General features: G+C 32.1%; 9 protein-coding genes and 2 long non-coding RNA genes across 24 annotated transcripts; 5 read left to right on the top strand and 6 right to left on the bottom strand.

Moving 5' to 3' along the window:
- The first annotated feature begins 263 nt into the window (after nt 1-263).
- LOC148629018 (transmembrane protein 214-like) lies at nt 264-17,432 on the top strand. The gene is made up of 15 exons (XM_088542516.1): nt 264-477; nt 2,284-2,489; nt 5,377-5,533; nt 6,158-6,289; nt 6,503-6,585; nt 7,764-7,948; nt 8,322-8,460; nt 8,999-9,100; nt 9,729-9,820; nt 10,175-10,340; nt 10,951-11,068; nt 11,291-11,387; nt 12,979-13,147; nt 14,351-14,502; nt 16,803-17,432. The coding sequence occupies exons 1-15, from the start codon at nt 351-353 to the stop codon at nt 16,918-16,920; spliced, it is 2,043 nt and encodes a 680-aa protein (XP_088398642.1). The 5' UTR covers nt 264-350; the 3' UTR covers nt 16,921-17,432.
- An 866-nt stretch (nt 17,433-18,298) lies between these two features.
- On the bottom strand, nt 18,299-41,309 carry LOC148629017 (transcription initiation factor TFIID subunit 2-like). 4 transcript variants are annotated; one of them, XM_088542491.1, is made up of 32 exons: nt 41,150-41,309; nt 38,849-38,901; nt 38,503-38,588; nt 37,995-38,084; nt 37,594-37,712; nt 36,933-37,080; nt 35,815-36,009; nt 35,128-35,230; nt 34,543-34,661; nt 34,063-34,176; nt 33,659-33,758; nt 32,751-32,948; nt 32,418-32,510; nt 31,538-31,599; nt 31,117-31,231; nt 30,655-30,764; nt 30,309-30,374; nt 29,943-30,075; nt 29,430-29,549; nt 28,044-28,184; nt 27,157-27,267; nt 26,615-26,697; nt 26,175-26,291; nt 25,446-25,585; nt 25,039-25,108; nt 24,560-24,664; nt 24,070-24,169; nt 23,742-23,813; nt 22,669-22,908; nt 21,581-21,697; nt 19,074-19,176; nt 18,299-18,820 (listed from the first exon to the last, which is right to left on the bottom strand). In XM_088542491.1, the coding sequence occupies exons 1-32, from the start codon at nt 41,193-41,195 to the stop codon at nt 18,516-18,518; spliced, it is 3,774 nt and encodes a 1,257-aa protein (XP_088398617.1). In that variant the 5' UTR covers nt 41,196-41,309; the 3' UTR covers nt 18,299-18,515. The 4 variants fall into 4 exon arrangements, with proteins under 4 accessions (XP_088398617.1, XP_088398625.1, XP_088398607.1 ...); XM_088542499.1 differs by lacking the exon at nt 21,581-21,697 and adding an exon at nt 22,367-22,405 and having other exon boundaries at nt 37,995-38,086; nt 38,517-38,588; XM_088542481.1 differs by having other exon boundaries at nt 37,995-38,086; nt 38,517-38,588.
- Nucleotides 41,310-42,513: 1,204 nt separating this feature from the next.
- Nucleotides 42,514-73,264, top strand: LOC148629016 (ADP-ribosylation factor GTPase-activating protein 1-like). 2 transcript variants are annotated; one of them, XM_088542441.1, is made up of 12 exons: nt 42,514-42,690; nt 51,683-51,792; nt 52,480-52,651; nt 53,654-53,847; nt 54,364-54,432; nt 54,839-54,944; nt 55,319-55,375; nt 65,217-65,306; nt 65,875-65,934; nt 67,007-67,066; nt 69,538-69,671; nt 70,378-73,264. In XM_088542441.1, the coding sequence occupies exons 1-12, from the start codon at nt 42,631-42,633 to the stop codon at nt 70,886-70,888; spliced, it is 1,623 nt and encodes a 540-aa protein (XP_088398567.1). In that variant the 5' UTR covers nt 42,514-42,630; the 3' UTR covers nt 70,889-73,264. The 2 variants fall into 2 exon arrangements, with proteins under 2 accessions (XP_088398567.1, XP_088398576.1); XM_088542450.1 differs by lacking the exon at nt 65,875-65,934.
- Nucleotides 73,265-75,867: 2,603 nt separating this feature from the next.
- LOC148629014 (putative ATP-dependent RNA helicase DDX43) lies at nt 75,868-112,164 on the bottom strand. 2 transcript variants are annotated; one of them, XM_088542420.1, is made up of 21 exons: nt 111,906-112,164; nt 104,997-105,378; nt 104,539-104,594; nt 103,690-103,879; nt 99,455-99,571; nt 97,590-97,671; nt 96,127-96,227; nt 88,616-88,671; nt 88,283-88,336; nt 87,879-87,943; nt 87,428-87,538; nt 85,877-86,018; nt 82,242-82,342; nt 81,863-81,950; nt 81,196-81,255; nt 79,130-79,200; nt 78,913-78,978; nt 78,609-78,716; nt 77,909-77,983; nt 77,539-77,626; nt 75,868-77,053 (listed from the first exon to the last, which is right to left on the bottom strand). In XM_088542420.1, the coding sequence occupies exons 1-21, from the start codon at nt 112,014-112,016 to the stop codon at nt 76,856-76,858; spliced, it is 2,322 nt and encodes a 773-aa protein (XP_088398546.1). In that variant the 5' UTR covers nt 112,017-112,164; the 3' UTR covers nt 75,868-76,855. The 2 variants fall into 2 exon arrangements, with proteins under 2 accessions (XP_088398546.1, XP_088398555.1); XM_088542429.1 differs by having other exon boundaries at nt 112,070-112,148.
- On the bottom strand, nt 90,599-96,114 carry LOC148629015 (uncharacterized). The gene has a single exon (XM_088542459.1). The coding sequence runs from the start codon at nt 92,308-92,310 to the stop codon at nt 91,258-91,260; it is 1,053 nt and encodes a 350-aa protein (XP_088398585.1). The 5' UTR covers nt 92,311-96,114; the 3' UTR covers nt 90,599-91,257.
- A 128-nt stretch (nt 112,165-112,292) lies between the features above and the next one.
- LOC148629013 (MRG/MORF4L-binding protein-like) lies at nt 112,293-120,963 on the top strand. The gene is made up of 4 exons (XM_088542469.1): nt 112,293-112,444; nt 118,532-118,653; nt 119,890-120,043; nt 120,521-120,963. The coding sequence occupies exons 1-4, from the start codon at nt 112,354-112,356 to the stop codon at nt 120,706-120,708; spliced, it is 555 nt and encodes a 184-aa protein (XP_088398595.1). The 5' UTR covers nt 112,293-112,353; the 3' UTR covers nt 120,709-120,963.
- A 1,065-nt stretch (nt 120,964-122,028) lies between these two features.
- On the bottom strand, nt 122,029-137,016 carry LOC148629012 (stromal membrane-associated protein 1-like). 8 transcript variants are annotated; one of them, XM_088542341.1, is made up of 13 exons: nt 136,843-137,016; nt 135,599-135,732; nt 133,750-133,835; nt 132,315-132,405; nt 131,720-131,737; nt 130,713-130,778; nt 129,776-129,881; nt 128,797-128,927; nt 128,405-128,543; nt 127,520-127,579; nt 126,030-126,235; nt 125,278-125,379; nt 122,029-124,766 (listed from the first exon to the last, which is right to left on the bottom strand). In XM_088542341.1, the coding sequence occupies exons 1-13, from the start codon at nt 136,958-136,960 to the stop codon at nt 124,641-124,643; spliced, it is 1,383 nt and encodes a 460-aa protein (XP_088398467.1). In that variant the 5' UTR covers nt 136,961-137,016; the 3' UTR covers nt 122,029-124,640. The 8 variants fall into 8 exon arrangements, with proteins under 8 accessions (XP_088398467.1, XP_088398476.1, XP_088398506.1 ...); XM_088542350.1 differs by lacking the exon at nt 135,599-135,732 and adding an exon at nt 135,414-135,547; XM_088542380.1 differs by lacking the exon at nt 127,520-127,579.
- Nucleotides 137,017-173,748: 36,732 nt separating this feature from the next.
- Nucleotides 173,749-184,149, bottom strand: LOC148629011 (uncharacterized). Its single transcript, XM_088542329.1, has 4 exons — nt 183,888-184,149; nt 181,223-181,399; nt 179,555-179,758; nt 173,749-177,938 (listed from the first exon to the last, which is right to left on the bottom strand). Exons 1-4 carry the CDS (start codon nt 184,120-184,122, stop codon nt 177,316-177,318), a joined length of 1,239 nt encoding a protein of 412 aa, XP_088398455.1. The 5' UTR covers nt 184,123-184,149; the 3' UTR covers nt 173,749-177,315.
- A 14,291-nt stretch (nt 184,150-198,440) lies between these two features.
- On the top strand, nt 198,441-201,701 carry LOC148629010 (uncharacterized). Its single transcript, XM_088542324.1, has 3 exons — nt 198,441-198,534; nt 198,817-199,114; nt 199,542-201,701. Exons 2-3 carry the CDS (start codon nt 198,823-198,825, stop codon nt 201,455-201,457), a joined length of 2,208 nt encoding a protein of 735 aa, XP_088398450.1. The 5' UTR covers nt 198,441-198,534; nt 198,817-198,822; the 3' UTR covers nt 201,458-201,701.
- A 9,313-nt stretch (nt 201,702-211,014) lies between these two features.
- Nucleotides 211,015-212,865, top strand: LOC148629009 (uncharacterized). The gene is made up of 2 exons (XR_015914757.1): nt 211,015-211,269; nt 212,029-212,865. It is a non-coding gene; the product is annotated as an uncharacterized LOC148629009 (long non-coding RNA).
- A 6,296-nt stretch (nt 212,866-219,161) lies between these two features.
- LOC148629008 (uncharacterized) lies at nt 219,162-230,343 on the bottom strand. Of its 2 annotated transcripts, none has more exons than XR_015914756.1 (2): nt 229,925-230,343; nt 219,162-222,214 (listed from the first exon to the last, which is right to left on the bottom strand). It is a non-coding gene; the product is annotated as an uncharacterized LOC148629008 (long non-coding RNA). The 2 variants fall into 2 exon arrangements; XR_015914755.1 differs by having other exon boundaries at nt 219,162-220,805.
- Nucleotides 230,344-243,793: the final 13,450 nt, after the last annotated feature.

The raw sequence follows: 243,793 nt of genomic DNA, 5'->3' as shown, positions 1-243,793 counted from the left end.
AACAATGTACTTGTACATCAGTAATGTTCGTTTATGATCATTAATCAATTTTGGGAATTTATGAACATGGTAATTTACGATGGTGGGTGGTAGAAGGTATCCTATATGTTTCTGCAGAGTTTTCTTCTTAAATTGTTTGATGGAAAATCCTCTAAATGCTATGCGAGTGAATCCAACTTATTAGCGGGACATAAATTCTTCTATAAAAATTGCGGAAAAATTTCACGCTTCGCTGATCACACATTGTATTTGGGTAAATCAAGATTGTTCCGAAAAGCGGAAACGTCCATCTGTTGCACGTCACATTGAAAATTGCTGTCAAATTTGAAATCGTACTTCGTGGATAGAAAATGGCAAGCACTAGTACTTCTTGGGAAGTTGTTGGTAAAGGGAAAAAGACCAAAAGTCAGATTCCCCATTTATCTAAGCAAGAAAAGAAGAAAATGGTGGAAAACATGCCCAGGATTGAAGCCCAACGTAGGTTGACAGATTCATGTATAACAAACCATACGCCCAAAATTTTAACTTAGACCCTCTATCTTCCTGTGTTATCACCAGTGATTAATCAATGTAACAATATTTATTAACTATGTCTACATTCATTTGCTGTCTTTAAATTACATAGTAAAACTGCTTTACCACTTACTTTACTTACATGCTGTAGCAACTATAGCATACCTGTTAATCTTTTGAGTGCACTAAGAGGGAGATCCCCTTTTCAGCTTTACTAAGAGGGAGATTTAGCCTGATGACCTATTTCACAGAAAAAGGGATAATTTTGCTAGAAATCCAAGTACAGAGATAAGACTAAGATACATGTACTTACTCCTACAACATAAGAGGTTGGAATTCCATTCTTCCATACCCCAACCTCTTTCTTCCAATCGTCATATTGCATACAACTTGTTCTGATGTTAGGCAGAATTATAGTAAAATATTTACCATTCAAAACATTTTATACAATATCTTCACCATAACACTGGAGAATTTGAATAAACTGAAGAAAAACAAATGACCTACCTAATAAGAAAATCTAGCAATCCTGGAAATCCTTTGTAAAAGCAGTTTAAATGAACTTCACATTTGGTTTTTAGCTTTTTGAATGTAATTCTGGTTAATAAAATTACAGATTTTAAAATTTGTGAAACAAACATATTAAATTCACCAACAAATTGCCCTTACTAACTTTAATTTTGTTTTATCAAAAATATATTGTATTCCATAAACTTAGCGATGTAATTCAAAATGGCTGGTCTCTTTGATAACTGTCTTCATTATAAATGTTTTCTAGGTGTTTAACAGAAAATTAGGATTTTTATTGCTTGATTTCCAGTAGGTTAAACTTCTTTTATGTAAAGAAAAGACTTAAAATATTTTAAAACACGTTTAGCTAATTCACATTTGTGGTGGCTTTCAACTTGTCAGATGCTAGAGGTTAGGATAGCACCAAGTCAGAAAATAGCTTGCCAGACAACCTCTAGCACTGCTGGAGTAACATATACGAAGGGTTTCTAATAAAAACTTGAGTAATTAAGCAACAATAGGAATAATTATTTGTTGTTTGGTTCTCAATGATTATTATGGTACATAAACATTGTATTTATATCAATTTAATAAGCCATTTAGAACATAATTTGTGCAATATTTATGTGAAGAGGGAGATTTTGTGGAGAGAAATTTGTGAGAGAGGGAGATTTGTCTCCTACATGGGAGACTTTCTCACAGAGGTAGATTGACCCAAAAAAGGGAGGGTTTACTGTATGATGTAGTGATGTACATACATGTACCTTCAGAGAAGGTTTCTTAAAAAATTAACTGCATACCTTTTGTAATGGTACCTGGAATAAACAGAAACCTGTCATTATTCGGAAAACCAGATGGAAAAACCAAAAACCTTAATAAAATACTTTTTTTGGGTGGTATAATAACTCTAACGTTTTTCAAATATATATTAAAAAAACTATTTTTATGATAAAACTGTTTTTTTTTATGCATATTGCAACACCTTCTTACTATCCCACGAAAGTCTAATAAACAATACTGGGTTGGAAAGAAATGTAACTGATTTTAAAGTACTGGTGCCATATTCATTGGGAAGCTAGAAAGAGAATATTCATACAAAACTATTTTGTTTATGAAAAACTTATTTCAAGTATGTTTAATTAACATAATGATTATACCTCCCAAAAAACATTTTATTGAAGTTTTCCATTAATACTGAGGTTTTCTCTTATTCGATCTACCCACTGCATAATTGAATATTATTCTTATTAATGATTTAAGCACCTTTAAGGGAGTCATCTACAATGTATCAGGCTTTTATTGAAAAAGAGCTTAGAGCAAATGGAGTAACTGGGGGCAAGCCTGCAAAGGAAGTTTCCAACAAGCAAGTTACAGAGAATACCAAGAAATCTGGTCAGCCTAAAAAGAAGAAGCCTGATCAAGACAAGAAAAAGAAAACAATGACCTTAGAGGAGGCAATGAAATTGGTACATGTATTATAATTCAGATAAGAAATGTGCACACTTTAATCTGCAATGCCACTGCAAATCTACATGTTGTTCTTCGAATTGAAGAAAATTATATACATTGTGTATATACTAGGATTCTTTGTATTTAAAGTGTAAGTTCATAATTTTTTCAAATTTTGCATATGCATTTTGAACACTATACATTGTACTGACCAATAAAAATATAGTTAGTCTAAAATTGGCATTGAAATGTCAGAATCTTTTACTAGGGAGGTTACGTGATCGGTCACAGGTGGCATTGTATTCGATTGTGGGTATTGTCATTGATATGTCTAATAACTGTAAGGCTAGAAATCGAAGTGACCCAATATACACAGATTAAGTCAATTACAATGTGTGGTGCAAGGTAGATGGTTGTTTCATGTTTTGGTGGCTCTGATTAAAGTCTTTTTAGGCCAGAAAAAATAAGATGTGTGTTTCTGGTCATCCAACCTGCCTGGAAAAAATCCCTATTTTTTATTGACGAAAAAAATAAAAATCCAGATTCTCTGTTTTTTTTTTCCGTTTCCGGTTTATGAAAAAATCTTCAGAACTTATTTTTTTATCAGAAAAAATGTATGTGAAAGCGCCATAATGACAGAGATTGTGATAAACAACATGGCTTTCTCGGCTTCAGCCACAATGAGCTTGCTGGCAATAAAAATAAAAAAATGTCAACATAAAGACATTATATATTTTGGAAAATGATTAGGTTGATATGTAACCAGAAAGAGATAAAAATGAACTAAAAGGGTCATGAAAGAACATTGGGACATAATTTTCTTGTCTTTCAATTTATTTATTTATATATGTCATTCAGAGAGTTGTTCTAAAGTATGTGTGCAAGTAAAACAGATAAAAGCATATCTTCCTAAAATACATAGTAGAAAGGATCGAAATATCACATCTCACAACGTTTTGTTTTATGGGCCCATATTATAGGAGGGCGGACCTGGAGAACACTCTTAAGATTGGAAATTTTCTTGGCATGAAATCTTGATTTATGCTAATTGTCCCGTAAATGCACATTGCTTGGTATTTTGACCCTTCATTACTAGCACTCTCAGAACTCGGACGATGTTTCTTTGACTGCGCTTAGCTAAGTTATGCTTTCAGGATGTCTCACCGTTTTAGTATTACTCAAATAGACTATTATGACTGTATTTCTTTGAAGTATGATAATTGTTAATTAATTGTAATATGTAATGTTTAACGATTATCGTCAGATTGGTAAGTCTTTTAGACACACTAATGAGTCAATCAACTTCCGATAGTCGTTCAAATTGTCATCACGTACTAAAGAGTCAGCAGGTCATTAATAATATTTCTACCATACATGTACAATTTTTTTTAAACCATAGTTATGAAAAATAAGTTATATCATAATTTTACAGTAAACATATACATGTATCATGTTAAAGTAAATATAAATAAAAAAAATATTTAGTTGCACATTTTGATGCTTGTTCTGCCGAAAATTTAATGGTAAAATTTAAAATAAGTTTACTATTTTTTTGAAAAAGCAATTTTAATATACAATATAATAATAAAGTATAAAATTGTATATTTAAATCCGCTGGAATAGTATATCATCAAATTAGCCCCCCACCCACCCCCAATAATATGTATATAAGCTATTGAAAATGCCGTATGAAATGCATTATTCATTGTCAATTTACATGTAACTTCCACTACTAATTAGTTTGTATTTTGATAACAATGCAAACTGGTGTTTTCAAAACAATTTACCCTTACCTATCAATCTCCAATAACATTTTTCTGGTAAATTTTGGCAGATCAGAGCATTTGTCCCCATGGAATTATCTGGTCATTTGTCTTAGTAAAATAAGTTGTAAGACAAAATCTAATTTACAAGGTAATTCTGACATGCAGGTAAACAAGTACAAGTAAACTGTTCTTGAAGTACACTGAATTGGCATTGTTCGTTTCTTTAATTGAGGATTTACATGTATTCCATATTAAAAGATGTATTTTTTATTTTAAATTTCATGAATACAAAAATATCAATAAACATTTATAATACCAATGTAAAAAAGAACAAAAATAGAAAAAGTGCAAAAATATTTCTCATGATAACAACAGCATATTTGGGCAACATCGGTCTTAAGTTGTTTAACTAATAATTCAGTCTTTATACGTATGAAATATTAGCAGGAGTTTTACAGGAGTTATCTTCCCCCATCTCAGTGCTTGTGATGTTGTAATCATAAATATGGCAGACGAAACCAAGACTCTATACGATAGAAAAAAAGCTGATATCTCTATTATGCCTTTTCTTTGCGATGTAATACTTTGCACAGTTACTTTAATCGACAATCTGAATTGATTTAACCCTACTTGTAAAAATTGTGAACTTACACTTGAAGTCCAAATGTATATAAATACAGGGTAAACCACACTTCAAAGTGATATTAACCTTTGATGAAGTAGGAAGATATACATTTGTAGCACCATGATTGGAAAATGTAAGAGAGACTTGAGACATGACATTCTAGAGTTGTCTTTTTTAAACATTGTATATGTTTCTGCTTAAATATTACAACAGTTTCTTTGTTTTGAAATACACGAGTGCTTCCTTGTTAATGTGGCAGGCATAATATGTGTATTTGAAGGAATTGAATATTGAATATGGTCATCTACTGGTGTACTGAAATCTTAGTCTTATTAAATATTATTTTTATAAATTGGACTTTGCTTTTATTATGATTATTTGTTTTTAAATTTAAATGATTGAAATGCTTTTATTAGGAAGTAATAGATAAGAGATAAATGATGAATCAACAACAAATAGCTTATAGATGTTTATAATTGTATGCTTGTTTGAAATATTTTTTTTGTATTCCAGATTACTACTGACGAAGTTTCTTCTTTGTTGACCAAGACTCAGACTAGGTTCCCTGATAATATTGATGTCTGGCTGAAAGACTTAGCTTCTTTTCTTAATATCAAGCTAGAAAATGTACCTGAAACAAATGACCCACTGTTCTCTGGAAAACCCAAGGGTAATTTTCCTGTTTGTATTATTGAAGATAATATATCAGTACAAAAGAACTTGAGATAAATGATACTACAGACACTGTGAAGTCAGCTTCATATCTTGACATACACTAAGAGATCGATGGTAAAGGAAAACTATTGACCAAACTATACGACAAACGTGATGACTTTTCATTCAGAATTGTCAACTTTCCTTTCATCTGTGGCACATCCCTTCAGTACTTGCGTATGGAGTTTTCATATCACAACTCATACGTTATACCAGAGCTTGCCGTAACTGCACAGATTTTTTGTATTGCGCTAGACTTCTTACAATTAGGCTTCTGGAAAGGGTTATGTTGCTACTAGATTGAAGTCATCAATACAGAAGTTTAATGGTTGTCATTATGAACTCGTGGATCGTTATGAATGTTTTTTCCTTGTCCTTTTTTGTTTGTTTGCTGTTGTTATTTCTTTCTAAAATAAAATTCTTGAACTCTGAACTGTTTAAGAATAATTTAAAGCATTCTATATATATTCTGTGTTGAATTAATTTGTAGTTTTATAGTTACATTTGTATTTTCCTTCATGATTAATAAAAAATTTCATCGAAATAAACTGCATGTTTGAATACCAGTAATTGATTACAGATTACCCAATGCAAAAGCTGGACAGTAACTGTCAGGAGAAGATAAGATGTACCATCAGTGAGGCTTCACCTGATACATTAGAACATATCTTCTATCATTGTATACAGCACATGCTGTCTGATTCTTCTAAAGGTATCAACTTATCATTAAAATGCATGTTCTTTGATGGTTAAAACACTTAGATATATTTAAAAAAGTATAGGTTTTTACTAAGAGGCCCTAGCTCATCAAAGCTTTTGATGTGAATTTACATGATTGTATATACAAAGCACTTTTCGCCATAATTTTTCAACCAGAAAATATTGTGAAATGGCATTAGAAGTTTGTAATGATTTGACTTTGTAGATCATTCTACGTATGGTTATCGAGTGTTCCTGCAGTTATTGGTGCAAGTCAGACCTAGTGTGGCTGCTTCCAAGTTACAGCAGGTTTGTAACATATTATTTTGTATAAATTCTTTAGAATTAGCATTGAAATAATTTTTAGGTGAACAGATGAAATCAGCACAGCATAAAAACGAACTGGTGCATTCTAAAACGTTGTACTAAAATACAAAATATTAGAAATAGGAATATAAGAACACCAATACATGTAAAGTGTTTGCTTTTTTTAATGTTTATCCTTAATAAAAAATATATTTGAAGCAAGGCTTCGGAAACATAAAAATTTGCTGATCCTTAATGACAAATTTTGAAAATGGTCAATGACAATTTTCTAATGTCAGACAAATAATTGTCAACCCATATAAATTACAGGCTGGGTGGTTTTATTAGTGTCCATAAATGCCCTGTCTCCCTGTTTCCTAATTTTTTTATTGGAAATTAATTGACAAGTGTGTGCGGGTCAATTAATTACTGATGTTCAGCCATCTGTGACTTTGATTTTTACCTGTAACTGATTTGTCAATTGCACAATTATATTAATGGTACAAGTGCATTCTTCATGCACCATTGTGTTTGCGAAAGAATTGAAGTTACTGAGAGTTTCATACTATTTATATCTTGATTGATAAAATTTTCAAACTCCATCATTTTTCCACCCATCTTTCTGTGGTAATGAAAGCATATGGTACTAAAACTGTAAGTATTATATGAACCAGTCAGTTTGTAATTATTCATTTATCGATTGATTCATTTTCATACAGTAGTCAACATCACATTTGAAGTTACATTTTGAAACATATTAGTGATTTGATATTATTTACCAACATGTTAATTATTCTGAATATCTCTGATGTTTTCTGATGTAATGGAAAAGTCTGAGCGATACAATGTTTTGTTAACTTGTTATAAAACCCATGCGTGGTTGGTATCGATCTCATTTGTTTTTATGACATGTTCAAATATTTTGTAACGGACATAGTATGTGATGAAATAACATAAAATTCCAATGTATATCTTTAAACGACTACTAAAAAATCTGTTTTTTTTTTTTTAAGTTTATTCTCAATCTGAGCATGTTAAAGCCTGACACAAACGTCTAATTTCGTTTGTGGAAGTCTGATAAAATGGCCTAAACCCTTTTAATGTAGAAAAATAAAATAAAAAAAAATGCATCCATTTCACCAAAATAATTATGTCAATGAAACATGATATTTTTTTTACAGTATGAAGAGTTGGTTTCTACTAATTCCAACAATTCCAAAAAGTGTTTGTCTATCTTGTGGGCTCTTAGTCAAGCTTCCAGAGATTTCAAATGTGGTTTGAGAGTTTGGTTCAAAGTTATGTTGCCATCACTGAGTTCCAAGTCTTTAGCCCCATTCTGCATTGATTACCTTGAAAACCTGTTCAAGTAAGTTTACATTGAGAATCATCATTGTAAACATCACTTATAGAGAAACTTAAATGATATGTGCTAACAAGTACAGTTTTAGATTAGTAGACACTTTCACGAGATGATTCTAATTTTGAAAAAAAAAATTTCTACGAACCAAAATGTACAAGGTCATGTTCAAGTTTTGTGTTCTCCCATCAAGTGTTTGACATGTTGACAATTACTGATGTAAAAAAAGGTACATGTATTAAAATGATTCGCTGACTGAAAAGTTTTAGGAGAGGTTAACAGCTGTGTTAAGGTTGTTCTATTAATATTCTCATTTTCATGCAAAATAAAATCAAAACATGCTTACTCCATTCTTAAATACTTAATGTATGCAACTTTATAGACGCCATACTGACATGAAAAGATACTATGGTGAGGTGTCTGTCAGAGAATACTTCCACATGATGGATGCTGTGTTTGAAGATCACCATGTCTCAAATGAAATGAAGAAAAAGCTGCAAGCTGTTTACCCTAAAGTCAAGGTAAAGTAGTGTTCTGAATAGGATTATAAGTACATGTATCAGTTAGGAATGTTCCTTTAAAACATACAAGGTACTAGGGGAAGGCACTTCATTGCCAGGGGACTCACCCATAGAAGCAATTTTATGCTAAGTGTATACATGTATATTTCATTCAATTTGTAAAGATTTGTGGCATCCACCAATGTATAAATTGGAATAGCTGTTACCTCTATGAGTGATTAGCATAGCTTTAGTATCTGGATTAGTATACATGAATAGACCAATGTATAAATCAACCATTTTATCTTAGCATCAACTGTCAGCAATGTTGTATCACTGTCGGGTAATGTTAAAAAAGGAAACACAATTTGTTATAGTAGTAATGAATTTATGAAAATCTCTGTTAAAATGAATCAAAGATCTTAACATATCACATGTTGTTGAGAAAAAATAGTCATAATGTAGAGTACATAATGTCATCAGTAATTTTGAAAGGAGTGCATTATTGTAAACACGTATTTATTCTGTTATTTAATTGCCAATGTCTTTATGTTTACAGTCTGTAGCATTTGGAGGTAAAAATCCCCCAGGTCTGAGAACTGTCTTTCCTTCCTATTTGACTAGACTGACTTCTAAGTGTTCCCAGCCAATGAAGAATGAGGTATGACAGTAGTCATTATAATATAATATTGAATCTTAATGACATTTGGTTTTTGATACTGGCTGTAGATCCAGTATTTCAGGTTGAGCCTGTGAAAGCGAGCCTGAGATTCCAGTGAGAAAGCCAGTATCAAAAATCAGTTGCCTAATATTCCATGTATCAGTACTTTATTGGTAACATTTTATTTTGGTTTTTTTGGATGTTGAAAAAATACAAAAAATAAAATTTTTGACCTTGAAAAAGAATAATTTCAAATGACCTTTTTTGTTGGGTGATGTTACGATTTTTCATGCATTCCTGGTTTTAAGCTGACCTGTTATTTTTTTGTATCAGGGCCAGTACACTGTGACAAACATTATCAATCTGTGTACATCAAAGAATAATGTCACAAATTACAGATAATAAATATAAGCAATATGCATGAAGTTTCTTGTAAATACAAGAACATATTGTTGATGAATCTGGAAAAGAGTTTTTTTTGATGTTTTTTTTTTTAATGTGGAACACATTGCATTACTATCCTTGGAATGTTTGACAAAAATGAATATATAGTCAATCATAATAGCCTCTTTCCCTCATTACAATTGTAGAGATTTGTTCAATATATGATATTGATATACTTTTGCAGCTTTTTAGTTGTCTGATAAACTGTCTAGTAAATGACAAACAGTGCTACAGTGTGTGGTGTCAGATGTACACCAACAAACTACTTCCTTCAAGGTAAGTATTAATAGTTACCCAAAGATCATTATTTACTGGTTCCTTGTCTCAATACTTTATTACTATGTGACCAAAATGGATTTTAGTTTTTAGTATTAACAAACCTGTTACTCTAACTAGAAAAAAAAATAAAGGATTTTTAAAAAAAATTAATTATTAAGTGAGCTGATTCATTTTGTCTGTTCTTTGTGATTACAAATGATTCTCAGATGTTGGCACAGTTATAGAATAGTGATTAAGTGGATAATTGTTGCTTTTTAAGGAAGCATATAGTTCATCAATGACATTCTAAATTGAGTATCAGCTCTGAATGTTTGCTCACAATGTCCTATTTCTGTACAAATTGTTATGTAGCATCCTGTTGAAGTACATCCATGAGAATTATGGGAAACTAAGGTCTAAACTAGACAAGAAGTTGTTACAACAAACTCTGAGATCATTCTCTATCACTAATGATGAACTGGCTACCCAGGGCAAGAACAGTATGGAAGGCTACTCTCAATGTTCAACTATCTGTAAGGTAGATGATTAATAAATTTATAACATTTGAAAAAAAGAGAACCCAACCAAGCTACAAAAAAAAACCAAAACAGTGCTGTCTGTTCTGTGCAAAAAAAATTATTATCAGACATGTCCTTAGAAAATTGATATAAATTGTCATCCATCTACTTCCATTTGTGCAACTTGGATTAAAATTTATCAAGGCAAAATTGAATAATATGGGAAAACCGGATTATGAAAGAATAAACAGAAAGCAGAATTCTGTTCACCCTTCTTATGAAAGGTTCCGCACTGAAAAGCAGAGTTCTGTTCCTCTTTTTCATGAAAGGTTTCATGCTGAAAAGCAGAATTCTGTTCCTCCTTCTTACAAAAGATTTCATGCTGAAAAGCAGAATTCTGTTCACCCTTCTTTATATGAAAGGTTTCGCTCTGAAAAGCAGAATTCCGTTCCCCCTTCTTAGGAAAGGTTTCACTCTAAAAATCAGAATTTTGAAGAAAGGTTCTGCACTAAAATGATGTTAATGTTAACCGTAGAAAAGCTGTTCAATTAAAACTTTATTTAAAAGATGTCAAAGCTCATTGACAAGTCAAACTTTTTAAAATCATTTTATTAAGTTATTTATTTGTAGGACCTATTACTTGAGATGGAACAGACCAGATTTCCATGGTTCCTAGTGTTCTTCTTACTGGTATCTTCTGTTGCTGTCATTGTTCTCTATGACCTCTACTCCAGTCGTTCTATTAAAGGTACTGTTCAAGAACTGTATACATATAGTTGTTTATAATTATCATATCTCTACTATTTCTCTTGTGTAATCGATAATAGTATATGAGAAAAGTATTCAGTCATTTAAAGAAATTGTGATTCTTTGTCGTAACTATACTTACTGTTTATGCAGTGATATAAACAAGTGTGTGTGTGTTACTGTAGGGTTTATTTATTTATACAATTATGTTTAAATCTTTAAGAATCTAGGACGATGAGGTTTATGGAGCACTATGGAATTCTTGGCTTCCTTGAACAAGTCTGGGGAAGGTTGACAATGTATTATGGAATGGCATATGGGTAAGTAAAATATGTAGTGATCTCTAATTCTATTTTTTGGAAACGTAAATAATCTAAATAATCTTTGTATATACCGTATATACTCACCTAAAATCGGATTTTTGGGACTAAATTTTTAACTGCTGGGAAGACAAGATCTAGCTTATGAACTAAAATTTTCAGCTTGAGAATGTCAAAAGCTTGATAATTGACATGAATGTGACACCAACTTTGAACAGCCAGACCAGCACCATTTACCCCAATATTAAATTGTTAATGTTGGTTTTAGGAAGACTATCTTCATTTTCAACGTTTTACAACTAAAATTTGTTGTAGTAAAAGAATACTGTTTTGTCTTTATTTTGCCACAATACTTCCCTTTAATGATTTTATTCGTATTTCCCACTCATCCATTTTGTGTATTGATTTTTACCTGTTTACACTCATGTATCCAAAGATGCAAAGGTGTAATAGAACCATGACCCAATAACCTACCATAATTTGTGACAAAAGTAATCAATATTTTTGGTTTAGAGAATATGGGTAATAATTTCTAAATTCATACTCTTATTTACATAATGATTTGCATCAATGGCCATAGAGTACCTGTCACATCAAAGAATAGAATTCAATGCTGTGCTAACATTCTGTTAACAAAAACAAAATGTGAGTGTCAAACACACATACTACATGTAATTGCCAATGAAAGGTTACCGTTAAATACACATGCTGATAACTGTCAATAAAAAGTTAATCCATATGCATGCAATTAAAGTGTCAAAAGTTAATCCCTACAATAAGCTAAGCATGGGCAATGAATTGAGTTCTTTTAAGTTTTAAATGGCCGGAAGAAACTATACATGTGGACTTGTCAATTAGTTTATGTCGTATTAATGGCCGCTATTAATTTATTTTAATATATTGAAATATTAACGGTAAAATAATTGTTCAAAATTGGAATCGCACACTGCCGAGACTGTTGAAAAACTTTATTTTTTTCAACCTTGAAAACCGCAAAAAATTAATACCTACGAACATGTTGACTTTTCAGAAACTGTGAAAATTAGCTGCTGCGAAAATTAATACGTTTTTTTCTTTGTTGTTCACTATATTTATGACTTTAATTTGGGTTATTGGTTGTACCAAAATTAGAATGAATGAAAAAATGGCCGTATCAAATCAATCCACATGGCTTGTCAAGAAATTAATTACTTGTTACTATAAAACAACTCTGGCTAGTTATTATTTATTTCAACATTTAGTGAAGTTATCGAAACTAACAGGTATACTCATTGTAATTAAGGAATGATAGTGATGCAGCTGTCAGAGTCAGAAATCACCCCGACTTATAAGCCAGCCAAGGCTAGGTTCCAGAAATTTTTGACTGAAGAGGGTCCAACTTATACTCAAGTATATACAGTAACAAAACTCACTTACATTTGCCCACCAAACTGTATGAACTTCACAGCCAATTCTTTTATGTAATTATGATAATCAGTTGGAAATTGAAACTTCCATTAAATTGGAGGAAACTTGCATTACACAGAACAAGGAAAAGGAACATGATCTTGAAAGGTTGATATTTTTATTGATATATATATTTTATTTTTAGCTGGCTGAGTGTCAACATTCCATTGTACTATAACAAAGTCGCTACTGTAGTCAGACCACAGGTTAACAAAGCAATGGAGGTTACCATTACAGTCTGGAGCAGAGTTATGGAAGTCACTGGTCCTTACAGGGAACTGCTTATGGTTAAACTTGTGGCTGGATGGCATTGGGTTAGTTTTTAATTTTATTATCAGTGAATTTCACTTCACATTATTTGAATTCACACTAATTATTCAGTTATTGAAGTTGTGCTCCTCCTGTTTTTATAATGAAAAATGTTCAATTACATTTTTCAGAACTGACTACATGTAGTAGTACTTGTAGCATTTTGTTATAGAAAACTAATTGTACCCTTTTAGTGAAGTTACTCTGGCAGCTTACCATTCATAATTAACACTCCTTTGGCTATATTTTGCAAAAATAAACATAATTCTTTGTTTGATTTTTTTCTAGTTTTTGTTGAAGGTGTTTCAATTCAATTTTGTTTCATTAGACATTGATAAAGTATATATTTCAAAGATGTGCACCTTGACATCATTGATTATTTGCATGTATTTGTGGCTACAAAATATTTTTAACATGCTAGAGATAGCAGTAAATTAGTGAATGTTCCCTGTGCAATAAATTTCAATATTGATTCACATGTGAAATTACTTCTGACATTTCACTCACCCAACTTTCCGCCACCTATCACTGTCAAATGATTTGGAATATCAACCATCACAAGATTTATTTAAGGAATGACTTATATTTTAGTCTATGAAGATATAACCTTAGTCATGTAGTGCACACTACACAGGTCATTTACAAGTAAGCACCATGGGTATTGAGATTATTTCAAATAGACTGAAAAACAGTCATTCCTTATGATTTAATTTTAGTATCAAATTTTAAGAAAAGGTTAATGACGTCATAGTCACATTACAAAATTGGTCTGCTAGATGATGGACAAATTTGTTCATCCTATCAGGAAGCGTGTTACTTCTGAAATTGTATTATTTGAAAACAACAGTAAAAAATTGAGAAAATTTATACAATTAATAGGATTATAAATTGGTTATCAAAAATTAGTAAACTATAACTACCTGTGTTGAGAAACTTTGGAGAACAATTTCATGCTCTTGTTAAATTTTAGTGTTAAATCTGAAATTTAATTTCTGCTCCTGCATGCTTGCTGAAAAATATTCTAAAATAGCAGCATTTATTTTCACATTGACAAATGGAGGATGCATTTCATAAAATAAGGAGGAACTCAACTAGAAACAAATATATCTTTATGTCATCTTCCATGCAGATGCTAGTGTTATTAAAATCGAAAAAAAGTTCTAGTTTTTATTTTTATAGTGAAATGTATGTTTTGTGTTCTTTTTCAGGTATATTCGCTGTCACCAGAATTTTTCGACCAGCTTGGAAATTATATAAATATTGCCTGGAAATTTGTTTGGGATTATGTGATATTATTATACGGCCATGCGGCCGATTTATTTTTAACCATCTACAGATGGTTAGAAGTAAATTTAGTTTTGTAAGTAAAGTTATACTATAAGTGGGTAAAAATTATCTTATTTTTGATTCGACTATACTTGTTCATAAGATGGAATGTTTGTATGTTTTAGGAGATTACAGAATTGAGTTTAAGGTGCTTAAATTATGAAAAAAAAAAGAATCAAAAATTGAATCTAGTGTTTTGTACCATTTCTAAAGATATGTTTATATTGAATATTGCAACTAATGTCAAAAGTGCCTATCAATTTGTGATTGCGACTAATTGCACCAAGCAATTATGTAATTTTTTTAAATTCTTTAACCAGTTTTCATGTGTATAGATACCAATACAAATGAGATAAGATGAATGTTAAGTTTTGGACTTATCACTATAGTAATCCTTATGTGTCAGTCCCTGTAAGAATCAGGCAGTAGGTGAAACATGGTATATAAAAACCCATCATTTTGATAGTGTAATTTGACTATATGCACCATCAGAATCAAGGAAATCAGAGGAGATTTTCCATGTCATGCTGGACCATTGAGTTACAATTTCATCGAAATGCACTGAAAATGAACATTTCAAGGGCAGATAACTCTGTCAAAAACCTCATTTTTTAAAGATTCTATTGAAAAATTTCTGTGCAAAGCCAGTGATCCGGAGGTCAAATAATGGTCTTTTCAAATAGAGAAAGTATCCCTGAGTAATATTTCATTGTCATATTGGTGGGTTTTTGACATGCATATTTTTGATTTTTCTCATATTGTCCGATTCTTACAAATACTGTATTTTCCAGAGTATAAGTCGAATTGTCTAATTTTTACCAAAACCAACAAAAAAAAAATAGATAAGTCGAATCGGTAGATAACCGAGGGTCAGAAGTGCATTTATATCGTAGGTACTTGTCAGCGGAGATCCGAGTTGAGCGGTTCATTTTCAACAGCATATCATTCCATTGATGTTACTAAGTGTAATATTTCTGAATTAAATTAATATTTTTGTTTTTGTTAAAGTGTACTCCGTCCTCGAGTTCAATTGTTTTTATTGAATTGCGTGTCAATGGCTCTTAAGGCTTAGATCATCGGATGTACGAAATCGTAAACATGTCAAACATGGGCATCCATGAGTGAAATAAGCGGTAAATTTATTTGATGAATTGGTCATAATTACAGGCAGTGATTAATAAACAATATTACCTGGTATTATGAAATATAATAAGAAATAATTGTTACCTGTAAATTTGGTTGCTATTAGCCATTTAGATAACACCTTAACTAATTATAATTTGAGCCACATGTGAATGTGTTACGACATACCGTAAATGGCTATTAATTTTATTTGCATATTAAAGGACTGATAATTTCAGAACATTGGATCATGTCTTTCCAGTTAAAAAAAAGTTTTGTTAATCTATCTTCTAGAGTTTGTTTGTATATTTTAACGGTTTCAAAGTTTCAAACTTTTCTTTACTTGTCATATTCATTCATAAAGGATAGCGGCAGTGATCACTAATATTAGAATTCCATTGCCTGTTTGACTGTTTGAGTAACGGTTTTCATTGATTGCAGATTACCAAAACTTTTGAATTGAAGCAATCAAAAGTGAACTAAACAAATCTCATGAAATGCATTGTAGTTGAAAAATCCTTATAAAAGTCAAAGTGGACGGTAAGTCGAGGCTGACACTTTGTTGAAAAAAAATATTGATTTAAAGTCCAGAAAATATGGTACTTTCATTTAACAGTTGGGAAAAGTATAGACACACCATTCAATATCAGTGCATAGTGATTACAAGCATTCATAGTTACTGTTAAGTTCTCAAATCTGTAAGAACCAAGCAAAATTAATTATAATGAATCATGCTTAAAAAAAACATGAATTTGGCAATGTAGGCTCATAGCTTATGGTCTATTAAGACAAATTGACAGGTTGTTTGTCTTAGAATTGTCAGAGGATGCTTAGTTACAATAGAATGACAAGGGAAAAGTGAGTTATCTCCCTTTCAGGACAAAATTGCAATGCACAACATGTGGCTTATACCTCGAATTACTGACAATTGACAAAAATTGAATGCCATTTCTGCATTTTAAAGTGTATTTTGAATAAGATTTCATAGAAAGACTTGTGGGATTTTTTCCACCATGATTCACCCACTGCCTGATTCTTACAGAGAACAGCACTTATGACCTTTGATGTAATCTTTTGCAATTATGAAAATCTTTTCTGTGTATTTTATCTGTTCTCTATGGATTAAGTGTAAATAGCAGGGCATTGGTGTAGCTACTGCATATTTTAGCACATTGATCCAGTCATGAAAAAAACAATTTCTATATCTTTCAGAAATAATTTTACACCAGACAAATTACAACAGATGTGCAGATCAGGAATCTCAGTTTTACAGAATACTACAGCATCGATCATACAGTGGTGTCAACAGATGATTAAATCATCAACATAATTGACCAGTTTTAATGTTTTAAATACATTTAATATATATGTGGCATTAATTTATCAAATAATGTTAAAAACATTGTAAAATTTAGCAGGGGACTCCAGGATCTTATGATTTATTTGAATGTAGAATTGAACAGTGTTAACCTACTGTGTTCATAAGAAAGTAATGAAGTGTTTTGAGTTATAACTGTCTCAGAGACTTAGTATGTTTTTATGTAAAAAGTCATAAGATTTTGGACTTGTGATGAAGGAAGATTGTGATCTTTATTAATGTTTTCCTTTTGTCAATTTTTTGTTCTGGTGCTGAAACTTTTTCATTGTCAAGTTTTGTAATTACCAAAGACAGTTTTATAGCTACCGGTAGTTCTCAGATTTTATTGTTTAACAACAACAGTAAGATTGGAGTAAATGAAATAAATATTCCTACTTAACATTGAAATTTTATTAAAAACATGCAATTTCAAAATAAATTTTGTGTTAGGAATTAAAATCAATGAAAATAAATGATTGGACTTTGTTTTATTTATCTATTTATACAGTCACAAAAATTGCATTTGTAAAACTAAGGTGCTGTCGGATGTGTCATCGTCCATAGATATTTGATTTTCATACTTGGATAACTGCAGTATTAGTTGGTTAATCTTAATAAAATTTTACCACAAGATGTCAAACAACAAGTGGAAGATAAATATTTATTTCAGGGATATGGTCCCAGCTATTTTGGGATTATGGGCCAAAAGAAAGCATTTCAGAGAATATTACATAATTTATCTATATAACTGAAGTAAAAGCACATGGGTTTTATGATATTTTCATAATACTAGTATTCTATCCTACTTAGATCATACTGGGATTGAGTTTGGTTGTTAAGACTTGAACTGTTAATAGTTGTTGGCAACTTTGATTCAGGTCTAATTCTTGTCCTGTCTCATTCAGATTTCAAGGATGTATCAAGCACAAATGGTATCTTAACTCAAAATGTTGAGGAATAGTAATAACATTTTGTGTACAATGCTTATAATCTTTATCCTTTTGTTATTAGTTTTAAGGATAACAGTATTAGGACTGAAAACACCAAAAAAAGAAGAGGTTGACAGATGTGTTATGCCTTTCAAAATGTAGCACTGCTGTATTCAAAAGAGTATGATCATACTTGAGATATCAGTTTTAAGTTACTAAAAACCATTGAGGACAAACAAACAGAACTTTCTCATTTGAAACAAAGGGTACCACAACATTCTCCACTACTTGTAGTGAGGAATTAAAAAAAAAGTTAAGGTAAAACTCTATATAACCTCTCCTTTCTAGTTATAATTGTGATTCTCCCTTTCTAGTTATCATTGTGATTAAAGATAACCTGACAGGAAAATCAATCCATTAAAAAGAGTGTTGTATGATTTATTCTTCATTCCAAATAAGAACAGTTATTACAATTTGTACTAACTCATGATTGCACTTAACCGTCTCGACAAACATGTCCATATTAAATGTTCATGTTCTAGACAATAAATCCTGAAGTTCTCCTGTGACCACGGAAGTAAGTACGCCAGTGATAACTAGCTGATCAATAATATTCCTCATTAACATTTTTCTGTATGTTCAAATAACTTCAAATTCTGGTGAACTAGGCGGTCTAGTAGAAACTGATGGAGAATTAACAGCACTACTCTCTGAAGACTTAATTCCTTCTCTAAATGACATTCTACTCTCCTGTTCTGAGTCTTTAAAACGCTCAACAATAGTTTCAAGATCTGGTCTGTCATGTTTGTGTTTGTGTTTGTGTTTTTTGTTTTTCTTCTTCTTTTTCTTGGCTTTATGAGATTTGCTGAGATCACTAGATTCCGTCACTGACATTGAAGGGAACAAACCAGAAAATGATGTAGGCTGGGCGCTTACTGCAGAAACTGAAAATAAAAATACAAAACCATATTCTGAGTTTGGTACTTTGTTGATTGTTAAATTACTCTACTTTTTCAGCCTGTGTTTTTATAGAACAAAATAAATTCTGAACACTTAAAATATTAACTGCATAATGTTTACCATTGATGGTGAAGAAGACTTTTTAAAACAAGCAACTTTAAAGCTGACTTATATGAAATGAATACAATTGTGGGTTGTGCCAAATCAATACCATTTCCTCCAAGTGATTTACATTACCTGGAGCTGAGCTAGACTGTGAAGGAGACATTGAATCATCAGTAAGTCTGTCTGTATCCCTGGTGATTGAAGAATTTCTTGTTATGTCTTCCTCCTGTCTCACCTAAAATTCAGTTTAAAATGAAAACAATTATCAATGCCTTTGTTGAATAAATTTTAATTTGGTTAAAATATTACAACCCAATAGATAGTTAGACTTAAATCAAAAGTATGCTAATTTTTCATTCAATATTAAAGTGTTATCACCTTCTAAAACTGCCTCACAGCAATCTAGTCAGTTATGTAGTACATGTATATAAAGTGTTAATATAACATAAATTTCACATCAATCTATCATGAAAACTACTTCACCAACAAAAACATGAACAGCGAAACTTGTTTGAACAGAACCCTTACTTAACTGGTTACCTGTATAAACCAACAATGTTCCTATGTCCAGTAACCCTTTAGCACCCAAATAAAACCAAACATACTCTGGTCTATAAGGAGTCTAGTCAAACTTACTCTGGTCTATAAGGAGTCTAGTCAAACTTACTCTGGTCTATAAGGAATCCAGTCAAACTTACTCTGGTCTATAAGGAGTCTAGTCAAACTTACTCTGGTCTATAAGGAATCCAGTCAAACTTACTCTGGTCTATAAGGAATCCAGTCAAATATGTTTCATTAAACACACATGCTTGTAAACCAGTACTTATTTCTTTTCAAACAACTTTACAGATTGGTCACATTTACTTCTGCAAGCAAGTTTCATTTGAAGTAAATAATGTGTGAGAGAGTTAATCTCATATACCCCAGCAATTTAAAATTCCAAAGTAAAATGTTAACTCATCATACACGACTTGTATTTTATGGTCAACATTTGAAATGATTCGTTAAGCCATGCTTCAATTAAAAATTACTACCGGGTATTTACCTCTAGCTAGTATGGCACACCATAAAATTGTTTTGATCATTTTTTGAACATATATAAAAATCAATACAAATACTATTGGAGTTCTTGCAATTTTTTTTTGCAGTTGTGTAAAAATCTATAAAGAAAATAATAAATAAGTAAGCTAATCAGAATCATTTATAAAAATAAGGCCTTGTTAGAATAAGCAATAATGTTAACTAATAATATTTATTAATATAAGATTTGGACAAATTCCAGTAAATACATACATACAAGGTCAGTTTGAAGAAATGATGCATGGTCAAATATAAACTATAGCTAGGTATTTAGTGCTGAAGAATGAAACAATATCTACCTGTTTGTGAATGCTCAAATCAAAGTTATACACTTATAAACAGATATGACCTGAGTATGAGTGAAACCCAAAAAGAAAGGAAGTTTTTGTATTTTCCGTTTTAACCCAAAAATGAATATATCTAATACCCATTTTAAGTCATGTGCTGTCACTTAGGTATGTTATGCCTGGACTCGTTTTTGTCACAATTTGGTAAATGACTTTTTAATTTACTAAAATTATCATGGATAACAATCACTGTAACAATATTAAGTTTTAACCAACAAGCTTTCCCAAAATGAACAGACCTCAGATTTTTTATTAGCATGAAAAAAACCATAATATTCACTGAAAATACATTTACAGTACAAGTACAAATCAAGCAATCAGCCTTTGCTATACTTAACAAAAATAACATTTAAATCACATTCCCTGAACTCTACAATACAGACAATACAAATAAGCATTGCACACTTATTCATTCAAATCCACGTACAAGATCATTATAACATGCCTACAGAAATGTTGAATCTCCTTCAGTAGTATGTTTTTATCATACATTTATAATGGACAAAGTCATCAAAAGAAACAACTTGACTGTTACATGAAAACTGTTTTTATTTAATATTGTTTCTATATTGCTGACTTGGAAACATAGTAAATTGATATTGAAATCACCTACACTTTCACCAGTTCTCTAAGCACGGGCTATATTAAGAATGTTATAATGGACTGGTTTGAAAAGCCATAATTATTCATAACAGACCAGTAATCCATATAAATTGACAGCTTATAAAAGGATTATGCACCTGATGTTGTTACATAAATCAGGCCAAAGTATTTATGATGTTATCAACTGATTGATAATGTTGACTTATGGTCTATACACTTATGCATTACTTTTTCAGAGAAAGTGGAAGCCAAATATAGAGATGTATCTGCAAAAAATCTAAAACCTACATGTGCCACTGTTTCATTAACTTTGCCCATCTTTAAAAGAAGAATATAGAAAGCAAATCTATTTCAATTCTAGATTTTTCTATATGTAAAAACCCTTTAACTATGCATACAAAATTAAAAAATAAAATGAAATAAGACTTAAAGATATCTGTAATCATTTTTAGAAAGAAAAAAGAAATGGATGCATGAAGTGATAGCAATGTAGCATTTCTCTGATGATATGATTCAAGGTATGAAATTCCACATAGCATATTACTGCAAGCATTTCAAAGCAGAAGCCACAGACTACAGAAATCTGGAGACAAACAAAAGACACTGTACCCCAGAGAACTTCATAAACTCTGTAGCAAATGCTGACATTGTTGAAGAAGGGGTGATTGGTGTTTTTGGTCTTTTCCTGTCTGCCATGGTTTCACAGGTCTGCTCAGAGCCATTGTCCTGTTTGCAATTTAAATAAATTAAATACAGCAATTTCTAAATGTTTACTAGTTAAAATATTAGTTTAATCTTATTTATAACTAGACTAACCTAATTTTAACATTAGTTATCATTCTGAAATATAACCAATGCAGGTTATTCCTTGAATTCATATTTTGTTTATATTGTCAATTTTCAGCTCTGCTTTGATAAAAATTTATGTAAAAATATCTTTTAAAACATAATACTCTAAAGATTTAAATTAAAAAGTCTCAGTCTAAAATGTAACAATAACAAATGGTAACTGCTTAGGGCTGTTCCAGAAATAAATGTATCCAGGGTTGGAAGGCACTTTTTCTACCATGCATACAATTTTAATTGATAATTTTCTTTCATTGTTAAGGCTAACTATCTAAAATAATGACCACCTATCAAATTTTAATAGAGGTGCCTCCTAAACCCCTTCGCAAATTCATTCTGGAATAGTCCTTAGGTTTCAAGAGAAAAAGAAACAATCCTTGTTTCTGAGAAATGAAGACAATCAGATTAGTTTTAAAATTTAAATTTTAATAGCAGAGCTTTCCTTTCCCCCTCAAAATTAATTCTGGAATAGCCCATAACAGAAATGAATGTTCAAAGTCCAAAAAATAACTTCGACAACAGATTCAATCAAACTAATTAGTGACTTACAACAGATAATTTTTGATAATTAACATGTTTGTATCTAATCTGTAAAAAATTATGCATTCAACCAATAGTTAAGAATAAAACAAAGAATTGACGTGAAAAAAAAAACCTTACTTAATAAAAAACATATTATTAATAGATAAAATGATGAATTGCTTTTTTAACCTATTCATTAACTGACATTTCAACTGACATTCAAATGAACTGTGAAGAAAGATCATTGGCCTTATAAAAGTGAAGAAAAATAAAGTAAAGAGTTTGCTGCTAGAATATGACTACAACATTTAGGAAATACATGTACACACCTTTAGTTTAAACTTTAACCCTGAATTACTGTCCTCCTCTGAAGCTATATCAGCCATGACACTCTGTTCTAATGTGAATGATGTCCTGAAATCAAGGGGTGTTTCAAATTTCCTCTTCAATCCAATCTCCTCTTTGGCAGGTGATACATCCATTACATTAATTTCCTTATCATCAGATTCTGCTGTGTTCATACTGGAGTTCAAATTGAGATCATCATCATCATCGCTCTCAAACATGTCCTAAATATGAAATATTTGGTGAAATGAATCATTTAAATTGGTGTGTCTTATGAGATAAAATTATGACTTCAAATTCAAATTCACTGTATTGAAATGGGGAAAAAAGAATTAATTTTTTGTGTTGAATGTTGTATTGCAAATGAAAAGTGTAATAAACATCACATAATATAAATGTAACAATACATGGAAATAGCATCAAGGTCATCCAGGTAGTGTAGCGCTATATATATATATGTATGTAAGTAAATGATGAAAATGTTCTGAGATGAAAAATAAAAAGGTACGCCTATTAAGCTTATATTTAAAATCATATTCCTGTAAAACAAAAGCAAATTAAGGTAATTACTAAAGTAACATTTGGTAAACAGAACTCTACAAACATCTGATAAGTCCATTGATAAACTTGTAAAGAAATAAACCATTTTCTTTATTAGTAATCTGTACTTTTTTCCTTTGATCTTGGCGACTGATATTTCTCTAACTCTAGTACATGACAAGATATTCAAAAATATCTGTCAAAAGATAGGGAGTGATATCTTCTTAACAATTTTTGAACGAAAATGGCCTCAGACACCAACAATTTAACTAGATATTTTCTTGCTTGACAAAGTAGAAAAAAAGTACATTAAAATGATTAAAATTCCATAATTAGAATATCGATAAACAGAATAATTGTTACTTTCAATTTTGATACTGATAATATCATGTGGAATATCTTGACTTGCCATCAAGATGGTCATCAAGATACTTCATTGTCAGTATCAACATCAGAAGTAAGTTATATATTTATTCAGCACAAATCTGCAAATATATAAAATAAAATAGTGACAAACCTCCAACTCATCAGGAACTATTGCAGGGTTCATTCTAGTCTTCTTGTCTTTCAAATTCAATACAACCAAGTTCTGAAACATTATTAATAATCAATACAGGTAAAAAATTCTTTTAAAGTCAGAAGTTGTCAATCAAGAATGATTACTCTTGAAAGTATCAGGAACATATTGTATATAATTCTTATCTCCAAAGTGCAAACGTGCATGTATGTGGTATTTTCTGTTTCTGAAAAAAAAAAAGGCGAACTTTGTGGTTTTTTGACATGCATGAATTACCCCCTGTCTGATATCAATAAAGATTGCAACTTAAAAGAGTACTTAAACTTACATCAGGAATATTTAAACATGAAGGTCTGGTCCTGCCATACAGAGTAAAGTAAAGATCTGCTACATCACATCTCAACCTCCTGTCATATGACAGGGAGGAGCTGTAATACACAAATAAATGAAAAGAAGTAAAAATAAACAGAAAAATGTAATGTTCTAATATTTTTTGTTTCAAAGATACTATCCACTTAAAAAATATTACTTTCCATAGGGAACAAATTCAATCAAAAACAACGTTATAGTCATAGCTGCAGCTTGTATTATGACCTCTTACTCACAAGAAAAGAAATCATGAGAAATTTTACTCCTACAAAGGTTGAGTATGTTTAAAATAAATGCAAGACTCTCTGAAGGTAATAAGTACAAGTGATAGCTATGAATAGGACACAAAATACAAAAATTTGCAATACCAAAGATAACATAACTGGAATAATTCCTATAACATAAAATTACAATAATCTAATTAAAATTAAAAATACAAAAATTCTTACTTCATCATTTTCCAAAGCCTCTCCACTAGATCCTCAGTGTGAAGTGGATTATGCTCTGCTCTCTTAAATGGTGGATTGTCTATCAGCTGCCTCATTGCAGTATGGCTTAAAAGAAATAAAAATAACTCTTATGCTAGAGAAATGAGAGAAACCGTTAACTAACTATTCATGAAAAAGCTATGTTTAAAATATATATGAAATATTATGCCCACAGAATTCTTAGTCAGTATCACTTTGAGTAAGGTATGGTAAGCCTAATTGTAATACCAGGAAAAGTGTTAATATTTAATTGAAAAACAGTTCAGTTCCAGTAACTAAAAAATATTGGAATGACTAGTGATGTTCGTCAGATGGTCAGTACCAGCATGAAAATATATCATCTCTCTATTATCTAAAAGCATTAAAACATTCAAATAAACATTTCAAATAAATGACAGCAAATATGAGACAAGTATAATAAAATCATAATTGGTACAAACCATACAAATTTATCTCTGTCAGATTCTATGAGATCTAAAAACCAATACAGATCTCCAGGCATCAGATCAGCTGTAAATAATAGTCATATATATATATATATATATATATATATTCTTGTAGACAGGGAAGCACCTTTAATCAAATAGTTGAATACATACTGTCATGAATCCCACCCTCAAAAGAAAAAAAAACAGAAAAAAATATATAGAAAAAAAAACACTCTAACTAGAATGGAAGTTTATTCTCATCAATTGGTTTAATCTAGAGAAAGTTGTACTTGCCACTGCTTTTAGTTATGTTTATGTATTTGATGTTTGTCTGTTTTGATAGTTCTGTTGAACTTTTGCTTATTATTAAATGTACCACTTCAAATAAAATTTACTTGACCTAACCCAATTTTACATACTTTTAATGACATCAACAAGACATTCCAGAGCAGTAATTCTGACATCTCTAAACACACCATACTGGGCATAATTAATAAAGAATGTAGAGTCTGTTGTCAAGTGGCCATTCTTTTGAAGAACTCTGATAGCCTTCAAACAACTGGAATACAAACATCTATCATATAGAACCTGAGTTACACAACAAAACAATTGTGAGGTTTTCTCTAATGTTCCCAGAAACCAACTCCAAAAGTCTTCAAGTCAGCCAATAACAATAAAGATTTGAGCATTAATTATGAACTTTTAAAAGTATTATCCAACTGTAAAGACATATTTCAGATAAATTTTATCATCATCTGTAAAAAAACATCTACAGATGATGCCAAACTTTCACCAAAATCCCTTCAACAATTCAGAAGGAGTTGGGCTTACAAGGAATGTTGACAGACAAACATAAACCCAAAACTATGTCAATGGGGGTATAATAACAATAATGAACAGAAATTGTATTCAATTTATATTATAAACAAATAATTGTAAGACGTAATGTAAAGCATGAACAAATACCCTTATATTAAGCAACTATAGTCCAATAACATTGAAACAAAAAATGTGAATATTATAAAAGACAACAAAACGGAAATTAAATAAAACATTAAAAGCCTTAATGTAAGGCATGTAGATAGATGAACAAACAGACAGACAGACCATGGTGATACATCACAAGATATTATGTTAAAGTTGATTACCTGACAGTGACCACATGTCTGTAACAGGGTAATAGTTTCTCTAAGTTCAGACATCTTGTTATCTCCTCTAGAATCCTCTTGGTCTCTGCTGTCAGGCTGTCTGTACTCATGCCTTGGCTACATACATCAAACCAATCAAGTTACTGAACTATTAAATAACATCTTACTATCTTATGCTTGAAGATGTTGAAGTATAAACATATTGTTAGGCTTACAACAACAACAAAACCAAATGAAACATAACCAGAAATTAATGAACAAAAAAAAACAAAAGCAAAGAGGTGGAAAAGAGAATGGGAGAATAAACAAAAATCATGTCTTGAAATACATGTACTAGTATTTGAAATAAATTATATCAATGAACTCCTTTCAACAAGATTGATTTCACGAAACTTTACACATCCTTTTTACAGCATTATTTACAGTAAAATTTTTCTTACCCACTCCCCACAATTGTGACAGCTGGAGTAACAGTAGAAGCAGCAGCACCAATCAATGATGCTCTGTAGTAACAATCAGAATACTGAAAAAAAAACTTTTATGTTCAAGTTCTTATTACAAAATAATTTGAGAGTAAGGGAGAACAGAAAATATAAGACAAAGGATCATTTACTATGCATTAGATTGCTCTCAAAGTGAATGCAAATATCTGGGGTTCAGTGGAAAGAGTCTAAAAAACAGTTAAAAATCTGTAGAAGAGAAATTTTGTAGAATTCGCTTTAGCTGAAAAAATGAGACAGAAATTTCTTCCTGCAATACAGATTGCAATCTAATGAAAGAGCATACAAATCTTATTTTTTTTAAATGAGTATTAAAAATTTTAATTCAATTTTTAATAACTGAAGAAAATGTATCCATGCCACTTCAAAAGTTTTTGATTCCCTTAGTTATGGTTTATCAGAAAGTATTTGTTACTCTCTTTGGCAGTCCTGATCATATTTTTATTCACTCTTTTTAATGAATTATCCTTTTGGTATCTGACCTTGTTTCTACTGTTGTCATTATATTTAAACAAACACATGATGAACTCGAACACCTCTGGTGGACAAATAGCATGAATGTTTCTCAGGTAGGCCATAGCTTGTGGAATAGTCTGAAAATATATATTGGTTAAGAACATTTCACATAACACACTCATTGATAATAAAAAGAACTGTTTGATAATATCTAAAACTACGGTTTATAACTTGAAAACATGTATTACAGTGGAACTATACTAGAATTACTATGAGTATTGCTCAAAATTGATATTACCCCTAAACATATATACAGTTCTTTATGCACAAAAATACTTCCTAGATTTCCATTACATCCTCAAGTTTTATTTTAAAACTAAAATTTACTAATATTCAAATTGATACATATAAAGCCAATATCAAATGGGTACCCATACCATCTATCTGAATAAATGGCGAAGTCTACATTAGGCTTATGGGAGCCCGATTTCAACATGTTAAAAAAACAAGAAAAAAAAATAAGGTGTACAATATCATTTTTAATTATCATGTCCTACATGTTTCAAAAAAATCCATCATGTAGTTTTGGAAGCGTACTGATAAATCGACAAATCAACTGGATTGAAAAACAATGGAAGAATATCAAAATAAATTAATACCCCTAATTTTACGCCAAGGTGTAAAAAGTTATTTAATCAAGCAGCATGAAAGATACAACACAATCTTTCATTACCGTAAAGGCTTTTGTAGTTGTAAATACTAACACAAAGTTGCACATGTTGTCATACTAGATACACCCTGATGCTACAGAAGTTTGGTTGAGTGGATATATAAAGTGGGTTGGGTGTATAAATAAAAAATATATTGTACAGAAAGTTTTGATCAGTAGGCATTATACGATCAATTAACTCACATTCAGAAGAAAGTAATGCTGGAAATTTGTAAAGTTGTTTTGTCTTATAATAGCTGGACAAGAATGAGATCCAAACATCTTTCTGAAAATTGTCATCATGGCTGGGGGTCCTGCCCAGGAAGTCACCATAGAGTTAGCAACCTGTAAAAATGAATTATTGACTGTTAGATTTTTTTTCAAATGTTAAATATAGAGAACTCAGTCGTAAAAAACTGCTTTACTTCTTTTTTTTGTTGCTACACCAAACCAAGCTACTATACCTCAAAATAATATGTTTAATTTTAATATTACATGCTTAAAGGGTCTTTAGACCATAACTGTGCTAAAACTTTAATTAACATGTGACCAATGTGATTATGTCATCGTATGACAGTCTTAATTCTGATGTCAAAGATAAGTTTTACCTAATTTTACAAGCGTCACTATTTTGCCCCATAGCAGTCACTATAACTTGCAACACACAGGCTGCGCTTCGTAAAAATAATTAAGACACTAGTGCTATTAGAATCAAAATAAAACACTGAAACTTCATTTTTTCAAGGGACATAAATAGCTAGACTGCAGTAAAACAATGATAAAATTGAGTTTCTGTAATTTATTACTTAAACCAAGGAACTTTTACATCATAATTCAACTATTTTTAGGACAATATAGCCTGTCTTAGCAACCGTCTGTAGACAGCAAAACCTATTTTAAAAGACTATGATTAAAATATCCCTATGTTGTGCATTTCATGTTAAATTAATCTGTATCTAAAGACCACCTGTCTTATGTGACCGTGAGTTTGTGCTCCCTTGGAAGTTCACTAAAGATAGGTTTGACTGTATCTGCAAGGATACGCATAGATATTGGCACCAATGATTTATTTCGATTCTAGTATTGACCAGTAGGGTAACCTGATAAAGCTACTGAAAGTTAAACCTTATTTTCATGGCTGTATTGCAATACTCAATGAGTGACACATTACATTATCCAGAAATTATTGCAATGTTTACTACTGCAAACAATATGATTGCATTGTTATCACAATAACTATATAATATTACTTGACTGAAAATTTCCATGGCATTGCAAAAATTAATCATATGTCTTTGTCCATTTTATATTTGATAAATGTAAAAGTTCTCTTGTTTGTGGGTCACCAATTTTTGGGGTTTTCGTGGGTAACCTAAACCACGAAATTTGGTTCCACAAAAAAAGGAGATTTCCATTGATGTGTATACTGAAAACCTCTTAACAATGAATTCAAGAACCCACGAGCATGTGTTTCTTCCTAAATCCACGAAAATTGGTATCCATGAATTAAAGTATTTTCACAGTATTCAATATGTTGCCCTCCATTCTAACTTTTTCTATTATGATAGAACAAAGTTAACATTGCCTTACCTTTGCCAAACACCTAGCTGCATCAATTCTAACTTTATAAAAGCAATGCTCATTCTCTAGTACATCAGTCAATGCTTTCCTTGTGGCTGGTGAAGGGTAATGTTCCAAAGCAACAATAGCCTACAAAAATTTCACAATATAAGCCTTTAAGGACACACACAATATGTACCCTGTGTAAATAGAAGTACATCTAATGCTGTTTCACTTGAAGAAACCTACAATGTATCTAAAACTGATACCTGTGTAGAGAACTAATTGTTATTCTAAAGAACCAAAATGTAAAGTTAGTGTATTTTGTTCAACTTTCTCATCACATTGACCTTCAATCAGAGCTAAAAATTGGCAAACTAAGGTGAAATACAAGAAAATGTATATGGTAAAAGTATGATAAATACATGTAATTTATGATATTAAATACTATTATACTACATCTAACCGTATGTATTAGTGTCAAATAGAAAAAAGAATCAGTAATTCTGTAAAAAAAACTTGGTAGTTGGCAAAAACACTTACCTCCTTTTGTGAAACAACATCCCTTTCATATCTGAGTTGATATTGCCACATATAGTCTGGTTGTTCAAATGTCACCTGACGCAGAAGTTCTAATTTTGGATCAATCTGTAACCACAACACTGGAGAATCAGCACTGAAAATAATCCAATGAAAGATCCAGTAAAAAAAATGAATACCCATAATGCAACATGAAGATAAGAAATAAATAAAAAATGAATCAAAATCAAAGTAAAAGCTCTAATTCTTGCAACATTCACATACTAATGGCAATATAATTGGAATAAGTCGGTTAAAGAAAGAAATTAGCACTGCACCACTAACTATAAAACATAATTAACACTTAACACATAACAGGAAATATCTTACTCCATAGCACTCAGATCCATATCCACTTCTTCACCTGTCACAAGAGGTATCTTTTTCTTCTTGTTCCTACAAAGTTATAATAGCTTAAGGTAGGTACAATGTGTATAATGCATAGATAAGATTGCATGCTGCCAATAGTTATGCCCAGTACATTCTTCATTAGATATAAATTTTAAATTCCACAGAGACATGAAGGAACTTACTTCACCATGATAAAAATTTAGAATGATTAGGAATAATGGTTTCATCTAGAACATCTCTGAGATGATCTCTAACTAAATAAAATTAATTTTTGTCTGTACAGTGCAACAAATGATTATATGTATGAACAACACAGTATTCCTACCTCCTGCTTTTGGAATGGCATGTAATGTCAAACTTGGTTTTATTTTCCTCTATCTTGAAAGTGTGGTTGAAAGAGCCATCAAGTTCTTGAATGGTGACTGTCAAAGGACCCTGCAATAAAATATTCAACACAATTTTCAAATGAGAATTTTCTGATCATTTAATTTTTATAGAAAAAAAGTCTTAAACTGGTTCGTACATTCACATCCATATCCTAGTAAAGCAGATACTAATCTGAGTGAACTGAATGTATTAAATACTTACAAAAATATAAGTCTATAACTTTTCACTGTTGCAACATGTTCTACTTTTGACCCTACTATTAGAACAAACTACATGTACAGAAATCTATCTTACAGTGAACCTCACAAATCAAGTAGAGTATTCACTATTATGTTCTGATATACTTAATTTTTTAACCATCTTTCAGCTGTCAGAAAAAAAAAAATACAAGTGAACTCACCACATATTTTAAAGCTCCCTTGGCACTCAGATCTTGTTTGATTTCTAACTCAACCACATTTCTCTTTCTGTTAAAAATAAAACTTCCAAAGAAACGAGCGCATCCACTCTGTGATCTGGGATAAAGTTAAGGTACATGTATAGTGACACTTCTTTGAAGCTGAATACTTTGTTGTGTCTTTGCCGACCATAATTGGGCATGTGGATAAAAACTGACAGTACCAAACCAGGTTAGACAAAGTAACCTAATTTGCTAAAGGAGACCTAGCTAACCAGAAAACTATTTGGAAATTAGATCAAAATATATCGTCATTAACATAATTTTACTTGTATACAATATTAGAGTTACAGCCAATCAAGATAACAAATATCTCAAATACCAGTGCATTTCCTCTGAATGTTCATTGATAAGATAAGGATACACCCACAAATCTAAAAATGGCTGAATGTCTTTCCCAGTGACTGTTGATATTATCTTGGTGAACTGTAATAAAAGTGAAAGTCAAACGTTTCTTATGTTATATGTTGTACTCACTGAGTATAAACAGCAACCTATGTAACCACATGGTGCATAATGAACAGAAGAGTAACATAAATTCAACAAATGTGTTATTTGATTGGTCGAAAAAGTTTTCATTTGTCAATGAACAAAAATATAACGTGGGTTGATACTTCTTTATTTAAGTTACTCTGTATGTCCTTCACAATTAGTAGTTTAGCCATTATTGTTAATAACAGAAACAAATATATAAATTTGTTTTAAGGTTATTTATAAGTAATGACTTCAATAAACAAATTTCTCATTAATTTTGGTTTTTCGCATTTACACAATGTAGACTATATACATAATAGGCATAACCAAAATAAAAGTCCTACACCTATGAGAATGATATTAGTAATAGTCATTCCTCAATTAAACTTAAAACTGTTCATAATAACATGGTATACAAGGGGCTTATAAGTCTAATGGTGCGATTCTGTAAATTCATAAGAATGGGTTCCCAACTTCAAAAGTATAAAAATTACTTTTTATACTATAATAAGTTTGGTAATACCACAAAAGAGTGTTCAGATAACTATGCATCATATTGTAGAACTTTGAATATACCACAAAATAGAGTGTTCAGATATCTATGCATCATATTGTAGAACTTTGAATATACCACAAAATAGAAAGTTCAGATAACTATGCATCATATTGTAGAACTTTGAAGTAGCCAACTACTGCATGTCTGGTTTTGAATGGTAGAAAATCCATAAAACCCTAATACAACCCATCATGACAACAAACTGAATACATACTGAAGCTGTGGACAGTAACATGTTTCCCCAAGTGTTGGCAAGGAACTTCTGTTGCGCTGACGATATAGCTAGAGCTAATAACTTGTTCAGTACCTGAAAAATAATCCATTTACTTTTGTACCACTTCAAAAAGTTTAAATCTTTTTAAAAAAAATATGACTAATCCTACTGGCACCTGAAAGCACACATTTTATCAAATATTATACAGGTTACATTCTGCTTAATTCTTTTAAAGAAGAAAAATTCTTTTAAGGTTTTGAATAGAAATTATATAGTTCCTCAAATTAATGCCCAAAAAACCTAATCTGTCATAAAAACACAAGTAATATACACCTGAATGAGAAGCTGCTGTCCAATTCTCATTTCAAACATTCTCATAATAAGATGAGACTTCTTCTGGAAAATTTCAAAGTATTTTGGAGAAAGTAGCTGTCTATGCCAGACAGAGAAATGATGTGTTCCTTGTTTGGCTGAAGGATCTAGTACTATACCACCAACTCTATGTTCATAGTCTTGTACTTCTTTCATCATCTGTAAAACATGTACTGTTGTTTATATTTTCAGATTCTGTTAAAGACTTATACCTAGTACAAATACATATACTGCATGTTTTTTTTTCCGAAATATACAAAACATTCAATAATTAATACTAAACACACTACAAAATCTACTTCAAATGATTATATAAGAATCATCAATTAAGAATTGGCAATAATAAAAATTTTGTCTACTGAAAAATAACATAAATTTTCCATGTGGATATTGTTTATTGCACGAAATGCAATAAACAAAATATGCACATAGAGAATCTATGTTATTATTCAATAAACAAAATAATTATTATTGCCAATTCTTATAAATTAATTTTAAAACATATTTTTATCTTTAAAAATGAGAAAAGTAGCTCTGAATTTAACTGAATAGGGGCATGTCAATATTTTTTTATCCATTGAGATATAACAAAATTATTTTAACCAATCAGATTACAGTATTTATTTCAAATTAATTTCTTCAACAATAAACCCTAAAACTTACAACAAACAAACTAGCTGACAACATGGTTTTTACTATCTTAATAGTTGTACATGGTGCCTAAAATCAATAGTAAAGTTGTAGCCAGTCAATTCACAGCAAGGTTTTAGGATCATAACCTTGTAATCTACCAAAATAATAATAAAAAAATAGCTTCGCTTAAATTTTAAATTCTTTTAACTATGTATAAGTGAATCACAAAAATGTACCTTAGACATCATATATCTGTATTCATTATTACCAAACTTGCTCTTGACAAACAAACCAGATAAATAACTTGATATCCCCAATGTCAGCCATGCGTCAGCCCTGGTAAAAATGTAGAAGAGTGCAAAATCAAGTAAAACAAAACAAGCAAATATAAGTTAGGCGTAATGTATAGAAAAAACAAGTATAGTATACTTTGACATAGTGAAAATGCATAATACTTAAGTCTGTAAAAATTCTAGCACATTAGGCAGAGCTTCATGGAATCAAAAGATTACTCAAATTGACAAATGTTGTCATATCATTGTAACTTAATCTAGTAAAGTTTTGGTCTACATTTTTAATTTTCACTATTCACAGACGAAAATAATACTGCATCAAATTCAAATATCCAAATCAAGCTCACCAGCTTCCAATGGATAAAAAACAACCAAAGAATTGATGGGCAACAGCTGCTGACATGAGAGATCGAGTTTCAATAGTCTGGTCAATGATCCGTGAAGAGTGGAGTAAATTAGTGCTGCAATATAGTAGTTCTAAATCATAGGTGTACTCAGATTTAACATTAAATCACAACATTGGCAAATTGCATTCATAATTCCATCACTATAAGTACATGGTTCAATGATAAAATGTATATTTAAAATATTTTTTTGTTAAAATGATATAAGAAACTTGCATAAACATAAAATGTTATCATGTTTTTGCTGGTCTAGATTGGTTCCATCAAAATATTCCATTAAAAAAATATTTCTTGCACACTGGAAGATATTGGCAATGCAAATGAACCAACCTATGTGAATTTTATCTCAAAATATTTATGTATTTGTATTTCAAATTTAACACAACTTCAATGTGAAATTAAGTTCATGCAATGAAATTTTACCTAAATATTGTCATTGTGGCAAATGGTGAAACATCCTGGAAACTTTCATCTACGAACACTTGTTTATAACACGAGTACGGATATCTACTTGACATTGATTCTTCTAAAAACTCAAAGGCCTGGAAAAAGGTAGTAAGTGATGACATGTGGTGATTTTAAATCCTGACTTGTTTTTATAAAGGAGTCTTGCAGATTAACTTATTTGATAAACAGATAATTTTTTAAAAATCGATTCCTAATTTGGCAAAACCATTCACCTCCCTAAGCAAAAATGTTTTTCAATACAGCAGGTGTCAATTTCACACAAAGTCGTGAGTGTAAAATTGATCATAAGTTATGATGTAACAATGCTATTTCTGTTATGATGTCATTACTTACGATCAACTCTACACTTATGACTTTTGTGCAATTGATGCCAGGTTTCTTGTACATAATAGGTCAAAACCAGCTTTCTAATTGAGCCTAATACTAATCTGACTTTGGAATATTTGCAAGATTTTTTTTCTTTCTTAAGTAACAACCCTTTACATATCAATACCAGACTTAGGGTCACATGTAGAACATTTTAAAGTTAACAACAATTACCTCGTGGATATATCCTGTCGTATGCCTTAGAATTTCTGTTAGGTGGGGCAAACAGAAGTGTGTGACTTCATGCATGTTAGGATCCACTACAATCTCAAATGGCCTGAAAGAAAAGTTCAACTAAGCATAACTGAAATATATGAAAACTAGCACAAAAATAGCACGGAGTTTTCTCTTTTTGTTAACTGTAGTTCCATGTTAATTTTTAAATATGTGAAACTGATTTTTGGGGCATATAGTTATTATACATGTAAATAATCTTAAAACCCTTCTGTTATATTGGAAATTTTTACAAAAAACATTATAAAAAGAAACAAAGGCTTCATATTTTGATATTTAATCATTCACTAAGATTCACTGTCAGTTTATATGCTGAATAATTGTTCTTAGTTACTAGAAACTACAAAAAAGATTCATTTATCAATACAATATATGTTACATGTAGGTACCTATTCTAAAAGCAGTGAGAATAATAAAATCCAGGGTATGTAAGATGATTGCTTAGTGTGGAGTTTCTGGATTTCTTAGTTTCTTCGTATTAACTAATGTGTGTTTTTTATAATATTAAAAATATTTTGCATTGAAGATTGTAATGTTATAGTAAAAACAACTTTGACAAGTAAGCAGTCCAAAATGGTTAAAGGCAAAATTCTTTTAAAGTCTACATAATGAAAAAAATAAACCTACCCAACTGCCATGGCAATGTTAGGAGCTGCTGTTGGAGTCGACAGGAAGTAATGAAATGTTTTGCTCTTTCTGTCTGGCATCTGTACGACCTCTATAAGGTCACCACATGATACAGCTGTCATGTTCATTTCTGTTGTTATCTCTATCTTCCATGTACATGGCTCAGAGTAGGAGTCTACACAAGGGAACCACATCCTGGGTAAATTATAAAGACAACCTATTAATAGTACATGTACAATAACCACAAAGTAATTACCATGTGATTAATAAATGCAAAGTAATCCCTTTGCAGTAGTCTAGATAATTCTTCTAATATATACTTATCATTTATCTAGTTCTAGTTTACACATTTAATGCAAATTCCAACCTTTCTTTTTTGGCACAACTGTGATACTATTTCATTTTATAATTAAATTATTGATAACAAGTAACAAAAACAATTTTTTTGCCTGTTTTTACAGTTAAAGCCATTATCCACAAAATCAACTCTAACCTACTTTGTAACATGGAACCTTATGTTACAACTTCATAGACATCAATACATTCATACTCCACTTATTGTCTGGTGAATCAAAAATGCTTGTATTAAAGCTACTTTCCCATTATTCCAAAACAGCAGGTGTCATAACCTCCAAAAAATCAATCAGTGGTATGAAAAAACAGTGTTTCAAGGGGCATAACTTTAAAATTGGTACATAAAATGTTTCGAAAATTAGTAACCAAATAGGTATGTTCACTCTAGTTCAAATTTAAGTAATTTATAAAAGCTGCTGAATAATCTCTATATTCCATTTAAGCTATGGTGGCCATCCTACATGTATATCCCTATTGTCAGGGTTTTCTTTAAAGTGGTTAAACCAGGAATTCCCAATGAGATACTTATTTTAAAAATTTATATACAAATGTAAATGGAAATCAATTGGTCAAACAAGGCAAAATTATACTAGACGGGATGAAGATAAATATGTAAAGTTTCATAGTAATTCTAACATTGGTTTTAGAGTACTATTTTTTTAAGTTGACAACAAAGGGCAATGATGATGATGGATGCCAAGTGACGATGAAAGTTCATATAGACCATTAGTCAAGGTAAGCCAAAATAGAAGTTGCATACAAACCTGGATGAATTTTCAAACAGACTGGTGTATGTAAACAAATGACAGCATCTCTCTGCTGGGGTACCCTCCATGTTTGGTGTAACAAAATGGATACCTCCTTTTGGTTGCTCCAGAGAAAACTCTATACATAGTTTGATTGGACGCATTTCTACAAACAATTTATAGATAAGTTATACATTGACTTAAACATAATTTCAGTTGACAAAGAATATTCAACCACTGTATTTTAAAACAGTATAAACATAAGAGAACATTAATGTAAACAATAAAATTCAAATTAAAAGTTTATACTGAAACACAATCAGCTGTTTTCCCTTTTCATTTCATCTGATCACAGATGTACAAGGCTGCAAGCAAAAACATTATGATATTTTGCTCCCAGTTTTTAGTGGAGTCCAAGTTGCTCATTTGCTTTTGTTACTTTGTATGTATGATTTTAGTTACTTTATGTTCTTTGTTGTGTATGTCTGTTTTCCATGTCTGGTCTTTGTCCCTGGATTACATTCTTTTGATTACCGCTATAACCTTGGTTCCCTTGATTACTCTTTTAAACAACTTTCCTTAGCTGATAAAAAACAAGTCTGTCCCTTTTCTAAGTTATAAATGATTTACATTATCTTGAATGTTAAGAGTTTGGATGGACTAATACCTAATGTATTACCTGCTAATAATGAGTGTGTCTCAGGTGGCAGTCTGATGGTAACTTCTCCATTCCCAGTATCTGGATCAACTGATGTCATTGATGTTAAATGGAAGTTTTGGAAATAATCCAGATTACGTCTAAAATGAATACCAGAACTTGGTTTTATCTTTATTTACCGGTATTCAAAATATCTTTATGTCTGTAAACTAAAATGGTTTTGAAAAGATATTTGATAATCACTTGTCTGTACTAGATTTATTTATATTTGAGTAGATAATCATACTGAGGTGTTATTATATTAGTTAATGTTATAATTGTATTTTTTTATGTGTGCTACAGAAGTGACACTGAGGGATGACTTTAGCAATTTTTAAGTTTCATGTTTTTACTTGATTATTCACTTTTCATGTTACACTTACTGTTTGCCATCTCCCTGACACACCTCTAGTGATGGATCATTATACAGAAACCTGGCCTCCCATTGCTCATTGATACTAACATGGTAAATTCTTAGAACCAGTTAAGAAAAAAGAAAATTGAGACCACAGAACACAAACTATAAAATACTTTGTATATCAGTACTAAAGATAAAATTGACAACTTTTACTTACCAAGCTCTTTTGAAGTTCATGTAATTTAACACAGCATAAGCAAGTAAGCAAGAAGATTAAGAAAAACATGAAAGCTTACCTAAACCTGACCAATCAATAGTCTTGTTTGTTCATACACATTAAATGTATGGTGTTCTTTTCTTGACTGATCTCATCTTTTCCCATAGAATTTAATTCTTGATAACATTGCCAATTTTCTAGGATTTCATTTTCCTGTCACACAGGGTAAGTGCAATTTTTGGTGGGATAGTTAATCTTTATGAGCGGTTTTCCCATGGAAACATTTAAAAACACTGAATATGTACAATTATTGTACGGATAAAGGATATTGCATTGCCTACTGTTGATCTTAACTCTTCTTAGATTAGGAACCAATGGATGCAAAGCTAACTCTACATAGCCCTGTAAACAAATTGTTTGATACATTATACACAGATGCATACATTTTCAATGATACAAGAGTTACATTTGATAAGATTAAACACGCCTTATTCATTCATTCCAAAAAGTTTCTATCATAAGACAAATTTAGTCAATTTAATATCCAATCTGATGGTCTTCGTTTGTTTTACTGAAGAGGTGTATGTCATTACAATAAATCATTCCATTCCATAACTTCTATCAACATGAAGCTTTTTGCCACTCTTAATGATAATACTTACCGCAACTGATCTTGTGTTAAAGTTGATAGCCCTAATACATAATGTTTGGTGAGCTACAATAATAATAAAATGTAACACAGTATTTTCATTGATGTTTAAACAAAAAGGTTATATTATTTGATAGGTCATAATAATGAAAATGTCTATTTGAAAATTCTATTTTTTTCCCAACCTTACTTGTTGACATATAATAATGGAAAATTTCCATTGTAGGTCTAAAAAACTCATGCAATTTTTATGTGAGCATTCAGCAATACTTGTAATTCTAAAGGAAAGATATGCAATACATCATAGCAACAAATTTTCCATACTCTAATTTTATCTACACAATCATCATATGCCATACTGATAAACAAGTTTTCTTGACTATATGCTATGTAAGCAAGCTCCCTTTAAATCTATTGAGATTGGTAACCAACAACTCATATTTATACTGCAATTGTTCTATTTGAGCAACAAAAACGTGTTGACTATATTTATTGGTGATATACGGTCACTGACAGTATATAACACTTTGGGCCCAAGGAACTTCCTACCTTTGCATGAAATACCTGTTAATCGTAGAGTCACTATCGGAGGCCACAAGTAGGGAAGAAATATAAAAAAACATGTCGTATAAAAATATTACTTGATTAAAAAATGATAAGGATTCAAGTATTAAGAAAATAAAACTGTATACTGACTAGAAATAAAAATGATGTACAAATTTGGCACAAATCTCAGCGAGCCTTGCATTTTCCACCAATTATAAGCCTCATCCATATATTGTTTTTATTTCTAGTCAATATACAATTATTTTCTATATCTTTTATTAACATTTGGTAACCTTGGTGGAAGAAGGCTCAGGCACTCTCGTTAAAATTAATTCTTAAAGGCAAGCAAAATCCTATGAGACTTAGATGACAATAATACTAATTTAATAGACTGTACGCTCAACGTTGAGAGCAACAATATTCAGAATAAGTAACTAATTCAGAACTTGACAATTATCAATATTTATGATGTTTAAGCTGCTGTCCCTCTTAAGACAAGCCTGATCTCATATTAAACACAAGTACAGATAAGGTCTTTATGTAGAAAGAGTTCCTAAAGTTACTTATTTTCAGTGGATTTTTAAGGCCAACACATTTCAAGAGCACACTACAAAATACATGTATCACCACAACGAAATGAGGAAAATGAATAGCACTGTATACATATCATTGTTCAATATGATTTACATGTACCAATATCTGGACAAAATTTGGAGGCCTTTCCTGATAGTTAACTTTCTCTGCACCTAGAGTTATAAATACTGGATATTAACTGTTTAACTTGTTGAAATTTTACTTCTATCCTGAGTACAATGCAGAGGTTTCATTAATTTTTCCAGTATTGGTACCTATGGTTATACTATGGTTTTGTAGGAGTTACATTGTACTTTTCAAAATTTTTTTTTATAAACATAATATGAAATTTTGTATTCTGGAGGTACCTTTCAGTAGTACAGAAGGTTGAAAGAACCTAGAACCACCTTTTAATGAAAGGCCTGACAGTGTAATTCATTTTACACCCAGCATAAAAATGGATGATTTTTTATAATTTACAAAAATTTACAAGTTTATCTATGAAATGGTAAAATTCAACTGCTGAATGAGATAATGGGAGTCCAATCCTTATTTTTTTGTTATTATGAGTTTATTATGACTTGTGAATAAACCTTTCCGGGACCTTATGGTGTTTTTTTGCAGACCAAGAACCATAAGAGTTATGGTTCTGCAGCTAATACAATTTTAGGCTAAGCCCATGAGGGACAGACCTATTTTCACTCAAGTACAATTTTTTTTTATAACAAAAGTAATTGATATTGTTGATAATGCACTCTATATATCAATTTTGTTTCTATCAACAGGATTATGTAAGACTTCCTAAAACACAGGAAGCTGTGCAACTGCCTTAAATGTTAAAACAAACTCTATACATCATCATAGTAATGTTAATGTAACACTCCATATATTCTCATTCCCTCACGCCAGTCATGGGGACGTATCCTAACTACATCATATCTGAAATGCGTCACTTCTGTTGGAACTATTTTGAGTTATACCTATTGGAGAGCATCTGCATATATAGGACGTCGTTGACCTTCCGTCAATATTTCTTGAGTAAGACAAGACTACTACTAAGGGTTTTTTTAACGTCCTTGACTACCCTGTCAGGTCTCGCACGGACGGTAAGCCAAGACACTTCAGTTTTCAAAACCGTTACAATTTACATGCCAACCTTTCAAATGGTATTTACCACGCATTTTATGAAAGTTACCTAATTTAAACGGTCGTTGCCCTTCAAGTTTTCCTTCCTTTTTCATAGTTTTTCATTTATATTATGAAAAAATTGTATCTTTCAATCTGTATCAGATTTTTCAAAACAATTTCATGGGCGCCGCCATTTGGCGTCGGGTCGTTTCGCCCTTTTCCCCCTTCGCCCTCTCGTTGTTTCGCCCTTTATCCCGTTCGTCCGGGTTGTTTCGCCCTTACTGCAGGGTCGTTTCGCCCTTATTGTAGGGTCGTTTCGCCCTCATTGGATATACATGTGTTTAATTGGCTTGTGTTGTGACAGGTAAGAATACATGTTTATTCTGTGAAAAAAACTTGAATGTTTGTATAGTAGGGGTTGATCTAATTGTTAAATTGATAGATACTTGTACTGGTATTCCTTTTTCTTTCAGATAAAGCCCATCAGTTGCTGATTCTGAGGCAATGTCACAAGAGATATTTATTGAGAAATGAGAAAATTGGAAGATATTGATAACCAATTATGTCATTATATATCTTTTTCGGCAGGGCCTCGAGAATAAATGTGATATATGGTGATGACAGAAGAGATTAATATAAGTCCTGAACATTTATTTAAATAATTCATGAGTATAAGAGCACAATTACTAGCACATTGTTACAACAAACTGTTTACATAGTAAATGACAGGGTTAAAAATACAACATGATCATGGGAATTATAAAAGCGAGAGAGAGCAAAATCTTCGATCTTTTTTTTTCTCTAAATAAATAAATAAATAAACAGATAAATAAATAAATAAATAAATAAATCGAGAACGAAGGCTAAAATAGTAGTAAATAATATTTATAAGGAGAAATTCCTCATTAATAAGGAAAGGGCGAAACGACCCACCATAAAGGGCGAAACAACTCACATAAAGGGCGAAACAACTCAGGGCGAAAGAACCCAGGGTGAAGGGAAAAAAGGGCGAAACGACCCGGAACCCGCTATTTTATTTATCGACGGTCTCATTAATTAACAACAAAAAGTGTTAAGAAAAGTCTAGAAAAACTACATCGATATTTTCACTTTTTTACCTATTAATCTTTTTAATTCATATCAGCATATTTGTTATATTCAGAATTTAGACTTAATTTCTTGAATGATTTTTTAATGCTGCTGATGAATGGCTTTGTCTAAACTTTTTGATGAGTTTTGACGCTCTCTATTACCTTTTGTTGTTAATTAATGAGACTTCTTATGGAAGTTTCGTAAAGTATATTCAAATTATCGCCTTAAGAGCGAATTAAAAATCGTTAGAAATACATCTATATATTTTTAAGAATGTTTTTAAAACATATTTAATGTATTATGCGTTAAAAATATAATTCGTCAAATTCGAAACTTCTTGACATTTACGTCAGTCAAAAATTGACAACTCACAAGTTCACGAGTGGTTGTAATATATTGAAATTCAGTGAAAGATCAGCATAAGGAAGTCGGTAGAGTACTCCTGAAGTGATAGCGATGGCTAGTCCAAGAACCAGGCGTGTTATGAAAGATTTAAGGCTGAAAGATGACAATAATGTATGAATTGAACATTTCAATTGTTAAAAATTATCACACCATAATGTTTTTCAACTAGTTGTACTACTGCGTACGTCCATTATTGCCTGATATATGTTGTTGATATTAGAAAGTATAGCCTTAAGTTCAAGCTAAGTATAAAGTACTAAGTTCCTTTTGAAATGAAGTAGACGTGTTACTGTTCATTGGTAATTATTAAGTAAGACACAATGGTAATGGTATAATGTAAGGCAGATTTCTACCTATATAGAGAGGTATTTAAACTACTTGGTAGCCTACCTAGATTTGTATTGAAATTGAAACTGGTCTATTTCAACTAGCTGTAACATACATTCCAAATATTTGTATATTATCAGCCAAATGGTTCTGGGTTTGATGTGTAAAGTTTCATGACGATCACTTCAATCAGAAGCAACTAATTATGATCTAATAACATCAGGGATTGGGAAAGCTACATGCCATGCCCATTTGTGCATTGAAAGTCATTATGGCACATTTAAGTCAAGTATGTTTGCACCCTAGTGCACCTCTTGTAAATTCTGCCATGAACTCTTCCATTGGGAAAAAGATTAATATTACACAATTGTGAAAAGTCCATTTTCAACGTCTTATTTATTTGTTAACATTTCTGTGGATAACAGAAACTTCCGGTTGTGGTTGTGCACATTTTTCTAGTTGTGAAAGAAAAACTAAATCTGTTTCAATTATCATGTTTTATTCTGTTTTCAAGCATCAACTAGTAGTATTATGTAATATTGGAATTATTATGTATTGGTGCCTGAATTTTCATATTGCATCTATATATTTGTGAGTGGTTCAAGTTTTAAACTTTTTCCAAATCTGTCTCCATCTTTGAACGATGAATCTTGATCAAACTCACAAAAGTTTGTATGGAGTATAAACATTATGACATTTGCTATTAAAAATTGAAAAAGAATACAGGAAAATAGCATGGGATTACCAAGTATAATGTTTTGATAAAGTGTGAAGACATGAAATAATACTTAAATGTACATGTACATTGCATATGAATAAAGTACATAATTTTCTTCCGCTGTCATGCAAGCGTGTTTTGCAGAGAATCCAAATAGCATGCCAGAGATTTAATTAAAAAAGAAACTCCCCAGCTTTCAAGAATAATCAAAAATAGAAATCCCTTTACACTCTTATACATTAATCAGGGGCACACATCCCTGGCATAATTATAAATGTATTTCATATAATAAAAATGCTGTTTTCTTCACTGCCACACATTATAGAAACACAGTAATACATCTAGCACCGTGTAGATATAGAACTGCCTTATCATGCACCAGTGCTACATGTACATTGGACAGATATAAATATTTTCTAATAGGTATTTCCCTATTGTTGTCTCATGAGATTCTATTTTTTAGCAAAATTATCAACTGTGCTTATGGGATCCAGACCAAGTTAATGGTAAATTCATGTCTTTATTTTTCAGTTAATAAATTCAGTATTGGTCCCTCAGGAATTCATTGATAGCATAAATTATATTTTTAAGATCGTAAAAAGTGTGACAAGGTAGTGACAAAATTGCCCACATTTGGTTTACACTGAAGTTTTATGTACAAAAATGAATGATAAATAACTTCTTATGCCATTTTGATACAAAGTTAATGAGAAGTAAAAGAATTTTCCCAGCAACAATTTTTACCGGCATTTGAACTTTCATGCTTGAGTGGTCAAGAGATCGACATTTACTTCACATGCATGATCAGTGTAATTGGCAAATTAGGTGATTGTTAACACAAAATTTTGACACCTGTTGAGAGTTGTAATTAGGTTGGGATAACAAAATTGTGTCACTTTTACCACTTGAACCAATGTTGGGCTTGCAGCTCTTAATGTTTTTTTTTGACTTTCAAAGATTTCAAGTGACGAAATGAGACTTGATTATTTTTGTCATTCCTAAAAGTCTTTTGTCATTGACGAAAATAACAAGAGCTAGAAAAATCACTGGGCCTACTGAGTCAAGTTATTTTGAAATTAAGGACAGAATTAACCCCAATATAATTCTGTGGTTAGGAACCTGTGAACTCACGAAGAAAGAAAGAAGTATAAATAATATTAGGGATAGACCTTACAAAAACACATTATTGATGCTAGGACCTTTAAAAATAAGATACTAAATGTGAACAAAAATGCAAAAATAGCATTTATTGAGTGTCCCTACTACTCCTCCTCAAAGTACAATTTGATTAAGAACCCTCACAACCTTCAAGATAAGTCTGAGGAACAAGGAAGCCTTGTTCAGATTCCAGGAAACAATTGTGAATCGAGTCCATGAGAGATACATGTACAAGTGAAAATTGGTGACGAAAATAACAATACAACATTAAACAAAAACCAGTGTCTGAGGAAAAAGGAACTCAGTAAGGCGGTAGATTACTACAACAAAGAAATAAGGAAGCTTAACAATATAACTCTAAGACTTTCCTAAGATGTAATAGCATCCCACAAAACCCGTTGTTGCAAAAGAGTAAAATACAGTAAAAACTATAACTATAACTTATACCACAACGGTATTTACCCGTCCAGACCACTTTCAAAACACTGGGCCAACAAAATTATCAAAGTAGCTTTAAGGCTAGACACCCTGTACCCAAGGTCAGAGACCAGAAAAACTGAAAGGGGCAGAAAAAGAGTAGACTACCACTAATCAAGCATAGCTATCTTGTGTAGATATTTGAACTGTATATGCGTTATTTGAATTAAAATTTCCATTGTGTTATTGATTGATTAAATTGTCTTCAATGTGTATATGAAAGACTGCTTTGGGATAAGCATTTAAAATAGAATAGACAAGTTCATGTGAAGAAATCATCTAAGTGGTAATCACAAACTGAAATGGAGAAGCAAAGAAGCTTTGTTCCCATTTTAACAAAACTATATCTGGTTATTGACCAATAATAGCATTACCTAATACAAATAACTAGAGGTGATAAGTAGATGCTAGATTTTGTGTAGATATATTTGTGTACTGTACATGCGTTATTGAAGTGTTGACTTAAATTTGCGATCTGTGTGTATACGCAAGACTGCTTGTGGAATTATCTTTTAAAACAGACTGTTTTGAGAGAAGAAACCAAGTAAGTGGTAATCATAAACTGTGAAATGGAGAAGCTCTGCTTTCCTAAGTGGGAAAAGAATTAATTAAAACTTGATACTGAAGACAGGGCAGACTAGTTAACATTATAATTAAAAAGTGAAACAAATAATCTTTGTCTCCATATAATCAAAATATAGCAAAAAAAGCTACAAGGACAGCCATAAGGTAAATTGAAGCAAAGAAGTTTGTTTCCACCTAAAGAATAACTATAGCCAGTCATTAATAAACATAGTAAAAAGAAGGACAGCCTTGTTCATTCCGTTTATAAGCAAAGCAAGGAGCCTTGTTTCCAACCAATTATACTTATAGTACTACAAAAACGAAAACAAGGACAGCCTTGTAAGCAAAAAAAAAAGGACTAAAAAAAGTGACTAGATGTGGAACAATGAAGCTTTGTCTCCTAACCAACAAAGTACAACTTATTGAAAATTAAACAAGGACAGCTTTAAACATGACTGAATTTAATATAAAGGATGTACCTTATAACTGTTTCACACCAATAACAACTTCTCATATAGATAAAAGGGCAAGACTGGGAAGTAATTCCTGTCCAAGATGTGACAAAAGCTTAGATGGGTGCGAAGATAAACTTACCTGTAATATATGTGAGCTTTGCTACTGTGTAGAATGCACAGATGTATCCACAGTATTGGTTATGGCCCTTAAAGAGGATCAAACACAAAAGTTTATGTGGACTTGCAATGGCTGCAAAACAAAATTTCCCTAGTTTAACAGGTATGAAACAGCAACTTAAATCGATAGAAGAAACAACTAACACAATAGAATATAAAATGGGTACAATTGGTAGCGTGATCAAAGAAAAAGTACAAGAAGAAATAACTTGTATAAAATCTTCTCTCATAGAAACAATAAAAGGGGAAGTAAAAAATATATTGCAAGACGATGTAAAAAAAGAAATAAGAGATATTGAGGACCAGATAATAGGCACTATGAACCTCATTCTTTTCAATGTTCCAGAAAGCTGTAATGAACAAAGCCAAATGTGTAAAGACTATGATGTTAAAATGGTAACAGACCTTTGCACATTCCTCAATGTTGAGTTTCCTGATATTAAGACAAACTTTAGATTGGGTGATAAAACAAGCAACAGCCCGAGACCATCAACAACAAAAAACAAAGGAAAGATATATTAGACAATGCTAATAAACTTAAAAAAATATTCCTGAAACCCATTATTTGGCAAGATGTGTCATTGCCAAGGACCTGACAGTACAACAAAGAGCCACGAACAAAAAGAAAAGAGCAGGAGCAAGAGGCCAAGGTGACCCCCAAAATAGATTAAAAAGGAACGTAAGAGATGATCACAGAGAAACAACTCCTTTTACTGACCTAACACATGCAATGGCAGAAGAATGGCCAACACCGAATGCTTATATTGATGAGATTATTATTACAAATGGACAATACTCACAATCACAGGACATCCTCGCACTCCTGAACAATATGGGTCTCTTATCAGAATCCACTTTAGGAGACCACACTATTATTGGTGGTTTTGATGTGGGACAAACAAGAGAAGTAACAAGTCCGATACCAGGCACGAGCTAATCATAGACAAACAGTTTTAACATTTTAACAAGCACTGTAAATAAAGGGCACTTAAAGATTATATACTGTAATGTTGATGGTTTTAATGATAAAATGGATGAACTAATTGCACTAAATACAACAGAAAAATTCGATGTGATATGTATGTATCACAGAGATGATGCCAAAAAACCAATTTGACTCAAATGTTGATGCAAATGAATGGAAAATAAACGAATATGACATGATCTTGTCACCAAAAAACATATGTACAGGAAGAGGTTGCCTTATTTATGCCAAAGAAGAGTTGCAAGCCTACCAAATAGAAACTAGATCAAACAAATTTGTTGAATATGTACAGGATGGAATAATTGGAACACTAAGAATCAAGCTATTAATTACATGCATATATCGAAGTCCCAGCACACTAAATCCAGATTGCATTGAAGAACTCTCGACAATTCTGGAGATGTCGAAAATAATGAATACTAACTATAACTACGTGCTGCATTTAGGAGATTTCAGTTTCAAAGATATTGACTGGAAAAATAACAGAACCAGCGTGGGGCTAGAACATACAGCTACTGAATTTCTGGAAACTGTAATGGACACATACTTGTATCAGCATGTAAGAGAACCAACCAGATTTAGATCAGATAACCAACCTAGCCTGCTAGATCTTATATTCACAAATGAAGAAGTTATGATTGATCAAATAATACACAACACTCCCTGAGGAAACATCGACCATGAAGCACTACAATTTGAATTTAACTTTGAAATTACCAAAGTATTACCAAAAAAAGATAAGCTACATGTATGTTTTTTCAAAAGCAACTATGATGCTATAAACAACCAATTAGCAGATAGGAACTGGGATTTAGAACTGGCAAATGGAGATATTGATAAAATTTGGGATGGATTTGCCAATAAAATATCAAATACTTACAAAGAAAACATACCAGAGCGCAAATCTAGACCATTATCTTTCGATACTCCTTGGATGAACGAGGAAGCAAAAGAGTCAGTAATAACAAAGCTTAGAACTACACACGAATGACCAAGAAGAGGCAGAGTTTCTTAACAGTTCTTTTAAAAGTGTATTTACAAATGAAGATACGGAACAAGTGGTACCACCATTCCCCAATAGAACTGACCAGAGAATCGATAGCATAATATTCAATATAAAATCCAAGATCACCTAAAAAGAATGAAGGAATCCAAATCTCCAAGACCAATTACATCCAAAATATCTGAAAGTGACAGCTAGGAATCTAGCAGAACCCCTCAACCTAATATTTGCTAAGTCAGTAGCAACTATGAAAATACCCGCTAGTTGGAGAATGGCAAATGTGTCTCCTATCCACAAAAAAGGGCTCGAAAAGTACAGTATCAAACTACCATCCAGTTAATTTGACTTCTGTAATCTGCACAACCATGGTAAATATTTGTGAGAGACGAACTAATGGAATACATGGAGAGTAACAATCTCTTTACTGACCATCAACATGGCTTCAGGAATGGCATGTCCTGCATTACTCAACTAATAGAGGTACTTGATGAATGGACAGAAAAACTGGACAGCTCACATGCAATAAATACAATTTATTTGGATTTTCAAAAGGCATTTGACACAGTGCCACATAAACGGTTCATAAGAAAGTTAGAAAGTTATGGTATCATTGGGAATCTATTGGGGTGGATAAAAATTGTTTTTATCAACAAAAAACTAAAAGTAGTTCTAAATGGAAGCCACTCAGAATGGTCACAAGTCACTAGTGGTTTACCTCAAGGAAATGATCTGGGACCAATCCTGTTTTCCATCTATATAAATGACCTACCTGATGTAGTTAAAAATGTTGCAAAACTTTTTGCAGACTGCACCAAATTGTATGCAGTAGTTAACAATGCTGGAGAAGGTCAAACCTTACAAGGAGATATTGATAGTCTTGTGAAATGGTCCAATGACTGGCTATTAAATTCAACCCAACAAAATGTAAACACGTACACTTCGGCCCTCCAACCAATATAGAGTACACAATGGAAGGTGAGGTAATATCCAAGTCCAAGGAAGAAAAATACCTGGGAATTATTGTTGACGAAAACCTTTCAGCAACATATTAACGAATCAACTAAGAAAGCAAACCAGCAAATAGGGATGATTGAAGGAAGCTTCACATATATGGACAAGGAAATATTTCTCAACCTTTACAAAAGTATTGTACGTCTACATCTAGAATATGGGAGTAACGTATGGTCAGTCATTTATAAAAAAGAAAATTGAAAATGCCCAAAGAAGGGCAACAAAACTAATTAAAAATATGCAACACCTGAGCTATAGTGAGAGATTTAAGTATCTAGGTTTGCCATTACTTCAATACCATAGGTTAAGATCAGATATTGTGGAAACATATAGGATAATAAATAACACTGACAAACTCGATAGCAAAAGCTTAATACCAATTAGACCAACAATAACCAGAAGGCATAGTTTAAAAATATACTAGAAGTATTCTAGGACCAATATAGAATACAATGTTTGTATACAAGTGCTTGTCTATTCTCTATTGTTTTCGGTTTTTAGTTCAAATAAAGTTTGTAAAGGTGCAAAATTTGAAAAAAAATGACACCTGAAATATGACTGAAGTTGGAAACAGGACAACAAAGGCTACATTTTCAAGCAAAACAATCATGCAAGGATGCTGGTTTAAGTAGGCGGAAATTTGCTAAAAACAGACTGTTAAAAAGGAGGACGTTTAATATTTCTACATAGATTCTTGCTTTTTTGACTTGATAAAGTAACTCACTGTCACTGTCATTTGAATCGAAATTGTGAATTCATGTTACAGATATTGTTCAAAGTTAATAATGTTAATTAAAATCAAATGTGTCACAGTGCTTATTTCATTAACCCTTTACAAAATGTTACATATTGGTCCAGTGTTTGACCCATATGGTTCATTCGTTTAAGTGATTTATATTGGCCCATTGCTTTATTGAAATGATTTATCATCAATTAAAATGGCCCATTCATATGGTCATGCAAGTAAGGGGCCATAGTCACATTGGCAAAAAAAATCTTACCTATCCTGTATCTTTGAAATATTTTTTCTAGGTTGTATTTTTGACTCTTTCATGGCTTCAATAGATCATGATGTAGAGTGTCACTTGATTGATCAACACATCATTACACTCATATCATGGAGCATTTATGGATTATGAATCTCAAAATTAGTGCACATTTTTGAAGATGAGCTTATATATTCTTGGCTTCACATAAATAAAAAAAATCCCTGTAATGATTTAAGTGATTCCAGGGACTATTATTATACTAATAGTTATATAAACTCCCTGGTATTTCATTGACAATTTTGGTAAAAAGGTTAAGCTTGTATGCTGAGTAAATGTTTTGTAAAGCTCAATTTGTGATGTTATTTGGTTACTAAAGTTTATCAGGTTGAAATGTTTTTTTTTTTACAAAAATGTAAGATGTTTTTTTCATCTGAAAACCTCAGTCAACTCCTTTTTAGCTCACCAGGCCAAAGGCCATGTGAGCTATTGTCATAATTTGGCATCTGTCATTGTCATTAACAATTTTTCAAAATTCTTCTTCTCTGAAACTACTTGACCAATTGGAATCAAACTTGGTATGAATGTTCCTTTGGGTATCCTGCATAGAAATGAGTTTTGGATTTTTGACCCATCAGAAAACTTGGCCGCTGTTACTAATTACTCAACCAATTTGAACCAATTTTGGTTTGAATGTGCCTTAGGGTATTCTGCATCAAAATTATGTGGGGATTTTTGGGAATGTATTTTACATAAAATGAAATAGGGCATGTCAAAAATACGAAGTAGGCTATATATGTCAGTGAAATTTTGACAGTCAGCAAGCAATATAAAAAAGAAGTGCATGAGGAACTGTACTAAGCAGAAATTACTAGCCCAAGTATAGGGTTACCATCTTAGAAAATAATGTCTTGCTATAATCACACTCAATGAGTTTTTAGTTTGCTTGTCTATCATTCCATCTGTTAGAATTTCGTCACAATTATCTGGACTCCCGATTTATTTTAAATTTTGTAAGTGGCTATATATAGATGGGGCATACATTATAAGCTGTTTTAGTGACTGTTAGGTATCACTTTCTTGTACGAGTCAGGGTATACCAAACATGACAACTTGTTAAGGATTTAAAAAAAATAATAATAATAATACGGATATTGAATTAATCTAATATGTATGTTGACAAATTGACAATTGTTAATTACGCACAATTGTACTATCATTTAAATTTTATTTGTATTATAGACATGTTTTGAATGTGGTGGACACAATCCGCAGTGGGTTAGTGTAACTTATGGTATATGGATTTGTTTGGAATGTTCCGGGAAACACAGAGGACTTGGTGTGCATCTAAGGTACATGCTTAAACACAAAATTTATATACTGGTACTGAGATATGAAACACTCTTTTCACATGTAAGTTACATGTAAATAGATTTTAATATGCAGCATCGGAAATCATTGTATTGAGATAAGTGGCTAAATATATATTCTAATATTAACCCCAATTTTGGTTTGGAAATGAAAAGTATTTTAGGTCTTTTTCAATTAAATTTCTGTCAAATTTATTGATCCAGTCACAAATATATATCACATGATTCCAACACATTTCAGGTCAATGTTATTTTATCATTCCTTTTTTTTTAATATGAAAATGAAACTATAATTGTCAAAGTTTATTGAACCATCCTATTTCACTGAGACTAGATAGTTTATCATTGATTTACCGACTGTCAATTTATGTTTATTATTTTACCCTGGATGAGGGTCAGTGGTAAAATAGTTGTCATGAATGGCCAGATTGTAGTAAATCAATACTCTTTGAAAATTATACTTTTTATTGAGTACTTATGAACAGACTTGACATTAATCTGTTATAGCATGATTTAAAAAACAAAATACAATTTTAAATAAATCATACTACAACTATAATTCATGTCCTTCATTTAAATACTTGAAATTTTGCATGTCTTATGTAATTTGCACTACAGAACAATGATTAAACTTGCGTGTAAAACTAAATGTTAATAAATTAATTGTAGCTTTGTAAGATCTGTGTCCATGGATAAATGGAAAGATATAGAATTAGAGAAAATGAAAGTAGGAGGAAACAGAAATGCCAAAAATTTCTTTCAATCTCAACCAGACTATGATCCTGGCATGACTCTACAAGAAAAATATAACTCTAAAGCTGCAGCTCTTTACAAAGACAAGGTTTGTATATAAAGATTCTCCCTCAGTCTCAAGGGGATTACAAGATTTTAGCTGCTTGAGATAGTTAAATTGTAGATATCAACCCATGAGCTTGTAATCCCTGGGAGTATTGAAGGAGAATCTGTTTCTCCCATGAAATCTATAGAAAGCATGGAAATATAAGCTGGCTGGAAAACTCTCGCATAAATTGAACCACTGCCCGGTAGTTTAAACCTCATGTGCATTTTTAATTACAGGCTTAGAATGGGAGAAATATATACTTCAGCAATAAGTGGTTTAAATTGTTTATCCATTCAAAATGGTAAAATTAAGATTTGCATTATGTGAGCTTTACCATTGTGAGAAAAGATAGTTTAAATCATCAATGGGCTGACGGAGAGTTGGTTCCTCCCATGAAATCTGTAGATAATGTAAAATGTAAATCACCAAAAAGTAATGTGCTATTTTAATCACTGGCTTGGAATGGGACAAATTTATGTATAGGAAGTTGATGAACTAATTGTACATGCAGTCAAGTCCAAAATAAAACTGGCATAGATATTACACCACCGGAGCAGCTGGTACCGCATTGGTTCTGACTTGGTACAGACATTTCAAACGAAATGGTGGGTTAAATCAAGGTTTTACAGCATGCTAAACCTCCCTCTAGAATATACTAGTGGTGATTAAATTGCATCCTAATTGGTAAATCAGTGGTCACATCAGTACAAAGAACAAATTACGAAAACCGAGAAGAATCTGAGTATTTTTCAACCAGGTCTGATATTTATTTCGAGATGCATTTCCTCATACCCCTGATTCAGGAGTCTGTTATCCAGATATTTAGGGTGTTCAGAGAAATTAGAGTAGTTAGTACTTGCTCTAGCTTAGCAAATCAATTGTGAAATCACCATATGCAGGAGGTGAAGGTATATTGCCGCACAGGTAAAGGACAATATACCATGACCAACATTATAAATAGTTATTATGATTTAAAATGCTTTGATATTTTTTTCATTTTAGATATCAACGGAAGCTGAAGGAAAACCATGGAGTATAGAAACATCATCTGCTAGGAATTATGTCCCTTTTAAACCATCAGCTGGTCTGAAAACATCCTCTAGTTTTAGTAAAACCTCGTCATCAGAAAATTTTAATAGAAATTATTCTGATAGCAATTTAAACAGTTATCAAGATGGAAATATAGACATTAAAAGGTAGGCTTACATTATCTACGTATAATTTTTAATATTATGATAGAATCTTGACACTTTTAAATTTTATAAGTCAGGTAAACTGAGCAGATTGGTTTGGTGAAACAGTATGCAGTTGTATTTATGGGGTATTCCATTTTGTCCTGTATAAGCAGTCAGCATTTTGACACAATATAAAATCACACTATAAAATTACTCATCCTATAAATTGACAAACAGGTACATGTATTCAAGGACCCTTAAATTTCATTGTGTAAGAATATTTCCAGATCAACATTTGTGACAAAACAGCTGATTTTTTCCCCTTTATGAAAATATTGAATAATTTCTTCCTGCAGCAGTTATCTTATATATAGTAATCCACATAGTAAACAGTGATCAGTTATAAGTATTAGAAGTAAGAATATGTCAAAACATGTAAAATAAGTACCTAATTTTCTTTCTTTCCATTGAAAAATTACCTAAAATAAAAAAAAAAATTGTAGGATTTTGTTTTAATCCATTTAACAAATTTTGCAGTGATAGTTTTAAGAAACAGAAAGAAGACTTCTTTAGTAGGATGCAAGCAGAAAATGCAAGTAGACCTGAGTATGTATTTTTAAAGTGAATTAAAAATTTTAGTATAAAATGTTTGATGCAAAATGTTGATATATTTTCACTTTTTGTATATATTTGATATAAATTAGATAAATTTTTGCTTTATTGTTGCTGAGATACAGCCTACATTTTTGTTAGATTGTCTTCAAACCTTGGTGAAGTGTTAGTAACAATGAAAGTTTGGATTTGATTGACTTTATTGGAAATCTGTTACAATGTTAGTATGAAGGTGTGCAGAGTATTCAAGTCTTCACTAAGATTTATACATTTAGCTAACTCGTGACTTCAACCTAGCTGAACTAGCCTTTTAAGATTTTTTGTGAGTGTTCATTGTGACCGGATAAAAAAACAGTTGAATCTATAAATGTTGCTGCAAATTTATTGTTGATATTTTCAGAAATTTACCCCCAAGCCAAGGAGGGAAGTATGTAGGATTTGGTAGTAGCCCAATGCCTCAAAAGGAAGATGATTTCTTTGACAGTACATTATCTTCATTGAGTTCTGTAAGTGATCTTGTATCATAGACATATGTATTTAAAGTGATCATGTTTTAATTGAATGCTGGCAAGATGGGCAAATTGTAAAATTAGTTCTTTCCAGAACATGCCTATAATATATCTGATTATGTTTTTTTAGGAAAAAAATCAAACAGGGGTGTCATGCTATTTCATTTCTAGAAAAAAATGATAACCAATACCCATAATATGAATTTTAAAGGATTAACCATTTATTATGTCTTAATATCAAATTACATAACAAGTCAAATATTCGTTGTCTCAACAACATCAAGAATTAATGTAATATGAAATTGTTATGAATAAGGCAGTTAGTATAAGTGATAGTTTATTTCTTTGATTGTATTGATATTTCATTGCAGGGCTGGTCTACATTTGCACTTGGAGCAACTAAATTTGCTTCTGCTGCCTCTGAGAAGGTAAGTAATCACTTTTCTTTTTATTTGAGTAAAAACACTTAATAACAATGAATTTGTAGAGGTTGAATTACTTTTTATTCATTATTGCTAATCATCCATTGAACACAAAGAAACGAATATTAAAGATATTAAGGAAACAAGACATAATATAACTGTCAGCAAAAGATGGTAGGAATAGGTATGGGTAGTTATCTCCCTTTCTCTGGAAGAATTCTGAAGATTTTGTCTGATACTTGCATCAAGCATTTCACTTTCCACATGTCTTGCTGTGGTACATGGTTACATTTTCCTCTAATGGCCTGACAATCCCATTTAACCATGTGGGATACACACCTTATCTCTGTGCTAACTGGCTTGATTTTTAGGTACTTTTAATTGTCTTTTAGTCTGCTTTCGACCAATTCTTTATATAAATTGATATATATGATTCATGTGATTTATAGTTATAGTTTTGGTGTTGATGACATTTTGTTAAACTCCCTTCAAAATACCAGTATTTTCTGTAGATGTCAATGGCCACTATGGAAAACTAAAAATTTTCCTGTTATTTTTCTTGCTGAACTTTCCTTCAGCCGAAAGATCAATGACATCATAATGGAAGTTACATTGCTTCTCTGACAATGAAAGGTCATTAGGAGACATTATGAGGTTCATTTGGGAAAAAAATGACAAGTGTGAATTCATGTACATTGTTATTGGTGGAGACTTTTGAGTTTGATTTATATCCTCGGAGTTAGATATCAAGGCCAAGGTTCAAAATGGTCATAATTATTCATGAGTTTCATTTAAGTATATATTATTACAAGGTAATTAAATGTGCCAGTATATTGTAACCCTGTATAAAACTTAAAAAAACAAGATAAAGAATATTTATAGGTGAAGGGTTTTCTATATAAAACAAAAAGGTTTATGAGTTATGAGGCTGCATTTTACATGATCATACCTTTGTCTATAGCACTTTGCTGAGCTTTTTTTCCCAAATTATGTTTTGTTTTTACATCATGTGTTTCTCACATATTCAGTAATTTTGAGCTCACTCTTTCTGTTGATGCTATATCTCAGCATCTTTAAACAGACTAATTCCATGCTCAATATCTTGCTTATGCATGGCATTTGTTTGTCATTTATAATGATAAATGGATTCATTCCATAAGGCATACTTCCTGTTTGGAGGAATGTTTACTTAGTGAAAATCCCAGTTGTTCAATTATATTTTTTCTACATTTTTCCTAAGAGCCTATTGATCAGAATTGATCATAGTGTGCTGATGTATTCTATGGTTTGTTGTCTCTCATTAACCTATTTATTTACAACTTCTTGGTGTGAAAATCGCACTTGCATTCTTAGTTGTAGGTATCATTTCTCATCATAATTTTTGACATGATAAATGTTTTTTCTAAGAACTGTTGACTTATGGCAAATGAAGTCTTATTTGAACTATAAATTGTTTTGTCTCATGTTTTTCCTCAGTATTTCGCTTTCAGACTGATATTGCTTTTTTTTTACTTCTATTATGTTCATAGAATGAAAATGGGGATTGCATTAGCAAAACCGGCTGTTAACTTAGATGGATAGTAGGGGTACCCATTTTATGTCCAAAAACTCTTCATAAACCTCTCCATATAATTTTTATAAAACTTTCTAGAAATAATTACTAGGTATTTTCATTATGCATCAGCTCTTTTGATTTTTATAGGACTGCAAAAAATGCAGTCGTATCATGTTGTGATGCTTGCCATCGTCATTGTTAACGTTTTTGTTTACATGTGATAACTTTAAGTTGTTGTGAACCAGATGTCTGGAAATTTTGATGTATTGTTACTTGCTGCTTGAGTAAACATGCTATTGAAAATGGGGTCATTGGCTCCTGCCAGGGCCAAATGGTTATATAGGTGTTTATTTAAAATTAATGTAGAGGGTTTATTTCTCATTCTATTTGGACAATTCTTTGTTTTAATTTGCTTCTTCTGAAATTCTACTTTATGAATATTTAACAAATTTTAAATAGCATAAAACCATAGTGGGGCCACATTCTAAAAATAAACTTTTTAGCCCACCTTGCCCATAGGGCCATATGAGCTGTTGCCATCACTTGGTATTGTCCTTGTCAGTCATTGTTAGCAATCTCCTCTGATACTTCTTTACTCATTAGAGCCAAACTTGGTATGGGGATTTTTCTTGAAAAAAAATGGCAGCTGTTACTAAAAAAAAACTCTTTAGAGCCTCTAGTTTATTTTTGGTCCGATTTTGAAAAAAATCTATTTTTTCTTAGATTTCTTATGAAAATCCCTGCCCACATTTTCAAATTTCTGATATCTCCAATGGTTTTCCAGTTATAAGAAACCAAGAGGATCACATACCAAAAAAAAAAAATCAAATTTTTTTGGGTTCAATTTTGAATTTTTTAAATTCTTTCTGGAAGTCCATACCTGCATTTTTCAATCTGTATTGGAATATTTCTCATCAGGTTTTTATTGGTAAAAAGGGGTCAAAGGTGCTGCTAACATCATTTTTTTGAAATGCAGTTTTTTTTTAAATTATTTACCTAATTTTAATTGTTTTTGTTATCTGTTCCAATTAACAAGGGAAGTATGCAGCAAATTTACTCTGTCATCTGTTTTGAGATAATGGGATACAAAGAGAGTCATGAAAACATTCTGTAAGCAGGACTTTTTACATGTTTTGAATTTCATAATATTATGCAATGTTTTATCCAAACCAATTGGTGTGACAATAATGAATTGTAAGTCCCTATGTGTGTTTTAAACTAAAATTGTGTTTACATTTGTTCTGAAGTAAACAGTGTTCAACTGGCTGCAGTTATATCATGCTGCTCTCCTTGAAGCATTTTATTGAATTTGATTTGAATAGATTAGGGGTTTCAATTTAGATAAAAAATTGGACACTAGCCTATATGAATGGTAGGGGTTACCATAATATATTCCAACTCAACAAGTGGTTGGTATATTGAAAACAACTTGTCAGGCTGTTCAGTCGTCCGTCAAAATTTTCAAAATTTTTCAGCTTCCACTGCACAGATTGATTTGAAATGTGGTATGTTGGTTAATAAAAGTAGGGAGTACATTGTTAGCAATTTTGGTTGATGGCTGATGTTAACATCCTTTTTTGGGACTTTCCAATTTTTCACTATTTGGAATGATACAGAAAAATTTCTTCATAAAAATCTCAGCTCCCACTTGACAGATTAAATTTATATTTGGTATGGTGTAAGATGTCAACTTCATATTGGAGTCTTTGTATGACTGAAAGGACAACACATATAATTTTATATTTGTATCTACAGTTCTTTAATGTAAAAGAAATGGATTCTTTTTTTTCTAGAAATGATTGTTAGGTAATGCTGATGAGCAGTTTCTCTTTTGATTTTCAGTTTGAATCAACTTGGCGTGTCTTTCAATTTTACAAATGTATTTCCACTTAGTCACTGACTTCAGTTATATCAATTCTACATTGGAAACTTTTGTGCTTATTTGAAATATCTGATCAAAATAGTTGCATGTCTGTCATAGAGTTGTGTGGGTTATTAGGGCCCCATCACTATGTAGTGTATGCTCTCTGTTAGTCCCTTCATCCATTTCATAACACATCATGTCATGTCTAAGCTGTAACATTATTGTCTTTTGGTATATGCTTTTGAAATTTGGCATGGGAGTGGATTAGCTAAATATGATGTAATACATACCATGTTTGATGATATTTGACCTTGAACTTTGACCTTAAGGTCCAATTAATAATTTTGTGATACAGATTTGTGTTTGGGCTGTAACTTTATTGTCCTTTGGTGTAAGCATTATGATAGATCAGCTTTAGTCTGTATAATTTTGATCCTCCATAATGTTCATAATTCACCTTATTTAGGCTTAAGCATGGTCTCAGTGATTGTTTCTATCTTAATGTTAACTAGTTTTTTGCATTACTATTATAAATTTGAAATCTTTATTTTCTAAGCTTTGCAATGATGTGTATATTTTAGAAACCATTCATTGTTAGAATTCACACTGCATGCAATTTTGAAAATGCATTATTTATCACGTAAAGTAATGGAAACATTAGAAGTTGTCAGTGAAACAATTGCATTTTCACATTTTATAATTACTACTGCTAGTAAATCAGTTGTTAGATTTATAGGAAAGTTAGGTATCATGTATTTATTAATGTGGAAGATGACAACTGCTCAAAATCTTTTAGGGGAGATTATCTAAATAAAAGATTTTGGTACATGCATCTTGTGCTCGATAGTCCATTCCTCTTTAACTGCTTCAAATGTTACAATTAATTTTTTTTCATATGACCCCAAAAATTATATGGTCATATAAGAGTATCATTATAGTAAGGTTAGACATCATATGTAGGTGCGCCAAAAAGAAAAAAAATGTTGTTGTCTGATCCTGTGGGTTTGAAATTATCTTGTCTCCTGGTTTTATATAATTTAAGTCTGAGTGAAACAAAATGCTTCCTTTTTGTGTGATTTCTCATAGTATATCTGGTGGAATTAGTTTACTTCTAAATCAAAACAGGTGAGTCAGTAAAAAGTGCTATGAACATAAAATAACCTTTGAAAACAGGTCAGAGCCCTCAGAGGGTAACAAAAATAAAATCAGTGAAAACACATTATTTTATATGTTCCAAATGAGGACATGGTCACAGTTTGATGTGGTTTTAGTAGTGATTGTCTACCAAGAAGAGAAACAACACATTTTTCACAGGGATTTATCCTCATCCTGTTGGTTTGAAAGACATTGCACTGATATTCATACATTTAAAATAAGTAATTTACAACAAGTTAATGTTAATAGTAAAGAGAATTTTATACATGTCATATAGTATAAAGCTATAAAAAATTAAGATGCCTAATTCAGTAGAACATGTGTAATTCTCTATTATTGATTACATATTTATTAATGGCAGTAAAGGAGAATATTCCCAATTGATACCATAAATGATATGCTATGATACCTATTAATATTAATGGAATGGTCTGCAGAATAATTTCAGTTTGTTTCTGCTGCAATTTTTCAGGCCTTGAAGGTCAATAGCAGTGTTCTAGGATTTTTTCAGAAATTCAGGTTTCCTCGGGGAAAAATCCATATAAAATCAACTTTCCCACAGTTAATGACTGCTTTCCTAACAAAACAAATCCTTACAGCATATGAAGTTTTCAACTTGCCACAGGAAAGTGTAACTAAGTACCTAACTTTCCCTGACGTAAATTTCACTTGCACAGGTAATGGGAAGTAGGAATCCTAGAACACTGAATAGTCGCTATGTTTAAAGGTCATTTATTTGAATACTTTTGATTATTAGCCAGTTCTTTTTGGGTCTTGACCTTACATTGAATTACACACATACTCATGATAATTTTTAACCCAAAAAAATTAATTACTATAACCTTTGAAAGCCTTCTGGTATGCTTTGTATCTACAGTAAAATAAATACATACATGTACCTAGATAGACAATAGATTTTGTTGTTACTACTATTAGAGAGTATGTCTTTCCATGTTCTTTCCTTTTTTAAGTTTTGTTCCATCACATTTGATTGTTTTCTTCTTCGAAATAATTGCTGAAAATTATTCTGTGTGATGCACAATAACAAAAAAAAAAGATGAACATTCGGACAAAGTAATGAACTTAAAGCTTCTATATTTTAATTTAGTATTTCAAGGTAATCTTGATAAATTCTGGTGTGTAAATCTGAATAGTGTAACAGGCCAGTAGCTTGAAATGTTTGAAGGTGGTTGGGGGGATTTGGACAAAATTTTCCAGACTTTCTTGTTTCTTCCCAATTTTAAGCTAATTTTTAATAGTTTTTAACATGTTTTTGACTCCAAAGTGGATTTGTCAACTCTCTCCCCCTTACCCCCTGTCTATGGATATGGGTTATGTTGGTTAATAAGAACTTATAGAATGGTTAATGAGACTTCCTAGAATCCATTTATTATCCTCCAAGTATACTAGTCTTTTCATTTTACTTCTGGATACATAACATTTCCTTAGCTCATAAATTCACACAATATTTGACACCATTGTCTTAACATTGTCTTTATAAAGACAAATTGTCAATCTCTTAGTTCCTTTTCACATTTATTAAGGTCTTATCTTCCGAGATAAAGTGCAGACAGAGTCATTTAGAAAGTATTGATTTTGTGATCTAATAAAGACATTAGTCATCCTCTCTCTTTACATTTTTCGTTAGCTGCTTGTGACAGATGTTACACTGCTGTACATACTTTGTATTGTGTCCATACAGTGGCCTGTAATCGTAGCTCTCCATCATCATAGGAAAATATTTCTTTTGAAATTGATTAATGTATTGGATTTATCATCAATGAAACATCACTACCAGCAGATAGGCAAAAAAGAGGTTAATATTGTCTTAAGTTTATAGGACAGTAAGTTGCTTGCTGCTTTGTATTTTGTTTTGACTCAGTTAATCAGTTAATATTTTTAGAATTTCAGCATAATTTGATTTTAATTGATTTTTTTTCTTGTTGAAAATAGCGATAGTTTTTAAAGCTTTGTATTGAGTCCTTATTAAAAGGGTGTTGATTTTAATAGGACACAACAGAGATTTGTCCATTCTTTATACCAGTATTCATGATTTGCTTAACATGTTTGTTTATTTGCTTGTAATATATTAAGTAATGTGATTTATATAGCTTATTACATTATTTTCTACAGTTAATCTTCATACTTTGTAACAGGTTGCATTTTTTGAATATTTCAGTTGTTTATATTTTTGGCTTAATTCATTTGCTGTGTATATTGATACTGATAGAGAAAAAACTTGCAGTTTACATGTGTGAAGATATTGATTTCATACTTGACTTCTGACTTGACAGAAGCATGAAATCTACTGCTTTCACATGTTTTTTTTCCTAGTTGAGTCTTTGTATTTATATTGCCAGTGATTGAAGGCAAAAAAAGACCAATTTGAGAATACCTCCCCAGTAATTATGTGCCACACATTGCCTGATTCTTGCACAGAATGGTACATAAAAACTTATTTTTAAAGTGAAATGACTATATACATGACCCGGTGTCTTACAGATAAAGCCCTACAAAACATAGTTTACAATATAGTACTTCATAGAATAAGTAGAAGAAAAAAACTCCATTGTGACCATGGCTGTCTTTTTTTATTTCTTATTTGATTAAGATAATATTAATTTCCTCAGCATGACCTGTTATACAAGCTTTTGATAATTTCAAACTTTAAAAGCTTGACTCCATCCCACAAAGATCATCAATCTTCGGTGAAATAAGCATTCATCAGTTTATAATTTGCCTTGTAACACTGAAATGTTTACTCTGCAAAGTGCAACTGAAAAATGACATTAAATATGAGCTTTCTTATTGCGTAATAGTTACATTAGGTGGGTACTGTATTTTCTCATTATGAAAGATTGGGGTATCTTCCTAATACCTATTTATGATGTTGATGGTGTTAATTTTGTTATCTGTGAATCCCAATTGTACACTGCAGAGTAGGTATTATTTGACATGTAGGTACCAAATTATACCCTGCTTGATGTACAGTACTCATGTCTGACTGTCCCTTTCTCCCTTTGTCAAACTTTTGGATTCCAGATGATGTAATAGAATCACTTAGATTGACTTAGAAATACCGGTGTCCATAGGTCCATCCGTCTAAACCTTGTGGATGCAACTACTCAGAGACAGCTGAGTGGATTTTTTTTTATCAAACTTTGTAGGCTTGTAAGTTACTATATGTAGTTGATCATATTCAACCATCATTTTGATCTGGCATATTTTATGGGAGTTATGGGACATTGTTGATTTTTTTCCTTAATTCACTATAGGAACACTTTCTGAACCACTACTCAGAGACCACGGAATGGGTATTGTTAAAACTTGGTGGGATTGTCAGTCACAATATGTAGTTGGTCATATCTTAACGCCGTATTTTTTATGCTGTCTAAGGCAAGACGTATTATGGTATACCGATGTCCGTCTGTCGTCAACACTTCGGACAATAACTCAAAAACGCTTTCACCAACTTTACGAAACTTCGGTGAATTGTTCATATTTATTGAGGTAAGCTCCCTTTAAATTTTTTATAAATTTCAGATTTTTCGTTTGTTATGAATTTTTTATACTTAAAAAAGGGGGATTTTCAAGTTTTTTGCACAATAACTCAAAAGCACTTTCACTAACTTTTATGAAACTTTGGTGAATTGTTCTTATATATTTAAGTAAGCTCCAGTCCGATTTGTATAAATAACAAATTTTACGTTTCGGTGTTATGAAGTTTTACTCTTTAAAAAACGGTAGTAACGGCCAAGGAAATTTATTCATTGAAAAATCTTTCAAAACAGACCATTTGTTATGATAGTGCCAAATTTTTTGTGCATTTTTTATTTTTAGGAGGGGGGATGATGGGGGGAGGGTATTTGACAGGGCTCACATTATTTCTAGTTTATCATATAACTTCATTAACAGCATAAGTACAAGTAAAAAGGGCAATGGGCGTATCATGCGTTTAAAGTGCAGCTCTTTATTAATATAGGAACACTTTATGGACGCAATTTCGTGGAGACCGCTGAACAGATTTTGTAGGATTGTTATTGATCAAATGCCCCACAATTTTGTTTCAACAAATTTTAAATATTACAGAAGTTATTGGGCTTATGCACTATAACTTTTTTGTGGCGGTGGGGGACATAGGGCTACACATAACAATCTTGTTAATGTGGGGATCACCAGATCATTTAGTTTGATGCTGTTATTTCTCTTAAATAATATGAATAGCTTTTTGAAATTACTGCCTCTATTATTACAAATATTATAAGGTAAGTTAGAGGGTTACTGGTATGCTGGATTTAGTATGTCTGTCAGTTTAATCGATTTTGGTAACAGATGTAGCTATGGACTTAGGCTATTTTCAGTTTACTGTTACACATTTTGTCCTGTGTTAGTTGTTGGATTCTGATGAACATTTTTGCAGTGTTAGATCGCTATATGGAGATGTACGAATATAATTTTTTTCATTTTGTAATGCAAAGGAAAGTTGTTGCATCATGCATGCTGTAACATATTTTTGCCAGCCTTAGATATTAAGCCCATCAAAGACAATTGCCTCATGTCTGTGATGAGTGAGAGTACATTTTTACAGAAAACCCTTGAAAAGCACTGACTGCTTTGGCAAGAAATTTCCCTGCAAACTCATTTGACTTTTAATAAGAGTTTATTACTATCAGATTTCTTAATTTAAAATAAAGCAAGGAAAGATCAAACAGTGTATTTTAATGACATTTCCCAATTCTATAAAGATGTGATAAATGCATACCCCATGGTAAGTTAATTAGCATACAAAGGCCATGAGGATAAATAAGTGACAATATTAGCTGGATTAGGAAAAATCCAATACACAAAATGCATACATATATTAAATTAATCCTGTTGTGGTATTTTCCATGAAAAGCTGGATGGCCTGTGTCATTAAAGTGGGGATTAAATCTACCCTTTATAGTTTTACATGAGGTTTGCAAGAATAAAGCATTATAACTATGATGTGTCTAGAGAGATAATCTGTAATCTCTTAGTGTGGTAATATAAAGTATATATACTGTAAATGAAATACATGAGTATTTTACCTACAGTGTTCTATTTTCTAACATTTTAGGTGTTAATTTAATTTCACAACATAATAGTTGATGACAGTGAGTGATGGAGAAATTGAATGTCATGGTAATATAGAATAGTGATAAATAGTGTTATTTACACATGCTGATTTGAATGTTATTATTCATGTTAAAGGCAATAATAAGGATTATATACTTTTTTCCTGATTTTTGTAGGCTGCAAAGGTAGCCACTGCAGCTTCTAAAAAGACAAAAGAATTGGGCACAACTGTCAATGAAAGTGTTATTAAACCAACTAAGGATAAGGTAATGTCACAGTTTACTGACTAGATTTACTGTAATCCTGAGGTTACTGTTTATAACTTGATAATTACTTCAGAACTTATTTTAAGGTGGACCAATATAGAAACTTAATTCTCTTATGTATACAAGTTTTTAGTGTTTTTGATAAGCTTAGGAGTCTGACACCTAACCACCTACTCCTGTTAATATTGTAATTCATAGTGGTATTTTTATCCAGATATGTATTAGATTTTCCCTAAAAGAAACAATTGCAATTTTTTTGGAAATATTAGACCCTTCCCTGTAAATGATTACGGAAAAGTTTGAGAAATTGTAAAATTGTAAATATTATACATCAACTAGCGATTATAATATTATATGATTAAAGAAACTTCAATGTAAACTTGGTGACAGTCTGTATGTTGTAGTGCATGCTATCCCATCCCTTGGTGTTGTAATTTTGTAGTAGATTTCACATATTCTGCTTTTCGTGTACAATGTATCAAAATTAACAAAAAAATCCACTGTAATGGAATTTTCTTTTAAATGCATCTATATTTGGATGAAATGTGTATGATTTTGCCTTGTTTAGGTTCAAGAAGGAACTTTACTTGATGGTATACAATCATCAATGTCAGGGTTGGCAAATAAAGTAAGTATCTGCATAGATACAATAACGTAAAGGTTGTCAGCTGTAAACAGTCATTCCTGTCATGTCATTATATCAGCTATTATTACATACTTATGGCGAATTAAAGATGAATTTTACAGAATTTTTACTTGTATAATAGTATTTTGTGGTATTTCTTTTTTTCAGTATTTACCTTTTAGTGTGTTCATGTAAAACATTGTATGTAAAGTGTTTCCAATATTCCATGACATCACAAGTTACCAATAATGCTTTAATGTAAGTGTTTGTAAGAATCAGACAAAATGGGAAAAATCAGAAACATAAATGTCAAAACCCCATCGATCTGACAATGTTATATCACTCAAGGATACATTCTCTATTTTAAAAGACAATTATTTGGTCTCTGCATCACTGGCTTTGCTCAGAAATTTTTCAGTAGAATGTTAGGAAAATGAGGTTTTTGACAGAGTTATCTGTCCTTGAAATGTTCATTTTTTCAGTGTATTTCATTGAAATTATAATTCAATGCACCAACATGATATGGAAAATATTGCCTTTTTTCCCTGATTCTGATGGTGCAAGTAGTCAAATTACACTATCAAAATGAGGGTCTTTTCATACCCACTCCCTGATTCTTACAGAGACTGACATTTAATCATTTCCAGAGAAGCTATAGGAGAGATTTAATTATAAAATTATAGTGAAATTTTCTTTGAAGGACATCTTTTTAAAACATTTATTAAAAGATCCTCTTTCGTTTCCTTCTCACCAAATTATGAAGTAACCTTTACAGAGTTATAGGTGCAGGTACATGGCATTCAGGGGATAATTTTTAAACTTTTTAAACTTGATGAACAAAAATATTTTATGGTATTTTGCATGACTTTTTTATGATGTTGTATAATTAGATAGATGCATGTTTAACTTTGCTTGAATTTTTGTTACAGTATTTTCTGATGTAATTTGTGTATTGGTGATCTGTCTCCCTTGTATATTATGAATGCTCTTATTTGTTTGGTTATGGATGAAGTTTCAGATTGTTTTTGATCTATACAAATTCATTGATTTAAATGCAGTATTATATGTGTTTTAGGTGAAGGAAGGGTCTTTAATGAATGACGTCGGCTCTTCAATGAGTGGTTTTGCATCCAAGGTATGGCCACAGTGTAACATATATTTATATAAACTGTGAATAAGGTTTGGGTATATACATGAATCATCATGTCTGTCTGTCTGTCATTTTGTTCTTTCATGGATCTTGTAATGCACCTCCACCTCAACTGTTCAATTAATTCGGATATAACATTACAGAGGCAGATCCGGACACTTAGAAAAGGAAGGGTGCCAGCCAGGGTTACTTAGAAAAAAGGGGGTGCTAAGACATTATTTACCATTTTTTTTGTCTATTTTACACATAAAAATGACAAATTTTCCAATAAAAAGGAAGGGTGCCAACCCCCTGTGTCCCATCTGGATATGCCAATGCTTTATGTGATGGATGTGGATTGTAGGGAGATGTACATTTCTTAAGTTTTTGTAGTAGAACTATTGAAACGTATTTTTTGTTCCGAAAAATTGATTATAACACATAAAGATCCCTCTGTAATGGAATATTTGTTGATCACAACCTTTGCACTGTGAACAGCTGTAATACCATGGAGTAATAAGACATTAATCAATGTGTAAATATTGATATCTATAACATGCTGCCATATTAATAATAGTATTGGAAATCCTCAGATTAAATTGATCATATTATCCAAATATATCATTCTGGTTATTATTGTGAAATGAAAACATTTTATTTGAGCCTTGCAGAAATGTGCTTGAGGAAATGCTAGACTGATATTGTAATACACAGTAACATTGAATAATTAATGCAAAATTTGGTTGGACTAGCTAATTGAACTTGTGAATGTATGTCTATAGACATGATTTTAGTGAGAGCTGTAGTAATACAATATACAATTTCCTTTATGAGCTCACCTGGCCAACGCCCAGTTGAGCTATTGCCATCACTTGGCATTTGTCTTTATAGTCATTCGTTGTTGTTGTTAACAATTTTTCAAAACTCTTCTCCTCTGACACAACTTGGTCAAGTTATGTCAAAAAACATGGCCACCTTTATTAATAATAGAACATAGGTGTCAGATAGTAGTTTTCACATTTATATCTCCAAAACCATTATGTTAAGCCAAATTCTGACATAGTAAAAGTGTTCAGTATGATAAGATCAATCTGTGGTAAAAATTTTCAATTTAATATGTTCAGCCATGTTGGAGTTATTGCACTTTTTAGCTCACCTGGCTGTAGGCCATGTTAGCTATTGCCAACACTTGGCATCCATCGTCGTTGTCTGTTGTCATCGTCGTTAACAATTTCTTCAAACATCTTTTCCTCTGTAACTACGGATTGGATTTAGAGGAAACTCATGATAGTTGTTCCTTAGGGTATCCTGCACGAAGGACCGTTTGGATTTTTGATCTGTTTGAAAACTTGGCCGTCATTACTAAAAATAGAACATAGGAGTCAAACAGCAGATTTTTGCATATATCTTTATAACATTTAGGTTTCTGATGGGGTAAAAGTATTCAGCATGATGAGATCTATCTGTGGCCAAATTTTGGTGAAAATCTGTTGACCCATGTTGGAGTTATTGCTCTTTTTGGACATTTTTTGCTATTTTTGATGTTATTACTTTAACAAATCTTCTCCTCAGAAACCATTCTACAAAATTCAATGAAAGTTGACATTTTTGTTTTATAGGGTATCCTTAACAAAATGACTTTGGATTTTTGATTGGTTAAAAAACATGGCTGTCGTTTATAAAAATAGAACAGTGGGGTCAGACAGCAGATTTTTACATACCTCTCCAAATCTGTTAGGTTTAGCAAATGGCTTTCATTTGCTGAAATGATCCTTATTGTAAGGCTTACAAAAGTCTCCAATGAATCAAATGGAGTCAAAATTGTCGGACAACTCATTGTTAGGGTTATTGGCCTTGAAAGGCAAAAATTTAACAAGGTGAGCCATATTTACAAAAGCGTAAGAATTATCCAATTTTTTTCAATTGCTGAAATGACCCTTATAAGGCCCACAAAAGTCTTCGAGGGATCAAAGTTGTCAGAGGACTCCTTGTAAGAGTTATTGCCCTTGAAAGATGAAAAATGATGTTTTTTTGTTTTTTTGTTTTTTTTACAGTTTTCAGCCAATATCTTGAAAACTATAATACATAGAAAGAAACTTTCAATTGCTGAAATGATCTTTATGATAATCCTACCAAAGTCTTCTTGAGTTGAAATTTTTGGACTACTTCTTGTTCAATTTTTTGCCCTTAAAAGACAGAATTTAACCTGGTGAGCAATTCAGGCTCCTGGGAGCCTCTTGTTTTAAGCATATCAGCTTTTGTCTGCTACTTCGATGTATCAACGTGTCAACTCATTGTTACACATTATAGATTTATAGATTTTACTTTGACATGGCAAAAATATCAAATTGAGATTAGCCATTGTTAGACAAGGCTTGTATAAAATATCAGTGACAAAATTATGTATAGTACATCGTACCATTATCAATGTATTAAGTATGACCATGGTAATGTAACAGTATCAGTAAATATTTCAGCTGTCTAGTGCCAGCTCCAAGGGTTGGAATAATTTTCAGTCACTTTGGGGAGAGCCTAAGACAACTTTGTCATCAGTAGATACCAGTCCTGGAGAAAAATCGACTTTGTTGAGTGGAAACTCATCTCCAGATAAGTAAGTGAAAGTTTGAAAATTTATACAGAAAATAAATTATCACATTAATCAATACAAGTTTCAAAATGATAAGAACATTCAATGTTGATTATATCATTACCTGCAAATGAAGTTTAGGGGAGGGGTAGGATTTTGTCCATGTGTCCCTCTGTATGTCAATCTGTTGTGTGCAAGTGTTCTTTTATTACTTGTTGAATACCATGAAACATAATGCAGTGTTAGAGAACTATATGGTAATGCGTATGGATAAATTCTAATATGATGTGCTTCAAAGCTCTTTAGATCATAGACATGTAAAAAAAGTGATAAACATGACCAACATTTTGTGCTCATAGGCTGCTTCTATTAAAAAATATGAAGAAACTAGTCCTATTAGAATCGAAATAAATCACGGAAACTGCTTTTATCATTGTATTACCACGGGCTGGCCATTTATGTTGTTATTTAACCCCTTGCTATTGCTCAGGGTAAAATAATGCAACATAAAAGGCCAGCCCATGGTAAAACAATGATAAAATGGAGTTTTATGTGATTTATTTCTTAATTAAAAATAAATTGTAATGGTGCTGAAAAAGATCTCATGTAAAATCATTCCATCCTGTGCTGTAGAGACCAAATCTATATGTTATATGGATTGGATACTTGAATACTGTTGGTGCTAATGCTCATTAAATGAAGAAAACAATCATTTTATATATTTTGACAGAGATCCCAGTAAAAACAGACTGTTATCTGAAGAGGATGATGATTCCTGGGGCTGGGGTAATGATTGGGATAGTAAAGGATCTAAAGGAGCAATGAAATCAGAAAGCTCCTCTTCGGGCTATGACACAAAACAAGCTGATGATGATCTAGAATCTTGGTTGAATAATGACGATGATTCCTTAATTGGAAAATCTAGTTCTAAACCTAAACCAAAGAAAACTGAAGATGATTGGGACAACTGGGGTGACAATACAAATGAAAAAGTAAAAAAATCTTCTAAAGGTAAATCAAGTGATGGCTGGGAAGATGTGGACTGGAATACTGGCTTCAGTTCTAGTGATAAACAAAAACAGAAACAACCATTAGTGGGAAATCTTTTGGACCTTGGTGAGGACTCTGAAGTAACAACCAACGGAAATTCTGGCTGGGACAATGAAGTATGGGCAAATGAAGATGAGGATGATGATTGGCAAAGTCTAGATACAGCATCTGATAATAGGAAACTTAAGTGAAAGAAGAAAAATTCGCCAATTGATGTTTTAATGTGCATACATTACCAGTACATCCATTCTTTACACTGGACAAATAATTTAAGGATTTAATGTCCAATACCATGGATCAATTCTGTTTGTTTACAAAAAGAAATAAATCAATGTAATAGATTTAATTGTCCAACAGATTATCTCCAGATTTTAATATTCTATAACTCATTTTTATTAGCAGAGAAGGGCTATGAAATTAATTGAAATGTTACCTTTATTTCCAACTATTGAAATATCTTGATATGGCCAGTAGTACGGCTAGCTATTGATGATAAATTCATGATAGTTTGCTGGTTGTGTTAGCATGTGCAATAAGCTTTATATAGACTTAAGCTAAGAGGACAAGTACATCATATGGCTTCTCAGCAAAGGTCATATAGTGGATGTTTTATTTGTAAATAACAAAATTGAAAGATTTTAGTTTGGAGATGATATGACTGGTGCTGATGTTTGTGTTTTGTGAACTTCACATTCCTGTTGTATGATTGATGAAATCGACACATGATTTTATGACGGAAACTTAGATGCTCGTGTCATTTTAACTTAACATTGGTATAAAAAAATTGTTAAGCATTATGTAGTATTCAGTAGCAGGTACCAAGACTATATTGTCATCATTGATGCCAAAATATATCTTATAGTTGTGATATGTTGTACTCACATTTAGTATAAGCAGGACAGGTTACAGTGATCAGGATGTCCATTTGTCTTGTCACCCATTTAGTATAGGCAGGACACAGTGATCAGGATGTCCATTTGTCTTGTCACCCATTTAGTATAGGCAGGACACAGTGATCAGGATGTCCATTTGTCTTGTCACCCATTTAGTATAAGCAGGACACAGTGATCAGGATGTCCATTTGTCTTGTCACCCATTGATCTTGATCCCATTGTGCATTGCTTATTTTTCAATTTTTCGTTTGAAAGATTTCTGGGGTTTTCTTGATGTAAAACATAGACGTTATCATTTGTCAATCAAGAGGGTAGTTTTCTCACCACAAATATTTGAAATTTGGACAGAAGCTTTTTATAAAGAAGTTCTATTGTGGAATTTAATTTTAAACTTGGGCCTCATTAAACAATTTCCTGTTTGACTATTACTGATGGTTTCTTGGGAGGTTAGGGAGTATACTTTAGTGTACTGACTATTATTGATGATATGGTTTCTTGGGAGGTTACGGAGTATACTTTAATGTACACATTTTTTCTAGTTTAACCTATTGATTTTGGGTTTCTTTACCCTTACCTGGAGTTTGCCATCCACAGAAATGAGGTACTAGTTTTGTCCATATTTGGTAAACGAGTAATTTTTTTTTTTCAATTTTAATGGATTGATTAAATTAGTTAATGGGAACTCTACATTACATGTATATATTTGTTCATAAGTTGATAGGGGCTAGTATCCTTTAGTGTGCTTACTAACATGAATTCTAGATTCACTCTACACTGACTTTATATACCTGTACTGCAGGTTTTCTTTTTGTTGTATTTTGTTTTGCAGGCTACATGAATTAATATCAATCTACTTACTTTGTTTAAATTCTTTAAAAATGCTGTCATGTCACTCATATTTTTTTTCAGTTGTTAGTTATTGTGGAAAATTATGTCTAGTACATGAGTTACTGTAAATTTGATTTGAAAAAAAAGAAAAAAAAATCCAGCATTAAAATTAGGAATTTTTTCCCCCTCTTATACAATATGTATGTCTACAAAATTTATTTTTGTGTTTATCACTGGGCTCTGCTGGCAGTACAGTATTGTTTTATGGTTTTAGATGTACTTATTTTTGGTGAATGTGTTATAAGTGCTAGTGGTACAAGCTGTATGTATGAATCATTAATGCATGTACTTCATTGAACCATTTTATTTGTGGGAACATATATCATAATAAAAGGAAGAAGTTCATGAGAGAAAATTTCTTCATTATTCATTAAAATTTAAAATAGAAAAAGTCTGTATACTAGCTCATTAATTTTTTTTTTGTTACTGCACTTTTACAGCATGTTTCATTAATTGATGGCTAAACATACTTTCTCTAATGGTGGTCATAATTCAGTGTTTCACATGTTATGTTGTTACATGTAAACATATTTTCATTAGAAAGAGATTTTGTTGAAAAACGAAATTCAATAGACTGAGAAGTTATTTTGAAATTGGTCTATTACACCTTCATTGGCTATTCATTCTTTTTTCTATTAGAGGTTGTTTTATGTTTCCCAAAGATCAGAAATTTCTAATAGAATCATTGTTCTTTTAACAGTAAAATCATTGTATATAACACATGAAAGAATGTTTTAAAAGTTGTTAATTGTATTCATTGAAAGTGAGGAATAAATGTGAAATCAACTTATGATTATTTTTCTGTAGTTATCTCCCCCTACTTTCAACCAGTCAAATCAGCAGGTGTTTGAAGTAGCATATTAAGGAACAATACATGCAAAATTACCCATAAGACAATCTGATTAGTTTAAGCCTGATTGTAAACGCTAAAGAGGACACATTAATCAGCAAAAACATATTGTGCAACCCGAGTTACCTCAGTAAAATAAAATTTCACTAGCAATCATGGTTAAGTTCAACCCTTAAAAATTGAACATGACATGTCAGGTTAGCATAATGTTCAGGGATATTTTAGAAGAAAAAAAGCTGTATAGTCTAGGGTCATTACAATACTAAGTAGGATATTATTAGCACTAGTCAAATGCAGTTTTTGCATGCCTTGGGCAAATTGGCTAGTGGAGGTTTCACATACCGAGTCACTAATTATTTGACATAAGTAAAAACTTATGAATACAAGTGCCTTCAGAGATCTCAAATCTGAGAAGTGTTTATGCAATATATAAACCAAAACACTATTATCAATGTATTTAGAGTCACCATAGCCAATTAAGTATTATCTGTATAGGTCATTGGCTTCAACAATTCTGTGCTTCCAAAAGATAAGCACTGGTAGATGATGAGTTTAGGGTATCAACTGAAAATCTTGTCCATAGTACATTTTATCAAAACTGAAGCTACATACCAAATTTTGTGAAATGTTCTCTTGAAGGTTTGCAGAGTTTTTTGCAATAAAAAATGACAAAACCCAAAGAAGCATAAAAGAAGTATGGCAAATATGTGATACTGGTTGACACATGGGACACAGATTTAAAATATTAATCATTAAAGGTGCTAAGATATTGCAGGCTACATCCTGCTTAGAATACCTACCCCCACTCAACAGTGCCTGTCAAACCTATAAAAGGTAGACAATGTAGAAGTCATCATGAAAAAGCAAGATTCCAAAATATCGAAGCATTTCCTCCGATAGAAGTAAAGAAATTTGTTATACAAATTATCTTTCTGTATCACCTAAACCATGGTAGAAGTCATCATGCAAAAACAAAATTCTAATTATCTAAATATTTCCTCCAATTGAAGCTGACAAATCTGATACAGAAAAGTGTAACAGTTACATGGATGGACAAGGCAATTGGGGTAGAATTAGTAATAAAGATGTTACATAGAACAGGAAGTTGATGGGCAATCAAGCTGTAAGTCTTTTCCATTTTTAAAACCCATTAAATGAAAGCTGCATACCAAATTTCAAATTATTCAAATGAAATAAAGAGCTTTACAGAGCCCAGCATGATACAACTGCAGTGGTAAAACCCTGAACAGTTGGCAAGTGTGGACACATTGTAAGTTTTTAACACACTTAAGCACAGGGACCTACAATTCATTATAGACACAACTGGTTTGGACACAATATAGCACAATATTGAAATTCAATTAAAAATTTTTGATATCAAGACCAAAAATTCAAATGTTTATTTTGGGTGTGGCCCCTTTGACCCCTTATCACTCAAAAATAGTAAAACATATCTGATTAACAAATGAAGGCAGGGGTTTTCAAAGGAAGCAAAAAAAAAAAAAACAACAAAAAACAAAAACAATTTTTTAAAAATTTGACCTAAAATGAAACAAAAGGCTTCTAGGAGCCTGAATTCATCACCTGGTTCAATTTTTGCCTTTCAAGGGCAATAACTCTTAACAAGAAGTTGTCCGATAATTTTGACTCCAAGAAGACTTTGATAGGTCTTATCATAAGGATCATTTCATCCATTCAAAGCTTCTTTTATAGTTTTCAAGATTTTGGCTAAAAACTGCTAAAAATATTTTTTTTTACCTTTCAAGGGCAATAACTCTTAACAAGGAGTCATCAGACAACTTTGACCCCACAGACTTTTGTAGGCCTTATTATAAGGATCATTTCAGCAAATGAAAGTTTCTTTTTATATAATCTATCATAGTTTTCAAGATATTAGCTGAAAATGTTTAAAAAATGTCCTTTTTTACATTTTCAGGGCACTAAATCTAACAAGGAGTCATCCAACAACTTTGATCCCCACCAGACTTGTAATAAGGACCATTTCAGCAATTGAAAGAATTTGGCTACGTATTATAGTTTTCAAGATATTAGCTAAAATCTGCAAAAAACATTTTTCACTTTTCATGGACAATAACTAAGGAGTTGTTCTACAACTTCAACTCAAATGAATCATTTGTTCACCATATCATAAGGATCATTTCACAAATAAAACTTTCTATCTGTTATGGTTTTCAAGATATTGGCAAAAAAAAACATCATTTTTCACCTTTCAAAGGCAAAAACTTAATTAAGAAGCCTTCATGCAACTCAAACCAAATCCAGATTGATATAAGCCTCCCTGCAAGATCATGAAAGTTCTTATCTTTTTTGATAAGTTGATGAGTGTTGTCAGAAGGGAAAATTTGTTTATAAATGTTTATAATGATGTCCAGGTGAGCTAAAAAAAATCAAAATACTTTCAAGAAAAAACAGGTACTGATTTCATTCAAAATCCATTAGGGAAATTCATTACTGAGTGTTAAATTTGGGGAAGATCATTCATTAGCGTATAGACCCAAAATGAAAAGTAAACCATACAAATTAGTGATACATTTTATTTGTCTTTGTTGTTCTTTTCAAATAAATAAAAGAATATCACATTTCATATCTCTTAGGATACATATTTACAAAAACAATAATAAAAAACAATAACATTTCCAGTAAGATGAGATTCTATAAATGAACCATGGGAAAATATGTACATTGTATGGAATTAAATGATATAACCTCAATACACAACCATTGCACATTATAGAGGTTCAGAGGATACATCTTCTACATGAATAAACTCTTCAATTAGTGTTGTTTTCAAGGATAGTTGTAAATTTTGACTTAACCCCACTTATTTTCTGAAAATTTGTTTAATACCAAATTTATAAAAATCTTGTAACACACAATGCCAAACCCAGTCTTACCCTAGGAAAAATAATAACATCCATAAAATTTCAATGAAAATACATGTATCATGCTAACAGTGTATGCCTTTCATGCATACTTGATCATTTGATCGCATTATACCCCTAAATATACTGTAGTATTACTGTCATCACAGATACATGAACATTCAGTTCAAGTATCACAAATCAATCAAACAGTTTTAAAGGATGGTGATTTGCATTGTTTAATACTTGAAAACTTTAATAATAAAATCATCTTCAAAAAAGATATTTTAAGAGAGGTGTAGATGACATTACTGAAACAAGATGGCTTTACACTTAGAGCGCTCCAACAAAAAATCAAACTTAAAAACAACCTGATAAAAACTTCATCACTTTATCAATCATGGTCCAAGTCATTACTCAAATTATTTTGTCACTGAACTTATAGTCTTCAATATACCATTGCATTGGTCCAAAACCTCTTTTTGAGCTACATGTAAACAACTAATAACAATTTTTAACAGAATGATATACTTTGGTCGATTAACTTACAAATAACAATCTTTCAAACAATTGATCAGTATTTCTAAACCTCACAACATCCTTAAAAATCCAATGACTAGATTCAGTTCATAGCACCTAAACTCATCAAGCTATCCCATAGGAAGGAGTGTATACACCAAAGTCTTCTCTACGCTTTCTTCCCCTTCCCCCACCCCTCCCACCTCTACCACCTCCTCTACCTCCCCCACCCCCTAAAGCTCTGATATCTTCTCTCTCCTCAGCTCTCTTCCGCAGATGTGCCTCATATCTTTCTGCCATTGCCTCTAAAAACTCTGGTACAACCTAATAAAATAATAACACTTTAATTCACATTAACCTTGTATTCCATGAACCTAAGCCATTTACAAATCCACAATTGTATCAGGGAATTCAACATTTCTAATTTCATACTAGCTGTTTTAGTTGCCTGATATTTTCCATTATCACTGCACATTTTCATAAACATTATTTGTGGTTTCCACTGACATTATCATCAGTATCACAGGAAGCCAAATGTCAGGACAAAAACTGAACCAACATGATTATCAATTCCACACACTTTACCCCCTCATTTTTTTTTTACACATGTGCAGATTATATTTTAATTTCCATTTTCATAGATAATTTCAAAAGTTCCACTTGAATGGAGAAAACTGTATCATATTTTATTATTTGTAATAGCCATTCAGCATTTGACAGGCAACGTTAACCATTTACTAGCTCTGCTGACTCAAGGCCAACTACACAATGGACACCCCCATATCTTCAAAAGGTGGCATACAAATTACCTGGTTTGCCTCTACAAGTATGTCTATAAGATGAGAGGCATTTTTCCAGTCTCCTCTGGTCATAAGAGTCAACGAAGTTCCTGTTCTCCTGCAATGCATATAATAATATGATAAAACTCAGTGGGAACCTATTTACCAATAGTTGTAATAAACAACTACAGTAAAAGTTTTATAAAATGCATGCTTTTGAATCCCTTTGACTGCTAATTAGTCCACAATTGATTCCATCCCTCTTCTGAGGTAAAAGCTTCATTTAGATCCATAAAGTCATACTCAAACTACTGCATAAAATTTTAAAAAACAACAACTAAAAAACAGTTGTCTATTGACAATAACAATTCAATGCCAAAAATTTTAAATCAATACTTACCCTGCTCTTCCAGTTCTTCCAACTCTATGTACATATTCTTCCATATGACGAGGGAAATCAAAGTTAAACACATATCTATAATAAAGAAAATCAATATCATTCTCTGACTTAATGTTTGTATACATGAATTTGAGGACAAGACTACTTTGGGACAACATTTTTGAATTTTTGTTGCAAGTGGAATTATATTTTTTTTTTAGGATTCTTGTTTAAGGAAAACAATCAGCACCATGATTTCCAATAACAGTATTGATATGAATATTAAAATCCATTTAACGTGATAAAGGTTCCCTTTTAATTCATAAACCCCCCCCCCCAAAAAAAAAAGAAAAAAAAAAGAAAAAAATGCTCATCATTCAGAACAAATTTAGAGAGCATATTAACTGTAAGACTTTTCAGTGCCTTCCTTTACAATAGTAAGCATATCAACATAATAAACACTGCAAAATCTCATCACAAATTATATTTGTTTCTGTAAGTTATGGACATCCATTGTATATCGTCATCCTTTAAAACAATAGTTATTCTGTTCAATATCTTGAATGAACCACTTTATGAAAGAAAAATAATCTTGTCTGAATCTTCTACCATCTTGAGATAACCGCAACAAACATTACTTTTACTATTAGCTTTACCCCAGTGATGAAAGCTCTTTAAATTTTAGCAGACAGGGCTAGAAATCAAGACAATAGTAACTTACGTTATATCTTTGACATCAAGCCCTCTAGAGGCTACATCAGTAGCTATGAGAATTCTAGTAGCACCAGTTTTAAAGTCTTCTAAAGCTGCTTCTCTATCACATTGCTCTCTGGAAAATCCAATGCAGAATGCATATTTGATCACTCTGGCTTTGAAGTATTAAAATTCATTAGAACAAGTTGATAAAATTTAACTTTGGTCTAAACTAAGATTTCACAATAAATGTACAATATTTCAGCACTTTAACTTAATATTTACTTCTTTATCGTCCATTTTTAATATTGAAAAAAATAATTAAACAGTACCTGTCACCATGAATGCACTGACAATCCACACCCAACAAACTAAGGTCACTTGACAAATGGTCAGCCCTGCAAAATAATCAATTATTCTGTTAACAGGTAAAATTATCAGTGAACTATACTTCACTTTTATCATAACAGATAAAAATACATTATGAAGTTTTATTTTAGCTACATTTCAATAACATAGTAAATATACATGTATAAACTAATAACTTACATTAACTTTTTCCCAACAAATACTATCACTTTGTCTTCAGGTGTCATCTCTTCCTTAATGAAGTCTAACAACTGAAATAATAACACGTGTCATTGATTCCATTGCCAGTATATTCTTTCATTGTCAATGAAAATGCTGCATTCACTGAAGGGGTAAGTTGTTATAGATGGTTGACAGGCTATTAGAACCTTGAAAAGAACTGAAATGTGGAATTTGTCAGTATATTCTTTCATTGTCAATGAAAATGCTGCATGCACTGAAGGGGTAAGTTGTTATTGATGGTTGACAGGCTATTAGAACCTTGAAAAGAACTCTGAAATGTGGAATTTGTCAGTATATTCTTTCATTGTCAATGAAAATGCTGCATGCACTGAAGGGTAAGTTGTTATAGATGGTTGACAGGCTATTAGAACCTTGAAAAGAACTGAAATGTGGAATTTGTCAGTATATTCTTTCATTGTCAATGAAAATGCTGCTTGCACTGAAGGGGTAAGTTGTTATAGATGGTTGACAGGCTATTAGAACCTTGAAAAGAACTGGAATGTGAAATTTGTCAGTATATTCTTTCATTGTCAATGAAAATGCTGCATGCACTGAAGGGGTAAGTTGTTATTGATGGTTGACAGGCTATTAGAACCTTGAAAAGAACTGAAATGTGGAATTTGTCAGTATATTCTTTCATTGTCAATGAAAATGCTGCATGCACTGAAGGAGTAAGTTGTTATAGACGGTTGACAGGCTATTAGACCCTCCGCATGCACTGAAGGGGTAAGTTGTTATAGACGGTTGACAGGCTATTAGACCCTCCGCATGCACTGAAGGGGAAGGTTGTTATAGACGGTTGACAGGCTATTAGAACCTCCGCATGCACTGAAGGGGTAAGTTGTTATAGACGGTTGACAGGCTATTAGACCCTCCGCATGCACTGAAGGGGTAAGTTGTTATAGACGGTTGACAGGCTATTAGACCCTCCGCATGCACTGAAGGGGTAAGTTGTTATAGACGGTTGACAGGCTATTAGAACCTCGGCATGCACTGAAGGAGTAAGTTGTTATAGACGGTTAACAGGCTATTAGACCCTCGGCATGCACTGAAGGAGTAAGTTGTTATAGACGGTTGACAGGCTATTAGACCTTCCGCATGCACTGAAGGAGTAAGTTGTTATAGACGGTTGACAGGCTATTAGAACCTTGGCATGCACTGAAGGGGTAAGTTGTTATAGACGGTTGACAGGCTATTAGACCCTCCGCATGCACTGAAGGGGTAAGTTGTTATAGACGGTTGACAGGCTATTAGACCCTCCGCATGCACTGAAGGGGTAAGTTGTTATAGACGGTTGACAGGCTATTAGACCCTCGGCATGCACTGAAGGGGTAAGTTGTTATAGACGGTTGACAGGCTATTAGAACCTCGGCATGCACTGAAGGGGTAAGTTGTTATAGACGGTTGACAGGCTATTAGACCCTCGGCATGCACTGAAGGGGTAAGTTGTTATAGACGGTTGACAGGCTATTAGACCCTCGGCATGCACTGAAGGGGTAAGTTGTTATAGACGGTTGACAGGCTATTAGACCCTCGGCATGCATTGAAGGAGTAAGTTGTTATAGACAGTTGACAGGCTATTAGAACCTCGGCATGCACTGAAGGGGTAAGTTGTTATAGACGGTTGACAGGCTATTAGACCCTCGGCATGCACTGAAGGGGTAAGTTGTTATTGACGGTTGACAGGCTATTAGACCCTTGTAAAGAACTCTGAAATGTGGAATTCCACTAAAGGTCATGTTGAGAATGTCATCAATAGTATCAAACATTTTGTACATGCAGAGTGATAGATATAAGAGAGACAGAAACAGGTTAATTGGTGAGCATAAAAAAAAAATTATTGTTGACACTGTCTTATTCCAATCCTTTATTTTAAAAAAAACAAAGTGACAGTATGAATCTATGTATGTAATAGTACAATTATGACATACTTAAGTTAAAAAATAATGAATTCCTGAAAATTCAACCTGTATCACAATAATTCTATACTATATCTTTATAATAATAAGTTATGATGTACAAACCCTCTCTCTCTTTTCTTCATCTTCTACAGACTCAACAATTTGTCGTACTGAATGGACAGCCTACATATAACAAATAATCTTCATAATTTTTTAACAAGCGCAGACCAATTAATTAACTGGAAGACTGAATAAGCTCACCAAGTGCCCCGTCTTGCAATTTGTAAATCCTTAAATTTGGATTATCTCCCTTTGCAAACAATAAACACTCAACAATCTTGCTACATGCATATGTCCATATGATCTTAATCCTTCATATGATATTCATCAAAATTCATAGAAAGGTTCAGAAAGAATCATGCTTCCAAGCCTTAAATGTTGCCAACCCCATTTTCAACCTGTAAGTTTGCTAGCAGTCCACAATGCTAATACTGCTTGATGCACATCTGGATGTAATGATGTGCTAGACCTTCATAAGAAGTTTCTTCAAAATCCAGTGAACACAGCAATTCCTACAGATGCCAAAACTTTGTTTGCAGAAAGAATGGGGTATATGAATAAGAGGCACAGTATGTATTTCTTAAAAGAAAAATTATGTGCAACAGAATAAACACCTAAATCAGCACATACAGAATTTCAAAGCATACTATGATTGAGCAATATTAACACTCCCAAAAAATAATTCTCTGCTGTAAAGTTCTACTGTATGTCCTGTTAATGAATGACTCACTGCTAAATCTAGACTGCCAACAAATACTTGGATAGGGTCCTTCAAATAACTGCTTCCCAATCTCCGTACACCTTCTGGCCATGTGGCACTGAAATACAAAAAAAAAACACATTCATCATTAATATTCTTAATGCACATTGTTATTTTAAGGTATAAAGGAGTCACAATAACAAAATAATCCAATGTTTCAAAATAAACTAATTTGAAAATTAAACTCTAAAATTTCTTAAAATGGTGGAGGAATAGAATCAAATTTTAACAGAAGATTTATTTGACTTAAATTCTGTAATGAGAAATCTTTTTTTACATAATTTCAGTCAGCACTAACTGTTTATCATGATGGATAATAAATAACATACACCACTTTATGAAGTTATACCTTGTCATCACAGTCTGTCTATCTGGACGAATATCTAATAAAACTTTTTTTATTTCTGGCTCAAAACCCATGTCTAACATTCTGTCTGCTTCATCTAGCACCTGTATAAAAAAATTAAAAATCATGAAAATAAATACAGAATATTTGTCAAAAAGCACAACATAAAAAAAGTTTACACATAAATTGTCTTGCATACAAAAAATAAAAAATGTTTTTGTAAATGTAAAATGGTTTATTTACTGTCAGAGATTTAAGACCACAAAGTCACCTTAATATTGAGAACTGGTTTCCATCTTTTTTCAATGCAATTACACTACATCTATTAAATATGTTTGACCTGATTCTTAAAATTCCAAAATTTCTGAATTATATCTCCTCTTTATAATCTTGAACTTAATGATTTCAAGACTAGTTTGTTATGAAAATCAATACAAATTATGAAGTTTCTGTTAATCTATAATATTTCAAACAAAGAATAGAATGCATTGAGTAACTAGATACGTCTGCAGAGATCTAACCCTCAACAGATGGGACAAATATGGACACAAAATTCAAGTTTAATGCAGCTATGATTGTGATTAAATATTCAAACCAAAATATATAAAAATCAAAAAAGCGCTTTTATAGTAAAAATAAAACCATTCAACAAAGTGTTATGGAGAGTGCTGGAAGCATTCTCATGTTTAAAAGCGTGCAATTATGGGAAACCCTCTATTTTATGCATAAAGTCAAAAACCTCAAAAATGGAAAATCAGGAATTTATAACAATTGAAAAGGGAGATAACATCAATAGTAATAAGCTATTTTCCAAAGTTATATGAAAATGGGTGCAACTGCTACTGAGTTATAGTCCAAAAACCGTGAAATCCCTACTTTTTTTTATAAACAAAATTCCATATCTCTAAATTGTAACATTTATAAAAATTGAAAGGGAGCATACAACTATTTAATTAAACAATTCTTCATAGTTTAATTGACATTGCTGCATAGGTTTTTCAGTTATAGTCCAAAAAAGAACATTTTTTGTAAATGTAAACCCCCCCATAAAAATAGCAAGTTTACAAAGAAGAGGATCCCAGGAGCCTGAATCGCTCACCTGGTTGAGTTTTGCATTTTAAGGCAATAAATTTAACAAGAAGTTGTTCAACAATTTTGACTTCATGAAGACTTTTGTAGGCCTTGTAATAAGAATCATTTCAGCAATTGAAAGTTTCATTCTATCTATCATAGTTTTCAAGATATAGGCTGAAAACTAAAAAAAAAGTCATTTTTCACCTCTTAAGGGCAACAGCCCTTACATGGAGTTGTCTGACAACTATGATCCCTTGGAGACTTTTGTAGGCCTTATAATAAGGATATTTCAGCAATTAAAAGATATTGGCCTAACCTAATGGTTTTAGAGACGTATGCAAAAATCTGCTGTTTGAACTGTATGTTCTATTTTTATTAACCGATCAAAAAACCAAACAGTAATTTTGTTAAGGATACCCAAAAAAACAAAAATACCAACTTTCATTTAATTCTGTATTGTGATTTTTGAGAAGAAGACTTTTGAAAGCAATAACATCAAAAACAGCAAAAAAACGTCAAAAAAAAGGGCAATAACTCCAACATGGGTCAACAGGTTTTCAACACAAATAGATCTCATCATGCTGAATACTTTTATCCAGTCAGAATTCGGCTAAATCTAACGGTTTTGGAGACAATACAAAAATCTGCTGTCTGACCCCTATGTTCTATTTTTAGTAATGGTGGCCATGTTTTTTTTAACCAATCAAAATCCAAATGGTCATTTGTGCAGGATACTCTAAAGAACAGTCATTATCAAGTTTCATACAAATCTATTCAGTAGTTTCAGAGGAGAAGATGTTTGAAGAAAGTTTCGATGACTACGACGATGATGACAGACGCCAAGTGAAGGCAATAGCTCACCTGGCCGTTCACTAAAAAGCCATTTTTCAAGGGCAATAACTCTTACAAGGAGTCATCTGAAAACTTTTATCCCTGACAACTTCTGTAGTCCTAATAATAAAGATCATTTCAGCTATTGAAAGAATTTGGCTAAACCTAATGGTTTTGGAGATATATGCAAAAAACTACTGTCTGACCCCTAAGTTCTATTTTTAGTAACAGAAGCCATGTTTTCTGATGGATCAAAAATCCCCACATCAGTTCTATGCAAGATACACCAAGGAACATTCATACCAAGTTTGGTTCCAATTGATCAAATAATGTCAGAGGAGACGATTTTTGAAAGAAATAACATTAAAAATTGTTGAAAAAGGGCAACATCTCCAATATGACTTAATGATTTAAAACCAAAATTTGACCAGAGATAGATCTCATCATGCTGAACACTTTTACCCATGTCAGAATTCAGCTCAACCTAATGGTTTTGGAAATATATGTGAACAAGAGACTCCCAGGACCTGAATCACTCACCTGATTAAAGTTAGTCTTTCAAGGGCAATAAATTTGACAAGGAGTTCTCCAACAATTTTGACTCAAGAAGACTTTGGTAGGACTATCATTAGGATCATTTCAGTGATAGAAAATTTCTTTCTTTCAGTTTTAAAGATATTGGCTGAAAACTGTAAAAAAAACCCTGTCATTTTTCATCTTTCAAGGGCAATAACTCTTACAGGAGTCACCTGACAACTTTGATCGGGACGACTTTTGAAGGCCTTATAATAAGGGTCATTTCAGCTACAGAAATAATATTGCTAAACCTAACGGTCTTGGAGATATATGCGAAAAACTACTGTCTGACCCCTAGGTTCCATTTTTAGTAACGGCAACCATGTTTTTTGACGGATAAAAAATCCCCACAACAGTTCTATGCACAATACCCCAATGAACGTTTGTACCAAGTTTGGTTCTAATTGGTCAAGTGGTGTCAGAGGAGAAGATTTTTGAAAGAAATAACATTCAAATTAGCAAAAAAACGTCGAAAAAAGGGCAACAACTTCAACATGGCTTAACATATTAAAATGAAATTTTGACCACATGTGGATCTCATCATGCTGAACACTTTTACCCCATGCCAGAATTTAACTAAACCTAATGGTTTTGGAGATATATGCGAAAAAATACTGTCTGACCCCTATGTTCTATTTTTTGTAACAGCAGCCATGTTTTTTGACAAATCGAATATCTCCACAACATTTCAATGCAGGATATACCAAGGAACATTCATACCAAATTTGGTTTCATTCAGTCAAGTGTTTCAGAGGAGAAGTGTTTTGTTTTATTGTTAACGACGATGAACGACAATGACGACGATGGATGCCAAGTGATGGCACTAGCTCATATGGCCTTCGGCAAGGTGAGCTAAAAATCAAAGGGAACTCACATCAACGGAAACAAACAGTTCACCAAAGTTTTACTAAATTGTTAGCAGCATTTTTGAGTTATTGTGTGAAGTGTGAACAAAGGACGGATGGACACCTGTATGCAATAATATGTACTGTCTATAAAGATGCTTATAAAAATTGACTAACTTCACACTGATGGTTCTTCATCATTTCATTAGTCAGAAAAACATAAAACTGGACTAAATTATCCTACCTTGTATTATCATGCATGTATGTGTGTCCTACTACTGTTTTTGGGGCACTGAATAAAAGAGAGCTTACCAGATAGGTAACAGATCGAACATTGACAATGTTATTCATTATCAGGTCATTCAGTCGACCGGGTGTGGCTACTATTATCTCTACCCCCTTTGTAACAACATTTATCTGTTCTCTCCTATTTCCTCCACCATATACACACACACTGAAACAGATAAAGAGTAGGTCACAAGTACTTGATGCTAAGTGAATCTTGGAATCATAAAATAATAAACTTCTAACCCCACACATCCAATGTTCATTCCAGAATACTGCAAAAGGGGACAACTGGCCACCTTGGCAGCAAAACAAGGGGTCATTTTCAGAATAAAGGGAGCCAATATGGCAGTATTATAAGAGGTCATTTTTAGATAACAGGAAAGATTCAACCAACAAATAAGTTAACCTCAGGTTTGTATACACTTTATAGTTTCATTTTAGGTGAGAGGTAACAGAGCTACATCAACTCCAAATGAATAAAAAGTAATACTAGTATGTACTGTTTTCTTATTATGGCATTGTGTTGATTCAAATTGTAATTCATTATGATGTTAAAATCTTTCTGCTCTATCCAATCCAGCCCAGGTCCATGGACAATGAACAGTTTCATCTTCACTTGAAATTCTTGCAAGGGTGTGGTCTGGAATGAACACTGCACATCCTCCTTTTTTGTGAGTGTGTGCTGTTATTTTTGAATAAATGAAACAATCTACTTAAAATTAGACCTGTCAATTGTTCAATTTAGTCTCTGTATGTAGAATCTAACAACACTGCATTCTACTCTCTGTTCTGAAGACCTTCCTATTCAGCCAATCAGAATTCATTTTTCATGATTTTGAAAGCATCATTCAAAGAGAAAAACATGAGGATTCTGAAAAGGTCATCAGAACAGGAAGAAGAATGGAGTGTTTTTAGAACCTAAATGTAGGGAATGAATGGAACATTTAATGGGGCTAATTTGATTTAGATTGGGTAAGTAATAAACAATTTGAAATAAATTATTTAAGAACCATTCCACATAAAATTCAGACACTGCCAATGGTAAAGTGATTCATGGTCAAGAAAAACCCACCAAAGAAATGATGCCTATTAAGTCTACATATGCTATACTTTCACATAACAACAACTTTTTCTGCATTCAGATTTGTACTTTTGAAAAAATCATACATTCGCCTCTCACAAAAACCAACCAAATGAAGCAAAATCAAGAACGATAATTCTTCCAAAGTGCAAATTTCTTGTACAATCTATATAACTTTTATCTCAAAAGCGCAACAACAAAATAAAAAACTCAGACTGATTATGTGATCAGTTACTGCTTCTGAACAAGAAATGAAACTGAATTCGATGGGTTTTTGACATGCATGAATCACCTTCTGTCTGATTTTTAGAAAGATTGTTACTTAAAAGTATTCAAGTACTTTCCATACCTACAAGTCAAATATTTGATTTTGGTGTCTACTACTGCCAACTGCTCCAATAGGGCAGTAAACCAGTCTGTCTGGTTAGAGAGTTACTTCCCTTTGCTCAAAATTACCTACTTCTAATAAACAGAGATGTAAATGATAATGACACCTTTTAATTCCCCTGTAATTGAACTTTTTGACTTCAGTTTCTATCTGCAGAGCCAATTCTCTGGTTGGAGATAGAATAAGAACATTTGGTCCTCCTCTCTCTTCCCTAGGACTACAAAATGTAAAAAAAAATAAATCTGATGAAACAAATCAGACATACAATGCATGAAATAGCAAATTTTTAAGTAAAATATTAGGTTTAAAATATACTTTTTCTTACATAGACAAGATTAGTTAAAAGATTATACAATAAGCAAAAATAAGTGTTACTTTCATGATGTAAATTTACACTGCATTTAAACATCCTTAGCTTTACATCGGTCATTGTTGTTTATCAAACAAAATCAGTTTATAGATAAAAAAATTGCAGTTATGAAAAAAACATATTACCCTGTGACTAGTACTAAAAGAAAATTTACTGAGAAACAAATACCTGGTACATTTGTACTTACATTGGTTGACTATCTATATGTATAAAGGCAGGTAGGAGGAATGCTAAAGTCTTCCCAGTACCTGTCTGTGATATAGAAGAGTTTATTCAGGTGTTATTTTATTCTATATGTATATTCTAGTAAAGAGTATAACAACCTAAAAGATGCCATGTGAAAAATGTAAAACAATTATTATATTCAATTGAGAACAAGTTTTGGTAAAAGTCAAGTAGTGTATTCATATGTCAATACTTCATGATTGTGTACCAAAGCTTGTGATCCCATCACCAAAGAAATAGAGATTAAATGTGAAACTAAAATAGATATGCTCACATACACTTAAGTTCTTCAGAACAAACATCATATTTGTTAAAAAATAAAAACAATAACAAAAAACAGACACACTAAACTGGATTACAATTTACCTGAGCTATTCCTATCAGATCTAAGCCCTGAAGAAGTACTGGCCATGCTTGGGCCTAAAATGAAAAAAAAAAGTATGATCAATGATTTCTGCTTGTCTTTGCAGCCTCCATACAGCCATGCTAGGGAAGGATCCATGCACAATATATACTTCCAGATTCAGTATGTTTTAGCATGTTAATTGTTGTACCTGGTGTAGATGGAAATTACACAGCTAGAACCTTATTTCAGTTAGTATCATTGTTTCTAACAATATTTATTTCTGCAAGGCAAATAATTACCATACAGGGAGTATTTACTTTACATAGCTAAATTTGACTTTTTTTTTAACTTACCTGGATTGGTGAAGGTTCGGTAAACTTCTGGTTATAAATAGTGTCTAGGATTTCAGCTACAAAAGAAAGACAACTGTTTAGAACTAACTATGTGAACTTGAAATAAGTCTACAAAAGTTTTACACATTTAATCAACTAGTCTTAGTTCCAGGAATCTTCACTGCTAAATGTATTTATTCTAATTTAGTCAAAAACATTTTATCATATTTTTCTATTCCCAGTAGAATTACGTAATGGAAGGATAATTGATAAACAAATATTACTGTTGTGTTCAAGTCTGTCAAAGGTTTAGGACAATATTATAGTTCACAAATGTAATTATAATAACACAATTAAAATTTCTCATCTGCTTTTTCTTTATCTGTCTATGAAAACACTGTATATCATTTAATCTCCTTTTTTCTTCCCAGCTTAGGACTAAAATCAGATTAAATTATTATCTTATTAAAGATTTGAGCATGAAAATCCACATCAACGCTTACAGCATTAGTTCTTAATCGGTTAAAAATTGCTGAAAATCCTGAACTTCACTCACCAAGTTTGTAAACAAGTAGATATTGTATATATAATCAGATAAAGAATATTAAATAGATTTACTTAAGCACATTATATGCCTGTTACCCCTTTTTTGTGTACAATGACTCTGAGACACATTGGAAAACAATGAAAAGGAATGTACTTGCTTCCATGTAATCTAACATTGGACCAGATTGAAAATATCATGAAAATCCCTCAAAGCGTTTTTGAGCTATCTTACAGTATGTGTAAAGCATGGCTAATGATATATAACAGAAAAAGATAATATTAAAAAAAGAAGAAAGTATACATCCAATCTTCCATCATCTATTACATTTCTGTTGATATATTGAAGAGCTAAATTCTATTTAGGCCAAGTGATAACTCCTCAGTAAGACTTATCAGAAATTTGCTTTCATGAAAAAATTAGTAAAAAGAGAAATTTTACTGTGTAGAAAGCTCATACACTGCTTTAATAATAGAACACAAGGGCATTTAACCCCTATTTTTAGGTGTGTTTTTGTCTTTAATGAATAGTTTCACTGCATTCATTTTGGGGCCTTTTACTGCTTGCTTTATGGTATGGATTTTGCCCATCATTAAAGACTGTATGGTAACCTGTAGAAGTTTAACTGTTCATTACTTAGTATTTGGTGGATGACTGTCTCATTGGCAATCATACCACATCCTATTTTTATATTTATAATAACCATGAAAACCTTGTATCTCCATACTTTAGAAACTAGGGAAATAGTTTATCCTTTTATAACAATATCTCTTAAAATTTGATTAGACTATCTATGGTGATAGATAACAACTTACTAGTATTCTCTTTAAGTAATTCTGGGTGTGTTATGTGATGACACAGTAATACCCTACCGACATGAGACACTAATTTCAACTTGCGTAGACGGTGCAACTGCCGTTCCTGCCTGAAAATGTGCCATTTTGCATTATATGAGGAAGTCTCTCTGACTTCACCTTATGATCAACGGTAACACCCGATAACAAACTTTAGTACATATCGCCCCATTTGAATAATCGTACCATTTCTAAATTCTCTATGTCTGTGCGACTGACATAGATAAATGTATCTACGTACATTTATTCTTATGTATTGGCCCTCTTCTACATCTGCCATTTAAACCCCAGTTAAGTCATTTAAAATAAACACCACGAAAGAATAAATCTATGCCATATTGTCACATTCAGACATCCTTGTGAAAAACTAAGCCCATTAGGGCTAAGTAAACATGCTAGCCATTATATAATAGTGTCTGTAAACAGCCAATAATTGTAATACAAAACATCAAAGACATGTAACATTGATATGACTTCCTATCCCTTGGGGCTTATACTGCAAATCAAATTAATCCATTTGTTTACACAATAAATTCTAACTGTAATTCATATCACAGCTATGTCTAAGGCAAATATGTGTACATTCCCTTCTTTTCCTTTGTATTGTTTCTTTGACAAGGTATCCACTTTTGGCAGATATGTCAGTTTGAACCTTTTGTACACAAAAATTCTTAAAATTATTACTGGTTTGTTTACTATGTGGTTTTGTTTTACTGGATAATGTTGTTTTAAATAGATGAAAATATAAGGATTTGATTCAACGGTAGAGTATCAGTACTTTATATACAAAATTGTCATTTTCTTTGGAATTTATTCTTGTAATCATCTTAAGAACCAATAAACAGCTTATCATATACATTGAAACCCATCTAACCCTGAATAATGCAAACACTTGTCTAAACCAAACATTTTTTAAAGTCCCACTTAAATGTACATTTAACCTTGGTAAACCAAACACCTGTTTAAACTGGACAAATCATAAGGGGTTCAGTTTACACAGGTTTCATTGTATTATACATGTTAATCAAACTAGTTTAAGATGAAATGAATAAAAGTTTGTAAATGTATCACAGTTTTATTTAGTAATAACAAATCATTCTTACAACATATATAAAATCCACAGCAAAACCAATCAATTCATCTAAAGCACTAATGATTGAGCACCATAAATCATTTTATATTTCATTTGAATATTAGCATACTGAAATTTACAAGCCTTTGGATTTCAGGTTCACATTTTTACAAACGACTGAATTACAAACAAATCAACTATGGAAAAACTTAACATCCATACAAGAAAAAACTTTGAAAAGAAATTTTACAAAAGCTTTAAACAACATCTCAGGAGACAAAATGAAAGTAGAGTTCTCCATAACACAGAAGATGCAGGCACATTTCTGTTGTTTACCTTCCCTAGAATTCTTCTGAAGTTTGTGGTTCTTGATGCAGTCTTTAACTAAATCATTCAAATTAATCTGTTTGCTTTTCATTAGAGGCAAAGCTTTCTTTATTTCCAGCATAAGAAGTGAGTCATTTTTACACAAATCAAGCTGAAATGGCTGATGTTCTTTGCACTTAGCTCTATTAACTGATGGTGAGTCACCTAAGTTTTGACTTTCAGCTGCTGGTAAGGTTTCAACACTCATCGCTGACATATTGTCTTTAGATGTGATTTGACCAGAAGAGAGTTGTTTGTTGCTGAATAATCTCCTCTTAGATGGATGAAGTCTTTCTGCTGTCTTGTCAAAACTTCTCCTCTGTGTCTTCAAGTGATGTTTGTGGTGAGTTTGTGTGCTCTTATCTGCAGTTTGTACTTGCCTTGTAGCAGTTGTATTGTGAGTTTCTTTATGCAGCAAAGTTGTTGTATTCAATAACACTTTGTTGGAAGAACCAGAAACATTAAGGTTGGAACTTTCACCTAATGAGTAGTCAAGAGTTCTGTTGACCTTTCTCTGTATCAATGGAGTTTTACTCATTGCATTTTTGGTTGGTAAATTCTTTGTAGCTATATTGTCATATAGTCTCTTCACTTTTGAACCAGACACAGGAGTTTGTCTTGGATTAAACTTTATAGCCACTGGTGTTGAAAAAAGTCCAGACTTAGTCATTGTAGGTGTTGACATCATTACAGGAGATTTCCTTTTTGGAACATTCCTTGACTTCAGACTGGAATATGACGTTTTCTTCACTGAATTCAATGTAGTGGTGATTTGTTTGGATGGTTGAGACAGCATAGGTGACAACTTCCTCTTTTGCTGAAGCCTAGGTATTGTACTAGGACAGGTTCTATTTACTGGATGTCTAGGTATCACTGTCATGATTCACCTGTTTTCTGAATTACAATATCTCAAGTTATAAGTATCAAAATCACTACACAGACTATTTATTCAATATCCTGTTTTCCCCAAATGCTAATTGGCTATTGGTCAACAACTCTAACCAACAAACACTACAATGACAATGAGTAGCCTGAGTGAAACCATTCACTTTGATTATCCAATCAAAACATACAGGTAAGAAGGTAATTATCTAGAGACACCTTTGATCCAGGTGATTAGTCTCCAGCAGTGGCCTTGGCTTAGGCTTGGTGACAATTACTGATCACCTGTTGTTTAGACTACTTATGTCAAAGTTTCATAACAGACATAACAGACATTCATTCCTTGAGGCAATGTGATAAACATATAAATCAATAATACATTTATTTCATTGATACTTGATTTAACATGTGAATAGGAAGAAAACTTCAAAGAAAAATTACTTCAATTAATTCTTTTTTAAATATTTCAAATAAATGCCATTATTCAAAGAAGAGTTTACTTTTGTGGTTTTGTTACATAAAGTGTATTTAGTGTCAATAAAATCATTATTCTCTTAGACATGTCAACAGTGTAATATACATATTCAATTTTTTACCTTGTTATGTAAAACTTTGTGAGAATACTAGAAAAAAATTATTAACATCATTAAAATTGAAATTTTATGTAGTAATACCAAATATTACACATACATATGTTTATCACATTTAATTATACACATGCTAACAAACCTCACCAAAAAGACTTTAAATTACTAGTATTGTATTCTTATTTGGCTCAGCAAAGTTGACTAGCCCTCCATTATACCAAGTACTTATTCTACAGAAGGCAATAGACCTAACTGAATTAACATTCTCAGGCCCCGTGCAGGTCCGGGTGTTAAAAGAATAGGCCTGCAGCAGCACTAAGCTTGTCATAAAAGGCGCCTAAATAGTGCTCAGAACCCTAGGCCGGGGGCTAGGGCGCTCTGCCCACAGAGCAACTGGGATGTGTGCCCCAGGTGGTGGAATGGGGTACCCCTGGCGTGTCAAATGCTGGGGTTGTCAGGCTATAATACGGAAAACCTGACCGCAAACCATAGTGGTGCACCGTGTTGGGAAAGATGCCACGTTCCTCGCACGTTAAAGAACCCTACTGTAGTATTCTCCCGGAGTAGGAACCATAGGGCTCCGCCACAGGAGGCTAAATTGCCCGACCCTACCCACTTCTCCCTGTTTCCAGTGGCAATCAAAATTTGTCGACCCCATTGTCGTTGTGTCCCATCCCTTTTTCATTTCATCATTTCATGTTCATCGTCTGAATATAGCTGAAATATTGCTGCTCGAACATTAAACCCCAACAAACAAACAAACGTTCTCAGGCCCTCCATTGTCTCCTTTTTCATATCAACTGCAATATCAATGAAGAAAATCTTCCTTATCATTTTTCTGTCCATGAACAATATAAAAAAAACACTCTTGTCACTCTTTTGGTGTAATTAAAATGTTGAAAATCATGCCTTACTTACAAAATGGTTTTCATGAAAATGGCCATTCAACAAAGAATTTGACTTAAAGGGTATATAACACATTGTAGTCATTGTGGACAATGTCAGGTCCATTTTTATTTTTTAGAGTGGTTTTATTAGCAACAAAATCTTATCTGATTTTGTTCCAATGATATTCTAAATGTACATGAGAAAAACAATGTCTTGTGAAAATTACATTGTCACCAATTGATACACTAATTAGTACATGTCCAGACATGGAACAAAGGAATCTGATTGACAAGAGACATGTGTCACAATGAAACAGTTGGAACCTAACCTAAGGTGTTTATACTACAACCATAACTAACACAATCAGGTACTACAAACAAAGAAACACCTGTTTGAACATATCACCTGGTATTCATTGTTTCCTTTGATCAAACTGCAATCACCACAATCAATGTTCCAATTACAAGATGGAATTTTAGATAAGTTTTTGTCACATTGAAGTGCTGCTAATTTTATTACAAAGACAGTAAACCACTTCAGATGAATCTATGAATTGTACTTAAACTTCTCACTCCAGCCTTATGACTTAACACAGAGGATTGTATCATATTAATATAGATAAAAGATTTTTGCAGCCATGCAGAAATACAAAATGTCAAAATTAAAAACTTACTTGTATCCCCTCTCCCTACCAACCTATCCACTGAAAATGATCCCTCCCAAAAAAGTTTGTTTCACCCATTTCTCTTCTTTTTTGTACTTTATTTCTCAGCATAGATCATATGCCATATACTTTTGAGGAAAAAAACCTGGAAGCCTACTGACCTTATTCTGTGATGAAGGGTCGGGAGTGGGGAAATGAATAAATTGGTATTGTGGCATTATTATTGAAATAACTTTCACTTAGAAAGTATTGCAATGTTTTTTTATCATTCTGAAAATGCCAAGAGATTATCATCACAATATTTTAAACTTGCCGTCTTGAATGACAGAAACAGATTGTTTGGGTGCAAAATCACAACAACTTGAAATGCATTAGTACCAAAATGTAATTATATTAAAAAAAATGAATGCTATATTTTGTTTGTATGTATATATCTTGATTTAATTTTTCTTTTAAAAAATAGGAATAAAGAAATAACATTGATATGCTTATTTAAGCTGACAGCTAAATATTACAATAAAATATTTCTGTACATATATTACTGTAAAAAATAAAGGATATACCAGTAAAATGATTTTAGAATTGTTCTATTGAACTTTATTTACCTAATTGTTCTACCCAACTTTATTTACCTTATTACCCAGGAGATTCAACTTTTTGTGGGTCCATAGAAATACCCAAGAAAACCCCAGAATACCCAAGAATACCCCAAAACATTATAGAATAATCATGATAATTATAGAAAACATATATTTTCTATTGATACGTGATAGTTTTTAATGGAAATTAAAAAAATATAAATATTCCGACAGACAGATTGTCAGTACGACAGACGGGTGAAATGCATCCAGCACGGATCTGCTTGCCCGATCATTGTAACATGACCATGACAACAAAGGATAATGCAGCGTGTAGCCAGTGCTAAACTTATTTATTTAAATTGCAAAAATTTTCTCGAATAATTCGATTAATTTATACATCACTGTGATCTAAGTCAACATACATCAAAGAAAACAAATCGATTATCATGCATAATTAGCATTGCATAACCAGTCACATTGATAAATTCCAGGTGTTTGTCAGGAAAAAAAAATCCAGAAAAAAACTGAATAAAAACATTATCTTTCATCAAATAAAACATATTTCAATCATGTTCAAATGTATATTTTGAAGTATTCTTGGCTATTCAGGGGTATTCTTGGGTATTTCCATGGTCGGACTTTTTGTTAATGACACAAATTTACATAAGTTTATGAGATCTTGTGGATGATGACCATTCATCACATCCATCATTCAATATTAAGTTTGAATGATATGAAATTTTGACATTACATAAATCTCTCTTTCATCATGTAAGTTAGTGATATTCATCATCAATGTCCAAAGATTCATACACTATGCAGTTTCTGTTTTTGCTACGAACATTGTACCGTCTACCAGATTCTATTAGCAACTTACGGTTCATGGTCCTAAATCAGAACATTGTAATATTGTTTCTATCACTCAGGATATCCAAATAATTCTATTTGAATAAATGCCAAATTAAGAAAGATTGACATAATACATACAAAGTAAATAATGAAAAAAAATGTATATATAAAAAGAATGTTTTATACACACACAAAAATAAATATGTTGAAATATGACCTGTCAAAGTGGAATGATATTGACTTACGATAATGTTCAAATGCCTCTTCAAAGGTCCTACATGGGTTGGGTATATTTCTATTGCCCTCTGAACTGAGATCAGCTACTGTTATATTGTTGTTAGTTTTTCTAAGAAGAGAGAGCCAGACTGTATATTGACTAATTACTTTAATTTTCACCAACATATTACCAAAATACTGTCATTTTTCTTGAAAACTGAATTGACCATTTTCTTTTTAACTAAGAAAATGAAAAGGTACAAATTAAGAAAAACTCTGGTAGTTTTGAAAATCCTCAGTGCAATACTAAAGATGTACAGTCAAACCTGCTCTGCAGATCACCTCAAATCAATGGTCACCTTCACTTAACGGTCATTTCAAAACCTGCCCAACTGTTTTCTCTATTTATTTACCTCCCTAACGCAGCCAACGGTCACATATTTTTCGGCCCAAATCATCTTTCTGACTTCTTATACTGGCCATTTTGTAAACATTCAGTTTATCATATGACTCGATAACAGTACCTTGTCACATGATTTAATTATATTAAGAACACGAAAATATAGGTAATTTGGTTGCCGAAGGGATTAAATCAGTATTGCAATGAAAACAAAACTTAAGATTCGACAGGAAAGGTGTGAAATTTACTCACTGGTCAGTGATTAAGTCATAAATACTTCAGTCTTCTGTTTAATTATGAAAGTTTGAGTTGCGAAAAATTGTCTCAGAAACAGAAAATGGAAAGAAATGAGGGAAAAATTAAATAGTGGAAAAGGCGCCCATGCTGTTGTGAATGAAATGGATGTTGGAAAAACACAGATTACTTAAATTGCCAAAAGAAAAGCAGAAATTATAGAGGATATCGAAAATAAAGTAGACAGTGAAAACAACATAAAACAAGGAATGTGGAAATACTTTGTTTTTTATTGTTATATATTTTTATCTGAATGATATAATGAATGAAAATATTTTTAAATACATGAATCTACTTCAGAAAATGAAAGAAAAAGTACATGTAATATTATGACAATCAGATGTAGTGTAATCTAAAGGGATTGAGATTATATGCCGACATCGAAATCCTTCTACATTACAATTTGTAACCACAATTTGTACATGTTAACCAAGGTATTTATCTTGACCCTATTTGTCTTACAAAGAGAACAGATACAAAGACAAATTAATACCCAATGAATGGTAGACAAAGGAACTGACAATCTTATACACATGAAGAAAACAAATATGACTCTGCAACAGCTTGTAGGGAATGAAAATTTCAGGCCTTTCATTAAGAGGCAGTACCAGTTACTTTTATCCTTCTAAACTGCTGAAAGGTACGGCCAAAATTTTAAAATTTCATACATTTTTATTAAGCAAAATGATGGAAAGTACCTCCTACAAAACCAAAGGTACTTACATTGCAAAAAATTAATGAAACCCCTGAATGTAAGTGAAATGTATAGATGTTTATGCATATACCATGATGTACTACCTGAATTCTTGAACTTCATCAGGATACATATTTCTAACAGATGGGCTTTCTATATAGAAGTTCTTTAACAAAGGAGGTAAACCTAAAAAAACAAGGCACCATAAAAAGTCAATATTTCAATAATTTGAGATAATATCTTTAATAAAATGCTTCACAAGACACAGCTTGATATGACCATAGAAGTAAATCTCTGAACAGTAGGGGCAAATATGGACACACCATTCCAGCTTGATGCAGCTTTGAATTTTGATTGTGATTAGACTTTTGGCACAGGCTAAGAATTAGACCAGAATCAAAGTAGCACCTTTTTTGCCCTGAATTCATAAATGGTTTCAGTCATAACCCAAGAAGTCAATCCCAGCCTTTCTTTGGTGGTATGGCACCTTGTTGTATAAATTCAAAGAAATCCATTATTTAACAGTAAAGTTATTGTACAGAAATCAGAACAGCAAATGCTTCTTGCCCCTTTTTGACCCCTTATTCCTAAAGAATTTTAGTCTTAACCTCAACAATCAATCTCAGTCTGGCCTTTGTGGTACATGTATAAAACAATGTGGACAATTTTTGACTTCCATATGCTTTTACATGTACTGGTTATATAGTTAAATTCTATGAAATACTTGTTTTTGGCTCTTAATTCCAAAATGGCTGGGGCCATAACTCCCAAAATAAAAGCCAACATTCCTTTATGTGGTTTGGAATCTCGTTATAAAATTAAAGTTTTTGTCTGCAAAAACATATGTCTCCCCCCGTCCCACAAACTGGATCCACTTGCAGTATCCATCATGTCCACAGTACAGCTTCATAAAATTCTTTTGAGAGGCTGCAGAGTTGTGCTTACCAGTTCTGTAGTTTCAGAGAATTTGAACTGACAAGGTAATTATGAGGATTTTTGACAAATTTCGAAGTTCAAAGGGGCACAACTCCTGCAAAAATTAGGGGATCAAAATTTCCTGGTAATATGCACAATATCATATGATATTTTTGCTACATACCGCATTTCATAAAAATTGGTTAAATAGTGTCAGAGTAGTTGCGCTGACAATGTAATTTATGAGGATTTTTGTCAACGTTCTAGGTTCAAATGGGCATAACTCAAACAAAAACTGGGGTAACATAGTTACCTGGTAATATTCACAATAACAAATAATGTTCTTGTAACATACAGCGTTTTGTAAAATTTGGTCCAGTAGTTTCAGAAGAGTTGCGATGACAAGGTAATTTATGAGAATTTTCAGCAAATTTCTAAGTTCAAAGGGGCATAAATCCTACAAAAATTGGGGTATCAAAATTTCCAGTTAATATGCACAACTACATATGACGTTCTTGCCACATACCAATTTTCGTAAAATTTGGTTCATTAGTTTCAAAGGAGTTGCACTGACAAACTTTGTGACATACAGATAAACAGACAGACAGACAGACACATAAACAGACAAGCCAAAAACAATAGGTCTCACCACCAAAGTGGGGGAGGTGGGGAGAGACATAATTGTATAAAGATCAACCCACTAATACTCAAGATATCACATTAAAACCAAGGGTCTACAAACAATGACACAACATGGACAACAACAGGGATGACAGCGTAATACCATTATATGACCGGAATCTTTCTTGTTAGTCCCAAAAAATACCTTTGCATTTTATAACAACACTTACATCATGCTGAAAGGAACACAATAGCTATGCATATAAAGGATACTGTGTCAGGTAGAAAACTGATTGCATTTGCCAACATGTGGAAAGACATTGGAAACAATTTCCAAGGTGTTTAATACAAACTATATGTTTAACACATTAAAATTAGACAAACTATGACAGAAAACAGTTAGTGATACCTAAAAACAATTACTGGTTTGTACCTTCCCATTTTTTCTTCTCATTTTCCTCTTTATTTTCTCTGATCATTTTCCAGTTGATCTTTGGTTTTTCAGCTGGTGTGTCATTTGTACTACTTCCAAAACCACCTCTTGCAGGGGCTGTAAAAAATAATAAATGCAGTTTAGACTTCATATAGTCACCCAAGTGACCATTTTAACATAGAGAATATTATTTTCCATGCTCAACAATGAAAAAATATTGATTGTTCCACTTAATGCTGAAGTGCTGGTATCTGCAGTAATCAGGCAAAATAATAAAAAAAATGAATCTTGCTAAAAAAAACACACCAAATTGACATTGTTGGTGCATAGTCTATGGTCTATTGAAGATGAATTGACAATAATTCATTTAAGAAGAGTCAAATGAATCAGAAATGCAAATTCAAAGTACCATATTTTGGTTTGTATAGTGCGCATTTTTGTATAATGTGCAGAGTTGTTTTTCCATTAAAAGTTGATGTAAAAAACTTTTTTACCGATGTATGTATGTATTGTACGTGGTGAAAATAGCGTAACTTGTTAGAACCATAAACATTTTTGGCTTTAATTTATTTGTAAAGAGTAGGGACCATTTCGTCTGTTTTGTGTATTTCAATAAAGAATGTTGTTTTTGTTACTTTTTGTATTTATCTGTTTTGTCAGTGTTTATGTATATTCATTTACCATTTGGGTAAGAAATGCGTAACGTAGACAATAGCTGGAAATGTCAGCTTGGACATATGTTTTGATTACCTTTGAAACGTTTCTATTGAGAGTAATAAATTTCTGAAGATTGCTAATTCTAGAAGGACTATTTTTACTCCAATCAATTAAGGGGTCTGAGCGAACCATGCAGATGGTCATCACATAGGGCATGTGTGTTAATAGCTCGGCCAAGCGTGATAATGATATGCAGAAATTTCTCTGATGTGTATTAGGGATACATAAAGGGTTTATGTTTAAAATTAAGAGTTTCTTATGTTGGATAAGGATTTTGATATTAGTCCACTGAAAAAAGGAAGCCAATATTTAAAAAAAAAAGAATATCCAATAACTATGAAGTAAGGTTCAATACGATGCGTAAATAACGATATTTTTTTTGAAACAAACTACTTTGTCCAATGGAAATATTTTAGGGCTCTATGACCAATGTGCCCAAGATTTTGTTATTCAGTAATTAAATTGTTTGAACTTGTGTGTATTTTAATTACTTCTTTCAAATCGTTAACAAGTTGTATACATCGTAAAGACATAATTATATACACATCGCAAAACGATTTGATAATAATTTGATAATACCGGTAACTAATTGTCTTGTGTCCTCGTCATGATTAATTAATCCCCTCAATAAACATGTCAATTGCCTGTTAGATATAAAATTAACAGGTGAAACCATAATCAGTGACATCTAAATAGCCTTTGAAACGCCTCAAAATTCACATGACAACATCAGTTAATCGATACACAAAAACGAAAGTATGGCGGTTGTAAACATAATCTGCAGTGTTCTTTTGGAAGGAAATAAATTAAAACCAAATTCTGTTCAAGAAGATTTTATTCACAATCTAAATTCATGAAAAATCCATAAATATGCTTTGGCAGCTCATAAGCAGTCTCTGATTCGATGTTGATTCCCTCGAGGTCGTTAATTTTCGAAAATTAAAATTTCTTAGGTCTGTAAAAATGTGTTGAAATGATGTATGGGTGTATTATACGCACCCCATGTTCTGAAATTAGTTTCCTGGTAAAAAAGTGTACACAATACACACCAAAATACGGTAATGTTAGAATGATAGGGGAAAAGTGAGTTATCTCCCTTTGATCCTAAAATAGAAATGCATTTCATACAATACACTTAAATAAAAAGAAGTAAAAGCCAAAAGATTTCAGAGAAAGTCTTGTTTTTTTTTTCACCATGATTCACCAACTACCTAATTCTTTAATACAGAGAATAGTGCTTAATTATTGAATACAATCTTATTTCACACATGCAGGGTTTTAGGTAGGATTTCGAGGGCTTTAGTCACTTTTGAGTAAATAAAAAACAACATATTATGGGCAGCAGATTTTTGTAAATAGTCAATAGTATCATAAATTATATTAAGACATAAACATGCTTAATATATCTATTTTTATTTTAAGTTTACAGATACAGACATAACAATAAATATAATAAATGTTACAATAAAATAACTGTTATTTTCTATAAGAAAACATGTGTGTTACATAATAAAATAAAATAATTACTGTTAGAAAAATAGGTCTTTTTACATCATGACAAAGCTTTGATGCATTAAGTCTAGAAATAGTTACTATTTGACAAAAGCTACTATTATGGTATGAGAAAATCCTCCTGTCCTTTCACAAACACCACACCTCATAAGCCCCCAAAACTCCTCAAATCAGAAGGATAGAAACAGACCTTTAGAGAAGAATAGACTGATGAAACCTTGAGTCTGTTCCTATGATACATGAAGGTCTTGATCAGATTGTACCTACTAAATCCCCTCTCACGGTCACCATATGATAAAGCTAAAACTAGACAGGAGCTTGGCCACATTGGCAAAGTCATTTTGAACTCTGTAAGCGGTTGCTCCGTGATGTCTTACTGCTGGGTGGTAATTTTTTAGTAACCTTTGACCCCGGATCATGAGTCAAATTGAAGAAGTCCGTAATCATTGTGATTTCGTTTCAAGTAGAAAGAGAATTGTAAAATAAATATTTATTGTTGATAAATACTTCCTAACTGTCCAGCATTACGTTAAAATTAATTGAAATCCATTAGATGACCAGTCACACATCGGAGACACTGTTTTTATAGTGTGTGCATTTAAATTTCTAAAAATAGATAGCTATATATGTGCGAGGTTCGTGAAGGGTTTGTTTTTATATGGGAGTAAATATCGGTTGGCACCTATTAAAGATTGAAATCGTTTCACATGACTCATCCTTCAATTAATTATATATATAAATTATATTTTAAATGTACTTATAATTGGAAATGTCTAGAGTCATCTCAAAGCTTTTTTCGGCGGTTGAAAACGATCGGCTGAAGATGAGTGAGAATCCCGGGATAATCTTTCGTGCTCCTAATGATCAAAAGATTGATAAATTAATTGTTGTTATTTTGAAGGATTATTAACGATGCACATATGAGGCTTGCCAGGTTAACAACAATAGAATGTATTTCACACCTGGTTGACCCCATAATTACCAAGCGCAGCCGCGGGGTCATAAACTTGTCAAAGCGTTAGGCCAGGTGAATTATGTAACTTTCGATTGACAGTTTTTAACAACTTTTATATTTAAGGTGACGAAATTGTCGAAAATTTATCTGAAATACTTTTTAAATGGAATTTTTTTATGCACTTTTCAAATTTTAAGAGACGAAAACAATCTAAAATATTTTCATCATTTATGAATTCCTTTCATAAATGGCGAAAATGACGAGCGCTAACTAAATCACTGCACATGAAACTAGTGATCTGAAAAGCAGAACAACAAAACAGATTTTTAAAATTTCATATTATGATGTTTATGAAGGCCAAATTACATTTAAAACATTTTTTTTCAAAGGCAAAAAGAAATAGACTATACTTCAAGCTTCAAATAAAGAAATATAAAGTCAGGAGACCATTTTTGCCACATAAGCCAGCATTTTTGTACATAGACGGAATACTCCTTCATTATATCTATTGCTGATTTAGTGAAGTAAATTTAAAAAAAACAAACATAAATCAATAGTGTAACAGATTGTCCAGAGATAATAGATATTTGATAACATGTGTGCGAAGACAAGAGCAGTGTTTCTACTACCAAAAGGGAACCCATTTTTGCCACTGAACTGTTTAAAATAAAAATCCCTATGTTAATAGTAAAATCAATGAAAGTACTTGTCCAATGAATCTAATTAAAGTAATTTCTTCAAACAAATTTCAAGCTTGGTGAAAAAAAATTCAAAGGGATAAATTGATCATAAAATCACAAGATAAGATCATTATTATTAATAGTTGCAAGTACAAATGCTGAATGAAAGCAATTACTTGTTCTATCTTTTGGTAAGGATTACTTTATCTTAATTTAATTTAATTACTAACACAATTATGTACCAAATACACTTTCTTGCTTCAGGTACCATTTAGGAAAAAAAAAAACAATATCATTGGCTGAAATTGAGGGTGGCCAAAATGGTCCCCTAATTCTACAGAATGAAAATCAAAAAGATACTCAAATACTACCTCCACCTCCTCCAAATCCACTTCCTTGTCCCGAGTTACTAAAGCCACCACCACCACCTCCAAATGACCTTGGTGGTCCTCTATTGTCATGAGTTAATTCCTCTATCAATTCCTTGGCTTTGATAATGGATTCAGGTGTACCTGACAAGGATATCTCTTTCTCCCCACTGCCATCATCATCTCTACTTATCTGGAAACAAAAAAAATTCAAACTGGAGACTTTCTATCTAAGTACCTAAAATCAGTTTAAATGTATACTCTAGCAATGGGGAAAACACATTTGCACACAATTTCACAATTTAGGGTTGCGCACATATGATGTTTGTGCACACTCATATTTTAGATTCTGTACTATGTTTGTGCACAGTGTAAAGATTTTCAAATAATAAAAAAAGAAAGGCTATGAAGAAACGTAACCAATACCACAACATATTGAAATGGACACAACAATAAATCATAATCGAAAATCAATTCCTGATATAACTAAACTCACCACTTACAGTTGTTTTATTTTTAACTATACAATAAATAAAACTCAGTATCATACAAAGTATTATGAAAGCAAAATTTATGTCAGTTTGCACAACCATAGAACATTTTCTGAATACTGACTGTGTACAACCGTACAACAATATCTCAGGTAAATTGGTGCAAGTGTGTAATCTTTTTTGATAAGTGCATGCGAACGTTATTCACTCCTAGTAATACTCCATGAAATTATTTCATTGTATTGCATTCAATCTAAATGTTTCAATAAAAGTTGTGCATAAAAATGAAAGTAAAATATATTTTTAGAGATCTATATGTACAAGCATACCTGTAAACATTATAAAAACAACATTCACTCACTTTTATTCGAGCACCACTATCATCCTGCAATTCCCTGATTTTTGACCCACCTTTACCTGTAAAAAAAATGCTATATATATTAATATATATGCCTGGTCTTTGTCCCTGGATTACATTCTTTTGATTACCGCTATAACCTTGGTTCCCTTGATTACTCTTTAGTACCAAAAAGTTCCTGAAATGTTTTACAATTTTTAAAAGAATGTTAGATCTTATAATATTTGATGTACTTCGATACAATATTTATTTACTTCCATTCTATATCAGAGCTGTAAGAACTTGAATAAACTGAAGAACATTATACATCATTTACTGGAAGTAGCCTCCAACATATCCAATGCCAATCTGCATTAAAACAAAATTCTTGTCAAAAAACTTTGAATTGCTTGTTATTATAATAATGATAAGATTGGAATTATGAAATACATGAAACACTAGTAAGAACTTGTAATATTTACCTATTACTCTTCCAATATATGAGCTATCAATTCTAATTATTGTTGAATCCCCCTGTCCATTTTGTTTACTCCTCTGACCAAATGACCTTCCACCTCCTCTACTACCACCAGAACTATCACTATCTCTATCCCTCCCAAAACCTCTTCCTCTCCCTCCCCCAAAAGATGAGTCCCTATCTCTACTACCAAATCCAGAGTCTGCATTATTGCTTGAATTAAAACCTCTCCCCCTTCCCCATGAACCTCTTCCAAAGGAAGATAGTGTATCATTGTTAGAGTCCCTATTCCTCCAATTATTATCTTTATCAGCCTCAGAGTTAAAACCTCTTCCTCGTGACCTCCCCATCCAACTATTCTGTGTTCCTCCAGTGCCCATATTGGACTGAAAGTGATAAAAAAGAAATCATTCAATGGATTTCAACCAAGATACATAGGATTATATTAAATAGAATAGTTTGATTTACTATTGAAACAGTAATCAATCAAGATGTTTTTTGTTTTTACCTTTGTTAAGAATACATCTATTCATATCCTAAATTTCAAAGCTTTACAGAAAAGTTTCATTCAAGATAATAAGTATCGTCTAAGAACCATAACCAATAAATAAAACAGCAATGAGATAGGTATTCCTGCTTTTGATAGAATGTCAATACTGAAATTCAGAAATTTTTGTGAGCATTTAACAATGTTTGCTCTTTTAGACCAAAATGAAATTTTAGCTTTTGCAATATAAAGAAAATTACTGCTTCCGAAATTAGAATAATGTGAGTTCCAATAATTATTATTACAATCAAGTAACATTTCCTCAATTATTTCTTACTGACATAAAATATTAGTAAACATAAAATGCAAAACAAAACAAAATTAGAAAATTAAGAAACATGCACACACAACCTTAAATGGTTCATTCCTTACATGTCAAACATAATTTATTGTATATGGTTCAAGCATAACAGTTAAGGATATCCTCCATCTTACCTTTAAGAAAAGCTAGAATTTTAGAATAGCTACACAGGAATTGAAAGTGTTAAAGATGTGCTGCATGTATGTGGTTATAACAATTGGTAGAATCTGTCATTCAAAATGAATTTCATAAGAAATTTTTAATGAGCAATTTCTTTCAAAATCTATGCACAGTCACTGAAACAAATGCCTGCACAAGACATATTCGAACTATAGATTGGCAACTTTCTCTTCTTTTCATTGCAGTAAATTATACAATGTAAATTAAACTGTTGATCCATTTTGAATGACTATCTATCATAAAAAATAAACAAAGCTGAGCTATACACATGTACAAAGTGAGAAGAAGAAAACATACAACAATTGCCTTTTTTAATAATCCAGAAAACTTAAAGGTCACATATTTTAATAATCATATTTCTCATCATGAAACATAAAATGGAAATTGGTGAAATAATAACTCTGCATAGTGTATATGGAGCCCTTAATATTTTGACCTTTGTATTGGAGATACAAGTATACCTTTTTTACCTTGAAAAAATTACCGGGTACTAATTTAGACCTTGAAATAAATGTTGGTACAAATACATGTACATAATCATGTATATCATTCAGGCTAATCAATCTGGGCAAAGTAAGAATTTTTAAAAATGACAAATGAACTGTGTAAGTGGGTTAGAAACTTGATATTTATATGCTTAACAAATTGGCTGTTATGGAAGAAATGCTAATCTTGTTAATGGGGTGTTACTGAAAAATTATAAGTATAAAAATACCTAGATATCAAGGAAATTCAAACTGGTAACATGAAAAGAGCATGCAAACTGTGATATTGATATATTATATAATAAGCAAACTTTAAAATAACAATTGAACAATGTCAGCATTCAGCAACTCTTGGACACATCATAATAGAGTTGTCATGAATAATATTGTTTAGAACATGCATAGACCTGAAAGAAAACAATATAAAATTCATATTGGCAGTTCAATCTATATTGTTATATTGAAGATGAGGGACGGATTGGCTGTTGGATGGAACAAAAAAATTGTATCTGGCAACAGACTGACCGTCACTGCTGCAAAATCCAGGAAAAGGTCTATTTATTTAACAATAACTTTGTTTTCTATGGTTACCTACAGAAAAAAATAGCACTGTATCTGATAAACTGGACCAAAGTTTGTTTTTATACATGACAATAAAATTTTTGTGTACTATACATTGTAGGTTCATAGTTAGATGTACTGATTGTGCTTTTTTATTGTATAGTCTAAAATGTGTAACCAATATCTGTATACAAACAAACTTTTCCCCATACCCAATCAATATTTCTGACTTTTTCAGTATTACAAGATACAAATGTATATCCAGCTGAAAGGTTGTACACATGTACACAATCACATGATGGGTAGGCTACAATCAACGATTTTTCAAAAAATATTTCTTCAAAATTGTTTTTTTCTCAATTTTCTGTTTTCAAAAGAACAATATGTGCAAACCTAAATTCTCGTACCTAAAAACTAAGTCTGGTATTTTTGTTATCTGTACAATATTTATATATACATGTATATTAAATTAGAACACCATAAAATTATCAAAGTATCCAAGAACGATAGTTTAAAATTGCAAAAGATTCTGTTTATGATACTTTATTTTTCATTCTGGAAAAGATTGTATCCTTTAATTGCAGGTTAGGGAATTGATGCTATGTAAGATATAACTTCTTTTTTAAAACAATATCAAATCTTTTGAAACTTGGCCCAAAGTCTTAGAATGACATTTGTACCTCTACAGCTCTTTTCACAAAAAATCGTAAGAGTAAAATTAGTCGTAAGTTGTGACATCACAATACTTAACTCTATTATGACACAATAACTTATGACTAATTTTACACTTACGATTTTTTGTGAAAAGGACCACAGTATGTTTTCAAAAAAAATAAAATTTGGACTGGAAAGTGTTCATAGTCAATTATCAGTTTGGTACTTTATCCTTCAGTCAGACTTTTTCCTAGCACATTTTAGCCTTTTGAAAATAAAAAACTGGTCAAATAATACATAATAATTTAATTTCTGATGCAACACTTCTGATTGGTTGAAAAATTTTGTCCATCATCTCATAGACTAATTTTGTAATGTGACTGACATCAGCAATCTTTTTTGCTGATTTACTCCTTAAATTTTTATACTAAAATTAAATTAAAATGACTGTTATATTTTTTCAGTCCTTTTGAAATAACCTAAATGCCCATGGTGCACACTTGAAAATAACCTGCAATGCAGATTATTCATTGTGCACCACATGATTGAGGTTATTTCCTCATAGACCGAAAAAATATAATAGTTGTTCCTTAATTACAAAAATATACATCATTTATAGGAATAAATTGAAACAGATTTTGTATATTTCATGCAATTTTCAGAACTAAACATTATGTAATAAGGAAATTTGGGAAAACAATATATGGGTATGAGGAAAAGATTAAACGGGTACAGGTTACACATTTTAGACCATATATCCTTTTTATATCTCTTCAGCAAGGGAAGTGTTTGACAGGATTAAGAAAATTAACTTAAGCATACTAGAGGTTTGGTTTCATAAATGAAATTTGATTTTTAATAAGCAAACAAAGCTACGGCATGGGATCAGGGTAAAAAATATGCATTTATGCAAATGCTAAAATTTGGTATATGCAAAATTAATAAGTATATGCTTTATTTCCATTAAGTATATGCTTTAATATTTTAGCATACGCATAATTTTCCAAATGCCTATGCTTATGCATAAATCAAATTTTGCATAAATGGCACTTAAATTTCTGCTATTGCAAAATTAATTCTGTTATCCAATCAGATTGAGTGCTACATTACCGGTATACACTAATTTGACGACATGAATGATGTAACACGGTGAATAAAAAATGAAAGCCTCTACAGGAAGTATATATAATAAACACAGGTTATAACCAAAAATTCCCCCAATAAAACAAAAACTTCATTTACAATTATCACCAAAGAATAGCTATTTAATATGCTTTTTTATTAGTCAATTGAATGGAATTATGCATATGTAAAATTTGAATTTTGCCTACGCTTAATTGTATTTATGAATGTGCATAATTCTAAATATGCATATGGATTAAATAAATAATTAAGCATAGGTAAAATTCCTGTAATGCATTTGCATAAATAATTGAGCATGGGCAAATTTAGAACTTTGCATATTCATAAATTAGAGGCTCTAGAGAGCCTGAATCACTGAGCTGGTATAAAAAAAGTCTTTTTTAGCTTTCTAAAGCTGGACTCTTGACCTTACTGTACTATTGTCACAAGAGTAATTTAATCAATAGAGAGCATCTTAGTTACCTACCCAGTTTTCATATTATAAAATAAATCTCTTAGTAACATTGACCAAGGTTTTTCCAAGATCTATCATCCCTACACAAAAATTGTTAAGGATATTGTAACTGTAACGTACATTCATGACAAGTTTGGTTACAATCCACCTGGTAGTTTAGGAATAAAAGATTTTCAAAGTTGGAAAAACAAAAAATCTGGAAAAAAATCCATCTCAGGACCCATAAATCATTCATCCGTCAATGGATCTTTTTGAAAATTTTGGCATAGGTCCAACTCATCATGTTCCTGCCAGATTTTAGCTAAACCCAAATGTTTTTGAGTTATGATCAAAATTCTGCAATTTGACCCCTATTGTCTATTTTCAGTAATGGCGGCCATGTTTTTTGCAAGATCAAAATTTCCCACACAGAGATTGTTAAAAATGTTTGAAATAACATTCATGCTAAAGTTCAATCCATCTAGTAGTTTCAGAGGAGATTTTCAAAGTTGGAAATGTAAATTTTGGGAATATATCCATTTCAGGACCCATAACTCATTTATTTATCAACAGATCTTTCTGAAAATTTTGGTGTACTCCCATCCCATCATGCTGGACAATTTTACCCACTGCCAGAGTTTAGCTTAATGCAACTCTTACCGAGTTATTTCCAAAATTCTGCAATTTGACACCTCAGGCAGTGTTCTAGGATTCCTATTTCCCATTACCCGGGGCAAGTGAAATTTGGGTCAGGGAAAGTTCGGTACTTAGTTACACTTACCTGTGGCAAGTTAAAGACTTTGTATGCTGTAATGATTTGTTTTGTTAGGAAAGCAGTCATTGACTGTGGTCAAGTTGATTTTATATGGATATTTCCCGAGGAAACCTCAATTTCTGAAAAATCCTAGAACACTATTATGGTCTATTTTTAGTAACCCTGATCATGCTTTTTTAACAGATAACAAATCCCCACAAAAAAGGATTGTTAAAAATACCCCAAGGAATATTCATGCAAAGTTTGGTTACATTTTATCAAGTACAGAGGAGATGTTTGAAAAAGATTATCAGAAGATGACTACGACGGACACACATTGATGGCAATAGTTCACATGGCCTTTTGGTCAGGTGAGCTAATAATCAAGCATAGACAAAATTCAAATTATGCATATGCATAAATAATTTAGCATAGGCAAAATTTGAATTAAGCATATTCATAAATAACTAAGCATATGCTTAAGTCGAAATAAGCTTATACTTAAATACTTATTTTTTACCCTGATATGCCATAGGAAGCTCCCTATAGAAATTCATCTAAAATTTATCATATTGCTCACTTGAGAAACTAATTTGTCAAAAGCAAAACACTAAATTTCTATATACGGAAGATTTGAAATGTAATTAATAAACCTACTGGACAAATGTTTCAAAAACCCAAATATTATTAGATCCAAATCCTTGGACATTAACCTGGAAGCCCAGGTAACATTTTCGTTCCACAAGTTTCTTCCAAATATAACTGCTGGTCACCAGGGAATATTCTGTCTTGTGATTGGTAAGGTGAGCATGACGTTATTTTATTTACTTCATACATTCTAATATTCAAATTAAAACTAGATAAAGTGATGCCCCTGCATTTAACCTTCATACAGCTATATCATAACTGATAATTGTAAAAAGCACTTTGTCAGATGTGTTATTGTGTCTGTGAGACACAAATGATGCCCCCGCATGGGTTTGAGTAAAACCTAGCATAGCTGAACGAAACTTAAACTCAATCTGTAACTAATCATGACAGACTCACATACCAAAAACCAGTCAAATATCTTCAAGCATTTACAAAAAAAAAAGCGAAAAACTATTATTTCAATACAATTTTTAAAGTGCAGGGCCCATTATTTTGGTTAAACTCAGCGTAGAAGAACGAAACTTATACTCGATTTGTAACTAATCTTGACAGGCTCACATACCAAAAAGCAGTTCAATATCTTCAAGGGTTTACAAAAAAATTGCCGAAAACTGTTATTTCCATGAAATTTTTAAAGTCCAAGGCCCATAATTTTGGTAGCTGAATGAAACTTTAACTCAATCTGTCATTAATCATGAAAGACTCACATACATAAAAAATCAGTTCAATGTCAAGGATTTTCAAAAAAAGTGCAGAAAACTTATGGGATGGACAGAATTACAGATGGACGGACAGGGGTAAAACAATATGCCCCTCCCCCCCCCACTTATCGTTGCAGGGGCATAAAAAAAAGGAATGTCTAAATACTTTTTCAAATTACTTGTGTTATCTTTCGATATAAATGCACAATGATTAAGTTAATTTAGATAATCACATTTTTGTTTTTCTTTTACATCATAAATGGCAATTTATATTGTGCATATCCGTCACTGGTGACCTGAGTCTGTATTTTCTGATAATTACAAATGTTAGGTATATCTTTTGCCAGCCCCACAGATGAAACTACATTTGTACTGTAAATCAATTTTATTTGAAAGGGGACCTACTAAATGCTTTGCTGGCACTTCAGGAAAATGCCTTTCTCATAATAAGCAATGACAAAGCGTGTCAATATTAATGTTTACAGAAATAAAGCCATTTATACCCTGCCAGATTTGGAAGGACTCCATCTCTGTGAAGGCTGGGTCTTATTTTGTTTTGGTGACAAACCAGCTATTTCGTCATCCCAGTTTTCTTCTTCACACATAATGAACATTAACAATAAAAATGTTAATTAAAATAAACAGTTTTCAACACATTTTCATTCACTTTCAGTTTAAAACACTATTTTCATAGATCTGACAATTCTATTTCGAAAGTTGAATTTCCCACATGGATACCAGTAAAGACAGGAATTGTTCGAAAATAAATTTTCTGTAATGTAAAGAACGGTTAGATGATTTTGAGAATATAGCTTTACACATCGAGTTGCCTTTTAAATTAAAAGAGATGAGCCAACTTAGACAATATTCATAAGTTTATTTTTTTCTCGAAAATATGGTTAGAATGTGGTTTAAGGAGAAATAGGAATGCATTAACAGAGAACCAGTTCAATGCAGAAGATGGGTGACGGCGAAAATCTATTGTGGGGTGTAGATATGGAAGTTTACTTATTTCATGCAATGAGAGGACACAAACCTGTTGGTATGTAGGAGCTTTATGCATTATGTACTAGAAATTTCTGTAAAATAATTTCTTATTTTCTTTACAATATGCCATTCTTTAAAAAACAAAATGTAGTTAGCTCCCTTGATTGGCTTGAATGACTTGTATATATGCATGACATGGATCTTCACTGTATGCATGACATGATTACATTCACAGCCACTCTACACGTTGACATACTCCCAAATAGTTAGAGCGAGGAAACACTTTAGGACAGAAAGTCACAGGACAAAAAGTCACAGTTTAAATTTAGTATTTTAACAGAAGGTATAGCCTAGGACAAAAAGTCACACTCACAGGACAAAAAGTCACAGTTGATTTTTTTTTCATATTTTTATAGTTTTTTTCCACACTTGTCTTATTACTATTAGTTTTGTCTTATTACTATTAGTTATAATTACAAAATAAAAAACTTAAAAAGTCAGTTTTAATGAAATGAAAACATAGATGTCAAAATCATCCCAATTACAAAGTATTTTTTATGTATGGCTTTTTGTCATTCAGATAATATAATAGTTAATTGATTTATAAACATCAATCACTTTAATCATCATATATGTATAGATTATAATTAATTGATTAATTCATTAATTGGCGTCTGTTTGACAGGATGTAGTGCATTCTTTTAGGAAAAAATATCATAGGAATCATCGTATATGTATAGATTATAATTAAATGATTTATTAATTGGCTTTTGTTTGACAGGATGTAGTGCACTCTTTTAGTTGAGAAGAAAGAAAATATCCCGTCTTTCATGTATACCTACAAGCTTCATAAATATTTTGACAAAACTTTTACTTCAGTGGCAGAAATGTTGTCTTCTAATCCTGAGTAATAAAATCCCAGATGTTGTTGTTTTTAGCCCAAAAGTATATAATTGACTTGATTTAATTTCTTGTGACTTGTCATCATTTAAAAATGAAAATTCTACAGAGTAACAAAGGTGGTCCTAAGCTATGTTATGAACCATGCACCAGATGAAGCCTCCATCAGCCTCACTAAACTCAGACAAAACATGAAAGAAAAAGCCCAGTCTTCACACTATGCACCAAGCCAGATTTTTGCAGAGTCAGTGTCCAACTGTTCAGATGTTGTCAAAGCCATGCTGCCGGTTGAGGATGACTGCAAATGATCCATCAGACGTTATAGACCTCAGCTACCAACGCCTGCACACCTGGGAACTTACCATTCCAGAGGAGCTTACAACAACATTAGAACAGAAACCGCAACCATTCCTTCTGTACGATAATGGACCAGAAGCTAACAACAGAGTTGTTGCATTTGCAACAGAAGAAAACCTCAGACTTTTAGCAGATGCTGATACATTCTTCATGAATGGAACCTTTGACACAGCACCACCACTATTTAAGCAGATATTCACCATAAGAATAGCCTTCAGCACCACACATATTACTACAGTGTACTGGGTCTGTCTAAACACCGCTTAGCCCAGGCTAAGTGCACTTAGCCCCTAACAGTGCACTGAGCCCGGGATGGGAACACTTATGTGTGCATATTAGTATCAATAGACAAAATTTGAATTATGAAGGTGTTGTATTTCGATTTTTGTAAGTATCGCTGCAGCAATTATTGATTTAAACGTGTTTTAAGATATCATAATGACACGTGCCTGTATATCCAAGTTCAGTAGACCGTGAAGGATTATCACACCTACACGTATATTTTGTGAAATTTACATTGTATATTGTAAATGCGCTCGCTATGAATGTCCAGAATACCGATGTTCCATATTTAAATGATATTTAATTTTACTCAAAAAATCTTACCAAAACAAGAAATCTTTTTAATATTGCGACAAAAAAAGACTGTTTTTATATTTTATTCTTTATCGTTCTTTGTCTAAACTTAAAATGTTTTTATGAGATGAACATCAAAGACCATTTGTCCAAGTTAGTGCACATTTATTTTTCGCCAATTCTGTTGAATAGGTCATTATTGCATATAATTGAAGACAAACAATTAATCATAAATTAATTGACAAGCCGTATATTGCTTGATTAACTTGTTAATTTGTATACGCACGATAGCACACGAAATTGCCGACACACAGACAGCGCGTGCTGTTTTAAAAACCGTTTTTTCCTAAAATATAATAACAATATCTCTAAACAAAGTTCAAATATATAACCATATCTGACATATCTTTTCATCCCAACCTTCAAAAATATAGATATTAATCAATATTTGGGGCTAAGTGCACTTAGCCGGGGCTAAGCGGTATTTAGACGTACCACAGTGTACTGTCTTCTTCAAAAGAAATCTAGAGTTGGTTACCAAGAACTTTTCCAGGCCATCTTAGACAAGTGCGATGAACTTGGTCTTACACACAATGTAACCAGAGTTGTCTCTGACTTCCAGGATGGGTTGCTTCGTGCTATCAATGCTGTATTTTGTCGTCATATTGAACATCAAAGTCGTTTTTACCATCTGACCCAGGCTACCTGGCGCAAGATCCAGAAACTACGACTTGCAACACACTACATGGAAAATCAAGACTTCAGACTTTTCTGCAACATGCTAGATGGCTACTGATGTTTCCGCCATCCATATGGAGTGTACATTCAGCCACCATGGACAGTAATCCCAGAACAAACAAGGTGTGCGAGGGGTGGAACAATAAGTTCTTTACGTTAGTTGGCAGTGCACATCCTAGTGTATGGACCTGCATTCAGTGGTTTCAACGTGAATACGCTACAGTCACAACAGTCATACAACAAGATGCCATTGGAACCCGACCAACAAAAAGAGTCAACCAGAAGCAAGTTCTTTTACTGAAATGTTTACAGAATCTGTGCAGTGATCATATCAGTGGTAGAAAGACAGTGGGACAATTCTTACGTGGTGTTGCCTTTAACATCAGACTCAGCAGAAATGTGTCGATGCTATCCAATTTGGACATTTCTGTTTAGTGCTTTTCAATTTTGACATTTCTGCACATAGATCTTTATTGTGTTTTTCAATTAAGACATTTCAATTAAAGGCTTTACAATTTGGACATTTTGGTATAGTGCTTTAAATACAAGATTCTATAATATTGTGCTTAAAGTTTAACTCAGACATTAATAGTGACTTTAAATAGTGCATATTTATATTGAAAAAAATAGTTGCTTATGTTATAATACTTTATTGACATTGTTTTATGAATGTAAATTGTTATAACAAATGTAATAAATAAATGTTAAAACATCTTTTCAGTATTGCTTCATCTATCTCTAATTTATCATTATTATTTCTGTGTTTCAAACACTTAAACAGTACTGAGGGTAAAACTTATATGCCCCTATTGGCGGGAGCATAAAAATAAAATTCACAAAAAACATGTATTGTGACTTTTTATTCTACACCTACATACACATTGAGCAGAAATATAAGTCTTGCCTTTTTGTAGGGGTCACCATGCAAGGTCAGAAATTACACTAAATATGAACTGTGACTATTTCTGTTCATTGTGACTTTTTGTCCTATGGAAAGACCAAAAATATAAATTGTGACTTTTTGTCCAGTGACTTTTTGTCCACCAGGGTGGAAAATGTAGATTGTGACTTTTTGTCCTGTGTCTTTCTGTCCTAGGAGTTTTGTGACTTTTTGTCCTGTGACTTTCTGTCCATTTACCTCAGACCCATGTGGGATCTGGCAGTCGGCCAGAGCTTTAACAGAGCAGCCCAGCCCATAGTAGTAGAAATAGGACATACTCTGAGTTCTTCGGTCAGGTATCCTGAAGGCTAGGCTCCGCTACCTCCAACAGACATCTATTAATACAATCCCTGCAAGAAGCTGTCATGCAAGATCTGTAAGGATAGTCAAGACTAAAAACCACCAATTGGTATTCACGGCATTACCAATTGAAGCAATCACTGTAGGGTTCAACATTACTGTATCCTTATTTTAAACCTTACTATCAGCTCCAGCTCTGTCCCCATTTTATAAAATTAAATATTTAAAAAATAATCTCCACGGATTGCTAGAATATAATTTTACAAATAACCTGTGACTAAGCTATTGATGCACATTATCAAACTGATGGTCCGAATAAATTCCAAAAATGATTGCCCTTTCTATCTAAGAAAATCAATGCTTCAATCTAAACAATACTGTTGGAGCTTTATGTACATATATTTATTTTTCAAGGCAGGCTAGTTAGGTTCTAGAGGAGCTAGATGAGGTAGGGGAACCATTGAGAAAGATTCTTAAGTACATTCAACATAACTGGAACATTTCCATGATTATTGTATGGAGCAGGGATAAAAATTAAAGGACAAGTGTATATTTTCAATGATAAATATTAAAGCTAATTTTCATTCATTGAATCTTATTTTTTTGCTGTGGTACTTTCCTGTTGAGGCTGTTTCTGCTAACTACTGAAGCCTATATGGTTTGGCTAGTAACTTTTAATGGGGATCTTCTCAAGAATGTTATTTTTACTTACACACAGGCTGCTTTTGAGCACACTTTGTGCTTGCTATTACATGTATATAGTACATTGTATGTACACTTTTTTATTGAACAATGAACTTCCATGTTTCATACTAGACCAGAGACTTTATAAATCCAATGTGCACTCCCAAAATAGATACTCATGCTGATGTTAGTTTCACACTCAAAATGTTATAAATGTTATGGGCTATGTGCAGTAGCAACACCTTTTTTATATGAACGTAGGAAAAAAAGTAACAGGAAATAAAGACACAATATTCAATTTGCATACAAAATGTAAGGTAATGTAATGATCAGTTATATGCTACATATGGTGACTTATTTATAGGAAAAAGTCACAATATATTTTGTTGGAATTTTTTTTATTTCTATTTTTGTTTGTTTATTTGTTTTTTTTTATTTTTGTTACTTTTTCATATTTTTTTTTTCATTTTTAATTTACTGTGTTTTCACCATTTACAATAGAAACTTAAGGTTTAATTTTAACTCATCCAAATAAAACATTGTTATAAGTATATGTAAAAAAATGTATAATATCACTTAAATTAAAATTAAATAATAATGAAAAAAAAATTGTAGTTTGATGAATTAATATTTCTAAAAAATCAAATTTTTTTAGTTATCTTTTTTCTAACAAGGAAACATTTAATTTCCTAACCTACTCACATTTTCAACAGTTATCACACACTTAATGTTTATGTTACGAGTAAAAGAAGAAGCCACACACTTCCTGACCAAGGGTGACAATACCCAGACATGATATATAGTGAAATTTGTTTGTTTTACATTTAATTTATGTTAATTGCAAATTGTAAAGGCTGCAATACAGAGACCAAATGGCAGCAATTGACAGTTATATGAAACCATACCCAGGAAGTCAGATATTTTTTAGTAAAATGACTTTTTCTGACATTTTATATTGTGACTTTTTTTCCTACCAAAATTGTGGCTTTTTTTCCTGTGACTTTTTTTCCATTTACCTTTGTATACTTGCAGAGCGGGGGGTATATAGTGATAGGGGTGTCCCTCCATCCTTCTTTCTGTACAAAATGTACTTCCTTCCTTTCATTATACAGTTGGACCCATTTCATATCTGTTACCCATCCTGTACCGCAGTATGTAATTGAATGAAGCTTTCACAGAATCTTAATTACATATTCCCATTGTACATCTCCTATTTTTGAAATTGATCCAAATCAGTATTGAGGTCAAAAGGTGAATGATATCAAATAGGGGATGGGGACATCAAGTTAGTGTGCATTGCTCACAGTTTTTCCAGTTAAGTTTTAAACATATTTATCCTATACATTTTTCATTGAACTTTAAGTCACTATTTCTCTTTATCCTTTTTTTTTTTATTCAATGATACAATGTAAAAACTGCATGCATTCTATTTTTCTATCACCCATAATATCTCAAGTGCATTTATTTGTGTATCAACAAGGCAGGACAGACATACATATTCAGTTTTCAATTAGACAAACTGATAGTGCAAACCAAAGACTCTTTTGGCAAAAGTTGCCAATAGGGGACTTGTATAGACATGTACTTTACTTTATTGGAAGGCTGTGTAGGATACATGTATATGACCATACCTTTTGTTTTATTCAGGTGTTAACCGGTACTTTCAGTTAGCTTTGATACATGAGAAGTTTAACAACATCAGCCCCAAAAAGATAACGTCTGCACAAATATGGAAGCATTTAGGAACTATGTATGATTTAAATGCTCTGGTAAGTATTCAATTGATGAATCATTAAAATTATGATAGTTCTATTGTTTAAAATATCATCATTTGTTAAATGTGAAGTATCCTTAAATGTACACTAAAAATAATCTACAGTGCAATTATTATACCCCCCACAAATGAAGTTGTCTGTCTATTCAAACTATTTTTCTAAGCAGCTTGCAGCATAGTTATGAAACATTTTGGGATGTGTTATAAAACATTGAGATGTGCATACTGTCAGAAATTTATGTTTGGACAATAATTGTAGAAATGATGGCTGTTAAACATAGTTTTTTTTTTTCAGCAAAACTTGGTCTCCTGCATTGTCCGCAACTCATCCTCAACAACTTTCAGCATTGTTATGAAACCTAATGGGGTGTTAGATTACCATATTGGGATGTGCATATTTTGAGGGATTTTTGTTTGGGCAAAATTTGTACAAGTGACGGCTGTTTGAACTTAGGCATTTTCAGCAAAACCTGGTCTCATCCATTGTCCTTGTCTCTTCCTCAATGACTTGCAGGATTGTTATGAAACCTATTAGGTTGTTAGAATACCATATTGGAATGTGCATATCTAGGGAGTTTATGTTTGGGAAAAAAATTGTAGAAGAGATTGCTGTTTGAACATAGGCATTTTTCAGCAAAACATTAGTGCTGATTGCGGTTTGGAGTTGATTTCCCATAAAAATTGTGTCCAATATGAATCGTGTGTCCACATTGGTCCTAAATGTCTCGTTTAGACATTTAATTTTATGAATGCAAAAAACATGACAGAATGTTCCAATCCAGTCCTCCTCACAAATACATCAGAACTAAACTTTATGACAATGGAAATGAAATGATCAAATTTAACAATTTCTTACTGGTATTTTACTCTGCGTTTGTTGAATATACATATGGAATATAGTGTTCATGTTTGAAAACTGTAGTGCTACATCAAATGATATTTTACATTTCATACCGTCAGAGTGCTTGCCTGATTATCTTGACATTTTTAACCTTCAAGTCTTCTTAATTGAATGTTTAGGCTCCTGATTATTTATCACTTAGATGATAATAATTTTTGATGATTTAAAAACTCTAAATGTCTTCTTTTGAATTTTCAAAGTTCTCTTCATTTTCCATTTAGATGAAGAAAACAGATCTTTTCTAAACCTAAGTCACCTGAAACTTAGAAATTTTACACCTACTAAGGTACGGTAATCAAGTCTAATGCACATGTTATTTTTTTTTTACAGAATGAGTCAGAAATCTTGCCATTTCCAAATAAAGCAGTTGATTTTGCATTACCAGATGAGGAATTTAAAGAGCAATTGAACAAAATCTTTCCTAAAAGTCCAATTAAGATAGAGGACAGTAAGAATGAATTCAAAACTGAAAAAGATTCACACAGTAAATATTCTGTAATTGCTATCAGGGATGTTGTTCCGTGCCTACTTTTTGAGAATCACTTTAAAGAAAAATTATTGTTTATGCAGTTAAAAGAGAATATTATATGAAAGGCACACTGGACATACATTGTAAAGATCAACTAAAACCAAGTTACACATGTATTTAGATTTTGACTTATTATTAATTTTGATGAAATAAATGTGTGGTCTACAGATCCAAAAACCTAGCTTAAAACAATTCCCAATTAATATTTGAAAATAAAACTAAATTTTGTGATATTGTGTTCAAAATCCTTTTCTTTATACCAGTACACTTGAAGAAAAGCAGAAATCCTAATAATATCCATTGATAAATTTATCTTTACATGTTGTTAAAATATGTTGTTTAATACTTATTCTACCGCATAAGTGATGTCTTCAATCACCTTTAATGTATAAATGTATTACTGGTATATGAATGTTATATTTTCATTTGCAGGTGGATCAAAGGTTGGAAAAAATGAAAAATCTGACAGCAAGCACATAGAGAATAAAATAACAAGTAATGTTATACATGCAAACACTCCTGAGAATTCTCCAAAAAGAAAGAGAACACGGAACACACCTTCTGCTCAGCCAAGTCCTGCAAATACGCCAGATGCTCCACCAACAAAACGTAGAAGATGAATTGGTGATATATGTGATAAATTTTTGAGTATTTGACAAAAGGTGTTGAACCAATGTGAAATCATGTTGGGTTTATCCTGAGGACAATTACATCTTTGGAATTCACATTCAGTTACCAAACAGAGAAGCTAGTGTTATCCACTTAAGAACAAAGCAAAGTTTCAACTGTTGGATGATTGTACACTGTCAGAGACATTATTATAGGATATCTATAAAATTTCATGATGTAAATGAAATAAAATACAAATGAAACTGTGTCATTTCTTAACATTTTTCCTCTATTGTATCTTGAGTTTAAATTGATAAGTTGTTTTCATTAATCCTGTGATAAGATTTTAGCTTGTCACAATGCAAAGTTCAATCTAGCACTAAGAAAGTTGTTATAACTCTCCAGGCTTGTACATGCAGGAAAATTGAAATGAATGCCCAGTTATGATTTTTGTGTGCTTTAGCTGAATATAGTTTGCTTAATTTTTTTCTGATTCTTTACTGTGACAATTCTTTTTCATTGTATAAGTTCATGATAGAAATCAGCCATGGGTTTCTGATGTATAAGTTTTGATTCTGTCAACCTTGAAAACAAATATTACTAGCAGTTTGAAGGCAGATTATTTCTAATCTAGCTTTTCATGTCCAAGAAGAATGAAATGTTTGGCAGTTTGTAGCTTGATACAACTGCAAAGGCCAAACTCAGAACATGAACATACAATTCATTCATTCTGTCCCACAATATAAAATCTAAATACATGGTTTGTTAGATTCAGCATATCAAGGAAACCCAACAAATTCAGTTGGTGAAAAAATCAATTTTTTTAGTCATTGGACCTCAATGTAGACTTATTTCAAAATGGGACCAAAATAAAAAAACCTAAATGCATGGTCAGATGACTTAGATAATTTAGCAGTAAATTTAGAAAATACTACTAAAATAGAGAATGCACTCATACCTAAAAAAACTTGGACAATACCTCAAACATATTTCAAAACAGTTACATTTTCAGTCACACACTAGATTCAGCTGCAAACTAATCACAATACCATATAAATCCTAAATGTATAAGACTGCAACACCCATAATCAATCTGAATCCTTTGGTGATGAAGAAGTCTATGTTAAGGCTTCACATAGATCTATAGACTATGACTGAAATTTTCATAGAAAACCAAGAGTGAAAAAAACCACAATATATACAATAACAGGGCCATTCAAATAAAGTACAATTTTTGTTGTGGTTGTACAAACAATGAGAATCTGCTTTTGAAAAGATTTAAAAGTGAAACGTTTCAGACTCCTTTCTTTCAAAACAGACAACAGAAAATATTGTAATTAGATTTTTATTTTGTTTCTTTTTATGAAGTATACATTAAATTTTACATTATACCAACAAATAATATTGATGCTACTGATGAAACAATATACAAATGAGAATGGGACATAAATAATACTAAAGTATTGAATAAAAGCAATTAGCAGCAACAAATAAGACAATTTAAAATAACAATACAGAACACACCTTTTGTAAAAAGTACATTCAACAAATAACAAATATTTCTCATTCAACATGAGCAGCTTTAAAATACATGTTGTAGATAACTAAAAAAATATGAATATGCAGATGGCATAACAGCAATCTTGCTTGTCTTTCTACTTTTCACCAGAAATAAAGTGAGAAATTACCAAGATCCAGTCCATCTTTTGTTTCATTTTAGTATCAAGTGTCAGTACCTAACTGAAAGAAAATCATATTAGTTCATTATAAATGTATATAAAATGTTTTTTTCTAAATGGACAATTGCTCTCCTTTAATATAATTGAGTACTACATGGTACTAAGGAATCTCCTCTGCAGGAAGAATGTTGGGTTTTTATATGAAGAATGGCAGTTACAAAGTGATATTTTACAACAGTAAGATACATCATATTGCACATTTTTAGCTGTACTGATATTACTGAATATATGGTTATTACTGTAAATAACAATGAATCTGTTATTAGTGTAAAAACAGAAGAGAAAATTATCACAGAAATGTCACATCTAACATTGGTTATTGTTAACTTATTCAAAAAGCAGACTTTTCAATTCAATTAACATTTAGGGTTATTATCTAGAATATAATTTAGTATAAGATAACCAATCAACAATTAAGAACAACCTTACATATCACTGTTACAGCTTACAGATGTTCCGTTAAATTCAAAAAGGCACTTTCAGTTGTACTTATTTCAAGGACAGTGTATAAAACCAAACTTTCACTTGATTATAAAATAAACAAGGTAGTAAGTGTTAGAAACAGTTTATAGCTGAGAATCCTCCATTTTCCTTGACAATGTATGATTTCTTAATTCGATTCTTCAAAATTGTAATTATGTTATTTCAAAAATCGATATGAAAAAGTATTGGTATGTATTGGTATATCCTAATCCTTCCTACAATATACATGTACCATACAAGATGTTGCTACCAATCCCACACTATTGAAAGGGTTCATTAAGTTCTACAAATGTGTAAATAAAAAGATGTTGTATTGTACATTTGCATATATATGTACATGTACTTGAAATTTAAAATTCAGATTTGATACATTCATATACTTCACACATAACACTGTCTATGTGTGACTATATGTTTAATATTCACCTCCACATTATTCTGAATACAGCTGAAAATGTCATCATAATACAAGTGAAGTAATCTTAATTTAAGGAAAATTCACATAAAAAGATGTTATATAATACAGAATTGAGCACCCTGAGTCAAATACCTTTTTTATACCAATTCCAAGGGCAGCAAACAAAAAAACTGGAAGAAAATTATACTATATACAGGAAATTGCTTAGAACCTATTAACCTATTCATCTTAGAGACAAATAGTCCATGTAAGTACTTGGGTTGATTTAGAAACAAAAACAAAAAAATGAATTTGGCAAACACATTTTACTTCTATAGTGTAATACATCTTTAATGAAAAATCAGGAGGAAAGTCTAATTTCCGGATTTTTTTCACTATCACATTTTACCATACATTTTCCATGGCTATTTGATAAAAATAAATTTAAATGGTCTATGGTGTAAACACTACAACTCAGCTTCAAAATGTACAATCCTATTTCATAAGATACCTTATTTGCAGAACATTTCTCGGTCTTCATTATTTCATGAAAGCAACACTTGAACCAGCAAGACAATACACTTTATCCAACCACATTCACTCATATACACACAAATAACAATGCATCAATCAATGAATTTTGAAGAAAAAAAATAACAAAGCTTATATTACAGTAAGTACTAGTGTACTATCTTTTCTGTACTGATTTTTTTTCGAAGTATAAACATAAAACCCTGTTAATCAGCTGAAATATCGTTTAGCGGGTTATTTTCATGGGGTGCTATAAGGGTCCAAATAAATTCTGCTAAATATTTACTAATGGTTGAAGAAATTAGTGCACCATTTAACTGCCAAAAATACAAATTTTTTTCCAATACCTTTTTGCATCAAAACTGCCCAATTTTACACCTGCCAAAATAACCCACCATACAGTTTTTCTTTCTATTTTACCAATCACTTCTACAATTTCAGTTTTTACTGATTCAATTTATTTCATGTTACTCTTACTTGAAAAGTGGAAACAAATAAAAAGTTAATATTAGAGCATCATAACAATGCTCCTTAATAGACCTACAGATGTATAAAATAACACTTTATCATTTAAAAAACATTATTTTAATAAATGTCCCATAGACAATCAGTCAGTTGTAACTTTAGATACTTCCTTGCAAAAAATTAAATCTTTTGTTGTAAGTACAGCATAACATTGGAAAAAAAACCAACTTAAAATATCATGTTATGGCTCGTAACCTCTTTTAAATAAAAGATTTCTAAAACAATATCATAACATGTGGAATGCTAACAATCCTATATAAAACCATCATCATTGCCAGAGGTTTGTAGATAATGTATGTCCACTGTTTCCCTGTACGGCCCAATTGCCCATCCCATTAGTTTGGCCCATCATGTTGTTACTATTTAATCTCATATTTCCCATCTGTTGTTGCATCTAAAAAAAAAATACTGAAGATTTGACTATAACTATTAAAAAGTTTCTTAATTAAATTCCATATCTACAATTTGAGTAAATTCATTATTGCTTGGCAAATAAGACACAGACTTTCACATTTTTACAATTTTACCCTATATTTTTATAGCTCTGCTCTGATTTTCAAGATTGTTAATTTTATGCTTAAATATGGAAACCCTAAGTCCTTTGGCATCATCATGGCATAAACAAAGTTTCATACGAATCAAACAAGCAGTTTAGAACTGAGGATAACAGCAATTAATGAACAGAAGGATGGAGAGGTAGATAGACATACATCCTGATAAATATATAACATCCATTTATATAATTAATTACATTAGTCAAATGAAAAGTTCCTATCCTAATAAATCTGTAAGCCTATACACTTTTATCTAGCAATAAATATCAATAAATACAATCTGCACTGTTGCTCATGCTCCCGACCATGCCACCTAAGTCATAAAATAGTTTTGTGCCTTACAAGTTTTACCTGATTATACTGCATAGCCATCTGCTGTTGATTTGGTTGGTTATACATTCCCATGTTTGGTTGCATGTTCTGTTGACCCATCAATCCATACATATTAGGATTCTAAGATAGAAAGTATCAGATTTAAATCATAAGTGTTCATTGAAGTACATTTATCTAAAAATCCGTATCAGAGGAAATACTTCCCATTAATTCAAGCCATACAATTAAATATGTATTATGTAGGTAACATGAACAAAATATATACAAATGTTAAAAAAAAGTGCATTATAATCTTCTAAATCATGTGGAAAACTTTTCTGATTTTGATTTGCTTTTCCTTATTCAACTGTCGATATTAATATCCCATCTTCTAACCTGAATTCACCAGCATATTACCATTATTACTATTTTCAATATTTATATTTATCTTGTGATGTTTGTGCTTCTATTTTTTTTTTTTTTTGTGAACAATTTCTTTGATATGAATATGGTAGTGGATCAGTAACTATCTAGCATATGCGCATAAACTTTCCATACAAATGATTTCAAAGTATAACTTGCAATAGCTTTATATCATCCTACCCATCAATATCCTACATAAATTACAAGAAACAAACAAGTATGAAATGTTTTTTTAGAAAGAGTTTTGAATGTACTGTTGGGATGAAAATCAATTTACTATTTGATGAACCCAGAAAAAATAATATATACCCTAGGAACATTGCTGTTCGGAATGTAACAAGTCCAAGTTTCATTTAATTAATATTTACCTGCTGCATTGGCATTCCCTGTGGGTTCATACCCTGTTGATTATACTGATTGTTCATCATAGGTTGTTGTTGTGGCATTCCAGCATTTCCCATACCTGTGTTTCCCATACCTGGGTTTCCCATGCCTGTGTTAGTCATACCAGTATTTGCCATACCATACATTCCCATATTCTGTTGTCCCATTTGTTGTGGCATATACATACCACCTGAAAGTTGAACTGAACTTTTGAGTGATATAAAATCACTGAATGAAGGACTTTTGTTCGTGGGGTACCAATTTTCATGCTTTTTGTGGGTAGGCAAAACCACGAAATTTGGCTCACAACAAAAAGGAGATTTCCATTGACATGTATACATGTACTAAAAACCTCAAAACCACGAATTCAAGAATCCACGAACTTGTGTTTCTTCCCTAATTCACGAAAATTGGTATCCACGAATTAAAGTACTTTCACAGTATAAGTCATGACCTTATAAAGAGTAAAAATGGTTGTAAATCCACATCAACAACCATATATAATGACTTATGAACATCACATTTACATTTTACCATCTGTAACAAGAAAATGGATTCTGTTGTGCCAATATTTTACCAACTGAATCTTGTTTATTTACAAAAAAATTCTGTAATAACTAATCATTTCCATTTATTTTGGTTGAAAAGTAATTTATACTGAATACTCCTACAACATTTAAGCCATGACATATTCATACATTCACCGAATCAGCAAAAAAAGTGGCAAAAATACATAGCTTTTTAAGTTCAGACTTTACAGTAAAAATGAAGCTTAAAACTAGTCAAACAGAGATGAAAATACATTTAAGAGAAATCTTAAAAAGATTAAAAAACAAAAAAAAACACATGATATACCCTCTGTTTCAGTGTACTCAGAAACAAAAAAATTGGAAAGCCATGAAAAGGAACATCACTTAAATGGGGACAAATAATTGTAACAATATATTCTTTAAAACATTGTGTTATCATTTGACAAGTGAACAGATGAACTAGCAAAGTATTATACTAAAACTCACATGTACAAAAAGAAAGACATATAAAAGAAGGTTAGATTAAACCCTCCATTGTTGTTTAAAATCATTTACTTGTTTTACCAAAATTTTGAATTTTGCAAAACATAAAATCCAAAAACCTTCAACTTAAAAAGTGAAATATCTTTAGCATTTAAGTTTAATCTTAATTGTAAGCTGTTGTTGACAATAAGAATATTGATAATAAATACTACATGTATTAACAAATCAAAGTGAGATACTACATAGTGAACAAAGTGTCAGCACCATTTCAAAGTGCTCAACAAATTATGCAAAGAAATATACAAACTTATGCACAACATCAGCTGTATTGCTATTGAAGTAGAGAAGCCTTAAAGCTAAAATTAAAAAAATATATTCAGAACCTGTAACCACATGCACCCTGAATCATAACAGGACATCAGTAGTTAAGCATATCAAGTAAGACTACACATGCTCTATACCTGTGTCATATTGATTATAATATCCCATATCAGTTTGGGGCATATTATAATACTGGCCAGCTGTAATGTAATTATAATGTCCTGTAATTTTACACATATATTCATCTTGCATAAGTCTCTAAGATTACTTTCTTTCTCCATATGATCTTCTCTTGATTAAATGAAAATCACCTGATAAACTTCCTTAGATAGTTCACTAGACAATGGACGAAAAATACAAACTTTCTATCAAACTATAATTAAAATACCTATGAAATAATAAAAAGTTTAATCTCCTTGCTCAATTTTCCAGTCACCTACATAAAACATTTTATCAGGTAATGGCCATTCAATCATAGGAAGACTTTATTTCCTTTATAAAGTTAACTACATCACTCGCTGTAATATTCTTGTCAATTTGTCTATTCATAGGAAATATTAGACACTGTCTATCTGACATTTGTTTCTCAAGGTAATGGGTTTCTATGGTTTCACAGAATGAATATATTTAGCAGTCAACTTTCTCAATTAGATGCAAACCCTCCTTGTGATTTTTAATGCATGTGGGATCAGAAACATATGGTTTCACAGAATGAATATATTTAGCAGTCAACTTTCTCAATTAGATGCGAACCCTCCTTGTGATTTTTAATGCATGTGGGATCAGAAACATATGGTTTCACAGAATGAATATATTTAGCAGTCAACTTTCTCAATTAGATGCGAACCCTCCTTGTGATTTTTAATGCATGTGGGATCAGAAACAGTCTAGTTGTTAAACATACTGTTAGTGCTATTGAAAACATATTAGTATTGATTTTACTAATTTGTATTAATCAACAAAATACCAATATAGTTTTTTCCTTTCCCAATCTACTAATGATAAATTAGTAAATTGATACTGACCTGGTACTCCATACATCTGTTGTTGTTGTGGTTGGCTTTTGGGTCCATAAAGAGCCAGGATAGAGTCTTTTGTACACTTTTCTTGTTGTTTAGCAGCGCCGTCATCAAATAATGAAGCTTCTAACTCACCATTCTGTGCCTTTATATCAAATATTGAACAAATCGCAATCATTGCCGTGATACTATTGTATTCAAATACCTTGTAACTTTTTTTGAAGTGACAAGAAAATGTTAAGGCTACTCATCGACAGAGATAATTTGCAGAAAATATTGCTTTCAAATCAAAATAAACAGGAAAAAAAAAGGAAAACATTACAATTAAAAGATCTATTATTCAAATCTAAACCATTATATTTACTAGTAGTTAAACATTATATGTATTTTAGAATTACCTGAGTTTGTGGGTTGGAAGGTTGACTTGATGAACTATTCTGACTAGTGGATGCAGGAGGTCCCATGATATCTACTAAATCTCCTAATAAATCTGATGATTGAGTAGATGCTTGTTTTGCAGGTGAAGAATCTAAAGTAAATACAGACAACAGAACAAGTTTAATGAAAAAAAAATAAAGGTTGTTAAATACATACCTTAAATACAATCCAGTTACCATATTTTGGTGTGAATAATACATGTTTATGTATTGTGCTCAGTGCAATTTTGAAGGTCTAAACATGTGAAAAAATGTTTTTTAGACTTAGATTGCAGTAAAATTTTGTAAGACAAAAGATCAATATCTTGCGCTCGATCGGTCAATTTATTTACCTTGATGCAGTATTTCCTATGAAAATGTGAAGGAAAGAAACTTATATGCAGACTAAAACATCAGTAGTTACATAAATTGGATAATTTTAATTTCCAAGCTTGATAAAATTTACACAGGATGTATGAAATGGCTTAGAAAACAAAATTGAAAGTTGGGAAAATATGACATTTCCAGTTTTGGTTGTAACTCAAACTTCACAATTTTTCATTTAAAAACATATTTTTAAGAAAAAAATTGTAAGAAACAATCAAAATAAGTATCAAAATAATCATTTTCAGCTGTAAATAAGGAGGGTTTGACAAAAAACACTTTGTTATTTTTTGTTTTTTTTGTTGTTTTATTTTAATCCCTAACCATGTTTTATAAGGAGAAATTTCTTTCAGTAAAATTTCACTTCCAGTTTGTTTGTTTATATTACTTGATCTCTTTTCTAGTACAACAATCTTTCATTTCGTGGCTAATACTAATATATTGATGCATAACACGCACCTCCATGCCCTGGAAATGATTTCTATGTAAAAATGAGTGCATAATACACGCTAAAATATGGTATTTCATAACTGTAGTACATAACAACTACCCATGACCTATTACCAAAAAAACTCACTCAAACTAAGTAAATCTTCTGTGTTTGTGGGCTGTTTGGGCTGTGGTAGAACTTCTGTTTGTTTCTTTTCTACAGGCTGGGATTTCGGAGTACTTACTTTCGGTGCCTTTAAAGCAAAGAAAAATATGCTAATAAATTAAGAAGTCTCTTTAAATCATTTTTGGTATAAATTGACAATTATTCAATTGCACTTATTGAAACATAAATTTAGTCTTTGTAAAGGTCTATAAGAGTTTTTCAGGTGATAAACACATAATACAGGCCGTTCTGATATGTGACAGAACATATAACAGTGGACCTGACAGAGAGTGATGTTTTTTCTGTCAATACATTCAAAACTGAAATTAAGCAGTGGTGGGTTAAATGAAAGCAATAAGATTTTAGTCAAAAAATGACATACATAATGGAAAATTAGGATGATATTAGTCAATATTCTTTAGTTTTATCAGAATTGACAGATTAACAGCAATACAACATTTTCTTAACCAAGGAAACTAATAATATAAAATTATAATTTTTCGCTAATCTTTGTAAGGGGAAGATGAGAATTGTCACTTTCTTAGACAAACCAACACAATGCTTTAACCTCTAGTAGAGTTGTTTCTCTATATCAAATAAAATATTATACATGTGAACTTCAGGATGAAAATGCTTTGCACTAGTCTTTTATGCTAAGCTAGAATTTAATTATGCTAGCTCACAGAAACAACAGGTGTGCATATCACCAGACAGACACTTTATTCTGATCCCAACCAACCAGTAATCACTCTATCTTCTTTAGGATGTGTGCTCAGTGGGGAAGCAGTAACCACCAATTAAAAAGTCTTTGGGGACGCTCAGCTGGACATAACCTATTAACTTACATATTCTAGGTGAGCCCACTACTAATAAAACCGTTCAGCTGCAGAATTTGAGAAAATACATCTGTTTCACATACCTCTAACTGTACAGAAGATTGTTGCTTGGGCTTTTTCTTTCTTTCTGTTCTTTCATCTTGTTCCAGCTGAAAGGTAAATAAAAAGTTAATATTACACTTGACTCTTATCTTTTTCTAGTTGAAATAGTGAATATAAATAATAATAATAACATGACATCTAAATCATTATTAAGACCATTACATGTACCATACCAGAGTATTTCCATGCATAATTGTGTATCACACTCAATAAACTGTAAAATGATATTAAAGATGCCATATCACTTAAATATGATGTCATAAGAAAAAAACATTTTCAAGAAACATCAATTTTTTGTTTATTAGTCTAGTCTTAGTGTTTTATAAGCTAGTAAGTAAATAAAAACTCACTATAGTGCTATTATGAAAGTATATACATGTACTAGATGGAGCAGTTAGTAATAGTCATATCTATTAGAAAATGAATTGTTAATGCATTCATATCAAATTCTTACACAAATCATGCTCTTTAAACATGCAATTCACTACAAGGTCTCAAGAGTTTTTTTCTTTAAACAAATACACTTAAATATTCCTAATGTTGAATATTTAATCAAAAAAGAAAACAATGAGATGAACAAAAATGCAATTAAAATAAAAAAATCATTACATTAATAATTTTGTTTAATCAACCATTCCTGAACATAACATTAAATTGAATTCAATCTATTTGTAAATGTATGTTTCTGGAAGTTGATCTCTGTATATTATATTGACACAAGCATTTTCTCAATATTTATTCCTTGTATGGTATCCAAATCACTAGCAAAATTTTATGCGTTAAAAAATATTCCATGAAAACATGGTTTTCCCTTTACAAGCTCTTTAGTTCTAGAAGAGAACCTGATTTGAACTGATGTAAAATACAATATGAAACTAATTTAAGCAATTGTATATATAGTAGTTCACTGAATATATCATATTAGCCAAGAAACACCACACCCAAAAAAAAAAAAAAAAAAAGAACAGAAGAAATAAAGACTGTTTACCGTTGTCTCTCCTTTAAACTGAAGGAACAAAAAATACTTGTTATGTAAAATTGTTGACATGATAACATGATGCAAAAAGTGCTATTCAATGTCATGAAGACCTGCAAAATAGACTTTCTGAATACCAAATAGACTATTAAAAAGTAAATTTATTACAAATTCCATTTAACAAGATGTTGTATAAAGCATAGATTATATCAAATACATTGCAATAAGCAAACATAACTTTGTTCAGAAGACAAAAAGTAAGCAAAAAGCAAATATACCTATACATTTTGCAGACAAGGAAAAAATAGTATTTAAGCACATTTAGAAATCATGCAGAATCAAGTTTAAAACAACATTTGTCTGTTAGAATATCATTGAAGATATTCCAATGCAATTGGTTTCTCTGCCATCATTAGCCTTTTTAACTTTTAAATAGAAAAAATATTTTTAAAAATAAGATTCACTCTTCACAATCTGTCATGCAAAAAAGTTATAAAACACATTAGATCAGAATTCAACAAAAATATTGTGTATTTTTACACAGATTTAACATACATTTTAATACATTAGGAAGAAAAGTAAAGCATTGCTGTGAACAGAAAAATACCTCTTTTGGTATAGTTGGTTTGGGGGGAATCCATTCTCTTGCCATATATTTTTTCTGCTCATATTTGGCTCTTATAAAAGCTTCAAGAGCTCTGATAACCAGTTAAGGAAGTTGTGTACACATAGACACATGCATGTATATGTTTTTAAAATGTAATCAATGTGAGGGTCACTCTTTTTTTTCAAGATTCTTAAGAAATTTTCAAATCTATTATTCCCAATAAATGCTATTTTCCATCTGTAAATCAACTATTTCACTCTAATAGTAATTTTCTATGTAAGTTTGCTCAAATACATAGTCTATAAGCAGGGATCGTGCTGGGCCTTGCAATGTCGCAATTTGCGATTTTTTATTTGATCTGGCAACAAAAATAACCAGTTGGTTATTTTCTTGGTGCCTAGGTTTTGTATATTAAAATTGACACATAGTTAGCAACAGATATTCTCTCCAATTAAACAATTGTGTTGACACCTGGTCAAAGTTAATTGACAATAACCAATTTATGACTGAAGCAAATCAAAGGTAATTAGACCCGGTGACCGTCACTCACAATATCCTCCTGGGAGGTGTCAATAAGATGTAAATATATTATTTATCCAATCAAAACTCTCACCATCTGGTCAAAGGTAAACACAATCATGGCCATGTGCACATGGCTACATACAATCTTCACAGCCAGATTAAACCATATCATACATTCAGAAACAGATTTACCTTATAACAGAATAAATTAAATCCAAATAACACTGATTAACCCATCAGGAAGTGTCTAAAACACTTCGAAATGCAAAAATTGATAAAAGAAAATGGATGACATTTGTTTACACTTTTGTCATGTGCCTTTTTTGGCGGGAAAATCGGCAAAAAAGTAGATGGGAATCCCAAATTCTAATTAAGGAAACACTGAAGGCATTAAGTCATGATATTCCGATAAAGAAAATTATAAATTATTGAAAAGAGACATAATTAATTGTCCATGGTAGTTTGCTTGAAATTTTATCACTTTTTTTCAAGTTTGTTGAAAATTTATAAATAAAAAATAAACTTATATTTTCAGATGAACTTAATTAGACCACAAAGGACAAAGGTCAACATGTTTTAAAAGCTGGGACTATATGAGTATAGTAATATAAAGCCCTTGATAGAAATAAAACACCTGTATCTGGAGTAGTATTTTATTATTTTGCATATAAAAAGTGACCATTGGTTTTAGATCCTGACAAAGACTAAAGCTAAAAACCAGCTTTATACATGCATCAAGAGTGAATTTTGGATACACGTATGTCATGAATGAAGGGATTATTTTGATGAATTGACAAAGATAACTCATCACTGGACTTAATATTGTCATACTTCAAAAAAAAAATTAGAAAAATGTATAATGTATAAGAGTCCATGCATAAGAGTAACCCAAATTTGCTAAATAGAAGGATACGAGTCTGTTTGTGGCCGTCTAAAGTTATCAGGTACTTGTGCTTCATAGGCAGCTCTGGCTCGACTGTTACCAACTTCCATCATCATCTAAAATAAAAAGGAAATTTAAACATCTCGCCCTTCAGAAACCATTACTTTCGAAAATGTCTGTGCTTTATTCGACTTGCACTGAATTGTTTTCTTGATCAAATTATTAAAGCATATTCAATATAAAGTGCCCTTATAATTGATACTGCCAGGCTCTTTCTTATTGACTGATATTTAAATATGATAATACAATGTAAACTTCAATTACTAGACATTGTACATTATAAAAGAACATGTATAAAAGTAAAAAATATCCTGAAAATGTAACACACATGTATTAAAGTATTATAATAATATAAATACACATATATGAAAATCATGAAAATATAAAAATCTACACAAAATTTAGATGCCAGTCTATATTCTCAATTATTAAACATTTTACTTCAAGCTAAATGGGATCTGCTTTGACTTACTTTGTGACTTTTTTTTAAAAATATTCTTATGCTATCTATTACCGTTCTCCAAAATGAATTGAAAAAACTCTCACAGCCCTAACATTAACCATAAACTAAAATTAGGATTAAACAAAAATATGATCATGTTGATATACTTAACATTAATTTTAAATACTTGATTGATATGAACAATTTAAAGTTAGATGAATTTTTTTTATAAACAATTCTAATATGATGTGCTTCAAAGATTTTTAGAGCACAGCATTGGTAAAAGAATGAGTTTTTTTCGACGTCAAAGATAAGTTTTACCCAATTTTACTATGTTACAACAGAATTTTGTGCAATAATGGTTGCCATTTTCGTACAACACACAGGCTGCATATTTTATTAAATATGAAAAAATAGTCATATCAATATCAAACTAAATCACGGAAACTCCCATTTTATTATTGTTTTATCGCAGGCTGGCCATTTAAGTCAATATTTAACCCCTTGCTTGGAGTAAAATAATGTGACATAAATGGCAAGCATGTGGTAAAACAATGATGAAATGGAGTTTCCTCTTTAATACATGAATGAATGGAAACTAAACAAGACTGAAACAGCTATGATGATGCTGAACAGAGTAAAATATAAAAGCAATGATAAGAACACATGAAATTTATAAATCACGATGTTAGTAAGGAAAAACATTACGAAGCTGTACAACCACTTCTGTTGGCACATTAGATTTGATGTTACACAAAATCATCGATGAGAGTGTTATATTATTTGTTTATTACTTTGATTTCCAATTTCTCACAGCTTATTTGAGGTACTCGTCAAAAGATGTTAATATTTTATCAATCTTAATCTTTTTGAAAGTTTCAAATATTTTTACAAATCCACAGGAAAGCTATAAAAAAAAACCAAAAAAAACATTACTTTGACTTGAAAGATTTTAATATTGCCAGAGTGCAAGAAAATAGGAAATCTTAAACATTACTTCTGAAATCCTTCACCATATACATTGTGTGTACTTGTAGTAGAGATTGGAACATGTTAAAATAATCAATTTAAGAAGCTAAAGCTACACCTCCAATTTTGAATAGATATATATGAGTGTGTAATGGTTAATAGTATCAAATGTATGATGAGAAGCACTCTGAATACAAAACTCATTGGTTGAGTGTATACATACTGCTAATTGTTCAGCGGTCCATGTATCTAAATCAACAGACTTTACTTTTGATACATGGACACCAAGATTTCTGTGTTTTCCTGCACATCTCATGCAGAGGAAAATTCCTAAATTCCAGGATGCCCACCTTGGACCTGAAATTGTTTTTAAATATATAACATTTAACAAAACATTCAGATACATACTGCTACTTGTTCTGCAGTCCATGTGTCTAAGTTCACAGATTTGACTTTTGAAATATGAACACCAAGATTTCTGTGGATTCCAGCACATCTGATACATAAGAAAATTCCTAAGTTCCATGAGGCCCATCGCGGTCCTGAAAATGAGCAAATTACACAATATACAAAACCATTGTAGTACTTGGTAAAATTTCAATAAATATGCCTGCAAATGTTGTCTTGTTTAAAAAAAAAGTGTCGAAGTTTGAATTCCTACCCATACTTAAAATCATTCCATGTACTAAGGAAGGTTGAATACAATATTAAGCAAAATTTATAGTCTCATTCCAGTTGCCATTCTAATTTATCTACCATGGTGCTGGCAAGACTATTTTGATAATATTAAGGTGTTTTAATGTGAAATATATTTAAAAAGAATTGCTTCGATAGTAAACTATTGGACTATGATTTGGGTACAAGATTTTGGATACATATACATTGTTGTATAGTATAAAAAATAAGTTCAAAATACAAGAATTTCTATCAGTTAAAAAATAATGAAATAAATATGTGATTAATGCCTTAAGAAGACTATTATGTATATGTTAAATCTATAAATTAAAGGATGAAAAATTCAATTACTGAATACTTAGTTGGTAATGCTTCACTTACATGTATAATATGACCATATAATAAAAAATGTATGTATCACAATACATCTTTTTTTCCAAGTTCCCTCTATTTGCTTATGCTTTATCATTAAATGTCAATTCATGAAAGAACACTTGTACTTTATCCATAATGTACATTTTAAGAGTGATGATTCATTTCCCCCCTTTTTTTTACTGCAGTAACAAGTAAATGTTTTGTGCTTGACTATTGGAAATTTGTATTTCTGCTCCTATCTGTATAATTTGTAAGTCAGTTTGGAATCAAACCTAGGACCCTGGCACTGCAAGTGAATACTCTTCCAATTGAGCAAATGGAGGATTCAACTGGCATTATCTAAAAAAGTTCTTATTTAAATTTACTACAATAGTAACATGTATTTTTAAGATAAAGTGACTGTTACATGTAAAGTGTTATACAAATCAAGTAAAACAATTGATTTTCCTTCAATCAAAAATAGTACTTGATAAGATATCCAGAAACATCTATGCAAGACTGCTAGGTGATGCCAAGAACGGCAGCACAGCCACATGAAGGTTTCTTTGAATAGAAAATAAACAATCAAATCAGACAAATGATCAATATGATCAGACAAAAACCTTTTGCGTCACAGTCAACACAATATTTGTTGTCATCATCTTTTAAAAGATTTGCAAGGGCAGCTTGAAACTTCTCCTGCAAGTGTTTCTGTCTTTCTTTCTCTGATCTTGTTGTCATTTTGATAAAACCAGAAATCAATTGTCACTCCTCCGATGACAACTAACCGGATGTGTGAACAGGTGCGAGAGCGTATTAATATGCAATGCAGTAGTTGACTCATTCAATGCTTAATCATGAAAATTTCAAGAAATATTAATCAAAATGAGATTAAATTAAATATTGATCTGTAATATTAATGGTTAGCAATTGAAGTATAAGGAAACTATCATATCAAATATTTTGATATCGAACTATTTTGCGGACGAAATAATGTAAAGGGAAGTAATATTTCCCGGGAAATTACTCTCGTTGGTTGTCTTTCTTCATAGTTTTCCTTTCCTCGTTTGTCTACCCCGGACTTGACTTTTTTGAGCAACTCGGCGGGTGTTTCTAGAAAAGCAGAGGACGCTTACCCTACCGGTGCACCTGGTCCATGCTCCCAATTTTTAGTGGAGTCCGAGTCGCTCATTTACTTTTGTTACTTTGTATGTATGATTTTAGTTACTTTATGTTCTTTGTTGTGTATGTATGTTTCCCATGTCTGGTCTTTGTCCCTGGATTACATTCTTTTGAATACCGCTATAACCTTGGTTCCCTTGATTACTCTTTCATTGTGGACGGGAGGCGGAAAGAACTATATAACGAAACAGGGACCGAAAATTATAGAGCACATCGTTAACTGGGAAAGCACCTAATTACAAAATTTTTGGTAAGTATTAAATTTTCATGGATAAAAATCCATTTGAATTTATAATTGATATCCAGATTTCTGAAATTGTTACATGTAAACGTGTTTTTTTTTTTTTTCATAAAGGCCAGTCTGAATTTGCTCATATAACGGGCATTCAATTATAAAGTGTTTTTATAACCCTTTTGCCATTTTTAAATATTGGGAACAAAGATAAATAAAAAACGATAATAATTTATTAACTTGTTTTATACCAGGATGACTGTACATTATTTTGTGACACATACACTGTTTATTTTAAATACCCACCTCGTACCGGCCATTCTGGTAATGTGTTAACTCTTTTTTAATGTTTTAAATTTGAATAGTTGACCTTTCACTCAAATTTTGAGTTTCTATTATAGAGTAGTGCAATGCAAGCTGCAGACAAAGCTTGACATTCTGTATGGTTGGTTTTCTTTAGTGGAATGAAACTTTACTGACAAAAATAATTTCATGCCGACTGAGTCATGGTCAGTTATTATCTAATTTCACCAGAGACTATTTGGAAAACAATGATTCTGACCCCAAATACTTAATATATAGAGAGAGGAATAGGTACCGTAAACAAAACTAAACGAAGTTTTCAATAAAATTCTTGATTTATAAACGCTAAGATAAATTTCCCTCAATACATTGATTTTATAGAAAAGCGCATATGTCAGACCATATGAGCTGTTAGGTTGTTTGTCTGTTTTGTTGGCAGGTGTAACAGGTATTACCAATCCCACAAAACTTAAAGAAGAATATTATACAATACAATACATTTATGAGGCAGTTTTTTTCATACAGAAACTAACCTACACAAGTAATTCAATCTCGGCAAACTACATAACACGTACGAAAATAACCCCTCCGCCACCCAACCACCCTAGAATTAAGCATAATTATGTACATGACAACTCAGTATTTAAACTGGAGTTTCAGGTGAGACAATTTGAATATTACAATATTAAGTGAATTATCATTTTTGTAGATAATGATCAATGTACTTGACATTTGGCTTGTATACAATTTTAGTTCTTGCATGACACTCTTTTTGAAAGGGGCACCATTTCATGTATAAAAATGTCATTTTATTTTGTAAATTTAACCATATGGGATAAAACTGAGATGCTTGCTATTCTACTTTATCCGAAACATTTTTTTAATTGTGATTGTACCAAAGATTTTATATATTTTCCTAACAGTTTCTGTGTGTAAAAATTCTAATCTGTAACAAATATCTTCTCATAGCAAAGCATCTGTACAACATACTAGTTTGACTGGACACTCTATATTTGAACTACACCCCATCAGTCAAAACATGCATTCTCCATATACGATGCAGAAACCTCAATAATACAAAATTGGCACTATTGTCGAATATAATAGCCAACTCTAGAATTTGATGAGATAACTCTGATTCATATGTGTTTTAACTTTCGAAAATTCTAAAGTGGGAGAACTCCCTCTCAAAATTTCTCAAAGCGGGAGAATTTCTGAGTTTGTTTTCTTTTTTTGCTGAGTTTTTGTTGTTGTTTTTTTGGCTTTTTTTGCTGATTTTTTTTTGTTTTTGTTTTGTTTTCGCGACATGCTTTGATAAGAATTGAACTAATTTATTGCAATTTTAAGATGAAAATTCTAATAAGACTAGAATATTCCGCAAACGCGCGGTTCATTCTCCCCATCTGATAAAGGAAATTGCTATTTTTTTTAAATGAAATATCGGGAGGCTCCTGCCGAAACTGGGAGACAACACATATTATGCTCCGACTACTAAATGTTTATTTACCGTACAAAACACATTTCTCTCTCAGAGATTTTAGGTGTTATATGAATTGTAACAATTCAAAGCTAAACCATGACCATTTCAATTAAGTTCATAACTAAATGTTTACCAAGCAACCATTTGTAAAACGTCTTCGCACCATCACGTGACCATATCACATGTAAAGCTGCCCTTTATCTAGAAAAACAACCGATGACAAGTTAAGCTACGTGTATTATATTAAAGATGTTCCATTTAGTAGACAAGATATGCTTTATGATTATGGAATCCGTGTTCCATCAGACATGGCATGGTCTGTAACATAGACAAATGCATAACCTGTCGAAAACAGGTTTCTCCTTTAGTTATACTGCACATACGGGTCATTTCAAAGCTTATTACTTTGGTTTCTATGTTTTTCCTTTTATTTTTGCTTTTGTTATCTGTGTTTATTTTCTTCGATTCATTGACGTGGTTTCTTTCAATTTTTGTTTATACTGTGATTCTCCTTCATTATCTTGATGTAAGGGAAATCAAAGAAACCAAGTATCTCAAATTCTTTAGGATAGATGCGATGTATCAAATCCCTAAAAAACAAGGATTGTTTAACGATAATGCATATATACAGCGGAAACTGAGATTAAAGGATCTAACTAAACGATAGATTCTTTCTTTCGGATCAGATTAGCTATAGGTGAAGTCAGCCTCATAAGAGTGAAGGAATAGGTCGGCAAGCAGAGGAACATAATTTGTTCCCACTGGAATGCCGACCGTTTGTTGAAAAACGCGTCCACCATACTGGACAAATACTAGTATGTTGTCGATAAAAAATTCCAACATTTTAAACATCTTCTTCTGTATATTTGGAAGATGATTTGAAATTATTTTTTACAAAGTATGAGGAATCTCTACCAAGAACTATATATTTGTATCTAGGTGTACCATCTTTTTTTTTAGAAACAACAATGTACATGTATAATGTTTTGAAGTCGGGATTTTAACTGAGTATGGAGAAAAGAAGTATACAGTGTTGAAAAACATAGGTTTTAATGCTTTTATATTCTGATAATAGTCTAGAAATAAGGGTCTCCAGAAGGTCTTTCGAATTTTTCAGGATCCACATTGAATTAATACCACTTCGGGAGTAACAAATGTTGTGGTTGGACTGGATACCATCTTTCACAGAAGTTAAAAGACTTCAAAGTCTATTATAACTGATGTTACATCGATCAATAAACTCAAAGGGTATTGTCAAATTGAAAAGTGATTGAGTTTTGAACTTGAAGTGTTCAGATGAAAATTTATATCATTGTTTTTAAATTTCCATACACTGAATTCTTAACTTTTTTGTTTTTGTTGTCGTTATTCATTCTGCCATGTATAGACCCACAGTAACAGACGGATTACTTAATCATGTACAAATAAACTTAAGAAAAAAATCATAGTACTCATGTACTGAATCAATTTATATCGATCGTCTGAAAGTTTACGCCTCAAGTAATCGTCAAATTGCAAAAAAAAAGGATAACAGGAAAGGAAAGGGATTGAATTCAAGCGTATCTAAAAATAAGCTTATAGTTGTAAATAGTTAATGTGGAACTCTTTGATTTTTTTTTAAATTCACCATTCTGATTGCGAAGGACATTACAAAAAAAAAAAAAAAAAAAAAAAAAAAAAAAAAAATGCACCAGTTTCATAAAGCATCGTAGCAGTGCACCATCATGCGTAATATTCACGTTTTTCTGTTGATAAGCTTTACATAGTTGCGATCTCTAAGTCTTCCAACCTCTCTTTGACTCTGTCAGGATTCGCTGTCATAGATCAGTTCTAAACTGTCAGAAACTGACCAAGCTCTGTTGTAATTTGTCATGAGTCGTGACACTCTCCTGTCAGGAACTCTTCTAGGTAGAACTGTGACGTGGATTAGAAAAGTTCATGACAGATAATGATAGTCACTAGCTAGGAAATACTTCTTTGACTGAATTATATACAGTACATGTACCTGATTCGGAAAAAGTCGTAGTAGCATTTTAGTCAATAGTTTAAGACCCTTATGGAAACTAAAGTACATTTTGCAGAAATATGTCAATTTTTAGAATTTAATCTAGATTGAAATACAGTAGTCACAGTCACTGATACGAAACCAATATTTACAATTTCTACATTTTCCACATTGATTTAAGACCATATATGTGAATTAGAAGCGCTCACACTAATATGTTTTGCTAAAAATGGCATTTTAAAGAGTTTTGATTAAAATATATAAGCAGCGGTCACCCACTTAATGCTAAAATTGTGAATTTTAACATTTTATAGAATGATTTTGAGAACCTAATTTTATTTAAAAATACTTTCACCCAAAAAATACTTAGTCAATCTTGAACTTTGTGAGAATTACCTAACATCTGAAAGTTATCGGTTACCGTTTTTACACTTACAACAGGATCATAGACCTGCTATTATATAGTTAAATAAATAACATTTACAAGTCTATGACAGAACGAAAAAAATTATGCATGTAAACAATGACAATTTTTTTAAATTAAATGTAAATTTTGAAATCAAGATGTTTTCTTTTAATTGGATTCGCTAATTTACATTACGTCACAAACTGCCCATTACAAATCGCGGACTTCCAGTTCTAAATTACGTCACCCAGAATTGATAGATTTAGTGTCAGGAAATGTTTAGGGGTTTAACAGTTACAATGTAAGAACATTTTTTCATGTTTCTTTGTCACTACCCAGCAAGTTTCTGTCAGGATCTGTCAGGGAATAAGGCAAAATATGTCCCGACCCAGGACAGCCTCTGTAAAACCCTGTCAGGATCTGGCAGGATTTCTGTTCTATCTGCTGTCGTAGAACAGTTTTCCTGACAGATTCTGACAGAATTAAAGAGAGGTTATAAGTGATCGCAACGGTAGTGATGCAAGTAATTGGATAGACACCTATGTGTCATTTAATGTACATAGTTTCTTCGACATCTAGTTCCATACACATGTACATTAACATAAAAAAAAGAACGCAATGTCAACAATTATGTATGGTGCAGACAAAACTACCCATGCATTTTTAAGGCCCTGGAGCACCTGGATCACATGCAGCTCTATTATCTTTACACATGGCCAAAATAGCCCAACACTAGAATGATTATTACAAAAAGCAACATCACCAGACCACACTGACACCACTCCCGAGAAATGCATTATCGAAATGTCTATGCCATCGTCTAAACAAAATTTTATTTTTATTTGTCATCTCCGGGCTTCCGATCTCATGAGGCGGCAACAGTAATACATGTACACGATACAGTTAGTGATAAATCGGGATGGTTTGGTGGGTTATGCTACCCTTTTGTAAAACACTTGACAAAAAATGAGTGGCAATTGATAGGATGGAACCCCTTTCTTATACAAGTTTCATGATTGGATCCACTGCCCCTTTTCTGTAAATATTTAGATCCGCAAGGTCCTGCATGAAATATCCGAAGACAGCTTCAGCAATCTATTCATAGCCTCGCAAGGTTTTCATTTCTATCCATATTATACGTCTTAAAACAAAGAGACAACTTGAATATATCGACAGTGAACGACTGATTGCATTGAAATAAACAGGATTGGTACTTAAAAGACTATTACAGGTCAACTATTTTTAATTGGATCGTTGTTGATTGATTGATTATTGGGGTTTAACGCCCGAGCAGTAATATTTCAGCTACATTCAGGCAATGAACATGAAATGGGATGATAAAATGAACATGAAATGATGATGATGAAATGAAAAAAGAGATGGGACACAAGGGCAATAGGATCGACAAATCTCGACTGTTATTAGAAACCGGGAGGGATGGGTAGGTCGGGCAATTTAGCCTCCTGTGGCGGAGCGCAAATGTTCCTACTCCTATCGAATACCACAGCAGGGTTCTTTAATGTGCAAGGAACGAGGCATATTTCCCAACACGGTGCACCACTATGGTTTGCGGTCAGGTTTTCCGTATCATAGCCTGACAACCCCGGCATGTAACACGCCAGGGGTACCCCATTCCACCACCTGGGGCACACAACCCAGTTGCTCTGTGGACAGAGCGCCTAGCTCCAGCCCAGGGTTCTGAGCACTATTTAGTCGCCTTTTACGACAAGATTAGAGCTGCTGTAGATCTATTCTTTTGACACCCGGACCAGCACGGGGCTGGATCGTTGTTATTCAGCATAGTAAGTTCCCAGTAAAAGTTGTTTATTGGGTTTGTTTATTGACGTAAATAATATAGTATACAGTTATTAAATGGGTTGGATGCAATAGACCAGAATATTTGTCCTGAGGTACTGAGAAAGATCAAGATCAACGGCCCAGTGCAATAGAACACTTGATCATTCTCAGTACCAAAGGACAAATGTTCTGGTCTATTGCATCCAACCCATTTAATAACTGTTTTACTACCTAATTTGTCTGTGAGATATAAAAAAAGAATGGAAATGGGGAATATGTCAAGGAGACAACCATTCGACCAAGAATAGGAAATTGACCGCTCCATGTTTACGAATTGGCAGACGAGAGTCACATCTACGTTTTTACACACGAGTTTTTTGTGTGTAAATTCCAATTCAATGAAGCGCTTAAAAAAGTTCAACCAATCAAAAGGCTTAGATAAAGGTCATTATGGGGTCAGTGCAATAGACTCCTGTACCGTGCAATAGTGCATCGACAGTACAATAAATCGCCCTGTCCTGAATAAATTTTGAAAATTGAAAAAAATATACGTATATTTAATAAACAAGATAAAACCTTATAATAAGGTAATAAAATTAAATATGATATATCAAAAATACATAAAAAGTTACCAAACTATCTGCATTTAAACCTAATGGAGCATGTCATTATTGCAGTGGCCAACGGGACTAATTTACTGCGGTGGTGTAACATAATTGCAGATGCTATCACGTTTTACAAATCTAAAGGCTCGGACGACTGCTATATCAATTCTGATCTTCGATCTAAATTGATAAAAACATATTATGTACATTTATGTTTGTGAGCAGGAAAAAAGTCCATCACTGGTACATTGAATAAAGATCACTAAAAGGGGTGTGATATATCATCGTACTTAACATTTACAGTTTCAATTAATTGTTAACTTGAAAAAATACATGTAAAACAATATTAATGAAGAGAAGAAATAGACAAGACAAACATGCAAAACTGACACCCTCTGAGACATGTAATAGAGCAGGATATTAACCTCATATTGAACCAATCAAATTTTCAAATTCAGCAAATTGGCATGAAGTGTAATAATTATATTATATCCATAGTATACCGGTAAGTAGGCGTGGATTCAGAGAATTTTGAAAGGGGTTGACAGAAAAAAGGTGACACAAGGCTATTATTGGTCAACTGCTGCCCAAAACATTTACGAGATTAACAAAGTTTTTGAACAAAAGGAGAAGGCTCAATTGCCGGACCCCTTTTTGGATCTAGGTCTGTCCATTGTTAATATAATTTAAAATAACAACATTTTGATTGGCCAATCAACAGAACTACTAGCTAAATTTCATAATAGATATTTATCAATACTAATTATTTCTGTACATAACAATTTTTTTAGACTTGGTAAGAGTTAACAAGTTAAACGCTTTTCTCTCGCTTCCGCTCTCTTTCGGTAGATTGCTGATTCTTGTAATAGTAGGTGAGTGTTATACATTGTACACGCTTAGTAAAATTTATGGTCACAGTGTGACCATTATCTCTTGTTCTCATCGTTCATTTGAGAATGTTTTGAACCACGATGTGAAATACATTGAAGATTTTTACCATTACAACTGCTCTTCGCTTCACGAACAGCAAAGTCCACAGTTTTTCCCTTAACGAATTCTCCTAGCACCGATTGAAATGTATTTGATCCAGAAGGCAAACGATCTCGTTCTATGTGTAACCTATATATACTATATTCGTCCTCAAGTGGGTTCTTTCCATTCAGAACAGCTCTTTTCACTACGGACTCTTCAAAACGTTCATGATGCTGACTTAGTTTTTCGTCCTTCACAAATGTAGTTTCTGTGTGAATTCTTTCCATACCAAAATCGAAATCCATCTTGAAATACTACTTACACTAAAATATACGTCTAATTTTGATTACAAAATCAAGTATTTTGACATAAGTCCAAAATTTTCAAATTCAATATAATTGTATATCCAATGCAACTCAATTATAACATTAGAACCGTGGAAAGCCACCAGTCGCTATTTTAACAAATAGTATCATGTCATCTTTTATTCTTCCATGAGTCTGTCCTCAGGTAAGCTATCAATTAAAATAAAGACGTGTATTATACAAAGGGAATAAGATGCTTAAGAAATAGTCTACCCGGAGTACGCTTATATTAGAATTTACAGAAAAGCCTTTTAAATATTGTACTACCGTATTAAATACTTGCACAATTAATTTAACATATAATATCTACTAAATAAACACACGTCATTGTTAAAGGCTATAGATATATAATTGTATTTCTTCAAATTTCTATCAATGTTGATAGAAATAGGGAACATTAAGAAAAACACGACAAACTTCATGAAGTATTTTCATTGTAATGAGACCCTATGTCATTTTCCTCTATTTAATGGCAGATTTAATGGCTCCAATATACATGGTAAAATGATTCGGCGATTTTTAACTATGTTTCTGGCTTGTTGCCGTACCTACCATGTGTGTAGGTTTTTTGTCACTAGTAGAATGAATCATATTTGTATGTCGTTTTTCTTTAATGCGTACTTAAATGATAATTTACGAGTAATGTATATTGTAAATTATAATCATACTTTTAACCTATACATATTTTCCATTTGAACAATTAAAGTGGTTCAATAAAACCGATGCTGATGAAAAAAAAAAAAAAAAAAACATCATGGACAATATAACTGACACACCTGCCAGAGCAATACTTGTTCTTAAGGGGAACGAAACTTTTAAAACTAAGGTCTTTTTCCTCATGAGAATTTTACTGTTATTTTTTGTCTTCCTTTTCTACATTTTTTTATAAGGCTACCAAACGTTTCTATTCTTGGAGTTATTATATGACAAAACGTGGACCAAAGATAGATCTCATTGTGAACTTTTATAAAATGTCATCATCTCTTATAGATGTTCCTTTAATTGGTTTTTTTCAAAATGGTCATCAACTTCATTTTTGAAGACTTTGTGACGTTACTTTGCCAAATGGTTCTAAACTATTTTTGGAAACTGACTCCTATTCTCAATCAGATAATATATTCCCCTAAATCAGCTTTAGGGTTTAAAGCACGACCCTGGCCTGCAGAGTAGACTGCTTGAATTGTAACGAGTAGCTCTTAAGGCTTATGACTTTTTTTACAGCGTATGAGCGAGCGGGGTAATACATAGTAAATCAGTTATAGATCAATCTTCTGTGGTCCTGATCTACGCCGCTTGCTGATAGGCTCTGCTATATAGTATCTGCAAATTTTCACAAGGCATGAACACTTTTAACTTACCGGAAAGTGTTAAACTGTACTTATTTGCATGAAAAGACGTGGTTACTATGGTTAACCACTGCATGTGCCGCAGAGGTGTAAAAAGCTTCGAAATATGGAATATACACCGGGGATTCCACTGAAGTTTGAAATCAAATCAATAGATGCAGTATTTATAAAGCTCTAAAATATAAGTTCACTATTAGAAGAAGCTTTTCTTGTACTAAAATAATGTACTTTATAGAGCTGGTAAAGGGTTTACATTATACTTATGTAATTGTAAATGCATGCAGTTAAATACGGTAACATCTGCCAAAATGAAATGACTGTTAGTGCAAATAGGATCAACAAATCTTCTTTTCGTATTTACCTGTTATTGCGATACATCAGTATTAAGATAAGACCGACTTGAAAAAGCCATTATTTCTTAGATCGAGCGTCACTTTATTCAAAAGACTGTATCCATATGGAGGACCGTATGTCTGTATTATGCTTATAGAACAAGTAATCCAGAATCCAATCGTTGTAAAGAATGTATGACTTTAAAAAAATCATAAGTTAGTTCGTCTGAAACTAGAACAATCCGTCCTAATTTTTAGAAACATTGAACTACAGAAACCTTCCTAGTCTTTCTAACCTTCCTAACCTACGCAAACCCCTTTATTTCTTCGGAAATAAAACTGAAATTCGAATGTAGCAAATTTTAGTAATATAAGACAAATCAAGTAATCGAGCAAAATAGAACATAAAGTATACCGCGGTAGTCAACATAATAAGAAAATATACTTACATATTAATTACTGTTGACTTGAATTTTAAATGACCCTTGCTATACAAAACAACACAAATATTGTTACTTTCAAGGAAAGAAAACTGTGATATGAAACAAACTGTTAATATCCCTTGCTCTAAATACCAAACTTCGTTATGTATGAATTTGTGCAAATCATGCGACGGGGTTAGAAGGCTAATACCAATGGCAGTAATTTTTATTGTTATCCAAATCTTTCAAACGTGTTCCACGAAGACCATTTTACAATAATATCACAGAATTATCTTTTGAAGAATTTTGTTATGTTTTATCCAAGGATATGTCATATTCGGATTTAATACTTTATCCGAAAAACAATTTTCTGATATGAATATAAAGCAATTTTTCACCGTACATTGCAAGACACACGTGCCGTGCATGGTTTCCAAAACAGTTTCATTATGAAATTACATGTTCAACAATTTCTCTGTAAGCATGTGTCATCCAAGTATTTTTAAAGCATTTATAATCCGCGCCATAATTGATTTCAATTATTTTTTAACAAATACACTAAAATGGTTGATATATAGTATTGTTGTAAAACAGAACCAAATGTATTAAAAGGAAAACATTGTATTATTTATGGAAAATTTAGGCGGATCCAAAATTTTCAAAATTGGGATACTGACTGGCCCACTACGGTGTTTTTGTTTTCTTTTTGTTTGTTTCATTTTTATAAAATTTAGCGCTTTGATGCAAGATACAAGCCGGTTCACGATAAGGTATACGCTAAGACAGGCCCATTTAATCATCCCGACCGGGTTTACATTTGGATCTCGAACTAACATGATGAGCAAAAAGTAAATATTCGATTTAGTAAGACTTTAATAACACCATCAACTTCGTTCTTGTACGTCACGATGAGTCATATCAAAATGAACAACTCCAATGCACAGGCACTTGGGACCAGGATTTTTTTTATATTCCTAAAAAATATCATTAAATTATTTTGTTTCCATATTTGAGTTGTTATGCGTTTTCTCTGATATGTCCGCTTGCTATTTATTACTGTTTATACACTATGCCTTGATTTCTTCTCTAACATGCATAATAACTCTCAGGTCTTGATATATTTTGGGTTTTCTTGTTTGAATTTATTTCATTGATACAACTTATATTGTACATAAATCTTGATTTGTATAACGTCGGGATTTTCACACAATTTTTTCAGTAGATTCAGTGTACGAATCTCAAATTATTATCTAAAAGCCTTCAATTCCTTGCAATTGATGATTAAGTTAGATAAATTTATTAAAATCAATAGATATTCTCATAAAATAGTGATGGTCGACTTGCTAATATTTGAAATGATTTAATCAGAGTTGTTTCCCGTACACCAGTGAATATTTATGCTTCTATACTTCACACATGTAGACCAGGGGTCGAAACCTCCCTTCCGTTAATTTCGGAATTTGAAGGAAAAATTAGAAAATAATAGCCTGGACCCCCTTTCACAATCTCTAATTGGATCTACCCCTGATCTTCCATTCTGTTTCTTCTTGTATTGAAATCAGCAAAATATGTCTCAGAGCGAATTAAAAGTCAAACAGCACTATTAAAGCCCAGCAGCTGCTTAGAACACTAAACATTGACATGCCAATTATATTCTTGGAATTAATATCTCATTAGATTTCTTTATTTCTCAAATATAAATTACTAAAGCTAGCTACAGACAAGGGCATACAAAAAGTAAACTAGATGATCTAAGATCTTGGTTCACTCACCTGATGAAAAAGTAGTTTTTCACCTTTCAAGTGCAATAACTCTAAAATAAATTGTCATGTAACTTGAACTTTGGGGACGTTAGTAAGGCATTCCATCGATTAAAAATTTCTTCCTTTTTGTTTTTTTTTTATATAATTTAATCAGATTTTTAACTTTCTGAAAAGTTATTACTTGCTTTGGTATTGTGACGTCATTAACGTCGATCGGTCCGCACTTCCCTAACGAAATAACGTTTTGATAATGAACCAATTCTTAAATATTTGAATTTTAATGTAGTAGGAGTTGAACTATAAGGATTTTTTTCAAATTTTGAACAGGTTATACGAAATAACCTGGTTTTGGCCAGTTAACAAACAGTCGTAAAGCAGGCTAATTGTATTAACCTAAACATACTTAACTATTACGATGCTTAACACAGCAAAATTTGTCAAGGGAAATAACTGTTATAAGAAGTCATCACATAACCTGAACTCTAAGAGAATTTGTATTGGCCTCCTGATGTGGTGCCATTTCTACATTTCGATATGAACGCTGTGGTCATATTATTACGGGAGACCTAAACATCGTTGAAGACCGAGAAATCAAAAGGACTTTAACATCACCCGCTTACTAACGAAATAACCAATCGTGAGGTAAATAACACCACAAATCAGCTGCTTTGTTGTGTATACAGGCTAAAAACCACTAATTCCACTTCCCATAGGCTTCTATGCTAATTTCACAATATTCAATGGCTTCTCTGGACTTTACCTTAACTTTAACCTGCAGAGGACTATATATTAGCATGATTCTACATATGTCAGCTCACAATCCTCAGAATGGCATGTGGGGTTAGCAGACTTGCAGTGCAGTACTGGTCACCGGAAGTGAAGTGTCTATAAATAGCATGGGAAATCCCAGTGTTTTCACAAGATAGGGGTATATTTAGAAATCATTATGGAGATTAGGCTTCACATCACAAGAAGCAAAATGCACCTATAAAATGTACAGAAATGTTTTTCCTTTCAGAAACTGTTTAAATTTTTTAAATGAGATGAGAACTTTTTTCACAGCACTACGAGGAACAGGGGTAATTTCTGCGTAGGACTATTTTTGCATACGTTCCAAATGCTCATTGGTTGAATTGGTGGTCTGTAACCTACATATTTCAACACCAATCAAATGACTGTTCCGACCTTATACTTCACAAAAAGCCGTTTAAATCATCGTATATTTCATCTTCCAGCAAATGTTCTGCTACTGATATTTCTAAATTATTAACCTCTACTTTAACTACTATTTAAAACTTTGTTATTAATTATTGCAATAAAAACCTATAAAAATAGAGGTATTACTTTCATGATTTGTATGATTTTGTTAATAGTTATGGCTTTTCTACCCTGAATACAACACAGCCACATAGACATTATAATGAAGAAAAGTTGTCATATTTAATTAAATAGTCCTTTGATAAATCTGGCTCTCAATTCATTTCTTGTAACGACTGCAATGCATTATTCAGCGATTCAAGACATGATAAATACATTAATTGAACTTATCTAAATACATGTATGATAAATTTTGATTTATTTTAAATCGACAGTTTTTGTATTCGATTTGGTAATAATTTATACAGACAATTGTTGGTATTCCAATGGGTACTAATTGTGCTCCACTCTCAGACGATTTGTTTCTCTACTGCTACGAATCATAGTTCATTGATAAATTCTTTAAAGATCATTCAATAGATGGTTTGTTGAGTGAATCTAATATTTGTAATACTTTCAGATACCTTGATGATATTTGGTCGTAAATAATTTTTAACTTCGAATTTCTACCCAAAAGTATTTAAGTTATACAAGTCTAACAATAATTGTACTCGTACACCTTTTCCTGATTTAGATATTACAGTAGAAATGACCGTCATCATACAAAAAATTATGACAAAACAAATGATTTTGATTTTCTTAAGTTAATTTCACGTTCCTGGATGGTGAGTCTTCTGAAGCACATTCCTACGGTATGAACATTTCACAACTGGTCCGTTTTGCTCGTACTTGTAAAAATGTCTTGATTTTTATTAACGCGAAAGATTTCTCACAAAAAGCTTTTGTGCAGGGGTATCGAAATCACAAATTTTTAAAAATATTTACTTTTTTTTTTTCACCGTTACAAAAGAATAAATTGGAGGTTCACCCATTTTTTACGGAAAGCACGTTCTTTCAAAAAAAAAAAAAAAAAATCCGACGGATTTATCAACTGTTCTTGAAAGATTTATTCGTAATGGAAACTATTTTCAAATTACTGTCGATTCTTTGAACCATGTTTTCACAAATATATATATTCTACCCGTAATTGCATTCCTTTGAAAAATACTAAGTCATTTTTGGGGTACTGCACTACATCAAATCTTGGGTATTTAGTACTTGACGTTGCTACTCCAACGACCAGATATGGATATTTGTAGTATATATAGTTGGCATTTTTGTCTTTAATGACCACTAATTCAATGTCACTGCTGGTTAACCGAAAGTCCCCGAGAGTATTCACTAACCCAGTAGTCAGACTTCTCTGACACCGAATTTTAACAGAATTTATTAATCATATTTATCAGAATTTGCAGTATCACACATTTCAAAATGCCTAAAACACTGAGGCTGTTTACTCCGGCTTTTTGTATCGCCCTAAACTTCTTACAATTAGGCTTCCGGAACAGGGTTATGTTGCTACAAGATTAAAGTCATCACTGCAGAAATTTTATGGTCGTCACCATGAACTCGTGGATCGTTACAGTGTATTCATGAAAAATGATTTGTTCAACGTGTCATAGTTTTCCTTTCCTCTTTTGTCTACCACGGACTTGACCATTTATAAGCAACTCAGCGGGTGTTCCTAGCAAAAAGCAGAGGACACTTACCCTACCGGTGCACCTGGTCCATGCTGCCAGTTTTTGGTGGAGTCCGAGTTGCTCATTTACTTCTGTTACTTCGTATGTACTATTTTAGCTGCTTTATGTTCTTTGTTGTGTTCGTCTGTTTTCCATGCCTGGTCTTTGTCCCAGGATTACATTCTAGAATCTTGGTTAACTTGATTACTCCTCCATACCTTGTATTGCAAATTGTAGACCTCTCGGTGATGGATTTGACTTTCTATTTCCATAGTTTTGTTTCGAGTACTTCTTGTATACAATTAATGTTTGGATTTAAATCTTCCTATATACCTGATTTGAATGCTGCTGAGGTGAGGTTTCTCCTTGAAATACATGTTCAGCGTGTCAAAATTAGCTATACACTTATGTATGGTATTTTTGTATTTATTTGTCTATATGGTGTTTGTTGGTGTATTCCGAGGAGAGACTGAGTGTCCTTACTGTAAAAGAAGTTTTCGGCGTGACATGGTTTGTGACCTTTTTGTATGACTTATGAAGTACCGTAGATCTCAACCCCGCATGGATGTATTTGGATTGATATCATTGACGATGAGAACTTCTTGTAGGTTTAAAATGGTCTTGAGCTGGTATGTCAGTTAACTGCTAGTAGTCCGTTGTCTATGCATTTGTGTTACGAATAATCAGTTTTTATATTTCTGCTTTAAGAGGGAACTTAGACCTTTTTGAACTGATTTTAGGCGTGTTTTATAGTGTGTTATTGACTAACCGTCGAATACTAGCTTAAATATGATCAAAACTGCCAATACAATACAAAATACAAAAGTGCGCCAATAAGAGTTTCAGCCATCCAATATGGGATTTAGCCGTCCAATACGTCATATTGGCCTGGTTAAAATCCATATTGACCTAGGCCAATATGACGTACATGTATTGGACTAGTTAATCAAAAAAGGTATAATTTTATTATACGCTTCAGTCCAATATAGCTAACCTCGGACCAATAACTAAGCCAATACGGAAAATCTTATGCAATAATACTGTAATATTTTTGTCACAGTGGCCAGATTTAAAAAAAAAAACACCAAAGTATTTTAACCCTGCCGCATTTTTTGCGCTTGTCCTATATCTGGAATTTCTGGTCTCAGTATGTACTGTTTCGTTTCCACATTCAGTTCACTTTTATGTTGCTGGAGTGTATAGGGGAACTATTGCGCTGTACCTTTGTATAATGTTGTTTTGTGGCCAGCTGAAACTTGTCCTGTGGTGTAAGGATTTCCCAGTCGTTCATTGAAAAACTATGGGTGGTCTTGGGTTGACATTTTTTCATCCCGGTGGGGAGAAGATATTTAAAGATGATGGACGCAAAGTGATGACAGTAGCACACCAGGAGCTAAGAACCCACAAAACTAAAATCTTTTTATTCTAAATAACAAGAAAAAAATCGCTGACCTTTTTTTTAATTTAAAACAATGTCATTCATTATCTTCTAACTAATTTATAAGAAGTTTTATATACAAGTTTATAAACGAAAAGGTGAAAATTTCCTGAATAATAATCTATAAATCATGTGAAATTCGCCAGAATTACGACTCAAATATCTCAGAATCATGATCGCTGACATTTGCTTTTAAATTGAAATTCCAAAGTAGAATTACCATACATCATCTAGGAAATTTATAGATAAAATATAAGGTACGATCTACATTAAAAATTTCATTTTGATTTATTTATATACTCAGTGTATTGAAACTGTTTTGAAAAACTTTTTTCACAAGACATTTAGCCATACAAAATGCCACGAAGCAGATAACATGAATATTTGCTTTCCCCTATTTTTGGCTTGTTATATCGCTAGATATTGTATAAAAAGTTTATGTGCCTCAACATACCATTTTTTTTAATTAAAAATTGATGTTTGAATTACATACTTCTATCGAGGACAGAATGTCAAACACTTAAATAAAATCAAATAAAGATTGTAAATTTCTATAAACAAGATGTATTTGTCTAGAACTATAATCATTTACAAACCTGTCTGCGCAGCGAGAAACGTGAAAATACATATTTAAACAATATTCTAGAGTTTATCTGATCTTTGTATTTCTTAATCTAAAATCAATTGATCAATTGATCTTTTGAAGATCAAGTGTTCAGAGATAAAATATTACTACACGTTACGGGACGAGATGAATGCAACCTTTAAATTTTATTTGAATAATATATCACATATGTCGTATATAAAGCATTAAAGTGTGAGGTAATTATATGAGGAAGAGATTACCTTTACAACATGTAAACATCTCCTTTCTATGAAGATTTTACGTCCCGTTAACCAGTAAAATAATAATTAGCATGGTTGAATTCGACACTTAATTTACTTCTAGCTTACAAATTGATTTAGTTTATAACAGAAAAAAATTAAAAAATATATAAAATAAAATGACCATGTTATTGTAGGAAGTGGTATAGTGCAGGTATATGAAAAATCAACTAAGGGGGTTTTTAACGTCCTTGACTACCCTGTCGGGTCTCGCACGGACGGATGAAAAATCAGACATAATGAGTTCTTATATACGGCAGCTTGTATAATGACAGCTGTAAATGATATAATTAGTTCTTGTATACGACAGCTCTAATGGCAGCTTTAAATTGTTACGAAAATTACCATAAGCATATCATATCAGATAAATTTAATAACGAGGTGAACAAGAAAATAATAATTATTTGATTTAGCTTTTTAGTTCCTTCAGTCAATATCCGCAAATTTTATTCGGAGATTTGGCTTTGGATCAAAGAATCCTATTTATAATTTAGGCGACATACATCAAGAGTTTGTTAATTCACATTTTTTTCTTGTGTCAACAGTTAAAGTTTTTCTTGATTCGAGTCGAAATCGAATAAGATCACACAAAACCATAACAAACTCGGCTGTTGATAACGAAGTCAATAAGTAGTACAAAAACAATTTTTTAACAAAATAAAAAAGGCACACAGTATTTAAGATGTGTATAGATCGTTCGAGACTCCATGAACTCAAAATTAAGCCATGGTAGAAGATATCACCCTTGTTTGCAAGGGCGGATCCAGGATTTTAGATTACGGGGGCGCACTGATAAAATTTCGCCGAGCGGAGAGGCAAAAAAAAAATTTAGGTTATTTTTTTTTTAAATATTCTTCTAAAGTAGGTGCAATGTACACATCTTTATTGATAAAATTAGCGAGAAATTAAAGTTTCAACCTAAAACCGCCTAAACTTCCCCTGACAACCCATGCTTTGCAAATTTTACCCGTCACGCCCGCCACGCCCCGCCTGAATCCGGCCCTGATTTGTAATAGAGTGAAATCACAGATTTTTACTCCACCAAAGCCCTGTTGCAAATTAAAAAGATCATTGATGAAAAAAAGACTTGCTTTAAATGAATACACAACACGGTATTGAAGCCTTACATAAATGGATATCTAGCATTTTTTTCAAACGACAAGCCCGAAACAGAAAAATTTAGTCTGAACATATGCGCCCACCACAAAAATAAGAAAAGATGTTAACGAGAGAACGATCATGAATACCCAGTGCACCAGTTCCGAAAACGACTTCGATAGTTTTAAGGCCAGAGGATGACAATCCTAATTTATAACCTGAGAGTATACGTGCATACACTCAACCTACAGTTACAGAATCTATGGCGGACACCGTTTTACTTGTCCATTGCATGATGACCTACTAACAAGTAGCTATGATAATGGATGGAATAGAAACTAAACAGACATTTATATGTCGGTCTTTTCTATTATTGATGAACACATTCTATAGTGTAATTATCTTTGTTTAGAGAAATGAAAAATAGACCAAGTAGTTACTGTTCCATGAAAGGCAAATAAGCCGTGGTTTATGTTAAGAAATTGTTATCGACACTACACCATTTTGTATAAACTAAGGAAATTACATCCTCATCGGATTCAAATAGTAGCAATTAGATATATTTGTTTGTAACGATTGTTTTATTGATGAAAGGATTGTATTGTTTTGTTTAGGAAAAGAAAAGTGGACCATATAAAGTAATTAGTGGTATTATGTAAATACATAGTATCCCGGTATTAGTAAACATTAAAGAACTTGCCTAATTGCGGTTATGTTAAATACGATACTAGTTTTGTGAAAGTATACGTTCAGAAGTCTATTTTTTGCAACTTGCATATAGAAATTTGCAAAAGTTATATACCGATCAAAGTTACATAGAGATATCCCCTATTTCTAAAAATCTATTAAAAAATGACATTTGCATTTGTTTGACACAAGTTTCTGAACAAAAAGGTCTTTTTCTTGTAATGTGAGGTCACAGGCTAATGCTCCGTTGTTTCTTAGGTGCTCTATATTGTAAGTGACTTCCTTTGTTTCGCATGTATGAAAACTCATGGTACATACAGACAAAATTACATGCATGCCGATTCTTCTAAAGAATATACAAAACTTGCAGTCTGTTTTTACACTTAATATCAACAAGCCAGCATTGTTTAGTCGTGAAATATAATTATAATACAATACTATTTATCGAATGTATTAAAATCAGTGTGGTATAAAATTGACCATTCAGGTTGGCCAAAATATTTATGTTATACATTTGAAAAAAAATCCTTATTTCCAGTCCTTGTAATTAAAAAAAAGTTCATGTTTTGATTCTTCGTTTATTTGTTCAATATATTACTTGAACCATATTGGTATAGAAGGAACATTTAAAAGAAAATGTAAAACAGCGTGAAATACATACACGTAAAATATTGTAATATCAATAACTTTTATACAATGAAGATACCATGATTTCACATAAAGACAAATAAAAACATACTACAAACAACAGATGAAAGACAATGATATTATTGCATTTACTGTACATATATAGAAATTGAAATTCTATACTGACTTTAGTAAGGATAACTCTTCACCTCCATTTACGGTAAAACATGAGAAGAAATCCAACTTTAATATCCGCGTATGGACAACGAAAGACTCTCGAATACCTAGCACTCGAATTCCTTCAAACCTCTCGACAAAATATACAATTTCATACAAACAACATAAGAAAATATATACATTAAACTTTCAAATTTTAAAATCGGTGGAAGATAGTCTTATTGCCAGCCCATGAGACGATGATGGAATTCCTTCTATCTCCAACCCGCCAAACCTCACAGATCGTCCTGGAATTCGTTCAGACTGAGTTCGTCTGAGACTTGATGTCTTTTTTGGGGGTTGATATTGTTGTTCCTCATGTTGATATTCCTTTGTTTCTTTTTGTTTCGGTTCAGGAAAGTCTGTTGTTTCATCAACAAATTCTCTCAACACAGCCTGGAAGGCGTCAGAACCTATTGGTAACGGGTTTCTTTCTATATTACTGAACGAGGACGGTAAACTGGTAGTTCGTGATAAAGGTGTGTGAGATCTTTCATTGTCCATAGACGAAGCAATTGATGTGTTGTTTGCCTCTGGGATCGTCAGTGTTTTACTCCGAGTCAACTTCATAACACTGCTCTCTATACTTTGTGTTTTAGATTTTAGCGTCCTGCGCGATTTAACATTTTCCGTTCTCATTGTCAATGATTTCCAGACACTAATGATAAACTCACACCGATCACTCTATAATAAGTTCATCCACTGAGCAGCTGACTGTTCCCAAACTATATATCGTAATAAACTACAAACAAGTAAGTAAACTTTCACAATCAATTTCGCTCCAGGGTACAGGCGTGACAAAAGACATCACAGATCATGTAGAAAATATCTGTAAATATTTGTCTCACAAGTCTGCACTAGAAAAGTGCTACCAATATAATCCTCTTACTGGAAATCAATTGCTTCTTAGTGCAGGTTTTGTAGAAGTTTCCCGGATGCTGCGGATTTCACAAGTCATTTGTACTCTGACAAATTATCACTAAAGTCACAACAGACCCAATCTCTTTTATCCGTTAGATTGATGTCTTTATTGTTATCGACCGAGAAATTGACTGAAATCAAGACTGCTTGGTCCAATATTAAAGGTAACATAAAATTTTGTGTATTTACGTTCTTCTGAATTTTACCTGGGTGTAATAAACATCCTTCAATCAGTTGTGAAAAGCATTTTAACTATGTTCTATCTTAAACAAAGTAAGTGAAGTACCTTGCGCAAATAAACTTCACAACTTTTAACCCAAAATTATTGTTATCGAACGGTTCCACTGGGTTTCTTTGTTGTTTGGTTAATGAGTTGGTAGGCAGATCGTATAAGTTCATGATAGAAATACACAAGGATATGAAAAATATATGGACTAACAAGGACATACCTTCCTTGTCAAACTCGTAACCATAGGTTTTATGAAGGTTAATTTCAATAAAATTAAATATTTACGACTTTTAAATTTCACAAAATGTAATTGATTGAATAATATGAATAGAAACATGTAGCACAGGCAATTCACTGTAGGCGATTTTATTTTGACATGATGACCTAAAGATAAGCAAATTATAATTCCCGACAGTTTGATGCTTTGTCAAGATTTTAAACAGAACGAATTGATCCTCGAAAGGGAACACTTTGTGTAAATATCCTTACCATTGACAATGAGACGTCTTTGTATTAATAACTATACAAATAAGGGGAATATTCTGTCTGCTGGTAATCATTTTTAACTTTTGAAACTAATAATATTACAAATCGAAATTGAAATCACCATGTATAATTATCTCCGTTCTATAATGGGGAAATTGACTCTTAAATTATGTTGCGTATGAGATAAAATTTGACCATAAATCAGTGTCACAAAAATCAGACATAAAAAATGAATGTGGCTATTGTACCCGAAATCAAATGCTTCCATTTGAAACTTTTTTAAACATACTGTTTCCTTAATTTTTATTTACATAAAATTTTTAAAGTAGAAGTGACTGCCAGTTGGCCTCAAAATAGTTGCCCTTCGGATGAAACAAAACACCGAAAATCAGTATTCAAGTTGATAGTGTTTAATTATTTCGACCAGAAAATGCAGAGAGAATAACGTTTTAAAAGTGACTAAGCTTGTAAAATGATTAAGTCGCCTATAGCAAGTAGCTTTCTGTGATATAAAAAAAACAAACAAACAAAACTAGAAAACCAACAAATACTAACACACGAACAAACAAACAAAAAATGAAACGTTACGGTAGTTAAGCAGCTCTGATTAACAACTTGGAACATTGACGATATTAAATACTGATAAAAAAGTTAAAAAAAGCATGAGAAAGCGAAGTGTTTCAGCAGCCTGAATTAACGACGACGACGACGACGACTGTATCATAATATGACAGAAATATATTAACACCGGAATGGCACTTTTCGTAATGCATATCACATGTCAAAGAGAAGCAAACAGAGTGTCATGACCTTTTAAAGTGCACTAAATAAAAGCAATATTTTGACGTGACAGATCAACAAACACTTGAATGGTAAAAATGTCGGTCACACGTAAGACAACGATATCGTCATCATATTGTTCTACATTTTATTATAAGAAGATGACGCTTAACAGATTAATTTATTGCGCCATAATGCCATTAAATAGGCGATTGTTTGTTTGGAGGTACAGTTTGATCAAATACTTCAACAAAGCCATCTTGATTAACTATCTAAACGAAACATAAAAGAAAACGTACCGCATCCTTTTTCACGGCATCGGTGAAAATTAAGCCGGTTCTGACTTCTTGAGTTCCCTCTTTAAATTAAAATTCACTTACTTACCTACACTAGGGTTTGTAAGTTTCAGTTTCCCTTCCGGAATTTCTGGTGTAGAACGTATTGAAATCCGAAGACCGATATGCATTTTAGTGTGTACTTCCGGGAAATTGAAACGCTGCTTCACAATGCAAAATCTTTTATTTTATGCTATTCTAAACATTTTTATCTCTTAGAACTTGATAATTGTCATTTTCAATCAGTATTTTTACCCAAAAAATGATACTTCGCTTTTAATATTGAACTCAATGCTATGTTAATGACGAATCTCCGTGCATTTGAATGGTAGACTAGGACCCATTCTTACGAAACCACGGAGTCACGTGACGAGACTTACATACCCTATTACTTACTACGAAACCCTTTGAGCTCATTTTGCAGACAAAAGAAATCGCGTTACAACACCTAACTGTCGCGAGATAACGCGAAACTGTTGTGAAATAAGGCGATCACTACGCGTAATAGCGCGAAACTTGTATGATGTGTCTGCCAGTATTTTTACACTTTGAGTATCCAGTACTTTTTCCTCTGCATTTTGTGTTGGAGGTCGAAATGCAGAGATTTAAAACCGTTTTGTTCTTAATATAAAGCAGTAGTTATGTTTTTATCTACGTGATTACAGACATACATTTTAGGATTAAAACACTTTCACTTTAATTACAAATGCAAAATCAGTGGGAAGCTACCTTTTTCCCCCAAAAAAGAAAAAAATATGCAAACAAAATAAATAGATCAACATCAACAATAGAAATTATTAAAAAATATTAAGTATGTATTTCTTACGCAAGCCGATATGCGCTAGTAACAAAATATTTAAATTTTGCAGAGGCATGCAAATGATCTCGCTGCCCACTAGATTTAAGAAAATAGCGGTCGCAAGGTCATCGAAATAAAATGCTTTTACTTTCAATGAGAAGCAGGGGCGGATTCAGGCTGGGGCGTGGTCGGCATATGCCCCTTAAAATTTACAAAGCATGGATTGTCATGGGTAGATTTAGGCGGTTTTAGGTTGAAACTATAATTTCTCGCCACAAAAGCTATTTACACTGCACCCAATCTAGAAAAAAATATTTCAAAAATTTAAGCTAAAAATTTTTTAACTGTGCGCGCCCTAATCTAAAATCCTGGATCCACCCCTGAGAAGTTTATTCATAACCACCATAACAGCGAGGAAACGCACTATATCGTATATTTCAACTAAATGATAGACATTTATTACGCGAAAGTTTCGCGTTATAACGTGATTTTTTTTAATTCTTCGAAATGAGCTCATTGGGCTTTCGTAATTTACTCCAAGGGTCTCCGCCAATAATAAAAAATTGAAAGACCAAGGTTGTGTGTCTTAGACCAACTAACATTATGAAATCAGACACCGATATTTTATATTCAGTGAAAATGATATAGTGAACAATAAAACAATTAGCACCGAAGTCTGATCTCGTTCATGAAACTAATATGGACCTTGTTGAACTAGTCTGAGCTGGCCCAATCAGTAATCCCATTAGCGTTTCGGCAGGTAGGTGTTGTATTTACCTAGCGGAAGTACTGACTGAATACCACAAAATAGTTAATTCAGTGAAAAAAAAACATACAGAAATCGTAATGTGAAGCTTAAGAAGATCCAAAGGTTTTAAAAAAGATACAGAAAGAAAAAAATCTTTCAGAACGTATTTTTCTCCGGATCTAATGAATTGTTTCGCGATTGAACCATTAGACCCGAGCTTGACGTGAATGGTGGCTAATTGTCATTTTGCTTGTTTGCTATCAGAGGCATCTTTCAAAGCTAGGTTTATATCTGATACTGATATAAACTTTGTTATTTCCATTAAGAATCTTTACAAGTTAGATAGTGATTACATAATTACATTAAAAATTCATACTTGAACATTTAAAATGTCAAGGACCTTAAAAACGACAAGAGCATTTCATTACTGATATTAAACGTTATAAGCTCCCAGGTAACCGATTATTTAGACAGTGCAGTAGATCTGTTGCCTACAGTCATAATCATAGACGGTTACGGGAGCTTATATTATTTTGTACGATTTTGCTTATCTATATTATGAGGAAAGGTATTAATCTTTGTATCGAACTACATTGTATATTTCTTCTAAGTTTGAACTGTCTATGCCAATTTGTTTGAAAGTGCACACTTAGCGCGCGTCATTTCATTGCTAAAGCTATATTAGTCGTTGATTTTCCAATATGACATATACGGCATTCATCTTTCAGAGATATTCTACATCACCGGTGGACATGACCTTCAACAAGCAACACAGTGGGTGTCTTGCAAGAAGCCGGCACTCTAGCCTTAGTAGAACGCATTCAACGTGGGTTTTTTGTCGCTCGTTTCTGTATGTATTTATCTCTTAGTCCTTTGTTTAATATTATCATCGTCTTTTGTCTAGTTAACGCCAAACCTGTGATTTGTCTACAGTTTCCAACTCATTTGACACCTGGTATGTCGACTTTCCTTGAAGCATTGCACTTAATTCAAATGACAGCGAAAAAAAAAAAAACTGAAAAACAAAAAACAAATTACAAACATGAAACACAGAGAAACTCTCAATTACTTAGCAACTCGGACGATACTAAGAAATCTGCAATGTTGTTGTCATCATATATAAGTGTAGGACCTAGATCTGCACAGTTACTCTTAATTAACGACCGACAGTTTTATTTTTGATAAAAAATATGAATATTATTTATTACATTTCTATAATTTTTTTGAATATTTCCATTGTATTTTATGGAGAGACACGCAGTCTTTCCCCATGAATTAAGTTGGGTATTTGAACTACTTCCTTAGATGGTAGAAAATCATCTAAGCTTTAGATGATTAGTTGTAAAACTGACTTTGATAAGATATATTTTTACCCTCTTTTACCATGTTTCTTAATATTATAAAGACTAACATTTATACAAACACTGATATCATTTTCAAGAAACTCTACAATGGAGGTGAGAACTTATTATTCGCATTTGAAAAAAAATATTGCATTTAGAAGCTGTTATTTTATTCGGCTTAATTTTCAATTCGAGCTAAGACTTACTGTTTATACCCACTCTTGGTAAAATCAAAGGTCTTTTATCAAGATACTATTCAGGAATCCTTGAGATTTTTTTTACACTATTCATCATAGGAAGCCAAATTCAGCTCCAAAAGGTTTTACCATGTAAAAGTAAACAATCTATGATATAAGTTTGGGTACTTGGGTTGAGAATATCTTCGGGAAATGCAACCATTGAAAAAAATTAAGCGATGAAATCAAACAAATAAACAAGCAAAAAATAACAGCGAACAAAACAACACACCAAACAAAAGAAGGGCAAAAAATGCATAAAAGTGTATCACTCTGGTGAATGACCGTGAGGTCACAAGTCGTGAACGAATTCGTGAAAATAAACCAGTTTCACCAAATAAAGAAACAAGAAAGTACAGAGACCCGCCTTATCTTAAAAAATCAATGTATGAAAGATTTGATTATTAATACCTATTTCCCAACACTACATAAAAAGGTATATTTAAACAGGACAATAATTGGATTTGTTATTGACAATTGTTCGAGACAGTAACCTTCCCATCTTGCTGTCAATGTCCTTTTTATAGATTAAATCTTTTAAAAGTCGGGAGCCGTAAGATTAGACGGTGAGATACTGCTTTAACAAGTTACACTTTGATTAGATTTTTATCAAATTTATGTTCCGACTTACTGATATTAAAATCCTTCTTTACTGCATATGTCACAATAAACAAGTTCATTTCGACCCTTACTCAAACACATAAAGAATATACATAAACCAATTTTTTTATTCAACAAGTGGCTGACCGATTTACGCGTTATGGTAAATTTTCAGTAGCTGCAGTCCTCGGTGAATAATCACATTTACTTAAATCAATTTGTTGATGGACAAGACTCGTATAGTAAACATGTAGCCATATACTGCCAAATTATTTGTTGTGAAATCAAATATCTGCAAAAAATACCGGAGCATCAAAACTGTAGGATATACAGAGACCGAAAATCTACAAAACACTAAAACAGGAACAACACAATGTGGACAACAACCTTTATACAGTTACAATTATACAAAACAAAAAAAAACAAAAACAAACAAAAAATCCCCAAAAACAAACAAACAAACCTACAAAACAAAAAAAAAACAAAAAACAAAACAAAACAAAACAAAAAACAAAAAAAACAAAAAACAAAAAACAAAAAAAAAACTTGAAACTTTGGATTGCCACAAAAAAAACTGTGAATGATACCTGTGTGAAAAGTATTAGCTTGGTTCTGTAACTTCCGGTTACACATTAATCAGAAACTGATCAAACAAGGAATATTATAAAAAAAAAATACGTAACTTTCTACCGTAGGAATGACTCAAAACAAACTTTTGTATAACACATGAAATTTTCAGACCTAGACATTCCGCAAGAAAGAATATTTTAGCAAAACATTATTTGACTACTCGGAAAAGTTGGTAGGGGTGCGGCTACGGGTACTGGTTGCACGTTTTAGTATTTAGTCACTTCTGGTGATATCCTTTTAAGAATAGTACAAAACTCTCTTTCTAACGCATGTTCTTGGTTCGATTATATATTGTATCGACTTATAATTTCAAGAAAATGTTACATTTTAGCTTATAACTCATTAACCTGTACGACATTAGTGTGCACAAATCAAAACTTAATGTTCAAAATGTTGGCATAATTTACGACCGGAGTGTTTCCGTACCCCACTATTAAATTCACACTCAACTTAAAAAATCTAGCTGTCCCATTCACCAAAAGCCCATCTCATTTGTTTATTGCTTAAAGCATCATAATGAAAGAACAATTAATATCTAATTACCATAAAAAAGAAAAGTATACTAAGTATAAATAATTTGAAACATTTGCACTCATCTTTGGGGTGACAAATTAAAATTATCAACCATTTGGGGTTAGTTTTACAGAAAAATTGGCCATTTATTTGTTACAAAAACGATGACAGAGTCCTTGTATCTTTAATTTCCTTTAGTTATATGTTGTATTTTCTAAAAGAAACGGGAAGTCTACAAAGTCGCTAATCGTTAAATATTTTATGACACAGAGTTTGGCTTGCTTTCGGAAAAAGCACAAATGCGATGTGCTCTAAAATCGGGTGACTTCCGCTAAAATCTTAGTTCCCTTAATACGATTACTCTTTCGTTACTGTGATGACCCGAATTTTTTCAGTCAAAACAAATGGTTACCAGGAAGTGCAGGTTTTTAGCGACCCTTGGGTCGCCAATGATTTTGACCAGGGAACCAGATTAGAAACCAGATATAACGACTGGACCTGGCTATCTATGTATCTATCTACGGGTAATGTTCAAAGCTAACCGATCATTTCATATTTTAATGTAAGCTTTCCGTTTTCATGCAAGCAAAAAACACACGTAGAACACTTTTGTATGATATTCAAGAGTTACATTTTGATCTCGTATGAAGCTAGAACTATGAAGCTATGACGGTAAACACGGTACCGATCAGCAGCTTGATGTGGAATAGTAATATAAAATTATGCAAATCATATGCGAATATGAAGTACTAACAATATTAGCGACTTAAAAAGAAATTGTTTGAAAGAATTATTACATATAAACACACCCTTTTCATTTAAATTGCTAAAGCATATACTTACACATACATCATCCAATGGTGTCTATTGTAATTCTGATCACAGGTTTCTGAGGTGCAATTTACCAAAATCATATTCGCATGCTGTCCACCCAACATACCAGTCAAAAAAGAAATTAATTTGAAATAAAATAACTTCTTAACATTTCCATTTAAAGATTTTTATGTTATTATTTTGTATCCATTGTTGTATGAAATAAATGTAATGCAGTTAAAAAATTTTAGGCACAAATATGTCAACACTGCAATTTAGCAAACCAATCAAGAAAATTCCGAACAAATATTGAAAAAAGTCATTAGTAGTTGAAATTTTGGGAAAAAAAGTCATTGGTTATTTCCCTTTTTTTTTCTGTCGCTCAGTCCTTCATTGACATAAATTCGGGTCTCATATTTAATTGAATAGGCATCAATTTCTAATTGTTAATTATTTAAGTTTCAGCACTGTCTTTTGATACTACAGCATACCAACGAAAGAAATATGTATGAGAAGGGACGTCAGTCTTACCACAAATATTTACTAAGCTCTTAGTGCAATTTTATAAACCAGCATCATATTTTGCTTGTTTTGCGTCATATTGTCGATTGTCGATTTAAAATGCTTAATTAATAATTATTGAAGTATTATAATAAGAGTTACATAACAAGTAAATGGAATCGAACAAGACGATTTATGCAAATTCACGAATTAAGAAATTTAAGACGTATAGTTCAAATCCTCGTTCACTCTTTTGCTTTATGCCCGGTTTTCTTGCACCTGTTCCAGGCTGTAAAGTTAAGATGACCTCCTGAATTCCTAATTATATGTAGTCAAACTTAGTTCCTTGTTATTTGAAACATGTTGAAGGTGGACAATTTGGTAAAGGTTGTCACCAAAATCTTCATAGCAGGAACTACTTGAAATAGAAAGGGTCTGCATCAGACACAGATGAATGAAGGAAAATAGGGTTAGTATATGTTAGTATAAGTCCATATATAAGCTACTGTACTCTTTATCGATACCTTATTTTTCATGTCATACTACTTTTATTTTTCCTTCGTTTTCTGCCATATAATAGCTAAGTGCCTTAAAACTTCGTTATATTAGCCATAATAGTATTGTTGAACGAGAAAACCTAACGCCAGACAGTTTTGTGGACAATCAAGTGTTTTCCCATCAATAAATATTTATCAATCAAACATTTTTCGATCCGGTCATTTCACACCTTTCGATTTATTTCGAATCTAGCTTTATCAAATTATTTGGCCCATCGACCCTTCTGAATCAATTTTCACAGGTGACGACATACACTTACGTACATAAAAATGAAATGTCAGTTTCACACAATCCTTATATATCCCAAAGATCGGCAAGCAATTGAATAAATGACGTCTAAACAAATATTAAAAAAGCTAAAGTTGTTGAGCTTAGCTTGACATGACAATCTGTAGTAAACCGCTGCAACAGAATTTCAGTCTAGGTCGATTTTTGCTCAAAATAATTTCAGACCAATATCATCGACTTTGACGGAGACGAATAATTTTTTCTGGTTTGCATTAAGTTTCATGTCCCTTTTCACTGTTTCAATATGCACGATTTAAACAAAACAACCTTCGACATGAAGGTTCGTGATATTGTAAAGGCCTGTACCAAGTCAGGACCACTGCGGTGGATTTTTACCCGGATATTGCCATTTGTTATACGGCTTTTTAGTATTGCCTAGTTTTTATCAGTTCGGTAATTTTGTTATTTCCCTTCATTTCCATAAATATCTATCTTTTATACACAAGTCTTTAACAGAGGCTCCCAGGAGCTTGAATCGCATTTTGCCTTTAAAAGGGTAATAAATTAAACAAGAAGCTGTCCAACAATTTTGACTCAAGAAAACTTTGATAGGAATTACCATAAGGATCATTTCTGCAAATGAAAGTTTCTATTCATCATAGTTTTCAAGACATTGCCTGAAAACTGTAAAAACTGTCATTTTCCCCTTTCAAGGGCAATAACTCTTAGTTTAGTTTAAGTTAGTTTAAACATATTTTATTGCTAAAATTTACAGGCAATTGGATTGGAGGTAAGTTATACCAACTTACGAAAGTCCTTTCCACATAATCAATTATAAATATTTTGTGAACATACGTCAGCAATGAAACATAATATACAATGTAAACAACTAATTGTGACAAAACTGAATATAGAACAGTATATATGTTATCATACGTGATGAACTTGTCATTTCAATATATGTGGCAATAATTATCTGAACTAAAAAAAGACTATAAAAGAGAGAAAATATGGGAAATATTAACAGGATGAAGTTAAAATGGTTTGCTGTGATCATCCTATGTCAAAACGCTTTGATTGTTTGATGAATAATTGACCTGATTTAAATATATCTTTGTTTAAATCATCAGATAAGGTTTCATTTCCAAAAAGCAAAGTTTCGATTGTTAATTCTGGTAAGAAGGCAGTATTTTTTTCAATTGTTCTCGTGTCTCTAAATATAATGGGCATTCCAAAAGGTAATGTATGGCATCTTCAACCACCCAGCCGCAGACACAACCCGGATCATTCACAAAATTAACACGGAATAAATCTGCATTTAGGGCACTACACCTATGTCTAAGTTTCGTGTGTAGAATATTACATAATCTACAACATGTGAAATAATAAGAAGGAGGTTTATTATATATTTCAAATCGGTTTGGTTTTTTGAATCTAGAAATGGTTGGAAGATTACGTATATTTGATTCCAAATTGTTTCAAAGTCTAATCGCGGACGGGAAAAAAGAGTTGGAAAATAACTGTAATCTTGTAAATGGTTGCCGATAGTCAAAATCAGTTCGCAAGTTTCTTTGCCTTACATCTCGTTGATACGGTGATAAACAGTCATTAAGATAAAATGGACAATCTTGATGGTGAATTTTATAAAACAAACTAAGTTTCCTTCTATATTGAAGGGTTTCCCAACCAGTTTCAAAATATAAGGAGTCTATATTTGCATATTTTGGAAGACCAGTGACAATTCTTGCAGCCGCATATTGCACTCGTTCAATTTTGTTCATATCATCTTGTGTACAACCATCCCAAAGTTCACAGGCATATTCCAACAAGGGTACAATATAGGCAAAGTAATTTTGTCCAGGTTCTGTCTACTAAGAATAAATTTGAATTTACGCAGCATGGAACGTTGATTGGAAGTGCTTTTCACTATATTTTGAACACGACAAGTCCATTAACAATTTGAATGGAATGTAACACGTAAGTGTTAATAATTTTTAACACATTTAATCAACTGATCATTGAATCTAATACTTGGTCTATCCGGTTGTCGATTTGTAGGAAATAACAAATATTCTGTTATATTCAACAAATCACTAAGTGATGGTAAATATCCGTCTACCTGGAAACCTGCTAATGTACCAGCTCTTTTTTTTTTTTTTTAAAAAAGGTCAAAATCAGATCCAACTAATTATAGACCAATTTTATTGTTAATTTGTGTTGGTAAAGTCTTCGAAAGTGTTATTTACAAATATATGTATAACTTTCTGGTAGATAATTCCTTAATTTACCGGTTCCAATCTGGATTTATGGACACTCTACAATTCATCAGTTGATTGAAATTTATCATAATATTAGTCTAGCTCTTGAAAAGAAACAAATTATGTGCGCTGTTTTTGTGATATACCGAAAGCGTTTGACCGCGTTTGGCACAAAGGCTTAATTCAAAAGATAGCCCCGTGCAGGTCCGGGTGTTAAAAGAATAGGCCTGCAGCAGCGCTAAGCTTGTCGTAAGAGGCGACTAAATAGTGCTCAGAAACCTAGCCGGGGGCTAGGCGCTCTGCCCACAGAGCAACTGGGATGTGTGCCCCAGGTGGTGGAATGGGGTACCCATGGCGTGTTACATGCTGGGGTTGTCAGGCTATAATACGGAAAACCTGACCGCAAACCATAGTGGTGCACCGTGTTGGGAAAGATGCCACGTTCCTCGCACGTTAAAGAACCCTGCTGTGGTATTCGATAGGAGTAGGAACCTTTGCGCTCCGCCACAGGAGGCCAAATTGCCCAACCTTACCCATCCCCCTTTTTCCAGTGGCAATCAAAATTTGTCGACCCTATTATCCTTGTGACCCATCCTTTTTTTTCATTTCATGTTCATTTTATCATCCATTTCATGTTCATTGTCTGAATATAGCTGAAATATTGCTGCTCGGACGTTAAACCCCAACAAACAAACAAACATAATTCAAAAGATAAAGGCATATGGTATATCTAGATATTTATTAAAGTGGATTGAAAATTACATGGCAAAAAGAAACCAAAAGGTATTAATAGGAAATTGTCTATCAGATATAGGTACAAATTAAAGGAGGTGTTCCTCAAGGGTCAGATCTAGGTCCGCTTTTTTCCTTATTGTAAAAAAATGACATTGCTAACAACACCACGCCTATCCAGGTTATTTGCTGATGATACGTCACTGTCATATGCCTCCGGAAATATAAATCAAATTGAAGAAAACATTAACTCAGATTTAGAAAATATAAATAACTGGTCAAAAAACTGGCTAGTAAATTTTAATCCCCAAAAACAGAATAACTCTTATAAGGTGTCGTCTGACAACTTTAAATGTCTGAAGATTTTTGTAGTTCAAAAAATAAGGATAATTTCAGCTATTAAAAGAATTTGGCTTAACCTAACGGTTTTGGAGATATATCCGAAAAACTACTGTCTGACCTCTCTGTTCTATTTTTAGTAAAGGTGGCCATGTTTTTCGACGAATCAAAAATCCCTAAACAAGTTCTATGCAGGATACCCCTAAGAACAATCGTACCAAGTTTTGGTTTTAAATGGTAAAGTAGTGTCAGAGGAGAAGATTTTTGAAAGTAGTAACATTAACAATAGCAAAAACCGTTGAAAAAGGGCAATAACTCTAACATTGAATGGATTAAAATAAAAATTTGACCACAGATAGATCTCATCATGTTGAACACTTTCACCAAATCAGAATTTAGCTAAACCTTATGGTTTTGAATACATATGCGAAAAACTTCAGTCTGACCTCTATGTTCTATTTTTAGTAACGGCGGCCATGTTTTTTGACGGATCAAAAATCCCCAGTTCTATGCAGGATACCCCAAGGAACATTTATACCAAGTTTGGTTCTTATTGGTCCAGTGGTTTCAGAGGAGAAGAGTTTAGAAAAATTGTTAACGACGACGACGACGGACGCCAAGTGATGGCAATAGCTCACATGGCCTATGACTAAAAAAATAGCTTTTGACACACTTAAGTAAAGGGACTTACAGTGCATTATGGACACAACTGGTTAGGACACAATATTTAACAAAATTTGATATTCAATGAAAAATGTTCAAAATCAAACCAAAAATAAAAAAAAAAAGATTTTTTTTTGTGGTGTGGCCACTTATCTGATTGAAAAACACAGGCAGAGTTTTTAATGAGGTATCCAATATAAAACAAAATCGAAATCGGACCAAAAATTAAAAAAAAGTTGAATTTTTGGGCGTTCACGCCAAACTTTGACCCCCTACTACTCGAAAATATTAAAAAAATATTTGCTGGTACATTTGTTAACCAGAATTAAATTAGGAACACACAAAACAAAAAACAAAAAAAACAAAAAAAAAAAACAAAAAAAAAAACAAAACATATAATTATATATGGGTTTAAATAAAACACCGGTAATATTAACATTACTTGACGCGAATTTTTTGCGGTCGTATGAAAAAAAAATCAAAATCGGAGCAAAATTTAAATAAGGATTTAGCGTAACCCAAATTTGTACCCCTTTGACTCTAAAACGATTAAAAATAAGCCTAGCCTGTATTATATTAAACAGAATTTTAGAAGGATTGACTTCTGAATTATGAAAATCGGACGAACAATAAACTTTTCCTATTAATTCGAATAATTACACCAATTTTCTTCCTTTCAGAACTAAAAAGAAGACACAGAAAGAATCTCTCGACGTTCCTTAAACTGCACCCTTAACTTTATAAGTAAAAAAAAAATAATGGTAATCACATTTATAGCTATATTTTTATACTTATATAAATTTTATTTTGATCCCATTATTTTGTGTAGGTCAAACAATGATTTAATATATTTTTTAATGTACTTATAATTTTAACTTATATCGTCTCTTAGTTCAGTCAAACCACTGTATTTAATTTTATTTCGTCAAAATGTTCTTTTAAGCGATTGACATTGATTGAAAAGGGCACTTCACATATTAAACGTGTCCTATCACACCTCGATATTAAATTCACATTTAGTTTTGAATAAAAGATTGCCAAATTAACCTCAGTGAATGCTCATTTTCAAGGTGCAAAATCATCAGAAGTACGTAGGAACTATCATATCAATTTTATTTATGACCTTCAATATATACCATCAATTAATACGACCAAAGTCGGAGAGGAATTAATTCTTAGTTTATTTTAGACATTTGTTGTTATATTGCAAAGTTTGGAGAGTAATTAACTATTCGTTGCTTTTAGACATTTATCCTTTTGTCGACCAAGACCGTGACATGATAGATCGATCACAACTGCCTTATTCTCGTTTTTAGAACTGATTCAAATTAATGGTAATACTTTTCCTCCGTCAACATTTAATTCTTTAAAAAAAAATGTTATAAAATTTGCATCTAGCATTACTAACATTTTCATTACAAAGCAGGTGTTTCAAACAACCTTTCATTTGTATTTGCTTTACCAATCTATTCAGGTCGGGATTATTTTAAAACTATCAAAAGCGTAAGTCACGAAGATTGTATTTAACACTTTCAGATATAAAAGTTACTTTGTACGATTTAAACGTTAAGTTAAGTATTCCCTCCTCCATGTATTCAAATCAAATTAAAACTTTCTCATGCTTTATTCATCGGTACACATGATTATTTATTTAGTCCCCCATAGCACCATGAGTGACGAACGTATTTGAATAACGATTAACTTTATAGCATAATGCACATAATTCCTGATTTATCCAAAGTGAAGAGGTTGAGAAGCAGATTCTTTGGTTTGATATATGTCAGATTTTTTGCACAACTTTAATCTATTAATTTGATTTTTACCACACGCGACTCAACCCATCAAGAAAATATCTCCTGTCATGCTGTAGAATTTTGCATTTCTCTCAGTTAAGATTTAAACATTTAAAGTATTTCAGAGAACGAACTCCAGAGTTACAATCAATACTGTATTGTTTCTGAACGTATTCTATTCACGAAGATTCAAAACCTGAGAGCTGCCACTGAAATCCTAAGAAACTGTCGAGAAAAGTGTTAAGTGATTTAGACAACTAGGATTTGAACGGTAACAGACAATGTCACAATCTAAGGATAACGGTTAAATACGGAAAACAAGTCAAATAACACGCATTCCGAAATAAAAGTTAATCAAAGTGCTGTTAGCACTGGGGGTTTTGATTCTTGTAAAAACTGTAGCATGAACAAAATTCAAAAAGATTTCATGATGTAAAATAAAATTATAATCATACATTTCCATTTCCCATATTATTTAGAACTCTTTTTCTTAATATGAATTAACCGAATGTCAATCAATATAACTGATTTCTAAGTAAAAACTAGAATCGATAGTTACAATGTAAACATTATCCAAATTCACATACATTTACAAAATTTATTTTGTTCTGTTTCACCCTTTTTTCAAAGCTGTCCAAATATTAATTTGCAATCACATTCATAGGTATTTCAACAGAGTATTATCCGACAATGTAATTAAACTCAGATTTAATTTCAGCTTAAGAAAATAATTTCCTTGATCACTATTATATTTTCAAAACTAGGCACTTTTTATCAATTTGAATTTCCTCCCAATTTAACTTGGTTAAAGTCAATGCTCTTCACTTCCTGTTAATTGATCATAGGATGGAGATTTTGAATAATAATTGTATTAAGTGGAACATGCTTAGCACATTTAATGCTTCCTGGCACATTACTGCAAGTACTTCATTCCCTTAATGTTTATTACTAAACATCCAAAAAGGAGACACTCAAATCTTCAGTTCATTTAAGACTAGATCATAATTTTAATTCCATAAATAATAGAACATATTTACATATTATTAATGATGTATTGAATGATATAAATAAAATATATGAGTTTCACTTAGACCATATTTTTGTAGTATACAGAAACAGCAAGGAAGTGCCAGACATGAACTGGCGACATAAGATATAAGGAGTGGCTGTTGTATTTTTTTTCGGTCTATAAAGAAATAATCTCAATCACGTGGTTCACACTAAAGGTTATTTTCAAGTGTGCACCACGGGAATCGAGGTTATTGCAGATAGACCAAAAATAATAAGTCACTCCTTTTAAATAATCTAATTTTAGTATCAAATTCAATAAGTAAAGCATCGAAAAGGAATGATGACGTCAGTCACATAATAAAATTTGGTCTAAGAGACGACTGACAATTATTTTTATCAAATCAAAAAAGCGTGTTACATCTGAAATCAAATTACATAGCAATGCCGGACTCCATTAAAAACTGGGAGCTTGAACAACGTTAGTCCGAATTTCCTCTGACCCTGCAACCCTCCTCTTTTTTATTTGGATTATATATCAATATCAAAATAAAAAAGAGAAGGGTTACAGGACCAGAGGAAATTCGGACTAGAATAACGTGTACCGCAAGGGTGAGCGTACACTGCCAATTGACGTAAATCAAGTAGCAACATAACCCTGTTTTAGTAGCTTTATTGCAAGTCTAAATCTAACGGCAATATGCAGGTGCTGAACCGATATTGCCAAAGATAAAAAGGAAGTTGACGATACGGAGTGAGAAGTCATCGCGTTAGTCGAATAGTTCGTCACGAATTTACCTTTCAATCGATCTTTAATAATAAATCTCTAAGAATAAGTCAAGATATGAGGTTAACTACGTAGTATCTGTAGTATTCTTTGAGAGTAGAAACGAATGGTACCGTATTTTTTCAGTGTACTATATTAGGTTCTAGGAATCATCAAATGTACTTAAAACAATTTTCAGAAATATGTCCACCTTTTAACATTATACATATTAAGTATATAAAAGTATTCTTCTTAGAACTTTTCCTGTAAAACTGCATAAAAAATTCTTTTGTTAAACTTTTAAGTATCAGTACCGGTAATATTCAGTTTAGACAAGTCCCACTGTAATAAATAATTTTAAAAATCAGAGATTGCAGAATTCTGTACTTAAAAATCATCATTTATTACATAGAACGGAATTAATTACATGTATACTTATATATTTTTAATTGAAGTAGCAACACTTAACATTTTGAAGATCAAAATATAAAGTACATCTTCCACTAATACCATTTCATAAGTACCAAGTCATTGTGGCTGTAAATCAAATTTAGACAATTTAGAATCAGTGCCCATACTTTATCAGTTGAACATGTCGAATCAAGATGTTACTTTACTATTCCTTAAAAATAACTTATCTTTATAAATGGTAACATTGAAGACAAGTCTTTTTTAATTGCCCCTCAAATAAACCTTAGACTTTCTTGTGGAAAAAATGAAATGCCATTGAGAAGTGACTTTTTTCAAATATGGTGGTAATTATGCTTTTAAACAGTAATACACCTACTTAGTTAAATTTCTTGACAACAATTCATAAATGGATTGTTTATGTTCAGTCAGTGGTGGAGCTAAAACAGTTATATTATTAAAATGACTGAACCATTAATTAATTTTGGTGCACAACAGAAAACAGTGATTAAAAAAAACTAAAAGTAGAGTGGTCTCCCTTACAGATGAATGAATTTGGTAATTTTTCGAAATTTTGTTGAAATCGACATCATAACAAATATGTCATTCTTTCCTCATAATTATTTTCAGATTTACATACATCTGTATATCATAGGGAAGGAAAAGAAAATGACGCATGATATTGTTTTGGATTATAAATGTTTGCAAGATAATGTTAACATACTATCCCAATGATATGATCATTCATGACATTTATGCATCCTTACACTCACCATGCAAAAATGGGGGGGTGTAATATAGCAGCCATTTTAAAAATGATCGTCTGGGACATTAACATTTAACATCAATCTATTTTCTTTCTCTAAATAATGGGCAAAAAAAAAATAGAAAAATTGTCAAAAACGACAACTTCAGGGGGAATAACTCCAATTCAAGTCAACATTTTTTTTATTGAAAGCACCTAAGACAGATTATGCTTTATATTTTTCCAATTTATAATAATCATTATTATTTAAAAAAAACCAGCAGAAGTCAGAAAAATCAAAAAGGATCATTTCAAAGGACATAACTCCAAGAATTTTTTTCTTAAGGCCGACTTTTCTGAACTTTGCAACAATGATGGATCTTGTCTCTTTAAATATTGTTAACAGTTATAATTTTTAAGCTAGCTGCTATATCTTTCAAATAAATAAACAAAAACTTTAAAAAAAATATATGCAAAATTAGCTTAAAGGGCAATAACTCCAAAGTTGGTAATTCAATTAACTAAATTTTCAGCTGATAGACCTAATTGAGCCAAAGAGCCTTACAAGTCTCAGATTTCTTTTATATGTTACAGTTCTAAAGATACATGTCAAAACATATGGTCCGACCCCTATGTTCTATTTTAAGCTATATGGCTGCAATGTTTTTTTAACAGATCATAAACCTAAACACAACTTTTGTGCTAGATACCCTAAGGAAAATCTGTGCAAGGTTACATATAGTTTCGATCAGTAGTTTCAGAGAAGATTTTTGAAAAATTGGTAATGGACGACAACAATGACAGAAGAGAATGGCGAATGCCAAGTGATGGTAAATGCTCACTTGGCCATTAGCCAGGTGAGCTAAAAAAAAACCAAAAAACAAAAACAAAAAAACAAAACTTTTTGATGGACTATGAAGACAGTAGCTAAAAAGCATATCTGTCCACATAAACTTTCCCTAAAACATGAGAAAGAGATGAAGGACCAATGATATACAGTGTACATGGTAGACAAATTAAACATAATGTTAAGTTGAATAAAAAGGATGAGTCTTTCAGGTTTTAGATCAACCATAATATTTTGGTGCCAACCCAAAAATTGTTTATAACCGAAAATAAAAAAAAATGCTTATCACTTAAGTTCAGCCATTTAAGAAATCATGATATCTACTCGTTTTTCCAAAAGAACATGGTCTAAATGAATAATAAATGTCATAAACAGACTGCATTTTGCACTTATGCTTGTAAAAATGGCTGATTTCTAGGTGATTATAATTTCAGCTGGGCATCCAGCCTGGCATGGTCCAAATTTTTCAGACTTGGAAGGCAAAAAAAGTTGCCAACCAATCTGCCTTATATTTCTTGTGGATGAAATCTTGAACACACATATTTTTTTGGCCTTACCAAAAAACATGACCCTAGTCGTGGAACAATGAAAATATATCAAAGATACATGTCAACTGGCAGTCTAACAGAACACCTTAGCATGAATTACATGTTACATACTAAATACATGTACTGCTGATTTGGCATGGCTGTCAACTGGCAGTACAGGTATATGAACACCTTAGCATGAATTACATGTTACATACTAAATACTGCTGATTTGTCATGGCAAAGAAAAAAATCAACTTTTTTTGGCAAATAAATCAGGGTTATCATTTATTCTATTCACATTTTCTTTTGGCTTTTTCCTACAATTTTCAACCTTTTGCAGTTTTATATTATCTGAATTTGTTGGAAATGGGCAGGGGTGTTTTACATCTTGTTTGTATTTGTCAATTTCCCCTCCTACCAACTTAAAAAAGTCAGCAGTAAAACCAGTCTCTTTCATCTTTTCACTAACACCAGAACAAAAATACTTAAAATTCAATGTCAGCCAGAGAACAAAAACAGTTGGTCTACATAGCTCTCTTCCAATGAACAAGTCCATTGATGGTGTTTCTAATAGTATGTCATTTTTACAATCATAAAAACAAATTCCAACTTTTGTTCTGGAAATTGATATACTTGGAATTAGAAAATTTTCAAGTTCAGGTCTGGTTTTTAATTGCAAAAAAGAGAACACTATAGTCTGTGCTCTCATTTGTTCTCTATTAGAGGATAGGATATCAGCTGATGCCTCCATCTCGCTAGTGGATTGATTTCCTTCACCTCCTTGGGACTCTGGATCATCTGTTGATGTAAATGTCTTAACTGGTACCTCAGGAAATAATATGTCAACACGTCCATGCCAACCTATAGGAACTCCTGAAAAAAGAGAATATAACCTAAAAGGCTGATTAATTTTAGAAGCCTGTAACTGTGAAAATTGGTACAGCTGGTTGAAATTTATTTCCCTTTGGTGTTGGGTACCTCTCGCATAAAGCCAGATGAAACTAGAAATACTGTGAGCAAGATCACAAGAGAATACCCTCCTGCTTCAAATACGAAGTTAATTATATAAACCATAAGTTCATTTATCTCCCTTTGGAGACCTCTGACAGTAACTATATTCCTTCATGCACGTCTACATATGATGTCAAACCTTCTTATAAAATTTCATCAAAATCTCTTGAGTGGTTGAGGAGGAGTGGCACTGAAGAGGTTTGAACAGGTAAACCCTGAAGTTGGATTATCTCCCTTTGGAGTCCTCTAACAGTAACTAAAAGCCTTCATGCACATCTACATGTAATGCAAACCTTCCTTTTTAAAATTTCATCAAAATACCTTGATTGGTTTAGGAGGAGTTTTAACATGTATAAGCCTGATGTTGGATTATGTCCCTTTGGAGTACTATTTCATCTAAGTCCCTAAGGTCTCACTAACCACTTCCGGGTCAAATGGCCACCTCCCTATGTAGCACCAAAAACACAATGAACCTAGACCTATACATTGTAAGTGCATAATTGTGTGTATTCTGATTAAAAGTAGTCAAAATAAAGCTGAGAATGTATACTTTAAAATCATATATATAATTTACTACAAATGTGTATGAATATTGTTTACATGTGTGAGTAATTTGCCTCCATGCTGTCAGTTAGCAGAAAAGATAAAAATATTGATTTTCAGTATTTTTTATTCAAGTACATTTTGTGAAGAATATCTACAGACATTATACCATTAGAGTAATGATTTTGAAAGCCTTATTTTCCAAGCTTTGCAATGGTATGCAACTTTAAGGTGTCATTTGTCCTGGAAATTCACAGTGAAACATTAAAAATTACTTGTTTAACATGTAGAGTAATGGAAATGTTAGAAGTGGTTAGTGAGACCTAAAGTGGTTTAGGAGGACTTGTGCTGACAAGAAATGTGGACAGATGAATGGGCAGAAAGAGAGACAGACAGACTGGTGATTCATATATCCCCCCAAAACTTTGTTTGCAGAGGTATAATAAACTAGATGCTCCTAGGAGCCTGTATTGCTCTACCTGACAGCAATTCTGCATTGGTCTTAATGAGCTTTAGTGTGTTTGCCAGAATATATATTACTGAACAAAGATTTTAAAGAGGACCATCAAAGGACCATTCCTTCAAAATTTGGTTCCCACTTTCAGACAAGAGGTCTTTTCAAGATTTCCCATGTTAGACTAAATTTGGCTGCGACTACTTTAAGGGTTGGATTGTAAAGATCCTAGGCATAATTTTGGTAGAGACAATCTAAGGCCGAATCCACTTAAGTTTGGTTCAAACAGGATTGTCAGTTTAAAACAAGAAGATTTTAAATTTTATTTACCATAGGGTCTTACATAAAACATAGTTTGGTTGTGGCAGCCATCTTTGTTGGTGACTTAAGATGCAGGACGTAATATTGATAGGGCACCATTCTACCAAAATTTGTTTCAATTGGCCAGCGATTTTTGTTTCTCTAACAGAACTTTTTTTACCCATGCTAGTATCGCCATAACATCCTTGTACTTTCTCTGAACATCCACAAAGGCACTTCTCTAAAGAACTCAATTTTCCTGGATGATAAGAGTCCATTAAATATGTCGGGCTGACTGTCAACCTTCCAAGTAGATGATGTGCAAGACAAACAGCCCATTCTGCCTCTGAAATATCTTCAGATACTCGGAGGGCTAATTCTGCATCTATAAAAAAAATAAAATGATGATAACATATGAAAAGTGAAGTTATGGCAAAATGTCAAGAAGACATCTTTCAATTACCAGACAGATATTTAAATTCAAAACTAGAAGTCTGCACAAGGCCTTAAACAAATAAAATAATTAAAATGGTAAGAAGACAATCCAAAGGCCTTGAGTCCTGACTTGGGACAGGCACGTAACGTACAACATGCGGTGAGGCTAAACTAATTTTGTTGGATCGAAATCCTCCCCTTTCATCTTCTGACCAAAGGTAAAAGCTGTTTAAAAGCAGTATATATGGTGTACATGTGCAATACAGACGTACATTTCTATATCAATTTATCCTGAGTAGAATCATGAGGATGAAATACTCTGTATTACACATACTAGATACAAGCAGTATGATATATGTCAATTCATACAATTGCATAAATGCAGTCAGTTTATACTCACCTCAAATTCATTTTCTTTTCATCACTTTCCCAACAGTAGTTAAACATTAAAATTTTTAGCCTCTCTAACAAATCTACCTACAGAAAGTATCTAATGAAATTATGGGATAAGTCACGTTTAAGTAGCTTTGATTTTTATTCAGCTGTTGTGTTAAAAGAGCTGAAAAAAAAATAAAAAAAATTGACAGAAGCAATTTAAGAAACTGACTGAGGAACTGGTATTGAAATATGTATACACTGACAGCATTTGTGCAATAAAAATCTGTACTCGAGTAAGAACTTTCATCTAGAATCAGAAGTTAACAAACACCAATACAACGCGATGACAGCTTTTATACCATAATGATACGGAGAAAACTTGAGATTACTTTTTTTCTGCCTCTAACTTGGTTTGCGATGTTGGAATAAGGAGATAGATAAAAATGCGATGGGAGTAAGAATGACATACTCTTTCAGCCATAATTTGGGACTCAAAAAGTACAATAGCCATGCAATAAATTTTCGGATTCCTTGACATCCTTGTAGTTTTTTTTTAAAAGTCATGTCCAAGACAAATAAGAATTTAAATGTTTAAGTTTCAATTATTTGATCTTGAGTTCAAAATTTTGTTTTGTCTCTAAGTGACACATCATCTTGGTAATCTAGTTTTTATATGAATTTTATTGTATAAGAAGTACATCTCAAAGGACATAATAAGAGAACAACATTGTTTATGGTGGGGTGGCAGGCAAATAAATAAATAGTATTTTTAAAGGTAAGTTAAGTTGCTTACAAGTACTTGAAAAACAAACCAATGTTGAGGCCCAAGTCAAACAGCAAATACAGATTGCACATTGGGCTAAATAAATTTGATATACCTGTTTGTTCTGTTTGAAATCCTTCAGGATTTTCCTACAAGTAATTTTCATTGTGGGCCAGTATACATGTAGTTTTGAAGAAACCTGCTTCTTTAATCAGTATGATCAACTAAAATTTTCTACCCATGTCTGACAGTAAGGTCTACCTATTCACTTACTTTTTATATCTTTTAACCAAAAAGTCAGCAAGTTGGATAATGCAATCTTGGCACCTTTACGAAGAGGTATCTTGTAAGCTGCTTCAATAAAGGACTCGACTACTTCGAATCCATACTCAAAAATATTGCTTATTGCATATCCTTTGGGATTTGAATTGTTTTCTATATTTTGGTTACCTGAAATTAAATACACATGTACTATATTAAACTAAATTTCAAATTTGAATACCTATAATTTACAAAAAGTGACAAACTACACAGTATACATGCATATCACAAGTCAGTGCAGCGCATGACTTGCACATTAGTGATTTATAACTAGCATGTACATGTTGTTTATTATACATTGTACAATGATACATGTATATTGCTTATATATGTAGATACATGTACATATAAAATGCCATTAGACACAGTCATTACAGTTATGTAACTCTCATATAAGGAGAATGGATGTGGTAAGAGACAATAACCCCACTGAGATGATAATGTCAGCTCAAGGCCACCCATTCATTGGTCTTCAGTGAATGACAGGAAACCCATACACCAAAGGCCAGACTGCAGCTAGCCCTAAAAAAAACATTATACACAGGTCCAGCAAAATTGTTGCCCCTATATATTCCAGTAATAATAGCATGCATTGCACAGCTGTGTGAGCTCTATGGTTATAACATGTACTTTCTTAATATCCCTTAAGTTCCCTGAATATACCAATGAAATACAGTCATGTCCTGGAAGTAACAAAAAGTGACTACAGGTGAAGATTACCTTTTCACCTTTTATTATTAGATATGTTTTTGAAAAGTTGGATGTACATGTATGTACATGTATCTCCACTGTTCTATTGTGGCAGTTGTCAAGAACCTAACCCACCTTGGAAAAAATAAAACTCGAATTGTATTAACTAAATCAAAGCATAGCTTTTCTAAGATGGGAAAGGCAATTGTTGTCTTTTTTTGAATTTACACATGCTGTCAGTTGCATCTGAATTTTTGTTTACATAATATGTGTAAAATATTTCTGTGAATAACTGTAATATTTTCGGTATCTGTATAAGCTAATCAGACCAATAAACTAAAAAGGACATTGAAAGAAATGCCTTTAAGGGTACAAAAATAGTGAAGTACTTGTCTGGTGATGTGCTTTTAAGATTGGGGGGGGGGGGTTGGGGTTGGGCTGATATTTTTTTAGAAATAAAAACACAAAAAACAAAAAAAGTTCAAAATTCTGCAAACATTTTTTTTACTCTTCCATTGGAAGAAAAATTTTAAAGATGATTCTATGTGTATAGTTCCCCCATTATTTAACAAGGCAGATACTGATTTCACTTGCTGCTGCATTGTCAATAAAAATACTGTGCTTGCAAAAAAATTATAATCAGCTCCCCCCTTTTTTGTACCTTATCCATTTGAATGTCCTTGACTACTCTTAGGAGTCTTGCACAGATGGTACAAGTATGGTAAAGCTCAGGCAGTCACAGTGTTCTCTGATATAAGCAATGCCTACTCCATATTAGTTTGTCATTTAGGCCAACACTATTCATTTTGAAAAAGTTTTTAAAAGAACTACTTTTCAATCACTGTAATGTACCTGTTGGTCAAATAGTAACCTTTATCCTGAGCCGTTGTGAAACTTTTTAGGGCCAGAATAGGAGGGTTTGCCAATCTCATAATTGATGTCATGAACTAATTTGCACATCATTAAGTGTCAAGTTGGTTGGCAAATACACAACTAAATAAACAACAATTTCAGGATTAGAATCCGAATTTTCAAAACTTAATAACTTTGTTATTTTAAATCTAATTTTGGTTCTGTAAAATGTTTCATTTGGATAAAATGATTCATATTTTGTATGTGAATCTATAGGTCTTTTACTTGAAAAAATAAATTTGAACTGATTTTTAAATCAGTAAACCTCATTTTCAAATATGAAATAATTTTTAAAATTTTAGACTCATAAAGTATAATTACTGAATATTTATTAAAAAAATCCATGGATAAAAAGAGTTTATTGGCAGTGTAGGGAACCAAAAGAATTTTTCAATTATCTAAAAAATGCAAAAGTTATGATGATTTAAAGTTGATGCCTTATGCCACTCAATGGATTGTTTGTCAACCAAAACCACATCATAGATACAATGTAAGTGATGACATCATGAAAAACATTCCTATATACACATGTATAATATGCATGAACATAAAACACATGTTCACTCTACACGTTGATGTTCTCCCTAATAGTTAAGTGGGGAAATGCTCTTGGATCCATGTGGGGTCTGGGAATAGGCCAAAATGTCAACAGAGCAGCCCATCCGCTAGTAGGCCATACTCTGACCGAGTTCTTCAGTCAGGCATCCCAAAGGCTGGGCTCCACTACATCCAACTAGTAACAGAATCCCCATAAGGGGCGGTCGTGAGAGATCTGTAAGGATAGTCAAGATCGAAAAAACCCCAAATCATCTTCATCATAAAACACTAAATATCAGTAGTTGTAGTGACTGAGTAAACATGAAATACTTATTTGGGCCAGAATACCAATTGTCGGCCTTTTCAGAGCTTAAATATTTATTTCCAAAAACTGCCAGGCCCCACCTCAGAATCAAAAAGTTGTTCCCAAGTGTAATTACGTTAAATGACAGATCCCAATATCAAGAGTATATTTTACCAGTGTATGCATGAATTTCGCAAGTCGCATTGCTGAACGACTTCGTACAAATTGCGTTACAGACATGGATTTTCGCTAGGCACACTCCATATCCACAGTACAACCCTTCTAGAAAATCCACAACGCCTTTAAGGTCATTGAATACTTCATAGTTTTCATGAAATATTTCGAATATGTCCTCATAATGTTCTCCTTCGTGTTTTATTTTTTTCGTTTGTGGCTCGAACGCCGCCATAATTTAAGTATCTGTAAACTGTAAAACGAAAACAATAGAAACGGAACGAAATTAACCAAAACTAATCGAACGAAATGAACCTATGAAATCAGTCCAGCCATGAATACTTTTTTTAAAGAAGAGGGGAGGTAAGTACTTAGTAGGGTACCAAATATATCTGTTCAGAAAGAGTAAACAAGGCAGTCTAATTAAAATGAGCAACTCGGACTCCACTAAGAACTGGGTGTATGGGCCAGGTGCACCGGTAGGGTAAATACCCGTATAGTTATGAAAATCAAAATTTTGTCAGACTCTATAAAATAGCTCATATTTCAAAATATTACGTGTTGATGGTGATCTTGCTGAACAAAAAATAAATTTTAACAAAATAACATTATTTTCGTAGTGAAATTATTAAACTTTTCCCACTGTAAATCTTTATTCTTTGCTTCTACAATCAGTCCACCAATATCATTTTACAAACGGGATACATTTCAGGTTGTATTACTAACTAAGGGGGTTTTTAACGTCCTTGACTACCCTGCCGGTCTCGCACGGACGGTCAAGGTTGTATTACCAGAGTCTCGACCATATATATCGTGGAAATCTAGCTAAACGGCGTGTCTTTTATTGGCTTTGAGTACTTCTTGAACTTTGCAATTTAGTCTTGGATCTCGATATATTCCTTTGTATTTGGATCTAATGTTGCAGATGAGAGGTTACTCACTGAAACGCGCGTAAAGTATACCGAAAATTGCAATACGTATATACGACTGGTATACACATTGGAAACAATATTAGGTCGACTATTTGACTGAACACTGTCATTCATGTCGTGTCTGAGATTGAAAGAGTAATCAAGGGAACCAAGATTATAGCGGTAATCAAAAGAATGTAATCCAGGGACAGACCAGACATGGAAAACAGACACACACAACAAAGAACATAAAGTAACCAAAATCATACATACAAAGAAACAAAAACAAATGAGTAACTCGGACTCCACTAAAAACTGGGAGCATGGACCAGGTGCACCGGTAGGGTAAGCGTCCTCTGCTTTTCTAGAAACACGCGCCGAGTTGCTCATAAAAAGTCAAGTTCGGGGTAGACAAACGAGGAAAGAAAAACTATGACCCGTTGAATAAATCAGTTTCCATGGTGCTGATGGATACATCATAACAATTCACGAGTTCACGTTGACGACCATAAAACTTCTGTAGTGATGACTTCAATCTTGTAGCAACATAACCCTGTCCCAGAAGCCTATTTGTTAGATTTGTTGCGCGATACAAAAAGTCTGCGTAGTTTCGGCAAGCTCTGGCATAACGTATGAGTTGTGATATGAACACTCCATACGCAGGTGCTGAAGGGATGTTGCCACAGATGAAAGGAAAGTTGACAATTTTGAATGAAAAGTCATCACGTTTGACGTAATGTTCGGTCAATAGTTTTCCTTTACCATCGATTGCTAATTGTAGTTCAAGATATGAGGCTGACTTCAGTGTCTGTAGTATCTTTTATCTCAAGTTCTTGGGGTAGATGCGATGTATCAAATCCCCGAAATTAGGATTGTTTAAAGATAATACGTCATCTATATAGCGAAAACTGAGATTAAAGGATCTAGCTAAACGATATTCTTTATTTTGGATCAGATCAGCAATAAAGTCAGCCTCATTAGAGTGAAGGAAGAGGTCAGCAAGTAAAGGAGCACAATTTGTTCCCATTGGAATGCCGACCGTTTGTTGAAAGAGTAATCAAGGGAACCAAGGTTATAGCGGTAATCAAAAGAATGTAATCCAGGAACAAAGACCAGACATGGAGAACAGACATACACAACAAAGAACATAAAGTAACTAAAATCATACATACAAAGTAACAAAAGTAAATGAGCAACTCGGACTCCACTAAAAACTGGGAGCATGGACCAGGTGCACCGGTAGGGTAAGCGTCCTCTGCTTTTCTAGAAAAACACGTCCACCACACTGGACAAATATGTTGTCGATTAAAAATTCCAGCATTTTGTAAACATATTCCTCTATGTATTTGGAAGATGATTTGGAATTATTTCTTACAAAGTATGAGAAATCTCTACCAAGAACTACATATTTGTATCTAGGTGAACCATATATGAAAAATAGTAGGAAATACCATATGAGCACCATTAAATAAGCTTTTCAAAGTCTTAACATGCAACTAACGATACTTATATATCTATTCACTGTCAAAAACAAATGTTACAATATATGGAAACAACCATATGTCATTTTAGACTAAATACAGTTAACCTGTAAATATCAAATCTATTTTATTGTTGCCGGATATCGAAAAATCTTAGTTGTTACCAGAGATGCCTCCTTTCGCTGAAAAAGATTATATTCTTTGCCATAACAGGCGGTATGGGTGCTCGAGATCCTTTATCCTATGTACTGAAATGGGTGAAATACTGTTCAAGTATTTCAAAAATATAGAATCCAAAAGACAGCTCAAGATTTAAGTCTTTGATTGACAAATAATAACCACTACAAATGGCCAACATAAATGGAAAAAAGCATAATTTTGCAATAATTTATTCACTTTACACTGTTTACGATATTGCACATACCATTATCAAATTGCACTAACAATATAAATGTCTGCAAAAATATCCGAGATAAAGGAAGGCACCATAGATTTTGTTGTATAGTAACAAATAGTTTGTTATTTTAAGTGTTTATATTTGTCAGTTACTCGTTTACTGAAAGACAATTTCACAACATTAAACAAAAATATTTACAACTAATTAAACATTTTACAGTCTCAGATTTCAGAATAAACATACCCAGTTCCATTATGTGTCAAAAATTACATTATCCATAAAAAAAGAAGTGTGCATAAAATACCTCATAGCGAAATAAAAGGAAACCATATAAACGATATCATTGACTCAAACATCAGGTGAAAAAGACGAAACAACATTATAAACCGCAGCGGCAGTGGACAAAATTCCCGGCTATTGCGACGACATTATTAGGGACCAAACCCTGACTATAGCGAAGACGTTATCGACGAATTGACTGTAGCACCACTGATAATGAGTATCGTTAATTCATCCTACTTGTATCACTCCTCTAGGTACTACCTTTCTTTGACAAGACTGAAATTTATTCCGATTAATTATTCAGTTGTGTCTTCCATCAGGATAAGAGACAGTTCGTTCTATATTTGAGAATAGGTTTTAAATGTTGCTTCGATTCAGTTCGGAAGCAGTGTCTTTTTTCTACAGCCAGTGGGGATTCACCACACTCATCAATCCACTGAACCTTAGATTGCTGTCGATATTTCGAGTTTTTATGATGCTTCCTCTTCTTAATGTCTGTGATGCACCTTGTCTTTTCTACATTCATTTCTTCTTCAATAACTTCCATATTTTTGAAGTACTTTTTGTCTATTTCAGCTAGAACAGTTCGAAATATTACCGAACCAAGAGGCAAACTTGTCATTTTCCTTAAGTGATACCGCGCCTTTGGCTTGAACGAGTCAGAAATAATAAATTTGAAAAAAGAACCCTGAGGATTCACGAGAGATGTTGATTGTATATTCTATAGTGAAATAATATTTCAGAGCGTTTAAATTCGCTTTTTATACATTTTTTACTACAAAGGACCTTTTAACCCACGTGAATTTAAATTTATAGAGACATTGGACTTTCTCCAGATTGTCATGTCAGTCAACCTGGGTTACACATTTATTGAACATATGAATATTTAAATAGGCATCAAATTCAATATCCATACGATTTATGATGAATTGATTTCTAAGGCGTTTATTGCGACAAGCAGTTGACTGAACTTTATTATAAATTGTATCATTAGTATAATCGAACGGGTCATTGGTCTGTAATTACATGACATTGTTAAAGATACGAATTATAGAATTGTGTCATTGGTTGTTGACCCTTCATTTTCAGTCGGAAGAATACAAAATTAATTTAGTCATTTCATCTGTAACAACCGTGTCTTTAGAATAATTTTTAATCGTTTCCTTTTGATGTTATTATAAAAAAAATATAAGATTGTCTGTCAATGTATGTGTACCTGTGTATTGTAGCAGGCGGTCGGTGTTCCAATGGGAACAAATTGTGTCCCGCTTCTCGCTGACCTATTCATTTACTTTTATAAGGCTGACTTCATAGCTTATACAAAAAGAATACCGTTTAGTCAATTCCTTTGATCCAAGTTTCCGCCATATAGATGTCGTTAAATAATCCCGAATTGTCTACCACAGAGAGCTTCAGATAATAAAAAGGATACTATAAGCACCATGAAGTCAGTTTTATATCTTGGCCTACTCTTAGAGATCGAAGGAGGGAATAAACTCATGACCAAACTACAAGTATACGACAAACGCGATGACTTCTCGTTCCATATCATCAACTTTTATTTTATTTGTGGCAACATCCCTAAAGCACCTGCTTAAGGAGTTTTCATATCACAAATCATATATTATGCCAGAACTAGCCCTAACTATGCGTACTTTTTGTGCCATGCCAGATTTCTTATATGGTATTTCTATGGTATATCTATCTGCAGCATGAGAACCGGTTTGTTCACCGTGTCATATATTTCTTTTCTCTATCTAAAAGATCACTTTACGCCTTTCTTACCTGTGTATCTTATTCATGCCCCCAGTTTTAGTAGGGTCAGGGTCGCTTATTTACTTTTGTTTCTATATGCGTTTTATTTAGTTATTTTATGTTCTTTGGTGCGCATGGCCGTTTTCTTAGTCTGACCGTTGTCCCTGGGTTGTGGTCATCTTTGATAAGCATGCTAATCATGGTTCACTTGATATCCCCTAGAACATGGAGCTAGGCTTCATTCATTGATACTACAATATATGAGCTCCTTTGAAATACTTTGGTAGAACTCATCGGTTCGCTTCCTATTTCAATATTCTTGGTTTTAAGTTCGGCTTGCATAGAGTCAATATTTTAATCATGATCTTCCTAAGCTTATGAGAGGTTACTCATTTGAACATGTGCACAGCATACACAAATTTGCAATATTTATATGATTTTTATAGGTTGTTCTAAAAACAGATAATACTAGAGTTCTCTCCCATAATCAAACCCTTTTCCAATACACATTATCAAAGGTTCGTAATGTACGTATACATATTGTTTATAGTACTTTAGTACACATAACAATTTATATGAAAATTTTGTACAAATTATAATTAGTATTTTCACTTTATACAAATCATAATTTGTATAAATTTAGCCATAAATCACTTATAACTAATTTTCAGCAACTTGCAATTGTTTAAACTGGAGAAATTCTAAATATGAATGTATGATCACAAACTTATTTCATTATGGAAGAGAACATTTTCACACAATTTCACAATTTTTGATTCATAAATCAAGGTGTTGAAAATTTATTAATAGAATCAACGAGAATTAAACACGACATTTTGCATTTAGCCCTTGTATTCCACCTTGGCACTCGCCATTTTTGAAAGTTTGCAAACAGCTTCACGCCAAGAAATCTTTAAGAGATGTAGTCACACTGAGATCAATACTATTCACATCATGAACTACTTGGTTCCTGCTATAAGAAATCCCGCCAATGTCACAACAGAGGTACCAACACGATAACCAAACTCAATGACCTCTTCTACATTCACTATATGTCTAGGGTCTGTGAGTCCGCGATCGTACAGTAAGGTTATTTCCGTCAGAAAGTTCATTTAACTTATGTTTGTGTTTCTTGTCAACTTATTCGCTTGAATTTGATTTTCTGGAGAGGACTCGATTTGAGCACGTATGATAGATTGGTCTGTGTTGTACTCAATCTGTTATGTCGGTTTATTTTCTTAATTTTTTTCTTTTGAACTATGTTTGAATTAATACTGTTCTTATCAATAGATCCACTATTATCCTTGAAAACAGTTTCTTCAGTACTCACGAAAACATATTACATAAAACACAATATGATAAGTGGTTGTCCAATTTAATAAAACGGATTAATTGATAGTTAACCCGGATCAATAACCAAACACTTGAGTATGAAATTTTGTACAAGTTATTAGTGATTTTTTGCAGATTTTGTACAAAAGAAAATTTACGTTAACTAATTTCATAAAAATAATTTGTACTAACTGGAAATACAGATTATAATTTTCGTTCGCATTATAATAATGCGTAAAAAATTGCAGCTTGTACACTACAGATAGAACCCCAGATTGATTTCCTTTTCTTAGTTTTTTTTTGTAAAATAAAAAATGAGGATGTAGAGTAATAAAAATGATTTGGATTTTTGAAAATATTATCCCAATCTTAACCTCAAGTATATGATTTTCAGTATTCAGTTTGTTTTTCATATAAAATGTCAGAACAAGCAATCGCAAATACTTGATAAAACAGTAAGGTAAGTGATCTTATGGTAAAATGGTAGTAAAGATTAGGACACATTATAACCATATTTCTTAGAGTGTTTTTGATTATATCCGTCTTCAGAAGGAGTATTCACAACTGTTAAGGAATGAAAAAAAAAAAAAAAAAAAAAACGTTCAAAATGAACCCAACTATTTGGGTTATAGGAAGGTTTGGACACAAGTCACAATGGCGTAAATACTCGAAAAATGAACAGAGACATTTTGGAACGCGGTGGTATAGATAATGCCAGTCCAAAGCCAGAATACTTTAGTCCGTTGGTGTATGCCACTAGAAGCCTAAAGCACTAGATGACTGTGATTGTTCTTGACACACGCACTCGTTTGTTCAAGGTGGAATATTATTTCTAATCCTTCCTTCATTTTTGTGAACAATAAATTTTTAACAACAATTATAAGTTCACACAAGGTCATAATGTCTAGATATACATTTGATACCCATTAAAGAAACCTAATCATCCAATATGGTATGTACCCAATGAATTTAAAGTTTCCTTATACGATAGCGAAAAAAAACGTATAAAGCATGAAAGGAAATGAGAGTAATTATATTCAGTACACGAAAGCTGTAATTTTTTGTATAAATTGTAAAAAAGTCGAACAGAACATTGTGTTTACATGGACACAATATTCATAGCAGAGGGCTAAGTATAATATTTTGTGCCTAGTTGATCATGCTCATAACAAATAAATTTGTATAATGAATTTAAAGCATACACATACATGATATTTTTCTTTACCAGAACGCAGCATAGGCCAGTTTGAACAATGAAAGTGTATTTGCGTAATTTAAACAGAATTTGCGAACGAAACAGGTATAAAATGTAATTTTGTCAAAGAAATATTTGCCCAGTCTGGCTTTGTTACCATAAAAAGCCTTCAATTTTAATTCAACTCACACAAAGTTGTTACATTTACGTTATATATTTTTATCAAGTGTCTGAAATTTAAAAATAGGTTTTCACACCTGGTATGGATTTATGAATATATAAAATTACAAAAAACCGATCATACAACATGGCAAATTTAGATATACAGTACATGTGTTTGAAGGAGTAACCGCACACCAGCAGTATTAAAATCAAATATAAAGAAAGATCTTACCCCCACAAATAAAATAAAATAAAATACTAAAGTACCGAAATAGAAAGCCAAATCCAGCATCAAGTTCTACCATATATAATACAAGGATTGAAACCTTAAAGTTTCTTGAAACTTCAAATGTTTGTTGTAATTAGAAATTTAGATAGATAAATTATACACTACATAGTTTTATTCAGAGTTTACAAATGATAATAGTCATTTGTATATTCTAACTTAGATCTCTTCATAAAGCTTACTCTCATTTTCTACTTATTTGATACGTTAATATATTCTGGTTTTAATACCCACTAAATTTATGTAAGTTACCTTTCATGAAACCCGTTGTCGCTAAAGAAAGTGGGTTTCTTCATGAGAGACAACGCTAAAAGCTGAATGATCCACACATCAAACTTGTTTAATGTATTATTTTTACCTGCTCTCTAATTCCTTTTCTGTTAACAAAGTAAACATGCATTGATTGTCGATGAATAGTTTCAAAACCGTGTGAATCAACTAACAAGTCAGCATAGACGCATTAGAACATCGCTATTATGTATCAATTTTATCAAATATAAAAGATTCTTTTTCATAACTTAAACTAACCTCACTGGTTTGATTGAATATTAAAGGTTTACTACACACAATAGATGTCAAATAATAACAACTCAATATACAAATAAACCAATTAATATTTACGAGACAAACTTTGTGTCAATATTTCTATTTATCACGCCCCCATTCCTGACATTCTAAACTAGTTACATTCTTTACGTAACTTTTACTTTATGTTTTATGGTAATGTTTATTTGCATAGTCCCCCTTTAACTAGTTCAAATTTTAGTACCAACATTTTTGTAGAAATTGATATCCTGTTTGTAAAATGCTGAAAATAATTTTAGTCTTAACTTTATATTTAATAAAACTAGTATCATCGAGTTCCCAACAAAATTTTATCATTATATATCCACAGAAACAGAAATTTAATCCTCAGTTTTAAAAGATGTTCATGTCATGCGTGTTTATATATATGCATACGACAAATGCTAAAACGAGAATTCATTCTTAAAGATGAAAATAAAAGCTAAATAGTAAAGCATTTCCTCTATGAAATATTTTCAAATTGTTCTCAGTAATGAATCTGACTTTACAAGTCATTAGTCTTTAATCCAGTATGTCTTATCATTATACGACCTTTTCCGAAATTTCAATTTTATCACTTTTTTGATTGATCAATTGATAACATGTTCTTGCTATGTAGAAATAGTATGACATTGATGACATTCACATTTTAGTCTATACTATATGATATCTCACCATCTAGATCTTAATCATGTTATTGTATTATATGAGATAATCAATGTAATTATTAATCTCAATATTTCAAAGCTTTTAGAATACTGTAGATTTGTTTTCCTAATCAATCCTAAGTTTTGAACAGGGGCGTAGCTACGCACGGCTCGTACAGGCTTGAGCCTGTACTCAAGCCTGTACGAAATGTTGAGTATTTTTTTTCTTTTTGTAATATTTAATGGATGTATATAAAACGAGTACAGTAAAGGCTGATATTACTTTATCAAATGCGCTTCATGTAGCAACATGGAATTGGAAATCCAACGTCATTTACCCGTTTTCTTGTTTCTACTTATAATTCCCATGTTCCGATAACTTCTATAAAAGTAGATTTGCGATTTTCGCAAAATGGACAAGTTTGTCATTCGACCAAAAAGAAAAAAGGAGAGATGAAAGATCAGAGAAAGGCAGTATTGAGTATGAGCCTTCAGCGAATATTCTAGCAGATACTGGGCCAACGACCACTGCCAGTATTAATGATATTCGCACAGATCATTCGGAAGTGCCATCAACTTTAAGTAGCTCTAGTAGCGTTACACATGGCAGTTCCAACCACCATACCCTGATGTGGCTAAACTTCGAAGCCTCAGTGAAGTATATGATACCGTCCCTCAGCCCAAATTACTTACCCAATTTTTGTTCCTTTTTTACCTAGATTCTACCATCGCCAATTTTTAATTATTGGTAAATTTTGCCGGAGGAAACTTCGATAGATATAATAATTTTGGTTAAGCACCGTTAACTTTAAAAGTCACGAAATGTGCCACATTGAAGTCTATAATATGATTTTGAAAAATAAAATATTTTACCTACCCTATTTGTTCAACCTGAAACAGACATAATTCATTTTTGTATTAGCCTATACGACTTTCGTCCAGTAAAACTAGTGTAAATGTCTGAGCTATATGTATATGTTCCCTGGGCGTGCATGTTCCAGACGTTTAAAATATCGTTGCATGTCGAAAGTTGACCAATGTCCATGTATACAAGAGGGGTAGACAGGGGGTTCCTGCTCAATTTTGCTATCGGGTTCCAGACCTCCCTCACAGGTTTTCTCTCCTTTACTCCCAATTGTAGTAACCCGACAAGCTTACACCCCTAACTTTCATTCCTACCTCCCCTAATTCCCGGGTTCCTGTTCCCATGTCCAACCCCTCATAAATAATTTATGACGAAATAATTGGATACAAAAAAACTGAAATTAACTTTGTAAATAGAAAAATGAATGAAATTATGTTAATATTATTAAAATATACATGTATATAGTAATATAAAAAGAGAGGATATGTAGGGAATGTGCGTATGACAACACTTCACATGATTTATTAAAAACAGCATATTGTCACTCAATGAACAGGATTTTATTCCTGTTCTGCATCGTGATATTATACGAGCGTCTTCAATAATGAACATTCAGTTCATATACCCTCGAACAAGATCAAGAAGCCCCTATCGTGCACTTAAGTGGAATTCTTTATAAAAGTAAGCCTGTCTAAATATTTCTGTTCGAAACTGCCTCAAATTGACATGAATTATATTTTTAAATACATTTAAATTGATTCTTTGCACAAAAATACATAGCAACCAACTTTTTTTTTCAATACTCAATTTTTCAATTTACAAGTATCTATTCGATTAACGAAACAGGGGCAATGAAAAAAGTCTTCTTTTAAATTAATCGAACTCAAGACTTAGCCCGATTTTTAGAGTAAACTCAAAAAATTAGGTACATGGACTCTGTACTAGAAAAAAAATTGATTAGGTACTCAAGGCTAACATGACGCAGTACTCGCTACTTGAAGCTAATCGGTAGTCGAGGGGGGGGGGTTACACCCCAACTTAGGGTCCCGCCTATTTCGGCAAATGTTCTATGTAGATATCAGTTTCCTGTTGGTCCTTCGAACACAAAATTGTCCCCGTAATTTATACGACAGTCGCATTGAAATTTCGTCCCCGTAATTTAAACATTGGAATTTACCAATGATGAACTAAAATGCCTGCCAATAAAAATCGACGTCTGGACTTTACATAAAGAAGATAATATTCAGAAGGAAAAAAGTAAAATAATTACAAAACACATTAAATTTCATGACCATTCTTCCATATTGAATTGTAGATAAGGACTACATATTTGAAAACAAAATGGAATTGGAATAACGCAACATATGCACACTTATATTATAGTATTTTGTAACCTTCACGTAAAACTTAACCAACACAAACATGTATATATGGAGAAATGCGTCAGTCATTTAGGTGTACGACTCAAATAAAACATATATTTCTTCATCAAGAAAATGTGATTGATTTTCCCTAAAACCGGTGAGGTTCCGGAAGGCTTTGCCCCCCTGGGCCTCCCTCGCCGTATTTTCTGTGCCTATATATCTATCAATATCTAGCTACAGCAATACACATGCTTTTTCGTAAATCTCAATTTACCACACCATCAGGCATTCGTATAGCTCTGAAATATTATATGTGACTAAAGATAGACAACTGCAATTGCATTTAAGCAACACATGGAGCTGTTTTTTAAATTTCAGCTTATCTTAGTAATATTTTACTTGATCATAAGAGGACATTTTTTAATCAACAATCAACACATATGATACAAATTACACAAACACATCAATATAAAAACATAGTGAAAGTTACTCTGTAAAGTAAGTACAGTACTTATAATTTCAGAAACATTATTTCTAAATTTTAATTACCAATCGTCAATAAATATTGTTTTCTGGACATTAGATTGACCAAATTATCTATATTGCCAAGTGTCGATAAATATTGATAATAATACTAGATACATGAAATAAAAGAGAGAAAAAAAAACTCTTATGCGTACTTCTGTAAAAGAGGTCAACAGTCTTACCATCTTACCAGTTGTTACATTCATGGTGTTATCTATCAATGAGGATCCTAAACATTATCTGATTGATAGATCATTATCAAAAATATTAACATCTAGACTTACGATTTTTCGACTGTTACTTCTACTTTCCCCATGCTTAACTGAAATCCTGACTAAGGAGCAATATACATCTTTGTAACTCTTCAGAAAAATGGAACACCTTTATACAAATATGTAGTACTTACATGGATTCTTCATACTTTGTAAAAAGCTCTTCTGAATCATCTTCTATTTCCAAATTATCTACTATGTTTACAACATAATACTTACCTAAATGACTGATTTTGCCCTAATGTCAATAGTGTTTGACACGTGTCGGGCAGTTTCATTATTGTTGCTAGATAATTACCGGATTATACTCACTTGCAATATGGTGGGTGCCGCAGGCGGAACAGGACCTGCACACACTTCCGGAGCATCTGATATCACCCCCGCTTTTTTTGTGGGAGTTTATATTGCCAATGCTTTATTTTTTGTGTGACATCTTTTTTCCTTTATCTTCAGTTTTTATGTGTAACCTCTTTTATTCGGTTTGCTACATTGTGTTTGTAGATCGCCTTTGTTTCATGTCTTCACGTTTCGGGCACGATTTTGGATTTTGACGTATTTGAATCACCCCACTGCTGACTCTTCGGTATGCATCTGCACCATAAAAACCGATTTGTTCGCCATGTCATAGTTTCCCTTTTTTTGTATCCCAGATATGACAGTTTACTCGGTTGTTGTTCTAGAAATACTCTACCGGTGCACCTAATTCATACGCCCAGTTTTTCATGGAGTCTGAGTTGAACATTTATTTTTGTTTCTACTCGTGTGTTATTTCGTATATTTATGATCTTTGTTGTGTGTGTTTTTCCTTGTCTGGCCGTTATCCCTGAACTTGTGGTCTCTTCTTTTTTATTAAAAGGGCCCCCTTTACATGATTAAATTTAATTCATATCTTTTAAGAAACATTTAAGTTCATTCTTCTCTTACTAGGGAAGATTATCATTTTGATTCAATGATCATCATATTTTATTATTTAAAAAGTGATTCCTTGAATTTTTACAATTATGTTGTTAGAATCTAGAATCTTGATTACTCTTTTTAATACCATGATTCTAGGAACCTGAAAATCGTAAATACTAATAGTAGATATACATATAAACATTTTCCAAACTGCAAGATACAAAAGTTGAAGTGAGAAATGTCTGTCCTTTTTATCAAACTTTTAAGGATCAGCACGACTGGTGTCTTGCAAGTAACAGAAACTGCTCATTCATCTTCACACCCGAAACCTTTGCTTTTTGTTTTTTTTTCGGCTATTGTATTCGCCATGGCTTTTTTTCTCTTCTATACCTTCGGTTCTTGTTTTATTTAATTTATCAGGGAATATATGCTGTTAGATAAGAAAAATATAATTGATATTTAGCTATGCATTATAAATTGTTCATAGGTACAGTCGTCATATTTTTTTAGCATTAAAGCAAAGAATTTGATACCAATGACCAATGTTTTGAGTGTTAATTCACAAAAGTGTATAGAAGACATACACATCTTATATATGATTTTTTAAAACCTCTATATTTCATACTCTTTAAGTCAAAATTTTGGAAGAATTAAAAACGGAGTTTTTTTTTTGAAGGGGGGGGGAGGTATGAATCAACCCAGTAATTATACTTATCTGACCACGTATCATTTCATATACTTTTTATCGAAATTTGCTGCATTACAAATTTAAAATTGATAAAACACCCAGGCGTCTTTTTATGTATTGCACCGGGCAAAACGTCTTGGTGCTGCATTTGGCATTCCATTTCAATACTACTTATGTAGATTTTTTGTACAATTTAGATCTTTTAAAATAAATAAATAAATAACAATAAATAAATAAATAAATTAAAAGGAAAAATATGTAATGAAAATTAACAAATCGGGGTATGACTAGAGTAATAATATCTAAAATGTTACAGAAATTTACGATCAACTATAAAATTGTAGTTACTAAATCAATTTAGTGTTTAGATGGATTTTAGGATGTAAAAACTCACCAAGTCGTTAAACAGTAAACATTGCGTGACTCTCTTTCGACGCGGCATATGTTACTTATTGTATAACAGAGTGTTTAGATAAATTTACATAGTTTTACGTGTCTGCGTTCATAGTTGACACAATGAACATGATTTTATGAATGGAATTCTTCAGTAACCATCATTGACCATACAGCCATTTAATTTAGATTCAAAATCAAGGGTCATGGTATATGACATAATATTCGAAAATTTGAATTATGACCACTTGAATTTTGTCAAATTAATGCAATATACATGAGTATATATATTACAACCATTCATCCACTCTGTAAAAAGTCTGTTTTGGATTTATTTGCACTAGTCTTATGTCGGCATTTTATTTTATAAAAAAACAAATAAAATTTGATTTTTTAAACTGGTTGCCGCAGTTTTATTTGTTTAATTTCAAACCAAAGGTAAAATATGTATCCAGTACATAAACGGTAAAGCGTAAGTGATGGTTTTTGTATACATATTGCCAGCTTTATGCATAAAATTACTTAAAACCTCTAAGAATTATTCAAGCGTATTATATATCAATCGTTAAATATAGATTTGTTGTAATCGATCAATCTTTTACATTGGAAAATCCGAAAATGGTTGAAGACTGTAAGTATCTTTATGTTAACATTTTACAATTCGCAACTCTCATTAGTACTTCCCAAGTCGGATTCTCATGTCATTCATTTTATGTACCATGGAAGAATAATATCTAAGTTATATGACGTCATTTGATTTCAAAGCCATATTTAGTGTTTGTATGAGCCATTTAACTTCCCCGTTTTAATTAGTATGCAATAATAATAATACGTACGTTTAATTGATAGAAGTTGATGACATTGTTGTAGTTTTGTGTTGTTGTTTATCTACAACGTTTTTATACTGTTTCAGAGCAGTATGGACTTAGATAATCTGATAAATAAATTGAAAAGAGGGTGGATTCAGACCAACAACAAACAAATATGCTATAAAAAATTTCCTTACAAGGGCAGTCGAACCAGAAGTTCTCCTTGTGTCAAGTTTACTAAGCTTGGTAAACCAGTTATAACCAACGACTTGTTTGGAGGATCAATTTTTCAATTCGAACATGAATTTAAGGCATGTTTGAAGAGAAGACATGAAAACTACATTGCAATACAGAATATTATCATTCCAGTACAAAAGATTGATCAAAGCTTTAAATGCACAGGTAATAATTAAAGTTCTTGCAATAGCCGAAATAGTGTTTGCTATTTGTTGCTTTCATTTGTATGGCAACAGTTTAACTAAGCATGTGGTTCTGATAAAAGGTAGCTCCTTAAAATATGTGTAAAGCATACCGACAAGCACAACATGTATATGATTGGTATTTTTGTATTCCTACAGTCACATCGCTGATTTGTGACACAAACAACATAAATCATGGGAAAAAAAAACGCACAATCTTTAACGAAAATTATTAGTATCGGCTTATTTTTACATACAGACAGTCAATTATGCTTAATTCATGTATTTTGTAGTTTTCAAAATCTGTCTACTTCATATGTCCCTCTAAGAGAATCTTCCACTTCAAAGGTCAAAAGCCTTTAATTAATCATCAGAGGCATTTAGTAATGAATACATATATTTTTTTTCAGATATTCGTAGAAGCCAAATTTACAGACGATTCCTTTTGAATGCGGTTATCGTCATTGGTACATTTAAAGAAATTAAGCTGAGACAGAAAATTTTCATGGTACAGAATTTCGCTAACCGTTTTGGAGACATTGATTCCATTTCCATGTTTACTGGAAGTCTAACCGAAGGTGTTTCTCTTCCAGGTAGTGACGAAGATGAGATGATTGTTTTAAAATTTATAAGAGTTCTAGTTAAGCCAGAGCCTATAAGAGATGACTTCACTGACTTGGTCTTTGTGGCACAAAGTACAAACCCTGGTTTTGTAGAACTTAAACTTTCCCGAGAAACTTTGCAAATGAGCGATTACATAAAGAATTCGTTAGAAAACGGCACTGGCACTGTTTCAAGTTCTAAATTCAGGCAGCAATTTGAAATTCCAGGTTGGGATGCCCACGGACCTTGTGTCGGATATCAATCGTACGATTTTGCCATTTGCCTTTTCTGCCAACATTGGCCAGATTTAGCCAACGAATGGATAACCAGAAAAAGAGTTTCAAACTGGCCGTCTGAAAAAATTATTTCTGAAGTAGTTAATGATGGTTGTCTACTTGTACCAATAGGCCCAAGAATAAATGACGATAATCTAAGGCTTTGGAGAATTTCCTTTTCTCTTGCCGAAAAGCGATTGATGTATACGTTGAACCATACACAAATTTTGTGTTACGGCCTTTTAAAGCTGACTTTAAAGGAGATAATAGAAAAACAAGAACATTTGAAAAATATGTTGTGTTCATATTTTTTAAAAACAGCTTTATTCTGGACTTCAGAAGAGTTTGATGACCACATTTGGAACTATAATAACTTGTATTTATGTTTCCAATTATGTCTGCATCGAATCATACGTTGGGTTCGAGAATGTAAATGTCCAAATTACTTTATTCCGCAAAATAACATGTTCTCGGGTAAAATTAAACATGATAACAACATGCCTTTAATATGGGCGCTAAACAATGTCATGAAAGAAGGAATTAACGTGTTTTCACACAGTGCTAGTTTGGAGAGAGTTACTCCGTACTCGAATGTTCAACAGGAAGCAGACTTAGATTTGTTGGTTCTTCGATGTATGCATTCCTACCCATTTGACGATAAAAAATGTGCTTACAAGGCACTGATATCTCTCACTAACAAAATACAAAAAGAAAAACAAGGGTATATTCATGATCTGATGACTTTCTTTGCTGCTGCCTTTTGTAAGCAGGTGCCGCAACTCTCTAATACTCTTGATAGTGAAATTGTCGGAAATATAATCAAATATAGAAAGTTCCGAGAAGACACGACTTTGTTACAATACGGAACGAAAACCGATTGCGTATCAGGCTGGCTTTTTTTAGCTTCACACCTATACAAACATAAAAAATTCAAAGATGTTCTTGTAGTAACAGAATATTTACTATCTGTAATAAAACCAAATATGCTGAGTGCACGGAACCCGTCTTATACAGAAGGAGAAAGAAACATGTTTCGAGACAAAGTATGTGGTCATAACTTAACCTTGATTCAAAAACGTAAACTCACTGAAGTTGGGCATGCATTATTCAATGATAAATCGGAACTTATTCCATATGAATTCAGACTCGAAGCTAACATAAGACCACTTCTTATGCTACCACCACTTATTTATTTGAACTGCCTTCGTTTTCTGAGTTACTTCCATCTTGGCGATACTCAAAATCAAACTGCAGTATTAGCAACACTGAACATTATTGTCTCAAATGAAAACCCTCGAAAAAGGTCTCTTTCCCATTCTTTGACTTTACTCGGAGTATGTTATCAGCTTTATGGAAACGTTGGGCGGGCTAGAGAGTGTTTTATAGAAGCCAAAAACACCATTCCCGTTTGCAGTACTGCTGCTCAAAGGCTAGAGGGCCTCGATTAACTGAACTATTCGTTAACTTGTCACAAAGTAAACTTAGGACGTTCACATAAATACGAATTCATTCTATAAGACATAGTGAAATAATAACCCTTTTTAAAAAAGCTGAATATTTTCCAATGCTAATAGGGCTTTCGTTATTTTCGCAATTTAACCGACTCAAAGCCAATTGATTTTCACATTTATTATTTTTATATTTTGTACTGTTTATAATGTGATATACAGGAAATAAATAACTGTAATCGAAGCTGAAGGTTTATTGCACTATAAAACCTGCTATTTCTATCGGAAATGCTCTAACCAAGCAAGGACCGACCACTGCGGGGGTTTCAAATTTCCGTTTTTACCTTGATATTGCCATTTTAAATACGGGTTTGCTTAGAGTAAATTTTTCAGGAATTTTGTTATTCACTTATGCTATATAACATTTTCCTAAAATCTAAATTTAGTAGAATTTAACTTGACAATGAACGTATATACACCTTACATTTTTTCGATTATTTCCATTAGAAAACCAAATTATGCTCAATCAAAATAGAGTACATATATATGTTTAAGATGGTTACTGTGTGAATTAGTGACGTTCATTGAGTTAACATGTTGAAACTTAATCTCATTACAAAAACCTTAAGCAAAAATGATGTTTATTTGAAAATACAAGTAAAACGTACATAAGATATATTGTTGATACTATAAAAATCCATAGTATTTATGTCAGGTAGAGATTATCTATTTATAACATCTGGATATCGGAAATAATTTTTTTATGAAGCGTATGGTTTGTATTTTTTAAAACCTTGTCCAAAAGTCCCAGACAACGTGGCGTATTAAGTAGTCAGAATAGTGGCTATTAGCTCTGGAATACCTTAACAAATATCGGCAGAAAATAAAGACCGAAGCGTCAGCAGTTGTATAATTCCTTTCCTCTTTCGTCTACCCGGAGTTTTTATGAGCAACTCGGCAGTTGTCTCTAGATTTGCAAAGGACGCTTACCCTACCGGCGCACCTGGTCCATGCTCCCAGTTTTTAGAGGAGTCCGAGTTGCACATCTGCTTTTGTTATTTTGTATGTATGATTTTAGTTAATCTATGTTCTTTGCTGTGTATGTCTCTTTTCCATGTCTGGTCTTAGTCCCTGGATTACATTCTTTTGATTACCGCTATAACCTTGGTTTCCATGATTACTCTTTCAAATACCTAAAAAAAAGCATGGCATAACGGTGAACACAGAATCTGCATTCAAAACGTAGCGAACAAAATAAAATAGATTACATATTAAAACTGAAGATAATTAAAAAAAAGCGTTACACAAAAAAACCTAAAGCTCAAAAAAAAAAAAAAAACACACTGTGCAAGGGAAACTGGTATATTACTGCACATGGAAGGTAAATTTATAATTGTAAAACAAAATCATTTCGTTTGTCATATACCTTTGTACAGAGACTATTATTATCGTCGAATTTAAGTTGAATGTCTTAAATTGACGGAGAGGGAGCTGTTCAAGTAGTCCCTTATATTTCAAGTTCTGACGGATAAATAAACAGAAGTCATTCTCCAAAGTTAGGATTATTAATAAATAGAGCATCGTCGATAAATCGATATGTGAAAATAGAGTATCTTCTTTGACCATCTTGTATTTAACAACATTTTGAAGAGACTTCCATTCATATGAATGCAAACATTCTAATATTTAAATATTGAAAATATGCTGTACATGCGTTCAATTAAGAAACATATCGGCTGGAAAAGGAGCTCAATCAGTGCCGATAATTTGTTGAAAATTTGTCCTTTCAAAAGCGATAAATATGTTGTAAAGGAGAAACTCTAGCATACTGATCAACTGTTGCTCTATACAGCAGTTTTTGTTATTTGGCTTTGCAGTGATAACATTTGTAGAATCGCAGGTTTTAAAAACACCAACAAATTTGTAAAATATTGCCATTCTTGAAGTTCAATGCGTGGTTGATTTCCTTTAGAGGGATTTTCAGTTTATCGTGGGTAATTTATTTTACGTTGAAAAGATTAATTTAGTTATAACTGAATTAAATTCAACGAAGGAGTGAAATTAAAGATTATTAAGGAACCTTTGTAGAGTTTTTGAGAATCGTTAGTGCTACAACGAGAGTAAACAGTTTCACAATATTTTTGATGTCCCTCCTCCACTGCGGACACAATCTTGAGCAGTCTTTGTTGAACAAGTACAATATTCTTATTGACCTTTTATGAATGTATTTTGATGTAGTTCTTAGAATCCAATAGAAATAAAGTAAGTCTTTAGGCTTTTTGAAGGAATATTCAACGAGGTCATAAAGGTTTGTGGTTAGCTAGGATTTCATCATTGTCGAATGTACTGCGTTTGTGTGTAGGATTATCTGGATTTTCTTTGATTCCTAGTTCCTTTACTCAGCATGTATGCGCTTAAATAAATAAAAATAAAATACCAATGTTGTTACAGGTTTTGTCCGCAGGCCTGGGACAACAACATATTCCTCATGAAAGGAGAAGAAAATTTTTTCCAGCTTTTTCGTATTTGAATACTGAAGGTCGATTATGCAGTGTTTGTGGTTGCGAATGCGACATTGTTCCAATGGCTAAAATACTTTTTACCCAACCTGATACTGCAAGTTCTAGTTCATGTTCCTTCTTTATTTTTCTACGCGTATGCATAATCTTGAACTGCGGCCATTGGCTATGCTAAAATAACTTGGTGTTTAAAAAAATTCATCATACAGTTTCAATTTATGATGACAGCAGTTATCCAACATCAACTGTTTATCTCGAAACTGTAATACGTGTATTTATTAAAGTAATTTACAGTTCAATTTAAAACAAAAATGTACTGCTTGGCAGTGTCCTCATGATTTCTAATCATTAACAAGATTTAAGATTAGTCACCATTCTTACGAGTGAACAATGAATGGTTTATTGAGTTGAATAAATTTGTAAGATATAGGTTTCCTGCTATGGAATAATTTTGTTCAGCGTTGTTTGTTTAAATTATATAACCTTTTGATACAAGATTTTGATCTTAATACAGTTTATGTTGTTTTTGTCTGTAACTATTTGCTCTTGAATTGCATGTCACTGGTGTTTACGACATATTTTTTTGTTCTGTATATTCTTTCTTTTAGTAAATACTCAATCCACGGAAAAGGAAGTTTTGATTTAAACAAAACAGTTTTATCAATATTTACGACTTCAACGCCGGTGTTGCTTTGTGACACCCCCGGTTTTTACAGGTGTAATTTAACGTAAACATTGGCACCTATAGAACGCTCTTTTATGGTTTTTGGTCTGGTCGAATAATATTTACACTAAAAGCTTGAAATAGCCGTACTTTTTTACTTAACAAAACATTTGTTATCTCGAGTTTACTAAAAAAAATATAACAGAGAAATAAAGACATTTTACATAAGATAAACAAGCAACAAGGTTAACCAAACCCAAACAGAAAACAAAACAAATTACACAAAACACTACTCTGTTTAAACATATGAAAGCGTCAACATTACCAAGATGTACTCAGAGATAACGTATGATTAATTTCGTTTCATACGAAACGCTTATATGTTACTTTAGTGATCGGATGTTAGCATGAACGATTCAAAATCAATGTTAATTTAATATGCTTGTCTGTTTTTTTTTTTTTTACTTTTTTTTCAATTTGTAGTAATGTTTTAAGAATTGAATAAGAAGATTGTATAATCTCAAATTCACTATGTACCCCGGCAAGATATTGTCATTGTTTTTCTGTTACAAAAATTTATTTACACATATGAAGGAAGTTAAAATTTAAGCATAACATCGCATTAAAGATAATACATTTTTTCAGTAACTGTTACCATCTTAAAATTAGTCTATAGATTGGCAGTTTTTTGTGTATATTGGTTGATCGATTGTTATTGAAAATCATCTGCAATGAATATATGACAAGCGCAGAAACTGCTTACATTTCTGTATCTCCATTGATTTTTAAATGAGCTCATGGTGTTCATTTCAGCATGCGGTTTCTTATTGTTTGTGTAATGTGGCCAGTTCCTCGTCCAATTATTTTTGTTTCCACATTTGTACTACTCACAGATTGTATCGAGTCTCACCTATGATCACTTTTAGTATTTGGTGCAACATTATGCACAAAGTTTATGATATTTTGGCTTTTTTACTTTTTACTTTTATTAAATTTACACTTGTTATTTTGGTCATGTAATGTTCTTTTTTGTGCTTGTTTTTTTTTCGTATCTATGTCTACTGGTTATTCTTATATTATTTTATATTATTTTCTTTTCCTTGTTCACACACATGATTTCCCTTTCAGTATAGACTGTGTTGGCTTTGAACTGTTTACGTGTAGAAATGAAGGTAAGCTCATAAACAAGTTAGTCAAACAATGGTATTGAAAATTAATATTTAACGGTTTATTTCTCTAATTATTTTGATATTGATAGTATTTGTTTTATTTCTTTCAGAGAGAGAGAGAGAGAGAGAGAGAGAGAGAAATGATCGGTGACATTTAAATGTCAATAAGTTTATGAAATTCGAGAAATTATTAACCATAAGATTTTAAGTCCTTGCATTAAAGGAAAGTAGTTAGTGTATTTAGTCACGTTCATTATGTTAGGGTACAATCAAATGAAACATTTTGTATTTATGACTACATGCATTTGTGGGTTCAATAATTGACTCTCTATATCCTTGACATGCTTATTGGAAATTCTTGATATTAAAAATAATAAAAATGACATGAGTATATTTGTACAAATTAAAGTTCAAAACTACGTTTCTTCAAAGATTTAGTTCAGTAAATTTTCATGCATCACATTTGCAGTCTAATGATGTTCCTAGAGGAACGAGAAAGGTGTTTTGGGTAAAAATAATAAAAGTGTTTTTTTCTGCCTTTTTCTTTGCATAAACCAAATACAACAAATCAAAACAAACAAAACAAACACACACACACTGAGATCAAACCTAACAGGCAAAAATGTTCATGCAAATAAACAGAAATGTACAACTTTAATGCAAAAAGTTGCACTTTGTTAATAGCGAATTTGAAGTCTAATTTATTTTCGTCTTAGCCATATTGGCGATTGTCAAGAATTACCTAAATAATGATTATTGTGATGTGTCTCAACTCCCTGATTGTCATGCAACTCATGAATTCACTCAAGGACTGCTAATTTTACATTTGCTGATGAGATATACGTGCGCAAATTTCCTGACGAATGTGTTTAAATGGAAAGTCATTGGATATGTTTTGAATTGCTAGCTGTCAGGCTCTAGTTTAAATAAAGTACAATGTATTGCTTTAAATATTCACACATAATTTCGTTTACCGACAATGAATAAAACAATAAAAGAACATCTTTTGTTTTGCAGAATAATACTTTTTGCCGTTTGATATTATTTCAATGCTGTTTAGAAGCTTATTATCTACAAAATAACTATGTTCTTTCATTGACTTAAACAGGCAACAGCATACCTCTATAGTATGCTCTTTAATGTAATGTAATCTAATCAGTCTAAAAGCATCTAACAAACTACAAAAGATAAAATTTCCATCGTGAATTTAAATATTATTTAAAAAGGATTGTAACAATTAAATATTCTTTAAAAGCTCGGAATCTTCTAATCTTTAGCCTCTCATTAATCTTCATCCTTTCCTATTTGTGTTGGAAAAAATGAAGAAAAAAAATACAAAATAGTATCCTGAAGTAAACCTTAAACTCATCCTTGAGTATATAAGATTCTTAGATCTTGAAACAATTGCAAGCCAAACTTTACAATAAATCTTTATCTGTTCTAGATACCGATTTATAACAGAATTACATCCATACATTTTGTTTTAAGTGGATTCCGAGTTGCTTATTTACTTGTTTCTATGTGGGCGTTATTTTTGTCATTCCATGTTCTTTGCTCCATCAGTATTTTCAGTGTCTTTTCTTTATTTCTGGATGGTGTTCCTTTGATAACCGTTTCAATCCGGGTTCCATTTTCCCCTTTCTTTAAGTAATTGACAGGTAGAATTTTGCTTTTATAATAAAAAACACGATATCAATTTTGAATTTGTTTCAAACAAATTGTTTAACCAGTTCTCGACATTGAGAAAAGTTATAAAAACTTATAAATTGAGCTACGAATCATCAGGAACTTCAAAATTGTCTGTATAATCAATGTACAAGCGTCTGAAATGCTTTAAGTGGTTCTTTATCCTGCATATCTGCCTATAAGCAGCTTAGGATATTGTACAAAATCAATTGTAGTAAAGTATGTGTTGATACCACCAAACAATATTCGATTAGAATAGGATACATGTCTGAAAGAGGCATAATTCGATAATGGTACCAAGAAATGCAAACGCCACTATTAGTTCATTAATATTACAATTTAACAAAGTAATATTTATCTTACACGGCCCACTTCTTTTAAAAGTTGTTATTAATCGTGTGGTTTAAAGCCTAAGCGGACAAACGCCTTAAATGTCTTGTCATAACTAATAAAGTTGGATAGTAATAGAAGGATTTAAAAGAGGTCGATGGTCCACAAAATATACAGATACAAATTTTACACGTTAAGATAATAATTTGCCTCATTTTTGTACTCTATAGACCATCTGAATAAATAAAGGAAGTTCGCCATACATTGATATGAGTTGAGTTTCAAAATGTCAAAAATTTCTTTTCACAAGGTACTCCCTTACCGAAATTAATCTTATGTCTATGTTTCCTCCATCTTTGATCGTTTTGGAAAGGAAACTCAACTTTATTTTATCAGAACATTTACCTTGGAACACTATGTACTATTAGATATATATCATGATGTCTTTTCAATGTATTACATGAAATGATGCTCAATAAAATATATTTTTACTGACATTCAATTGCGTTATTGAGCCGTCAACATGAAGATTAATGCCACTAGAAGGTAGTAAAAGGCGAAAGCAGTAACATTACTTTCATCAAAGCATTATAATTTGAATAGTTTTCCAGCTTTGATATACATGATATTTTTGCATGCTAACTACTTTAGCTTTGACTGAAAAAACGAGATAATTTTCCTCAGCGAATAACCAAAAAGACAACAGATTACTAGTATTAAAATTCAGATAGAATATTATTTTATTATATCAAAGATACGAAACTATCACTTACGGTACTACGGTACTACGAGCCTCGTCTAAATGCAAAACGGGTGGCAAAAAAGTTTGTGGTGTCTTTGGTAAATTGGTTCGTATCTCAAATGTGCTGGAATTGCCATATCTTAGACCAGTAAGAGCAGAATAACTGTGAACTATTTAGAAAAAAATATATTTCATTAAGCGTCCTCAGTAAAGATAAGAGGAAGACCTAAAGGAACCTGGATGAGAATGATGAAAGGAGAGTTGAAAGAGATGAGAATCACAGATAAGGACAGACATATTTGAAGGCAGCTGATCACAGCCTTTTATGTAGATCTAGACATGCAAGAAGATAAGTAAATAAGGAAAAATTGATCTGTTCAGTAATATTTACAACCATATTCGGAAATCATATGCTTGATTTACTCTACTACGGGATTTAATAAAGATTTATCACTTCGTGTGAATGGCTCATTATGCAAATGGATGTTAAAATAGGATTTCATTCATGGTAATTTTTTATTGACACGATCTGAGTTTAATGTGACAAATATTGATACTTAAATGAAGAAAGGTTCATTATTTAAATATATTCCACGATTTTCATGTTTCATTTTTCTAATCATGGTTTTTCCTGTGTTGATTCTCATGTGTTCAAGGTGATACCAAATCTGGAAAGACCAGATTCAGTCATTGACTTTATGAAGTTTGTGTAAACTAGATATGTTACTTTTCACGTCCTTTTAATACAAGGCAATACAAAAATACCAGTAATACAATATTACAAATTTCGATATGCTGTTCATGTGTTTCAAGGAGTAACCTTTCATCACCAACATTACAGTCAAATACAAAGGAAAATCTACATCCCCAAAAATTATATACAAAAAAGTTCTCAAATCCAAAGGTATCAAAATAGAAAACCAAATCTAGAATCCAAAGGTTCTGCCATGTACAATGCAAGCAATGAAGCCTCGGTGTTTTATGAGCTTCAGAATTTGTAATACTGCAAATTTCGGTAAATGATATATAAAATGATTCGTGGACAGACAAGTCTAATTACTGGGTTGGTGAATACCATCGTTGATCTTTGATACAATAATACAAAACAACCAGTCATTGCTAGAACGAAATGAAACGAAATAAGCCACAAGTTACAACAGAATGAAGAATGCAGTATTTTGTGTGTTCATTTTTCGTTAATGGTTTTCATCTTTGTTAGCTAGCAGTTGCTCGTCATGACAGTGTATATGTCCAATACAAAGTGATCCAAATGAATGCCTTTATAATCATAACTCCATTTACTTAATTGAAGGATACTTTTTCTAAATAGTTTTTACGCTAAAATGCAAAACTCGCAACCGGATCTTACAACTTCGTGAACTGGGAAAGAACGTAAAGAAGGAAAAAGAATTATGCGGCAAAATGTAGAGTATATCTGATTAAATTAATGCTGTAGCAGGTTTTATCAGTTGTGATAAATACTTCAATGATTAAATATTACAAAACCTAATTAAAAAGCAAAAGTAATAAGAATAAAAAAAGACAAAGGAAGACAAATGATTACAAAATAATCGCAAATTTAATTGTCAAATAGAGCAGTAATAAAATAGGAAGTCAATTCAACAAACAGAATCAAGTCGATTAATAATCATTTTTTATTGAATAGAATAAATAAGTATAAAACAATCTGTAAACTATTGCACATTAGAACACATATGATCATGAGACCATGTATAGTCAATGAAATTGCAGCTATAAACCTCGTAATCTTTCAGGTAATGTAGTCTGACATTATGCATGTATACCGTATTTTTGTCTTTCATTCTCTACATTTCAGTTGATATAACATTCCCCAACATATGAATTGTAAAACTTTTTCTTTTTCATGGCCAGTTATTTTTTCCACTGCTTTGCCTCTTTCGAACGGCATTTTTCCTTACTCGACGCGTTGTCCTTTTTCAGGTCGTTTTGTCAGTTTTCATTCAGATATAATGATAACACAGTTGGCACGACATTTCAGAATTGGCTTGTAATTGACTTTCGAAACAGAGTCAGACTCGAATCTTTTGTCCGAAGCAAGAGGTAGATTCTCACATTCATCAATCCAATGAACTCTATTTTTATTGCGTTTGTCTCTATTTAGTTTATACGAGTTTCTTTTTCCTGTCCTTTGAATGGTTTTAGTCCTTATTTCACCTGGAAAACAGTCATCGCTGTCATCTGAATCATTTTTCCATTTGATAGTTTCAGTACATTTATTTTCAATTCCACTTAAAACAGTTTTGTAGATATCAGACCCTAGTGGTAAACTAGCCATTTTACAAGAAGATATCTTGTAGTTCGAAGATAAAGTAAAAGTTAGTTATGAAAATGTATGACAGCAACTTGACTTTATATACAGAGGCTATCGTGTGTAATATTTACATTTTTAAATCCCACCCTCTGGAATGTCGCCAAAGAAACTTCCGTTCAATATTTCGGTACTATATTTTTTGTTAACGCCTCTTTTTTAAATGTCACTTTGGTAATCATACTGTATTCAATAAGGTGCGGATTATAAAGGTGTGTTGTACATTTCTGATGCAAACAACGGTTACAAAACATCAATCACATGATATACTTTCACAATGTTGCAGTTACATATTATATAAAAATCCTACCAATTTGTGAACGAAAGATTACCTTTACGTTTTGTTTTGAAGGTAGATATATTTGCTTTTTAACTGTTTTACCAATTGGAATAAAATACACGATAAGAACCATAATTGCATTTTGATGTCAAGGAACGTAATGAAATGAACAACTCCGAATATGATCAATTTCCAATTACTTGGTAATTAGGCAAGGTGCAATGGGAGCTTGGAGAAAGGGCTAAAAATAATAGTATGTTTGTTCCTTTATTTTGTGTAAAATATGAATGTTAAATGTATCATTTGATGAAAAAGTTGGATTGATTCAATTCAATGTAGACGTGTTATAAAATGTGAAACTCTTAATTTTACATAATTGTCGCTATCTCAATATACATTTACTGTTACATTCAATAAAACATTGCAAGGTATAAATGAACAGATCCTTATGGAAATGAAACGTTAGTTGTTTGACAAGGAAGGTCATTGTTTAAATTACCAAGTAATAGGGAGCTTTGTAAGTTGCAATATATTTCAAGCAAATAGTTCCCAAACATTGTCAAGCATATGAAATACTTTCTAAATGGTACACTTACACACTGTATACAGAAACACCTTATTTGTGAACAACACAAGAATACCTCTCGATTTAATTAAGATACATGTATTTTCTATGACAAACATATGCTAATATGTGTGGGTTATACATGATTAAATTATTCATTGATTATTTATTCCAAAATAAATGGAAAACAAAAAGAAGATGATTTTCAAATAAAAGTTTATTTGTCTTCATAACTAAACTTAACAGTTTTTGAAACCCGTTTTCAGTCAGGAATTCGATACATAAATCACGGTTAGAACGATGCCAAAGCAAAGGAGATGGAGTAATGAAAACAGAAACCGAAACAAAAATTTATTCAACAACTGAAAAAAGCTCGCTTAATCTTTTTTTATCGGGACTAAGAGAGAGAAGAGAGAAGAACAATGAAATTTTAACTCTTTGGTTCCATTTATCGACGACTTTTAGAGAGAAGAGAGAAAAAAGTATGAAATTTTTAAATCTTTCGTACCATATATCGAAGTGATTTTTGAGATGAATATTTCAATTTTATATGCGTATAATTCATGACATTTAAGTAAATAAAAAATCTCTATTTATGTAAATATTATTCAGAAGTTGTAAATCAGTTACCGAAAATTGCGCCAAAGTTATTGTATTTTATAGAGTGAATCGATCTATCTATACCTAACAATCTTTTCTAACAATTGATATATATATATATATATATAATTTAAAATATAGTATGCACATAGGATGAATATACAGATTAAGTAGAATATCACTCTAGTAAAATGGCCTTTAAAAATCATTACTGAATGCCTAAGCCTGGACATTACATATTATTTGAAATACCTACCAAGAAATATACTTGAAGTCCGTAATTTGTTACTTATTATTGATATTGAATATACATTGACACGACATAACAACACTTATCACTGGATGTAGATATACTAAGATAAACTCGTTATGTGCGAAATGAATGGTAAAATAAAATAAATAACGAAATAAACAACAAACAATGAAGCAAAGGAAAAAAAGACAAAAATGAAACACGAACAAACATATAACAACACACACACACACACACACACACACACACACACACACACACACACACACACACACACACACACACACACAAAAGAAAACAAACCAAAAACAAACAAACAAACAAAAATCAAACAAAAACAAAAATCAAACAGGCGACCTTTCTTAAAAAATTCCGAGTAAAATAGCTTACATATAAAAACTGAAGATAAGAGAAACTGAGAAACCAGACGTTACACAAGAAACTCAAACACTTGAAATAAAAACCGGGTTTGACATCAGGTGCCTCTGAGGGGTAAGCATGTTCTGCTCCGCCAGCGTCACCCGTCATATAGAAAATGAGTATATTCCAGTAATAGTCAAGCATCAGTAACGCAGTTCCACGACACGAGTCACAGATGGGTCCAATCAAAAACAATTCAAACTTGGGCGATATCATTCGATTCAATAAAGTATCATGATGTAAATAAAGTAAATAATGTGGAAACGGTGGAAAATTATCCAAAATAGACAAATCAAATTAGGATAATCGAAATTGACCATAAAATATGGGACTTATCTACTGGACGTTATCTTTCACAGACTGTCGATAGGTTAGAAAGTAAAAAGAAATTGAACATCTTTCCGATGTTTTGTATATATAAGCTTGAATTAATTTATGTTGATGTATTTTTTTTAAACGAGCTTTCACTTATCGTCAATCCCTCTAAATTTTCATCAAGGATCATAAAGAAAACAGTTTTTTAACAGTTTAAAGTACAATTGTCTTCGTAATTATCATGTACCAATACATTTACATGAAATTCTTTTTCTTTGTCTTGAAATTATTTTGACGATAATGTTTTCTTTAAAATGACACTTCCATTTCTACGTAATTTAAGATCGACCTTTCCTTGCCAATGAATGATTCATCATTTATTATGGTGAACTGCATATAAGCCAAGTATGTACGTACTTGATCATGTATGTTTGCATGTTCTATTTATATGGTCAATACTTGACACAGATATACACTTCAGAAAGGAGATATTGCCTCCTACTACTAAATATATTGACGCCATTTTGTGTTCTACAGCGACAATCACACATTCAACTCAATGTCTTTACTCAAGTAGTGTTTGTTATAAAATTTATATGCATGACGTCCAAAACTGAGGACAAATGTAAAGAACCTTGCCATTTATCCAAACAAACCTAGCAAGTCCAGAGTAAAAGAGATTTGCAACATTTAAAATGTGGACCATAATTTTATTCAATACAAAAATACCAATTATTTACGTATTGCAAATTTCAATATGCTGTACACGTGTTTCAATGAATCACCTCTCATCAGCAACATTAGAATCAAGTATAAAGGAAGATCTAAAAAATATACACAAAAAGTACTCAAAGAAACCAAAACTATCGAAATAGAGAGCTAAAAGATTCTATCACGTGCAATACAAGGAAGGAAACATCAGTGTTTTTAAGTATGTAGCGTTTGTCATTCTTTTAACCGAATATTCTCTCCGGTAATAACATACCGCGACTAAATAGTGCTCAGATCCCTATCCGGGGGCTAGAGCGCTCTGCCCACAGAGCAACTGGGTTGTTTGCCCCAGGTAGTGAAATGGAATAACCCTGGCATGTTCCATGCTGGTGTCGTTAGGCCATAATACGGAAAATCTGACCGCAAACCATAGTGAAGGAACGTGTTGGGAAAGATGCCACGTTCCTCGTACGTGAAAGAACCCTTCTGTGATATTCTCCCAGAGTTGGAACCACATGGCTGCGCCACAGGAGGCTAAATTGCCCGACCCTACCCACCTCTCCCTATTTCCAGTGGCAATCAAAATTTGTCGACCCTGTATCCTTGTGTCCCATCCCATTTTTCATTTCATCATCATTTCATGTTCATTTTATCATCCCTTCCATGTTCATAGCTTGACTATAGCTGAAATATTGCTGCTCGGGCGTTAATCCCCAACAATCAATCAATCAATCAATCAATCATATAAAAACACATGCTAGAAAATAATATTGTTTCAATTTATTTTCTTTGGTTCTACTGAAACTGAAAAATAAACAATATACATTGTAACACACATTGTAGGCACAGAATAAAAAAAAAACTATGACATTTGACTGTTTGGTTCTATTTATCGAACTTGAATATGGAGATGGATGTTTAAATTTGATATGTGACGAATTCATAACATTCATAACATTTAACAAAAAACTTATTAAAAAATCTATAAATATGAAAATATCGTTCGTAAGTTGTAAATCAGTTAACTACACCTGCGTCAAAATTAATCATTCTGTATAATTGTGGTGTGAATCATTCTATTTATACCCTTATAGAATAGTTATTTTGTGGCGAAAAAGTTTTGTCAACTACACTTTTCATGTAAATAAACTGATTGATCAGTTAAAGCAAGTACTGAATAACTATAGAATCCGGACACTCGATGTTATTAAGACCACCAATTCAAGCTCGTGATATTTTTATAAAATATATAGTTATAATCAAAAGATACACATTACACATATTATCAATACAGAATACACAATTTAACAAAATAACAACTAACATTGGATATACACATATTCAAATCGACGCATTAAAAGATACCGCAACTTGAGATAGCTTGAGAATTGTTGTCTTCATAACTTTACATATGAAATAGAATATATCCAAATTGAAAGTTCAAGATCGCCTACTCTCCGAAAATATTGATATATTATTGATATAGATATCAATAGTACAGCAAAATGTACTGAATATTTACATAAAGATTCAATTTGTAAGAAAAATAATAACAAAACAATCATAAGTTTAGGAATAAATTAATTTATACAAATTAGTTTGCTACTAGTATCGCCCGTTCCCCTTTTCCACCCCATACATCAACTTCAGCCTCTTTGCATCTATCTCATGGACCAACTTTACAATATGACTCAATCATTAAACCAAGTAAAAGAAAACTAACAAAATGTGAAATTTTATCTTTCTGCCTTAAGTGATTAGATCTTATAATTTGTATATAATATTTTTTTCATTAAAAGTGCAGATTACGATTTCGATTTCAGGATTAATTTTGAATCTTTAGAACAAAAACTAATGCACGATTTGAAGTCAAATATATTCTTTGCGAAACAGTTATATTAAAGACCAGCGAAGAAACTGTTTCTATGGTATTTTTTTTTATCACGTACGAATCATATTGCCTTTTCATTTTGTATTTATGATTATCTTTGAGAAAATAATAGTTTATTTCTTAACTAATACGAAAAAGAATACAAAATAAAAAAATCAAATCCTAAAAAAACAATAATACTATTTATTAGATTTCTGTGGTTGGCTTAAGTGACTAAAATATTTAAGCTCTGATATATACATCTGTGTAAATGTAGACAACATATAACTTTCGTGTTTCCGATGTGGCACCAAGGATAAATTAAAAATGATCACTACGCTTCTCATGATTTCAAGTCAATAGTTCTGTATCGATGATTTTTCAATTATTTAGAAATCTTTCATGAAAGTGCAGTCTTTACACATCCACTTATATATGTTTGCCTTTTATGTTTAAATGGTTAATAATTGACATTTACTTATATTCTCAACACCAGTTTTCGCCTCCCACTACCAAATAAAGTGGCGAGATCGAGTGTTTCAGTGTCAATATCACACCTTTAGTTTAATGCCTGATCTTCTGTGGTGTTTGCTAAAATGTTTTACCACATAACTTCTCAGACTAGGAACAAATACAAAGAACCATACCGATTATCTCCATAAACATGGTTCAGCAGGGATTGTAGAACTTTGTCGCTGTATAAATGACCCATACTTTGACACACACTAAGTGTGCATTGAAAGTGCTGTAACTCATATATTCTCATCAGCAGGTGTTTTTTACTTTACACATTTCATTTGCTTTAGAACTTACAACACACGCACTCGCACACACTAAAGATAAATGGTCAGATCGGTGGATGAACCTATACCTCTATTTCAAACATACTGTTTTCTATGTATAAGATAATGAATCCAGGCGAAGGTCAAATGTGATAATAAACATTTATTATGCTGATTTTTATATACTTATATAACACATATGATGTTTTTCATTTGGCATGATTTCGTAAAAAAAACGTATAAAGAACTGAACTGCACATAAGAATTTTTTAGGGTAAATAAATTATTTTTCCGTCAAGCAATGGCACTAGATGTAATGGCAATGATCAAAGGTATCAAAATTGATTGGTCATTACTGAATCAAATAAAAGTTAAAAAAAGAAAAGTAATAATAGGTATTATTTATTGCCGCTTATTAGTTTGCAATATAAAGTAATTTAAAATTTTATACTGTTCATTTCAAATATATTACAGTTCACACAGTGTGTTTTATTGATAAATAGCCTATACTAGAGAGTTCAATAAACTTTATTGCTGTTCGCCAGTATTTCTTTCTAATTTGTGTCCTTATTAAACAAATATGTTGAAAACAACCAGATAAAACGACTGTTAATGATTAACATTTATTAACATTTACGAAAGCATTTGGTAAAACTGCTATTCTTCACAGTAGTGATATGAAATATCAAACAAGACATAATTGCGATAGGGTAAAACGTCGGAATTTCATCACCACATGAAGTTATCTTGTCAGACGATCACAGAGATGTCCTTATATGGTGTATAATAGATTGCTTTGTTGACAAGGCAGTGTCGCTTATTCAGCTTAATAGAAAGAAACACATTTAGTAGCTTACAGCAACGTAAATATATCAGATGCTTTACAGTTGATTCATTGCATCATATTGTGTTAAAATAAAGCTGTAATTACGCAATAAAAAGCATGATCCAATTTTCGAAATACGTGATTTGTAATGATTTTAAAAACTTAAATGTGCACTATTATAAACATGATAACCAGTAATCATGGTAAATATTACCAAGTCTTCGTTACAAATATTGGGTTGACCCCCAAAAACATAACATAAAAAGAGTATGTGTAAAAAATGTTTTCGCAATTCAGCCTAGCGTTCGTATGAAATGTAATGCATTTTTATAATGTCTCCATGAAGATATCCGGTGTTTAGGTAGATAACTATATAGATAAATAATATATTAATATTAAAGCAGAAAATTTAGGTCTGGATGATTTGGGAAACAACGATATTTGTCAAATTTATTTTAAACAACCTTCAAAATGAATACAATGTAACAAAAGACACTTATCATTAAAGTAACCAGTAAAGTTATGCTTCTAGGACCCATAAACCATATCTGTTCAGTATATCAAAATCTTCTTCCATTAAAAAAGAATTTTGTTCCCGTTTTTTTTTTCGAACTCTTGGGAACAGTTAGCTGATGAAATAGGAAACTATAGTCTCGTTCTAGGTAGTTGATTAGATATTTATAAGATAGTTAATAATAAAGAAAATCCTGAGTACGGCCTAAACGTGTACATATAAAACAGAGACGATCTATCTACACAATAGAGTGGACCAAATTAAAAACAAAACGTAAGAAAATGGAAACATGACGTTACACAAACACTTAAGCACTGGCAATATGACCTTCCACAATTAAAAAACAAATTTAAACAAAATAAAAATTAAATAAAAAGTTTAAAAACTTAAATTAAGTGACACCAGGTGATCACATTGATATTAAAATTATATGTATTTCGGAAGATCCAAATATTTATCTAATGCATCAATGGCGTATTTCCACGTCACTAGAGTTAAGTAAGTAGAAATCAAACTAATCCAATGAGGTCATATAAAAATAAACAAAAGTCAAATCTCTCATTTTGGAATTTTGTCGTTTGCTTAGAATAAGAAAGAAAACCAAAATAGTTGTTTTCAAAGTACTGAAAAAAAATTGATCATTTAAAAGAAAAAAAATGCAAAAACGAAACAGGAATGGGTAGTTCGTAATCTAGTAATTAAACCTGTCAAAATGTTGGTTTTTTTTGTATTATTTGCTTTACTTTGGTAGAACATTCTGGAGCTCATGTCAAGATCAATGAAACGAATATGTTTATTTTGTTTCGCTAACTTCATTCATTACTGTTGTAAGTTTTACATTTATCCTGTTATTCTAATCTATATATTTTTTTTCTATTTTTCTAGTGATAACTCCTGTCAGGTATGTATGTATGGTATAACAAGAAAAAAAAACATGAAAAATAAGTCAACATCTACCATACTCATGCTTTGACAAGGTTTAAGAATTGTTTACTTGTTCAATGAATAAAGAACATGAAATAACCAAAATGACACATACAAAGAAAGAAGTAAATGGGCAATCCGTACACATTTAAAAGCTTGAATAGAACATAGATCGAACTAAAAATGCACTTTAAATAAAATTTTATTTGAACAATACATATATAAGTATATTTGTAAACAAAACAATATATGAGTGATATTGCACATTAGAACACTTTTGATCAAGACACTTTCTTTGTCAATAACATATAGCCACATATGTAGTTTTATCAACGTTATTCATATTATCTCTGTATTCATGTACCATAGGATTCTCTTCAGATTAGCTTATCTAACATAATTTCAGTCTGTGTGAATCCGACCACAACAGTCAGTCAGTTACTCAGTTTTTATGTCCTTTTTAAAAACAGCCTTTAGTCCCCAATGGACTCTTATTTATGTCGTTTTCTTCAGAATCACTCAAGTTGGTACTACTCCGACACAATGATTACACAGTTCACACGATATTTTAGAATAGATTTGTGGCAAACTTTAGCGTCAGTGTCCGACTCAAACCTTTTGTCCGAAGCAAGGGGACAATTCTCATATTCGTCAATCCAATGGACACGATTTCTGTTCTTGTTTTCTCTTTTAAGTTTATAAGAGTTTCGTTTCCCCGTTCTTTGAATTCTTTCGGCTGTCCTTTCATCCGTAGAGCTATCATCACTATCGTCTGAATTAGTTTTCCATTTCATAGTTCCTGTATATTTATTGTCAATTTCACTAAAAACAGATTTGTAGAAATCAGATCCGAGTTGTGAATTTGCCATTTGCCAGATATATTGTCAAGATGAAGTGAGAGCAATTTATGAAATTCAAAGACGTCAACCCTTCTTTATATAAAAAGACGACCACGTGTTATTGTTTATTTGTAGATTTTTAAATCCCACACTCTGGAAAGAAGCCAAATACACTTCCATTCATTATTTTAGTAATATCTCTTTTATAACGTCTGTTAAATGTCCTTTTAAAGTTCATATTGTTCTCAATAAAGATTACCAAGGAGTGTCGTACATTTCTGATGTAAAAGACGACGATTGATTACAAAACCTTTTCAATCTCACGACATTTCTTTCATAGTGTTGCCGTATTCAAGTACCTACCGAACTACGATATACACATCTTATATAATATAGACACGTACTTTTGAACGTACTTGTGATGTCTGTCAACCGAAGTACAAACATAAGAAAAGAAATTTATTTTTAATTGTATTGAAGAATTTTTTCACAATACAATATGCCTCCCGAACCAGCCGCGTCAACTCACATTTAACAAGAATGATAAAACTAAACTTACTATAAGTTAAAAAAATAAACCATTGAAGTATATACAGAACCTCCAATACCAGTCGTTGTTATTTTCTTTGTGAGTTTTTCATGACGTTTAACTTTTGTTTACATCGACTGTCTCCTGTTGTATTATCAAACTAGGATTGCTATATAACTCGGGATGTTTGTTGCTTTATTTATTATTCATGTGGGGTTTAAGTTTTAGTTCCTCTGAGTAAAGCATGACTTGCTTTCCATCTGTATTCTTTTTGGTAGGAACAGCCATGTTTTTTCGTTTAATCTCATACTTAACACTTTCCAGCTTCATTCTTATGTGGTCAGTATCTTCGATTTTGAACAGTAATACTTGTTAAGCGAATACAATACCTCTTTTCTACGCTGGTTTCTGCACATACAACCTTTCCCAAAATTGATTCGTCAAATTGTTAAAAGCCACCCTAGAAATGTAAATGTTGTGTTTTCAACTATACATTTTTACATGTTTATTTGTTCGGTTTAAATGGTTAGTACTTGTCATTGACTTTCACTTCGGAATAACAGCTTTCACCTCCTTCTAACTGACATAATACTGACATCGTGTGGTAATGTCAATATCATGCTTTTAATTTATTGTGCATAAATAATAATAATAAAAAACAAACAAACAAACAAACAAACAATCATATATGTTTCAAGGAGTAACCCCTCATCAAAAATATCGAAAAAGAAAACCAAATTACTACCGAGAGGTTCTTCCATTTGCAGTACAAGAAATAAAGCCTCAGTGTTTTAGTTATTTTGAAATTTATAATACTGCAAATTTTGATAAATTTACTTTAAATCTAATATAATTAGGGGTCAGACAAGTCTGGTTAGAGAAGGTTAGTGAGGTCAGAGAATACAATCGGGGACATTTGATCCACCAGCGGTGGCATCGACCAAGTACATCATTCCACAATTCCAATTATATCATGATGATTTTAAGTGACTTGCATTTGAAATGATAATATTTTAAAAATTGAAAAAAAAATGAAAATAAACATTAAGGACATTAGATATGTTAATTAATTTAAAGGGAAATTAAATGACGTAAATTAAGGGCACAAACAATACCAATAAGTATTGATGTTTAAAGATCAAACAAACATATTTCTACTGTTTCTGTAAAAGGAAAATCAAGGGAACCGAGATTTGAACGGTAAACAAAACAATTTAATTCGAGGAAAACGACTAGATTTGTACAACAAACACATATAACACAACAAAGAACACGAAATAAACGACAAAATAACACATATGCAGAAACAAAGGTAAATAAGAAACCCGCACTTCAAAAAAAAAAATAAATAAATAAATAAAAAAAAAATGGGAGCATGAACAAGGCGCACCGGTAAGATTAGCGTTATCTGTTTTTATACAATTACCTACGCAATGTCACATTTCGGGTAGACGTAAGGGGAAATAAAAACTATGACACGAATTTGCTCTCATGGTGTAAATTGATACATTATGGCGATCCACAGTTAATGATGACGATATATAAACTTTTAAAAGACTGTTTAAAGACATAACGTCATATATAACAGAACCTGGTGAAACGGTGGCCTTTAAATAAGATCAGCTATATGTCAGCGTCATAAGAGTGACGAAATAGATCGGCGAGTAGCTGAGGTCAGTTTGTTCCCATTGTAATACCGACCATCTGTTGAAAAAAGATGGCCACCACACTGGACAAATACATTGTCGATCGAAGATTCCAGCATTTTTTTTCTATTCGTATGTATGTGTGCTGGCTAAGTGACGGCCAACATGAATACAAATCAAATGTCTCTGACCAAGTGTCTCAAACCTTCATTAAATGAATTGGCTATAAAAAAAGAAAAATAGATTACAAGAATATAAAAGTTCATCGAATTATATTGTCGCGTATAAGCGTTGAGTATAAGCTTAGTTTTATCTTTTAATAAATGTTTTGGAGTGTACATAAAGAATACGACGTAGATTTACATGATAGATAACTGAAATTACATAAATAAAATGAAACTGGATTTTAGCATTCGAAAGTTGAATAAACTGTTATTTAATTCTCATTTCTTTGTGTGCCTCTTTATCAAATACAATTTGTTCGCATATATGAAGTTTACTAGAATACGTAGGAGCAATGAACGACAAGAGGTTAACAATTTATCCTTGGCGATCGAAAAGATAAATGTCCATAACAATGGTGATCTATGTTGTTTCTATGTTGAGTTAAATTAAAAAATGAAACAACTCTTATATAGAAAAAATATCTACAGTTAGTTAGTCAATTAAAATCTGAATATTTGAAATCAAAGTTATCTTAAAGAATCTTAAGCTACATGGTTTCAATAAAATAGAAGCGTTGATGTCTTGTATTTCTCGACATTGAACATACAGATTTAGCTCTTCAATGATTTAGAAACATAAGAGAAAAAAACAAACTTTCCTATACCTACACCAACAATTTAAAACAAAGAAAGATTTAGATATTATTAATTTTTAACCGGCCCTTACTTGTTTATACCAATTGACCAATAGGATTAAGATAATATTATTTCTACCTGAAACAATGATTTCATATATTTTTGTTAAAACGTTGTGACAAATCAGACAATTAATACGTTAAAAATGTAGACATTACCACATAAATGTAAAGGTAAGGTTTATCTAAACATTTAACGATTCGATTAGTTTTTTATATATCAAGAATATAGCGATAATAAATAAGTCATGTTCACACTCCTTTTATTGACTTGTAAACTATGCCCAAAGAGATAAATGATATAAAAACCAAAAAAAAGTTATTCTTGGATCATTAAGGTTCAGCTAAAGTCAATATCTAGCCTAGATAATCTAGGACATTCCTTATGAAATGTTTTCATTCATAGTTTTAATAATACATTAAATTTAGCGCTGAAACATTACTAAATGCATCTTTATATGTATTTAACACACAAGCACAAGTCAAACTTATGAAAAAAAAAATTATAACTTCTATATAACATTAACAACAAAAATGTTGACAGCATTTTTTAGAATTAATCTACAGCTGTCAAAAACAAAATTTGAAATCTGAAATTCATGTTCCTTAATGTATTACGCAGTGCCAGCTTACGTCAATTTTCTTGAAAAAAAAGCCGTTTCTTTATACTTAGATGAATTGAGATATTTGATGCCTTGATCCCGCTATATACCAACACCAATAAACATAAAATATACATTGTTTTTATTCAAATCTGGCAATTTGTCAAAAATTATTTCTAGCGTGCACAGTACTATACATTTTGGTTACATCGTATTTACATTTCCGAACAAAAATCTGTTTTGGTAAATCTGTACATTTATTTTAAAATGTTTACACTTCTGTAATTAGCAAAATATGTTTGTAGTAACATGTTTTGTGAAAGAGGGAAACATGCATATATGTAGAATACAATATAATGAAGCATCCAGGTTTAGGAGCATAATAATTAATTAATGTCCTTAATTTTGACTTTAGCAGAACTTTAAATTCAATGAAACATTCTACTCCAATTTAAATGGTCGTTGCTATATTGCAGATACCTTTTTGGTCTATAAATCTGTCCATTTTCTCATTATGTCATGATAAAAAAAACATATTAGATGGTCGGTCTTTAATTGAAATACCTTGAGACTCTATCAGTAGAAGTAGTTATATTGAATGCAAGTGAAACAATAAGCTGTTTTAGTGCACAATGTTTATATGCTTACATGCGAAATTGTTTTGATGGTTTGACTTTTCAGCGAGTTTTAATCAATGTGCTGTGGTCTGTTACAATGCAATTACAATACAGTAAATACATTGGATTGAATTAATTACGTAAATATTTACAATACAAAAAAAAAGTAAAAAATACATAACTGACAATCAACTAACTTCGGCATGTTGCAAAATAGATGGAATTTAGTAACAAGTGAAGTATCAAAAACACAAATCCTAACTGCTATGGACGTTGGCAAAGTTTTTCTATTTCTCTAACGCAAAAAAAATCAATTCTTAGTTTTTTGTTTGTTACAAACAATGACCTACAATGAACGAATCAAAACATGTAGACAAATCGGAGACGTGGCTAAAACGTCTGGGGTACCGAAATGTAAGAAAAAACAAATTTCGTATAAAAATCGGGAACATTGAAAAGACAACAAATGAAGTACAACTCACATGCTTTACCATGGCACTATTGACTTTGGTTGAAAGCAAAAAGGTAAAAAATATTTCATGTATTAAACTAAAAAAGGTCTTGATTACTTTTAAGATTTAATAAAATTTAGTGAAAAATATAAATATTTAAAAAATTAGATGAAGACAATTTATTTCTTATATAAAAAGTAGAAACACCAAAGATTCTTCAGTCAAAGAAAAAACCTACGAACGAAACAATTACGGGAATAATAAAACCTCAGCAGATATAGCTAAAGTCGAAAAATATGAAGGGACTTAAAAGTAAATGCAGAAAAACTTACAGAACGAATCGCACGGAAGGACATACTACTAGTATTGAAAGTGTTATTGAGGATTATCAATGGTAATAAAATTTTGTTCGCTACAATGTATATTTTTTAAAATTTTAATTAAAGTGTTCTTGAGGTATATAAATATCTCCTCGCAATCTATGAAACAAGAAACTTCCGAAGTTCACGAATTAAGCAATTTACACAAAGGACGTATTATAAGGACCTTTTCCTCAACCAAAACTTGCGACTGTTTCTAAAAGATAATGTGTGATACGCGTCACGCCTCCCACGTTTCCATATGGAGTCAAATTATACGCTTATGGCTAATTTACCAAAGTTTCAAGTCCTTTATACTGTGTGAAATTCTTTTTCGAAAGCCTGTTTATTTTTCCTGTCAAAATGTTCTTCCATCTAATATTATTGCAGATCATCTTTAACTCGTCAAGCGTACATTGAAACTTTAACTGCACTATCCTATAGAGACAGTTATCAGGTTTACTTTTGAATCTTTTAAAAAAAGTCACTAAGTAGTAGCAGATAAAATAATCACATTTTAAGAAATTGATGTTTTCACGAAGCCAAATCAGATAGTATAGACATGTTTCTTAGCGTTGACAATTTAAGTTTCTCTAATCAAGTATACTATAACCACGTGAATGAGAGGTTTTGTATACATTTCAAATGATATATGGTAAATATTTATTGAATAATTATCTGTATAAGTGTGTATAAAATATTGGTCATATTTGCGATGGATTAGTTTATATTTAAACTTTCTCAAGGTTTTGATTTGTTTATTTGTGTTTACTTGTTTTTCTTGTTTGTTAATCTTGTATTTGTAACTGTGTTTACCTTCTACAAATCTACCTTGTGTCACAGTATATTACTGTCAGAGTGTACCAATAAAATTGTAAACTCGTAAAATATCATTACCGCCGTATTAAGGCAAAGATAGTTACATTTTTCCGTAGATATAATGATTATATCGGGCTGAAACTCTGACAAACAGATAGTGAAAGGTTAACTCTTAAAGAGTTTTACATTGATTACAATGACACTTTTTCATTATGATGTTTGGAAAGTAAAGGTACTTTTTTATATGGAATATTCATTATATGTTATCGTTTTTATTAGTACATGTCAATTAAAATTAATCTAAAATTCATAATAAGTGATAATAAATGACACCTTGGATATACGGCGAGCAGTTTTTGTTTCATGTTTTATATTCCCAATTTTATTGTCACTAAATATTGAAATTCCCATTCTTGATAACTTTGGTTGGGGTAAAACATTGTGGAAGTAAGGATACCATATAATCATGAATCTCATGGGGTATTGTTTTATCTTTACATGATTAAATAACAATCACCTGATGAACTGATAAACTTAAAACTCAATTTGGATAAACATTACCAAATGATTTCAGGATTCCCAACTCTTACCAAATATGAGAGAAAATACTGGTGAAAGCTAACCATGATTTAACTGAACATGTCCTTACCTTAGTGGAAGGAAAATCAAGGGATCTAGGATTCAAATAATACAATCCAAGGATAACGACAAAGCAGGAAAAATAGACACAACCAACGGAGAACATGAAAAAACTAAAATACGTACAAAGAAACAAAAGTAATGAAAAAGCCGGATTCCGTTAAAACCCGAGAGAATGGGTCATATATGGTAAGCGTCCTCTGCTTTACTAGTAACACCACCCGAGTTGCTCATAAAATGTCATATTCTGGGTAGACGAAAGGGGAAAGAAAGGGGAAAGAAAAAATATGACACAGTGAATAAATCAGTTATCATAGTGCAGAGGTATACACCATGGAGGTCCACGAACTTAAAATATTATAAATATTATTTATAAATGTAATTTGAACACATGTGTTTGTTCTAGTACGATAACATGAATAATATGTAACGGTTCAAATTATAAAGTTATGTTAACATCTTTTCAGATTGTTTTAAATTTCTTAAAGTGGGTTTACTTCAATGTCAAATTGAAAAATATATACATATGAAGTAAACGTAGCATTGCTAGTATAGACAAAGAAATTGTATCACTTTAAATCTTATTTTAATAAGTTATAGCCTATTAAGATAACTATGTTCATTATACAAACACCAGATTGTCAGCAAACTCCAAAAATACTTACCACTTATCGGGGTAAATAGGACTTTGGGGAAACGTAATAAATATACACACACATAGTTAACACTTACACACAATTATATAAATAAATCCGAATTATGTCATAACCCAGAGAAAAATACCATCGAAATAATTCATTATTATTTATTCAATGAAACCTCACTCGAGAAAGGAAAATAATTTTATAATGATGAAAACAAAATGATGAACTTAATTTCAAATAAATAAATGTACTACAGCAAATGATTAATTTGATACATGCTACATAACTTAATGAAAAAAAATACAAAAAAATACAAAAAATTAAGTTAGGACGTTGCTGTCAACTAAGAAAAATGGTCCAATATCTTCATCCGGTTTAATAGAAATATTCTTTCCTTTAACTTTGAATGAATAAGGTCTATGAACTTTATACCTAGATAACAAATGTCCTCTTGATAATAAATTAGAGATTCAAACAAAGAGGACCTAAGATCCTACAAGTTCCTTCATGAAATTGATTGACTGTTGTTCATATTTACATTTCCTGAGCATCAGTGTTTATTTGGATCACTTATTTAAAATAAAATGATGTTGGGTTAAGGTCATCAACCCTTCATTCAGTTTGATGAAATGAACGTACATTTTGAACCTGAATCTTTAACACAATTCAATGTAATTGTTAAGAATGAGTTTAAACTTACACACTGAAATAAGAAAAAACCAAAAAACAAAAAAAAAAAAAAAAAAAAAAAAAAAACCAAAAAAAAAAAACAAAAAACAAAAAAACTTGGAATAATTAGAATCACCATTTAAATTTTAAAAGTAGAATCGCAACATGCCAAAGAGCATTCTAAAAAAAAACAAAAATGAAATTATTTGTTAATTAAGAATAAAATGTATGAACAAACAAATGTCCGGAAAGGTATCGATGCAATCAATGAAATAAAAATACTACTAGTATAACAAAATAGCAAAATGAAAGAAACGAGTTAAATTTGAAAATGACATTTCGTTTCAAAGGACTTATTCGTAAATCTTTAGCTTTTTCAAAACTAATGTAGTTCTTAGTTACATATCAAAATGTTTTTTTTTCTAAAACGTTACTGAAGGGCAAAGTGTCCTACTAAGAATAGCAGGTTTGCGATATGCTTGATTTCCTCATTGATAACATATTTGTAACATTTGGAGAAGCTATTTTTTAACAACAAGTTGCCATTTCAATGGCCACCAACTATGCTCCTCTCCTAGCCGATTTGTTTTTATATTCATGCGAGGCTTAATTACTTCAGAAGAAATACTTCACAAGAATCCATACAAACAATCTGCAAAATGTACAACCAAACCTCTTTCAAAACTTTTAACTTCTATACTCAAAGAGGGTCTGCAGTCCTACCACAACACTTGTTACTCCCGTAGTGGTATTAATTCAATGTGGATCCTGAAAAATTCGAAAGATCTTTTGGAGACAATCAGTTCAAGACTATTATCTGAATATAATAGCATTAAAACCTATGATTTTTCAACACTGTATAATTCTATTCCCCATACTCAGTTAAAATCCCGACTTAAAACATTATACATCGTTGTTTTTCCAAAAAAAGATGGTACAACTAGATACAAATAAATAGTTCTTGGTAGAGATTCCTCATACTTTGTAAGAAATAATTCCAAATCATCTTCCAAATATACAGAGGAAGATGTGTACAAAATGCTGGAATTTTTAATCGACAACATATTTGTCCAGTGTGGTGGACGTGTTTTTCAACAAACGGTCGGCATTCCAATGAGAACAAATTGTGCTCCTTTACTTGCTGACCTATTCCTTCACTCTTATGAGGCTGACTTTATAGCTGATCTGATCAGAAAGAAAGAATATCGTTTGGCTAGATCCTTCAATCTCAGTTTCCGCTATATAGATGACGTATTATCTTTAAACAATCCTAATTTCGCGGATTTGATACATCGCATCTACCCAAAAGAACTTGAGATAAAGGATACTACAGACACTGTGAAGTCAGCCTCATATCTTGACCTACACTTAGAAATCGATGGTAAAGGAAAACTATTGACCGAACATTACGACAAACGTGATGACATTTCATTCAGAATTGTCAACTTTCCTTTCATCTGTGTCAACATCCCTTCGGCTCCTGCGTATGGAGTGTTCATATCACAAATCATACGTTATGCCAGAGCTTGCCAAAACTACGCAGACTTTTTGTATCGCGCTACAACTCTAACAAATAGGCTTCTGGAACAGGGTTATGTTGCTGCCAGATTGAAGTCATCAATACAGAAGTTTTATGGTCGTCATCATGAACTCGTGGATCGTTATGGTGTATCCATCAGCACCATGAAAACTGATTTATTCAACGGGTCATAGTTTTCCTTTCCTCGTTTGTCTACCCCGAACTTGATTTTTATGAGCAACTCTACGGGTGTTTCTAGCAAAGCAGAGGACGTTTACCATACCGGTGCATCTAGTCCATGCTTCCAGTTTTTAGTGGTCCGAGTTGCTCATTTGCTTTTGTTACTTTGTATGTATAATTTTAGTTACTTTATGTTCTTTGTTGTGTATGTCTGTTTTGCATGTCTGGTCTTTGTCCTTGGATTACATTCTTTTGATTACCGCTATAACCTTGGTTCCCTTGATTAATCTTTCAGAATCCCGTAAAAAACAATAAAAAAAGATGCTAAATCCTATAAACTTTATAAAAAAGATATATTGATGATGTATTGTCCATCAACAACCCTTCTTTTGATAAATGGTTACCGTTAATATATCCACCAGAGGTCGAGAAAAAGGAGACTACAAAAACTTGTTTAGCACCTTTTAAAAACTTTTTTAAATCACATCTCGATTATGACAACAGAGGTCATCTCAGCACTAAGATTTATAATAAAAGGGACGACTTTAGTTTTAATATAATAAATATTCCTTACCTGTGCAGCAATACACCTTCATCTCCTGAATATGGTGTTATATACTTCACAATTGATTCGCTACGCTAGAGCAAGTACTAACTACTCTGATTTCCTTGTACGCCATAAATATCTGTGTAATAGACTCCTCAATCAGGAGTATGAGGAACTGCGTCTTAACAGGTCACTTACCAAATTGTTTACATATCAGACTTTGGTTGAAAAATATTCAGTTTTTTTTTTGTAAATTGTTCTTTGTGCTGATGTGACCGCTGATTTATCGATTATGGCGCAATAACATGCAAATGGTATTTAATCAACACTACTATATTCAAGCCGCAATGGAAGAGGAAGGTTCAGCGCGCTGTAAAACCTGGATTTTTTTAACCCACCGTTTCGTTTGAAATGCCTGTACCAAGTCAGGACCATCGCTGTACCAGTTGTTCCGGTAGTGTTATATCTATTTTGCCAGATTTATTGACTTGACTTGATTATGAATCGCATAAGTGTTCGCTAATTTTGTTGTTAACCTTATGAATAGTGAAGTAATGAAATGTCTCGATATTAAGTAGGTTGTATAAAGGAAAGGTTTACTCAGCTTTTCAAACGAATAGGAGTACTAGTTTTGTTTGTAGCCCATCCATGCCCTTTGTTCTATTTTCATACCCATATTACTTCACAGTTTCAAATTCCCTTAAAGGGATCTTCTTCCACCAATTGCTTAAATTTCGCAAGAAGAAATACGTGTTTGAATCAACCAAATTCAATTGACCAAGAAATGATAAAACGTTCTGAATCTTACCGTTCATTCGAGCATTTGTCGAAAACATTTTAATAAGAAGCGTTACATATTAGATTAGATTGAACATGTGACTGCAAAAAGGTTAATTGTTAGCTGAATTGATGTTAAAATAAATGATTCAATACACATGATTTTGAGCATATAAATAACAACAGTGGTTATACATTTCATTCAGGTATCTGTCCTTCTTCACGTGAACTACAATACTTTTCGAAATCATGGACAATTAACCGCTAGCATCTGATGTGTTTAAAACTGTGCTAAGTGAAATTGACAAAATGTATCAATGTTTGAGATGGGAGAGTCATATAAATGAAAATGAAACTGGTACACCTTGTACAAATGACAAAATAAAAACAAACAAACAAACAAACAAACAAAAAATAAATAAATAAACAACAACAACAACAACCCCCCGCCAAAAAAAAAAAGAAAATAAAACCGACAGAATAACAGCAAGAAATCGCTCATATATGCTAAATCAAGCTCGACGAGTGAAAATGAGGGTGAAATGGATTGATGAGTGTGAACATCTTCCTCTCGCAACAGACAGAAAACATTCAGTGGGTAACGATTCTTAAGTACAATCACAGTACCCAATTCTGAAATATCAAGATAGTTGTGTAATTGTTTTTTTTTATTACATTGCAATTCAAAATAATTTTGACAAATAAGGGATGTTCTTTCAATCGATGCGAAAATTTAGTTTCACCAAAGAGACATGATCACAAAATTGCAATACTTAGTGGCATGGTTATCGCAAATTATTGACAGAAACGCATTTCAACACAAAAAATCATATTGATGTAGCAAGTTTCAAGGATAACGATGCTATGGTTTTGTTCATGAATAAAAAAGACTTAAAATATCATTTTCTTATGTGACAGCCACAGTACCACATCCTGCAATATATTTGATAAATGTTTTAAGTACTGTTTTCTCTTAGTAATATTTTCAAAATATTAAGCAGATTTTGTCAAAAACTAACATTCTTAGTAAACAATTCATAAGTTCAGATAATAAATAGTCTATGTTTATTTTTAGTGTAGGACAAAAAACATTTTACAATGGGTTTAAAAGTGAAAACAAATTCATGCAGTACATTCATTTCGAAACTATGGGGAAAAAGTTTTCGTGAAAATGACTGAGTTGATACTTTAACTAGATTATGAGTGGGGCCATGAATGACATATAATTATAACATAACATTTCATCATTACAAACGCGAAACATTGTAGGGGCCACTTATTACATCAGAAAATGTTCACTTTGAACCCGAATAGAATCTTTTATTTCATGGACTTTGTAGGGGCGGTGTTGCCATAGATGTCACAGCGGTACGAGATCGAGTCCCGCGGAGGGAACGACCAAAATTTTGCATCGCAAATTTGACAGTACTAAGATCGTTGGGAATTTTTTAGACCTTTTCCCAGTATCAATTTGATCCGATGGAGCAGTGTAGCGTATAGTCGTCACAATCTGAGACGTTTGTATTATATTGCTTTGTTGTGACATGCATCATTAATTTGATCCTCAATCCTACATAATAACACCTAGATGAACTGTCCCGTACTACCATACATCTTGTACTTAGTTACAGCCCTAGATTAATCCTACGAGGAGGAATGACCCGGTCAGCGAAAGCTAAATTTTTATAGCCTAGCTAGTCGAGTGGTCTAAGGCGTTGGACGTACTGCAGGCGGTGTTGCCAAAGATGTCACAGCGGTACGAATTCGAGTCCCGGGGTGGGAACGGCCAAAACCTTGCATCGCAAATTTGACAGTTCTAATATCAGACCCTTCTATAAGTTTACGTTATCTTCCCTGTATCAATTTGATCCGATGGAGCAGTGTAGCGAATAGAGTCGTCACATTCTGAGACGTATATATGTGTGTGTGTGTGTGTGTGTGTGTGTGTGTGTGTGTGTAAAATCTATTTAAACATGTAATTATATATTAAACACGCAACTGATAAAAATATGATTATTGAACAAGCATTCTTAGTTGATTTTTGTTCGTAGTGTGATTAACAATCCATTTTACTTTCTCATTATTATTTTGAATTTTGTGCATAATTTTGCCTCCACCTTAGCTAGTCTGCCATTTAGTCAATTGATGTACTTTTCAAATATTTTATTGAAACACTACATTATACACAAAACAATTACTGAATTCATAAAACTTTTCAATAATTACCTCTTTCTATCATTTTGGTCTCTAAATTCAATCCTGGGTGTATACCCTTCTTTAAAAATAGATTATATATGAAAAGTATCAAGCAAGCATGATGGTTATGAAATGGTATAAACAGATGAAAACTTTACACATTCAAAGGTTGATATGAACTTGTTTCCAGGTTTTGAGTTTTCATTTACTTATTTGAAATTTCATGAAAGTTCAAAAACTTGCACACTGTTTTGATATGATATATTTTTGTTACACCGGATTACCTTAATCATGAGCACGCACGTGTTATATACATGGGAACAAAATTCGCATCAACTTATTTTTTGCTCCAACAACTTGCATGTCAGTCAAAAACTCTGCACAATAATATCGCATTTACAGAATAATTCTACATAATTTACATACTATTATCGTTGAAAATACATATATAAATGCCAATATAATGGTATACTGAATAAATTTTCTATTTTAGTATTCGACATGTTATAAATCTGCTAAAATAAGCTGTATTAATTTGATGTATGAATCGCTGCCTTTAGCAAAATATTTATTCAATTCATACTCTTTTATCAATCTTCTACATTTTGACACTTTTATTTTACAACCGGTACTAAGTACAATTTTGTATGAATGTTCGAATTGTAAAATAAAGAAACGAAGATATGCTAAAACCGTAATATAGTAGTGTTGCAAAATATAAATTAAGACAGAAACGAGTTTTAATACAATGTAAAATTTCGTTATGCACATACTTATTGTGACACATATCAAAACTTCGGTATTTCTCTCCTAAGAGGAGTCATGGTTCTTAGATTAAGATTTCATAAAAGAAGTGCATTATTCAATTTCAAAGAATCATTAAATCAAATCAAACACACACCTTGCCTACTCTTGGTTTTCATTTTTTTCCCAGTAAACACTCCACAAATATTCTGCTGAAAACATAGGTTAACATATCAAATACTAATTGAGTTGTGGAATAAAAAAAGACGACCTCATTCTGTAAGTGCTTCATTTCAGGTGTTATAGAAAATATACTTTGATAAAAAAAACTTATTTAACAGTGTGAGTTATTTAGGAGAAATTTATAGGGAAAACGTACCTTATTAACCTCCATGGGCGACATTTAATAGACTCTTTGGTGATTAAAACGGTGCTTTCCTCTTAAACAACACATTTTTTTTGGGAGCTCTAGTCTTGTTATAGAATGATGTTATTATATTACACAACTATTTATCGAAGTTAAAAGAAAGTCAATGTTCTATATGAATGTAACAATGTCTACTCATCATCTTTTCCCGCATCTTAAAACAGTACTAGAAATGCGTCAGTGATTGAACAGTAAAACTGGAACACGCTTCACCCCCTGGTTGACTTTTTTTCTGGACTGACATATGATGATTTTTAATATATGAAATTAAAAAAAAAAAAAACAAACCTGATGATTCGAACTGGTATCCGTTCAGAACCGGCCACTCATGGTCGACATGAAATGGTCTAACCCCAACATCCTACGGTTACGTAGAAAAAAATAAACCAACTTTTGATTAGTCTAAACACACTCAATATTACATATATATCTTTAAATTAAATATTGCATTACCACATCAGCATAATTTTCGTTTAAAGGGGAACTACTGTAGAATTTACTTTTTGAGAAGAATCTACCGGATTTACACTCCTTTGAATGCTTTCATATAAAACATGCGATGAAAGTACTGACCAAAAGGTATTAACACGTTAACGTTATTATTATTTAGAAAAAAAAATATGCAATATATTTTTTAAATATTATGTCAAAGAAAAGTACTGTTGCATTTGTTTGGTGTGTCGCATCTTAATTTTTTAACAGGTTTGTTAAAAGTGAAATGTTTATCATCACACAAGTAGTCAGTGCACTGTTCCATACTTAAAAGGAAATTTATTGGATAAGGGAGCTATTTGCTTCCAACTTTTCAAATCTCTGAGTTCGGAACCGCAGCATGACAGCAACAGCCAATTTCTAGACATTTTATTTGCAAATAGAAATATTAATGTAACATCTTAACCAAAATGAAATAATGAAAGAAAGTCAAAATGTCTCTTCTGAGAGAGAGAGAGAGAGAGAGAGAGAGAGAGAGAGAGAGAGAGAGAGAGAGAGAGAGAGAGAGAGAGAGAGAGATTTTCCCTTGCTCAGTAAGAAACTGGTATATCTTAATCTTAATTTTTGACATTGTTAGATCATTTATCAGATATCTCAGCACGCACTTACACAACTGACTATACTGTACATAGTTAGTCATAAATCAAAGTGTATTGTAATAAAAGCTATAGTTTTGTTAAATATCCTGGAATTTCTTTCTGGTGCAGCTCTTAGTAATCGCATATTCTTAAAATATACAAAGGGAAATATAAGCCGAACAATTCCGAGTAAGTCTATTATGAACTAATTTGCAAAGCATGTAAGTGAAAACGACTTGCCTAGCAAGTTTCATTTTTCATGCTTACTTATCAGTCATTATAGCTATAACTCAGTAAACTAAATCAGATAAATACCATGATACTTTTGATTAAAAGTTGACATAATGATCTGTTTTCTTGATTCGTCGCAGCAGAAACTTCCAGGGTCGACTTTGTCGGGAACATCTGCCCTTGTCGGGCTATTGTAGCGGAGGCTTTCAGGGTCGAGCCGTGGACTTTGTCCTGGACATTGCAGATGGAGGTGACCCAGGAGCCTGCCCGTACGTTTGCCTGGATAAGTGGTGGCTTCCAGAGCCTCCCATAGCCCCAGTACGACTCGGACAGTGATCGCAGTGTCAGTCCCGGTATGACCCGGGATGCATACGCAGGAGTAGCCATACATACGCACGGAAAAGTTCCCCAGTCTTGTCCTCTGCACGACTAAAGCAGCAATCGCAGTGGTAACCATGATACTAACGGGGAAGCTCCTCGGCATTGTCCCAACAAAGCTCGGGAAGCTATCATCGCGGTAATTTCGCATACACACGGTCAAACGTCCCGGTAGGTTAGCCCCTGTGATGTCTTTGACAAGCTCGGCGTCTCGACCCTGCAAGCCTCCGCTGCGATTGCCCAATGATATATCTTTCTATGTCCCCGGTAAAGTCCACGGATAGGACTGGGATGCCTCCGCGGCGACGAAGCAAGACAATAAGATAATTATGTCAACTTATAATCAAAATTATCATGATAATTATCTTGTCAAGTCAACTTAATAATTGAAATATTATGATACATTATCTAGACAACGGATAATTAAAAAAAATATAATAATAACAAATCAAACTCAACAAACTGACAAAAGTTGTACTTTAAAAATACAAATACACTTGTACTGGACATAATAATGCTAATATAAGTACCGAAAACTATACATAGTAGAGAACAATAAAGCTAAAGTTACATCCCTTTGTACGCTAATATTACACACAAAAAATAAATTATACATCTATGGTCTCAACTTAAAACAAGAAGAACTTAATCTTGTACCTGTGTAATTATTCAATGTTAAATATGTAGTTAAAACATCTTGTATTGTTAGTTGCATATAACCGCCGACCCGATTTTTGTCAAAAGTGGAATACAGTCAAAATTTCGTAATTGCATTATTTTTTTTTACCACCGATGGTATTTTACCTTGTGTAAACAATAAAAAAGTCTGATGTGTTCCAAAAATCAGTTTGTCAATCTTTTAAAATGCTAGGATATTGATGAAACCATTTCATTGGTGTAGATCACAAAAGGCAGATTAGTTTCACTCCCGAGTACATTCAATTTCCGTAGAGTACTGACCACGAGAAATGGAAGCAGAAGATTTCATTTGTCTTCAAATTATTCTATTGATATTTTTTTTGATTTTTATTTTTTTTTTATTAAAAAGGCTCTGTCAGAATAATAAAAAAACGGGGTTTATGGGTAGGGTTTAACTTAAGACAGGTTGGGAAGGAACGTATGCCCAATTTAATAATTATACGTGAATTAGGTGATGCTTCAAATCCAGGTAACAGTAGAAAATATGTTTATTGTCAGAGGCAGAAGTAAATATAATTGACCTGCTATTAACACCATCTTTTGTCACCAGATCTGTCAAATAATAGAATTTGATATTTGTTAGATTCCGACCGAAAAAATGGACATCATAAAGAATAATCCTTTTCCAAATGATTGAGTTGTGCTAATATTACTTTTTATTCACCATTTTTTTTAAATAAACCTCATACTAAAAATTGACAGGAATATATCCTGCTATAGATGTATAAATTTATCCCTCTACTGAAAAATAGTCTCCCAATACAGGTATAATACACCATTTAATTGTTTATTACCAACCTGTTAAAATACATAAAAACTAGTCAGAAAAAAAAGAGTAGAGAACACCCTTCAAAAGCTTAGTTTATAATTCTGGAAGAAACCTAAACCATTTGTTTATTTAACTATTAAAAGAAATATACTAAATGCTGTGGACACACATGTTGTGGTGGTGAATTAAAAGACAATCTCATAACCAGTCTCCATAGAAATCAAATGATCAGTAGAAAGAGTATATTATATAAAGAGGTACCTCCAACCAATAAGAACCTTACACACAGCAGTCAAAATCACAATAGTCTAACTTAGTCCAAATAATTGTTCTATTTTGGGAGGCTAATTTTTATTTCCTTGGACGCCTCCATTCGACACATCAACGTCAGATTAAAACATTAAAAAATTAACACAAAAGAGAGAGGGAAGGGACGATGGTTCACTACTTGTCTATGGGGCAAAGGTTATGCATCATTTATGTACTGTTGCGTTTTCCTTTATGTCGTACAACGTCAAAGTATCAGATTTGATAACGATGTAAATGTATTTGCGTCTGAATCCTTTGTTTATAAGGTTTGACTTTTTGCATGCAATCATAAATGCCGGCCTTGTTTAAAAAATGTGGCCTTTGGGGTGATATAGGAGTCTTGGGTTGATACAGAATGTGATACAGATTTTGACATGTAATATTCAGTATATATTAAACTGTATTTCATTCCGAGTTTACTGGAGTAAATATTCTAGATTTATACTACTATTCAATATAATGGTCCAGTTTGGAGAATTTTCTACGGTTAAATTTCAGGAATACATTAAGTTCGTATACGTCTGAGAAAAAGAAATATCAGTCACATCACTTCTAATATTCTTTACCCATGCAGATACAGTTTACGCTTATCCCAATTTAAAAAAAAAAATGTCACTGTGCAGGTCAATTTTTTATTCTTGATAAAATGTCTTTTGAATTGGTCAAGAATGGTAACTATTTTTTTTCGCATTTCCATCATTATTCATTTAGCGCATATTAGTATAACCACAACAAATTTTAAATGCTGGTATGATGTTTTTCTCCAATCAACGAATATTAAGCGGCTCCAGAGCACTTGCCGCGATGAGCTTCCATATGCATTAATACCTTGCTACGCCTATGTGATGTTTTCTAAGAATAAGTGGTATACCCAAGTGTCAAAAAGAATAAAAACCCAGGAATACGAAAATGAAGGAATCAAAGGACAATCTCTGCATTTAACACTGAAAATATTAGTACACACAGAAACAAGCAGTACCAACCCTTTTAACATAGTAAATAGTGTATTTACATCTTATGACCAATATTCTAACAAAATAATGTAGATGTGTAGCATTATAGTTATTATTCACTGAAAACCTACAGATTTATTGTGCATAGATGGCACTCCGTAAATTAACTTCTAGGTATTAAAACAGTGAAAGCCATTTTTATTTTTTTTATCTCCTCCTACCCGAAATTTGAAGACTTGCTGTCCGTAAACCAACTTATAAAAAAGCCCGAAAGTGTGAAAATGCTGTTTAAGCACACCATTTGAAATCACTGTTGTAATCCACTAATGAAACATAATAAATAAATGGCAATAAAAATAAATATATATTTTTTATGATTCTACTTATCAGGATTGTCTTGTTTGCCGGATTAGATGCACGATAAATGGTATTATAGATTCTATACATTTTTATGCTTATTGAGAAATTGAACGTCGAATTACCTAAAACTTCGTTATGGTATACTAAGAATTTTAAATTCATCATTACTTCTTTTAAGTTCCAACCAAAAGTCAAAATCTAGAAGGTGTATACAATTTATCATTTGTTAAAGATATTTGTAATATAAGGAGAATGAATATGATGAATATGTCAAAGAGACAACAATCCCACCAAGATGAAAAATTTCAGCTTAAGGCTACCAATGAACGACGAAAAAGTTGCCTCTATATACTCCAGCAAATATAAGTAAACTTAAAATGAATATAAAACAATTTTGATTTGGGACAGGCGAAAAAAAGACCGTACTGTGGCGTGATCACAACCCTCACTCTTTTAATATTGGCCACTCTGGAAAAATATTACACAATTAAACATACCTAAAAGTCAGTTCAGAAAGGTTGGGGTCCTTTGTTTAAACAAAAATAAGAATTCAACGTTACACAAATGCACAAACAAAGGACTACTAGCAGTTAATTGACATGCCAGCTCCAGACCAGTTTAAACCTACAAAAAGTTATGCCCTCACTGAGTGAAATCAATCCCGATTCTTCCCATGAGGGGTTGAGAACCAAGGTACAGAATAAGTCATATAATGGACAACACCCATGTCATGCCGAAATGCTTTTAAATATAATATGTAAGTTTCCATGTAAATACCCAGTGAGCGAATCAATATTAATACCAAAAATATGTTATCTTTAACGACATAACCTAAACCCCTTACGAATTAGCCTATTAGAAAGTTATTGTGTGAGTAATGAGCATTCCGTGCTTTGTGAAGAATATTGCCATAAAATTTGGGTGGGAGATACCCGCATGTATTAATAGTTTTCAAGTACAACTGTATTTGAGAATGAGAAGTTTTTTGGTAATATAAAGATTCATTTCGTTAAAATCCGAATCATTGTTACAAATACTAGCAAATCGAATCGTGATACATACACACCATATGATGGGAACAAGGGGGCATCGCCATCTTAAAATCTTAATAATATGAAAAGTCATCCTTTTTATTATGAATTTTAGTATTAAATTACCATTGTTGATATGAATACTAAGATCAAGAAACGCTATTCCTTATCACCAATATTTGCTTTATTTAAAGAAAATTCTCCAGGATTTATGTCTTTAGTATAAATATTGAAGAAGTCCTTGTTAAGAGTCAAAATATCATCCAAATATCTGAATGTGTTATTAATTTTGTCTACCGAAGGTTCTTTGAAAGGGATTTTATTATTCTGGCCATGAATTGTGATTGATAAAAATACAGGAAGGTCCACAGTAAGTGCATAACTAGTCCCCAGGGAAACCTGCAATAAGACGATAAAATTATGATAATTTGTTTAATTAAGCAAAGTTGCAAAATCTATTACGTACATTCTTAAAAATATGACTGAAATAATTTGATAAGTAATGTTCTAGATTTTGACTGAAGCGAAACCTTAATGTAACATTACAAAATCTCACAAGTACTTTCTTCCTCTTTCAAATTAAAATGCATCTACTTCGGGGATGATCTCTCCTAAGTAGATTCCTGTCTGGTCAAGTACAATGGGAGTATTTTAAAGTCTTCATACTTTTCATTAAGCCTAATTTATATATTTTTTTGGTTTCCTTTATCTTAATAAAAATGTGAAATATAAACATCTTGAATATAAATTTATACACAGGTTTTTGATAAGACAGTGTTTTCATTTAAAAAATATAGTTTTGTAATTGGACTCTTATGATAGAATAAAAAAGAAAATATGCAATGTAAAAATGTCGTCATATTCTTTACACATCTCATGACAATGATTGCTTCATTAAATAATAATTTTCTACATCTTCCTAAGTTTTATAATGTGAAATTTTGTTGACATCAACACTAACTTTAGTAACCACTCGACAAGAGATGTTGAGAATTGCCAAAACTTTTAACGTCGACATTTGTACCATCGACACTACTATTTATGACGTCGTTGATATTTTAACGTTGTATTTAAGAAACGAATAGAATGTTAAATTACCAATATGTAATTTCTTCAATTTAGCCATGTACCCCTAAACACAACACAAAGTACGCAGACTAAACCCTTACATTTTGGTGCCGTGACCAGGATAAAACAAATATAAACAGAAAAGTCGTTAAGAACCGGGAATAGAGCCTTAGTGACAAAAACTTCCAACAAACCTGAGGACGTACCATATCCAAACTCAAATGCACATTCAAGTCAAGAAATATTGCAATCAATTCACAACCAAATCAAAATCATAGACTACCAGAGCAATCGTTACCCGAGTTTCACGGAGATATATATTAGAATGGCAATATTTTTGGGAATCTTTTGAATCCACAATCTACTAGAACAACACACTTACCGATATTCAGAAATTCTCATACTTGAAATCGTTATTGAAATCAGAGGCAGCCAATGTAATTTCAGGACTTACAATAACAGATCACAATTACAATAATGCTGTAATACTTTTGACAAATCGTTATAGTCAAACTTACAAAGTAACAAACGCATACAGGAGAGCTTTATTAGATATGCCTGGATATGCCTGCTCCCGATGAGCGTCTAGAAAATATTAGGTCATTTTACAACAAATCAGAGGCATACATCAGAGGACTGGGACAATGTCAGAAAAATGTTCGGTTCACTGCTGACCCCGTAATGCTAGGTAAATTACCTCAAGATTTTATATCATAACTAGATTAAATGGTAGCGACAACTGGACGATAACAAAACTCAGAGATTCAATTTGCAAGGAACTGGTAATTAAAGAATCAGATAAGACTACAGTTACAGTTAGTCTTAAGGAGGTAGACCTAGGGTAAGGGAAATAACTTTTGAAATCAGTGATATGTTTGTACCATATTCAATTTCACCAAAGCCTATCAAGCTTCCATTTGAAACAGAATGAAATCAGTACAAGTTACTTTGATGCTTACATGAGATTGATGTAAAATGGTGATTACAAACATTACAATGATTTCTAAGAGTTGTGTCCCTTACCCTAGGTCTACCTCCTTAATTGTACCATACATCGCATCACCATTCCAAAATCAGAGTAGGAAACTGACCCATTATTTACGAAACTTATCATTAGCACACCCTATTACAGAATCATTCATTCAAAGAGTAATCAAGGGAACCAAGTTAGGATACTTACTATCACGACCCGTACCAGTACCTAGTAAGAAGAAATTCTCTTCAATGATGAACGTTTTGATTTCACATAACCGAACAAACTGTGATCTGAAGAAATTCTGAAAATTAGAGAACATGTGTATTGAAGCAAAGAAGACGGATGCATGTAATCAGATGTCAAATGAAATGCAGAATTTCGTAGAAAGTTCAATTTCAAAGGAGAGCGGAAAGTATGTATCAACGTTACCATGGAAAGAAAACTGTCTCCAGAATTACCCACAGACGATGAACTTGTAAAAACTGAAGAACCGAAAATGTTATTCGCCGTATCTCGGAAGACGGAAAGGTGTTTAAAATGTATTGAAACATTATCAAAGACCAAGAAAACAGAGGTTTTATTGACAAGGTGAATGAGACAAATAATGCAAATAACCGTGTGCATTATATTCCATACCATCCTATGAAAAAGGAGTCATCGACCACGACCATTAGAATAGTTTACAATTGTAGTTGTAAAGAAACCAATAAAAGTCCAAGTTTAAATGACTGTTTTGCGATTACCCTCCTATGATTAATGAAGTAAGATCGATTTTAACACGTTTCAGAATGGAGAAATATGCCTTCACAGCAGACATAGAAAAGGCATTTTTGCAAATAGAACTTGTGCTACAATTCGGGCAGTACATCTAGAGATAGTTCCAAGATTAATAATTGACTTCTTTGTTTTAGCTTTCAGGAGATTCGTAGCTCGTCGTTCTGTTCCAAGTGTTATGATGTCCGACAATGTGATAAACTTCAAAGCCGCTGAAGAATCGATTCAGCAGAGTATTCATAATGGAACACAGTGGAAATTTATTCCAAAAAGAGCACCATTGTTCGGTGGATGGCGGGAAAGACTTATTGGAATGACTAAAACCATCATCAAGAAAATATTAGGACGTTCATGTGTAACTATAGACACTCTTCAGACTATAGCAATGGAAATCGAGAATACATTGAAGAATAGATAAATTACATATATTTCTACGGACATTAGTGACCCACAACCACTGACACCGTCACATTTGTTAAACGGAAGGAGACTCGATACTATACCTTCAAGTTCAACTCAATATATCCGGAAAGACCACAAGAACTTGACTCACTTAATGTGCAACAAGCAACTTAAAAGACAAGAACAACTAATTTACCACTTTCGTTTAAGGTGGAGTAAGAGTAATCAAGGGAACCAAGGTTATAGCGGTAATCAAAAGAATGTAATCCAGGGACAAAGACCAGACATGGAAAACAGACATACAAAGAACATAAAGTAACTAAAATCATACATACAAAGTAACAAAGTAAATGAGCAACTCGGACTCCACTAAAAACTGGGAGCATAAAGGGTATCTTACATCTTTAAGGGAATATCACAGAGCTTCTGGAAATAATATACAGAAAATTCGTGTCGGAGATGTTGTATTAGTACATGATGACTTTTCAAACCGATTAACATGGAAGCTAGCACTTGTAAAAGAACTGAGGTGTGGTTATGACGGATTAACTCGAAGTGCAGTCATCAAAACAGACACTGGAATCACAAACCGCCCTATAGTGAAGTTGTATCCGTTGAAACTTAACGATCCAAACACCGAAGACGAGAAACCATTTTTACTCTACAATCTTCGTTCCAGTGCCAGATAGTGACAGCTAAACCATGACTAAGTGACTTTAATTGTGTGGGCCA

The sequence above is a fragment of the Perna viridis genome, chromosome 1 (genome assembly GCF_037379345.1).
Source record: "Perna viridis isolate PV_CMFRI_1.1 ecotype Kerala chromosome 1, ASM3737934v1, whole genome shotgun sequence".
NCBI classification, from domain to species: domain Eukaryota; kingdom Metazoa; phylum Mollusca; class Bivalvia; order Mytilida; family Mytilidae; genus Perna; species Perna viridis.
The sequence above is the reverse complement of the archived record's forward strand: the minus strand, read 5'-3'. Positions and strand labels throughout refer to the sequence as shown.

What these genes read in the sequence shown, in the direction of transcription:
- LOC148629018 (XM_088542516.1), top strand. Translation starts at nt 351, where the DNA reads ATGGCAAGCACTAGTACTTCTTGGGAAGTTGTTGGTAAAGGGAAAAAG. An exon ending in GCTGTCTGATTCTTCTAAAG is followed by an intron (nt 6,290 to 6,502) that starts GTATCAACTTAT and finishes TTGACTTTGTAG; the next exon opens with ATCATTCTACGTATGGTTAT. An exon ending in TACCTTGAAAACCTGTTCAA is followed by an intron (nt 7,949 to 8,321) that starts GTAAGTTTACAT and finishes GCAACTTTATAG; the next exon opens with ACGCCATACTGACATGAAAA.
- LOC148629017 (XM_088542491.1), bottom strand. Translation starts at nt 41,195, where the DNA reads ATGAAAAAGGAAGGAAAACTTGAAGGGCAACGACCGTTTAAATTAG. An exon ending in ACAGATATATGATGTCTAAG is followed by an intron (nt 32,949 to 33,658) that starts GTACATTTTTGT and finishes CATGTTTTACAG; the next exon opens with ATGATGAAAGAAGTACAAGA. An exon ending in CCATTTTTAGATTTGTGGGT is followed by an intron (nt 31,232 to 31,537) that starts GTATCCTTATCT and finishes ACTTTATCCCAG; the next exon opens with ATCACAGAGTGGATGCGCTC.
- LOC148629016 (XM_088542441.1), top strand. Translation starts at nt 42,631, where the DNA reads ATGGCTAGTCCAAGAACCAGGCGTGTTATGAAAGATTTAAGGCTGAAA. An exon ending in GGACTTGGTGTGCATCTAAG is followed by an intron (nt 51,793 to 52,479) that starts GTACATGCTTAA and finishes AATTAATTGTAG; the next exon opens with CTTTGTAAGATCTGTGTCCA. An exon ending in CTTCTGCTGCCTCTGAGAAG is followed by an intron (nt 55,376 to 65,216) that starts GTAAGTAATCAC and finishes TGATTTTTGTAG; the next exon opens with GCTGCAAAGGTAGCCACTGC.
- LOC148629015 (XM_088542459.1), bottom strand. Translation starts at nt 92,310, where the DNA reads ATGACAGTGATACCTAGACATCCAGTAAATAGAACCTGTCCTAGTACA.
- LOC148629014 (XM_088542420.1), bottom strand. Translation starts at nt 112,016, where the DNA reads ATGTTCATTATGTGTGAAGAAGAAAACTGGGATGACGAAATAGCTGGT. An exon ending in ATCTGATAGGAATAGCTCAG is followed by an intron (nt 87,944 to 88,282) that starts GTAAATTGTAAT and finishes TCTATATCACAG; the next exon opens with ACAGGTACTGGGAAGACTTT. An exon ending in TACTTGTAGAGGCAAACCAG is followed by an intron (nt 77,054 to 77,538) that starts GTAATTTGTATG and finishes TTATTTTATTAG; the next exon opens with GTTGTACCAGAGTTTTTAGA.
- LOC148629013 (XM_088542469.1), top strand. Translation starts at nt 112,354, where the DNA reads ATGCAGAAGATGGGTGACGGCGAAAATCTATTGTGGGGTGTAGATATG. An exon ending in TGTATGATTTAAATGCTCTG is followed by an intron (nt 118,654 to 119,889) that starts GTAAGTATTCAA and finishes TTTTTTTTACAG; the next exon opens with AATGAGTCAGAAATCTTGCC. An exon ending in AACTGAAAAAGATTCACACA is followed by an intron (nt 120,044 to 120,520) that starts GTAAATATTCTG and finishes TTTCATTTGCAG; the next exon opens with GTGGATCAAAGGTTGGAAAA.
- LOC148629012 (XM_088542341.1), bottom strand. Translation starts at nt 136,960, where the DNA reads ATGACAACAAGATCAGAGAAAGAAAGACAGAAACACTTGCAGGAGAAG. An exon ending in AGAAGATTTACTTAGTTTGA is followed by an intron (nt 128,928 to 129,775) that starts GTGAGTTTTTTT and finishes TATTTACTTTAG; the next exon opens with ATTCTTCACCTGCAAAACAA. An exon ending in TTATAATCAATATGACACAG is followed by an intron (nt 126,236 to 127,519) that starts GTATAGAGCATG and finishes TTCAACTTTCAG; the next exon opens with GTGGTATGTATATGCCACAA.
- LOC148629011 (XM_088542329.1), bottom strand. Translation starts at nt 184,122, where the DNA reads ATGGCGGCGTTCGAGCCACAAACGAAAAAAATAAAACACGAAGGAGAA. An exon ending in TTGGTTAAAAGATATAAAAA is followed by an intron (nt 179,759 to 181,222) that starts GTAAGTGAATAG and finishes TTTTTTTTATAG; the next exon opens with ATGCAGAATTAGCCCTCCGA. An exon ending in TTATGGCGATACTAGCATGG is followed by an intron (nt 177,939 to 179,554) that starts GTAAAAAAAGTT and finishes CTCTTTTTTCAG; the next exon opens with GAGTTCCTATAGGTTGGCAT.
- LOC148629010 (XM_088542324.1), top strand. Translation starts at nt 198,823, where the DNA reads ATGGACTTAGATAATCTGATAAATAAATTGAAAAGAGGGTGGATTCAG. An exon ending in TCAAAGCTTTAAATGCACAG is followed by an intron (nt 199,115 to 199,541) that starts GTAATAATTAAA and finishes ATTTTTTTTCAG; the next exon opens with ATATTCGTAGAAGCCAAATT.